General features: G+C 40.8%; 3 protein-coding genes across 6 annotated transcripts; all 3 read right to left on the bottom strand.

Annotated features, from left to right (window-relative positions):
• Positions 1-82,446: 82,446 nt before the first annotated feature.
• Positions 82,447-112,068, bottom strand: IL20RB (interleukin 20 receptor subunit beta; the record flags this gene model as incomplete). The annotated part of the gene is given in 8 exon segments (XM_082839497.1): positions 82,447-82,554; positions 87,592-87,734; positions 91,235-91,385; positions 93,470-93,594; positions 97,903-98,093; positions 99,674-99,800; positions 111,953-112,031; positions 112,033-112,068. Coding segments are annotated over 8 exon segments (960 nt in total).
• An 8,867-nt stretch (positions 112,069-120,935) lies between these two features.
• On the bottom strand, positions 120,936-205,007 carry NCK1 (NCK adaptor protein 1). 3 transcript variants are annotated; one of them, XM_082840071.1, is made up of 4 exons: positions 204,932-205,007; positions 142,662-142,905; positions 124,861-125,573; positions 120,936-122,832 (listed from the first exon to the last, which is right to left on the bottom strand). In XM_082840071.1, exons 2-4 carry the CDS (start codon positions 142,885-142,887, stop codon positions 122,638-122,640), a joined length of 1,134 nt encoding a protein of 377 aa, XP_082696197.1. In that variant the 5' UTR covers positions 142,888-142,905; positions 204,932-205,007; the 3' UTR covers positions 120,936-122,637. The 3 variants fall into 3 exon arrangements, with proteins under 3 accessions (XP_082696197.1, XP_082696198.1, XP_082696196.1); XM_082840072.1 differs by lacking the exon at positions 204,932-205,007 and adding an exon at positions 204,897-204,916; XM_082840070.1 differs by lacking the exons at positions 142,662-142,905; positions 204,932-205,007 and adding an exon at positions 140,437-142,052.
• A 5,962-nt stretch (positions 205,008-210,969) lies between these two features.
• SLC35G2 (solute carrier family 35 member G2) lies at positions 210,970-242,619 on the bottom strand (the record flags this gene model as incomplete). 2 transcript variants are annotated; one of them, XM_082839021.1, is made up of 2 exons in its annotated part: positions 242,546-242,619; positions 210,970-212,226 (listed from the first exon to the last, which is right to left on the bottom strand). In XM_082839021.1, exon 2 carries the CDS (start codon positions 212,206-212,208, stop codon positions 210,970-210,972), a length of 1,239 nt encoding a protein of 412 aa, XP_082695147.1. In that variant the 5' UTR covers positions 212,209-212,226; positions 242,546-242,619. The 2 variants fall into 2 exon arrangements, with proteins under 2 accessions (XP_082695147.1, XP_082695148.1); XM_082839022.1 differs by lacking the exon at positions 242,546-242,619 and adding an exon at positions 232,380-232,411.
• Positions 242,620-261,667: the final 19,048 nt, after the last annotated feature.

A 261,667-nucleotide genomic window follows, 5' to 3' on the forward strand; every position in this document is an offset into this window, starting at 1 on the left:
ATAATGGGAAGGAAGATGTTTGTGAAGGCGGGTCTTACCTGGGAGCCCCCTTGCCCTTTGTCCACTTTGGATTCTCATCATGGATTGAAACTTCCAAGACTTTCATCACTACAACAGGAACACCAGTAAATAGGGGTGGAGGGTAAGGACAGCCTCTGGAGTCCACAGCCTAAGCCTAGGGCATCCTGTAATTGTCCATCTCTCTTCCCAGTTTTGGTAAGTCATACAGCTTTGGAATTACAAGGTTTGGTGTTGATTTTCACATAAGTGATACAGTGCATGATCTTTCCAGCTCCTTTATGATACATCCAAATGTAAAGATTCTGACCCAGGGTCAACTGGATAAAAATTCTTGTTCTTTATAGAACTATGCTCAAACAGTTCTTAAAGTCACAGGAGCAAAACCAGGTAATAACTTTATGCTGATGTGAAGAAAAGCATCTTTGAAGAGTTCCTAATCAAAGCTCCTGTCCAACAGCAAGTTAATTTTTGAAGTTTCTTAGAGTTCAGGATGGTCACCAAGCTATTTGCTAAGTGTTTCTATAGTCACTTGCTTACGGAGAAAATAGGGTAGAGGATTACACGTATCTTTGATCCCTCTCTTCCCTATAAGATGTGCAGGGACTTCAGCATTAAGTACCTGGAGGGGAGAATTTAATGTTAGACCCAATTTTTTAGAAACAAACAGAGGCTCCACTAATGTGACATTTTGTTTACATTAAAGAGCTAAGTTGGGCTTCCCTGGTGGCGCAGTGGTTGAGAGTCCGCCTGCCGGTGCAGGGGACACGGGTTCGTGCCCTGGTCCGGGAAGATCCCACATGCCGCGGAGCGGCTGGGCCCGTGAGCCATGGCCGCTGAGCCTGCGCGTCCGGAGCCTGTGCTCCGCAACGGGAGAGGCCACAACAGTGAGAGGCCCGCGTACTGCAAAAAAAAAAAAAAAGAGCTAAGTTTTCAAGGCTAGAGAGGATTTGTAATATCTTCCAGGAGATCAATATTCACCTCTGGATGTTTCCACCTGGTGATTAGGACTGCCTTCTTCACCATCATCATCATCATCATCATCATCGTCATCAATATTCCTTCTCACTATGGCACACAAACAGTAGTAAATTGCTTCGGGCACAGATAAACCTCTTTTCTCACATTTTTTATAAACTAAGAAACCTAAAACTTTATAAACTTGTAAACAAAAAATGTAGTGGTATATTAAGACTGGCAATGGCAAACTCAAATGACCACAGAGCCCAGGCACATAATATATACAAAGAACATACTGTCTGTCTAAATGGGGCAGCCACTATCCTCTTCCAGCTGACTGTTGGACTGAGATTCCAATTTTGCTAAATATTCTGACTTTTCAAGAGAAGCTGGAATCCTTGATTTTTATGTGAAATGCCATAATTTGCACTCAGCAACCAATTTTAAATTTTTTTTATGTGTAAGTTTTGCAAAATAAGGCTGTGGTCTTGACTCATCCCAGGGGCTGCTAGTTTCAACCTCTATTATCAGACAATGATAATAGATTCTTTTTTCATTCATTAAGTCATAAACCATATCATGCAGTGTTGACCAACACTTGTAAGTGAAACGGACATAATTCTTACCAACCTAAACTCTTATCAGTCCCTGCTTTGGACTATGACTTGTTTTTTTCTCCCATCTACAGATGGCCTCAGGTCATGGCCCTGATCTGACTGTAAACTTAGCTGGTTATTTGCCTGTTGGCTCTCAGCTGCATGCCCGCCATCTATGTTCTGCTCTGTAATTATCACAGTGGGCTGGACACCTGCTAACTACAATTCCCACACTCATTTCCCGAGTAAATTCCAGTCTTGTTCAGCCAATGAGAATCACTAGAAGAGATTCAGAGCAGGAAGAGGGCAGAAGCTATTGTCCATTCTCTCTCTCTCTCTCTCTCTCTCTCTCTGACTCAGGTCTCTTTCTATCTCTGTCCCTTTCTCTCTCTCCCACCCAACCCCTTTCAGCAGTCCACCCCAACCGTGGCTAAGCCTCATTCACCTCCTAGTTCCAGATCACTCTATTTCCCCTTTAGTCCCTCCAGTCCTGGGGGGCTAGTGGTTTCCTGAAGTTACTACTCTTTGGACAACCTTGCCTTCCCCTGTTTTGTTTTTCCAACCCTTCCAATATCCTTATTACCAATTCCTGGATAAATTTTCTCTCTTGAACTGCCTACGTGTCAAACCTGACTATTTGAACTCATACATGTCTGTGTACGTTCAGCTGTATAAATAACATTTGGTCATGAAAGTTGCTTGCATCTGCAAGGTGTACCTTGCACCCTGCCATTCTTACTAAAACTCCAGAGACCTTCCTTTTCAAACTCAAGTGAGCTGCCACTCCATTGAAAGCTCTTGAAGTAGAGAGTAAGGCAGTGTTCCCCAATTTTGTCTTATGATACAAACTGCTTGGGACACTTGTTTGAAGACAGTTTCCCAACCCCTCCCTAAACCTGATGACTCAAATCTCCTGGGGAGTGGCTTAGAAATCTGTACTTTTGACAAATACCTCAGGTGATTCTAACTCTCAAGCAAGCTTGAGAAACACTTGTAAGCACCACCCATTCTACAGGCAACTCCTATGCCCATTAATAGCTGAGGTCCAATGTAACTAAACTTACTGATGTAATCATTTCACAATATATGTAAGTCATTATGCTGTGCATCTTAAACTTATACAGTGCTTTATGACAACTATATCTCAAAACTGGAAAAAAAAGAGAGGCAATAGTTGCATTGACTGTTAGAGTGAATGGTGGATAAATAAAGTAATTAGCAGAAAGAAAAAAAACTTAATAAATGAATAAATAAAAATTAATAATTGAGATCCTCTGCCCCAGATAGTCATCTTGGCTTAAGTGGGCAATCCAAGCCATCATCTCCCCACTGACACTTTTGTATAGATGAAAAGCTAATGGTCACTGACAGCTTTACTTTTCTAAGACAAAATTAATCTACCAAAGTGGTATAAATAGCAAAATCTGGGACTATTTCATTGAGATGAATGGGTTTGGGAATTGGAAAGACTTGGATTTAAATACTAATGATATCACTTAGTAACTATACGACATGCAACAAGCTGTTTAATCCCTTAGAGATTCAGTCTTCTATAAAATGAGAATAATACCATCTACTTCACAGAGGTGTTCTGAGGATTAAGTGAGAATATGTGTAAATCACCTAGCATGGTCCCTGGCCAAGGTATCCAATAAATATCTGTTCCTTTCCTAATCCATAAGAAGAATGCTGGATTTGTGGTAGCTTTGTATTGCATCAACCTAATCGAGCTAGAACTACATTTCCCAAAACTCCCTTCCCTGCATAATCCTGAGTTAGCACAAGACATTTTGCTGGAGATTTGGAAGATGGGAGGGAAGGAGCAGCTATATTGCCTATACACAGTAAACAAGTATATATAAATAAACAGGCTGTAGTAAGTGAAATGGGGTGATCTGATAGAAAATAAATGGAGAGGAGGGAGCATGAAATTACCATCTTACACAGGATAGTCTAAGAAAGCCCCTCTGAGGAAGTAACATTTGACCCCTCATCCTGATGCCTCAAAGATAAGCTGACAGCCCAGCTAAGAGCTGGGAACAGACAGCCCAGGCAGATACAATAGCAAATGTAAAGGGTGCAAGACAGGTCAGAGCTTGGCTGGCTTGAGAAACAAAAAAGGGCCCAGCATGTCCCTGGTATTTGAAGTAAAACAGGATGAATGGCACAAGGGGATAGTGGAATCTGGGCAGAAGCCAGACCATGTAGGGCTTTACTAGGCCACATTTTTTTATAAATGTGGATTTTATTCTAAATGTAAGGACCCCACTGAAGGGTTGGGCTTAGGGGATGACATGATGTGACATCTCCTTTTCATGTTTTTCTAAAGATCACTTGTTTTATAACTTTTAGATTGCCAAATATTTTTTAAGTCAGCATCAAATGTTGAAGAATAGAGGGAAACAAAAACATTCAGAGTGCTGGTGGCAATGTACTGCCATGTTGAAGAGCAATTTGACAGTTTCAGGTAAAATTGAAAATATATTACCATAGGATACAGCACTTCCATTTATTCCTGGTATCTGCCAGAGAAATTTTGGAATGTTACATAAGAAGATATGTCCAAGACTGCACAGAGCAACACTCTTGGCAATAATAAGACAATGAAGTATTGGTGGATGAATAAATAAAATGAGGTCTATCCATCTAATGCAGTGCTATTCAGTGAGTAAAATAAATGAGCTTGATCTATATCAATATATAAATATATATATAAATTTTCAAAAATTGCAAAATAATACTAGACAACAATGCTAGACATCAAATATAAATATGGGGAATAAAAGTATAAAATGTATATGTATAACAGATTCACTCTGCTGTACACCTGAGACTAACACAACATTGTTAATCAACAATACTCCAAAAAAATTTTTTTAACTATAAAATGTGGACAAGAAAGACATACACCAAGCTCATCATAGTGGTTTCATCAAGGAAAGACAGAAAGGGAGGATGAGTGACATTAGCAAGATGGCCAAATAAGATAACCCTCACTTGTATCCCCTCTTAACAACAATAACTTAACTTGGAAACCATCCACAGACAAAATGCCTTTGTGGGAGACAAAATCAGAGAAGAACAAACTTGTCTCTGTTTGCAGATGACATGATATTATATATAGAAGACCCTAAAGACTCTACCAAAAGAACTGTTAAAACTAATCAACAAATTCAGTAAAATTGTCAGATACAAAATTAACATACAGAAATCAGTTACATTGCTATACATGAACAACAAAATATTTGAAAGAGAAATAAAGAAAACAATCCTGTTTCCAATAGCATTTCTGTACACAGAAAACTATAAGACTTTGATGAAATACATTGAAGAAGACACAAATAAATGGAGGATATACTGTTTGTGGATTGATAGAATTAATACTGTTAGAATATCCATACTACCCAAAGCCATCCATAGATTCAGTGTAATCCCTATCAAAATTCCAATGGCATTTTCCACAGAAATAGAAAAAAACAATCCTAAAATTTGTATGGAGCCACAAAAGACCCCAAATAGCCAAAAACAATCTTGAGAGAGAATAAAGCTGGAGGTATATGTTCTGATTTTAAACTATACTACAAAGCTATATCAATCAAAACAGTATGTTACTTGCATTAAAAAAGACACATAGACCAATGGAACAATATCAAGAACCCAGAAACGAACCCATGCCTATTTGGTCAATAATATTTGACAAGGGAGCCAAGAATACTCAATGGGGAAAGAATAATCTCTTCCATAAATGAAATTGGGAAAACTGGATAATCACATGCAGAAGAAAGAAGCAGGACCCTTATCTTATATCACTCACAAAAATTTCCTTGAAATGGATTAAATACTTGAAAGAAGACTTGATTGGAAGACTTGAAATCATAAAACCTGTAGAAGAAAACATAGGGGGAAAGCTCCTTGACATTGGTTTTAGCAATGATTTTTTTTATATGACACTAAAAAAGTGAAAGCAACAAAAGCAAAAATAATAAGTGGGACTACATCAAATTAAAAAGGTTTTGTAAAGAAAAAGAAACAATCAACAAAATAAAAAGGTAATTTATGGAATGGGAGAAAATATTTGCAAACTATATACCAGATAATGGTATTATTTCCAAAATATATAAGGAATTCACACAACACTATAACAAAAAACTAAATAAATAATATGATTTCGTAAATGGACAGAGGACCTGAATAAATATTTTTCCAAAGAAGACATGCAAATGGCCAATAGGTGATGCCCAACATCACTTATCACTAGGGAAATGGAAATCAAAACCACTTGAGATATCACTTCACACTTGTTGAAATGGTTATTGTCAAAAAGGCAAGAGATAACAAGTGTTGACAAGGATGTGGACAAAAGGGAACACTTGTGTGCTGTTGATGAGAATGCAGATTGGTGCAGTCACTATGGAAAACAGCACACAGGAAGGAAATCCAAAAAAGAGGGGATATGTGTATATGTATAACTGATTCACTTTGCTGTACAGTAGAAACTAACACAACATTGTAAAGCACTTACCCCAATAAAAATTAAATAAATAAATAAAATGAAAAGAAAACAGCATGGAATTTCCTCAAAATATTAGCAATAGAACTAACATTTGATCCAGAAATCCCACTCCTGGGTATATATCCAAGGGAAATAAAATGACTTATCTCAAAGAGACATCTGCACTCCCGTGTTTATTATAGCATTATTCACAGTAGCTAAGATATGGAAATAACCTAAGTGGCCATCAATGGATGAATGGATAAAGAAAATATATAAATATATACAATGGAATATTTTTCAGCCATAAGAAAGAAGAAATCTCGCCAGTTGTGACATGGATGGACCTTGAGGGCATTATGCTAAATGAAGTCAGATAGAGAATGATAGAGAATAATGTTTAAGCATGTGCTTGTCGACCTTCAGGAATAATCCAGTTGTAAAGGACAGACTGAAGAGACAGCAGGAGGAAAAGAGTGATTGCAGGAACAGAGTCCTTAGGAAGGTTAGAGGAGGAAGAGATTCTAGTACACATTGAAGGATGCTTCTTTCACTGTAACAAAAGACAAAGAATGTCAGTATAGGGGAAGATAGTCTTGAACATTTGACTGTGGAGAAACAAGAGTGTTCCTGAAGGATGCAATAAAGTCACTAACCAAGAGAGGAGGAAGGAAGATGTTACAGGAGATTTGATAAGAAAAGAAAAGTCATCTTTCTTCTCCTCTGGAATTTTCTAAATTATGATTGAAGCAAAAATTACAGAATCACATGGTTTAAATATATGTAGAGGAAATATTTAAGACAATATATTATAAATGGGAGAGAGTAAAGGGAAAAAGGTATGTTTTCTATACTCCACTCAAATTGATAAAATAACAACACCAATAGACTGATAAGTTATGTATATATAACGTAATACCTAGAGCAACCACTAAAAAGAAAACTATACAAAAAGGTACTCTCAAACACACTATACTAAAATCAAAATGGATTCTAAAAACTGTTCAAGCAACCCACAGGAAAAAGAAAACAGAGGGAACTAAGAGAAGACACAAAATAAAATGGCAGACATAAGCACTAACATATAAATGATTAGATTAGGAGTAAATTATTTAAATACAAAAACTAAAGACCAAATTGGCAGAGTGGATTTAAAAACTTGACCCAATTATATGTCATCTGAAAGAAATTGTTTTAAATGTGAAGATATAGACATGTAAAATAATATAAACTTATGTATCATGCAAACAGTAATCAAGGAAAGCAGGAGTAGACTTCAGAGAAAAGAAAATTACCAGAGATGGGGAAGGACATTATATAATGATAAAAGGGTCAATTCACCAAGAAGACATAGCAATCCTAAATGTGTATGCACCAAACAACAGAGCTGAATAATAGGTGAAACAAAAACTGAAAGGAGAAATATACAAATCCACAGTTATGGTTGGAGACTATAACACCCCTTGCTCAACAAGTTATAGATAACTAGACAGAAAATAAGCTGTACAAAGAACTCAACCACACATTCAACTAACAAGATCTAATCAATATTTATAGAACATTCCACCCAGTAACAGCAGAATACACATGATTTTCAAGTGCTCATGGAACATATACCAAGATAGACTATGTCTTGGGCTATAAAATAAATTTCAACAAACTTAAAAGAATTGATATCTTAAGAGGGTGTTCTACAACCACAATGGAATCAAACTAAAGTTCAGTAACAGAAAGATAATGTGGAAATCTTCAAACACTTGGAAACTAAACAACACACTTCCAAATAATCCATGGGTCAAATTAGAAGTCTCAAGGGAAATCAACATATAAATTGACCTGAACAGAAATGAGAGCACAACCTATCAAAATGTGTGGGACACAGCTAGAACAGTGCTTAGAGGAAATTTTATAGCACTAAATGCATACAATGGAAAAGAACAGCCTAAGATCAATAATCTAAGCTCTCCACCGAAGGACCAAAAAAAGAAAAGAAACCCAAAGCTAGCAGAAGGAAAGACTTAATAGAGAACAGAAAACAATGACATTGAAAACAGAAGAACAATAGAGAAAAGTCAATGACACCAACAGCTCATCTTTAAGAAAGATCAATAAAACTGACAAACTTCTAGCAAGGCTGAGAAGGATAAAAAAGGGAATACACAAGTTACCACTATCAGGAGTTAAATAGGGAATATCACTAAAAATCGTTAGATATCAAAAGAAAAATAAAGGAATACCATGAACAACTCTACACACATACATATGACAATAGATAAAATGGCCCACTTTCTCAAGAGACACAAACTACCACAATTCATTCAATATGAAACAAGTAATTTGAATAGCCTTATAGCTATTAAGACAATTGAATTCACAATTTTAAAACTACCAAAAAGAAAACTGCAGGCCCAGATAGTATCACTGGAGAATTTTACCAAATGTTTAATGAAGAATTAACACCAATTGTACACAATCTCTTCTAGAAAATAGAAGAGGAGGGAAGAGATCCCAATTCATTTTATTGATATGAAGCTAATATTACCCTGATGCTAAATCCAGACAAAAAGATACAAAAAAGAAAATTACCAACCTATATCTCTCATGAGTATGTAAAAGCCCTTAACATAATATTAGCAAACAGAACTCAACAGTATATAAAAAAGAATTATACACCATGATTAAGAGAGATTTTTTTCCTAGTGATGCAAGGCTGGTCCAATATTCAAAAATCAATCAGTTAACCACCACATTAGCAAGTTAAAGAGGAAAAAGCATATGATTACTCAATGCAGAAAAAGCATTGGACAAAATCCAATACTCATTCATTATTGTTTTTAACTCTCAGAAAAATAGGAATAGAGGAAACCTTCCTCAACTTGATAAAGATTATATACCAAAAAACCTACAGCTAACATCATCATACTTAATAGTGAGAAGCTGAATGCTTTTCCTCTAAGATCGGTAACAAGGCAAGGATGTCTGCTCTCACCACTCTTATTCAACATAATGCTGTACATTCTATCCAGTGCAATAAGGCAAGAAAAGGCATACAGAGCAAAAAGGAAGAAATAAAACTGTCCCTATTTGCGGATGACATGATTACCTACATAGAAAATCCCAAGGAATCTAAAAACAAAAAAAAAAAAAAAAACAAAAAAAAAAGAAACTTCCAAGAACTAATAAGAAATACAACAAAGTCACAGGATACAAGATAAACATAAAATTTTCTCTTGTATTTCTATACACTAGCCATGAACACATGGACATTGAATTTAAAAATACAATACCATTTGCAGTCTCTCAAAAAATGAAATACTTAGGTATAAATCTTATAAACATGTACAGGACTTGCTTACTGAGAACTACACAATGCAAAGAAAAACCACACAATGAAAGAAATCAAAGAAGATCTAAATAAATGGAGAGACATACCATATTCATGGATTGGAAGACTTGGCATGATAAACATGTCATGATGGAGATTGCCAATCTCCCCAAACTGATATACAATTAAACACAATTCCTACCAAAATCTCAGCAAGATTTTTTGCAGATATAGACAAGAATATTGTAAAACTTATATCGAAAGGCAAGGGAATTAAAATAAATAAAACTATTTTGCAAAAAAGAAGAAATTAGGAAAAATCAGTCTACCCAATTTCAAGACATATAACTACAACAATCAAACTGTATGCTTTTATACAGAGAGAGTAAAAGTGACGTTGTCCTAGATAGGGTGGACCAAAAAAGAAAGATCATACGTATAATATTCTACTTGACCTAGGCCAAAAGTTTGAAATGCTCTAAATGCAGAATCCCTGGAAATATTTCAACGGTGTGGTGTATATTGCGCATCTATATAACATAATACACCTGAATAAAAATCAAAACATCAAGTCTCTCATTTGTCTTCAAATCTGAAAGACAACTATTTGGAGTTTTCGTTTTACTCTTACTAAAATTGTTCATTAAGTTTGTTTTAAGAAAAAAATAGAAAGAATTATATTCCATAGAAAGGGAAAACCTAGTTGTTCTGCAAAAATCCAGATGGATGAGTGTGCTGATAGAGAAGACAAATACAAATATATGTTGTGGGGAATTAGAAATTTTGATTAGATTTAGTGGATGTAAATTAAATTTCTACCTCTAATAAGATGATAAGGCACATATTAAGGGAGGAACTGAGAAGAAATTATACTATTTATATTTTACAGGGTTTTATTTCCCTGACAGTACTGACAAAGATTTGCAGCTGAAGAAAATGCAAAGGTATGTTCATGTGAACATCACTGCAAGTCTGAAGGTGAAAAAAAACTGATAGAATGTGTCTTCAAAAATAGACATCGTCTTCCTAAAAATCAAGTGAAGGTTGAAAAAAGCTGGTGATAGACAGCTCTGGCCTCCCTATTCCAGTGTTATACAAAGACCATAGGCATGGGGAGGGCCAATAAATAGGTCACCTGCATTTGCAGATTGCTGAGGGCACGCTAAACAAGGAGGGCAGTTATCAAGGTAGTCAGTAGCACCTGGCCCCTCTTTAAACACCTAAGCATGACATTTAAATCAGTGGTTCTGAAATTTCAGCATCCATCAGAAACACTTATTGGGCAATTTAAAGCTCAGACTGCTGGGCCCCAACCCCCAGAGTATCTGATCTCTAGGTCTGGGGTGGAGCCTGAGAATCTGGATTTCTAACAAGTTCCATGATGATGGCCCAGGGACTGCACTCGGAGAGCCACTAATTTAGAGGAACTTAACACACTTTTTCACTTTACTTACACATTTTTTTGGCACTTACTTAGGGAAACTATCACAAGAAAAAGGTTTTCTCCAGATGTGCGTGTATGCCTCCCTTTATCAGATACAATGTGTTTCCCTTTCTTCTAGGAAGCTCAAAACTCTTATTTTTATCAATTATATTAAAATGTCAACTGAGGTTTGAGGTGCTTCTATATTCCTGTTCCTCAGCAGCTTCTCCTTTTATTGAAAAATGTTTTGTTTCTTTCAAGAGGAAGACAGGGTGAAATGAACAAATGAATAACTAAACTTTCATTGCACTTTATTTCTTGCCTAGAAGCTAGCAGCACTCACTAAGTATAAGCCCTAAAATTTGATATCTTTAACCTTGTAAAATACTAGCTTCCAAATGACTGCCCCACGTGTTACACCATTCCCCTCTGATAAGCTAGAGAAAGGGTCATTGAAAGATGGTGTCCATGTGGGCTTTGATTTGGAGCTGGTTCACCGTGTTGATCCCACACCTGACTGGCAAGGACGAGGCAGGAAGGTGCACTGCTGCACAGATGGCGCAATGGTAGAGCTCTGGCCCAGCACTTAGCTCATGAGCCACAGAGCCAGCTTCCCACTGTCTCTTATGACACTGGCTGCGGCAAGGTTCTATTCAAAACCAGCTTCTGAATTCTCCATTTAGACATTTTCTCTGGGCCTACTCTGCCCTGCAGACAGCCCTAGCAAGAGCAGCCTCAAGTGGGACCCCAGCCCCTCAGTCATTCTCAGGTTCCAGTCATGGGTTTGGCAAGGATCCTATCACCTGCTAGGGCCCTCATCAGTCTCTGTTCCCAAATTCTTGGCCCCTTCAGCAACACCACTGTTCCTCTTGCTCACGCAAAACACATGTGCGCACAAATCCATACACACAATGTGCATGAACACCCTTTTAGGGGCTGCTTTACGAACCCCTGGGTATAAGATTTGAGGATACCATTTATAACAGGAGTCTTTCCCAAACAGACCAGCTTGGGAAATAGAGAGATTGAATTCTACCTGAAATATGTTTTCTCTCATCATTATCAGGCTACTTTGGACCTGGCTAGTTATTAACTTGCTATCAGCTGAATTCCACTTATAGTTTTCAAAGTGCTCACTGTCAAATGATTTCAACCAGGGTTTTTCTTTACTGGGGATCAGCTGAGTATAGGGTCAGGCAGAGCAGCCCGACAGGATGTCTGAAATGATGCTGTGTGTGTTGCCTGAAGGCGGAAGGATCTTGCAGGGCTGATCTATGTAGCCATGAAACAGGCTCCTGATAACAATAGCTGCCATTAGTCAGCACCTCCCATGTGCCAGACGTCTTATCTTACATTTAACCCTCACCGGCAGCACAAGATGTCTATCACCATCTCCAATTACAGATTCTGACTCAAGCCAGTAGGTGGCAGGACCAGATTGCACCCTTTCAACTCAGGACACAGCTTTCTGCTACACAGTGTTGGTTTGCTTCTAGGTTCATAGAGAACCTCATTTTCTCATGATCCTATGGCCCTCTAATCATGGTTTGCCACCATCTATATAAAACTCCAATGTTATCTGGGTAGATGAAAAAAAGTAATGAAAACAGATTAAATGTGCATTGGCTTCTGAACTAATTTTTATTTAAATTAAAGGGTGCATTCATATCCGGACAATGGCTATGTGTTTTTTTTTTTCCATCTTGTCTAAGCTCCTCACTTCCTGGTGGCTAGAAATAATGAATGCATTTCAAGACACATGCACACACAAACATGTGAGCACACACTGGTAGACGGCTAAATGTGTTTGTCTAGCATTTTCCCTTAATTTAATTCATGAAGTTGAGCAGGACTGGTCCCACCAATCCACCAAGTTCTAACAGCATGGGGATTTGTTCAGGGACAGGTCTGTAATTCAAGTTGGTCCATCCTCATTCCCAGGATTTTTGCCAGAGCTGCCAGAAGAAGACACTCCATGTCCATAGGATGTAAACCTAGAGAGAGCCTGCCTGAAGACAACACAGAGAAAAGTGGAGCAGAGACATGGGGGAGAAGTCCTGAGGACAGTGTCTGAGGCCCCCAGTCCAGCATGCTTGAAGCTAACTACTGGGCTTTTCAGTTTGTGAGGCAATACAATGCTATTTGGTCTTAAACAAAATTGAGTTGGGTTTTCTGTCATTTTCAATAGAACAGGCTCTGATGGGGATCTATAAACTCCAGGTCTTAGCAAGCACCTGGGTCTAGTCCCTGCTTCCCTCAACTAGAGTTCTTTTAGTTGCGAATAACTCAAATAAATCTGAATGGGGGGAGGGGCATTTTTAAGGATATATGTGGAGCAGTGAGGAAGAAGAAAGGACCTGAATTCCAGAACAGGGGACTTTCTGGTCACATCAGTCCCCACCTGCAGAAAAAGGAGACCCTCAGGATGAGTGGATTTCCACTTTGCCACCCCACACTGATAGGATTCAGCTGTCCTCAGGTATCCTCTCCCTGGGGCTTTTCTGTTGCAGCCTCCTCACGGCTTATTCTTTCAACCTGCCATTTCTCCGCCTTGAGTCCCTGCTCCGTCATAACTTGGACTCTCCATCATGCCTCTCATCTCCCACTCTTCCTCGAAGCTCCTCTTCACACAGCCCTTAAGCTCCAGCTCTAACCCCTCACAGCCTCCTCCTCTTGGCATCTTCTATTTCACGTACCTGAAAGAGAAAGATCTGATTGGCCCACCTCTTCTTTGTGTGCAGGGCAACTTCCTAGGTTGTTGACCAGCCTGCAAAGTGGCTGCCCCTTGTGTCAGTAAGCACTTGTGATCCCATCAGCTGTGGACAGCGGTGGAATCTTTTGCTTTTACTTAGAAGGGACTGTGGGCAAGGCAAGTGGCATGATTGCACACTCTAAGTGCACGCCCACTCTCCCCCAGCTCCGCCAATGAGGGCTTGTTCTTCTGCCTACAGTACCGTCTCTTCTTTCTCCCTCAAAAGGCATCTCCAAGGTCTCCTTTCCCAGAAAGAGGCTGTGTTAGATTTCCCCCTTCATAGCATCAACCATCTGCCATTGTGCAGATAATAGAATAATGTTTTAATATTTTAACTGATGTCATTTTCTCCAAGATTTTCTGATGTCTGGGAGTTCTCCTCTCTTTGAGGAGCTAGACTTTGGGAACCTAGGAAAACGTAAGTGATGTATTCTTGTTTTTTTGTGCTTTGAAAACCATTTAGGGGACATAAACCTGGAGTTTATTCTGAGAAAGAATAGTGTCAGTCTGGCCTTGGTTTTGGAACTGGTCTGGCACACACAGATAGGCCTGGGTGTTTTGTTAAACATAATAACTTCACAGAACATCAATATCAGACAAGGCTACTATGAAACCATAATGCATCAAGACAAAAACAAGAGCACTCCACGATCATGTCTGAACAGGGTCAAAACGTGGAAATTCTTCAAGCCACAAAAGTACCCAAGATCCCCCTCCCCCAGCTAATATGAATGACTGCTACTTCTTTATGTAATAGAGCTTTAGCCTCTGTCTTCTTTAGTCTTTAGTCTTTAGTCTTCTCTCCTTCTAGATAAGATGTATTAGATCCCCAGTTGTAGAATTACCCTACTTCCTGGCAGCATCCAATCTAGAGCAAAATCCCATTTCCCTATAAAGTGTTTCAAATCTCTTAACACAAGCCCAATTCTATAATAAGTTCTTTCTAACACCCTCTTACTGACAACACCTCAGTTCTTTATGGCTTGTGCTTTCCCTCACCACACGGAGTAATAAACCAAATATTTTCTACTAAGGCGTGTTCTTGCTGGTCTTGGCTGGAGGGCATTGACATTTTGAACCTTGAAGAAGCCAAGGGGCATAGCTTATACCATAAATTAAAAGATTTGAAAGAATGTGTGTGGTCATTCAAAGTTTTTTCAATCCACACCCACAGCAGACTGCGTAATATTCCATAATCTGGGGAGCTAAGGCAAAGGGGAGAGAAGATCAAAGGAAACACACTGACATCTGCTACTGAAAAATAGGGACACTCTATGGGAATATTGGGACAGCAAAAGCCAGTATTGCAGTCACTACACGGAAAGGAAGAAACCTGGACCCAGGTGAGTCCCTGAGAGGGGTACCCATGCCATTTACTCTCCCACCTCTCCCCATCTACCCCCACCAACCCACACTCACCAAGCCAAGTCTTTTGGAGGCAGTGTGCATAACAGAATTCCCAGACAGATTTGGGGGTCCAAGAGTAAGGAGGATCTGTGCTCAGTTCCCAGGTGGAGCTCAGTACTTGCTAAAAGTCATGGAACTTCCTAAAGCCCAGCATCAGGACTCTCTGAACCCAGCCATTTCGGAATTTTTATGGAGGTTTAATTACATAGGTATGATTGGCTACATCATTAGACTTGATGATTGAAATCAATCTCTAGGCTGGAGGTCGGGGTAATAGGTGGGCCTAAAAATTCCAAGCTTCTAATCAAGACTTGGTCTTTCTGGTGACCAGCCCCATCCTAAAACTATCTATGGGCCCACCAAGAGTCACTTCATTAGCTTAAACTCAGGTATGGTTGAGGGGGCTTCTTATGATTAACAAAAGATGCTCCTATCACCTTTATCACTCAGGAAATCCCATAGGTCTTTGGAGCTCTGTGCCAGGAATCAGGGACAAAGACCAAATATGTATTTCTTATTATATCACAGCTGCACAGTGCATGGAACAGCCATCTGTGTGGGGACAACCGAGAGGGCTGTGGGAGCAGCTAAGACCCAGACCTGAAGAAGCCTTGTGGTTGGGATAAAGAGACACAACTGTAATCTACATGGACCAGCCCTTATGAACCAGATGGAAATGAGATGCTCAGAAGATGCCAGCATGGAAGATGACACTAGAATCCCCCCATCTCCCAATGTCTTGGCATTCTAATGCCCCCAGAACTCATTTCAACCCCATGGAAGGGGAGGGGGCAGGAAATCCTGAACAGACCAAGATACTTACATCAGTGGAAATTAAGTGTCCATTTGTTGTCAGAATAAAAGCTCAAAATAGAAATTAAGTTCTGTTCCAAAAAAGTTAAAACAGTTTCATATTGGGAGCACCTGACTTTGTTTAATGAGATCAGTCCACTACTTTTGTTGTCACCTGATCTAGGCTGCAGGTGTTTGGAGTCTGTGGAGGTCATGTTCACAAGACCTGTCTGTCCCCCTCACTAAGTTCTAAGTTCCTGAAACACTGGAACCCTGCGTTATTTGTCATTGACCCACCAGTGCCTATCACAGTGCAGGTTTTTCATTTGCCCTGGATCAGCTATTAACCAGCTATAAATCCTTAGGAAAGTTACTTAATTCCTTTGAGATTCCATTTGTCACCTTAAAATTAGGTAATCTGGCAAAAATAAAGTATGTGTTTTCACCGATTGTAGCAAAGACTAGTATTACATTGGTAATGAGTATGATTGCAGAATATATTAAGGAAATGTGTTTTTCTATTTTATAGCTATATACTAATCAGAACTAGGTTAACTAGATTCAACCACTCCTTTAATCCAAGGGATTCAGAGTAGTCCTTAGGGAACCTAATTTAATGACTAGATAAGACAAATTTGTAATTAGCGTATCAACTGCTTATATGGAATTAAGTCTTTCCAAAGTGCTTGAAGGTACTTGAAACAGTTTATCTTAAGTAGACCAACTGTTCCCAAACCTGGCTCATCATCAGAATCATATGTGGAACTTTTTAATCACAGAGATTCCTCGGCCTGCCACGGAGGTTCTGATTCCGTGGGTCCTAGTGGGCTGTGAAAGCTACATGTTTAAAAAGCGTCCCAGAAAATTTCAGTGATCAGCCAGGTATGAGAATCACTGCTTTAGAAAAAATTAACTAGACAATGGAAACTCCAACCGTATCTGAATTATCATAGATTCCAAATTAATTTCTCTTTTACACTTTATATTAGAACATGCTTTTTTCTTTTATGAATCAATACATTACTAGTGAATGCTGTGCTGTCTGGGAGTTGCTTCAAAATAAGCTGGGGAGTTGAGGAATGGGCTGGGGGAATGAGATAAAATGAAACAAGATTGGCCATGACTTGATCATTGTTGACCTGGGGCAGAGTACAAGTATTCTATTTTGTTTCTATTATTTTATTCTCTCTACTTTCGTATATATTTGAAACTTTCCATGACAAAAAGTGGTTAAAAACAAAACTGAGGTACGTGAATAATGAGTAAAGCCTCCTGCTTCTCCCTTCTCATAATCTCATTCCCCACTTTTAACAGTTATTAGAAGTTGGTTGTATATGCTTTCAGATGTTTTTCTGTGTATTCTAAATGAATGTCCACTTTTTTATTCCACTTATGTGCCAACTTTGTGCCAGATCCTGTAATGAAATTGGTTTAGGAGATATGCCTGGAAATTTTTCACAGAGAAATCATTGCAATCCCCTCACCAACCTTCTTCCTGCTTCCTCACTCCCACCATCTCGTGTGTCACTCCCTTAGCAAACAGAAGAGGGCGCCTTAAATCCCAATCAATCTGCCTGGGAGCCATTACTGCATTTTCCTCACAGCCCAGTTCTCCCCTCCTTGGGACCTTCAAAGGCTTTGAAAGCAGCCTTCAAAGGCAACTCTGAGTTCAAATCCCAGCTCCATCACTTTCTGGTTAATACTTAATCTCCCTGTGCCTCAATATTCCCATCTGTTCAGACACTAACAGTAAAACTAACTCTTGAGGGTTATTAGGATGAATAACACCTGTAAAGTTTAATTTTTTTTAAATTTTTTAAAATTTTTCTCCCCCCACCCTAAATCCTCTAATTAACATGTGCTCTTGTGTCACTGTGAGTTTTTGCCAAATTCATGTCCAAACCCAACTCTAACCTTATACACACACACACACACACACACACACACACCACAAATATGTTAATATTTCAGGTTTTGTTGCACTGAAATGTAAGATAGTCAAACAAATCAAAAAGTTAATTATTTTCTTCAGTCTCCTTTCAATAAAAAGATGTCTTTCCATTAGGGGGATAAAAGAGGTTGACACACGTTCATATAGATATATATGTGTCCCAAACATGATCTCTAAAACCCCAAGTACCTAGCTGGCCACATCTCAGGTTTTGTCTTGGTTTGTTTTTAAATCTCATTTCAGCCCTTTCTTTTCCAACGCAGTGTACAATGTACACAGTGTACAATGATGCAGTATCTCCAACCATAGGTTTCCAAGATGGTCTTAACCCATCAAAACCCTTGCAACACATTTCCCAAAACCTGTTTAGATTGGTGTTCCTTGACACTAAATTCCATTTTATCTATAGATGTATCTGCACAGAAGAGAGAGAGAGAGAGAGAGAGAGAGAGAGAGAGAGAAGGGGGGTGGTGAGACAGAGAGAGATAGAAAAGGATAGAGAGAGAGGGAATGCTTCCAAATACCTGGGTCATCTCCTGAATTTCTTATTTATAATCCAAATATATTTGGGTCCATGTATTCACAGGCGGAAGAACATACACTTCTTGTTCACATCCTGCATGAGTGCACACACAAACACATGTATAAATCTTTTCTGACCCTATCATGTACATACTTTGAAAAGTTTGTTAGAAGACCAGACTGGTAATAATTCACTGCACCTCATGTATAATAAGCAGAAATGCACTGGCCTTTATGATGAATTGCTGGGGTAACACAGGGACATCTTGTTTGCATTTCAATGCACCAAGTGTCAGATTCTTATTTCATTACTTGCCGGCACATTAGTGGACAGTTTTTAATTTCTTTTTTTTTTTTTCCCTTTAGCAAAGCTCCACAGAGACCTCTTGCTTTTACCACTTGCATCTAGAGCGAGGTTGCATTATTTTTAAATGTTATAGTGTCTGGGTCTCACTCGAAATGTTGCTGAATTCACAAAATAAATGATAGCATACTACCGGCAGTTCTATCTGGCTTTTAAAAAAAACACACACACACAAAATTTCTCTTGCTTTTATTGAACTCAGTCTCTGAACGGGAGTTTGGAGGATTTGTGTTATCTTCTTCGTATTTTATAGGAAGGTGCTCTTTGTTTTTAGTTATGTTTTGGAGGTTTTTTAATCCAGATTCATATTGTTCCTTACACACAATGATATGAGAAGCTACAAGAAGCTGTCCTCAAGGAAAATGTAGTTCTGAATTACCTTGTAATCTGCTGGGAGCTGTTGGATGCTTGGACCTACCGTGAAGCTCCCTGGCCTGCCCCACACTTGAGGGATGCAATGTGTATGCCACATGGACTGAGAAGATTTTTTTTTTTTCAAAATTCTCCAAAATAAAATTTGAAGTAGACTTTCTTCCTAACATTTCCCCAGGTACATAATCAGATATAATGAAACATTCTTTAGAGCAGTGATTCTCAAACTTAACAGGCATCACTATCACCCAGAAGGCTTGTTAAAGCATAGATGGCTGGCTCCCACCTACCCCCAGAGATTCTGATTTAGTAGGTCTGGGAATTTGCATTTCTAACAAGATCGCAGGTGTTGCTGTTGCTACAGATCGAGGATACATTTTGAGAACCACTCCAGGGTGGATTAGAAGCCCAGCTCTGCCATTTACCTTCCAAGTACATTTTGAGAACCACTCCAGGGTGGATTAGAAGCCCAGCTCTGCCGTTTCCCTTCCAAGTGGCCTTGGGAAAGCTGTCTCACATCTCTGAGGTTTAGAGTCCTCATCAATAAAATGGAGATAGTAATAGCACTTTCCCCCTAAAGTGATTGTTAGGAAAAATGAACCAATAAATATAAAGCATCAACCATAATGCAGGACACATAGTCAGTGTTCAACAAATATTAGTCCTTTTCCCTTTCTCTTCTTCTCATAGAAGGGAGATGAGAGGTCCAATAGTCCAATACTCCACACAGGGCAGGAATCCCTCATTCCTCCTCCTGCTATCGTCCTTCGGCTCCTGTCCAGTCACCTCCAGATGTGGGAAGCTCACTACTTCAGGGAACCCATTGCTTTGTGGCCAGCAATCACTGGTAGAAAATCATGCTGGGCTGAAACCTATCTCCCTGAAATTACATGCCACTGCCCTCCTGAGTCACGAGGACTAAATCTTGCCTCTGAGCCTGAATGTGAGCAGGCTCAGGAAGTCCAGACTAAAAGGTCTAGGCTTTATTCCTGGTTTGTGGGAAGCTTTTGACTAGTTTGGTTTGGTTTGGTTTGGTTTGGTTTGGTTTGGTTTGAACATCTTTATGGGAGTATAGTTGCTTTACAACGTTGTTTTAGTTTCTGCTGTATAACAAAGTGAATCAGCTATACGTATACACATATCCCCTCCCTCCTGCATCTCCCTTCCACTCTCCCTATCCCACCCCTCTAGGTGGTCACAGAGCACTGAGCTGATCTTCCTGTGCTATGCAGCTGCTTCCCACTAACTGTCTATTTTATATCGGGTCATGTATATATGTGAATGCTACTCTCTCACTTCATCCCAGCTTACCTTTCACCCTCCCCGTGTCCTGAGGTCCATTCTCTACATCTGTGTCTTTATTCCTGTCCTTTCCTTATGTTCATCAGAACTTCATTTTTTTTTGGATTCCATATATATGTGTTAGCATACAGTATTTGTTTTTCTCTTTCTGACTTACTTCACTCTGTATGACAGACTCTAGGTCCATCCACCTCACTACAAATAACTCAATTTTGTTTCTTTTTATGGCTAATATTCCACTGTATATACGTGCCACGTCTTCTTTATCCATTCATCTTTCTATGGACACGTAGGTTGCTTTCATGTCCTGGCAATTGTAAATAGTGCTGCAATGAACATTGTGATACATGACTCTTTTTGAATTATGGTTTTCTCTGGGTATATGCCCAGTAGTGGGATTGCTGGGTCATATGGTAGTTCTATTTGTAGTTTTTTAAGGACCTCCATACTGTTTTCCATAGTGGCTGTATCAATTTACATTCCCACCAACAGTGCAAGATGGTTCCCTTTCTTCCACACCCTTTCCAGCATTTATTATTTGTAGATTTTTTGATGATGGTCATTCTGACCAGTGTGAGGTGATACCTCATTGTAGTTTTGATTTGCATTTCTCTAATGGTTAATGATGTTAAGCATCCTTTCATGGGTTTGTTGGCAACCTTTATATCTTCTTTGGAGAAATATCTATTTAGGTCTTCTGCCCATTTTTGGATTGGGTTGTTTGTTTTTTTGATATTGAGCTGCATGAGCTGCTTGTATATTTTGGAGATTAAGCCTTTGTCAGTTGTTTCATTTGCAAATACTTTCTCCCGTTCTGAGGGTTCCGTTTCATCTTGTTTATGGTTTCCTTTGCTGTGCAAAGCTTTTCAGTTTCATTAGGTCCCATTTGTTTATTTTTGTTTTTATTTCCATTTCTCTAGGAGGTGAGTCAAAAAGGATCTTGCTGTGATTTATGACATAGAGTGTTCTGCCTATGTTTTCCTCTAAGAGTTTTATAGTGTCTGGCCTTACATTTAGGTCTTTCATCCATTTTGAGTTTATTTTTGTGTATGGTGTTAGGGAGTGTTCTAATTCATTCTTTTACATGTAGCTGTCCAGTTTTCCTGGCACCACTTATTGAAGAGGCTGTCTTTTCTCCATTGTATATTCTTGCCTTCTTCGTCAAAGATAAGGTGACCATATGTGTGTGGGTTTATCTCTGGGCTTTCTATCCTGTTCCATTGATCTATATTTCTGTTTTTGTGCCAGTACCATACTGTCTGATTACTGTAACTTTGTGGTATAGTCTGAAGCCAGGGAACGTGATTCCTCCAGCTCCGTTTTTCTTTCTCAAGATTGCTTTGGCTATTCAGGGTCTTTTGTGTTTCCATACAAATTGTGAAATTTTTTGTTCTAGTTTTGTGAAAAATGCCAGTGGTAGTTTGAAAGGGATTGCACTGAATCTGTAGATTACTTTGGGTAGCATAGCCATTTTCACAATGTTGATTCTTCCAATCCAAGAACATGGTATATCTCTCCATCTGTTTGTATCATCTTTAGTTTCTTTCATCAGTGTCTTATAGTTTTCTGCATACAGGTCTTTTGTCTCCTCAGGTAGGTTTATTCCTAGGTATTTTTGTTGTTGTTGTTTCATTGGTAAATGTGAGTGTTTCCTTAATTTCTCTTTCAGAATTTTCATCATTAGTGTATAGGAATGCAAGAGATTTCTGTGCATTAATTTTGTATCCTGCTACTTTACCAAACTCATTGATTAGCTCTAGTAGATCTCTGGTAGCATCTTTAGGATTCTCTATGTATAGTATCATGTCATCTGCAAACAGTGACAGCTTTACTTCTTCTTTTCCAATTTGGATTCCTTTTATTTCTTTCTCTTCTCTGACTGCTGTGGCTAATACTTCCAAAACTGTGTCGAATAATAATAGTGAGAGTGGGCAACCTTGTCTTGTTCCTGATCTTAGTGCAAATAGTTTAGTTTCAGTTTTTCACCATTGAGGACGATGTTGACTATGGGTTTGTCATATATGGCCTTTATTATGTTGAGGTAGGTTCCCTCTATGCACACTTTCTGGAACGTTTTTATCATAAATGGGTTTTGAATTTTGTCAAAAGATTTTTCTGCATCTATTGAGATGATCATATGGTTTTTATTCTTCAGTTTGTTAATATGGTGTATCACATTGATTGATTTGCATATATTGAAGAATCCTTGCATTCCTGGGATAAACCCCACTTGATCATGGTGTATGATCCTTTCAATGTGCTGTTGGATTCTGTTTGCTAGTATTTTGTTGAGGATTTTTGCATTTATGTTCATCAGTGATATTGGCCTATAGTTTTTTATTTTGTGACATCTTTGTCTGGTTTTGGTATCAGGGTGATGGTGGCCTCGTAGAATGAGTTTGGGAGTGTTCCTCCCTCTGCTATATTTTGGAAGAGTATGAGAAGGATAGGTGTTAGCTCTTCTCTAAATGTTTGATAGAATTTGCCTGTGAAGCCATCTGGTCCTGGGCTTTTGTTTATTGGAAGATTTTTAATCACAATCTCAATTTCAGTGCTTGTGATTGGTCTGTTCATATTTTCTATTTCTTCCTGGTTCAGTCTTGAAAGGTTGTACTTTTCTAATAATTTGTCCATTTCTTCCAGGTTGTTCATTTTATTGGCATATAGTTGCTTGTAATAATCTCTCATGATCCTTTGAATTTCCGCAGTGTCAGTTGTTACCTCTCCTTTTTCATTTCTAATTCTACTGATTTGAGTCTTCTCCCTTTTTTTCTTGATGAGTCTGGCTAATGGTTTATCAATTTTATTTATCTCCTCAAAGAACCAGCTTTTAGTTTTATTGATCTTTGTTATCATTTCCTTCATTTCTTTTTCATTTATTTCTGATCAGATCTTTATGATTTCTTTCCTTCTGCTAACTTTGGGCTCTTTGTTCTTCTTTCTCTAATTGCTTTAGGTGTAAGGTTAGGTTGTTTATTTGAGCTTTTTCTTATATCTTGAGGTAGGATTGCTTTTGCTTAGGTCTGCTTTTGCTGCATCCCATAGGTTTTGGGTTGTTGTGTTTTCATTGTCATTTGTTTCTAGGTATTTTTTCATTTCCTCCTTGTTTTCTTCAGTGATATCTTGGTTATTTAGTAGCATATTATTTAGCCTCCATTTGTTTATATTTTTTACAGTTTTTTTTCCTGTAATTGATTTCTAGTCTCATAGCATTGTGGTCAGAAAAGATACTTGATATGATTTCAGTTTTCTTAAATTTACCAAGGCTTGATTTCTGACCCAAAATATGGTTTATCCTGGAGAATGTTCAATGAGCACTTGAGAAGAAAGTGTATTCTGTTGTTTTTGGATGGAAAGTCCTATAAATATCAATTAAGTCCATCTTGTTTAATACGTCATATAAAGCTTCTGTTTCTTTATTTATTTTCATTCTGGATAATCTGTCCATTGGTGAATGTGGGGTGTTAAAGTCCCCTACTATTATTGTGTTACTGTCAATTTCTCCTATTATGGCTGTTAGCATTTGCCTTATGTATTGAGGTGTTCCTATGTTGGGTGCATAAATATATACAATTGTTATATCTTCTTCTTGGATTATTCTCTTGACCATTATGTAGTGTCCTTCTTTGCCTCTTCTAATAGGCTTTATTTTAAAGCCTATTTTGTCTGATATGAGAATTGCGACTCCAGCTTTCTTTTGGTTTCCATTTGCATGGAATAACATTTTCCATCCCCTCACTTTCAGTCTGCGTGTGTCCCTAGGTCTGAAGTGAGTCTCTTGTAGACAGCATATATACAGGTCTTGTTTTTGTATCCATTCAGCCAGTCTGTGTCTTTGTTGGAGCATTTATTCCAATTACATTTAAAGTAGTTTTTGATATTTATGTTCCTATTGCCATTTTCTTAATTGTTTGGGGTTTGTTATTGTAGGTCTTTTCCTTCTCTTGTGTTTCCTGCCTAGAGAAGTTCCTTTAGCACTTGTTGTAAAGCTGGTGTGGTGGTGCTGAATTCTCTTACCTTTTGCTTGTGTGGAAAGGTTTTAATTTCTCCATTGAATCTGAATGAGCTCCTTACTGGGTAGAGTAATCTTGGTTGTACGTTTTTCCCTTTCATCACTTTAAATATGTCCTGCCACTCCCTTTTGGCTGCAGAGTTTTTGCTGAAAGATATGCTGTTAACCTTATGGGGATTCCCTTCTATGTTATTTGTTGCTTTTCCCTTGCTGCTTTTAATATTTTTTCTTTGTATTTAACTTTTGATAGTTTGATTAATATGTGTCTTGGCATGTTTCTTCTTGGATATATCCTGTATGGGACTCTCTACACTTCCTGGACTTGATTGACTATTTCCTTTCCCATGTTAGGGAAGTTTTCAACTGTAATCACTTCAAATATTTTCTCAGACCCTTTCTTTTTATCTTCTTCTTCTGGGACCCCTATAATTCGAATGTTGATAAATTTAATGTTGCCCCAGAGGTCTCTGAGACTGTCTTCAATTCTTTTCATTCCTTTATCTTTATTGTACTCTGCAGTAGTTACTTCCACTCTTTTATCTTTCAGGTCTTATCCATTCTTCTGCCTCAGTTATTCTGCTATTGATTTCTTCTAGACAATTTTTAATTTCATTTATTGTGTTGTTCATCATTTTTTGTTTGTTCTTTAGTTCTTCTAGGTCCTTGTTATATGTTTCTTGTATTTTCTCCACTCTATTTCCAAAATTTTTGATATCTTTACTATCATTACTCTGAATTCTTTGTCAGGTAGACTGCCTATTTCCTCTTCATTTGTTTGGTCCGGTGGGTTTTTACCCTGCTCCTTTATCTGCTGCATATTTGTCTGTCTTCTCATTTTGTTTAACTTATTGCGTTTGGGGTCTCCTTTTCACAGGCTGCAGGTTCGTAGTTCCTGTTGTTTTTGGTGTCTGCCCCCAGTGGGTAAGGTCTGTTCAGTGGGTTGTGTAGGCTTCCTGGTGGAGGGTCTTGTGCCTGTGTTCTGGTGGGTGGGGCCGGATCTTGTCTTTCTGGTGGGCAGGGCCACATCCAGTGGTGTGTTTTGGGGTGTCTGTGAACTTAGTATGATTTTAGGCAGTCTCTCTGCTAATGGAGTGGGCAGGGGGTTTGTGTTCCTGTCTTGTTAGTTGTTTGGAAAAGGTTGTCCAGCACTGGAGCTTGCTGGCCATTGGGTGGAGATGGGTCTTAGCATTGAGACAGAGATCTCTGTGAGAGCTCTCCCCAGTTTATATTACATGGGGCTGGGAGGTCTCTGGAGATCCAATGTCCTGAACTCAGTTCTCCCACCTCAGAGGCTCAGGCCTGACACCAGGCCAAAGCACCAAGACCCTATCAGCCACATGGCTCAGAAGAAAAGGGGGAATAAAAAAAGAAAGAAAAATAAATAAAAATTAAAAAATAATAAATAAAACAAAGTTTTTTAATTATTAACATAAAAAAATAATAATTAAAAAAAAGAGAACAACCAAACCAATAAACAAATCCACCAATGATAAGAAGTTCTAAAACTAAAGTAATATAAACATAAATATCAGAAACAAATCAGTTGCAGACAGCAAATCCCAAGTCTACAGTTGCTCCTAAAGTCCACCACCTCAAATTTGGGACGATTCGTTGTCTGTTCAGTTATTCCACACATGCAGGGTATCTCAAGTTGATTGTGGGGATTTAATCTGCTGCTCCTGAGGCTGCTGGGAGAGATTTCCCTTTCTCTTCTTTGTTTGCACAGCTCCTGGGGTTCAGCTTTGGATTTGGCCCCATCTCTGCATGTAGGTTGCCCTCAGGAGTCTCTTCCTGACCAGACAGGACGGGGTTAAAGCAGCAGCTGATTAGGGGGCTCTGGCTCCCTCATGCCAGGGGGAGGGAAGGGTATGGTAGTTATAATTAGAATGTGGGGCGAGCCTGCGGTGGCAGTGGCCAGCATGACATTGCAACAGCCTAAGGCACTCTGTGTTCTCCCAGGGAAGTTGTCCCTGGATCATGGGACCCTGGCAGTGGCCGGCTGCACAGGCTCCCAGGAAGGGAGGTGTGGATAGCGATCTGTACTTGCACACAGGATTCTTGGTGGCAGTGGCAACAGCCTTAGCGTTTCATGCCCATCTCTGGGGTGCGAGCTGATAGTCGTGGCTCGTGCCCATCCTTGGAGCTTGCTTAGGCAGTGCTCTGCCTCCTGTGGGCACATGGGGAAGGAATCCCCTCTCCTCACGCACCCCAAAACAATGGTCTCTTGCCTCTTAGGCAGATCCAGACTTTTTCCCGGATGCCCTCCCAACTAGCTGTGGCACACTAGCCCGCTTCAGGCTGTGTTCATGCAGCCAACCCCAGTCCTCTCCCTGGCGTCTGACCTCCAAAGCCCAAGCCTCAGCTCCCAGCCCCCACCCACCCCAGAGGGTGAGCAGACAAGCCTCTCAGGCTGGTGAGTGCTGGTGAGCACCAATTCCCTGTGCAGGAATCTCTCTGCTTTGCCCTCTGCATCCCTGTTGCTGCACTCTCCTCCATGGCTCCAAAGCTTCCCCCCATCCACCCCCCATCCCCGCCAGTGAAGGGGCTTCCTTGTGTGTGGAAATTTTTCCTCCTTCACAGTTCCCTCCCAGCGAGGCAGGTCCCATCTCTATTCTTTTGTCTCTGTTTTTTCCTTTTTCTTTTGCCCTACCCATGTAAATGGGGGGTTTCTTGCCTTTTGTGAAGTCTGAGGTCTTCTGCCAGTGTCACTAGGTGTTCTGTAAGAGTTGTTCCACTTGGAGAAGTATTTGATGTATCTGTGGGGAGAAAGTTGATCTCCACATCTTACTCCTCTGCCATCTTGAAGGTCCCCCCTGCCTTTGACTAGTTTTAAGCCAGAGAGTGAAATGGTCAGATTTGTATTTCATAAAGATCACAAGGATAAGAGTTTGAAGAATACATTGTATATGGTGAGACTGGAGCCAAGGAGCCTAATTAGAAGATTACAGAGAAGAGGAAGTGAATAGGAGTGTATCAAGGGGGTAGAAAGAATAGGACTTGGTCATCAGTTGTGTGTGAGGTATGAAGGAGAGGGATGTCTAGGATGATGTCCAAAGCCCTGGCAGCTGAATAAGGCCTAACATTTACTGATAAAGGTCCTACTTGAAGAGTATCAGATTTTCTAGGAAATAATCAGTCCAACTTGGGGCACGTTAAGTTTGAAGTACTTGTGGGATATCCTGTGGGCAGTTGAATACATAGATCTGACATCTCAGAGTAAGATCTGAACTGTAGAGGTAGATATGGGAGTCAATGACTTACATATTGTAGTTGTTATAGGAGTGATTTATAGGAATTATAATTATAGGATAATAATTCCATAACTATAGGAAGGAAAAGTACAGAGAGAGGAAAGAGGGGGACCAGGACAAAACTTGGTGGAAGAGCAGCATCTGAGGGGCATATGAACCAAAAAAGGATGGACCCAGGACAGCCAGAGGGATGGGAGAAGACAATGGAGAAAGCAATAACACAGAAGCCCAAGGAGAACACCAATGTTCACTGTAGCACTGTTTACAATTGCCAAGATGTGGAAGCAACCGAAGTGTCCATCAACAGATGAATGGATAAAGAAGATGTGGTATATATATATATATATATATATATATATATATATATATATATATATATATACACACAATGGAATACTACTCAGCCACGAAAAAGAATGAAATTTTGCCATGTGCAGCAACAGGGGTGGATTTGGAGGGCATGACCCTGAGAGTGAGGGTCTCCTTAAATTTTATAACATAGGAGTCTCAGTCACCTCACCCCAGTCCTGGACATAGATTCTCTCAAGGATCTTCTTTGATATCCTAAAACAATACTATTTGAAGACATATAAAATTATCTCGTTTCTGGGGTGATGTCACCAACATGACTAAGACATCCCTTGTTCCTCCCCCTATAGACACCTCAACAATGACAATTTGGCATCCATCCACAGATATGGGAGCTGTGGGATCCAACACCATACACCAAGGGACCCAGGAGGGGTCATGCCCACCCATGTGGCAGGTAATAGGCATATAGACCTCTGTCCCAGCTCTGGATCCTGCAGTGGTGGCCCATGAACCTGCTCCAGCCCCTCTCAGCCACAGTCTGGGAGCCCCTGGAAAACACTGTCTTAGACAATAACTCATGGACCAGAGAGCCTTTGCGGAAGTTCAGGTTTCCAGTGGAGAACTTCCAGCACACCACTGGAAGAAAAAAATGCAAGTTTGAATGCATTGGAGAGGGTAAGACGAACAATTTGGTTTTCCCACATTACCCCTTCCCAAACCAGCACAGCTCAGGGCCAAGTGACATCTTCTCTTCTTGGCCTGTGATTACTCCCACAGGGGAAAGGGAGTGTTTGAGTGAGCACCTGATTTACCTACTTGTGCCGGATGCTGCCAAGGAGGCCCATTTCTCTCTCACTCCACCCAGAGTACTGAGTCATGAGCTGCATGACTGGGGGGCAGGAAGGAGATGGGAGAGCAGCACATAGGAATCTTGGAGAACATTAAAGGGATGTGAACCCACTAACTGTACCAAGGACCTTATCAAGCCCACCCACACCTGCTAGGGACATGTAGCCCACAGATCCCCCCAACTGGCCCACAGGCAGCTGCAGTGCTCCATGTGCTTCAACCACACACCCCCCGACCCAGCAGCCCGTTCTCAAGGTGTACTACCAATGGCAGCGAGAGCAAGGTTTGGCAGATGGCTGGTGAGCAAGCACAGAAAGCCAGTCCAAATCTGCAGGCCAGGAAAAGGCCACAACCTTGAGCTTCAGTACCTCCTCCAGAAAAACAAAAAGGAGGCTGTCAGCACATGATCTGGTGTGCTGCAGGATCAAGAGAAAGCATACACGCTTAAGAATTCTGCCACAACAGGAAGAAGTATGGAACCGGTGTGTCCGTAGCGGGTCTGAGAAAGCCTCAGAATCCCTAGCTGGGCTAATGGAAGATATTCCTCTCCTGAAGTCAGTAAAGACAGGAGGAGGTGACTACTTCAAATGCAAAGATAGCAACTCAAGACTTCAAGAATGTGAAAAATCAAGGAAAATGACACCACCAAAGAGATACAATAACCTTTCAGTAATTGACCCCAAAGACATGGAGATCTGCAATTTATCCAATAAAGAATTCAAAATAACTGGTTTAAGGAAGTTCAATAAGCTATAAGAAAACACAGAAAGACAATTCAATGAAATCAGGAAGAAAATACTCAGCGGGGAAAGAATAGTAGCTTCCATAATTGGAGTTGGGAAAACTGGATAATCACACGCAGAAGAATGAAATTGGACCTCTGTCTAACACCACAAAAATTAACTCAAAATGAATTCAGAGTGAAACATAAAACCTGAAACCATAAAACTCCTAGAAGAAAATGTAAGGAAAAGGCTCTTTCACATTGGTCTTGGAAACAATTTTTTTAGATATGACACCAAAAGCATAAGAAACAAAAGCAAAAGTAAATAAGTGGGACTACCTCTAACTAAAACAATTCTACACAGCAAAGGAGCAGTCAACAAGATAAAAAGGCAACCCAGATATATTTGTAAATCATATATCTGATAAGGGGTTAAGATCAAAAATACATAAGGAATTAATGTAACTCAACAGCAAAATTGATTAATTAATTAATCCAAGTAAAATGGGCAGAGGATTTGAAGAGACGTTTTTCCAAGGAAGATGACAAACGGCCAACAGGTACATTAAAAGGTGCTCTACATCACTAATTATCAGGGAAATAGTAATTAAAACCACAGTGAAACATCAACTCACACCTGTTAGAATGGCTGTCATCAAAAAGACAAGAGATATACAAGAGATAAAAAGTGTAGCGAGGATGTGGAGAAAAGGGAACTTTTGTGCACTGTTGGTGAGAACGTAAATTGGTACAGCCACCACAGAAACATTATGGAGCTTCCTTACAAAATTAAAAATAGAACTAACATATGATCCAGAAATCCAACTTCTGGGTATATATCCAAAAGAAATGATCAATATCACAAAGAGATATCTGCACTCCCACGTTCATTGCAGCATTATTTCCAATAAGCAAGATATGGAAACAACCTAACTATACATCTACAGATGAATGGATAAAGAGTTGGTATGTATATATAAATGTGTATGTATATATTAATATATATGAATATTTTTTGGCCATGAGAAAGAAGGATATTCTGCCATTTGTTACAAAATGGATGGACCTTGAGGGCACTATGCTAAGGGAAATAAGTCAGAGAGAGAATGACAAATACCACATGATATCACTTATATGTGAAATCTAAAAATGCCAAACTCACAGAAACAGAATAGAATGGTGGTTGCCAGGGACTGGAGGATGGGGGAAATGGTGAGATTGGTCAATGGCACAAATTTCCAGTTGTACGATAAATAAGTTCTGGGGATCTAGTGTACAGCATGATGGCTATAGTTAACAGTACTGTATTACGTACTTGAAATTTGCTAAGAGAGTAGATCTGAAATATTCTCACCACAAAAAATAAATAGTGGGCTTCCCTGGTGGCGCAGTGGTTGAGAATCCGCCTGCCGATGCAGGGGACACCGGTTCGTGCCCCGGTCCGGGAAGATCCCACATGCCGCGGAGCAGCTGGGCCCATGAGCCACGGCCGCTGAGCCTGCGCGTCCGGAGCCTGTGCTTCGCAACGGGAGAGGCCACATCAGTGAGAGGCCCGTGTACCGGTAAAAAAAAAAAAAAGAAAAAAAGAAATAGTAATTATGGAGGTAGTGGAGGTATTAACTAACACTACTGTGGTAATCATTTCACAGTACACACGCTTATCAAATCATCATGTCATACACCTTAAACTTGCACAATGTTTTATGTCAACTATACCTCAGTAAAGCTGGAAAAAATTACCTTATTTCTATAAACTTATTTCTTCCTTCTGCTAGTCTTGTGTATGTGCAGAGATATTCTGGAATGGATTTGTATTTAGAATGACTATGTTAGGATTGAGTGTTTGAAGGTGTATCTTAGCCTAAATTCCCAGAGACAAGGGTTGGTACCACCAACCTCTAGTAGCTAAAAGCCAGAGATCTGGGAGTCAGTCCTGAAATGCCTCTTGCTCCCTCCCACATCTAACGTATAACCAAGTCCTCTGCGTCAGTCTACAAAATACATCTCAATCTGTCAGTTTCTCTCTACCTCCATGGCCACCATCTGGCTCAAGCCACCGTAGCTATTGACAGGAACCATATCAACAGCCTGATGACTAGGCTTGGTTCTGATCATTCACCTCCAGCACTGAAAATGGACTCTGGTGGAAACTTGTAATCACCTAAAACTAGCTCAACAGGGGTGGGCAAGAGGTGAGGGTCACGACTCCTGAACCGTCTGGTGCCAATAGCTGAGTGGGCCTCCAGCTTCTGCAGGAGGCCTATTCTCATCTATTTATTCTGACGCTCAGTATTGACCTCACAGTACAGACTTCAGATCCAGGGCCCTCAAGGCCAGTGAACGCATCAGTTCTTCCTCGTCCATCTACCCACCTGGCTGTCCGCTACTGTCCTACTCCTGCTCAGACCCTCAGCACTTGAAGGTGTCCAAAACCCCTGCTGCCAGCCCTTCAGTTCTCCCTCTACCCCCAGATTTTTCCCAGGGCTTCTGGGCCTAAGCTTCATCCCTCGGGCTGCCCCTCAGGCTCAGCCCCTCCATCCATGAAAGTTATGCCCTTATTTTGACAGTTTCCCAACACCTACAGGACAAGGGCCAGTCCCCTTCTTGGCAACATGGTACACAACTGCCCAGGCCCTGCTTACCTCTCCAGCCCTGTTTTATATATTCCCCCTCCTCTCTTGAACACTCTAGCAATCTACTTGTCTCCCAGATAGGCCTCTCGGTTTCACACTTCCACATTTTGTTCATGCTGTTCCCTCTGCCTCAAAGGCTTTTCCCTCACTTTCACTACTGACTACTCCTGTTCATTCTTTGAGACTCAGATGAGATGACCAGCTCCCCCCATAGTCCATCCCTCGTCCTTCCACACCTACCAGTTCTAGATGCCCCTTCTTCCTGCTCCTGAATCTCCTTCTCACTCTGCACTTTACCTATTACATGTTAATTATTTGTTTATTTTGCCATCTCTATCACTGAACTATGAGCTCTTCGAAGTCATAGACCACCTCTTATTGACCTCTGTCCCCTAGGCCTTGCATAATCACTCACACACAGTAGGTGTCAAATAAGTGCTTGTTGAGCTAGGCTGGCCTGACTCCCAGACCCCCTGCGCCCTGTGTCCCATGTGCCAGCCCCCAGCAGGGTGACACACTTCTCCCTCTCCACAGCAGGGACTCTGACTGCTGCCTTTCCTGAACTGAGTCACATGGCGGCCGTTCTAAATGAAGTGCACAGGTAGTGAGGCCTGGATGGCTTTTTAAAGTTTCTCAAGGAAAAGGAAATTGTGAAATGCCCCACTGGGGCTGCAAAGCAATCTCTCCTAGTCCAGTCTTGCGCCCAAAGCCAGCTGCTTGGGCCGGGAGATAACGGGGCCCCATGCTGAGCTGCCACCAGCAGACTCAGAAAAGTAACAAATTGACAACATTCAGGAAGAAGATTCCTCATTTCCAATAGTATCATCTATACCCTGTGGCATAAAGCACCTCCTGCCTTATTAACGTCTTTTACATTTTATAGTGCTGAAGCCAAGGTGAAAGGGAGGAGGGGGAGAGGGTATGTCTGTACCAGAGTCCTTTAGGAACCAGGAAAATGCCGTGGCAGAGATGAATTGTAGACCCAGAAATAGCATTTGGGGGATGAAATGTATAATGTTCACTCTTTTTCAAAAAAAAATGTTTAATACAGCCCAAATGACATCATATCAGGTCAGACAGAGCAGAAGGAAGGAAGAAAAATATTGAGCATTAAAAGAAATTAATCCAGACAGGCGCTTTCTAAAATGGATTCCACACTGCACACACTGAAGACCAGGGAGAAAAATCTTCATCAAAAAAGGTGTCTCCCCTCACTTGCCACGGTTAAATACCAGCTGGACTTAACTTAGGTTTTAAACTATCCACTGCACTTCAAAGACCAACACCAAAACTTGAAGGAAAATAATATTTAGCTACTCTAGTCGGGCTCTCTCCAAGGTATGCCTGTGAAGTAGGGGAGTTCCTTATCATATCCACTAAGCCCAGTAAATTTCACTCACACAGAACCCCTGCCAGCCCCCGCCCTGGCTTCCCCACTGCCCAGGACCCACGTCCCCATGCTCCCCAACCTTGAAAACATAAGCTGTCCTGTGTATCGCTGAATTATAGAGTTCTAGAAATTAACATGTCGCCACTAGTATTCTCGTGGTGGCAGGTCACTGAAGCCCACTCAATCTAGTTTCAACAAAGAAAGGGGGAGAATTTTGTTTAAGGCCACCAAGCTGTCTTACAGAAAGCAAGAGGAAGAATGCAGCCTTTCTCAGGAAAGAACTAGAACTCGGAATCATTATGATTTCAAGTCCCTCTCTCATTTCTGATTCTCTCTGCACATGTGCTTCACTGCCCTGGCTCTGCAGCCTGGCATTTCCTGATCCTCAGCTCACGGGACAGATTGCATAACCCACAGCCCCTGAGAAACCCATGGCTCCTGCCATTCCACAAAGAAACAAAATAACTGGCTGTCTGTCCAGTTCAAGTCCAAATTCCTGGAGAAGGGAATCTGATTGGATAAAGTATCGTCTCTGACCCAATCAGCCCTGACAAAGTGGATACATCCTATAGTGCATATGGTTGCCTTGGGCTCACCCAGAGCATCTGGGAGCAGTTCCCAAGGTAGATGTGTTTGTGCTCTCTCCAGGGTCCAGAACCAGCACTGGACAGTGGGCCACTGTGTCTCCCCTGACCCTAGCACAGTCTGAGTCCTGTCCAATATCTCTCAGGAAATCTGGACCAAGTGAGGAAAGAGAAAGTTTTGGAGAAAGGGATTAGAGAGAGAGATACTAATTATAGGCATCAAGAGAAGCCAAGGGATGAACAAGCAGTACAAGTGTTTTGCCATGGTTTTCAAATAATCATTTATCAAGAAAGAAACCAGGGAGATGCAACACTGTCATGAAAACACAATTCATACACAGAAATGAAGAATACTAGAAGGGCAGAGACGATATAATTGAAGAGTTATCTCATCCACTGTGTTATACCAAAGTGCTCATAATTTGTTTTCCTTTTTCTGTCTTGATGAAAAATTCTTTTTATAGTGCTATAGAACTAATAAATCTTGATACGTATAGCACTGTTTTAATGATTCTTTCACACTTATGTTATAATTTAATTTTTACTAAGTATGACCAGGTGAAACTGCCATTTTCATAGGTCAAAAATGACAAATATCATCAATTTCAAAATAATATATATGCATCCTTTTAAATAGAACTACAGGCTTAAATGAAAACATCAGTCCTTGGGATGACTCCCACTATGTCCCTGATTCCTGCTGCCCAGAGGCAACCATTTTTAGCTTTTTAGACTATTTTTTCTGATTGCTTATTTCTAAATAATATATTCTTATCTCTTTCTTATCTTTATATTTTATACTTTATATGTCAACTTCCTCCTGTGGAAGATATGCACCATCTCAATGCCACCAAACCTATCGGGTAACTTACAAGCTCCAGGGGATTTCTTGAGAACATTCCTCCTGAGGACTTCCATCCTTCTCCTCAAATCTCAGCTGGTGCTCTCTGGACCTACAGACTAGCTACAATACTGGAACTTCTCCTCCCATCATCCTGGGAATTCCCTTTGCCTTTGCCACTCTCCTGTGTTGCTTTTCCCCACATTAATTTGATGTTCTCCTCTTTCTTGGTTTGCAGTCTCATTCTGTGGAGCACACACCCAGTAGCTTTCTGAACATCTGAACAAAGGAGATACATTTGTAAGAACTTACATGTCTGCAAATATCATTCTGCCTTCAATCTTGATTGATGGTTTGGCAGAATATGGAATTCTAGATTGAAAGGTATATCTTTCCTAGAATTTTGAAAGCATGACTCATTATCTTCCATCTTCCAAGTTTCCATGATAAATCCTATGCCATTCTGATTCCTGAGATGTATGCATAGCCTGCTTATTCTCCTTAGAAGATTTTAGACCTGTGTCTACGTCCCAGGTATTCTGAAATTACATGAAGATGTATTTTGTAGTCAAACTCTGTTCATTCATTTTGATGGGCCTTTAAATCCAGAAGTTCTCGTCCTGGAAATCATCTTGTATTATTTCTATAAATTTCTCCCACATCATTTCTTGGATAGTTTCCTCTCCTCCACTTTCTCTCTTCTCTCTTTGGGGCTCCTTTTCATCAAATATTGACAGCTTGGCCTAATTCTCCACCTTTATCTTTTCTTTCCTATTTTCCAGCTCTTTTATTTTGTTATTCTATTTCTGAGGGATTATCTTTCACACTATCTTACTCAATGTTATCTTCCAACTTATTTATTAAATATATCACTTTTATCACATTTTAAATTCCCATGAGCTCTTCCATATTACATCATCTCATTTCTCTAAGGACACCTCATATAATATTACCTCTTATCTCTCTGAGGATATTCAATTATAGGGAGCTTTTTTAAAGATTTTTCTTCCTTTCTTATTTGTGGTTCTTCAGAGTTACTTTTTCCTGTTTGCTTGTTTTGGTCACTATCTTTTCTACACGAGACTTGTCACAAATGTCTGATAATCTTTGGTTGTCTGTCTAAAAGTGAAGTCCTGGGACTTCCCTGGCAGTCCAGTGGTTGGGACGTCACCTTCCAGTGCAGGGGTGGTGCCAGCTCGATCCCTGGTCAGGGAGCTGGGATCCCACATGCCTCGTGGCCAAAAAACCAAAACATAAAACAGAAGCAATATTGTAACAAATTCAATAAAAACTTTTAAAATGGTCCACATCAAAAAAAAAATCTTTAAAAAAAAGAAAAGTGAAAGTGAAGTCCTAAAAAAGCTGACCAGAAGCTCTTTGTGCTTGGGTGCAACAGGAGATCAGGTGGTGACCCAGCCATGTGTGTGGGGATTTCCAAATATTAATGTCTGGAGATTTGTTCTCTCTTGTGTTCTTTGTTCTTGTGGGTTTATTCCTTTTTTATTCCTTCTGTCTTTTCAGTGAGATTTGAGCAGGGAAAAGAAGTGATTGTATGGATTCAACCCACCACCTTGAGTTGAGAGTGCTCTATTACATTTCTGACAATTAACGTTTCTTTCTGGGGAACCGGGAGTTCACATGTCTCCTGTGTGTCCCCAACACTGTGTTTCTGTCTGCTGGTGAATCAGCCCTCAGAAGTCAAGAATGTGCCCTTATCTTTTGCTCCTTTGTTTCTGCGGTCCTCTCACAGGATAGAACCCACTCAGAGGTTCTCATTGGTTTCTCTGATCCCTTGAATGCAGAGAACAGTCAGCATACTTGGGGATTTACTTACCCCCTCTTCCTTTTTCCTGCTTTAGCTGAAGCAACAGGGACCTGTTTGCTAGAATCTGCCTATTGCTTGTGCACTTAACGTGGTTCTTACCACCCCACCTAACACAGCCCATCTTCCAGTGATGACTCTTATCTCTGTTGCACCTTAAGACCAACAATTCCTTCTTTGTAAGGCCTTTCTTTGCACCCACTCAGAAACTGGCAAAGAACATGGGCTTCCTCTGGGAAGTAATATGATTGGCACAGTGCGGGGGAGCATCTGCTTTAAGACAGCTCTGGGTTTTGTACCAGCTTGGTCAAATACTGAACCTCTTTGAGACAATTTCCTCATTGTGAAATGGAGATAACATTAGTATAGTGAAATAACGTTTCAAAGAATTAGTTATAATACTGTATAGCCACTGTCCCACTCACACTCTGCAATTAAAGGGAAGGAAGGACATCCACTGAGGTAGCAACAGTTACTTTTGGGAACAAATGTGCTGCATTCTTTATCTTTTATGGTCAAAGGACACTTTTTGGGTATGAAACATGAAGGTTTTTAAATGGGGATGTGAATAGAGAAAGCAGATTTGTCCTGTACTCCACAGCAAATGGAAGAGCTCCAAGATGGAGGAGAAGGAAGAGAGTTCTGAGAGAAAGAAGAAGGAGACACCTTGTAGGAACCCAGCTCCCTGCCTCTCATGCCCGGGGCAGGCTCAGACTGGGCAGAGAGCATCTGAGAGTGGAGAGGGCTGTACCCTGCCCACCAGAGAGCTCTGAGAGTCAGCCAGCAAGCAGCCTTGCAGAGCTGACGTTGGGAGGTGATGGGCCGGCTGCAGAAGCCCCAGGAGTGTCCATGGGCATGAATGGAAAGCAGAAGTTCACTGAGAATGAACACTGTGAGCCGGCCTGGAAGTAAGCACAGCACAAGGCAAGTGGACCCTGTCGCTGAGTCTGGGGAGGACAACCCAGACAGATCAGAGGAATCTCTCTGCAACTGAGCTCAGGGTGACAGCAGCAACGTGAGGGCAGAAGTGGGGACAAATCAACAGAGGAAGATACCCCTGCTCCTGGCCTAAGCACAAACTGAGGTGGAAAAAAAGACAAAGAGGGGCACCTGCAGCAGATACCTCATCAGTGAGGCAACCACAGGCCATCAGCCCACCAACCCAATGCCACTGGGTCCTGAAGCCTCCCTTGAACAAGATATATGAGTATGGGGGTGCAGGGGCAGGGGAGAGCCACAGACCTTGAAACGGTTACATTTTAAACAGAAGGGACAAAGAAATTAGTACCTTGTGTCGAAAGGGCTTGAAACATTGCTAGGTTACATATCTTCTAGCAGTAGGAATAGGAATTTGCCTCTGAGTTCAATATTAGAGAAATTTTTAAAGTTTCATTTCTTCTCATCTGAGTCTTTGAGGCTATTGTGACTATAAAAGCCATGGTCATTATACTTACTTCATAGAATTTTTATTGTGATTAAATAAAGCTCTATCCATAAAGTCTCTAACACCGGGTAGGAACTCAAAAATGCTAACAACATCCATCTGCCTGTGGGCCTAGAAAAGTAACACAGGGAGCAAACACTCATTGCCTTGGAGCAGTGCTTAACCCTGCTCGCTGTATCCCCCAGGCAGGGGATGTCTCCCCGACACTGGTTCCCCATGCCTGTATCTCTTTTCTGCAGAGCAGGTTAAGCTGGGCTTCTGGCTCTGAGCCCGACGGACTAATGCTTTCCCTTTGCCAATCACACTCTGAGTTCTCACTTTGCCCAAAATACCACCATTTAGGATCACTGAATCATCCTCTCCTTTTCCCCATGTCAACGTGAAGCTGGAGGTACACTCACAGTCACCCTGCTAAGAATGTTAGACAAATAATGCAGTTTGCCCAGACACTGCATGTTCAATTCAGCTGGCTTTAAAGACAGATGATGAGGAAAACCCCAACCAGGAGATAGAGATCTTTAGATCAACTACAGAAGGACAAATTTAAAACATCCGTGGACTGAATGAGACAGTCCCATGGGGAAGATCCTTCCACCATCAGGAGGGTCCAAATTTCATACCCAGGTAACAGGTTGCTTTTCTCATTTTATAGACCTCCTGCTGGATCTGCAATTTGATGTATCAATTTCTTTCTTCTAGTAAAAGTTGAGCTATGAGGCAGCAGAAGATGAGATGTTCGGGAGAAAGTTAGAGGAATTTTATAGCCTATGTTGTCCATACCATCCAATGGCAGTCGGCCGCTATAGATACTTATTAAAATTAATATTGTTTGAGCAAGTCCAGAAAGAAGAAAGCACTTCTGCAAGCCTCTGCATGGCATAACTCTCCCTCACAGAGCCCGGGACCATAGCGACTACATGACACGGTAGGTCATAACGCCGTTGTGATGGAAAGAACATTGTGCAGGGAATGAATAAACTCTGCCCGAACGGCACTTTGGAATCACACTCCCAGCTTAGGAATAGCACTGTTGATTCACTCCACCTCTGTCATTTACCAGGAGCATCCACACACCTAATACTGCCCTCTGGTTATGGTGACACTGATTAGGTAAAACCTCAAGACAAAGCAGGCCTTGCCCAAGCAAGTCACAGCTACGAGCCTGCGGTCAACATCTGCTCTTACACATCTAGCCTACATTAAAGGCTACGGCCCTGTCTCCAGAACGACAAAGAAGCCATGTCAAAATTGAGCATTGCCTACAATCAGAGTGGCCTCTTGTGCAACGATAATGGGAATGTACACGTATATGGTACTTTATAGTTTACAGAGGAGTTTTTACCAACTTTATTCCAATTAACCCTCAGAACATGATAAGAATAGGTATCATTATCCTTATTTTATAGGGGAGGAAACTGAGGTTCATAGAAAATAAATGACTTGCCCAAGGCCACAAATCGAGTAAGCAGTAGAGCCAGGGTTTGCATCCGGGTCCCTGACATTGTGTTGCTTTCATTCCTGCAACTCGTGCATATGGTAGCAGGGCACAGGGATGGGATTCCCCACCATTCACTCTTGCCCATCATTTTTCTGCACTTTTGGGGCAGCAGTTAGGGTACTTTGGGTTTATTACATTGAAAAGGAAAGGCATAAAAAGCAAAGAACAAAGAAGTGAGTTTTCAGCTTTTGAGGTTAAAATAGAATTTTGGAACTTCTGACAGCAAACTGCTTGAGATCTCAAAATCCTGGCTTCTGAGTACACAAAGGCAACATTCTGTAAAAGTAGAATTCCGAAGACACACCTGAGTTGGGTCAGCTCCCCCACCCAAGTCTCCACAGGGCAGAAAGAGACAGAGAGGTAGAAGGGGAGTCAGAGATTAATTCAGGAGTAGGGGGTCCTGCACCCCCCAGGTGGGTGTTCTAGACCCAGGAGCTGGACCCTGCAGGGGGCAGACTCTGAGCTGGGGCCCATGATCCATCTATCTCTACCTCTTGGTACTCGTGCCCTTGCAAATCCCCTCCCCTTGAGTGTGGGCAGAACCTGTGACTTGCTTCCGACCAACAGATATGGCAAAGGTGACAGGATGTCCGCAATCATGGGTACATGATTATACTACATAGAGTTTTAGTGCCTGCCTTGCAAGGAGACACCCTCCCTTGCTGACTGTGAGAAGCCAGCTGCCGTACTGGGAGCATCCCCGTGGCAAGGACCACATGCCAAGGAGCTGAGAGCATCCTCCAACCAACAGCAGCGAGAAACTGAGGCCTTCAGCCCATGGCTGAGGAATGAATGCTGCCGACCGCCATGCAAGCCTGGAACACATCTTTCTCCAACTGGCTTCAGGGAAGAGCTCAGCCCTGGCAGCACTTTGACTGTGGCCTTGCAAGGAACCCAGCTAGGCCATGGCCAGACTCCCAACCCACAGAAACCATGAGATAATACACGTGTCTTATTTTAAGTCTCTACACGTGTGGTAATACTATTTTGCAGCAAGAGAAAACTAGTACAGATAAGTTCAGGGATCTGTGGGAGAAGGGATGCGTGTCACTCCCAGGCAAGGTCCAGCAGGGTAAGTGAGGTCCTTGAGAGTTTCACAGCCCCAGTACGGTAAAGACACAACATGGTAACAGGGAACTCTACCCAATATTCTGTAATAACCTAAATGGGAAAAGAATTTGAAGAAGAATAGATATATGTATATGTATAACTGAATCACTGTACTGACACCTGAAACTAATACAACATTGTAAATCAACTATACTCCAATATAAAATTAAAATTAAAAAAATAATTAGACACAATGGGGTAAAATGCTGGCAAGGCACATCTGAGCAAATAGGACCTGGCAGAGCCTCTCCTGAGTCTTCCTTATACTGTAGAAGCTCAGGAGTTTCATCCAAGGGGCTCAAGGATATGGCTGAGGAGGGACAGCAGACGAGGAGGGGCCTTGTGGGCAAGACCAGGAAGACACAGACCAATGACACAGACACCTCAGGAGGTGTCAGTGGCTCAGGATGCCAAAAACCAAACCAGAGGAGTAAGTGACACATCCCAGATGCCAGCATGGCCTCTTGCCATGACCAGAGACCAGGAGCTGTCCATGATGCTGAGGCGTCTCCAGCTCCCTGGACTGGGTATCACTCCAGGCAGAGGGTGGGAGCTGGGGCAGGAATCCTGGACAATTGTGTTCAAAGTAGAAATGACCGAGTTTACCTGTAAATGATTAAGGATCCATGTTCTGCCATCAGTGTAGGAAGGCGGCAAGTAAACAACCTGATTCTACAGGCTGATGAGTGCTGGGGTAGCAGGAAAGGCAGAGATCTTGGGGCTGTGGGAAAAGTATCACTCAGTAAAGGGTTCCTGGAGGAGGTGAGAGCTGAGCTGAGTTTTAGAGGATGAACTAAAATGAAATTCTATGAATATAAGATTCCAAACTTTCATGGTTCCATGCATTTAAGTTTCCAAGTTTCTAAGATGATTTTTTTCCCAAGTCTACAGATCAAAGTCTCCCTGCTGGCACTGTTATCTGTTGGGGCCCTGCTTGGGAATGGGGAGGACACAAACTATCTGAAATGTGTCTGAATCAGACTCCTATTTCTCATCATTTCCCACATCTTTGTCATCTCTGCCTGTAGGGATTTACTCCTTTTTTAATTTACTATTTTATTTTTAAGAAAAGTTTCACATGCACACAGTTTCAAGAATCAAATCATTGTGCAAGACTTGTATGAAAAAATAGCAATTGCACACACTGCCCCATTCCACCCCCATTTCTCGTCACACAGAGGAAATACATTCAACTTTTAGAAGATTGTTCTAGATGTTTTCCTCCCTCTCTCTAAGTAACTTGCTGATCCTGTTACTTCTTGATTTTTCAGTTGCACTATCCACTGGCTTCCCAGTATGGCAGATGAGACTTTTTTGCCACTGTCTCTAACCCTACCACACACACCTTCTTCTTGTCCCCATTCTCCCAATGGAGTTGATTTATAATTCTAGTTAAATTCAATACATTCAGCGTTTATATTATTATGATCATGTAAATGCTATTCACAACTAAGTCATGAGGCTTATGAACTACTATTAATTTCTAATAGATTTTGTTTTCCCTGGATTTTATGATTGTTTTGGTATTCCATTTGCTAAGTTTTCTATATTCTTATCATTAATCTAGGTGTGAACTCTTCCTCATATATGTAAATGTCTTCTCAATATGTTCAGACTTATTAAGCATTTTATCACTTGTATCTTTTGGGGTTTTTTTGGGTTTTTTTTGTTTTTTTGGCAGTAAGCAGGCCTCTCACTGTTGTGGCCTCTCCTGTCGCGGAGCACAGGCTCCGGACGCGCAGGCTCAGCGGCCATGGCTCACGGGCCCAGCCACTCCGCGACATGTGGGATCTTCCCGGGCCAGGGCACGAACCCGTGTCCCCTGCATCGGCAGGCAGACTCCCAACCACTGCGCTACCAGGGAAGCCCTTCACTTGTATCTTTTTGAATATCTCTCTCCCAGGCTTTGGATCCACTCCAGCAATCTGAATGGCTTACATGTCTGCCATCTTGGGATTTCCCTTGACCATTATCCTGGAGATTCCTTTGTTTCTCTGCTAAGTTGGAGTATGTGTTTCTCATGTCCCTGTTTCACCATTTTTCATGTACAAACACACACACACACACACACACACACACACACACATGCTTCCTGGCTTCAGTGTGTTTTTGTTTCCAACAGCTAGTGCTTGCAGCTCTTCTTAGGAGGACAGTCCTTGGGCAACTGAAGCCTATTTGCCTGAAGCTGAAGATCCAAGGGCCTTGGAATTTTCATCCCCCACCTGCCACCCCCCAGAGCAACTCTTAACTAATGGACTACTGTGGGAGCATGCAAGCCAGCTCCTTTGTCTCAGGTTGGGACAACTCTAAAGTAACTCACCCTCCAGCATTTTCTTGGAGGATCAGACTGAACTCTGCCTGGAATCACCCCTTGTTTGGCTTTCTCTATTTCCTTGTCCTGCTTCCTCTACTTCCTTAGAGGTCTCCTTAATAAATCACTTGCACAAGAATCCATGTCTCAGAGTCTTCAAGGGAGCCCAACGTAAGACACATGTCTTCCTTTTGCTTGGTTTAATCCCTTGGTTTGTTGGAGCATATCCTTCAGTAGCTTCATGAGAAAGAATGTATGGAATAACTTTTATAACTTTAAAAAGGTGACTGGAAGTCCCAAGTGTGTGGGAGAGTTCATGAACCATCATCTTCACAACTGAGTGATCTGGCTGAGGACCCTGGTGTCAGTGTCTTTAAGGCTTTCCTCTCAGCCTGCCAAGCTTACGTTCTGAGGTTTGTGTGTCCCTAACACACACTGTTTTGTAGATACCTTATTTGAGACAGCCCTAATTGAATGCAGAGATTAATGACCTGTGATGCTCTCTCCCTCATATGTCTCTGTAGGAATGCGTTATCCAATCAATGGCAAATCCCGAACAGGTGACAATGGACGTAGAGGTTCATCTCATCTTTTAAGTCATACCACATGGCAGCATGAGCCTAGAAAAAGGGAAGATAGGGCTTCCCTGGTGGCGCAGTGGTTGAGAGTCCGCCTGCCGATGCAGGGGACGCGGGTTCGTGCCCCGGTCCGGGAGGATCCCACATGCCGCGGAGCGGCTGGGCCCGTGAGCCATGGCCGCTGGGCCTGCGCGTCCGGAGCCTGTGCTCCGCAACGGGAAGGGCCACAGCAGTGAGAGGCCCGCGTACCGCAAAAAAAAAAAGGGAAGATAGAACCTCCAAGGCAGCTGTGATGAGGAATCAAGTCTGATTTGAGCTCTCGTTCACGCAAGTTCCCCTCCAGAGGCAGAGTGGTGTAGTGGAGAAAATATGGGCTTTGGCCCCACAGACCAAAGATGATTCCTATTTCTAAAGCTTCCCAGGTATATTAGGAAGCTAGGAGAAATTACTTAGCTTCTACAAGCATTAACTTTTCCTTTGGAAATCCAGATCAGGAGTCAATCCAATTGTCCCTCAGGACACTAGATTTCCTCCACCATTAACCTAACCCACACTATGACTGTCTGCTTGCTTTCCTCTCATCTCCTCCCAACCATCAGCTCCTGGATAAGAGGGGTTGGGTCGTTTATCACTGAGCTACATAGGCAACCTGGGGACCTGTAATTCAGTGAATGTTGGATCAATATTCATTCTCTTTCTCCTCATTTCCCCTATGAACTAGGGACCAGAATCTTTTTGGCAGAATGGCTATTTTCAGTTTGCTTATAGATACAGAAGGTCCACAGAGCACAGGGAGAGAAACAAGAAGAAAGAGGGAGAGTTGGTGGTGGATTGAGAGGAAGAAGCAACCAACTGAAAGAAACTTGAGAAGAGAGGGAAAAAAATTATAGAACATATCCAAAACAGGATTATTTTGTAATGAAGGAGGATTGGGGGAAAGGAAGGCCAGAGGATACAGGTAAATTTGGATTCTGGAGAAGAAAAATAGAACTTAATAGAACCATAGAACCATGTGATTAAAAGGCTATAATATCTTAGCATGGGTGAGAATGAAGCTCCCTTTTATGCTGACTGTTGTATTGGTTTTGACCAAAACCCTTCCCTTCAAGTAACTGCTGCTCCCACCCCCCCTTCATCCGTTCATTTTCCTCAGTTGCCATCACTTTCTTCCATGAATCTTCCTTCCAACCCCTGCCACAGCTGACTGAGCTAGTGGTGGGCCCAATACTGTCTGGACCAATCAGAGACATTCTTCAGAACTTTCTTCATTTGTGTAGACTTAAAGGAAAAAACACAGGTGCTCTCAGAAGCTGTTTCTTACCATGCGGAGAAAGTCCATCTGCAGGGAGCAGCAGACAAGGAGCACTGACCATGCTCAAGACCATGGATCAGATTGCTGCTGAAGCCCCGCTGTCACCCCTCCCTTTTCACAGCATGATAGTTCATTCTTCATTGATGTCCATTAACCAGTAATTTCCTTCCTTTGCCCAAGTCTGCTCAAGATAAGTTCCTGTCACTTGCAGCCAAAATGGTCCTAGCTAATATGATATATGTGAAGAAAGTCTGTGATAAAAGAATATACTGTTCACATGCTTAGAAACATTTATATATGTGCACATTATCTTAATCTTGCCAAATCATTAAAGCAGGCCTAGGAAGAGGATCTTACCTGCATTTGTTACCAGTGGCTCTTGAGACATTTAACATAGCAAAATCCTTTCTCTACAAGTCCATGGCTCCAATTTTAGACCACCCTTCCTTCCCATGAATTCCCTCTTTGGTCTCCTGTACTATTAATGCAAACTTTAGAGAGATATTGTTTCTTGCCTCTTCTTTGACATCATGTCCAAAATATCATCATCACTTCTACACTCTATAAATTTTGAAAGACTCTTCCTGCTCATAAACTGGTAACTTCCAAATATTGGAAATTGAAAAAAGATAAATTTCCAATTGCAGTCAAGATAGAGTAAGCACCCTCCAACTTCTATGTCCCATTGAACACAATTTAAAATCCTGGACAGAATGCATGGAGCAATCCTCTGAGGACTCTGAAAAGTAAATGTTGACAAGTAGATTGGGAAAGGAAACCAGAATTCAAAGAACCACCGAAAGAAATGGTGAGTTTCCAGGTTTTATTCTTCAGTATCTCTGAGCCTAGATTCGAAGGCAGTCTGAAGCCTGGAATTGTGCACCAAATGAGGACAGAAAGAACTCCAAGAAAAACCATCTCTCTCTGATCTGAGGCATTGGAAAGAAAGTCCCTACAGGTCTGAGAGACTGAAAGAATTCCTCTGGGTGGCTTGGTTGGTTGTTTTTCCCATTCTCTCACTGCCCCCAGGCAAGTTCTTGGCAATTCCTGCAGTACCTGGGTAGACTCCTAAAACTCCAAGAGACAGGAACCCTTCTCTGGCCAGAGAAACTGAGGTTTCCATAACGTGGAGATAATCCACGTTGCTATATTTTCTCTACATACTCAGTCAACCCATCATGGCTCTGGATGCAGACACAGTTGAAGAAAGTGGATGGCAGAGTGGAGAAACTAAAGACCCAGCTTCCTAGTCAGAGGACCAGGAGGGGAGGACCTTGGAAGCCAGGAAGTGTCAGAGGAAATGAAACCCAATCCCCAGCTAAAGGGACAAGTCCTGCTAGGTCTAACCTTAGCAGATCATTGTGGTTTCATTCCTCTTGACAGCAACTGGTTTAAGCATGAAATGGAATGCAATTCTGGCCAATGAGAAATGAAAGAAGTGCTGGAGATGAGAGGGGTGGGGGTAGGGGACAGATTTTGGTAAAGGTTTCAGAGAGAAAAAGACAGTGCTGATATTAGGTGTTATATTTGTGGACTAGGGCCACTGCAACTGTGCTGGAACCACAAGCAGAGGTGGCAGAGGACAAAGCTGACATTCTGCAACTGGCAAAATGGAAAGATCCTGGAGCTGGGCAATTAACCAGTCTGGAGCTGCCCTACCCCTGGGCTTCTTTTTATAAGGGATATTTTTTTTTCATGTTTTTTGAGTGAACTGAGGCAGGATTTTCTAGAATTTGCAGTCAAGTTACCTAAGAGTCATACCTGATAAGGTACATACAATGCAAAAAGATTGCTAGACCATGGGCGAAGGGTCAGATCCTCACCACCCAATGCTGCTCTCACTCTATGCTTTAGGTCCTTTCTTTGAACCCTGGAGCAGAGCATTACTTAAATCTTCCTCAAGGTTCAGAGAATGTATTAACTTCAGGGAAAAGTAAGAAGACTGTATCTGGAACAGGGAGGGAAGAGGGACTCCCCTTCCTCCAGGCCGTCCACAGAGACTTGCAGCATCCTCCTAATGGCTTCCTGGGCAGGCAGCAGGCCCCAGGTGATCACCCAACCACAGCAATAGTCACAGTACAGAAATAGAGGTCAGCTCTCCAAAGGAAGCTAGAAACACCCTACATGTTAGAAAAGAACTGACTGCATGGATTACCCATATAATGAAGTTTTAACTACCATCTCATTGTTTTGTCAAATAGTAGATGTTTGACAAATATTTAAATAAATAATTTTATAGGAAAAATACCCCAGGAATTGAAAACTTCCAGCAATTTACATCTACCTACATTTTTTCCCAGACTCACCAGAACATAGACACCATTTACGTGAAGCTATAAGAGTGGTTATTCTATTTTGCATTCTACTTTGCTTGCACTTAGCTTTGCGATGTGTGCACATTTCCACAGCTCACATACTTTTCAGTTTCAGTGATCACAGGGAATTCTGATACACCATGGTTCTCTTAACCATTCCCACTCACTGGGCATTTGGATCACTTTCTATTTTCCCCTATTATGAACATGCTGCCATAAATATCTTTGTAAAAATGGCTTTTTTCCATTTGGATTATTACCTTAGGGTATTTTCCCAAAAGTGGGATTACCAAGTCAAAGGATATAAATGCTTCATAGTTCTTATTATCACATTCTTATGTGTGGGTTTTCCATGCAGAACCTAACTTAACAGGTTTTCTCGATATTATTTATTTTTATTACTTTAATGTTGGCATTTCTTAGCTGTTCAAATCTGTATTTCTTTAGTTGTTACTCAGGCTGAACATTTTTTCATGTCAGTTTACTATCTGTAAGAAACAAAAACAAGACATTTTTGTTAGAGAAAATCTATTCCTTATGATGATGTGGCAACATTATAAATTGTAAGGGTGATATTAATTAAAGATGTTACCTGTCATTCTTTATATGTAAACAATATCTTCATATCTTTTGAAAAATCCTCGAGTAGACTGCAGGTTTTAGCCATAAATTTGCATAATTCTGTATCTATTTTGGCCCTTAAGACTTATTCATGATAATTAAAATAATTTTCTAATTTTTTCATTTCATTTAGTATTTTTTCCCTACAAAAAAGTTGAAATTATTTTATAATTGATTCGATTCACCTTGTTTCTGATGATATCTTCTATTGCTTTAAATATCACAAATATTTTTCTCTTCCATTGTAGAAATAAATATTCTATTTCATCCTCTTTTGATTTTTTTATGGTTTGTTTCATGGTCATTTGCAAGGTGCACACCTGAGGTAAATTTCATTACTGCCTGAACTTCTGACATACGTGGCTAAATTCTTCCCTTATAACACTAACAGAGGATAAGAACACACAGTTTTTTAGTTCTGTGCGTGGTGGGTTGGTACAGGCCAACTCAGAGTTCAGGATGCTACTCTACCATACGCCTCACCCTCCTGCAGGATTCCTTACTAACCAGACAGAGCAAGTAGAAGGGTGTTCATAAGCATCACGAGCGGAAGAAAATGCACACACACACAAACAATTTTTTTTTTTTTTTTGCGGTACGCGGGCCTCTCACTGTTGTGGCCCCTCCCATTGCGGAGCACAGGCTCCGGACCCGCAGGCTCAGCGGCCATGGTTCACGGGCCCAACCACTCCGCGGCATGTGGGATCTTCCTGGACCGGGGCACGAACCCGTGTCCCCTGCATCGGCAGGCGGACTCTCAACCACTGAGCCACCAGGGAAGCCCGCACAAACACAAATTTTAATGCATGTCTCTGTATTATTTCTTACACCTTCATGTGCATCTATAATATCTTAAAATAAAATGTCTAATTATAAAAAAAAACTTTTAAAATGCATGGAAATTTAATAAGATATTTTCTTTGAAGTAGTTACACCCTGACTCTCAGCAGAAGTCCAAAAGCTTAGCACATGGTATCCTTCATCGTCAACTCCGGTACTCAGGGCAGGGGCTGCCAAGAGGTGGAGTCTTCATCCTCAATCTCCCATTATTTGAGGAATCAGCTTTCAAACACTGCCATATTAAGGCCAAAGGCAGGTTTAGAAGTCCTGGTTTTTAACCAGATTGCCAAATATTTATTAAGGGCCATAAGCAATCTTGCTTGAAAGTGGGGCACCAGCTGTCAAGTAAACAACTTGTAGCGGAGAAAATATTTTAAAGCTGCCAACAGCCTCTTCCCATTGCTACAGGTGAGGTTTAATTTTTGAAGCTGGAAAACTGTCATTTTGGTACCTGATTGAATTTCGCATTCTAGAATCTAAGCGGGAATTGGTCCTCAGGCTGGCCTTCCTCTTCCTTTGGAAGGGCCTCTAAGGGGACCCTTTTAGTTATGCAGACAGAGATAAACCAATTTCTTACCCCTTTTTCTTCAGACAGCCCCCAACCAGTCAGGGCTTTGGATGTTAAGTATTCTATTCACTAATGAAAATTTGGTTTGTATTTTAGCAGGACTGCACCTTTGCAAATAAATTATTTTAAAATGTGAATTTAAACTGTTCAGTCCCTGAAAAATATTTCTTGTTTATGAGAGATATTTCTATTTTCTCTACCTCCAGTGTTTATTCCCAGGAGAATGCCAGACCAGCTCATGCCAGGAGCAACATCAGGCCTGGAGATCTCCTTTTATACAAGGGACTTGAGCATTCAGCAGATTTTGGTACCTGTGGGGGGTCCTGGACACAGAACAATGTACCACAGTTTGGGTAGTTTAAACAACAGAAACCTATCTTAGAGTTCTGGAGGCTGGAAGTCTGAAATCAAGGTGTTGGTAAGGCTGTTTCCTTCTGCGGCTTCTCTCCTTGCTTGTAGATGGTCATCTTCTCCCTGTGTGTTCCCTGTTTGTGTAGCTGTATGTCCAAATTTTCCCTTTTCATCAAGACACCAGTCATACTGGATTAGTGCCCACCCTACTGATCTCAATTAACTTGATTAACTCCATAAAGACCCTATCTCCTAATAAGGGCACATTCTGAGGTATTAGGGTAGAATTGAAGACACAATCTGACCCCTAACACCTTATAGGGTTGTCATGAGGATTAAAATGAGTTAGGTTTTGTAAAGTGCTTAGATCAGTGTCTCACAGACAGTAAGCCCTATACACAGTTTGCAATGATGATGATGATTATGATGAAGAAGAAGAAAAATTATATCAACTTGAGAACTTTTGTACTGTGTAATAGTAAGATGTAAAAGTGGTTGCAAAATGATTTAACATGAAATATAATATGTTTTATAACACACAAAATGGAAGGAAAAGACAAAACCTGTCCAAAAGTGTTTACTCCCTGGTTGCTGTAAGATCAATTTCTAGCAGCATGTGGAGTGTTTGAGCCTAGCTTGCGTGCCACAAAACTGAGCCCACCAGGTGGGCAAAATGAACCCACTGTTAGACAACTCTTAGTTACACTTTCCCACTGCCGCTCACGATAAACAAGCAAAACTCACCTCAGACTGAAAATCAACAGTAAAGGGACAGAAAAAGAGGCCTTGCCTCAAGGAAACTTCTTTTTCTTTTTTTCATTAACTCACCACCCTGAGATCACAGAACCCAGGAAAAAGGTGAGAAAATCTTTGAGTGCATTGTTGAGTTCCAGGCTCAGGGTAGCTTCCAGGATAAATACTATAAATGTACATTTATATTAAGTGGGCCAATCAGGAAGCCCTGTGTCTTTGCTCGCCCTAAGAAATGGAAATTACTTCCTCCAGTACCCCTGGCAAGTGCGCAGAGGCTGAGCTCGTTGAATGAACCACACAATAGTGGCGACTGGTGGGAGACCCTGGAACTGAATCCCAGTGTTCTTCACCCACAGCTCTGCTTCCATCACTGACTGGCACCTCCAATTTGCCCCTGCGGGCCTGGAGAGGCAACTGCACCCACAGGCCAGGCCTGGAGGTCACTGTGGCCTCAACCAGGCAGCTATTGCTTCAAAGAGCTCATTGAATATAAATGCAGTTATTGCATTTAATGTAATGCAATTATTAACATAGATTATTTTGAATTGGATGAATATTACACCAGATGTATTCAGCTATGAGTAACAGAAAATCTAACAGATTCAAACAAATACAGGCATTCATTACTTGCTAACAAGAAAATGAGAAGAGGGTGATCCTAGGGTTGGTTTGACAGCATAATGTGGCCATCGAGGAACCAGGAGTGTCTATCTTTCCATGCTCCCATCTTTGGCTTGTTGGCTTTTGCTGCCCTGGTACCACTACCTTCTTGCTTCATCTCTCCCATGCAGGGAGGGAGCAGCCCTCTGCTACTGCTGATTTCTGGGTTGTTTTATCCATCCACTGTTTGTCTTCTCAGCAACTCTACCACCTGCTTAAACAATTTCCTACATTAAAATCCTTCTTTCACAATAACTAAAATGACTTTGTTTTCTCAATTAAAACCTGACTGGCCACACAGCTAACACAGTAACAACTCAAATCCTCAGGGAGCAACACTTCAAGAGTGCATACAGGGCTTCCCTGGTGGCGTGGTGGTTGAGAGTCCGCCTGCCGATGCAGGGGACACAGGTTCGTGCCCCGGTCCGGGAAGATCCCACATGCTGTGGAGCAGCTGGGCCCGTGAGCCATGGCCACTGGGCCTGCGCGTCCGGAGCCTGTGCTCTGCAACGGGAGAGGCCACAACAGTGAGAGGCCCACGTACCGCAAAAAAAAAAAAAAGAGTGCATACATGCTTAAGGAGAACACGAAGATATTTTTTGGTAGAAATCAACAAAACTCAAAGTAGGCAATAAGAAAACGATACTAAAAATGAAGCATGTGATCACATGATGATGGTAGCACCCTTGACAAGTGAGAAGGTGAAAGAGGCCAGCCCCCTTTCTAGTATGTTCTGTACAGGGCACCTGGACAAGGAGGTGAGTAGGGGCTCAAATTCAGCCTGTGATTCGGTCAGCGCACTATGCACCCTGCGTGGGGCTAGTTTCCCAAGGAAAGGGCACTATTTTATCATTTGCACAAAGGTTTCTCTAATTCTCATTGGCCTTGGCCCTGTCCAGAGTTGCCAAAACTCATGGCAGGCAGAAGAATGAAGAGGAACAGGAAGAAATATCAACAGAGCATAAAATGAAGCCCACCTGAACCCTCAAGAGCTTCGTGTAAGGTTTTTAATGTTCTGAGAACACAAGGGGAAGGAAGTTTTAAGAAGGAGGCTCCCTGTCCAGAGGCAAGGCTGGCGTATAAAATGGAGACAGTCCATCCTCCGGAGGAGCAGAGAGAGGCAGTGCCCACAGCAGCCCTGCTGGAAGATGCCTCGTTAGAAGGAAACCCATACATGCAGCTATTGGGGCCTGCTCCCAATAGCTGCAGCCTTTTCTTTCCTTTCCTTTTCTTTTCTTTTTTCTTTTCTTTTCTCTTTCATTTGGGAAGGTGGCCCAAATTAGAAATTTAGAACCTAGAAAGTCAACTTTGACCTCGGGTGTGGGCTTAATAGTCCCTCTTACAAAATAGCAGGACTCCCAGACAGACCGTTATTTCTGGAAGTCCTCAAAGGGGAGCCTGCCACGTACTCACAGCTGATCTATGCAGCTGACACCAGACATCAGCCCTTCCTTCCTCTGGACCCCACATCTTATTTGTCCGTATCCCCCACCCTTAAAGCTGCTTGCAGGAGCCTCAGCTCCACCAGCCCATGGGGGGATGCCTCCGTCTGTGTCACATGTGCTGTGACGGATGCTTCCAAAGCCACCGTCCTCAGGTGACCTCACAGTGCTAGACCCTCTGCAGAAGTGGGGAAGTGGTCTCCCCAGCTCTGTGCTTCACCTCATCACCTGGGTCCCAAAGCAGCTCTGCCAGCACCCAGAGTCTCACCAAGTGGCCCTATCAACTCCTAGAACACCCCAGTCCCGGGCCTGGGCAACCTGAGAAACCTGGGTGCTAGCAGGGACCTCTGTGTCCTCCAGGGACTCAGCCCACAAAGCTGAACCTCCAGCAGACACCATACCACCCACCTCAATTCCTCCTCTTCCTTTTTCCCCTCTCTGGCCACCAAAAAATCCTCTGTGAAGCAAACACTCACACATACTGATGTGTCTGAGAGAAACACAGAGTACCACCTGCATCAGCGGCCAATAAAGGACCCTCTGGTACACTTGGCAGAAGGGATGGAGGTCTCTCCTCGCCAGGGGAAGGCATTAGGTAGGGGCTGTGCAGAGTTCAAAGAAATATGGGCGGAGACATTTCCTGCCTCTGTTTGACCACCAGGCCTGTAGGTGGCGCAGCAGCAATGCCCTGGAACCATGGAAGCTCCCTGACAGAATGGGGTTTGGGCAGTGGCCCTCCAGCTCCCCCCCCTCTGCTCTCATCTCTGGACTTCTTCTCCCTCTTCCATTCCTTTCTCTTCATGCTCACCTCCCTCCCTCCCTCCTGTTCCTTAGCCTCCTGTCATTGTTCTTCCTCTACCTCCCTCCTCATTCCACTTTCCCTCCGGTACCACTTGTGGACAGAACATTTTTCTATAGGCTGTTGGAGGTAAAAAAAGGATTGGGAGACACTGGCCCACCCTTAGGGGTTAGCAAGATATATATATATATTATATATATATATATATATAAAATATATATATATATATATATGTATGTATATGTATATGTATATGTATTTGCTTGCAGAGCCAAGCAAAAGGGTAGGGCTGAGTCAAAGATGGTTTGACCCTCTAACCTTTGTGCATTCACCTGTTAAGTCAGCCTTGGGGGAAGACATGGCCGGAAAAGATAACCCAATGGGACCCTACTGTATCAGTTCAGGAGACAAAGGAAGGGTTTGAGAACCCTTGCTGATGTCTGCTCAGTGACACAACTGAATTTTTCTAATGAAAAATGAGAAAGCAAAAATTTTTCTAAGAGGGACTCAACTATTTCTTTTTTAAAAATATAATGTTTTGCTTATATGTTTTTACAGTCTTTTTAAAAGCCTCACACACATTGTCAGAAGTCCTGTTAGATATAAGACCCCCAAACAGTAAGGAGAACCATAAATACTGTAAATAGGAGTTTAAAAATTCACTCAACAAACTTGATAAACTCAAGTTTTGTATTCAGATAGGAGGAGCTAGAAAGATGAAAATTCCTCCTTTCAAGTTGGGAAAGGTTCATCCTAAGGATTTCTGGGCTTGACATACAGGAATTCTTCCCTTTTGTGCCAGGAAAGACAGACTCAGGCCTACAGAGCATAAAGGCGGGGAACCAGCCTATTAGGGGAAGCTAACTGCTGGCTGAGAGCGTGAAACTTCCCTAGTTGTCTAAATGCATGTCCCAGACAAGACAAGCAAGAGTCAATATCATCTATTCCAATTTGGGAGGAGGAACCAGGGATGGGTAAACAGAAGCTGATTCTTCCTATGTTTTTATATTTCTTTAAGTCTTACCCCAAACATAGTAGTCTATCTAACAAACATATATTGTATTAATAAGAGTTAACTCTGTAGGGTTTTTGGTTTTTATAGAGCTTTAGAAAAGGAAGCTATATGGTCTTTCAGTCTCCCAGGGCTATGGGAAGCCCAGATATGGACCCTGATGACCCATAGCAGGTACCCGGACTGAAATCACCCTGCTTAGGAGGATGCCTAGAATCACCCAGCTAACCCAAGAGGTAACAACAAATAGCACAACTCCTACCTAATCGAGGCGTGGGGTGAGGGTCCAGAAAACAGCCACCTAATCACACCGGTAACTTAGACAAAGCAAAGGGGAAATAGATAAGAGCACACGTTTTCCTGTTGACGTCCCACAGCTGCTTCCACCCACACCTTTGGAGTAAGAATGATGGACAGGAAAACTACCTTCTGCCAATTAATTTCAGAGTGTAATTTGTAGCCTGGGCCCATCCTGGAAGATCCTGGGCTGCTAACAAACCATGACACTGCTTTAATTTCTCCTTTGCCCCCTCACTTTATTAAAACCTGGAGTGGGTTCCATCAAATATCCCTTCAAGGGAAAAACAGAGAGAGGGAGAGAAATGGAGCAACATTTGTCTCAATGCAATATGAAAGATTAGAGTTTGCTGGATAAAGAGGGAGAGGGGAGGGGGTAGAAATTCTTGTGAAACACACGCACGAACAGGGACACACACACAGACACAATTTCTCTTTTGCAATGACCTCCTTATGCCCCATCCATCAGCCTGGGGTTGGCTTATTCTAACTAGCAGATTCCTTTATTCAGTATAACAGGCCCATCAGACACAATCTGCATGCCAATTACTGGCACAGACCCCTTGATACCAAAAAATGTAAATTAGCTGTCAAGGAAAAGCTTCAGCTGGCCAGGTCTCTTTCTTGCTCTCCATTTCCAGCTCATATACACACTCACTCTGCTCAGCACCTAGCTCTCACCAGTGAGTCCCCAGTGGAAAAAGTCATCTAAGAAATACAAACATATTTTATTATTATTAGTATTAGTTGCTGACTTTCTCAGTACAATGTGAAATTCACCAGTGGGCGAAAGCTGCTTAGGGCAGAAATGGGTGAGAGAGGTTGATTTCTGATAATTGCATTTCTCTGGGAGCAGATCAAGGCGTCCCATGAAAGGACATTCAAAGAAATGTGAGGATAAGGGCAAAGAAAACAGACAAGGAATGGGATTCTGTAACCAAGATAACAATGAGAACTTTCACACTTAGGAATGGGCCTAGGCAGAGTTGAGGGGACAGAGGTGAGACACGCTCCAGGAACAAGCCTGCAAGACTGCTTTGCATTCTAATCAGCTATCACAAAGCCAGGCTGCAACCAACCTAGAGGGCTTCTTATGGACACAGAAACACTCCAGTGTGTTTTCAACCCAACCTAAGCATGCTACCCACAAGGTTTCTGTCCTGCTGCTCCCAGAATCTCCAAAAGAGCACATTTGATTATACAGTTCCTCTTTTCTTTTTCCCAAAATGAGTCACAGAGGTAGGAGTTTATTTTCTACTGCCAAGGGTCCATGTTGAATTTCATTTGATGGGACAAAGGACACCACGTGGATCACTGTGACTTCAGAGTGATACACTGGGAGATTTAGGGCATCCCCTTCACTCAGGGGCATGTCCAGCCCAATGTCGGGAGGCCCTTATCCTTAAAATTTTCAGTGAGGAGTATCTCTGTATTAACAATTTTAGTTGCATGGATCAATCCATGCAAACAACAAATGTTTTTTCATTAAATATTTTCAATATCACACAATTCAATACTTACTCAAAATCTGGATTCCTTCCATGGCAAGTGGAAAATATCTTTACTTCTAAACAAACTGTGTTTTCTTCCCATGCATTCTGGCAGCTAAAATTGTCAGCTAGGAAAGTCTGGAGTTTTTTAGATGCACAATTTTCAGAACATGATGTAAAAAGAGCTTAATTTATCCAACTGAATGCCTACTATGTTCCTGAGACCTAAATGTGTGACAAAGATTGTAGCAAGAATGAACGAATGCCAGGAGCTAAGCCAGGTACTGCAAATAGGTTGGAGGAGCTCCTTGAGGAGCTTGAGGAGCTCAAGGTCAGATCTAGTTGAAATCCTCATCACTCACTTCTTGTCCCTGTATGTATTTTGCAGCTGGCATTAATAAACAGCTTGCCCATTTCACGCTTAGGAACTCTTGTATGCATTGCCGGGAAGAAGGCCACCGTATGCAGTACCCTATGAGCAAGTGAAACTAGACTAAGCACAAAGGAAAAAAGTGCCAGGCATGTGTGCTGTCTATTGATTAATTTTAAAAGATAAAAGTGAATACACACATCTTGAGTTGAGTGTCCTGTGAGGAGGTTCAGCGCACATCCCGAGCTGAGGTGTCGGCTCAGCCATTTCACGAGGAACTCTGGTCTGAAGGGCTGGGGGCAAGGCCTCTGCACAGGGGCCGGTATGAGCAAGTGAAACAGACTAAGCACAAAAGGAAAAAAGGTGGATGAGCTAGGCCTGAAGTGAGATTGCCAGATTTAGGTCCTTTCCAGATGAAATGTTGATCCTCTAGCAACAGGAGTAATGGAAGATTTCCCTAAATCTGCCCTCAAGCATTTCCTTGATTGATCGATGAGTATGGAACACTTCAAAACTGAATAGTGTGAAGAGAGAGCACCTTCAAGATGGCAGAGGAATAAGACGTGATCACTTCCACCCCAAAAATACATCAAAAATACATCTACATGCAGAACAACTCCTACACAGCAACTGCTGAACACTGGCAGAAGACCTCAGATTTCCAAAAAGCCATGTGGCTGACAGGGTCTTGGTGCTCCAGCCGGCTGTCAGGCCTGAGCCTCTCAGGTGGGAGAGCCGAGTTCAGGACATTGGTCCACCAGAGACCTCTTGGCCCCATGTACTATCAATCAGCAAGAGCTCTGCCAGAGATCTCCATCTCAATGCTAAGACCCAGTTCCACTCAATGACCAGCAAGCTCCAGTGCTGGACACCCCATACCAAAAAACTAGCAAGACAAGAATACAACCCCACCCATTAACAGAGAGGCTGCCTAAAATCATACTAAGTTCACAGACACCCCAAAACACAGTAACGGATGTGGTACTGCCCACCAGAAAGACAAGATCCAGCCTCATCCACCAGAACACAGGCACCAGTGCCCTCTACCAGGAAGCCTACACAACCCACTGAAAAATCCTTACTCACTGGGGGCAGACACCAAGAACAGCAGGAACTATGAACCTGCAGCCTGCAAAAAGGAGACCCGAAAAACAGTAAGTTAAGCAAAATGGGAAGACAGAGAAATACGCAGCAGATAAAGGAGCAAGGTAAAAACCCACCAGAACAAACAAATGAAGAGGAAATAGGCAGTCTACCTGAAAAGGAATTCAGAGTAATGATAGTAAAGATGATCCAAAATCTTGGAAATAGAATGGAGAAAATACAAGAAAGGATTAATAAGGATCTAGAATAACTAAAGAGCAAACAAACAATGAATAACACAGTAAATGAAATTAAAACTTCTCTAGAAGGAATCAATAGAAGAATAACTGAGGCAGAAGAACAGATAAGTTACCTGGAAGATAAAAGAGTGGAAATAACTACTGCATATCAGAATAAAGAAAAAAGAATGAAGAGAATTGAGACAGTCTCCCAGACCTCTGGGGCAACAGTAACTGCACCAACATTCAAATTATGTGGGTCTCAGAAGAAGAAGAGAAAAAGAAAGGGACTAAGAAAATATTTGAAGAGACTATAATTGAGAACTTCCCTAATATGGGAAAGGAAATAGTCAATCAAGTCTAGGAAGGGCAGAGAGTCCCATACAGGATAAAGCCAAAGAGAAACACACCAAGACACATATTAATCAAACTATAAAAATTAAATACAAAGAAAAAATATTGAAAGCAAAACGGAAAAGCAAAAAATAACATACAAGGGAATCCCCATAAGGTTAACAGCTGATCTTTCAGCAGAAACTCTGCAAGCCAGAAGGGTGTGGCAGGACATATTTAAAGTGATGAAAGGGAAACACCTACAACCAAGATTACTCTACCCAGCAAGGAGCTCATTCACATTTGATGGAGAAATTAAAACCTTTCCAGACAAGCAAAAGGTAAGAGAATTCAGCACCACCAGACCAGCTTTATAACAAATGTTAAAGGAACTTTTCTAGGCAGGAAATACAAGAGAAGGAAAAGACCTACAATTACAAACCCAAAACAATTAAGAAAATGGTAATAGGAACATACATATCAATAATTACCTTAAGTGTAAATGGATTAAATGCTCCAACCAAAAGACACAGACTGGCTGAATGGATACAAAAACAAGACCCATATATATGCTGTTTATAAGAGACCCACTTCAGACCTAGGGACACATACAGACTGAAAGTGAGAGGATGGAAAAAGATATTCCATGCAAATGGAAATCAAAAGAAAGCCGGAGCAGCAATTCTCATATCAGACAAAATGGACTTTAAAATAAAGACAATTACAAGAGACAAAGAAGGACACTACATAATGATCAAGGGCTCAATCCAAGAAGGATATATAACACTTGTAAATATATATGCACCCAGCATAAGAACACCTCAATACATAAGGCAAATGCTAACAGTCATAAAAGGGGAAATTGACAGTAACACCCTAATAGTAGGGGATTTTAACACCCCACTTTCACCAATGGACAGATCATCCAAAATGAAAATAAATACGTAAACACAAGCTTTAAATGACACATTAAACAAGATGGATTTAATTGATATTTATAGGATATTCCATCCAAAAACAACAGAATACTCTTTCTTCTCAAGTGCTCATGGAACATTCTCCAGGATACATCAAATCTTGGGTCACAAACCAAGCCTTGGTAAATTTAAGAAAATTGAAATCATATCAAGTATCTTTTCCAACAGCAACGCTATGAGACTAGATATCAATTACAGGGAAAAAAACTGTAAAACATACAAAGACATGGAGGCTAAACAATATGTTACTACATAACCAAGAGATCACTGAGGAAATCAAAGAGGAAATCAAAATGACCTACAAACAAATGACAATGAAAACACAACAGCCCAAAACCTATGGGATGCAGAAAAAGCAGATCTAAGAGGGAAGTCTACAGTAATACAATCCTACCTCCAGAAACAAGAAACATCTCAAATAAACAACCTAACCTTATACCTAAAACAATTACAGAAAGAAGAACAAAATAACCCTATAGTTAGCAGAGGAAAGAAATCATAAAAATCAGATCAGAAATAAATGAAAAAGAAATGAAGGAAATGATAGCAAAGATCAATAAAACTAAGATCTGGTTCTTTGAGAAGATAAACAAAATAGATAAACCATTAGACAGACTCATCAAGAAAAAAAGAGAGAAGACTCAAATCAACAGAATTAGAAATGAAAAAGGAGAAGTAACAACTGACACTGCAGAAATATAAAGGATCATGAGAGATTACTACAAGCAACTCTATGCCAATAAAATGGACAACCTGGAAGAAATGGACAAATTCTTAGAAATGCACAACCTTCCAAGACTGAACCAGGAAGAAATAGAAAATATGAACAGACCAATCCAAGCATTGAAATTGAGACTGTGATTAAAAACCTCCCAACAAACAAAAGCCCAGGACCATATGGCTTCACAGGCAAATTCTATCAAATATTTACAGAAGAGCTAACACTTACCCTTCTCAAATTCTTCCAAAATATAGCAGAGGGAGGAACACTCCCAAACTCATTCTACGAGGCCACCATCACCCTGATACCAAAACCAGACAAAGATGGCACGAGAAAAGAAAACTACACGCCAATATCACTGATGAACAGAGATGAAAAATCCTCAACCAAATACTAGTAAACATACTCCAACAGCACATTAAAAGGATCATACACCATGATCAAGTGGGGTTTATCCCAGGGATGCAAGGATTCTTCAATATACGCAAATCAATCAATGTGATACACCATATTAACAAACTGAAGAATAAAAACCATATGATCATCTCAATAGATGCAGAAAAATCTTTTGACAAAATTCAACACCGATTTATGATAAAAAAAAACCTGCAGAAAGTAGGCATAGACTGAAGTGTCCTCAACATAATAAAGGCCATATATGACAAACCCACAGCCAACATCATCCTCAATAGTGAAAAACTGAAACCATTTCCACTAAGATCTGGAACAAGACAAGGTTGCCCACTCTCACCATCCTTATTCAACATTGTTTTGGAAGTTTTAGCCACAACAATCAGAGATGAAAAAGAAATAAAAGGAATCCAAATCAGAAAAGAAAAAGTAAAACTGTCACTGTTTGCAGATGACATGGTACTATACATAGAGAATCCTAAAGGTGCTACCAGAAAACTACTAGAGCTAATCAATGAATTTGGTAAAGTAGCAGGATACAAAATTAATGCACAGAAATTTCTTGCATTCCTATACACTAATGATGAAAAATCTGAAAGAGAAATTAAGGAAACACTCCCATTTACCACTGCAACAAAAAGAATAAAATACCAAGGAATAAACCTACCTCTGGAGACAAAAGACCTGTATGCAGAAAACTATAAGACACTGATGAAAGAAATTAAAGATGATAACAACAGATGGAGAGATATACCATGTTCTTGGATTGGAAGAATCAACATTGTGAAAATGACTTTATTACCCAAAGCAATCTACAGATTCAGTGCAATCCCTATCAAACTACCACTGGTGTTTTTCACAGAACTAGAACAAAAAATTTCACAATTTGTATGGAAACACAAAAGACCCCGAATAGCAAAAACAATCTTGAGAAAGAAAAATGGAGTTGGAGGAATCAGGTTCCCTGGCTTCAGACTATACTACAAAGCTATAGTAATCAAGACAGTATGATACTGGCACAAAAACAGAAATGTAGATCAATGGAACAGGATTGAAAGCCCAGAGATAAACCCACGCACATATGGTCACCTTATCTTTGACGAAGAAGGCAAGAATATACAATGGAGAAAAGACAGCCTCTTCAATAACTCATGCTGGGAAAACTGGACAGCTACATGTAAAAGAATGAATTAGAACACTCCCTAACACCATACACAAAAATAAACTCAAAATGGATTAAAGACCTAAATGTAAGGCCAGACACTATAAAACTCTTAGAGGGAGCTTCCCTGGTGGTGCAGTGGTTGAGAGTCCGCCTGCTGATGCAGGGTTTGTACCCCGGTCTGGGAAGATCCCACATGCCGCGGAGCAGCCAGGCCTGAGCTGCTAAGGCTGCGCATCCGGAGCCGGTCCTCCGCAACGGGAGAGGCCACAACAGTGAGAGGCCAGTGTACCGCAAAAAAAAAAAAAAAAACAACTCTTAGAGGAAAACAAGTCAGAACACTCTGTGACATAAATCACAGCAAGATCCTTTTTGACCCACCTCCTAGAGAAATGGAAATAAAAACAAAAATAAACAAATGGGACCAAATGCACAGCAAAGGAAACCATAACCAAGAGGAAAAGACAACCCTCAGAATGGGAGAAAATATTTGCAGATGAAGCAACTGACAAAGGATTAATCTCCACACTTTACAAGCAGGTCATGCAGCTCAATATCAAAAAAACAACCCAATCCAAAAATGGGCAGAAGACCTAAATAGACATTTCTCCAAAGAAGATATACAGATTGCCAACAAACACATGAAAGAATGCTCAACATCATTAATCATTAGAGAAATGCAAATCAAAACTACAATGAGATATCACCTCACACCAGTCAGAATGGACTTCATCAAAAAATCTACAAACAGGAAATACTGGAGAGGGTGTGGAAAAAAGGGAACCCTCTTGCACTGTTGATGAGAATGTAAATTGATACAGCCACTATGGAGAACAGTATGGAGGTTCCTTAAAAAAGTAAAAATAGAACTATCATATGACCCAGCAATCCCACTATGGGGCATATACCCTGAGAAAACCATAAGTCAGAAATAGTCATGTACCACAATGTTCATTGCAGCACTATTTACAATAGCCAGGACATGGAAGCAACCTAAGTGTCCATCAGCAGATGAATGGATAAAGAAGATGTGGTACATATATACAATGGAATATTACTCATCTGTAAAAAGAAATGAAACTGAGTTATTTGTAGTGAGGTGGATGGACCTAGAGTCTGTCATATAGAGTGAAGTAAGTCAGAAAGAGAAAAAACAAACACTGTATGCTAACACATATATATGGAATCTTAAAAAAAAAAAATGGTTATGAAGAACCTAGGGACCAGACAGGAATAAAGACGCAGACGTAGAGAATGGACTTGAGGACACGGGGAGGGGGAAGGGTAAGCTGGGACGAAGTGAGAGAGTGGCGTGGACATATGTACACTAACAAACGTAAAATAGATAGCTAGTGGGAAGCAGCTGCATAGCACAGGGAGGTCAGCTCGGTGCTTTGTGACCACCTAGAGGGGTGGGATAGGGAGGGTGGGAGGGTGACTCAAGAGGGAGGGGATATGGGGATATATGTATACATATAGTTGATTCACTTTGCTATACAGCAGCAACGAACACAACAATGTAAAGCAATTATACTCCAATAAAGATGTTAAAAATGATAATAATAAAAAATAAAATTTAAAAATAAATAAACGACTTGCCTTGGCTTCCACTGGAGGATGGCTTATGTGTTCCCTCACCCAAATGCTCTTCCCCCAAATCCCAGTTTTAAGATACTGTATTTCAAAAAAGTTGTTTACTTTTTATCACCCATCAAAACAAAAACAAGTTGATTTAGGATCTGATGACATTTAGTGCTTGTAACCACTCCCTCCGTTCACTTCTGGATGTTTCAGGAGGCATTCCTAGTTTTCCTTCCATTTCTCTGACTGTTCCTTCTCCTCCTCCATTGAAGATTCTTCTTTCACTCCTTAAATGTTGGTATTTCTCAGGGTCTGTCCCAGGTTCTCCTCCTTTTCATATATTCAGGCTCCAGGACAACAAAGAAGACAAGGAGAGTCCAAGGTGACCCCCAGGTTTCCTGACTTGAGCAACTGGAAAATCATAGATCATTCTAAACAGAGAATCTTTTATTGTAAGGAACAGAAATCCAAACTAGCTCAAGTCAAAAAGGAGTCCTAGGACTTCCCTGGTGGTGCAGTGGTTAAGAATCCACCTGCCAATGCAGGGGACACGGGTTTGAGCCCTCGTCCGGGAAGATCCCACATTCCACGGAGCAGCTAAGACCGCACACCACAACTACTGAGCCTGCGTGCCACAACTACTGAAGCCCGCATGCCACGAAGTCTGCTCGCCTAGAGACCGAGCTCCACAGAAAAAGAAGCCACCACGATTAGAAGATGGCGCACCGTAACGAAGAGTAAACCCCCTCTCGCCACGACTAGAGACAGCCTGTGTGCAGCAACGAAGACCCAATGCAGCCATAAATAAATAAATAAATAAATTTACTTTAAAAACTGGAAAAAGATGTATTAAAGCTACTTGAATGTACTCTTCAAAAAAAAAAAAAAGAAGAATCCTGTGAGGACACGAAGTGTCTCAGAGAAACACGAAAAATTCCCAGGCCATTGGAAAGGCAAAACCAAAGCCACTTCGAGACAGAGACACTCTCTCCTGCCCGTGGAGTGGCTCCTCAGCTTCCCTGACTACCTCCACCCGCTTCCCATCCTCCAATCAGCCACCTCTGAGTTTCCTCCCTTCCTAAACTTCATCTAGCCTTTTATTGCCACCCCAGACACAAATCAGCCAGTCTTTGCGCTCTAGTGCCTACTGTGAACTGAAACTTGGTATCACTTAGATTCCCCAGAGAGGGCATCTGATCAGCCCATCTCTCCTTTTCTGCATCAGGTCAGCTGGCCAGTGAGCTCCCCTTAGATGAGGTGCACACTCCTGTGCCAATCAGCTATAACTGGGGGGTGGTCAGGGGCCTGCTGTCCACCCAGCAGGGGCTGTGGGTGGAGGAAGATTCTCTAAGAAGGGAGGTATCCCCAGATGTGCCGAATACAGTGGTATTATTAAACAGACTAATTCTACAAATACTCATTGTGAAAATGCTAAATGCACAGCAAGAGAAGAGGACTGAGGCTTAAAACGCTCCCATTTTGGAGAAAACAGGTTGAAAAGCACCAGCAGAAGAAGCAGAAGTTTCCATCACTTTAGATGTGACAATCTAGGGAGAAGAGAATTTTGAGAAGTGTATTCATTTCTTATTGCTGCTGTAACAAATTACCACAAACTTAGTGGCTTAAAGCAATACAAATTTATTCTCTTAAAGTCCTAGAGGGAAGGAAAATGAAATGGACTTTATGAGGCTAAAATTAAGTATTGGCGGAGCTGTGTTACTTTTGAAGGCTCTAAGGGATAATCCATTCCTTGCCTTTTCTAGCTACTAGAGGCTGCCAGCATTACTTGGCTCGTGGCCCGGCATCACTCTGCTTCCATCATTACAGCTCCTCCCAGAATTAGACTCTCCTGTCTCCTCCCTCTTTTCCTTATAAAGACCCTTGTGATGACATTGGGTCCACCCAGATAATCCAGAATAATCTCCCCATCTCAAGATCCTTAACTTGGTCACATCTACAAAGTCCCTTTTGCCATATAAGGTAACATATTCACAGGTTCCAGGAGTTAGAACATGGATATCCTTGGAGGGTCATTATTCTGTCTCCCACAAGAAGGATATGTTGGTCACAACCAGACAAACCCCGCCACTAGCCGAAGGAACAGCCACTGAATCTCACGCAGCCTCATCTAAGTCCTTCAAAAATATCATTTTCACAAAATGGAAGAAATGGAAACCAAATGTCAAAAGATGAGAGGCATGCAGGTGGTGAAAATGAGGAGGGAGAAATGCTGATCATTCCTAGGAAAAGTCCAGCAAAGGAAGACGAGAACTATCACCTGAGAGGAAAATAGGCGACAGAGTCATTGAGATATGAAAGTTGGCGGCGGGGCGTGAGGGGGGAGACCCCTCGAGACATGGGGAGGCAGAAATAGACCAAGCCTTGAGGGTCCTGGCTTGAAGGCACCTTTGGGGAAATGCCATGGAGGGGCCCCAAGAGGAAAAGAAGTTCAGCACAACTCAGCGTCTCCAGCTGAGGTTGGATGTTGACTCCACCTCCGTGACTCCAGCTGAGGTTGGATGTTGACTCCACTCCGTGACTCCACCTCCGTGACTTTCTCCGTGACTGACTTTTCCGAGCAGCCCCAAGGCCTGGATAAAGAACAAAAGACAAACAGAGGAGACAGTTGGATTGGATGGTTTCATGGAGGCTCTGAGAAGTGAGCGATGCTGTGCTGCTGGAGAGAGAGCAACGGTAGAACAGCTGAGAAGGCAGAGAAGCCAGGGAAGGCTGGGGAGTGGAGAACTGAAATGGGAGGGAGAGCCAGACAGCAGCCTAGGGAAGGGCTCTATCAGTACCTGCGGAGTGACAGCACACACGGAAGAATAAACAGCCAATCCCTAGCCACGGTGCTGTTGGTCAGGGGGTGTGATGTAGGATCTGGGGCCGCAGAGGAGGGGTTGCGATTGGATGGGGGGCGGGGCTGCAGATGAACAGCATCACATCCCTAACCAGGCCACACCCAAGGCTCACAGAGCTACACAGATGAGGGTGCCCGGCTTTCTTCCAGTATCCATTTGGTCACCACAGTCGAAGGAGCCCCTAGCCGCCCAGAAGGAAGGAATCAAGGTTACCTCACCAGCTTCCACCAAGTGGTCTATCATTATTTAGCCCTATATCTTTTTTGCTGGGGTCGGGCTGGGGGGACAGTTTTATACACTCTCTCCACCTGCCATGAAAATGTTTATCCAGGTTTGTCAGATGGACACTGGCAGAAAGCACATTTCTCCTCCCTGGGAAAAGAAAGATGTCACTGAAATTATCTTTGGTTCCACAGGTGACATTAGTACAGCCAGACTGCAAAACATCAAGTGACAATTTTCATGTTAGTTTCTGTTGCGCTAAATGGAAATCCTACCCTTGTGTCGATTATATTGGTGAGAAAATTCCCCCAGCCGCTGGCCCGGCACGGGGCTGCACCTGGGCCCAGGGGCCACTTATCTGCCGTGCAGGTGAATTCTGCGCAGCTTGGCTCTAGAGGAAAATGCATCTTACATAATGTTCTGCTCCACAGATAAGTCTGTTGTTAATATGCCTCAGACTGCCTTGGCTTCGGCTATTATCACAGATACATGCAACGTACATCGTTTTTATCAGTGTGCATTGTACTTGGGGTTGACTAAAAATAAAAAAGGAAGAGAGACCACAGGATGTCATTTGTTATTTTTTAAAAAAGAAAAAAAAATGTTTGCTACAGATTCCACTCATACCACATATTATTCCCAATGAATAAATTGGAACATCGTGCTCGCTTTGGCAGCACATATACCAAAACTGGAGCGACACAGAGAAGATTAGCATGGCCCCTGTGCAAGAATGACATGCAAATTCATGAAGCATTCCATATCTTTTTAAAAAAAAACTGGAGCATCAAACACGCATTAGTCAAATGTGTGGGTTTTTCAGAATGGACTTTTCCATAGTTCAGTGTGATTGAGTAGTACGTGTAGGGCATCATGCCTGAGCAACATGCTGCCTGCCACGACTCTGCCCCATCTTTTAAATGTATGGGGTATTTTTTCCCAGAAATGAAAGAAGAGGATTTGGTAATGAATTCTTTTAGCTGAGGGAACGGAGGAAAAGTGGGGGCCTAGTGTGAATCTGGGCCATTTCTGCTTCCATATCCAGGAATTGATCAATCTGGGGAAACTGAGGTAGCTCAATCAGATGTTTGTTCCAACAGAAGCCAGCGTTGCTGCACAGTGAGTCCCAGCTGCACTGTTGGCAGAACTCCTGTCCCTCCTTGGAAGACCCTCCCCTGCGTGGGGCATTCAAACAGTGTGATGCTGTTTGGGGGTGTTTGGGTAGTGATCGGACAGTAATATATTTCCTCGTTTCCTGGACCCAGGAAGGCAGAAACTTGAATGATGACCAGTGATGAAACCACCAGCACAGCCAGGCCAGGCCCAGGAGCCCATAGGCTGAAGAAGCCCCAGTGAGTTGATTGCATCCATGTCTCTAGGTCTCGTGTTCCCATGTGTGAGACGCCCTGGGGGGACTAAATGACCAATGACGTCCTCCGCATCAACCATGTGCACAATGCCTAATGGACAGATTTCACCCTCACTCTAGTCTGGCCTCTCCACATGTTTCTGGGCTTCCTGCTCGTCAGGGGGCAGCTGAGGTGCTGGCTGAGGATCCCACCTGAGCTCTGGCTGAACCCCATCCCCAAGAAAAGCCCAGATCCCAGACTAGAGTTGGTACTGAGAGGAAGGGATCCCAAAAATGTGGATCTGAGCACACGGATGGAGACTGGAGAGTCCAGCTCCCACAAGGAACGAGAATCTTCTGACAAGGCTGACCAAGAGCTTTGCGCATCACCTGCCCCAAGAGGGCACGCTGACAGCTCCAATCGCAAACAAGGCGCACAAGGGCTGTTGGGGGACATGTGGAAGGGACCCTCTCAATGCTCCATCCAGATCCTCTTGGGTCCCTTCCACCATTTCTGTGCATCTCCCTCCTGGCTTCACTATGCTTTTCCCTAATGGCCACCATCCCACTCCTGGGATTCAGACCCTTCAAACAGAGATTAGTTTATGAGTCCTGGACAGGACTGAATGCTAGGCCAGAGTCTTAGATGTTTTCCAGAGTTGATCCAGACCACCAGAATTCTCTCCAGCCCGTAACTCATGTATTCCCAGCACACTCTAATCCCCCTCACCTCTTTGCTCATCCCATGTCCCGACTGCCTGCCTGCCAACCACTGGACCATATTTATGGTTGTCTTCTACGTGACTCGGAGCGTAACATGGTTAAATCAGGAACCCCAGTACTCCTCTGTCTTACCCTCAGCTGCAGGAGCCTGGAGGCATGTTTAACAGTCACACAGAAAGTGCCACGGTGCCTGTGCTTTGTCCCAAATCCAAGAGGAAGGCTCTTCTGTCCAATGTGGTTTAAAACGCCCCTCCCACTGTAGATCGTAGCAGCGAAGAATGCTGAGCAGGGCAGAAAACACAACATCCAGGCCCCAGAAACAGGCTGAATGCCCAGGTTTAGGGAGGAGAGAGCAAGAGTGTGAGAGCCGCCCAGCACTCACAGCGCCCCCATATCCCCATCCTGGCAGTCTGGCAACCAGTCACTCCTCACAGGCCTGAAACCAGAGCCCAGCGCTTACTCATTCGATAATAGACAGTAATTGCATATGTGCCTGTCCATAGAAATCAGCGAATAAAGAGTCAGTATTTACTGATTTACTTTTCACATCTGTTGGTACAAAGATGAAGAGCTTTCTGTCAACAGTAAAAGTAACTCAGTCCAAAGTGAGTCCAGAACTTAACAAATTACACCCTCTGCCTCTTAGTCCATTGGGTAAGGATAGCAAGTCACCGTGGGGCCATTGGGGGTGCCTTCTTAGTTATGCACATTAAGACCTTACCTATATTTGGGGAGAGGATGCTAAGGCCCCATGGGGATGTAGGTATATAACTCCCTATTGCTGATGCCCTGGAGGAGTGTAACAGGATTATATGGTGCTGTGAAGCCACGCCCCTGCCTGACATCCCACGATCTGCAGGACTCAGGAGAAAGGTGGACAGTCTGTAGTAGGATCTGGGATCTTCTGGGAATAAAGCGTCTAAGATCCAGACTTGCGGCTAAGAAAGCTGTCGAGGTGGACAAGTCTATGGGAAATCTGGAACGGGGACCCAGGCCCTAACCAGAGGCCTGAGGCCTGGGGTCAGGGCTTGTGAGGCAAAACTAGAGCTGGCAGGGCACCTGGCTGGGGCCTGTGCTGGGCCCTGAGGGTAACAGCCGAGCAGGCGAGCAAAACCTGAGTAAGTAACTTGGAGGCCAAGGTGAGAGTTCACTCTGCAGAAGACAAACATCCATCCATCTAGGACCAGACTTCGGCAGGGATGCCCTGTGGCAGTGACCACAGTTCGGATCCAGGGGTTGAACCATCTGGGGTTCTGGAACAGCATGGAGGTGAGATATGGAGGCCTTGAGAGGTGGTTCTCATCACCCCTAGTTAGAGTCTGTGGGGACTCCCCAGGGTAGGTAGAAACAGTAAAGCAAGAGGATAGAATTTTTGTTTCGAGCTGGTGGTGTGGCTCAAACATAAAAATCTTAAAACAGAACAAAACACACACAACACTCCAGTTAAACAGGTGGGCCGTGGAAGAGGCTTGCACAAGCTGGAGGAAGAGAATAGAGACTCTTTTACTGGCAACCCTGTCTAGGGGTCTACCAGCCCTGCTGCCATTCTCACTGGAGGTCAGCTGGGGAAGGACCTCTACTGAGACCTCATTCCAGAGTGCCAGCTCACTCCTCCTTTTACTCCTGTCACCTTCATAAAGGCCTGGATTGAAGAGCTCCCCTGCATAAATTTAATATTGATTGGGTCGACATTCTAGAGTCCAGAGTAGCAACCACCTGGTAGCCTCTCTGGCCATCTCCCCAAGGCAATGCTCTCTGCCTTCCACCACTGGCCCGGGGAGAGATGCTCACCACATCTGGCCTCCCTTGCACCCCGGGGAAGAGGCCCAGTCTGTTGCAGCTGAGAACAAACTGAGAGAGTAGTGCCTGGCCCTCCACGGCAGTCCCCATTGCGCCCCTCTCCCCCCACCCTGTGAAGCGACCATCTCGGCTGCGCCAGGCCTCACAATTCACAAGGGGGTCCACATGCACAGCCCACCGAACAGCATCACTTGGCCTGCATTACCTCTCCATAATAATCTCATACATCAAAGCGGGGAGAGACCTGGCTCTGCCTGTAAGCGACTCCGTCAGACATTGAATATCATTATCAGAAGCCCCTCGCTCCCTCGGCTTCGTATGCAAACTCCTGAGCTCCCTGGAGTCTTTCCTGAAGAAAGTGCCCTGCACGACGGACATTTGTTATTTTGCAGGAGAGGACGCTGAGGCTCCACGGGGACCGAACCAAATTAACTGCAGCCAAGAATTGGTGCCAATCAAGACCTACATTGACACCTAGTGGCATCTCTCGGAACTGCAGCTGGCTCCGGCGGGTTCCTCTGGAAGCCACTCTCAGAAAAGCAAGAAACAAAGCCACTGTTCCAAATATTGACAAATATTGACAAATATCCGAGAAGAAGACAGAGTGGGAAACAAATTCACTTTTCAGCACCTCTTTGGTGATAGACAAACCCACACTTCATGTTTAAATATCTTAACTTGGCATGAGAGGGAGAAATTGAAACCATTACTCTTTCATCTCATCTCGGGATAAAATTCATTGAGAAAGAGAAAGGGAGGAATAGAGTCAAAAGCCTAAGTGGAATCCAACTTTACATTGCACATCCCTCTGATCTACGAATCCGACCTACATACAGTCACACAAGTGTGCAAAGATAGTCATTGCAGCAGTGTTGGGAATTTTTTTTAAGTGGACATAACCTTAAAAAGGCCAACTATTATATATAATATTATACATTATTGTATATAATATATTATATATAAATATGTTATATTTACATATAATATATATACAAATATAGATATCTAATAAAATTCATATATGGTGATATATAGATAGATCACCTGGTGTATGTGTCATGACTTTTGTTATTGTTACATAATGCGATTTTACCTTTATTTGGAGTCTCCATTCCTCCTGATGCAGAAAAAGTAGCCATGGTCAATCCTGGCTAAAGTCAAGCATTTTATTTTATTTTTTTTAACATCTTTATTGGAGTAGAATTGCTTTACAATGGTGTATTAGTTTCTGCTTTATAACAAAGTGAATCAGTTGTACATACACATATGTTCCCATATCTCCTCCCTCTTGCGTCTCCCTCCCACCCTCCCTATCCCACCCCTCTAGGTGGTCACAAAGCACCGAGCTGACCTCCCTGTGCTATGCAGCTGCTTCCCACTAGCTATCTATTTTACGTTTGGTAGTGTATATATGTCCATGCCACTCTCTCACTTTGTCACAGCTTACCCTTCCCCCTTCCCATATCCTCAAGTCCATTCTCTACTAGGTCTGTGTCTTTATTCCCGTCTTACCCCTAGGTTCTTCATGATGAAGGCATTTGATATTTAAACTTAGTCAATGCAGAAGTTTTCTTTCCTTACCTTGGCCTATAGATTTAGGGGCTTACTTCATATCACATCTTCAGAGGGGGGGTGTCTGCTCCCCAAAGCTCCAAATGGAGGTTTATCACTGACCCCTCAGCTCCTGAGTCCCCAAACTCTATCCTGAGAGTTCTATAACACCCTCATATGTTATGTCTAACCCCCAGGGGAGGGCACAGGAGACGCCCTTTTGACATCCTGACTGTTTTTTCTTACTTCCTCATCTTCCCTCTCCCTCAGCCACAGCTTGATCTAGCCTGAGTTTGGGAAGAGGGGGAAAAACTGCCAAAACATAACCTTTTCTGCTCAACCTTTTCTACTTCTACTATACTTCTACTATAGTTGGGTTGAACATTTTAGCCTAAAATCCAAGAACTGGCATATTTCATCTCTGATTCCACTGTGACAGCTTCCTTGAAGAGATGAGTATCTCCCACCTACCTTCCCAAATCGGGAGTGGAGGAGGGCTCCAGAGAAGAGGGAGTGTGGGATGGGAGAACCAGATCTGCTGACACTTCACATATTATCCCATCTCTGAGAGAGAAGGATCTGGAAGGAGGCACAGCAAACAGTCACAGAGCTCACACCTAGGATGAAGGAGAAAGGAAGGAAAGGAGGGGCTTTTTGATTTACGTCCTTCTATGTTGCTCGAACTTTTTACAGTAAGCAGGTATTCCTTTTGGAGATAAATTTAGTTGGCCTAAAGATTAAAAATCAAGAGGCTAGCCAGATCTTAAGTTTGTTCCCTTCCTCTTCTTTCCATCCTTTGAAAGCAGCACCTGTGACAGCTCTACAATAGGACAGCAATTAGAATATGTCACAGGAGACAGGCACTGCTGTTTCCTCGCTTGCCTGTCCTGTCCCCATCACTGAACCAGCCAGGCCCCAATCACAGAGCCGAGTGTCAACACTGAGGAAAACCCCTGGAATAAGCTCCTACTGTGTGTGTGGTACTCTGTGTCTGAGCCCTAAACGACGAGTGCCTTGCGCTCCTCATAAACTACATGTGGACCAGAAGTAACAGAAAAGTCTGTTACTTTTGCAGCCAAATAAATAAATATTAAAAAAAAAAAATCTAGTGTCCTTTCAGATCACTCAGTAAATGGGCTGGAGGAACACATCACATGAGGAGTTTGTTGTATCCAAAGTCCAAAGAGGTACAGTGGGTGCTGTGCCACATTTTGGCTGTAGGAGGGTCCAAGCAACAACTTATCCTTTACCTTAGAAGGGCTATCTAAACAGAAGTAAAGGGCTGAGTAAGAAAGAATTCTCTCTCCTTCCCTCTCTCTCTGCCTGTCTTCAAGCTGGGACATCAGTCTTCTCCCCCCTTGAGACTGGGACTCAGACTAGAACTTACACCATTGTCTTTCCTGGGTCTCAAGTTTGCCAACTGCAGATCTTGGGACTTCTTAGTCTCTATAGCCATGTAAACCAAAAGCTTAGAAGGGAGATCTTGACATGCCCCACACCACGGTGCCCCTAGAAGTTTCACTGAGGTAGAAGGCCCCTGAATTTTAGTCAGGTTTACTTCCCATCCTCTAACATGAAAGTGTCTTACCGACAAGTCTAGAGTAGTTGCTACTTCTTGCTCAGTAGATCCAATCAGCATAATGTCATTAATGTAATGGACCAGTGTGGTATCTTGTAGGAGAGAAAGGTGATCAAGATACCTGTGAACTAAATGATGACATAGAGCTACACAGCTGATATACCCCTGAGGCAGAGCAGGGGTCGTGTATTGCTGGCCTTGCCAACGAAAAGAAAACTGTTTCTGGTGGCCTTTACTAACAGGTAATGAGAAAAAAAGCAATAGCTAGGTCAATACCTACATACCAGGTACCAGGGGATGAGTTGATTTGCTCAAGCAATGAAACCATATCTGGTGCAGCAGCTGCAATTAAAAACACCACCTGGGGCTTCCCTGGTGGCGAAGTGGTTGAGAGTCCGCCTGCCAATGCAGGGGACACGGGTTCGTGCCCCGGTCCGGGAAGATCCCACATGCCGCGGAGTGGCTGGGTCCGTGAGCCACGGTCGCTGAGCCTGCGCGTCCGAAGCCTGTGCTCCGCGACGGGAGAGGCCACAACAGTGAGAGGCCCGCGTACCTCTAAATAAATAAATAAATAATAAATTAATTTAAAAAAAACCACCACCTGGCTAAGCTTATAATATTCCATGATGCACTGTCATTCTCCAGGATCCATCCTTCTCCTGCAGAGGTCAAATAGGTGAGGTGAATGGGGGTGGGGTGGGAGGCACCACCCCTGCATCTTTCAAGTCCTTGATGGTGGCACTAATCTCTGCAATCTCCCCAGGAATGTAGTATTGCCTTTGAGTTACTAGTTTCCTAGGTAGAGGCAGCTTTAGTGGCTTCCACCTGGCCTTTCCCACCTCACTCCACAGATCAGAGAAGCAGTGCAGGAATTCTGCCAGCTAATGAGTATATCTATTCCAATTATGCATTCCAGAACCAGGGAAATAGCCACAGGGTGTGTTCAGGGACCCACTGGGCCCACTCTGACAGGACCTGAATTAAACCCCGTTGATCACCTGACTTCTGTAAGTCACTGCTCTGACTGGTGGACCACAGTGACATGTTGGGTCTCCCAAAATCACTGTCAGTTCAGAATCAGTGTCCAGTAGTCCCCAAAAGGCCTGATTATTTCCTTTTCCCCAATGCAGTTACCCTGATAAAAGGCTATAAGTCCCTTTGGGGAAACCTGGGAGGAAGAATAAATGTTTGGTAATGTTCCAGTGTCCTTCCTAAAGGGCATTAGCACCCCCTTCATTCAAGGGCCTCTGGGTCTATAAACTGGCTCAGGTCTGGGAATTGATTGAGAAGCCACAGTTCTCTGTTTTTTAAAAAAATTTTATTGGCGTATAGCTGATTTACAATGTTGTGTTAGTTTCAGGTGTATAGCATAGTGATTCAGTTATACATATACATATATTCATTCTTTTTCAGATTATTTTCCCATATAGGTTACTACAGAATATTGAGTAGAGTTTCCTGTGCTACACAGTAGGTCCTTGTTGGTTATCTATTTTATATGATTCAGGTTAGACTTTTGCTCCCTTGACCTAGAACTTTTCTGTTCCTACAGTCAAGTAGGAATGTAGTAGGCTTCCCATCAATTTCACTTCTAGGAACACCATGATGAAGTAGCCAACGCCCTAAGCCTGTATGAGTCAGACTTTCCCAATGGCTGCCTTGACTTTGCTGTCTATTACACTAACCGTGTCCACCTTGCCTTTGGCGGTTGATTGCCACCACTTGGCTCCTGCCACCCCGGATCTAATTACTCCCATTGCATTTAGGCCTTGATGACTGCAGCTGCCACTGTGAGACCTGACCTGCAGAGAAAGGTGATCAGAGCTCTCCAAGGATGTCAGGGCTCCCCTCACAAACTTATTTCTCACAGTGATGGTGAAAGGTCTTCTGCAGAGAAAGACAAATACTGCATGTTTTCACTTGTATGTGAAATCTAAAAACTAAAACAAACAAATGAATATAACAAAACAGAAGCAGACTCACAGATACAGAGAACAAACTAGTGGTTCCCAGTGGGGAGAGGGGTGGGAGGAGGGGCAAGACAGGACAGGGGAAGGAGGTTAAGAGGCACAAACTAGTAGGTATAAAATAAATAACATACAAGGATGCAATGTGCAGCACAGGGAATATAGCTAATATTTTATAACAACTTTAAATGGAGTATAACCTATAAAAAATATTGAATTACCATGTTGTACACCTAAAACTAATATATTATAAATCAACTATAATTCAATTTTTAGAATAAAATAAGATAAAAAGAAAGGTATGTCTTCTGGACCCTCCCAGTGGGGGAGAGAGAAACATGATTTGGGGGCTGACAAGTCCCAAGATCTGCAGTTGGCAAACTGGAGACCCAGGGGAGCCAATGGTATAGTTGCTGTCTGAGTCTGAAGGCCTGAGAACAAAGAAAGCCAATGGCGTAGATTCCAGTCCAAGCTTGAGTCTGAAGACAGAAGTCTGATGTCCCAGCTTGAAAACAGTTGGGCAGAGAGAGAATTCTCTCTTACTCAGCCTTGTTATTCTACTCAGGCCTTCAAGTGACTTGATGAGACACAGCCACCACGAGCAGGGCACTCTGCTTTACCCAGTCCACCATTTCAAATGTTACTCTCCTCCAGAAACACCCTCACAGACACACCCAGAATCGTGTTCATCCAAATATCTGGGCACCCCATGGCCCAGCCCAGTTGACACATAAAGTTACCCATCACAAGCTGGAAAAACAAAATTCATTACCTACATGAGAATTACAGTCTGAGCGTTTCAGCAGGAAAGCTTACGAAGAACTCACAAAAGTATTCATAGGAGAAAGAAGCAGCTTTAAACCTCAGTGGGTCCCAGGAAGCCCAAATCCAGCTTTCCACTGTTCCAATCAAGTAAGACCTTTCCTGATCCCCCTTTTCCCTCTTCCCTTCTTGAACTCCAATCTCAGAGGGGTCCACAATGGCTGCAGGTGAAGGAGGAGGATGTAAAAAAAGAGAGATAGAAGCTGACCACACCCTTCCCTGAAGTCAGGAAGCCACCTGCTAAAGACAAAAGAAACTTTATATCTCATGAGAGTTCAAAGTTTTTATTATTATCTGGGAATAGGCCATTTTAATTATGAATGCAAACTCCTAGTGAAAGTGGCTCTAGAGCTTTCTATTACCCATAAGTATCCAAAATACTCTCAATTGGTAGGGAAAAAAAGCTGCCACCACTACATTTTAAGGAAGGGTGGGAGACATTCCATGAGTTTTCAGATTTTCAAATTATCTATTATTTCCATCTCTTCTGTTATGAATTCTTCTGTCTGTTGAGCCTGTAAAATGAGCCTCAAGATGAATTTCGTAATGTCCTTTGTCATTTTTGTTCCAAAGCTCATTCTGCCTGGGAGTGTTTTCCATGAACAAGTCCTTGCATGGTAAGAACTTTTGCAGCTGACTTAGCCCATTCTTCCTGGTTTGCACACCCAGGGTGGACTCTTAAATTATGGACTTTCAGGTGCTGGCTCTCAGGCAACAAAATTCCTGGCGCTGCACCCCTGGTGCAGGACCAGCCCAGTTCCCATCTTTAGCAAAGATGCCCCTTTTCCTTCCTGCACCATGGGCAAGCAGCACGTTTCTGGAGTGTTTTCAGCCCCCATTTGCTGGATAGGCAAGACAACCAGCCCCAACCCCAGCTTCATGCAGCAATCACAGGTCCACTCTCCTGCCAAGCACAGGGTACACTCATCTCCATTCCCACATGAGCTTTGAAGCTCAATCTATGTATACCCATTTCCTTTTACCCTTGGGCTACATTTCACCAGCCTACTCTGTAGGTTTATTCTTCATTATTGGTCCACAAAGACTGATTGATTTTTTGATTCATTCATTGGCTCGTGTGTGTGTGTGTGTGTGTGTGCACATTTCATCAATCACTCCTCTGTGGCTGGAGGAGGTTACAGAGAGGGCTTGATGTGTGCTCTCTCCACCATCTTGATCAATGTCTTCCAGGCATGTCTCAGACACTACTGAGCTGGACAAGCAAGAAGCATGTCCAGACCTGGTCATCTCAGTCTTCACAGAGTGGACAGGCCCATTTCCAAAGTGGCAACACTCTCCCTTGGTGATGGGAGGAGTTTGCTTATTAGTAGCTAAAGCAGAAATCCTTTCCTCTCCTGTCCTATCCTACCCAGAAGAGTGGTCATGAGAGCTGACACAGGGCAGGCTGGTTGAACATCCTGGAGAGGCACAATTCCAGAGGTTCAGTGATACCAAGTTTCAGTTCACAGTAGGCACTGGAGCGCAAAGACTGGCTGATTTGTGTCTGGGGTGGCAATAAAGGGCTAGATGAAGTTTAGGAAGGGAGGAAACTCAGAGGTGGCTGATTGGAGGATGGGAAGGGGGTGGAGGTAGTCCACTCCCTTGGCTCAGACCCAAGCTTCTTATCAGTTCTTCAGCCTGAGGCTTGTCTTTGCCAATGCCAAATTAAATTTCTCCTTCAGAGTTTAAAACTTTGTTAGAAAAGAAAAGAAAGATAAAAGGAAGGAAGGAAGGGGGAGGGAGGAAGGAAGGGAGGGAGAGAGTGGGAGGGAGGGAGGGAGGAAGCCCTTCAGCGAGGTTAATGTAGGCGGGATGGCATCAGAGGGCCCTAGTTCTGGGGTGTGATCTCCTAACCCCAAATAACATCTGTAGGCTGACACCAAGGCAGTTTGATAGAAGACTTCCTGGCATCTCCAGGAAATTTGGAGATGTGTGGCCACCTCGTAGATGAGTCATTTTAAAGCACAGGAGCAAACGTAGAAGTTACTGAGGTTTACACAGGCACTTATTTTTCCAACAGCCAGGTTTTTTAAAGTCGTTTTTTTTTAATTTCCCCAGTGGGGTGCAGTAGAGGGACCAGGGACATGTACCTCCTCCCACAGGAGAGTTTGTGCTTTTGCATTGGGGTTTTTTTTTGCAGGTACCTGAGAAGGCTCGTCAAATTTTCCTCCAAGGTCCTTAATGGGGTTTTACAACCTCTGCTGGGCTGGCAGCCTGCTCCAGTGAAGGAGGCAGAAGGGGTTGTGTCTTCCCTTTGTGAACCTCCTGCTCCCCACCTGTGTGGGTTTTCCAGGCTTTTTTGTTAGATGCTTGAGGACCTGAGAATCCCTTGAGCCAGAAAGAGAAAACTGTAATTTGGGGTCAACTCTTGTGTGCCACTTCCAAACGTCACAGTCTGGGCGCCAAAATGGTTTAACATGACTCTCCCGTCGTGGGAACAAGAAAGTCAGTCAAATCCAGGGATAGGCTAGAAATAGAACACATGGGGAAAAATACCAAAAACTCCTTTTTTAAGACGTAGGGAAGGGCAGCACAGAGGAAAGACCGACAGACAGGGAAGGAGGGAGACCCACGTGGGCACAGAGTGGAGCCCTTAATCATGTGCTGGGGACAGACAGAACACGAGCGAGGAGATGGTGGCCTTTGCTAAACTCTAAATCTACTGACGACAGTGGAGGTTTGCTAGGGACCAAGCCCGTGGAAGTTTGCTGTTGAGTTCTCATTCTAGGAAACTTGCCTGAGTTTTCCTTTTCTCTATCCCGGAAGCCCAGTGCGCTTCGAGGCGAGTGGGAACAAAAGAAGGAATTTCCCGTACTCAACACTAGGTGGCGCCAGACAGCTGTGGACGTAATGAGGTTCCCCCTCCAGGTGGGCTCAGAAGCTGGCGGAAGTTCCCTGAAGGGACCGAGTCAGGCCAGATTACAAGGAAACTGAGAATCCTAGGCACCCACAGGAAGTTAGCCAAAGCATAAAATGGGCACACAGAAAAATAAGTAGGAAAAAAAAATCTAAGAGTTGGGGAAATGTAGCACAGAGGCTAGACAGAGTCTACAGTCTGTAAAAGGAAGTTAAAAGAACTTTGCCGCGGAAGCCTTGGCAGGAAAGATGTGCAAGTGCAAAAAGATTGGACGGGGAGGATTCGCAGGCGTTCATGGTGGGGAGGGTCATGGCCTGGACCAGGTAATGCTGGTGGTGACCACCTTCTGACTGCTGTACCTACATTTACTAGTCTACATTTACTAGTATGATTCTTTGATACAGCGAGTCAATAAGCCCAACAGGATTCAATAACAAGAATCAGTAGAAATACATTCTATTCATCTTCTCTGAGCATTTGCTTTTTGTGTGTACAGTTATGGACCCATGACTTTTCAAATTTATTGTGTCCATTGATGTAAGCCAGAACTCTCCTTTTGATGCTCACATTGTCCCAACTTTGGCTTAGGCAAATTTACCCCTTTTAGATTGATTCTTGCATAATTTTGAATGACCCAACTACTGAAAGCTTTGCTTCTGGCCTAACAAAGTGTAGGTGTCCTGGGATTGCCTTGAACCCTTCCACCCCAGACCAGGCATGGAATCAGACATTGTTCCAAGATACCATGGCTCCTTTGGGGAGAAAAATAGCATTAGAAACCAAAATCTGGGGTACATTGCAACTGGGCCATTTCAGTGGCAAAAAGCCATAAAGGAAATATATTTTTCATGTAATGTTTTATAAAGACATGACTTCATATTGCTATATTCAGTTCAGTTCCAGCAGTACACTGCTCCTCCTCAAATGTTTGAGTCTACCATTGGTCTTCCCTTCCACTAATCTTGAAATCTAGGTTCCTGTCAAAATAAACACATTTATTGGGCTTCCCTGGTGGCGCAGTGGTTGAGAGTCCGCCTGCCGATGCAGGGGACGCGGGTTTGTGCCCCGATCCGGGAGGATCCCACGTGCCGCGGAGCGGCTGGGCCGGTGCGCCATGGCCCCTGAGCCTGCGCGTCCGGAGCATGTGCTCCACAACGGGATAGGCCACAGCAGTGAGAGGCCCGCGGACTGCAAAAAAATAAATAAATAAAAATAAACAATTATTTACTTGCTCTGACAACTTAAGGGAATAGCTTAAAAAAATACACTGTCAATACAAACAGTATAAATACTGAATATAGTTTTTGTTTTAGACCGCACACTCCTGAGGCTTTGTTGTCAAACCATTTTGTTCTAGAGTCATGCTTAATCTCCCACACTGTGTGACTTATTTGACAGTTGTGGTTCTGCTGTTTCCATTTATTTTCATTCAGAGGAGGCTGCAACCTGCCCTTACCCCACCCCTCCATTTTCTGCTCCACCTTGTCATTTTCCCATAGGACTTACAAACTCCCAATATACTAGATAATTCAATTAATAATGATCATTGCTAGTATGATTTTATTATTATTTCTCCTTTCCCCCCACATTCGAATGTAAGCGTCATGGAGCAGGGGTTTTATTCCTTGGACTCTGGCAGCATCTGAAGGCAGGACTAAGAAAGTTGGGCTTGATTCTGGGGTCACGGGTGTCAACTCAGTTGAGCAGCATGAAGGACTGTGAGAGATGGTCAGTCTCCCTGCCATCCTGTTGTAGTTATTAATCACACCCATTTTCATTCATTAAAGTGTCCCAGCTTAGAGGGCCGGGTGATTGGAGGGGAGGAGGGGAGGCTGGGGAGTTAGAACACAAGTACTCCGGGCCAGAGGGAATGGCCAACTACAGGGGAGGCAGCCCCCCTACTTTCAGGAACTAGCTCAATGTCTGGTGCATGGCTGGGCTTCAATAAGTGACTCTGGGGACATGGGACGACACTAGAATAACTGAAAGAAATTCCTGTATACCTGTAAATGCCTGCAAGGTGGATGGGCAGTGAGACTACCTGTGAGAGGGACGCAAGCAGAGGGAAGTCAGGGGTCATTTCTGGGTTCTGGGCCTAGACAGGTGATAGGGGAGAGGGAGGAGGGGGTTGGTGACTGGTGAACTAGTATCGTCTTTATTTCTGCAAACTAAAAATATGTTTCCAGGTTAGGCCAAAGGTAAAACAAACACATACTCTTCGTACAAGAGTCAGACAACACAGAGGCATACAAAATGGTACAGATGAAATGATCTTCAGTCATCTCATCTTAAAGAGAGCCCATCCTCTGGCTCCTCGAAACCCCACCAGATGGAGAGAGGGCTGTGGGCCTCTATCCTGTAGGGGAAACACCTGGCTGAAGCAGTTAGACTGTCTCCACCTCTGGGCTGGCTGGAAGGGGTCCAGGAAGTGGGGGTGGAGACAAACCAGTTCAGAGGCTCCAGAACTGGGAGGGCTGGGGTCTAAAAGGGAGGCACAGGCCTTGCCCAGCAATCGTTTCAGCCTTCAAGAAACTTCCCCCTCCATCCCTTCTCTGACCCTGACTCTTCCTCACCTGGTGGGGGAGAGGGTCGGGAAGAGTCTTCAGTCGCGTGCCCCAGATGAACATGCTAGGAGAGTTAAGGACACCCGAGGAGCTGTCTTAAGGAAAAGAGGTCCCCAAGGGATTTCCTGTATCATGAGGCCTCCAGGAAGACGCAGGAGCATCCTGGCCGGATGAGGCTTTGGCCAGCTGCTTCAGTCACGTTTCCCATGCAGCCAGACGCTGCCCCTCGCTGGTTCCCTGCCCCATCCCCTACCTGGGGCTACTCCCACATCTCCTGACCAAAGGTGGTCTTCAGGTGACCTGCACTCAAGGTTGATGATATAACTGGAACCCTAAAGACAACTTTTTTGGAAGAAACCACAATGATTACCCAATGTGACACCTTTTTATTTTTCATTCAGTACTATAACAACAGTACAGGAAAAAGGAACACAGCAAACATCGCACTTATGATCAACATCCTTCTGCGGTCTCATCTCATCATGCACATGCATTTTAGCTGCTGTCCTCAGTGTGCACACACTATCTACCCTGTACAGCATTTCACGTGTCTGCAGCATCTGTGCGCGGCTCATTTTCAGGGGGCTGTGGCCTCCCTCCAGGTCACGGTTTGGAGAGCTGGCTGAGCCATTCAGTCACCTCTGAGCAGGCATTTGGTTTGAAGTGAAATCAACCCCATTGCACCCACCCTTCCTTTCCTCTTCAAGGTTCCTCTAGCAAAGCAGGATCTCCAAGCCAGCAGGTGTATAGAGCTTGGGATTATTCCTGTTACACGTGTATCTACCGCTCTTCAGAAAAGCAGAACCAATCCCAATGCACAGTGTTGTCAATTTCCCTACAGCTCTGCAAGTGGTGGAGAGATGATATGGATATATATACATATAGTTTAATGGTTGGGTACTTAATCCCCTCATTGTATAGTTGAGAAAACTGAGAGACGAAGCACCTTCCACAGGGTCATCCCCCTAGAGGACAGCAGAGAGATCCAGTGCTGGAGGTCGCATCCCCTGACCCCCTCTCAGTGCTCCATCGGCCACACCACTCTACCTCTGACAGTTGCTTCTAACACAGACACAGCAGGCTCTTCTTCTCTTGTCCTTTGTCCTTGGAGGAAAGCCGAAGCACGGCCCTTCCCCTCACCGTCCCGTGTCCTGCAGACCAGGTTTCTAGACTTCATCTGCTAGATCCAGGCCCTGAGGAGCTCCTCAGAAGACAGCCCGGCCACCACACAGGCTTCTACCTCTTCCCTTCTGCAGCTGATTAGCTTCTGGGGTGAACTGGTTATTTTCTGAAAAACAATTTTCATTCATATTCATTAGGTGAATAGTAATAGTAATCGTGGAGAATATCACCAAAAACCTCAACTATCTGATTCATTAACTTTCCAACAGCAGAAAAGCCCAAAGACAATTCTAACCCCTAGAGCAAGGGCTTCCCACCTTCACTGAGATCGTCTCCCAGGTCACCGACCAGCAGATGTCTTGGGGTCCTGCCTCCTCGGCACTCCTCCCTAGGGGACCCTGCCCCACAGAAGCCCAGAATGTAGTTCTGGTCCAAAAAATCTAACCTCCTTACGCCAGAGAGCTCTGAAAAGAGTGACCTGGTCTGAGGTGCTCCACGTACAGCACCAGCAGGGTGTCTGGTCCAGGGATGGTGCTCCATGAACAGGAGTCCCTTCCTACTCATTCCTGCTATCTTCTCCCAGCAACCCCAATACATCATCATAACTGGTTGTAAAAATGCAGGTATCAACCTTTCAGGGCGACTCTCCCCAGTGTCGCCCCTAGACCATTCACCTCCAACAAACTCACTTGGGTCTTGCACAGCTTCTCCCACAGCGCTTCCCATCATCACTTTTCTTTTTTTCTTTTTTTTTTGGCTACACCATAGGGCATGTGGTATCTTAGTTCCCCGACCAGGGATCAAACCCGTGTCCTCTGCAGTGGAAGTGCAGAGTCTTAACCACTGGACCGCCAGGGAAGTCCCTCCCTGTCATCACTTTAAAGAGTGGCATGTGGGCACAGACAGGTGGGCACAATGGTTTCCTCCATCCCCATCCCCAGAGACATTAGCTTCATCTAGTCGGTTGCCCTTGATCTTGTTTGTAAAGAGGTGGCTACAGGGCTCACTCCTGGTGTCCACAGGCAAATAATGGGGAAGCAAGGCTCACTGAATGGGATGTCAGTGTGGAGCCCACCACCAATTCCCTGATGCTGGTCTGGTCAGATTCCCAGGGCACTGGCTACCTACATCTGCAGTGCTTATACCTGATTGCTTTTTAAACTCTAGCGGAGTGCCTTGCAATGGAAATGTAATGTGAGCTACATAAGCCATTAAAAATTCTCCAGTAGCATATTTTATAAAGTAAAAAGAAATAGGTAAAGTTAATTTTATAAATATATTTTATTTTAAAAATAAATATTATTTCAACATCTAATCCGCATAAAAATATTAATAAACTATTTTATACTCTTCTTGTACCGTCTTCAAAATCTGTCATGTATTTCATAGTTACAGCACATCTCAATTTGGACTAGTCACATTTCAAGTGCTTAATCATCACATATGGCTAGCAGCTACCATACTGGATGGCGTCATTCTAGAACATTAAAGTGAAACAGCATAATCTCAGAATTTCAGAAGGTATAAAACTGTTGTCCCATAGTTTAGAACAAACTTCCAAGCAAGGTTCAGCTGATATATTTTTTTTTAATTTGAATTTGTTCTTAACATTTGAAAATCAGGAGATTTATTATAAAGTCTGGATTTCTGGATTCTCATTTCAAATTTAGGAAGCACTGGCTCACATCCCCTCTTGGCAACAAACTGCATGAACTGAGAAGAAGCTGGTTTCTTTAGCTGGGCCATGTTTGCCATGGTCCTCCTATCCATCTCTCCCTATTAAATCACATTTATTGCACTGTACACTCTTTTTTTTTTTTTTTTTTTTTAATCTGTCTGGGCCCCAGAGGCATCTGGGTTCACAAACTCCACTTTCTATGAAGCACACAAAGTCAGACTTGGGATGGCCCATTGGAGCACATCTCAATTTAGAGATGACTAACTTGAGGCCATCTTGATGTTTGCTACCCACATTACAGTGGAATGTGACAGCAAGAAGAGAAAGAATAAAGTGAGTCACAGAAAGGAAACAAAGAACCTTTAGCACCAAAGCCTCCATCCCCATGAAGCAATTATGGATAAAAGACAAGGAAAATACATTATATTTTAAAATAGGGAACACACACCGAGCAGTCTTAGTATAATTTTCCTTGCATATATATTTTTGCCATAGACTGTTACTTGGTGATAAAAACTTGAATGGAAAGACATTCTTAATGGTATATTTCAGAGTGCAACCATCACCAACTGTAAAATTACAGATGAAGACATGAAATGTTTAATCCAAACAGACAAATTAAACATTTACAAACTCAATAGGACTTTTTGAAGCCTTGTCGAGGATTTCCACTTGGTAATTTTCCATGGTTTAATTGGAAAGATGCATGGTCTTTGCAAGGTTGGCTGGAAGTTGCTTTTTAATAGTTTGGAGGATTATCTATGACCAGTGCAAATGTTGAAGCGCAGCTAGGCTGTGCTAAAGTAAAGGCTGAGAGGGGGGAGATGGTGGTGGTGATGTGCAGCTCCAGAACTTATTTGGGATTTGATGGACACTAGCTATCTATTTCTCACAAAACACTGTGGGAAATACATACACTCAGAGAAACTGTCCATGTTAAAATCTGGAGAGAAACAGAATACAAATTAAAAGCCTTATGGAAAAGAATGCATGTAGGAACAGACACTAGAACAAAGTAGGAAGGATGGTAAGGGGAACAGAGAAGCAAAAGGTGGTCAAGGGTCATGGCATTTACCTTCCACGAACAAAAGTGGTCATTCTCTCATAGAATCTCCTTGTCTCGGGACTTCCCTGGTGGTCCAGTGGGTAAGACTCTGTACTCCCAATGCAGGGGGCCCAGGTTTGATCCCTGATCAGGGAACTAGATCCTGCATGCATGCCGCAGCTAAGAGTCCCAGGTCGCAACTAAGAAGCCCACATGCTGCAACGAAGATCCTGCATGCCACAACTAAGACCTAGTGCAGCCTAAATAAATGAATTAAAAAAAAAAAAAAAAAAAGAATGTCCTTGTCTCTGGTCTCATCTCAGTTGCTTGGTTTTCTCCAAAAGCTATTTTTAGGGTATGGTTCATAATGCATTAGGATTCCTAGGAGCTCTTGCTATTGGAGGGCTTTCCTTGTGCACCTGAAATTCTACAGGGAATGGACCCTTTACATTGTTCTTTCCCTGGCCCTTTACTCTGTGGCTCCCTAACAACACACGGGGTCCTGGGAGGGAACTCTGCTAGGTCATTGAATGTAGGACCAGAGAGGGAAATTGAAGGAGGGTATTAGGAATGCAAGAGCTCGTGAGTAGAGGGTAAGCATGGGAACAGAGTTGAGAGGAAAGCTGTAAAGGGTAACTACTCAGTGGAGTCCAGCCGAGGAGGCTGAGCTTTTTACGTGTGTGGAAAAGAAGAGCTAGTGACCTGCTGAGCCAGGAATGCTCCCCTCCCATCATCATCGTTTTGGGTTCATTCAGGGGTTCAGAATATACACCCTACAAACAGTAAACAAAAAAGGGCTATATTGATATCAGGATAAGAATACTGCCAGAGATAAAGAGGGACATTTCATGATGATAAAAGACTCAATTATTCAGGAAGACCTATCAATCATAAATATGTATGCACCTAAAACAGGTTCAAAACACATGAAGGAAAAATTGACATGAAAGGAGAAACAGACACATCTACACTCATAGTTAGAGATTTTGTTGTCTCTCTCTCAATAACTAATAGAACTAATAGAATTTTGATTCCAACAAAATCAGTGAGGACAAAGATGATCTGAACAGTATTAAACATTTTGGTCCAACTGATATTTATAAAACACCACCCAACAACAGCAGAATACACATCCTTTTGTGCTTCAGGGAACTCTGAGCCCCTCAAGTTCTTGCTGAAGGGGATGCAGGCCAGCCCTGTCCCTTATGTTTGATACATCCCACTGCCTTTATGTTTAGCAGTAAACCCTTTAGTCATCCAGAGGGGCTGGAGGGGGAACCGATGTAAAGAACACTGGTTGGTAAACATTATGAAACGGGGCAAATGAAATGAGCAAATATCCGTAAAGCCTTAGAACGGTGCCTGGTGCTTAATTCTGGACCAGTGTCCCCTGGAGTCATGACTCCCTAAACTCCTGGAAAGAAAGAGAGCTGACACCAGGATCATATGGTGGGGCGTGCAGGGTGTCCTGAGGACTGGACTGCAGGGAGGGTTAGTCCTCCTGTGAAGGGGGAGCATGGTCTGTGCTCTCAGGGCCCTGTGATGTCACAAGAGGGACCCTTCCAGGGTAACTCCTGGCTGACAAGGAACTACAGGAATGTATAGCTTGCAGGCAGTTCTGGCTCTAGCTGCTTCATAGAAGCTGACCGCTAACCCCATCCTCCCAGGACAGAAGGGTGAGATATCCCTGAGGGGACAGGGATGGGTTTGCTTTTGTTTGTTATTATTTTGTTATGTTCTGTTGCACTGCTCGGTGGGCTGAGGTCTGGGGCTGAGGTGGGGGGCTAGGGTGCACAGGAAGCAGACAGATGCAACATGTGGGGATCTCTGGAGACCTGCTTTTGCTTTTCCCCGACCCTGGCACAGCACACAGGGCCTGTCCCCACTGGAGACACTCAGATCTATGGCCCAGTGACCTCAGGAGTAAGATAAGAACCCTGGCTTGTGAGGATTTGGGATCCCTCACCTTCGGTAGTCACAGGTCCAGCTAGTCCCCCTGCCCCCAGCCAAAGGCAAAGCAGACTCCACGCGCCCTAATTTCACACACGTGCACTTCACCCTGAGGACCCATGAGGCTCTTGGCGTATGAACTGACTATGTTGTGTTGGAACATATTTCTGGATGCAGCTGCTGTTACAATGATGGGAGGGAGATAAGAAGGCTCGGTAGGCCGGTCCTCAGGGTAAGACTATGCATGACTCCTGGAATGCAGAGCCTCCTGGGCTGGGCTACACACCTGCTGCCTTGGCCGTGCCAGGATCTGGGGGCAAGGAGCAGAGGCCTGATGGGAGCCTGGGGAAGGCCCCACCCCCTGGTGATGGGACGTCTCCCAGCCCCTCTGACTAGGAGGGAATTCCTATAAATACTCTTCTCCCCTCTTTGTGCAAATGCTTGTAAACCCACGATATGTGTGTCCCTGCCCCACTAAGCCCCAGACTACATCGGGTCAGCATCATGCTGAAAGGAAAAAGAACAGTTACCAAGGTGTCGGGGAGCATCACCACGGGGCAACAGGAGTGCTGGAGCAGCCGGCCCATTTTCCAGATGGAGAGCGGCACAACCACGAGGATCAGCATGAAGCCCACAAATGAGAACAGAGCCAGTGCCAGCGGCAGGGTCTCTCCTGGAAATGGAAAGACAGGAACCGGCTTAGGAGACAATCCTGGGCCTCCCTCGCTTTCCTGGATCTGGCTCTGCACACTGGCCAAGAGAGCAGATGCCAACACCCTGACATCTGATGTGTGCCCTAGTGACCGAAATGACCACCATTAAAACCATTTTTCTAGAATCCAGATTGGTTTCCAGAAAGCCAAGGAAGATTACGATCTTTTTCTTGGGAAGGGAAAGGGAGGAGCATCATCTGTTAAGCCACTAGCTGTATTTGCACGTACCTCTGAGCCACTGCCAGGAAGAAGGCAGAGGGCCAGGCCCCGGGCAGGATGAGGGGGAAGCACCAAAAGAGAACAGCCCAGAAGGGAGCTGGGTAGTAACTGAAAACAAAGTGTATTTCACAACTTACTCTTGGCATTGATTCGTGTGATGGAGGAAAATGCTGAATTCAGAACACAGTCACATAATAACTCATATATCAAGCCCCTGCGAGGGTTAAGTGACTTACCCCAGGTCACACAGGTAGGACTGGCTCCAAATTCTACTAAGTGATGTATCAGAAAGTGCCAAGTCTGAACGTCTGGAGATGCGGAAGGGGGGGACAGGTTACCTTCCCATCTCTCTGTCCTATTCGTTTAGCCCCTCTGGGCTGGACTGCTCACCCAGGATGTGAAGGGTGCCACAGCCAATGCAGCTGCAGAGAAGCTGGTGGGCTCTTCCAGATGGCTGGGGTCCCCACAGTTTGTATCAATGATTTTGGAAAATATGTTGGCAGTACACATCAAGAGATACACAGATGTTCATACTCTTTCATCCACTCCTGTGAGTGGATTCCAAAGAATAATTCCAAGGAAGGAAACATATGCAGAAAGCAGTTCACAGCAACATCTTTATTAGAGCAACAGCCTCGCATAACCAGCCCCCCTCTCTGCCCAAAGCAGCACCTCTGCACCTTCCGCCACCCCAGCACGCTCTGGTGTGCTTTCTCATAGCACGTACCACCAAGGGACACCATCTCATTTGTTTACTGCCTTGTAACCTGTCTCCCCAACTAGAAGGTAAGCTCAGTGAGGGCAGGGACTTCCCTGCTGTATCCCAGTGACGGGGCCAGCAGGTGGCACATAGTCAGTGCTCAATAATTATTCACTGAATGAATCAGTGAATGAACATCATCTTCAAAAGCAGATGGCAATGATCTAAATACCCCCAATGGAGGATGATTTAATACATCATGGGATATCATCATGGCAGGTCAGGAGTTCAGCTATTAAAATGAGAATTAGGATATATACAGACTTGTTCGCTGCATCACGGGTTGTAGTGGCAAAAGACTGGAAAGCACAGAATATACCTATTTATGGGGGATGGTTACATATACTTTGGCACACCCATATACTGGCTTGTTATGCATGTTCTTAAACAATGAGGTAGATCTATATGTACTGACATTAACAGGTGCTCACAATAGCAATACCCAGTGAAGATGAGCGAGGTACAAAGCACTAAGCACAGTACAGTCCCAGTTGTGCCTCTGAGTACTGGCATCACATGATGACTGGAGGATTAAATGCCAGACTTGCCAAAGGAAACCTCCTGAGTGGTGTGGGGAGAATGGAGAACGTGTACTTCTTACTTTATATACTTCTGTGTTGTTCGAATTTTTTAACAAGCTTGACTTACATGGTTTTAAAACGTAGTATAAAATGAGGGTCTGGGGGAGGGATAAATTAGGAGTTTGGGACTAACATATACACACTACTATATATAAAACAGAGCGCTTCCCTTGTGGCGCAGCGGTTGAGAGTCTGCCCGCCGATGCGGGGGACACGGGTTCGTGCCCCAGTCCGGGAAGATCCCACATGCCACGGAGCGGCTGGGCCGTGAGCCATGGCCGCTGAGCCTGCGCGTCCGGAGCCTGTGCTCCGCAACGGGAGAGGCCACAACAGTGAGACGCCCGCGTACCGCAAAAAAAAGAAAACAGATAACCAACAAGGACCTACTGTATAGCACAGGGAACTATATTCAGTATCTTGTAATAACCTATAATGGAAAAGAATCTGAAAAAGAATAGATTTATATACATATATATATATACGTATAACGGAATCATTTTGCTGAACACCTGAAACTAACACAACATTGAAAAGCAACTATACTTCAATTAAAAGATAAAGACCCAAAAAAAGTAGTATAAAATGGTAATCAGAAAATCTACATGGAAAATGTTATGGATGTGATATTTGTGAAAAAGCAGACTCAAAGTGTATATATAATTCAACGACAACATGTGTCTACACAAAGGCTAACAGCCCTTTGACCCAGCAACTCTACTTCTAGGAATTTATCCTTCAAATATACCAGCAAATGATCTATGCCCAAGGTAATTAATGAAAGCATTGGCTGTAATAGCAAAATATTGGGAGAAAAAAACTAAATACCCATCAATAGGGAGCTAGTTGAATTAGTTATATATACATACAGTGGAATACTATGTAGCTACAAAGAAGGATGAAAAAGTTCTTTTCAGATATGGAAAAATCTACAAGATATGTAAAGTGAGAAAGACAAGATCCAGAACAGTGCATGGAGTGTGCTAACATTTGTGCTAAAAGGAGGGGAAATATATAAAAGTATATTCCCATTTACTTGTAAATGTATTGAGAAGTCTTTAGAAGGATATACAAAAAGCTAATACCTCTGGGGGAGGGGTGGGAATTACATGGATGAGGAAGGCGGTTCCACACGTACCTTATCATTTTTTTTTTTTTGCAGTACGCAGGCCTCTCACTGTTGTGGCCTCTCCCGTTGTGGAGCACAGACTCCGGACGCGCAGGCTCAGCGGCCATGGCTCACGGGCCCAGCCGCTCCGCGGCATGTGGGATCTTCCCGGACCGGGACACGAACCCGTGTCCCCTGCATCGGCAGGCGGACTCTCAGCCACTGCACCACCAGGGAAGCCCTCAAAATGATAATTTTTAAAAAACTAAAAAGTTATACACAAATGTCACTCGTGGTGTTTGTGTGGCAAAATCATGGGATATGGGGTTTTGTTTTATTTCTTTTCACTACAGGCTTTTAAACCATAAAAAATTCAAGGGAAAAAATTAAGTCAAACAAGAGGATTCTACAAACTTTCTATCAGGCCCCTCCCAGCTGAACGCAGCCATGCTACACAGTGGGCTACGTCCACATGAGGTCCGACGCTCAGGCCCCGGCTGCCTCACTAGCACCCCCCTCTGATACCCAGGCAGCTGCCACCGGGTCAACCAGCCTTGCACCATCTGGCCTCAGGCCTCGGGAGCTTTCAGGGAAAAGTGTTCTAGACAGCTGCCAAGTGACCCCTGCCCAGCCCCAGGGTGGACTCTCTTCTGGGGGGATTAGAACGCAGAACAATTTCACCACAGGATCTACCCAGCCTGGGGGAGCAGGTCAGGGAAACCGAGGGGATACTCAGAACCAGAGGAAGCAGCAAGCAATGAGCATCACCCAGGAGGGGCAGACAGGCGGCCTTACCTTGCACCTTGACACATTCTGTCTGGCTGAAGGCACTGTGCCTCCCAATGGCCTTCACGAACGTCCGGACCTTCACGCAGTGTGCAGCCCCTGGCTCCATGGTTTCCAGGTGCACCGGAATGCCCCCGCGCCTCACCATCTTGACGTGTTCCTTTAGGAAAACAGAAAACAGTTACACTCTGGGGGAAGCAGGACACAAAAGAGGGAGAAGGAGGGAAGGGAAGCTGTAAATATTTCCTTTCCAAGATGCATACAGAATGTTCCTCTCATTCATTCATTTATTCATTCATTCATTCTTAAATATTTATTTATTTAGCACCTACGGTGTGCCAGGCACTGGTGTAAGCACTGAACAAAACAGGGACACAGCACTGAACAAAACAAAGTTCCTGCTCTCGTGGAGCTTATGTGGGGTAAGACAGACCATATATAACACACATCAGGTGGTGATGAGGGTTATGAAGAAAAATGAAGCAGGGCAAAGAGGTAGAGAGTGAGGAGGAGGCACCAGAATAGGGATTAGGGAAGACCTCTCTGATAGGGTAATATTTGGACAGAGACCTGAAGGTCAGAAATTTGACTGGGGGCTTGGCCGGGCCACTGCTGCCAGGGGGATCAGTACACAGGAACACTGGAGCCTGTGGGCAGTGCCTCCTCACACTTGCATCCATCCACTGTCTGTCCATCCATCTGCACGCCCCTCCACCCCCACTCACCCCCTGAGGGCTGTGCTCTGTGTCTGAACCTGTGGAGACTCGTCTGGGCCAGGCCCAGGTGGCTCAGGACACGGGCTCCTCTCCCAGCACCGGCTCTGCACCTCCCGAAGAATCCTAGGGATCTGCATGCTCCCAGCCAGCCCAGGCCCCGATCAGTCCCGCACTCGACTCCCTCCGCCTGGCAATGCCACCTCCTACCACTGGGCCCTGACCCAGCAGGAATAAATGCTGGAAACCATGGCTGTTGCCTGTTCCAACTACACATACCACCTTCCAGGGGAAGCTACCCAGCCCACGGTCCCCATTGAGTGGGTGGTAGGGCACATGACCTGTCCCTCAGACACTGGCATTAGGTCAGGGGTACCCTTGGCCTGGAAAGGGTCTATCAGAGGCCAGCCAGCAACCGGCGACCCCTAAGCTTGGCCTGATAAGACAAGCAGTACCAGTCAGATTTCCTCTGCTAGGAACTGATCTTGGGGAACTGATACCTGCAGCTAGAAGCAGGGACCAAGGGGAGAGGACATGGCGAGGAGGAGTCAGGCCTGGTAAGGCACAGCCATAGGCATGTACAGGAAGGAGTGGTGAGGGATCAGGGCCTGCGAGCAAGCTGGGGAGAGGGCCACGGAAAGAGTGCAATAGAGAGGACCCACTGGAGGGAATCAGAGACTCCACAGACGGGGGCCCCTGGGCAAGTGAGGCTGTGCTGCAGCCTGGCTCTGGGCCTGCTCTGATCATGGAGTCTGTGAGAGCCCCTTATAGCACCATATTAATCCCTGTGACAGAGCCTATTTTTCCTTGTGCTGACTCGAGTGGGCCTTGTCACCATTTCAGCTTGGACAGGGCCTCCACAGGTCTGCCCAAGCTCCATCCTTTCTGCTGCTGTGGCTGCAGGATTCTTGGCCACTCCCTCTGGGAGAGCTGACCTCCCACCCAGCCTAGCCCGCAGCATCCATCCCACAGGGTAGGGCAGCGCCCCATCTAGGCATTCTGGGTGGCCCATTGGCTCAGAATTAGGGTTGTTTATCAGCCAGCTCCTGACTCTCTGCCCCGACTTCTGCACCCTGCCCAGATACACATCCTCGAGAGCCTTGTGCCAGCCTCATATGATTTTGAAATCATCCAGTTGATCTGGAACACCCTGGTCTGCCGCCTGTAAACAGCAGGGAGAATGGCTGAGAAGACATGCTGATGAGGGAGAAGAAATGCATTGAGAAGGTATCATGGGTCCAACTATGGTAGAGTTTAGGGCAAGGAGGTAGCCCTCATACTTTAGCAAACGTGGCCTGAGACAGCTCCCAGCCACAGTCTGGGTTGGACCAAGGCAGTCCTTTGAGGAAGAGGCTGCCGGGATTGTCAACCTACGCCCATCTCTCCTTTCTCACACTTCACCCAGGCCCACTCATCCTCAGGCCACCCCAGACAGCAAGCACTGCAGGGGCTGGCTTTCCTCATCCAGCTCTCGGAGGTCTGTGACTGCTTCTCCAAAGTCTAACTCAAAGGCCAAGGGTGGAAGTCTCACCTTAGCACCAGGCTCCCTCTTCCAGTAGGCCACGAAGAACTCAAACTGTGGCCCCAGGTCCTCCAGCTTAATAACCAGGTGGAAGCCATCCTTGGTGATCTCCATCCCAGGTGGGGTGAGGATGGCTGTTGGCAAGACAAGGAAAGAATCAAAGCCAGCCCCAGACAAGACTGAGTTTTGTCCAGGGAGACCATGACCAAGCCAACAGTAGAAACATGTCAGGCTCATGGGAGGGGAGGGGTTTGGATATGGCTTCACAGTGCGCAGAGGCGTGTATACTGATCCTCTCCTGTACTCAGCAGGTGCTCAGTAGACACTTTTTGAATGATGAGCAAACGAAAAAAACAAATGACAGGCTTCCCTGGTGGCACAGTGGTTGAGCGTCCGCCTGCCAATGCAGGGGACACAGGTTCGTGCCCCGGTCCGGGAAGATCCCACATGCCGCGGAGTGGCTGGGCCCGTGAGCCATGGCCACTGAGCCTGTGCGTCTGGAGCCTGTGCTCCGCAACGGGAGAGGCCACAACAGTGAGAGACCAGTGTACCGCAAAAACAAAACAAAACAAAAAAAATGACAACAACTTACTACAATTCGCATAGATCAGTTATATATACCGGCTGCTGCTAACTCTCAAACATCAGCAAATCAGCAGCCTGTGGATGGGTTGGCCTCTCTATTCTCAGTCCAAGGATTCTTCAATCTCATATCCTTAATGGAAGATGTTAGAAAATCAGAGGGTTTTACAAATTCCAATAATCAGCTCTAGAAATTTACAGCATAAGCACAAGCACCATCCTTCATATTACTGGATCCCAAACAGAGAGGCCAGCAGCCCCATGGATACTTTCCTATCAGGAGACCAAGAACAGAAGGGCCCACACAGACAGTCTTTAGTCCCTGGTTACCGATGATGGATCCAGACTTGCCTCTCAGATCCAGATGCTGCAGGACCAGAGGGGCCACCGCAATTGCTGGCCTTGGCTTGGCAAGTTTAGCAGAGTGTGTTCTGGGCTACATTCTCCTGCACTGGGGTCAGTGGACACTCAAAAGAAAGGCAGTTCCTGCAGGGAGTTTTCAGAGAACAAAGTATTTCCTGGCATTTGAAGAGCTGCCTGGAAAAGGAACATAAGGACTTGGAAAGTCAGGGACCAACTGTACAAAACATACCCAGTTCAGAGGCTTCATATGAGCATACAGCACCACTAGAACTGCGTCTGAAACACCTCCAGTAGGGAGAGAGATGTTTTGACTCCTCCAGTTTTAAGTCAAACATGATTAGAATTGGATTCCCTGATCTCCATCTATGTTGAGATTAGAATTAGACAAAATGACCTAATGTCATTTCAGTTCAGAGAATTTTTTGACAAAGTTGGGACAAGAACTTCTGTCCTATGTACTCTACAAATTTATCTCATTTAATCCATCCAGCAAGTTTAAGAAGGTAAATACTGTTCTTATCTTACAGATAATGTAACAGCCTCAGAGAGGTTGAATGACTTTCCCAGAATCACACAGTTAATGGCCAGAATTTGAGTCCATGTCTTTCCACATTTCTAGACTCTGCTGTGGGGTGTTTTTTAACTCCCAATGAACAGGATGCACATAGATCGCTTAAATCAGACTCTAGGCTTGGGCCCTGGAGATAAGTGGTTCTAAAGCTCCCCTGTGACATGAATTTATATAACTGAGGTTAAGAACCTCTGCTCTCAACAAGCTTCCCTTTAAGAGTAGGAGATCCTTTTCAAGAGAGCCTTAAAATAAGATTTTTCATATGTCTTGGGAGAAGTCAGTGTGGCCTTTTTCAAAGGCCAAAGAACAGACGTAATGCCCTTGAGAGTCTCGATTCCATCCCAGCTCTGCAGCTAACTTCACCTGCATGGGGACCACACAGGAGCAGCTTCTGGGGCAGGTACAGAGACTCCCTTCCTCAGCTCCTCCTGCAGTGGCTCTTTTCCTGTTTATATTGGCCTTCTCAAGCACAAGTTGCTACTGCACACACCCACCCCCATAGCTTTGTAGGCACTCCCTCAATCTCCAAATGCCCCGTGCCTTCCTTTCCAACAGCTGCCAGCCACCAGCAATGACCTTGGCTGGAGCCCATGCTTCTAGGAGCCAAAGGGAGGTGGTGCTGGGTGCTGCCCAGGCACAGCAGGCAGAGGCAAAGCTGCACTACCCTCCAGCGCCTCTCAGGCTTCCCCAGGGCCTGCAATGGGATCCCACTGCCTCCACCATATCCTCCCAGTGCCTAGAGAAAGAGACTGGGAAGAGGAGCCCACATTCGGCACCAAAATTTCTATTGGTATCCATTCCAATGGTCCCACTGCTGCCCCCAGCTCTTCCCTCCTTCCTCTGCTCTCTGGCTCTCAACTCTGGGCATCCCTTGGGTAATTAATATTAATATTTACCAATAGCTGAGTGCTATGATAAGAAAGCACCGCCCTGAGCCTTTGCACTTTTCATCTTGTCCACAACTACCCAGTGAGGCAAACTGTTGCCCTTCTTACAGATGAGGACTCAAGGGGCTGATCTGGGATTTCAACCCCACCTGCCTGACTCTAGAGGGCCAACTTCCCCTTCAAATTCACCTTCCTCAGCCCCTTCTAGCGTGGACTCCCTCACTTTCTAACCATCCTAATTTCTACCCAATCTCTTATAGTCCTCAGTAACCTTTGACTCATTCCATTACTGCCCCAAACCTTCCTTTGTCCTCACTCCCAGCAGAGGGTCACCTGCCACACCAAGAAAACAGGTCACCACAGGCCTCTCCCTTGCCTTTCCTGCATGTCCCAACTGGTCACGTTATCATCCACACCTGCCCTGCCCCTTCCGCCTCCATTCAACCCTCCAGCTGGCAGCCTGTCCACCATCACCACGGCTCCATGAAGCCACTTTCTCAAGGACCCATTTAGGGGCCTCCTTCAGGCCCAGCAGCAGCTCATCCTCTCTCCCCTCCATGACCCTCTCCCCACCCAGCACCTACTAGTGACTTTCCCTCTACCCTCTTTTTAAACCTAAGGTTTCCCAGGAGCCTATCCTGGGTTCTTTGTCCTTATGTCTTGTCCCTGGACATCTCACCTGCTCTCAAGCCACTAGCTATTAATTTTGTTTTGTGTGTCTAACCTTGACCTGTCTGAGCCCGAGGGCCTGATTTCCAACTGCCAGTCAGACATCCATGGCATGATATCCTATAGGCATCTCAATCTCAAAGAGCCCAAAGCCAGCAGCAACTCTTATTCCTCAGACCAGTCACTCCTCCTGGGTTCTCTTCCTTGGATGACACTCCCACTAACCCCATCTGGAAGATGGATGCCATCATTATCTCTCCCCACTCTGTCTCCCAGTAACTGGTCCCCAAGCGCTGTCCTTTCTAACTCAGCAATGTCTCTAGAATTTGTCCTCTTCTTCCCATCCCTTCCCCACTTCTGGGATCAGGACCCACCTTGGCTCAGCTGGAGTGTTACAACCCCGTCCTCACCGTTCACCTGCCCTGAAGGCTTGTCCTACTCCAGTTCACTTTTCACACCACAGCCAGAGTGATTGTTCTGTAAGACAGACCTGGCCTAGACCTTCTCTTCTTCTGTGGCCCTCCTCTTCCGACTTGATCAAGCTTTATGTCAAAGCCCTTCACCATGTGACAAGCTGCTTCCTCGCCCCTGGCATCCAGACCCTGCTACTGCAGTTCCACACACACACCCTTCTACACACTGGCCATTATTTGCACTCTGCCGTATTTGGTCACCAATCTGGATTCTTCCCTTTTTTTTTTTTTTTTTTTTTTTGCGGTACACGGGCCTCTCACTGTTGTCGCATCTCCTGTTGCAGAGCACAGGCTCCGGACGCGCAGGCTCAGCAGCCATGGCTCACGGGCCCAGCCGCTCTGCGGCATGTGGGATCTTCCCGAACCGGGGCACGAACCCACGTCTCCTGCATCAGCAGGCGGACTCTCAACCACTGCGCCACCAGGGAAGCCCTCTTCCCTTACTTCTTTCTCAATTATTTTCCAGGTTCTATTGCTATAGAAAAGTTACTTATTTCCAAAGGACTGTTCCTAATCATGTATGGACCCTATTGCACGAAGAAGATGCTCACACAGCAACAAAGATGGAGTTAGCGAGGTCCCAGATGGGAGGCAGTGTAAGATTTATGAGGCACTACTAGGGTAGGGAGAGGCCATCCTAGCCCCATCTCCCCAATTCCAGAGCAGTTTTCCTTCCAAAGACAGGACTGACTTCCAAAGTCTCTTTCAAAATGAGAGGGAGGGCCTGTGGGAAGCAGCTGACTTTTTAAAATGGAGCAGTTAGGGCTGTTGATGTTCACAGTACTCTGGCTTTGCAAGACTAATTTGATGCTGAAAAGAATCCCAACAGTCTCAGTGAGCATGGTTCCGGAAGGGGAGGCTGCTGGGGGCGGGGGAGTGAGGAGAGAAGAGCCTTACTTGAGTTTCGATTAAAGGGGTGCTTCAGGGTGCTCCAGGCTGAGGTCAGTGAACCCAGGGTGGCCCTGACCCGGAGGCTGTATGGTACAGTGGCGGTGATGTCATCAGTGATGTCACACTCGGGCTCTTGGGTGGGCGAGCACCAGCTGCTGGGGATCCAGATGTGGCTCATGTACAGGCTCTCATACTCTCTGGCCAAAGAGAGGAGGGGACAGCATCACACCAGTCCCTTCTACCCAGGCTCAATGATGGTTTCAAGTAACTGTTGCATCCACTGACATTTTATGGGTCAGGAAAACAAGCCTTTGCTCCATACCCATTTCTCCCCTCTCCTCCCTCACCGACCACCCTTTCTTCCTTACTCCTTCTCACCAGACAAGGGAGACCCAATCATAAACCCCACTCTGTCCCAGTCTCTCCATCTGCATGCTCACCACCCCAGTCTCAGCCACTGTTATCCCTTGCCTTGCTGTGTGTTTCCTGATTTTCCTGCTTCCTTTCCTGCCAGTCTTCAAACCATGCATCACTCAGCAGAGCATCATATTTGTCTCCTTAGTGGCTTCCAAAGAGTCTAGAATGGAATCCAAACTCTCTCCCATGGCCTACAAGACTCTCTGGCCTTCTCATTACACCCCTAAACGTGATGCTCCCTCCACACAGGCCTCCTTGCCCTCCCTCCGACAGGCTGTCACGTTCGCTGTGTCTCAAATGCTCTGCCCCTGCATTCCCATTGGCTGCCTGCTCCTGTCCTTCAGATATTGGCTTAAATATCACATCCTCAGACAGACCTTCCCCGACCATCTGATAAAAAGCTACCACAGAAGAAACTCTCTGTTGCATCAGCCTTTTAGCTTCCTCCTAGAGCTGATTTCTATCTGAACTTACCTACAGCAATGCTGCCTGATAGAACTTTCTGTGTTGGTGGAAATGTTCTGTATCCCTGTTGTTCTATATGGTAGCTACTAGCCGCATGTGGCTATTAAGAACTTGAAATGTGGCTCATACGACTGGGAAACAGACATTTTAATTTAATTTAATTTAACTTTGATTAATTTTGATTAATTTAAATTTAAATAGCTGTCTGTGTCAAGCGGCTACCACACTGGACAGTGCAGACCTCGTGTACTTATTTCTTTACCTTTTTACTGTCTCCTCTAAATGTAAGCTCCCTCTGTCCAGAAGCTTTGTCGACTGTACCCGTGAGCCTAAGAGAATGTCTGCACGTGTAGTTTTTCAGTTTGTATAAACTGTTAATGAAATATATTGAGCACCTTCTGTGCCCCTGTCACTCCTTGACAGCTCCGAGGGCCTGGACACCTGGAGAAGGGCCAGCTGACCTATAGGATCACAATTTGTTTTGGCTTCTAGGGGCAAGCACACAGTCAGGAAAAACTGAGGTCTCCCCCACCCCCAAAGGATCTGAGTTCCCAGTGATTTCTCCACCTCAAGTCAGAGACAAACTTGTTTCTTCTTAAAATTTTCTTCAGCATTAGACAATTGACTCATTGTTGGAAAGAAGCTTCACCAAAAAGTCTTTATACATGTTTGTGCTCCCAGGGAGTTCACTGTCAAATCCATGGGACAATTTCCCTTGTTGCTTCAACTCTCTCAGTGCCCATGCAGACAGAGGATGCAGATCATGGGAAATAACGTCTCCCTGGGCTCACAAAGCCTCCTTGAGCTCTGGAATGAAGGTTGTGATTCCTGGAGAGGAATCAACTAATGTCTAAAAGAGAAAAACTAAAAAAAAAACACAAAAAACAAAACTCACCCTTGGTACTCGACAGAATAGTGTATTATTTCTTCAGGCACAATCACTGGGCTCCATGTCAAGACATGCTTCATGTTGGTTGATTGTACAGAGAGGTTCTGAGGGGCAGGCAGAACAGTCACTCCATCTGAGACCAAGGCAGATAGACAGGCTGACAGGTGAGCTCAGGGGGCTGGCATCAGGGGAAATGCCACAGCTTCAAGTTAGTTTCTAATGAAAAGCCAAACATGCTTAGGAACTAGAAACATAAAGTTACCATACTTGTGTTCATGCTAAATTTTTGCTATCATCATCGTAATTCTGCCTTTGGTGATTGAATGGCATGTTAATATTAATAATAATAATGGCTAATATTATTGAGCACTTACCATGCTCTATCTAGGCCGTGTGCTAGGTTGTCACATGATTATCTCATTTAATCCTCATGACCATACTGGGAGGTAAGGACCATTAGTTTCTCTGTTGTACAAATGAGGAAACTGAAGCACATTATGTACAACCCTTATGTCACGATCTAGATGCAGGCCTTGACTCTGCCACTTACTATGTGACCTAAAGCAAACTGCGTAAACCTGAGCCCCCCACCCCTACATGGCAAACCCATACCGGCTCCTGCCAGCTTCTCATCACCACCTTCTCCTGCTACTGCCATCCTCAGGTACCAAAGCAATTCGTTTGTGTCCCCAAGAAGGCCAAATAGGGCGCAGCTGCCATCTGGGAAGTGCAGGCTCAGGTCTGCCGTGGAAGGAGTCCAGTGCAGAAAGGCACCAAGCCAGCTCGGAGACTCCGCCCCAGGCAGCCTGCAGCCCTCTGAGCCAGCCGGGATTCAAGCACCTGCTCACACAGCTGTGTGCTCAGAGTGTGCACACAGTGGGTCTACAGTTTGCACACAGAACCAAAGAGGCCTGTGAAGCTGAACCTGCCCTCATAAGGACCTTGCAGCCTCAGGGCTCATCCTTGCGTGTAACCCAGGGTGCAGTCTGGATCTTCCGATATGGTCTTCCCCTCCGACTTTCACACGTTCTTCTTTTAATGCCCAACACCTGCCTCCCTTTGCTGTTACAGTTGCAGTGATAATATCGACAGCATGGTGTGTATGAGGCTGGGACCCTCGCCTGGGACTTTTCATCTGTGTGCCTGTCTCCAGATTGGCACCTGCTGTTCGTTATCCAGTGCTCTAACCACGAGAGGATGGGTGCTGCTGGGGACACCCCAGCTGGTGCCCTTGCTTCTTCCCTAATGTAGGACCCTTGTGATGCATCCTGATCTCACTCTCAGCGTCCACGGCCTGCCCTGTGAGGAAACACCTAGGGTACCCACAAGGGAGGCATCCTGCCCTCCCCACCTTTAAACCTGTAATCACCCAAGGGATGAAAAGGAAAAGAGCCAGCTGCAGTGAGGTCACCCGGGAGGGTGGAGCGTGGTCCTCTCTGACATCCTTCCTCTGGTAAAGTAGACAAAACATTTCCCTAGTCAGATATGCGAAGATTTTAAAGCTATGTAAATATAAAGCTCTAATTCATAATTCTAAAACTCTCAAAAATGAAATCTCCTGGCCCAGATGGTTACACTGGAGAATACTATGAAATAGTTAAAGAGAAATTAACACCAATTTTATACAATCTCTTCAAAAAAATAGAAGAGGAAAAAGCACTTTCCAACTAATTTATGAGGCCAGTATTACCCTGATACCAAAATCAGGTAAAGGTAGTGTGTATTTAAAAACACAAAAGCCTACACATCAATATATCTTATGCACTTAAATGCCAAAATCTTCAACAAAATACTAGCAATCCAAATTCAATAATGTATAAAAAGGATTATGCACCATGATCAAGTGGAATTTATTCCAGGTATGCAAGGCTGGTTCAATATTTGAAAATCAATTAATGTAATCCACTGCATCAACAAACTAAAGAAGAAAAATCATACAATCATATCAGTTGACACTGAAAAAGCATTTACAAAATTCAACATCCATTCATGATTTAAAAGCAGAAAACAACAAAAAAACCTCTCTTCAAGTCAAGAACATTAAGGAGTTATCTCAATTTGATAATGACCATCTCTAAAAAACCTACAGTTAACATCTTATTCAATGGTGAAAGACTGAATTCTTTCCCCCTACAATCAAGAACAAGGCAAGGGTGCTCACCCTCATCACTTTTACTCGACATTGTACTAGAAGTTCTAGCAGCTGTAATAAGGCAAACAAAGGAAGTAAAAGGCATTACAGATTGGAAAAGAAGTAATTAATCTCCCCCTATTTGCACGCTACGTAGGAAATCCCACAGAATCTACAAAAAAACCTCCTAAAACTAATAGTGAGTTCAGCAAGTTCATAGGATACAAGATAAACATTAAAAATTAGTTGTACTTTTAAATACTAGCAATGAACACTTATACACAGAAATTTAAAATATTATTTACAATCATTCTCTCCCCCAAAACAAAAGTTCAGGTGTAAATCTAATGAAACATATCTAGGATTTGTATGGGGAAAACTCCACAATGCTGGTGAAAGATTTCAAAGAAAATATAAATAGATGGAGAGACATACTGTGCTCATGAATCGAACAATTTGACATAGTTAAAATGGTAATTCTCCCCAAATTGATATACAGGTTTAACGTGATTCCTATCAAAATCCCAGCAAGGTTTTTTGTAGATATATACCAGCTTTTTCTAAAATTTATAAGCAAAGGCAAAGGAAGGAGAATAACTGAAACAACTCTGAAAAAGAATAAAGTGAGAGAAATCAATCTACCCAATTTTAAGACTTACAGTAATGAAGATTGTGTGGTATTGACAAAGAAATAGACATATAGATTGATGAAACTGTATAGACATCCCAGAAATAGACCCACACAAATATGCTCGACTGACTTTTGGCAAAGGTACAAAAGCAATTCAACGAAGGAAGGATAGCCTTTTCAACAAATAATATTAGAGCAACTGGATATTTGCAGGCAAATAAAAAACTTCAACCTAAATCTCACACCTTATGCAAAAAATAACTCAAAGTGGACCACAGACTTAATGCAAAATATGAAACTCTAAACTTTTAGGAAAAAACATAGAAAATCTTCAGACCTAGACAAAGATTTCTTAGACTTGACACCAAAAGCAAGATCCATAAAAGGAAACATTTATAAATGGGCATCATCAAACTTAAAATATCTTGCTCTGCAAAAGACCCTGTTAAGAGGATGAAAGTACAAGATACAGACTGGGAGAAAGTATTTGCAAACTATATATCGCACAAAGGATTCATATCTAGAATATATATACAAAGAATACTCAAAACCCTACAGTAGAAAAGCAAACAATTCAATTAGAAAATGGGCAAAAGACATGAAGAGTCATTTCACCAAAAAGTACATACAGATGGCAAATGAGCACATGAAAAGATGTTCAACATCATTAGCTATTAGGGAAATGCAAATTAAAACGTCCCTGAGATAGCACCACACAGCCATCAGAATGACTAAAAATTTTTAAAGTAACAATACCAGACCCTGTTGAGGATTCAGGTAAAGTCACTCATACATCACTGGTGGGAATATAAAGTGGTACAGCCACTCTGGAAGATAGTTCAGCAGTTTCTTGTGAAACTAAACTTGTAATTACTATACAACCCATCAATTGCACTCTTGGGCATTTATCCCAAAGTAGTAAAAATTTATGTCACACAAGATCTGCACAACAATGTCTATAAACAAACTGGAATCAGCCCAGCTGCCCACAGGTGAATGGTTAAACAAATTATGGTATATCCAATAAAAAGGAACAAACTGGGGCTTCCCTGGTGGCGCAGTGGCCGATGCAGGGGACACGGGTTCGTGCACCGGTCCAGGAAGATCCCACATGCCGCGGAGTGGCTGGGCCCGTGAGCCATGGCCGCTGAGCCTGTGCGTCCGGAGCCTGTGCTCCGCAACGGGAGAGGCCACAACAGTGAGAAGCCCGCGTACCGCAAAAAAAAAAGGAACAAACTATCACTACGTAAAACAATCTGGATGAATCTCTAGGAAATTATGCCAAGTGAAAAAACCCAACCCCCCAAAAGTTACATACTGTATGATTCTATTTTTATAACATTTTGAAATGGCAAAATTTTAGAAATGGAGAACAGATTAATGGTTGCCAGGGGTTAGGAACAGTGGGGAAAGGCACAGTAGGGGGAGGTTCTAAAAAGGCAACAGGAGTATCGTTGTGGTACTGGAACTGTTCAGTATCTTGACTGTGGTGATAAATACACAAACCTATTACACACACACACACAAGCACACGCTCGAACGAGTGCAAGTAAAGCTGGGGAAGTCTGAATAAGACGGGTGGATTGTATCAATGATGTCAATATCCTGGTTGTGATATTATACTATTGTTTTGTGAAATACCATTGGGGAAACTGCGCTTTCTGTATTATTTCTTATAACTGCATATAAATCTAGAATTACCTCAACAAAATTTCAGTTAAAAAATACAAACATAGTGTCATCACACCTAAAAAATTAGCATTAATTCTGATTATCTGCATGACAGGATACATTTTAAAAGACCATGATAGGATAAATTCAAACAGGATGAAATGCACCTAGGAGAAAAGTAAAGTTGTAGAATTAGGTGCAGTCAATTAAATCAGTGAGGGACACCTGGGTGGGAGACCTAACAATTAGGTGTCCTAATGACCAGGGCACTCATCAAGGATTTAAGCAACTACTCTGAGGTTGAGTTTCTGGGTATATCTTTCTTCATGAGGGGCACACAGGCAGGACAACAGCAAGAGATGTCCCAAAATTTAGGTGGCTCCATTATGTTATGCAGCGGTTTGCACCTGTGTAACTGTCTTCTCCTACCTGTGAAGTTCCAAATCTAACTCCACTATGGGCAAAATACTCAGTCTCATTCCTGTCTTAAGATGAAAACTACTGCTTCTTTCTGAGCCCTGTACGCAACATCTTCAATATCTTTATGCCATTTGTACCATATATTCCAAATTCCATCTTTGTTTCGCTGTTGTTTATGTAGCACACATACACATTGGGAATGAGATGGAAAATCAGTAATGCCCATGAACTACTGATGCCAGGGGATGTTTAATTGGGTTACATAGAAAGCATGGTGGCCCTATATGAGGAAAAATCCATTTTATGCTAGGACACTAAATAGGGAAGTCTATTTTCAGCTCAGACTCCAAGCTGAAAGTGACTCCTTTCACCTATGAAGGGTTTCATAGGCGAATCCCCTCCAGTTGTTAGACAAGGCTCACTGTGGTCCTGAGAACACAATTCAGTGGAGAAAAAAAAAACTTTGGGGCTTCCCTGGTGGTGCAGTGGTTGAGAGTCCGCCTGCTGATGCAGGGGACATGGGTTCGTGTCCTGGTCTGGGAAGATACCACATGCCGCGGAGCGGCTGGGCCCATGAGCCATGGCCGCTGAGCCTGCACGTCCAGAGCCTGTGCTCTGCAACGGGAGAGGCCACAACAGTGAGAGGTCCGCATACCACAAAAATAAATAAATAAATAAATAAAAGAAAAAGAAAACTTTGTTATCCACCCACCATTCTCATTAACAAGAAATGTCATCTACCAGCCAGGAGTAATGTGTATTGAAGTCAAGTAGAAGAAACCAGTTAATAGAGACTCTTCCTGATGTGCATGAGTAAATGCAAAATCAAAGAATGCACTCAAGACAGGAGGGGAGAGTAAGCTTACAGTGTGAACAAGAAAGACTACTGGCCACAGAGAGAAGGGTGCAAAATTGGGAATAATTATTTCCTCAGCCACACTGGATGAGAATTGTCAACGGAGCTAGACCAAGATATTGGAATATCTTCTGTATAATCGTTTGGTTCCTTGTGAATAGTTATGCTCCTGTCACTGTAGAGAACTGTTCTTGTTCTAGCAGTCTGACTCAGTATCTCAAGAAGGCCCACTGGGTGGAGCCTCTTGGGTGTTTCCAATAGAGACTTGAGCCAGGTGACTGTGACTATTTAAGATTCTGGTGCTCAGTGTGGCAGAAAGTAGCTAAGCAACACTTTTTGCATAGAGCTGCATTCACAAAGCTGATCTCTCTTTCTTGTGGCCTATTAGTATTCTATTGCTGCTGTAACAAATTCCCGCAAATGTAGTATCTGAAAACAACACAGTTTTATTATTTTCCAGTTCCATAGATCAGAAATCTTACACAGGTCTAACTGGGCTAAAATCAAGGTGTTGGCAGGACTGCAGGCTCCAGGGGAGACTGTTTCCTTGCCATTCCCAGCTGCTGGTGGCCACCCACCTTCTTGCGCATGGCTCCTCCTTCCTCCATCTTTAAAGCCAACAATGGCTGGTTGAGTCCCTTTCATGCTTCAAATTTCTCCTGCCTCTTTTTCTGTCCTCCCATCTCTCTCTCACTGCATCCAGGAAAGGTTCTCAGCTTTGAAGGACTCCTGTGATTAGATTGGGCCACCCTGATAATCCAGGATAATCTCCTAATCTCAAAATCCCATAACATTAATCACATCTTTAAAATACCATTTTCCATAAGAAGTAATGTAGCCACAGGTTCCAGGAATTAGAACGTGGATGTCTTTGGCGGACCATCATTCTGACTACCCCATGGGGCTTGCACTTCAGGGGATACTGATACCATGAACTGACACGATACCCTAAAATGTCTCCCTCGAATACAGTAAATTATTTCAAGAGAATCCCCTTGTATGTGACCAGAAGAAGAAAAGAGCAAGGCTGAGCTAGGACATGGCTGCTAAGCAGGTTGCTGGCATCACTCCCTGCCTAAGTAACTAGTGCCCCACCCCAGCTTCAGAAGGTATGCAAACCAATTCATGCCTCAGGAAAGTGATCTACTGCTTCAGGATCTTAAAGTATGGTCTTTGGATCAGCAGCATCACAATACCCAGGAGCTTATTAGAAATGCAGACTCTCAGGCTGCAAGCTGTGCCCTACAGAACCAGAAAATGCATTTTAACAAGATTCCCCAGGTAATTCATAAGCATATTAAAGTTTGAGAAGCACTGGTATATAGAGTTCTAAATGGTTCTCAACCTTGGCTGTCCATGAGAATTACTGGGGAGGTGGCTTTTTGTGGGTGTTTTTTTTAAGTTTTATTTTGAAATAATTTCAGACTTACAGAAGAGCTGCAAAAATAGTACAGAGAGCTCCCATATACCCTTCATTCAGCCTTCCAGATGTACATGACCATAGTACAAATATGAAAAGTAAGATATTAACATTGGCCCAATATCAATAATGAAGCCTCAGTATTTATTCGAATTTCACCGATTTTTTTCCCCTAAAGTCTTCCTTCCTTCCTGCCTGCCTTCCTTCCTTTCTTTCCTTCCTTTTTTTCAGGAACCAATCCAGAATCCCACATTTAGTTGTCATATCTATACTTAGTCTTCTTCAATCTGTCCTCAATCCTTCCTTGACATTTTTGACGGGTACTGGTCAGTTGTTTTCTAGACCATTTCTCAGTTTGGGTTTGTCTGATGTTTTTTCATGATTTGATTAAGGTTGTGCATTTTTGGCACATGCTCACAGGGAATACATGATGTTACTATGTCTTATTACCGGTGGTGTTTACCTTGACTACTTGGTTAAGGTGGTGTCTTCACTATAAAATGACCATTTTCCCCTTTATAATTAATAAATAACTTAGGGGAGATACTGTGACACTATGCAAATATTCTTTCTCCCCCAACTTCCATCCATTAAATTTTGTGTTTATTGGTGGATATTACTTGCAACAATCATTGCTGCGATGTTTTGTGATTTTCTATGTGTTAACTGGAATTCTGTAAGAAATAGCTCTTCCTTCTCCACCATTTGTAATAGAAATTTATTTTATTCTATCATTTTTTTTTTGTTTTTTGTTTTTTTTTTCAGTACACGGGCCTCTCACTGTTGTGGCCTCTCCTGTTGCGGAGCACAGACTCCGGACGCGCAGGCTCAGCGGCCATGGCTCACGGGCCCAGCCGCTCCGCAGCATGTGGGATCTTCCCGGACCGGGGCACGAACCCGTGTCCCCTGCATCGGCAGGCGGACTCTCAACCACTGCGCCACCAGGGAAGCCCTATCGTTATTTATTTTGTTACTCAAATCGTTCCAGCTTTGGCCATTGGGAGCTTTTTTGGGTTTTGTGTCCTTTTGACTTACTCCCATCTCTCACTCTCTTTTTTCATGTTATTTTTATTAATAGACTTTTAATTTTTAGAACAATTTTAGATTTATAGGGAAAAAACGCAGACAGTAAGTACACAGAGTTCCTGTACATCCTTCACTCAGCTTCCCCTAATGCTAACATCTTATATAGTCACAATATATTTGTCAAAACTAAGAAACTAACATTGTACATTACTATTAACTAAACTCCAAACTTTACTTGGATTTTGCCAAATCTTCCACTAATGTCCTTTTCTCATTCCAGGATCTAATCCAGGATCCTTGTTGCATTTTGGGCCCCATCCTTTTTTGAGCACTTCCTTCCTTACCACAAGATGTTCCAAACTTCTATTTTCTCTTCCCAGTTATGGAATAAACCACTTCTCTAAGGAGCCCCACCCAGGAAGTTTTGAAAAATCCCAAAGACCAGGCAGCACCCTAGATTAGTTAAATCAGACCTCTGGCTGTGAAATCCTGGCATTTGTACTTTTAAAAGCTCTCCAGTTAATTCCAACATGCACTTGAGATTGAGAACCACTGATCTAGACCTTACTTCAGGTACCTGAAAGACAGTTAAAACTATGAATGATATATGATATCACTTATATGTGGAATCTAAAATATGACACAAATGAACCAATCTATGAAACAGAAATGGAATCATGCACATAAGAGAACAGACTGATGGTTGCCAAGGGGGAGGGGGTTGGGAGAAGGGATGGAGTGGGAGGCTGGGGTTAGCAGATGTAAGCTTTTATATATAGAATGGATAAACAGGTCCTACTGTGTAGCACAGAGAACTATATCCAATATCCTGGGATAAACCATAATGGAAAAGAATATAAAAAAGAATATGTGTATATATATATATATATATATATATGTATAACTGAATCATTCTGCCATACAGCAGTAATTAACACATTATAAATCAACTATACCTCAATAATAATAATAATAATAAACTATGAATGATAAACCCCTAAAGAATTAGGTGTATTTCCCAGCAGGTTCTTATGTTCCCTGCAGACAGAAAACACTGTTTTGTTCATATCTAACCACCCAGAACGTGGCACACAGCAGGCGCTCAGAAATACAGAATGAATGAAAACAAAACAGGTGAACCAAGTCTTGGCTCCTTAGTGAAATTAGCCTCAGCCTGATTTTTCCCCCCGAATTCCTATCTCACATTAGACCTTTGTGTCATTCTGAGGTTTATGCCCACCACAAAGCCCCTGGGCACATTTCCCAGGCAGAACCCCTTGCATCTCCTCCCTGGAATCACCATGCTGGCTTCCCCTCACTGTGTCTGCTGTCAGCTCCCCTCGTTTGGGCTGTTCTGCCACCTTTACCTCCAACAGCCCTTATGGCAAATGTGTCAGAAAACACAGCAACATCTTCTTTATTCCTTTTGCTTTGTCCTTCCAAACTTTTTCTGGCCTGCTTCAATGTCTCAGCTTCTTCTGCAGAGAAGTACAAAGGGCACAGGCTCTGTAGCCAGCAGAACCAGAGTCAAATCCCAGTTCTCCCACTTATTAGATGTATACGTTTGGGCAAATAGCTGAACCTCTCTGAGCCTCTCTTTCCTAGTGTATAAAATGGGGGTTATATCACCTACCTTGCAGGATTGATGTGAGATGTCAAGAGAACATTTTTGCTAATCCAGAGCACAGTGTGCGGTCATAAATGGCAGTTGCGATGGTCACTGTCGCTGTTATTATTGCTGTTATTATTACTATTATTATTATTATTGGTAGTGGGAATCAGTTTCCTGAATTACACACTATTATTTGAAAAGGCAAATAAATTCTGTAAAAGAGAGCAAGACCTCTACCCATCTGTCCCAAGGATCTAGAGTAAGTAGTAGAAGTTCATTTAGACATTGCAGAAATCATTGCAGGCTCCTACACAGTCCAGAGTAAATGGTCAAAATTGCATAAAGGCAACCTCAGCTAAAGCAAATAACTGCTGACACCACCATCGGTTTGCATAACCAACAGATGAAAAGTAACATCTTCAGAGTGCCTTTGTTTGCATAATCTCGTTTGACACCTCCCAACTGAAAGGTAGCTATTTTGACCAATTTGCAGATAAGGAAACTGAAGTGATAAGAAATATATTCACTGAACGAGCAAGTGATAAAAGTCAAAACTCACACACAGGTCTTTCTCACTCTGACATCCTTGTGGCTTCTACCACTGGTGGGTTTTTTTTGGTTGCTTTTTTTTTTTTTTTTTTGGGTGGGTGGTGGAGGGGGACAGGGATGGTTGTTGTAGTTTTTTGTTTGTTGTTTTTATTTCTGTATAAGTTTACAGGTGTCAGAAGAGTACTCACCTCCAGGTCTACTTGAAATAGGAGTCTTCAGGAAAAGGCTTAAAAGACTGGACTACCTCATTGAAGAAAATGTCAAATTAAAAAATGGGTGAAGGGGATCAAAAAGTGTAAATTTCCAGTTATAAAATAAATAAATCATGGGGATGTAATATATAGCATGGTGACTATAGTTACTATACTGCATATTTGAAAATTGCTAAGAAAGTGGATCTTAAAAGTCTTCATCACAAGAAGAAAAAATTTGTATGGTGACAGCTGTTAACTAGACTTATTACAGTGACCACTTCACAGTACATACAAATATCAAATCATTATGTTGTACACCTGAAACTAATATAATGTCATATGTCAGTTATACCTCAATTAAAAAAAAAATCAGGAAAAATATGCTGGCCTTTCCCCTTCTCATTTGGCCACCCCGTCTTCTCCCTTTAGCTTAGTGGAGGAGCGTTTTCCTAGCAACTTGTTTGTGCCACCAACTAATCAATGAATCAAGTAACTAACCAATCAGCTAACATGCTGAGCCTATGCTAGGGGCTGTGGGGACGCCAGGAAAGATGCCTAGGCCCTGCCTTCAGGCCAGTGCAGGAAACAGAAACAACCCACTGAAACAGAGTACATGAGGTCAAGGATCAAAGGAGAGAGGTCTGGGAAGGGTCTGCAGGAGCAGGGACCCATCTGGAATGATGATGGGAGGACGGGTTTGGGATGGGGTAAGGACTGGAGAGGGAGCTTCTGAGGGAAAGAACTACAATAAAGACCAGGAGGAGGAAATGGGGGGGGGGTGATGCGCCAGCTGTGAAGACAGCAGCCGCCTGTGGCCCACACTTGTTTTCAAGGAGTAGTGAGAAATAGGATTGGGGTCTAAATATGGTGTGTCATGAAACAAACAGCAAATTTGCTCATCATGTGCTGAGACATAGAGTTGTGAAGGGTTTTGAGCTACACAGGCATATATTTGATGTTTAAGTCAGCTCTAAACATTTGCTAATCACCTCGGCACCGATTTGTTACCTGATTTAAACTAACTAGAATAATTAGTTCTCAGTGTTAAAAAAAAGAAAGTACTCAAGACACCCACAGACACTGCAAAGTGCCTAGGACCTTGGTGTATTCAAATTAGAAATTTCTTTTAAATGTTAGTTGACAGGAAGAAACATCAAAAGTGAAAGCTGCGATTTCAGAACAATAACATGTAGGTGCAAGCAGCCAGAATGGAGCAGAGATAATTATGTAATCTTACTGGCAGGCAAAATGCCCCAAACCAAATACTTTTTAAGATGGTATGGAGTACCTGACTGCTACCTTTTCTGAAGTGACCAGGAGAGAATTCCAATTTTCATAAATCTTGTACCCAATATTAAGGTTGCAAATTATGTCTTTCTATTCACATGTATTTTGTTAGAATCTTTACTTAAACCTGTCCTTACAGTGAACATCTCTGAGGCACACACAGAAAGACTGAGATAATAACTATGTTGTGGCTTTTAAAACTAAATAATAAGATAAATAACAAAATGCATGGATCTCTGCTAACCTTTAAACTATTTTTCTGATGCTTTATCTTCCTAGATTGTTCTGTGGACACTGAGAGATTTCTAAACAGAATGCAGGCCTTTTCTCTGTGGGGATGGAGGATTAGGAGGTGAGAAACCTTTTCAAAAACAGACATAAGATGTTCTATGCATATATTGCAACCTCAAACCCTGGGAAAGTATTTTTCACCTTCCTAACCTATATTTGAGTCCCAGACTGTAAGCAGTATTCTGATTCATACTTACCCACGAGCAAACAAGGAATCAAGGCGTAGGAAAACCACATGATAAGACTTGTCTCGATTTCTTCTAGAACCATTGTGAGGGTCTCTGTTTGGCAGGCTCAGTTTGACCTGGAACATTGTTTCCTTCCAGAATGAAGCACTCTTTCCGTATCAGCCATCCTTGCTTCGGAACGCAGAAGTTGGAGCTGAGTCTGAGTCGCTGTAAAGCCTGAATTGTTCTGGAAAGAGGAGCCAGCCCAGACACCTCAGAAGAGGCGGGCTGGGCAGCACCCTCCTTTCTGCCCAAACCCAGATGTTGCATCAGGGGGTGTGGCCTAGGAGAGTTCCAGAGAAAAGATAACTGGGAAGCTTAAGAATCTGCATGGGGGAGATACCTGGATCATAGGCTCTGCTCTGGGGGACCCTGGTGGTCTCCAGAGGCACCCCTGGCAGTAGCAGGCAAGATTATCTGAACTTCTTATCAAATAGCTGTTCTCTTCCAACTCTCTCTCCGGTGAGTTCATGCAAGCTAGGTACTGATTAGCTGTTTTTCTACATCTCCACTTCAAAAAAAGTAGAGAAGTTTAAAAATTTTTTTCTAAATATCTTTTATAGAGTCAGGAGGTGAAGAATATATAGCTTCATATGTGCTTGCATCTGCAAAAAGAAAACCTGGAAGGAGATAGAGAAAACTACCAAGATTGTTTACCTTGGGGCAAAGGGAGTGGGAATCGGGAAGACAGAGGAGAAAAATGGGAACGAGACTCTTTCCACTACCTTTTGTTTGTTTGGGGATTTTAAAAAATTGTTTTTATTGTGGTAAAATACACATAACATAAATTTACCATCTTAACCATTTTTAAGTATACAGTTCAGTGGTATCAAATACATCCAAATTGTTGTACAACCATTACCACCATCGGTCCATGTAACTCTTTTCATTTTGTAAAACTGAAACTCTATATCCATTAAACAATAACTCCGCCTTCTCCCCTCTCCTGGAAACCACCATTATACTTCTCTTTATGATTTTGACTACTCTAAGTACCTCATATAAGTGGAATCATGCAGTACTTGTCTTTCTGTGACTTACTTATTTCACTTAGCATAATGTCCTCAAGTTTTCCCCATTTTGTAGTATATGGCAGAATTCCCTTCCTTTTTAAGGCTGAAAAATAGTCCATATACATTTTGCTTATCCATTCATCCATTGATGGACACTTGATTTGCTTCCACGTTTTAGCTATTTTGAGTATAATGCTGCACTGAACACAGATGTACTAATATCTCAAGACCCTGCTTTCAATTATTGTGGGTGCTGTTATCTTTTTATATTGTTTGATTACTGAACCATGTGAATGTATTATTGAAAACTTTATTTAAATTTTTTAAATTGGAAGGAAAATCTTATGGTAGGGTTTGGCCCCTTAAAATGTCAGTTTTTTAGACTCTAAACACTCCACGTGTGCAAACGCCTCAGTGGAAAGAACATGAATTTTAGAGTGCAACACATTTGGTTCCAGTGTCAGAATTTATTTGCAATATAACCTTGGGAAAGTTACTTATTTATTCATTCAACAGACATTCACTAAGGGCTTTTATTATGTACTAGATCCTGGGAATTCGATAGTTCCTGCCCTCAACCAAAACCTAGTGGAGAAAATGGACATGAGAATAGTCACAAATCAATACTGAAAATGAAGTGACAGAAATATTCACAAGGGAATAAAGGAGCATTAAAGAGAAACACCTAACCCAGCCTGGGGGTTCAGAGAAGACTTCTTGGAGGTGACTTTGGGCTGAGTATTAAATGCTGAAAAAAATCAGTCAGCCAGCCATAGCGTGTTTGGGAAACCACGATAAGTTTGATGCAACTGGAGAGCAAGGTTGGAGTGGCAAGAAATGGGGCTCGAAGGTAGACAAAAACAGGATTCAAGAGAGAGCTTTGAATGCCTTGTTGAGGAGCTCAGAGTTTATCCTGAGGCAATGATGGTTAAAAGCTCAAATCTAATCTGTCATTCCCTGTATTTGAGCTTTAAAAAATTTATGACTAGGGTAGAGAAAATCGTGGAAGCGGCCAGACTGGAGGCAGGTGGGCCAGAAGGGAGGGATGTGGGTCAGCCAGTTGAGAGATGTTGGCTTCCACTAGGTTTTCCCATGTCTGTAGAGAGAAGTGACTAAATTCAAATGATGGAGGTAGAATTGACAGCTCCTAGATGTTGAGTGGATTGGCGGAGGAGGAGGCAAACATGATTTTCACGTTCGTTTGAATAACTAGGTGGATGACAGCATCCCAACCTAAATAATGTTAAGGAGGTGGGGTGGGAGCAGGGCAGGCAGGGTTGGGGATGGTACAGAAAAAGGCTGCATGTGTTCAGTTTGATACACTCGACTTTGAGGTGCTCATATGGGCAGGGGCAGTCTCCAATATTCAAATGATCTTTGTCTCAGTTTATGAGTGTCAGGGTATGGCACCACTTCCCCTACATTCAGCATTTCATTGGTAGCTGAGACGAGGAAGTGGGTGAGAACATTCAGGGAGAGTATGTAGATTAAAGAGACGTGTGGATACGCTCCAGGAGAAGACCTGCATTTAAAGGACCAGCACAAGCAAAATGACATAGGAAGATATAGGGGGAATAAATAGGTCAGAGAGGTCGTCCTGGAACAAACTATGGTCCTGGAAATGATGAGGGATGGAGTGATCACCGGGGGGGGGGGGGGGGGGGGGCAGAAAAGAGTCACTGAGTAAATTATCAAAAAATGTCTCCTGGATTTACATCACCTAGAAGGTCATTTGTAATCTCAGTAAGAGGAGTTTCAGCGGAGAACTTGGATCAGAAGCTAGATAGTTGTAGGCTGAGGATTGGATGGAAAAAGTAGTGCTCTTTTGATGTGAAGGGGAAGAAAGCAACTCTATGAGCGTCATTTTTATAAAACAATGTCTTGCATAATATTTGTGGGAATTAAAGAATGTAGACAAAGCACATTAGCACAGTGCCAAGGACACAGTAGGTCTTCACAAATGCTGTATTAACCATTTGTTATATTAATAATATTAACAATAAATACATTAGGGTTTATTTGCTCTGACTGGCTGGCCCTTTGTGGGCTGCCCATCTTTCACTTTGGCCCCTGGATCAGCAAAAAAAGCTTCCAGTTGGTGACACCTATTAGAGGGTGGTCATTAAAAGCATGGACTCTGGAGCCAGACTGTCTGGGTTGGTATTGGTGCTCTGCCACTTACTGTGTTTTTTTCGCCAAGTCTTTTAAACAATGTTTTAATGTCCTCCTCTGTAAATTGGAGACAACTGTAATAGTACCTAATTCGTAGGGCTGTTGTGAGGATTATATGAAATGGTACACTTAGAACAGAATCTGGCAAAGTAAATACACAATAAGTATTCGCTGTATATCTTTTAACTACATCAAGGTCAAGGACACTTGCTGCATCCTCTCCTTGATCCCTGCACTCTATACACATTTCCATATATTATACGACAGACTTGGAAGGTATTGATAAAATTTGATTCCCAACTTTTCAGATGAGGACACATCTGAAGTTTATTTACTGTAGATCCCAGAGCCAGTCAGGGATGGAGACAGGAATTCCAACAGAGATCTGCCTAACTCCAAGTTCTTTTCACTCACCTTACTACCTCCCAATTAGTATCGAAGGAGGGCTCACAATGTGTCTGAGGGACGTAAAAGAGTTAGTGATCTAGGAGATCAGCAAAGGCTTTAGAGAACGGACAATCCTCAATATGGAATTCCAAGGATGTACCCGTTTAGATTTGGATAGGAAAGATGTGCTTGCAGTTAAGCATTCCAACTGGGAGAATGGCATGGGAAGACCCAAGGATGGAAAAGTTGAGGGGAAAACAGACTGAGGATGAAAAGGAAAAGGAAAGTAAACAGAAAATGGGAGAAAGAACAAGACTCATTTAGTTATGTGATGGGGGAGGAAGGAGAGTTGTTCACCAAACCTTGAGGTGTTAAGATAGCTCAACCTGGGCATGGGTCCCTGTCAAGATGCCCCCGCCCAGCACTTGACAAGTGACAAGCCATGTTGTCACTTGTCATGACATGTTGACATGACATGTTGCCATGTTGACAAGGCAGTACTGCCTGCCAATCCTTCACAAGCCACTGCAGAAAGTCTCTGACCTGGGCTCAGCACACCTCTAGGGGCACTGAGGGGTAATGCTACCTGCCTGCCACAAGCTTTTGAATGGCAGTTCCTCTCAGGACTGGTCCATGAATCAACAAGGAACTCAGACGATCCACCTCTGCATGGGCCATGCCACTGGGTGAGAACCTCTGAAGGGCTGTGCCTCACTTGCTAGCCCCTACCCTTGCCTGGATCCCCGACTCTGATCTTGCCTTTCTCTTCTGGCTTTGAGGAACTTCTCTTTCTACACTTTCTCATCAGCTGGTTGTGATATTTTGTCAATGCAACATGCCAAAACCAAACTGTCCTCTAACCTGTTGCTGCACTTCTCAGATTAATTTCCGCTGCACTTCTCAGATTAATTTCCACGGCCTTCCAGAGTTGAAGATGATCAGTCACCTATGCCTGAAGATGAACCGCTGGAAGAACAAAGTTATTTCCTATCATAAAGAAGTACAGTCTAGAAATAGGAATTTTTTTTCCTATTACACTATTTGCAGCTTGAATATTTAATTACAGAAAGAAAAGCAAGGAGTTAAAGGTTTTTGTGGAAAAGTAAAGAGTGGGGAAGGAAAAGGAGATTGATGGTCAAGGAAGAGAATCCTGAGCCCTCTGAGCCCCATAGGGCTGGGACTAGAATGAAGCAAGGGAGGCACCAAGGGTGCAAAATTTCAGGCACTCACTCTTAGGGTTGTGCAAATGCAGGGTAGGTCCTGGTGCCCTGGCACAGACCACGTGGTCAGTTAATTGCAATAACCCTTCCTTCCTCTACTTAACACAAAATAGTTCTCTTCCCTTTACCAAGATTCCTAAATATCTGTCCTGTGTTTTAGCACATCTGACATTTAATTGTAACCCACTGTCTAAATTATTACTATTATATTTTTTTTCTGGAAGTAACACAGTGTATTTAAACCGTGGAATTCTCCTTGTCATAGATTTTTCTAACTCCCGCTTCCACTGAGTCTGCTCCAGAGGTAACTTTCACACACTTTCAAGCTCTGGTTTTCAGGGTTCTTACAGCCCTTTTTCAACCTTCTCTGAACATTATTTTCTTCTTCAATTTCCTGCCTCATTTATTGTCTGGCACCAGTGCAGAACATGAGGAATTTAACCTCCCTTAACCTCAATTCTTTCCTTAGGGGGTGATGAATTAAAACCCTTAAGTCTGTCAAACTGCCCTCCTTCCTGTAGTTATAACTGATTCTTTTCTGTGACATTTCCCAACAACTCCTCTTAAGATGTAGAATCAAGCCTTATTCAGAATAGTCCTTTGTAGTTAAAAGTTCCGTGTTTAAATAAAACAAATACCATTTTATTCAATTCTAAAATTTGAAAACCAGAAACAATGCTCTGTAATAGTGAAGATCTTAATAATTTTCAAATGATTTTGATTGCTGTATTTTCAGTCATTCACTGGTTTAATCCTAGTCATCACTGATTCTATTAAGTGAAGCACACAATATGCTCAGTCTGTTTTATGAGGCCTCCAACCATCCTATATAAATTAACACCCCACTCTCACTCTCCGACCTCCTCATCTTGCTCTGTTTTTTCTTCATAGCACTTCTCCATTAGGCATTACATCACTAGAAATGAAAGTTTTAGGACAGCTTTTGGACAAATTTGTCCATTTTCTTCACTATCATTTTGCTAGGTTAGAACAGTCTGGCACCTACGCAATCAAACATTTGACATGAGGTGGTTGGATGGTTGGTTGAAGGACAAGTATCTCCAAAAGCAAAACAAAGACACAAAACCATATACATAGATATAACCGTTCAAAAAGTATTTTTCTCATCTTGACACCAAGTGATTAGCATATGCGCTGATGAAATCAGTACTTGTTTTCTTCTACAACATCCCCCTTATCTACAGTCTAGAAACCATATCAAAACAAGTAAATGTTTGGCACTACTTGTTCCAAGAAAAGACATGCTTATTCAGGGATCACTAATTTCTTCTACAAATGCTCAAAAAAAAAAACAAATTTAATAACCATTCCGGTATTTAACCTAAAACAGACAACACTTTAGTCTCATTCTGGACTCCACCTGTCTCCATAATTTCCTGAAAGCTATCTCCAAATGTTCTACATAGCTTCTGAGCCTAGAGATTTAAAGCAACTAAATACCTTAACTACCTTAGATGTCTATTCTTAATTGTCTATTTATGCTTGTCTTCCTGTTCGAGAGTCATTATCATTCCACCGAGGTACAAGAAAACATGGAGAGGAAATTGAGTACTCTTTGTCTTCTTTGTAGTTATAACTACAAATAAAATTTGCAACATTATTTCAAAATACTGAGACCAGCTTTCCCTGAAGCTTTAAAAACAGCTTAAAAAAGTAATTTGAGTGGAAACATTTAGAAAATCAGCCAGTCCAATTGGTAAATTAAAAGTTTGTGTGAATCCTTTGTAGGCATCAGGCCAATTCTGAAGTATTTGAGATAATGAAAGTGCTCCAGCCAACAAACATACCCTCAAAAAGACACTGTGGTTTAAAACATTTACCTTCGTGAACACCGCCAATAATAACAAAAACTCCTCCTCCTGCTCTTCAAAACCTCACCAAGCCCAGTTTATGTTCTACTCATTAAACAAACAAGTCTCAGCAAACTGTATACTTTCAAATCACAAGAACCCCTCATTAGTAAACAAGAAAAATATATTTCTTTGGTCATTTGGTTTTAGGTCAACAGCAAAAAACTAGGGTGTGGAGTATGCACAGCATGCTTGGTCTGTAAGAGTTTAGAAGATGACAGAGTTGAGTCATATAAACTTGCTAAACCAATAGAACCAGTTTATCAGAAGAGAGGAGCTTCCTACCTTGCCTTGCAGTAGAATAAAATACAGGTTTTCCCCAGAAGCAGTAATATGGCATTTTCAAAAAGTTCACTGGATGCTGTTCAAAACATAAAATGAGGATGTCATCTATCCTGTATCAAATGTACTTTAAGTTAGAAGCAACCTCAGTTGTGAAGCCATTCGAAAACAGTTAAAGGATGTATATAAATACAGGATTACAAAGGATTTCCTTTTCTTCTAGCAAAATATTAAAGTGGAAAAGTTAAAGCATGCTGAAATGCTACATTCCTAATTTATTGATTTGGACATTGCACCTGAAGCATTTCTGCAAAATGGTAAGTTTCCAGATAACTCCAAGTTATAGGAAAAACAGGGAGTAACAGTAACTACATTTGGAGACTTGAACTAAGGGGGAATAAAGGCTGGGAAAGAGCCTTTTTTACACTTTTAATTTTGTTTTTAACCATATGCATTGGTAAAAATAAGGGAAGCATCCATACCATCTGATGCCTTCTGGGAATTCAAATTTAGTATTATCAGCTTCTCATTTTTCAGGGGAAAGCAGAACTCTGGATTTTATGTGAAATCTCCCAATTTTTTAAAAATGTTAACCATTACTTTTTTAAGCATTGTGGGTTGAACTGTATTGGCTGTATCCTGAACAGGGCACCTTGCAAGATGGGAGAAGGGTAGTGGTGGTGAGTTTTGGACTTCTCAACAGCAAAAAAAGTGGCCGGGCTTGCCCAGAGAAGAGGTGCCTTTTCCTAATTCTCACAATGTACCTACACAGACAGTAGTGGCCCTGCTTCTCGCAATCTCTGGATTAGATGATAGAATTAAAGCATTAACACTGGAGATAACTTATGTGCCACTGATCTATCCACATATCTATGAGGATAACATCATTCTAACAATCCAAGTTGCTCATCTGCTAGGCTTTTTATTCTTCCAGCAATGGCAGGTGATTGCACTTAGGCCTTCTGATTTTAAGTGATATGTCTGTGACACACCATCTTTAATAGTGCCAGGTGCCTGTGTTACTGTGTATAGTCAAAGACGTGTAATATATGTTTGTGAATATGTATTCAGCTGAACTTAAGGACTTATGACCAAATAACAGATACAGCAGCAATAGCTTTTTGTTACTGAGTTTATATAAAGTTCTGAAAAACCTTCTTCCAAGATTTTGGAGAAGTTATTTGTAGAAGTGGGTTGGGCAGGGTTATGTGTGTTATGAATATTTAAATTGATAGTTAAGCATCTCCTCACAGGTGGAAGAAAACTACTGTAATACTGCTCTTCCCGGGACTTTCCTCCTTGTCTAAAAACAAGCACAGAGAAGCCAATGTGTCACAATATAGAGTGTATCAGGCTGGGAATAAGGTTTCTAATACAAGTCCTGCTACTAGCTAGCTATGTAGATGTTTTCTAAGATGGTTCTAGTTCTTAAGAAAATTAATTCATGCTTTTAAAAAAACAGTCATTGATGTAAAGATTGGTTTTAAGACTTTTAAAAAATTGATAAAATGTTGAAGTAGAAAATTAAGTAGTTCCCAGTGAGGTTTCATCACATAATAGGAGGAGCATACAATAGCTATTATTGGCACACAAGGACTATCTAGGAATTCCCTAGTTATTATAAATCTAATTATGGCAGAGAAATATGCATTCTGCTTCCAGTGCTACTCCATTCCTAGCTACTTTCTCAAAATCCTTAACATCAGCTCTGCAGGGTTTGCTATAAATAGCTCATGTCTGTGATACAAAGTAGTAATTGAGTTGCTCCTCTCCTTTTTTTTTAAACAAATAATCCATTTTTTAAATAAGGAAGACTGGGGGGTGGGGACCACAAAGAGGTGGAAAATAAAAAGAAAGCATCATCAAATGTTTGTTTAAGATTAAGAAGATGTTTGCTACCTAGTCATTTTACAACTACTTTAAAACTATTTTCCTCAATTTATATTCGAGTGATTTTACAGCAAAAAAGGTAAGAATACATGACTTTTGTTTCCATTAAACTTGCCTACTAATAATCATCTTAATAAACAAAGGGGGCTGAGAAAGATAATGAAATATGAACTAAAAGGCTTTAAAAGCAGATGTAATGAAGACAGAAAATTGTACAATGTCTGTATTTGCTAACTCCTATTGCTTAGTGAGAGAAGTCAGGGCTGCCACCCAGTGGCAATGTAAGTCTTTAAATGATTTGAAGATTTAGAGAATTAAAAAAACATTTAAAATAAAACAAATTAAAAAAAACCAAAATCAAAAACCTCATGAATTAGACAACTTCAATTTTAGAATCAGTAATTCTGGTGTCTTAAATGTCTGTTCATAACATATTAAAGAATGGAAACATTCATTTGCGTAGGCAGCATTGGGGAAATTTTTTAAAATCTCATGACTTTCTACTATTTACTAAGTTATGTGCTTTTAGTAAGTATTTTCTATTAAAATATTGAAAGTACTTTGCTTAAGTTAAATCTCCAGAATTTATAGTGGGGGGAAAAGCTGTGACCATAAAGTATAACTGGTTTTCTTCTGTGATGTATAGAAATAGATTAAATACGCTACAGTAGCCTCTCATCCATACACCCAAACTTCTGCTTGATAAACAAAAACTTAATAGAAGCATCTGAAAATATAAGATTCTAAAAGTAATTTTCCGTTACCATTAGCACATCACATCTTTTCCTCAGGTATACATCAATTTTAGTGTCCCAGTCAATAAAATTCAAAGCTGAAAGAAGAAAATGAGAATAGTAGAAATACTATGCCTGATAATTATTGATTTTTTTTTTTGGTGGGGTTGGGGAGAACCAAGTATCTCATTGCCTCTTACTTCTTCAAACTTTGGCCATAGCTTTTTTCACATTGACACAGATATAACATATTCAAAAATAAGATGCTTCGGTAAAATAACACTAGGGGAAAAAAATAACACTAGAGCATCCATTTACAGTTTGAAAAGCTAAATATCTCAGAGACTGTTTTGTTCTCTTGAATAACCAGATGAGAGAGAAGCACCAAAAAAAAACAAAAAAAAACTTAGGAATTTACAGATTTTTGTTTCCAACAGTTGTAAATTTAAATTGTACAAGGTATGTTTTCTAACCTATGTCCCATATGTTTTGCTTTACACTGAAAACAAACGAATTTTGGAAAATAATGACAGACACAACATACTTGATATTTACAATGGCTTGTGACAAATATAATACCTGAAAATAATTTCTAATTTTCCATTTATTATTGCTATTTAGTCACAGAAAAGATTAACAACTCTCCAAGAAATTTATTTTAGCATATGCCATATATTGATATAATTGATATAATAATTTTATATGAAGAGAACCATTGCAGAAGTAACTAAGGTGGTGCCCTTACAAGGAAATAAAGGAAAGGCAATAAAGAAATTCTTCCATATAAAGACTTTCGATTTGCATCATTTTTTCAAAATATAAAACCTTAATATTAGAAGCGAAGAGAAAAAGAGCAAAAAAAAAAAATAAAACAGAAGACCAAGGATAAGGAATTGCTCTATGCAGATGTTTGGCATATGTAGTATATATGTATGAACTGAGTTATAATAAAAATACTTATGTATTATAGTCAATTTTCATATAGTTAGAAACAGCAATTTCCAATCAAGCATGACTGGACTGATATTTTCTCAGTCTTCACATGACGAATTACAACTGTATAGCAGTCACTTCTGGTCAGCAGTATCATGATAAATGCTTGATAAGATACAATTTTTCTCCTTGTTCACTTGTAAAAATTGGTGCCTTTTTGTAATGTTCTACAAGTTCTTCCATGGTGCTGAATTTACGCTGCCCAATGCAGTAGACAGTCTCTTTTAGTTGGACTTTAAAATGCTTGTTTTTCCCTTGTGCTTTTAGTGATACTGAAAAATCATTTGGCTAAAAGAGAAAAAAATTTTGAAAGACATCTATTAGCATTTTTATATTAAACTAATAACAGCTAAAATGTGAGCACTTTAAGTACTAGGCACAATACTAAATTATTTACATGAATTATCTCCTTTATGCCTCAAAACAAACCCATTTTACAGATGAAAAAAAAATCAAGGCTGAAGAGAAGCTGAGTTGCCTAAGATCATCCATCTAGTTAACAAAAGAGCCAGGATTCAAATCGAAGCAGCCAGACTCTTAAGTCTCTTAACTATTATGCTCTACCTAACACCAGGGCAAATCCTTTAGTTTAACATCTGAAGCATAAAAACTATCTTCTCTCCATTCAAACTACTGGAGAAACATAGGAGAAAATCCAAGACATCCACCCTTTTCAATTAGTAGCTAACAGTAGCTGTCTTACAGAGTAAATACTCTGAAATCTCAAAGATGAAGGACACAAAAATGAGAACTAATTTAAACTCTAATAAGAGATCATAAACTCAAATGCCTATAAGGGGCAAAAAAGAAATGTAAACAATGGCCAGGGTGGCTATATAGGGGGAAACAACAGTACATGGCCAATCTAAAGGAGGTGGCCACTTAACTGCCAATTGTTGCCTTGTAGGAATACGGCTCAACATTGATAGGCCTTCCAATTTTAAAAGGGAAATCTGATGTCTAAATTCTTATACTAAATCTCCCAATATTTAAAAACTGACAATGAATTCAAATGTTTAAAAACACTGTGCAGGTCAAATGAAATACGCCTATTTGAGACCTCTACTTTAAAAATTCGACTACTAAAAGTAATGGTATATTTTGGATAATATCTATGCTTAATTACCCACAAGAAAATACACAGTATTTTGCAATCAAGTTTTAGGTTTTTTTTTTTTTAACCTTACAGTCTTCTGAATAGTCTATATCAACCTCTTATACAGTTACTGCCAAAGTTTCAAACAGTGGGTTTCTTGGAAACATCTTATGGTTATTTACCACCCACTCCAGGGTCACTCCCTTCTAATCCTTCTGCCCACTGCTTGTCCTAGAAAGTAGGGCCAGGTCAGGCACCTAACAGAAAACAAATCCCACCACTCTTCCCTATCATAAATCACCTTCTCCTTCTGAGGGGTTATGTACAGGCCCCCATTTCCTGAACTTCACATCAGGCAGTTCAATTAATTTCAATCTCGCCCTCTCATCTTTCCCACCCCTCACCCCTTAAACACACACACACACCACTCAAACAGATAGGTCTTCTTTCTTTCTTTCAACCTTCTATACAATCATACATTAATTTTTGTACAAATACATATACACAAAAAAAGCCAATACTACTCATGGAAAAGTAGTGATATCCTTTATCAAGGAAAAATAAAGGCCATTTTTAAGGGAAATGAGTATTGTCAAATTCTAAAATCCTAGATAGTACCCAAAAGAGCCCACAAAACTATTTTCTTATTCAATTTTTATGGTTTTACAGTTTTATTGTTTTACTAGTATTGGAACAGAATTTATCTTTTATTGCAAATGCACTTCAAATACAGAGTGCATGTTCAAATGGGTTTCTGAGGTATGTAATAGTGTATTCCAATGTCCAAACAAGCAATTTATTAAAAAAGCAAATATCAATTTTTTAAATTCAGGGATTTCCTTTATTGTAAGGATGACAGTGTATCCATTATGCAATTTAAGAAATGTTTTCCCAGTTTAGTCTACTGCATTGTTCTACTCTCAGTGAAGAAACCAGTGTTCAATTTTCTCCATTTTTCAGTTTAATGCAAAAGAAAATATTTCAGGAAGGCAAAACCAACAGAACTAGGACAAGGCTTTTAAATAATCCAGGGTAGGGCTATATATTACTAAAAATAAATACACTTGGAAAGAACACTGACTTTCACTAAGAAACTTTACATATTTTAACAAATATACTACCTGGTTAATTTTAGGGAAGCCACTTAACTTCTCTAATCTTCTATTTATTTTTTTAATACTCAGAGTTCTATTTCCATTTACCTTTGAAAACCAACTTACCGAAGATTCACTATCACGAATGAGGAAATCACCTTCATGCCCTCTTTCATTTAATGCCATTTCTGCTTGGTGCCTGGTGACTTTCCCATAATACCATGGATTGCCAGCAAACTTTCCAGTGAGTGAAGGCCTAATGTAATCACACTGTGGAGGCGATGGTTCCAAACCTGAGGTTAATGGATTATTCTGCATAATGGTAACATAGTTTTTCGGCACCAGACCAACCATTCCATTGATCTTCCTGCATTTCCACCACTCAGGGTCATTTTCAGGTTTTTCAATAACATCCATTACATCGCCTTTCTCAAAATTAAGTTCTTCATCATTGGACGAGCTGAATGGGTAAAGAGCCTGTACCACATGTAACACTTGCCCAGTATTTAGGTTACTGACGACTGCTGCTAATTTCTCTGACAAAGAACCCACATGGTCACCCAAAGGACTGTCGCCTTCCTCAGTCACATAGTTTGAAGGGAACCATCCAACATGTCCATTGTAGCTACCCCGCCACCACCCATCACTGCATTTCTCCATGACGATCACCTTTGTCCCTTTTATCAATGACAATTCATCCTCTCTCTCTGCCATGTAGTTAAATTTTACATAAGCAGGCATGTTGAGGTCATACAGACGTTCCCCTGGGTCAACAAAGCTATCATCAGCAGGAGATGCAGAATCTGGCACACTAGGTTTTCTTTTCACTTTTCCAATACCTGTTTAAATAAAAAAGGGTAATGAGAATATAAAATAATGATAATCAAAAACACCAATTTATTCATTATTAAGAAAGTATCTTCAATTCTGTAATTCCTTCAAGCCTTTTAACTAAGATAACAAATTCCGTCCTTCCTTCCTTTTTCCCTCCCTCTCACTCTTTCTCTTTCTTTCTTTACATCCTCACGACTTATAAAGGCTCCAGCAAACCCGTATTCTTCTTGTCTTACTTTATTAACTGAGATTCTATTAACTTGCTGTATAGAAATAAAATAGTAACTTAAATCACAATTTTACATGCAATATAAAATTGTAGTTAAGTCTAGGTAATCCTCCCATTTGCTTTCTTAGTTCCCAAGACCCAGGTTGCTCTATTTATTTTACCTCATGTTTATTTTAAAATAATATATCCACAGCAGCAGAGACTTTTGCTGACTTTGTTCATGGATATAATCCCAAGAATCTCATACAGTGCTCAGTACACAGGAGATGCTTAATATATATTTGTTAAAAGAATGAAAAAAATAACCAAATGGTACTATCATCACAAATGTATGCTACAGCAACTTTAGTCAGGCATTTTCACCGCTGCTCACTTGAAAACTAAGGCATTCCTAGGTAAAATTTCTCAAATACTTTCTCACTATCTCAAAATTCTTTCTCATTACCCTTACTCTTTTTCTTCTCCCAAGTTCCCAACCTCTGATCCTTCTGGGTTCTTAATACCTACCATCTTTCCTGCCTCTTTTTGGGACTCTTGACCATCCTTGTTCCCCTCCCAGTCACTCCCTTCTATTGTCTAAAAACATATTTAGATCGCTTTTATTCCAAAATAAAGTTACTTCAACTCTGCTATTGTTCTTTAACTACATCATTCTTTATAAAACTGTCTTCCCTTTTTCCTTCAACTTTTTCACCACTCACTCACTCCTAACGCCTTATAATCTGGTTCTCTATCTCCACCAAAACTACTCAATTAAAACTGTCATCTCTTCACTGCCAAATTAGTCCCTTTTAGAGCCCTCGGTCTTTTCAAACTCTCTATACAGCAACCAAGATCACAGATAACTCTGTACAACATTTTCTCCTTCTTTAATTTCCCTGAGAGTCTCCTGTTTTCCCTACTGACCTGTTTAAATATTCTTGTGTTCCTCTGTCTGGGTTCCTCTAAACCTTGTTATAAAATTGGATTGTACTTGCTTACTTGTCCATCTAATAAGAGTGAGTTTCCTGGGGGCAGTAAGCTGGATCTTATTACCTTGTATCTCCAGCACTTAGCAGTAACTATACTAGTAGCAGGAACAAAGTGAATGTTTGCTGAAAGAACAAGTGAATGATTCCTTTGTTGAAAGTGTTTCCCAAGATGCCATGCTTGGACTTAGCCTCTGCTTCAAGGAAATCATACACTTTCACTTTCTATAACTTCTGTATAGAAGGTTCCAAGGTCTCTTTGTAGCTCTAAGCTGGAATTCAAGCATTACAATTCCAAATGTCACTAGACATCTACAGAATGAATGTACCATCAGCACCTCAAATACAACCTCCATGTCCAAATAAAAATAACCTCTCCAAGATCCATAAATCAACTAACTCCCTCCCTCCCAATTTCCTTCCTTCTGGTTAATGATGTATCATCATCATGAAAAATTCATACATCAGGGATTTCTGGCACAGCAGGGAACTCTAGGGTTCCATCCCTCCAAAAGAGTAATTAATGAGCTGGTGAATACCGTCAAAATCAACTTTTGCGGAACTCCAGAATCTAGTAAAAAACTTATAAAAACTAGCTAAGCTTAGGGAATAAAGAAGCTGCTGCTTTGTAGTAAGAGAGCACTGTAGCATTTTAAGCTGCCTGCCTAATATCTCTTAAATCCCAAATCAGTGGTGGCTGTGAGGATAGCAAACTGAACTCCTAATGCCAGACAGAACAATACAGATCTTATTCACAAAGAATTGTAATTGTGCGTTTCAACCTATCTGGAAGCTACCTGAAGGACCGGCACAATGACTTGCCTTGGTTTCACCTGACTTGGAGCATTCCCAGGGCTAGGATGTTTTCTGCTGAAATCATTTAATTGATGCAGCAGACTGGTAGAAGAAACAACAACTAGGATAAGAAACAGATAAAAAATCCTAGGAAGGAAAAGTTTGAGTAAGGACACAAATGGGGTAATAAGGGCTTTGAAAAGCCCCTGTGTATACCAGAAAATCAAGAAAGCCACACACATAGCCAGAACCGGCACTTGTTCAGCAAAGGCCTGAGAAGACCCTGAGCTTTCACCTATTGCTGACCTTCAAGCTCTGAAGAAGCAGTAAGTAAAGGCTAAGGAAGAGTTGCAAATGGCCTGGCTAAGTGTTGAAAGAGGTTTTTTTTTTCTTTTTCTTTTGGTTTCACGTGTTTAAGAAAACTCTTTCAAAACACTGGCTAACAACTAAGCAAAAGAACACAGATGTGTGTGATCACACAATGACACAGACTTTATAAAAAGAGTTTAGAAAAGTCACTAAACAAGCAAACAAAACAACCACAATAAGGAGCAACAACAAACCCTAAGGACAAGGTAGAATCTGATGCTGAAAGAAAAAAGTATCAATCAAGAATTCCATGTCCATATATACACTATGAAACGTAAAATAGACAGCTAGTGGGAAGCAGCCACATAGCAGAGGGAGATCAGTTCGGTGCCTTGTGACCACCTAGAGGGGTGGGATAGGGAGGGTGGGAGGGATGGAGACGCAAGAGGGACGAGATATGGGGACATATGTATATGTATAACTGATTCACTTTGTTATAAAGCAGAAACCAACACACCATTGTAAAGCAATTATACTCTAATAAAGTTAAAAAAAAAAAAAAGAATTCCATGTCCAGCAAAAGTGTCCTTTAAAACTGAAGAAGTTAAGATACTCCCAAGGTAAACAAAAACTGAAGGAGTTTGTCACACTACACCTGTACTACAAAAAACGCTAAAGAGAGTCCTCCAGGCTGAGATGAAAGGTCACTAAAGTCATATGAAGAACAGTGGTAAAGGTGGCTACACTGTAAATATAAAAACCAGTTACATTTTTAGCTTGTAAGTCCTCTTTTATTCTTATATGATTTAAGATGCAAATATATAAAACGGTAATTTCAAATCTAGGTTAATGGGCACACAATGTATAAAGACAAAACTATAAAAGAGCAGACTTTTGTATACTATTGAAGCTAAATTTGCATTACTTCAAACTTGATTGTTAAAAAGTTAAGATGCTAATTGTAATCCACAGGGTAATCGCTAAGAAAAAAACTAAACACACTGAAAAAGAAATGAGAACAAAACAAAATGTGCATCATAAAAAAATCAATTATATGCAAACAAAGCAACTGAGAAAGGATTAATCCCCAAAATATACAAGCAGCTCATGCAGCTCAATATCAAAAAAACAACCCAATCCAAAAATGGGCAGAAGACCTAAATGGACATTTCTCCGAAGACGACATACAGATGGCCAACAAACACACAAAAAGATGCTCAACATCACTAATCACTAGAGAAATGCAAATCAAAACCACAATGAGGTATCACCTCACACCGGTCAGAACAGCCATCATCAAAAAAATCTGCAAACAATAAATGCTGAAGAGGGTGTGGAGAAAAGGGAATCCTCCTGCACTGTTGGTAGGAGTGTAAATTGATACAGCCACTATGGAAAACAGTATGGAGGTTCCTTAAAAAACTAAAAATAGAACTACCATATGACCCAGCCAGACCACTACTGGGCATATACCCTGAGAAAACCATAACTCAAAAAGATACATGCACCACAATGTTCATTGCAGCTCTATTTACCATAGCTAGGACATGGAAGTAACCTAAATGTCCATCAACAGATGAATGGATAAAGATGATATCACTCATATATACAAATGGAATATTACTCAGCCATAAAAAGGAACGAAATTGAGTTATTTGTAATGAGGTGGATGGACTCTGTCTGTCATACAGAGTGAAGTAAGTCAGAAAGAGAAAAACAAATACCATATGCTAATGCACTTACATGGAATCTAAAAAAAGTGGTACTGATGAACCTAGTGGCAGGCAGGGCAGGAATAAAGACGCAGATGTAGAGAATGGACTTGAGGACACAGCAGGGGAAGTGGAAGCTGGGATAAAGTTAGAAAGTAGCACTGACATATATACACGACCAAATGTAAAATGGATGGCTAGTGGGAAGCTGCTGCATAGCAGAGGAAGATCAGCTTGATGCTTTGTGATGACCTAAGGGGTGGGATAGGGAGGGTGGGAGGGAGGCTCAAGACAGAGGGGATATGAGGATATATGTATACATACAGCTGATTCACTTTGTTGTACAGCAGAAACTAACACAACATTGTAAAGCAGTTATACTTCAATTAAGATATGAAAAAAAATCAATTATAAAAGGTAGTAATAAAAGAATTGAGGGGAAAAAAGGTATAAGACATATAGAAAAAACGAACAGCAAAGTATCAGAGGGCCTTTCCTACCAGTAATTTCTTGAAATGTTGGACTAAAAGGTAAAGATTGGCAGAATGAATTAAAAAAACATGATCCAACACTATGCTATCTATAAGACACTAACTTCAGATCCAAAGATGCAAACAGGTTTGAAAGTGAAAGGATCCAAAAAGACATTCCATGAAAATGGTAACAAAAGACTTTAAGACAAAAATCATTACAGGAGACAAAGGACATTATATGTTGATAACAAGTCAATCCATGAAGAAGATTTAACAATTATAGATATATACACACCTAACAACAGAGCGGCAAGACATATAATAAAGCAAAAACTAACAGAATTAAAGGGATAAATTGACAGTTCTATGATATAGTTGGAGATTTCAATACCTCACTTTCAATAATGGATAGAACAAAAGACGACGAAACTGAAATCATATAAAATATCTTCTCTGACCACAGTGGAATGAAATTCAGAATCAATAACAGAAAGGAAAATGGGAAAATTTACAAATATGTGGAAATTAATCAACACACCCAAACCACTAGTAGGTCAAAGAAAAAATTACAGGTGAGATTAGAAAATACATTGAGATAAATGAAAATGAAAACACAACATACTAAAACCTATAGGCTATGGCAAAAGCAGTGCTCACAGGGAAATTTATAGCTGTACCAGCTTACATTAAAAAAGAAAATCAATCTCAAATCAATAACCTAACTTTACTCCTTAAAGAACTAAAAAAAGATCAAGCAGAAGCTAGCAGAAGGAAGGAAATAATAAAGATTAGAGCAGAGGTAAATATAAAGAGTACAGAAAAACAACAAAGAAGCAATGAAACCTTTGAAAATATCAAAACTGACAAATCTTTAGCGAGACTGACCAAGAAAAAAAAGAGAAAAGACTTAAATTACTAAAATCAGAACTGAAGTGGGGACATTACTAGAAACCTTACAGAAATAAAAGAATACTACAAACTATATGCCAATAAATTAGAAAACCTACATGAAAAGAAAAAATTGCTAGAAACACACAAACTACCAAAAATGACTCAAGAAGAAACAGAAAATGTGGATAGACTGAAGAGACTGAATCAGTAATCAACACTTCTCAACAAATAAAAGCCCAGAACCAGATAACTTGACTTCTGAATTCTACCAAACATTTTTCTCTCAAACTTCTACCAAAAGAGAAGGAAACATTTCATAACTCATTCCATGAGGCCAGCATTACCTAGATACCAAAGACATAAAGATATCACAAGAAAACTACTGACCAATATCCTTTCCTGTGTGAATATAGATATAAATATACTCAACAGTCAATTTTTGTTATTCATGGTGGTTCTGTTCTATAAGGTGACCATGAATACTTAATTAGCATACTGAACCACTGCTCTAGGGGATACTCTGTTCACAACATTTTTGTTATGTGTGTTTCTCTTTAAAGACACTTTATTTAATATAAATTGTTGACTCACTGACACTGAACTCATGGCCAACAACGCTATAAACTCATGCCTGAATGAAGCTTACCTAGCACACATATTTTTTCCATAAAGCAAATCAAAGCTTTCTTACACTTAGGAACACTAGACAATACTTTAGCACTATGCTTGGGCACCATTTTAAACAGTAAAATCACACACACACACACACACACACACACACACACACACACACACACACACGGCATTAAACTGCAAAAAGGACACTGATTTTCAGTATGAGAGCTGAAATGAGAGGTCACCTTGTTTGACCTCTGCTAGCAACTCAAATTTTTTGCCCTTGGCAAATGTCCACAAAAGTACTGCAAGTAGCAATTTGGGATTTTCATGATAAAAGTGATAAAACACCCTTTCATGATAAAAATGGTCAGCAAACTAGGAACAGAAGGGAATTTCCTCAACAAAATAAAGGGCATTTATGAAAAAACCATGGTTACCATCACACTCAGTAGTGAAAGACAGAAAGCTTTTCCCCTAAGATCAAGAACAAGCCATAAATGCCCTCTTTCACCACTTCTATTCAACACTGTACGAGAGGTGCTAGCCAGAGCAATTAGGCAAGATAAAGAAATAAGAGATAGCCAAACTGGAAAGGAAGAAGTAAAATAATCTTTATTCACAGATGACATGATCTTATATAGAAAATCCTAAAGAATTCACACACAAAAAAGCTAGAACCAATAACTTAGCAAAGTTGAAAGATACAAAAACACAAAAAAATCAGTGTATTTCTACATACTAGCAATGAATAATCTGAAAAGGAAATTTTTTTTTCCTGTGCTCTTAACCCCCCAAACCTTATTGGGCTCCTTCCTCCCTTCCTTCCTTCCATTCATTCATTCATTCAGGCTGGCTGCGTTGGGTCTTCATTGATGCGCACAGGCTTTCTCTAGTTGTGGCAAGCGGGGCTACTCTTCATTGTGCATGGGCTTCTCATTGTGGTGGCTTCTCTTTGTTGCAGAACACAGGCTCTAGGCACACAGGCTTCAGTAGTCGTGGCTCGTAGGCTCAGGAGTTGTGGCTCGCAGGCTCTTGAGCGTAGGTTCAGTAGCCATGACACACAGGCTTAGTTGCTCCGCAGCATGTGGGATCTTCCCAGACCAGGGCTCGAATCCGTGTCCCCTGCACTGGCAGGTGGATTCTTAACCACTGTGCCACCAGGGAAGTCACAGGAAATTTTTAAAATTCCATTTTTAATAGCATTAAGAATAAAATACACAGAAATAAATTTAATCAAGGAGGTACAAGACTTATACAATAAACACTACAAAATATTGTTGACCTACAAAATATTGTTGCAAGAAATTAAAGAAGACCTAAATAAATGGAAAGACATTGTGGTTTTTTTTTTTTTTTTTTTTTTTTTGCGGTACATGGGCCTCTCACTGCTGTGGTCTCTCCTGTTGCGGAGCACAGGCTCTGGAAGCGCAGGCTCAATGGCCATGGCTCACGGGCCCAGCCACTCCATGGCATGTGGGATCCCTCCCAGACCGGGGCACGAACCCGTGTCCCCTGCATCGGCAGGCAGATCTCAACCACTGTGCCACCAGGGAAGCCCCCATTCTGTGTTTATGCATTTGAAAACTTAGTATTTTTAGATGGCAATACAGTTGGCCCTCGGTATCCATGGGTTCCGTATCTGTGGATTCAAGCAACCTCAGATCAAAAATATTTGGGGGAAAAAAACTCCAGAAAATTCCCAAAAGGAAAATGTGAATGTACCATGCACCAGAAACTATTTACATAGAATTTACATTGCATTAGTATTACAAGTAATTGAGAGATGATTTAAAGTATATAGGAGGATGTGTGTAGGTTAATGCAAATACTATGCCATTTTATACAAGAAACTTGAGCATCCTTGAGTTTTGGTTATTTGCAGGGGGTACTGGAACCAAACCCCTGCAGATACCAAGGGATGCCTATACTATCCAAAGTGATCCACAGATTCAATGTAATCCTTATCAAAGTACCAACACCCTATTTTTTGCAGAAATGGAAAAAGCTGATCCTAAAATTCATATGGAATCGCAAGTTATCCCAAATAGCCAAAACAAACTTGAAAATGGAAAACAAAGTTGACGGACTCACACTTCCCAATTTCAAAACTTACTACAAAGCCACAGTACTCAAAACAGTGTAGTACTGGCATAAAAGGAATGAGGAATAGACCAATGGAAAATAATTGAGAGTTCTGAAATAACTCTCAATTCTATTCCAGTTGCTCCATATATTTTGACTTTGACCTTGAGAAGGGTGCCAAAACCATTTAATAGAAGAAAGAATAGTCTCTTCAACAAATGATGCTGGGACAACTGCATATCCACAGGCAAAAGAACGAAGTTGGATTCCTACTTCATACCACATACAAATATTAACTCAAAATGGATAGATGACCCAAATATAAGAGTTAAAACTTTAAAACACTCAGGAGATAACACAGGGAAAAGTCTCATGACCTTGGATATAGCAACAGATTCTTAGATTTGACACCAAAAAAAAAAAAGATAAACTGTACTTCATTAAAATAAAAAACACTTGTGCAAAGGACACTACCAAGAAAGTGAAAAGACAACCTACAGAATTAGAAAAGAATATTTGCAAATCATAATGCTGATAAGGGTCTCTATCCAGAACATATATAAAGAACTCTTAGAACCTAAGAACAAAACGGAAAACAACCTATCTCAAAAATGGACAAAGGACTTGAATAAATAATTCTTCAAGGAAGATGTACAAATAACCAAAAGCACATGAAAAGATGCTCAACATCATGAGTCATTAGGGAAATGCAAGTCAAAACCGTATGAACTTTTTTTTTTTTTAAAGAATCAATTTTATTTATTTTTGGTTGCACTGGGGGTCTTCGTTGCTGCATGAGGGCTTTCTCTAGTTGCGGCAAGCAGGGGCTACTCTTCATTGTGGTACGTAGGCTTCTCATGCTGTGGCTTCTCTTGTTGTGGAGCACGGGCTCTAGGTGCGCGGGCTTCAGTAGTTGTGGCACAAAGGCTTAGTTGCTCCGTGGCATGTGGGATCTTCCCGGACCAGAGCTCGAACCCATGTCCCCTGCATTGGCAGGCAGATTCTTAACCACTGCGGCACCAGGGAACTCCGACAATGAAATACTGATACCATTTCACATCCTACTAGGATGGCTATAATAAAACCAAATTAAACCAAACGAAAAAAAAAGGAAAATAAGTGTTGATGAGGAGAACCCCTCTGGTCAAAATGTAAAATGGTGCTACTGCTGTGGGAAACAGCTGATGGTTCCTCAAAATGTTGAACACAGAACTACCATAATTCCATCCCTAGGTATATACCCAAAAGAACTGAAAACAGGTATTCAAATAAATACTTGTAAACAAGTGTTCATAGCTTCACTATTCACAATAACCAAAAGATGTAAATGACCCAAATGTCCATCCACAGATGAATGGATAAACAAAATGTGGTATACCCATATAATTCAATATTATTCAGCCATAAAAGGGATGAAGTGGTGATACATGCTACAACATGAATGAACCTCAAAAACAGTATGCTGAGTGAAGGAAACTAGACATAAAAGGTTACATACTGTATGATTCCATTCATATGACATAGCCAGAATAGGTAAATCCATATGGACAGAAAGCAGATTAGTGGTTGCCAGGAACTAAAGGGAAGGAGTAATGGGAACAACTGTTTAATGGGAATGGGGTTTCCTTTTGGGTGATGAAAATAGTTTGGAATTAGACAGATGTGGTAGTTGCACAACATTGTTAATGTACTAAATACCACTGAACTGTACACTTTAAAACAGTTAACTTCATGAATTTTACATCATAAAAATTATTTTCTTAAAAGATTCACACATCAAATCCTTAAAGTCACCATATGTCCTTTATGCCAACACTTTTCCATTTCCACTATTCATGTGCTAGTTCAGGCTTATGTTGTTGTGCTTGAGCCTTCACTACCCACTAACTAGTTTTTTTTTTTTACTAATCCAATCTATCTCACTTCAACCCATCATCCACATCATCCAGTCTAATCTTATATTACAGCTACAATCACATGACCCTATTGCTCAAAAGCCAACAGTGGCTCTCCTGCCTAACAAATTAAGAGAAATACTCTGCCTGGAATCTACAGCCCTGTCTAGAATGTCCTCAAGCCTTCCTTTCCAGGCTTATGGTATAGACCAGCGGCCCCCAACTTTTTTGGCACCAGGGACCAGTTTCGTGGAAGACAATTTTATTTTTCCAAGGACGGGGCAGTGGTGTGGATGGGATGATGATGGTTCAGGCAACGGGGAGCAGCAGATGAAGCTTCACTCACTGGCCTGCCACTCATCTCCTGCTGTGCTGCCCGGTTCCTAACAGGCCACAGACAGGTATCAGTCCGCAGCCCAGGGGTTGGGCACCCCTGGTATAGACTATAGAAAACAGTGTAGACCTTTAAACAGCCTTTGAGTTCAAATCCCAGGTATGCTTCTTACTAACTGTGGAAACTTGAGCAAGCTATTTCACTTTTCTGAGCTCAGAAATGGAGGAAACAGCACTTACCATGAGTGTTGTGAGAACTGAATAAAATAAAGTAATAGTACAGTACACAGAGTAAATGTTAAACAAAAGCATCTTTCTATAACGCCCTGCACTAAAACTACCCTAAATTTTAGTAAGAATGGGCCACTTAAATCCCCTGAATTAGATGTTTCTACCTTCATGACTTAGTTTACCTTGTTAGTTTCTTAGCAAAACCTCATTAAAACTTCTGCCTTTCAAAAATGTACCCATTCAAGAAGTGCCATTTCAAATAACAACTTTATTATTTTATTTATCTTTCTGCTTCATGTTTTTCAACATCCTTCATTCCCCATCGTCACCCTCAATGATATTATAAGCTCTCCTTTTTGAAGTACCCCAGCACCTTGTACTTCTGAGGTACTTGTATGCTAGCATTTCCTGTGTCTTTTAAGCCCATCTACTAGAGCATAAGCTTCCAGAGAGAAGCATTTTTAATGTCTCACTGATCTTTTGTACTTCCTATACTACTTAGAACTGTATATATACAGCAGATGATCAATGTGTTGATTAAACTGATTAAACTGAATACTGACATAAGCAAATATAAAATTCTAAACCTGAAAATAAAGGCTAGTTCAAAAATATTTTTCTTTTGATTCTGAAAAAGATAATGTCTAAGACTAATTAACCTTGTCCAAAAAAACTGTGAAGAATTTTTGGACAGACCCAACAATTAAAGCCCTAAGTGGGAAAACACCAAAACAACCTATTTTAATCTTAGAGGCCAGAAATAGTTCAGAGAAAGAATATAAGCTTAGAATATTTGTTTTCTGTACAAAACAAAGTCCTGTTTATCATGTGAATGACTGACAAATGCATGCGTAATCAATAGCTTGCTTTTTCCCCTGCTTACAAATCTTCCAGAAGGGCCTGTTTATTGCCCTTTGTTTCTGCTTAAAAATAGTCCTTCCAATCTCATGCTATCAATGAGAGAGTAGATGCAAAAGTACTTTACAAAATTATACAAATGTAAAGTATCAGTATCTCTTAATTTCTCAAGTACGTTATAATCAGCAACAATTAGATGATTCCACAACAAGCAGGCTCCCTCAGATCAATGTATTATCTTTTCTAAATTTTTCCCAGCTTCACAGTTAGTTCACCACAATCCTCCTAATTTTAATCAGTTCCTTTTGCATCAAATCTTTTCAATCCATTACTTATCTGACTCTAATCTTTTCTCTACTCTATAGTTATAATGTGTGCACTAGGGAAACTCTTAACAAAAGAGACCCTAAATTTAAACTTTAGTGCTGTTACTTACTGGTTAATCTGATCTTGGTCAAGTTATTTAATCTTCTTTAAACTCCAGTTTCCTTGTTTGTGAAATGGTGGTGTGTAGTAAGTACCTATCTCAGAAAAGTTTTGTAAAGAATTTTTTAAAGTTTATATGTAAAGAACTCAGCACAGTGCATAGCACCTAGCAGGCACTCAATCAATGGTGGTTATTACTTTCCTACCTCCTAGTGCTTCTGGCATTTACTTTTTCAGAGTTGGGAGGGAAATAATACTCAGGTATATGCACTGAGGATGTGCATAACTCTGAGGCAGTCATTTTTATCATTAGCTTTGTTTAAAAACCAAAAGCATTAGTATAGTTTTCCCCTCACTCCAATCCACTAGTCTTACTTCTTTCTTCCTATAGCACTGTTTCTTGACCAAAACAATGTACTATTAACTCCTCAAAAGTTTTTAAGAATCTGGTTAAGCACTGTAAATATTCCATCTTCACACGATAGTTGTCCTCTCCCTAAGGCAAATCTTTGTACCCATAACTATTCTTTATGTAACCTGGTTTCCAAATCCTTTGATATACTTGATGCTAGTATTTGGAAGCATCTGAGTTTCTCAATATCACTGTTAAAGTATATTTATCCAAAGTGAATAGATGATGTCATGTTTTATTTGGCCAGCACACACACTAGGGAACTACTGCATCCCTTCACCTGAGTGCCTCGTAGATTTGAATCAATGCCATCATACAGAGTGTTGAGATATTTTTTTTAGCACCTACATTATCACAGCAGCTCCTACTAAGTCTTTCACTCATGTAAATTGCAGCCAAGACAAATTCTCAGCAACTTTTTCAATTCCTTTTAAAAACTTAATGTAGAATTTTACATTTATGTCTGTTTCTATTCATCTTGTTTCTCAGTTTTTAGCTTTCAAATAAATTTCTGAACTCAATGTACTAGTTATACTTCCATCATTAGGTCTTTACCTTAAGCATGTCATTTACCTTCCATCTAAATCAGAGTAAACAAGTGTTCAATAGAATGAGGCCTAAGAAAGTATTACTGATTCTTGTGAATTCTTTAGGGAACTATAATTCTGTTATGTTCCTCCTTCTTCAAAACCAGTTTCTCCCTTATGGACTTTCCCCTGATTTCTATACCACATGTAAGACTGATCAGTTGTTTACCAGGACTAAAGACTTTCAGAGTCAGAAGGGACTTTCCAGGATCATCTGGTCTTGCCCAACTCTCGCCTTTACAAATAAGGAACAGAAGATTAGGAAAGTTATATACCCTTGGCCACATGGCCTATAAGTGATATATCTGGGAGCAGAACAAAGGAATTCTAAATACATATAAATGATGTTCTTTCCAGTACAGGTTTTTATTTAATTTTTTTGTATTTTTATCTGTTCACTTGATTTATATGAAGATAAATTACTGCTTTTTATTATTCTCTGCTTTCTCTAAAACAATGTGCCCTTTTTGTTCTCAAGGGTATTCTGGCTACCACACAAGGAGCACATATATTGTTTCCTCTTACTTTTCAAGGCCATTCAGGGAAAAGGTTGGTGAACAGCTACAGAGCTAAATAAATATAAATTCTGCCTTACTGCAGGCAGTGAGGAAAGGAATATTTTGATTATAAATCTCAAATCCTGACTCTCAGTCTACACATGTATTTAAAAATAACTATCAACTCTCTAAGACTCTATAGATTTTATACTGTATTGATGGTATATATTAAATCACTGTATCAATGATATAACATATTCTTTTTATACCACTTCTAGTTGATTTATGGTCAACATCACTTAGATATCAAACTCAGATATGAAATATTAATAATAAATAACAACCACCAGCTACCTCCTCACCAGAATGTAAGTTCTGTGACAGTTAGTGTAACAACCACCACCTACCTCCTCATCAGAATGTAACTTCTGTGACAGTTAGTGTTAGTTTTTCATTCTATAATTTTTGTGTGGCTTGCAGTGGGTAGGCTCTCAATAAAAATGTTGATAAACAAATGAATGAATAAATAAGCTCTTTAAAAGGAAAACTAACCCCCCAAAATGGGTCTAAAATTTTAACAACTCCCCAAAAAGTAAACAAAAGAGATATATTCTAAAAGGATTTACTTGGCCACCAAAGTTAATTAAAGAAATGAATGAGTCTTAATATTACAACTTTTTTTTCAACAAAGTGCTTTTACTCCCTTTCCATTTTGCCCTTTGCCCCGAAATCTTTTGACAGGTTACTTTTTGTTTCCTTAGACTCCTTACACATAAGAGACTTCTACAACATTCCCTCTGTTCATTTTCCTAGAACCACCGAGCAATTGTTCAAAGAGACCAAATCAAGTTCACTATCATAAGAGTATAAAAAGGCTATCAGCAGATACACAGATGAGGTTCTTGTTAGTATTAGAATTACTTTATGACCTGAACTCAAAAACAATCTAAGAATTCACTATTTTCTGTCAATGTTTTCATATTCTTTGTATGCAGCTGCTCTCACAATTCATTTCAAAATATCAAGTCTCACATTAACCAAAATAGCAATTTCTAGCAATCCGACATTAAGTCAAAACATTCTCTTTACTGATGCTTTTATTAAACATTATCTTCTACATCAGTCCTCTGAAATCTAAGCAAAAAGCACCAGAACAATATCATGTTACTTCAAATGTTGAGGATGAAGGAACTTGCTCACTTAAAGCCTTTTTCTCCTCCTGTTTTTAATATGTTTACAATTTATTTAATTCACTTCAAATGTCTATGCTAAGTTCAAAGAACTAACTGCATCAAACTCAAATCATTTATATCCTTTTCCTGTCTGTTATTTAAACATTGATATTAAAAATTTTTTAATTACTTATCAAGTCAAAGCTATTGATATTTGATGTATCACCAATCACTTAGCTTATGTTTCATAAACAATATAAAGCACCAGCCTATATAAACCCACCATGTTCTATCCATAGTTTTCCTTTAAATTCACAAAGTGAAAACTCTATTTCAAAAACTACAAGAAAACTACAGATTTAATAAACAGATTAACTTACTGAAAAAATCTTTAAAGACCTTTAACCAATCCATTCTGAAAAAAAATCCCGTGTTCTCTTTCGTCAGTTTGTTAACACAGCTCAGGATAATTCTCGGTGAACTTCCTGGTTCTGCAACATTGAAACTCCCCACACCCAATCCATGTGACTTGGCCCACACCCAGGCAATAGAAAGGTTTGCTGAGGCTTCTCTCTTTCCAAAACACTTTTCCCCTGAACTCCAACAGAACCTATAAAACAAGTATATCATGATGGCCACAAATATGACCTTACTATTCACATTTATTTTGGAAGAAGCTTTAAAGCGTGTATTTTTTTTTCAACAGTTGAAAATATATTCATGTATTCATTCTTTCCTTTGTTCTCTCCTTTTCTTTCTTAACCTTCAAACAGTGTCTCCATCAGCACAATCAATCATTGTGAAAAAAATCCATTAGTTATATGGGACATTTAAGTTACCTACCAAAAGGGATTCAGAAATTCTGAGAAAGGAAAGAAAGCTGTCCGATGCAAAAGCTGGATTTACATCATTATACAGTCTAACTATAGACCACTAGTCCTCTGGAATAGACAGCAGTAACTGTAATATACTAATAAAATTTACAGTGATAGCCTAGAACTTAAATAGATATAGTCTTGCTGAAACTGTCTCAATAATATCAGAAAATAATATGGAAGGTTTCCCAGGAATATTAATAATAAAAACTGTATCTAATAAGGCTTTTAAAATTCATATGCAGTCATATCTAAAACTGGGGTGTTTTTCCTCTTTGCTCTATATTAGTTTTTTCACTATCTTTTGTTAATTACTGTCACATCTGCTATACCTCTCAGGATACCACTATCCTTTTTAAAAGGAACATAAAAGTTTATCTAGGTGTGGCCCTAGTCCTTTCTGTGCCTTCATCACTATGAGGCATACTTTCTTGATAGAAGTTACCTTAACTTTCCCTAATACACCTAATCAACATGCTTTAAATAAATGTCCAGTATTTACAAAATCACAAGTATTCCTGGTTGTAACTTTGGTCTCTTCAGCTATTCAAGGACAATCTCTTTCCAAATGTCTTTCATTCATATGAGAATTGTTTTCTATTTAAAAACTACTATTAAAAACTAATAATAATGGCCTTATTTGCAAAACCTTAAAATCTCAAAAAAAGGCAAACCTAGTTAAAGCAGTTAAGTATCATGGTGAAAATTCAGATTAGTAACTCCATTTATTAAATGACCTTTCTAATAGAATAATAGAATAACAATAATGCTGAATAAGAAATAAAAACTAATATAAAGCAGTTAGTCAATAATATTCCATATTCATCAATCATGCCACATTACTCTCAAACTATCTTTTTTCAAGGAGAAATTTTACTTCTTCTCCTACATATATACCAAAAACTATTAAGTAACAGCATGCTTGCCTGAATACCTGAGGGAAATTCTGTCCCTCCCAATTCCTTCCTGTCAGCCAAGGAGAATTAAGAGAGAGAGAGAGAGACAGCCTAGGCCTCATTTGCACGTATTTCCTTCCTATCACAGCTTGGCCAAGCCCAATGTGAAGTAGGTTCCCCTATCCCTGGCCCTAACGGAAGGCCAGTAAAAACAAACAAACTTTACAGTTAGGGGAAGAAAGAAGAGGAAAAAAGAGAAACAAAATAAGAAAGAGATAAGCTTTGTAGATGCTAATATACAGTAATGCACAATTTAAAACTCTTTTATCAAATATAAGAATAAAATGATAGTTTGTTTTTAAAAGCACAGTTCAAAATATAAGCCATTAGATGTAAAATGAAGCAATGAAGCAATCCTGTAAAATATGTTGCCTTGATGACAAGGAGGATATTCTGCATCTCACTCATTTTATCCCTATCTCAATTAGACGTAGAATCTGTCTAAATTCCAACAGGCACTCATGGTTCAAGGAGCCCCTGATAGAAGATCAGAGTTAAGTTCCACTGTCAGCATCACTCTGGCTTGACTCTTGAACTCTGGCCAGATCCACCAGCTAGATTTACAGAAACTGACCTTCACTGGTCTCCTTGAACACACCTGACTTGAATATCCCTGCTATGAGCCAAATTTACCTTGCCTAGCTGAAATCCCAGCCCTGGGATATTCTAGTTGATTCTGCCCACTGCTGCCAAAATTCAGTACAAACAGCCAAGCTCCAGCATTCATTTAAAAGAAAGTACTGTCATTCTTGTTTTAATACAAAAATAACTTACCTAACGTATCCTTTAGGTTTTTTACAATCGATGCTTTCCGAGCACTGTTTTTCCTTTCCACGTAGTTAGAAGGCACAAAACCCGTTTTATTCATGGAATTTCGAACTCGCCACCAGGACTTAGAATCATCCAGAAGCCACAATCTCTCATTCTTCTTGATGTCCAGCTCTTGTTCTTGTTGGGCCACATAATCAAATTTGGCTACTACCACCACTTCTTCTGCCATTTTTCAGCAGCTTCTGCACTGTAACCACACAGAAAATATTTTACATAAGGTTTAACTAGTAGTAGTCTACATGCTTTTCCAAAGAAACACACCTAAGAACCAAAGAGCACTGAATGATTGAAAATAAAAATATGAAAAAAATTAAAATACCAGGCATATGCTAATCAATACAAAACTGATGTAGCTATATTAATAACTTAAGGCAAAACTATTACTAGTGATAAGGAAATTAACTACATCATGATAAAAGGGTTTTGTTTTTTTTTTTTTTTTGCTGTACGTGGCCCTCTCACTGTTGTGGCCTCTCCCGTTGCGGAGTGCAGGCTCAGCCGCCATGGCTCACAGGCCTAGCCACTCCGTGGCATGTGGGATCTTCCAGGACCAGGGCACGAACCTGTGTCCCCTGCATCAGCAGGCGGACTCTCAACCACTGCGCCACCAGGGAAGCCCATGATAAAAGGTTTTATTCAATATATATAACAGCTAAACTTATATGTACCTATTAATATAGCTCCAAAATAGAACCACAGGGAAAAATTGACAAAATCATCATCATAGAGAATTTTTAACATGTTTATCTCAGTAATAAATTAAGGAGACAAAATATTAGTAAGACAAAAATTAGACAAAATAAATATTCTTCTTCTAAAGAAGAACTGACATCATAACCGCTAAGTTTGATGTAATAAACATATACAAATATAACTTCCAAACAGAAGAATATAAACAGAACATATACAAAAATCGATCAAATGCTAGGCCATAAAAAAGTCTCTACATTTTTCATGTACTTGGCACCCTACAACCATATTCTGACAATTATAATAAAAAGACAGCTTTTCAAAAACCTTATATATTAATATTTAGAAACTTCTAAAAACTCATGAGTCAATGAAGAAATCATAATAGAATTTGGAAAATACTTAAAAGTAAAATTAAAGACTATATAGCTAACTTTGTGGGATGCACCAAAAGGAGTATATAAAAAGGAGATTTGTAAATAGTTACATCAGAAAAATAAAAGTTAAAAATAAATTAATGAACTGATCATCTGTCTTCAATTAGAAAAGAAGAACATAAAGAAAAGTAGATAAAAGGAAATAATACAAATAAAAGCAGAATTTAATGAAACAGAAAACAAAGATATAGAAGAAAGGCTCAGCAAAACAAAAGGTAGTTCTTTGTCATGACTAAAAAATGGACAGAGTCTGGCAAGACTAATCAATGAAAAAAGGAAAAGAGTGCCCAGAAATAAACCCACATACCTATGGTCAATTAATCTTCAACAAAAGAGGCAAGAAAATACAATGGAGAAAAGACAGTCTCTTCAGCAAGTGGTGTTGGGAAAGCTGGACAGCCACATGTAAATCAATGAAGTTAGAACACACCCTCACACCATACACAAAAATAAACTTAAAATGGCTTAAAGACTTAAATATAAGACATGACACCATAAAACTCTGAGAAGAGAATATACGCAAGACATTCTCTGACATAAATCGTACCAAGGCAACAGAAATAAAAGCAAATATAAACAAATAGGACCTAAACAAACTTAAAAGCTTTTGTACAGCAAAGGAAACCACAAACAAAATGAAAAGACAAACTATGGACAGGGAGAAAATATTTGCAAATGATGTGACCGACAAGGGCTTAATTTCCAAAATATACAACCAGCTCAAACAACTCAATAACAAAAAAACAAACAACCCAATCAAAAAATGGGCAGAAGACCTAAATAGACATTTCTCCGAAGAAGACATATAGATGGCCAACAGGCACATGAAAAAATGCTCAACACTGCTAACTATTAAAGGTATGCAAATCAAAGCTACAATGAGGTACCACCTCACACTGGTCAGAATGGCAATCATTAAAAAGTCTACAAATAACAAATGCTGGAAAGCATGTGGGGAAAAGGAAACCCTCTTATACTGTTGGTGGGGATGTAAACTGGTGCAGCCACTATGAAAACCAGTATGGAGGTCCCTCAAAAAACTAAAAATAGAGTTGCCATATGATCCTGCAATTCCACTCCTGGGCATATATCCAGACAAAACTATAATTTGAAAAGATACATGTACTCCCACTCTTCATTGAAGCACTATTTACAATTGCCAAGACATGGAACAATCTAAATGTCCATCAACAGAGGAATGGATAAAGAAGATGTGGTATATATATATACAATGGAGTACTACTCAGCCATAAAAAAATGAAATAATGCCATTTGCAGCAACATGGATGGACCTAGAGATTATCACAGTAAGTGAATTAAGTCAGAAAGAGAAAGACAAATACAATATATATGACACAAATGAACTTATCTACAAAACAAACTCACAGACACAGAGAACAGACTTTTGGTTGCCAAGGGCAGGGGGTGTGGGAGGGATGGACTGGAGTTTGGCATTAGCAGATGCAAACTACTATATATACCATGGATAAACAAGGTCTTACTGTATAGCACAGGGAACTGTATTCAATATCCTGTGATAAACCATAATGGACAAGAATATGAAAAAGAACATATATATATGTGTAACTGAATTACTTTGCTGTACAGCAGAAATTAACACATTGTAAATCAACTATACTTCAATAAATTTTTTTAAAAATGAAAAAAAGCACACCAAATTACCAGGAATAAAAGGGGAGTCATAATTATAGATGCTACAGACATTCAAAAGACATGGCAATATTAAAAACTTCATCAATAAATCTGAGAAAAAGTAAAATGTACAAATTTACAGAAAAATTAAAATAACAAAAGTAATAAAATTGTATTAGTCATTAAGAAATCTTCCCATAATGAAAACACCAGGTCCAGATGGTTTCACAGGCAAGTTCTATTAAAATTCAAAGACCAAATAAATCCAACTTATGCAAACTCTTTTAGAACAAAGAAAGGAAATGTTACAAACCTAAGTCACTTCTGAACCTAGAATAGCTCTCTGCTTTCTTCAGAGAGACTATTTTACATAAAGAGCCATCCTGGTTTAGCAAGCAAAAAAAATCAGCTTCTGATTTTGGATATTGACTATCCAAAATACTGATTCTGTTTTCTCAATGATGAAGCAAGTTCTTCAATGTACTCAGGGAAATGCATTTTAATCTAGAATTCAACAAGCCCTCGCATTCAAGTGTAGATACTTTTACATCTACAAGGTAGATACTTTTGGGGGGTTATTGCAAGGTCTCAAAACCTACCATACAGACTTCTAAAATAATGACTCAAGTATATACAGCAGCAAAATTAATAATGTTAAAAAAAAAAGAGGACGATGTGGTATTCAAGAAATGACGAACAGGGAGAAACCAGAAAAATTAATTTGTATTCTTGCAATTTTTCTGTTTGAAATTACTTGCAAATAAAAACTTACAACCAGAACTTCCCTGGTGGTCCAGTGGCTAAGACTCTGCACTCCCAATGCAGGGGGCCCAGGTTCCATGCCTGGTCAGGGAACTAGATTCCACATGCCTCAACTAAAAGTTCACATGCCACAACTAAAGATCACGCATGCCGCAACAAAAAACCGACGTGCTACATTCAACTAAGACCAGGCGCAGCCAAATTGGGGAAAAAAAAAAAAAAGGGTACAACCAAGTCTAAATAATAACTGGTGCATGATGTAAAAAATCACAAGTGATAGACTTTTTGAGACACTGAAAAGCAGAGAGATTTTGTCAGGGATACTTGGGCACCAACTGTGATTCCTTCCTGTGGGAACCTGTCTCCCCACCCCCTTACTAATCTAAAAAATTAATCTACAAAATTAATCTTAAAAAAAGAGTATAATGATAAGAGTTGGTTAAAAAAAAAACAACAATAAGAGTTGATATAATAGTTGGTAGGTTGTATATCCAGCATTCATTTTCTCTTTTCCTAACAATATCCCAATTATCCTTATAGTTGCCACCTCATTATTATTATTTTAGCCATGCAACTTGGGGGAATGACTCTAGCTTCAAAGGTGTATTTGGGTTAATGAAAGCTTTCCCTCCATTTAGAATCACCTATGGAGCTTTTTAAAAAATACAGGAGCTTGGGGCCCCTACTTCAGAGATTCTAATCAGTGTGGATTGTCACTCAGGCATTACTATTTTTAAAAGCCATCCAGGTGATTCTAATGTACATGCAGGACTGAGAACTCATCTAAGCCAATCATGACAATCTCTTCCTTGCTAGTTTTGTCCATATTAACCCACTTAAGGCCAATGGGATGCAAGGAAAACTATGCTAGCAACTTCAGGGTAATGATGACTGGCTCTTTAGAAACGTAGTAAAAGACTGTCTTTGTATTTTGTCATGGACAGATGTGAGGCCTGCAGCCATCTTGTCACCAGCTGGAGAATGAAGCTGACAAACAAATGAAAGGAGAGCTTCTGGGAAATAGAGCCAGATCTGCTAAAATAAGTACTAAAAACTGCCCCCTAAACCTCCAGTTCCTTGAACTAATGTGTTTCTTTATTACGTTAAGACAGTTTTAGTTGGGTTTTGTTCTTTTCAGCTGAAATTCCCACTATAGGCAAACATACCCTATCAGATATCAAAATGCACTAAAATATTAAAGCAATTTAAAAGAATATGATATTGGTATAGAATATCAAATAGACCAGTAGAATATAGATTAAGGTCCAGAAACAGATACACCTACATACAGGTGGCTTTAGAAGCCCTCTTCTCTAATATACTAGCTATGAGTTCTTCTAATTTAGGTCTTTTTGAAATAGATGGAGTACTTCAAACCACTTAACACAAAATGAATTTTTGTATATATTTTCCCCCTAAACATTTACAGTGGTCTCACCCAGGCCTAATTCACAAGCAAGTAATTTTTTAAGTGACTTCTTTGTAAGTCTTTCCAAAGCAATCAACTTCGTTTTCACAAAAGCAATTTTCTTTCAGCACTATTTTTGTTAATTTATATAATATACAAGATTATAGTAAGAAGCACACCTGAAAGATACAATACCTCTAATTCTTGGTAAGCAGATTCAACTCAATTGGTGAGAGTAGAAATATGTCAAGGGTATCAGGTTATATGTTTCATAATGGAAATAAAGGGGTTTAGTCAGTTAATTAGGCAAGTCAGCGAACTTCTACTATGTGTCTTTAAATATGCAAAAATATGAGAATTTCATATCTAGCAGGGGTGACATTTCAAATCACTGGAGAAGAATGAGTTATTCAATAACTGATACTAGGACTACTAACTATTTGGGAAAAAAGTGTCCTACCTCACACTATATACAAAAGTAAATTAGACAGACAACCTTGACTTCCAGGAAGACAGAGTAGTTGTACTTTTCTCTATTTCTCCAGCTAAGTAGAACTAAAAACCCTGGATATTACATACGAATCAAACAAAAGAAAACTCTGAAAGGTAAAGAGAAGGAAAATCAGCTGGGAAACTCAGGACCCAAGTAACAACATAGTGGTGAATCCCCTAGGTTTTCTTTTTGCCTGGTATATCCTGGACTTGAAGATTGGCAAGCTAAACACACCAACAGGCAGAGAAAAAAACAACAAAAACAACAAAACCCAGTGCTCTCCAGACAATGGATCAAAAAAGGGACAGCTTAGCAATACAGAAAACTTTTTAGACAATAAAAACTCTACTCCAGTCAAACACTGCAGAAAAAACGGGCCCCACCCATGCCAGCAAAGACCAAGAAGGAAACCTAGATTTTCTACCCTTGAGAGGCTACAATGGGGCACCACAACATCTCTGCCTGGTGGTGTAAGTAAAGACCAACTAAGGTGCCAGGACTTTTATTACCCATCAGCCAGACAATCGGCAAAGATGTAAAAGAAATCAAGGGCTTCCCTGGTGGCGTAGTGGTTGAGAGTCCGCCTGCCGATGCAGGGGACACGGGTTCATGCCCCGGTCTGGGAAGATCCCACATGCCGCGGAGCGGCTGGGCCCGTGAGCCATGGCCACTGAGCCTGCGCGTCCGGAGCCTGTGCTCCGCAACGGGAGAGGCCACAACAGTGAGAGGCCCGCGTACCGCAAAAAAAAAAAAAAAAAAAAATCAATAACACATTCAACCAACAGGATCTAACCAACATTTATATAATATTCCAATGAGCGACAGCAAAATATACATGCTTTTCAAGTGCCCCTGAACAAATAACAAGATAGACCATATCCTGGGCCATAAAATAAACCTCAACAAATTTAAAATAACTGAAATTATAAAGTGTATTCTCTGACTACAACAGGATCAAACTAGAAATCAACAATAGAAAGATAACAGAAAAACCTCCAAATATTTGGAACATACTTCTAAATAATCCATGGGTCAAAGAAGTCTCAAGGAAAGTTCATTTACACTGAAATGAAAATGAAAATAAAATCTATCCAAATTTGTGACATAAGATCAACCTGCAAAAAGCTACTGTATTTCTATATACTAGAAATGAACACATGGACACCAAAATTAAAAGTAATACCATTTATAATAAAAGGAAAAAAATGAAAGAAGTGCTAATCTAACAAAACATCAAGAGGACTATATGTTGAAAACTACAAATGCAGATGAAAGAAATCAAAGAAGATCTAAATAATAGTGTTTATGGAATGGAAGATTCAACACAGTAAAGGTGTCAATTTTTTCCAAACTGATATACAGGTGATGTAATTCTTATTAAAATCCCAGCAAAAACTTTTGTATATATAGAATTATTATTCTATAATTTTTATGGAAAGGCAAAATAACTAGAATAGCAAAAACAATTTTTAAAAGTTAGAATAAAGTGGGGAAATACTTACTATGTAGCTACAGTAAGCCAAGACTTACTGTATTTGCAAAGGGATACACACATGTATCAATGGAACAGAACAGAAAACCCAGAAATAGAGCCACACAAATATGCCCAACCGAATTTTGACAAAGGTGCAAAAAATAATTCAATGGAGGAAAACAGCTTTGTCAACAAATGTTGCAAGAGCTAATGGAGACCAAAATTGGCAAACAAAAAAAATATACATTAACCTAAACTCACACCTTATACAAATACTAACTCAAACTGGATGACAATCTTAAATATAAAACTTGAAACTTTTAGAATAATATATGGAATAAAACCTTCAGACCACAGAGCTAGGCAAAGAGTTCTTAAACTTGACACTGAAAGTAAGATCCATAAAAGGAAAAACTCAACAGTAGAAAAACAACTCCAATTAGAAAACAAGCAAAAGACATAAAGAGACATTAACTGAAGAAGATGTATAGATGGCAAACATGCACATGAAAAGATGCTCATCATCATTAGCTACTGAGAAAATGCAAATTAAAACCACACTGAGACATCACTACACACCTATCAGAATGGCTAAAACAGAAGAGTAACAATACCAAATATTGACAAGGATATGTTGAAACTGAATCACCCGTACTTTGCTGATGAGAATTTTAAATGGTACAGACCCCTGGAAAACAGTTTGGCAGTTTCTTGTAAAACTAAACATGCAACCACCATACAAGTGAGCAGTTGTATTCTTGGGCTTTTATCCCAGAGACATGAAGATTTATATTCATGCAAAAACTTTTACATGAATGTTTACAGCAACTTCATTTGTGAAGTCAAAAAATGTAAACCACCCAGATGTCCTTCAACAGGCAAATGGTTAAACAAACTGTGGTATACCCATACCATGGAACACTACTTAGCAATAAAAAGAAAAACATTATCGATACATGCAATAACCTGGATGTATCTCCAGGGAATTATGCTGAATTGGGGGGCGGGGGGAGCCAATCCCAAAGGTTACACACTATATAATTCCATTTATCTGACATTCTTGAAATGATAAAATTATAGAAATGGTGAGCAGATTTAATGCCTTCCTGGGGTTATGGACAGGGTGGGAGTGGGAAGGAAATGCGTGGTTATAAAAGGGCAGCAAGAGGGATTCTTGTGGTAATGGAAATGTTCTGTATCTTGACTATCAATATTAATACCCTGTTTGTTATACTGTACTAGACTTCTGCCCTATGTTACCATAGTGCTTCATCATTATACAAGTATCACACTTTCCTCAACTATACCTTACTGATGGACAGTGGGTTGTTTCCTGTCTTCTGGTATTAAATAGTGCTGCAATAGTGCTCATATACATGTCACTTTGTTTTCCTGTTTTCTGTGCCTCTGGGTTCGAGTCATAGAAGAATGCTGAGATGAAGCTTAAGGTTTATATAATTTTGTGAATACTGCCAAATTTCCTATCTATTGGCTCTTTATCTTTTTGTATTCTCAACAATATATGAGAGTGATTATTTCCTCACAGCCTTGCCAAGAAACTATGTAGTCAATATTTTGGATTTTTGCCAATTAGATAAGAAATACTACTTCAGAGCAGTTTTTATTTGTGTTTCTCTATTACAGTGAGATTGAGCACCTTTCCCAAAATTTAAAGGACATTTGCATTTGTTTTTCTGTGTGGACTACTTGTTCCTATCTTTTGACCATTTTCCTATGGTGTGGCTTCTTTCAGTTTTTAGAAGCTCTCTGTATAGTAGGAATATACGCCCTTTGTCTTTGGTATAAATTTTTCCATTTTGTCATTATCTTTTTAATTTGGTTATCGTACTTTTTGAGAAGAAAATTTTTGAAGAACAGCTCAAAATTGTAAATGCACATTTCTTTGAACCAGCAATCTACATACTATGGGCAAAAATGATTCAAGTACCCAAAGTCATTTATGTAAAAATGTTTGCTGCAGCACTGCTTATGTGAAAAATCAGGAGTGAAATGTACACCAAGAGTGCCTAATTATAAATACTGGTATGGTAAAATGTCCAAGAAATATTAAGCAAAAAATACAAATTCAAAACAATATGCTTATTATGATTGTATTTTGAAAACATCCTACTACATATGCTTATATATGCATTAAAAAGTTCAGGGAGGATACACATCAAATTGCACAGTGGTAGCCTCACTGAGTGGTAAGACTGGTAAGACTTTCATTCCCTACTCCATAGATATGTGTGGTTTGAATATTTTTCAATAGGTACGTATTACTTGATTTTTTTAAATGTACTATAAAAAGAGAAAAACAACTGAAAGCTAGCTAATAGGAACTGGTATCCAGAACACAAAGTATGGGTGAGGAAACATGGGGCATGTAAGAGAAAAAAAGAAATGTAAGAGTAGTAAGTTGTCATAGAACTAAATCAGCTTTACAGTAGAATTACACAGAATTTAAACAATTGGAATCTAAAACGAAAACAAAAAACAAACAAAAAAAAACCCACTTATAATTCATCTTTCCTTTGATGACCATTTTCCTCAGTTAAGTACCAGATAAAAGAGCTAACCTTAGAGTTCAGATAGTAGGGAAAACTATGCATCTTTAAAAATAAGTAACAAAGTAAACTAACATGTTAACACTACAAGAGGGACAACAATTGAGGCCAACTGAGAAAACAAAGTAAATGCTTCCCATCTCATGCTTACCCTGGAACAGATGCTCAGAGTAGAATTACAGGTAGTAACATTTGCACTATTGTAATAGCCATTTCTCTCTTGCTCTCTTTTGGTTAGAGACTAAAAGTTTAGTTCAAAAAACAGAAATTAAATATGAAGTGACTCCATTGCACTTTGATTCAGCCCAGAGGCCTGGCTGTAAAGGTTGTCAATTAATATTCCATATTCTCCTACAAAAGCTTCAGCTCCATGTTTGCAACTACACTAACAATATTTGCACTGGGATGACCTTGGCCCCACTCTTCTTCCAGGAACTGGATTCTTATCCTTTTGTCTCTCTGTCCTTGTACCTAGCACCTGAACCCAGGAGCCTCATCAACCAGTGTCCATTTCCTCCCTGACATCAAGTGTTGGATTTCCTTTATAAAATCTGAACTACCTATTTTGATCCTCACTGACTACCTGCCCTCCTCTGATACTATGAACATCATGGACCTCGGATTTGACATCAGTCCCACTTTATAGTACTCACATCCTGCTTGCCTTTTTCTCCTGGGCTTATTTCCTGATCTCAGTTTGTTTTTCAAATTCACTTCCAATCTCATTCCCAAACTGGACCTAGACACTATCGCTGATCATACTTCTGGCCTTTTCTGATCTGGTTACCACAAGAACAGAACCAAGTTGGAATTAAAGAACTCAATCATTTCAACGTGTCACTAAAGACAGACAACATGAAATTTACTGTTCTTGGGATCTTCATAAATTACACCATTCTTTCTTATTGGAAAGGGATCAACAGATTAAGATGGAGAACACCTACTGGCTTAAGATGAGAGGTTTTTACACCGTCACAAAGGCTGAGAGTTGCTAAAAATATGTAACTCTATACCAAGGAACATTTACTAAATGTCTGTAATTCAGGTATATCCTAGCATTTCCCTCACAACAATCATTTAAAGTATTATCCTCACTTTACAAGTATAATACAGATACTAAGAAGTTAAATGGCTCTTCAACCTTGGAAAATAAGTGGTTGAAGCTGGGAGTCAAATGCATGTTCTTTTCACTCCCCCCAGAGTTCATGTATTTTTGATTACTGCTGACTATTAAGGAACAGAAGAGGAATACACAAGTTACAAATACATGGAAACCAATTACCTAGTAAATCAGCAATTCTCAAACTATTTGGTTTCAAAACCCCTTTACATACTTAAAAACTGAAGAGCTTTTTTGTTTAGGTTGGGTCTACCTATCAATATTTACCATATTAGGAATTAAAAGTGAGAAAATGTTAGGATATTTTCAATTCAATTAAATATAATCACATTTAATCCAATACATTTTAACATATTTTTATGAAAATTATATTTTCTAAAACAAAACATTAATGAAAAGAATAGAATTATTTTACATTTTTGCAAATCTTTTTAATGTCTGACTTAATAGAAGACAGGTGGATTCGCATATCTGTTTCTGCATTTAATGTATTACAACATCATTTTGGCTGAAAAGAAAACCTGGTCTCACACAAATGTATGGTTGGAAAAGGGGAAGAGTATTTTAAGAGTCTTTTCAGATAACTGTGGATTCGTTTTTGGTACTACACTAAAACTGGACAAGCAGTAGAGTTTCTTAAATACTAGTTTCTAATGTGGAATCTAAAACTTTATCAATGAACTTTTCCATACTGTTTTAAATATTAAAACTCACTGGTCTAAGTATTTTTTTTGTTTATCCACTCACCTTTTGTTTTTATTTTTTATAAATTTATTTATTTACTTATTTATTTTTGGCTACGTTGGGTCTTCGTTGTTGCATGCAGGCTTTCTCTAGTTGCAGTGCGCAGGCTCCTCATTGCAGTGGCCTCTCGTTGCAGAGCACAGGCTCTAGGCAAGCAGGCTTCAGTAGTTGTGGCACGCGGGCTCAGCAGTTGTGGCTCATGGGCTCTAGCGCGCAGGCTCAGTAATTGTGGCGCACAGGCTAAGTTGCTCCATGGCATGTGGGATCTTCCCAGACCAAGGCTCAAACCCGTATCCCCTGCATTGGCAGGTGGATTCTTAACCACTGCACCACCAGGGAAGTCCTGGCCTAAGTATTTTAAATTTCAGGAATGATGAGTGTTAGCCTGCTGCAAACTTTCTCTCCAACTGTTTACAACTAAAATCTCCAGAAAAAAAATGCAAAGCATCAGCTACCTAAGGACCCTGAAAAGTATACAATAGGTAGATTGGAGAGGGAAATCAGCTTGAAAACAGACGAATACATAAATATCCTGTTGAATACACAAATTTCCTTTGAAATTCGACCAAACAATAAATTTCCTTTTGGTCATCCTACCACACACACACTTTATTTCCTAGCTATGACCCAAAGCCAAGAAGAATGGGAAATTGTGCGGAAGGTGCAGTAAGGAAGAACCTCATTTGGAAGAGAAGTTCATTTGGCCAAAAAACAGGGGGAAAAGCCTCTTGAAAGCCAGAGTGGGTGGGTTAAGTTCCTGAGGTTTTTTCCTTCTTTTCCCCCTCTCCCAGCCCGGTCCCAAGGCCAGCCTCAGTGCAGATCTGCACTGCTGACACAATGATGGAGACAGCATACACATTAAGACCCCAAGAGGGGACTTCCCTGATGGTCCAAGGGTTAAGACTCCATGCTTCCAATGCAGGGGACACGGGTTTGATCCCTGGATGGGGAACTAGGATCCCACATGACGCGCGCTGCGGCCAAAAAATTTTAAAAAATAATTTTAAAAAAAGACCCCAAGAGGACACCTATGCTTTCTCTATAGCCTCTTCACCCTGAAGTCAGGCACAGTCAGGCCCAGAACTGAGCAACAACATGCGAGACTGAAACTCTAATAAGAAAACCCAATTTTTCTGGCCAAAGGAAGCAAGGGGTCACTGGGAGCTGGAGAATATTGGAGAACTCCCATGAAAGAAGAGCAGAAGAACGTAATCTATGACAAAGACTCTCTCTTTGACCAAACTCTAGCCAGGCTCCTCTGAATCCTCTTCTTAACTAGGCCTCAATCCTGACCTATAAAAACTGCAGACTCGGGGCTTCCCTGGTGCTGCAGTGGTTGAGAGTCTGCCTGCCGATGAAGGGGACACAGGTTCGTGCCCCGGTCCAGGAAGATCCCACATGCCGCGGAGCAGCTGGGCCCGTGAGCCATGGCCCCTGAGCCTGTGCGTCCGGAGCCTGCGCTCCACAACAGGAGAGGCCACAACAGTGAGAGGCCCGCGTACTGCAAAAACAAACAAACAACAACAAAAAACTGCAGACTCTCAGCATAAATGACTTGTTATAAATGATTACTCACACTAACAGACTTGAACACACTAGGATAGTTTCTAATAGCTTAAGGCTCTATCCTTAAGATGACCCCTCCAGCCCCCTTAAGTTCCTGCCTGAGAAAGCTCAGTGCTGCCAGAATTTACTGTTTGTTCCAGCTAAATCTTGGTGATAGACAGGCCCCTGAACTCCCTCTTAGAACAGTTACTTTAGAAAGCTTGCAATTATAAATACTTCCTCTGCTCCCTTGAGATATAAACTGTCTACCACCTAAAACTGTCTTCTCAAGGACCCAAGAGCCATCTGTTTAAAATGCAAACATTCAAGGAGATAACTCTCACTCTTGTTCCCAGACCCTGTAGGAAGATAAGTGCCCAACTTTTGGTGGGTGCCTTGCTCTAACTTGCACCACTGCCTCTGTTATAAAGAGAAGTTTATTTCTCCTCTGGATAAGTACCAATTACAAACCTTGTTGCCCTAGCCATATGGATCAATCCCCTTCAACACCGCTCTGTGCCTTTCCCTTAGCACATTCCAACTTCTTAAAAGTCTGCTGCCTTTTGTTTTGGCAAAGTTGAATTCAGTTCATGCTGGACTCTCTTCCCTGTCGTAGTATTTATTGAATAAAATCTATCCTTACCACTTCAATTAGTATCGAGCTTGTGAATCTTTTATATCTATAATTCTAGTTATGAACCAACTTAAGTACTAAACTCCCCTCCCCCAAGTTGGACATGCATGGAATTTCCAAAGAAGCATGACAAAGGCACTGAGAACGGAAATACAAAATAAACACCGCCCAAACCCAGACCATCCCTGACTGGTGCACATAGCAAACAGACTCAAATACTACAGCAAAGGTTTAGAAAATGAAACTGATATTGGAACTACTGCCCATAAAACCAAGTAAAAACTGGTTTGAATCTAATCAGACTGATGCCTACTAAAACAACAGTAAATTCTCCAAAGGATTTTAACAGGATCCCAATTCTCACAACTTAATACTAGAAATGTCCAGTATATAACTCAAACTTACCCAACATATCAAGAAGTAGGAAAATTTGGGCAAGAATTGGAAGAAAAAACAACCAACAGATAGATGCGAACCAAAAATAACCCAGATATTGGAATTATCAAAAATCTTAAAGTGGCTAATATAACCATGCTCCATGAGGTAAAGGTGAACACTCAAACAAATGGAAAGATAAATCTCATCTGAGAAGGAGAAGCTATTAAATAGGACCAAATGGAAATTTTAGAGCTGAAAATCATAATATTTGAAATAAAAACTTCACTAGAGAGGCTGAATAGCAGAATCAAGACGGCAGATGTATTAATTTTCTATGGCTGCTATAACAAATTACCACAAACTGGGTGGTTTAAAATAACAGAAATTTATTCTGTCAGAGATCTGAAGGTCTCAATCAAGGATACAATCAAGAAGTCTGAAATCAAGGTGTTGACAGGGCTGTACTACCTCTGAAGGCTCTAGGGAACAACCTGTACTTTGCCCCTTCCAGCTTTTGGTAGCTGTCCGCATTCCTGTGACTGCATCACTCTAACTCTGCCCCTGTGTTTACACTGCCTCCCCCTCTTCTGTGTAGCAAATCTCCCTCTGCCTCACTCTTATAAGGATACTTGGCATTGGAATTAGAGCTTACCAGATAATCTAGGAATTTATCCTCCTCTCAAAATCCTCAAATTAATTAATCACACCTTTTGTCACATAAGGTAATATTCACAAATTGCAGGGATTAGGAAATGGACATATCTTTTTAAAGTGTGCCATTCAACAAACAACAGAGGAAACACTGTATAAACCTGAAGACAGATCAATAAAAATTATCCAATCTGAAGAACAGAGAGGGGAAAATATTTTTGAAAAAGAAAGAACAGGGCTTCAGGGACCAGTGGGACAATATCAAAAGAGCTACTATTCATGTCTTCGGAATCCCTAAAGAAAAGATACCGGTACAAAAAAATACTTGGAAGAAACAGTGGTTGAAACTTTCCGAAAGTTTGCAAAAGGCATAAATTTACAGATTCAAGAAACTAAGCAAACCCCAAATAGGATAAATTCAAATCATGTCCAAGCACATCATAATCTAACTGCTAAAAACCATAAGTAAAAGAAAAATCTTGAAAGCAGCCAGAGAAAAACAACATATTACATACAGGCCAGTGGTTCTCAACTGGGGGTTATTTCACATCCACGGGTATATGTGACAATGTCTGGAGTCATTTTTTGTCACTGCTGGGGAGGAGGGAGGTGCTAATGGGGATACTGCTAAACATCCTATAATGAATAGGATAGGCCTCCACAACAAAAAATTATCCAGTCCAAAGTGCTAAGGTTGAAAAATCCTGATATAGGGGGCAATCTGAACTACAGGACTTTTCATCAGAAACCATGAACCATATCTTTAAAATGTTGGAAGAAAACAACTGACAACCCAGAATTCTATATTCAGTGAAAATATCCTTCAGGAATGAAATGAAATAAAGATATTCTCAGATGAATCAAAACTAAGTCACTTTGCTGCCAACAGGCTGGCTCTAATAGAAATGTAAAGGAAGCTTTAAGGCTAAATGAAAAATGGTATCAGAGGGAAACTTGAAACTTCAGGAATGAAGGAGGAGCAACAAAAATGGGAAATATCTACGTAAGTATAAGATTAATTTTCATCTCTTAAGCTCTTTAAAACATAGCTCTTGAAACGGAATATTATAATATTTTCATGGGGGGGGCTTTCAACCCATATGTATAATTCATATGACAATTATCATATAAGTGGGGAGGGCAATGGGACCTATATACAGTTGTTAGGCTTTATGTTCTATTTGAGGTGGTAAAATACAAACTCTAGATATACTAGGAAAATTAAGTATATATAGTATATAGTATATTATAATCTTTAGAGCAATTACTAAAAAGAAGGACAAAGAGATAACAGCCATGAAAACCAATATATACATTAAAATGGATACTAAAAACACACTCAATTGAAAAGAAGGAAAAGGGAAAACAGGAACAAAACCCAAAAGAAACAAAGAGTGGGCTTCTCTGGTGGCGCAGTGGTTAAGAGTGTGCCTGCCGATGCAGGGGACACGGATTCGTGCCCCAGTCCAGGAAGATGCCACGGAGCAGCTAGGCCCGTGAGCCATGGCCGCTGAGCCTGCGCTCCGCAACAGGAGAGGCCACAACAGTGAGAGGCCCACGTACCACAAAAAAAAAAAAAAAGAAACAAAGAGTAACAAATAATAAAACTCAAACATATCAATAATTACACAAAATAAATGACCTGAACATACTAATTAAAAGATATACTATCAAGGGACTTCCCTGGCAGTGCAATGGTTAAGAATTCGCCTGCCAATGCAGGGGACACGGGTTCGGGCCCTGGTCTGAGAAGTTCCCACATGGCGCGGAGCAACTAAGCCTGTGCACCGCAACTACTGAGCCTGTGCTCTAGAGCCCACAAGCCACAACTACTGAGCCCGCATACCGACTACTGAAGCCCGCGCCTAGAGCCCATGCTCCGCAACAAGAGAAGCCACCACAATGAGAACCCAATGCACAGCAACAAAGAGTAGCCCCTGCTCACCACTAGAGAAAGCGCACGTGTAGTGAAGACCCAACACAGCCTAAAATAAACGAATAAATAATTTTTTAAAAGATAAGACTATCAGATTAAATTAACAAATAAGACCCAACTGTTATCAAAAACCCATTTTAAGGGCTTCCCTGGTGGCGCAGTGGTCGGGAGTCCACCTGCCAATGCAGGGGACACGGGTTCACGCCCCGGTCCAGGAAGATCCCACATGCCGCAGAGCGGCTGGGCCCGTGAGCCATGGCCGCTGAGCCTGCGCGTCCGGAGCCTGTGCTCCACAACGGGAGAGGCCACAACAGTGAGAGGCCCGCATACCGGGAAAAAAAAAAGAAAAACCCTTTTAAATATAATGCTATATAGATTAAAAGTAAAAGGATCATGCACACAGTGGTCAAAAGAAAGCTGGAGTGGCTATATTAGTATCTGAGAAAGTATATTTCAGAACAAGGAAAATTATCAGGTATAAAGACCTGAGTTAATGAGAAAAAGGTAAATTCATCAAGACAACCCAACAATCCTAAATATGTATATAATTAACAATTAAAGTTCCAAAATACATGAAGCAAAAACTACTAGAACTGAAAGAAGTAAAGAAATCCACAATTATTCTGAACTGTAACCACTCTCAGTAATACATAGAACAAGTAGACAGAAAAGCAGGAAAGATACAGAAGATCTAAACATCAGCCAACTGAATCTAACTGAACATTATACTCAACAACAGCAACAAATGTACACATTTTTGCTAGTACACACAGAATATTCACCAAGATAGACCATATTCTGGACCATAAAACCAACCTTAATAAATGTAAAAGAACTGAAATTACACAGCATATGTTCTCTGACCATGAAGAATTAAACTAGATGCCAATAACAGAAAAAAAACTGGAAAATCTCTAAATATGTGGAAATTAAATAACACACTTCTAAATAATTCATGTGCCAAAGAGTCTTCTCAAGGGAAATTTGAAAATATTTTGAACTGAATGAAAACACAACATATGAAAATTTGCTGGATGAAGCTAAAGCACTGCTTAGAAGGAAATCTGTAGCATTAAAATGCTACTAACAAAATGTTAGAAAAGAAAAAAGATCTCAAATCTATAATGTAAGCATCCACCTTAAGAAACTAGAAAAGGAAGAGCACATTAAACCCAAAGGAAAAAGAAGGACTTAATAAAGATCAGAAATCAATGAGATTGAAACAGAACATAAAAGAAAAATTACTGAAACCAAAAGGATTTTTTTTCCTAAATATACATATATTTAATATTTATTTACTTATTGGGCTGTGCGGGGCTTAGTTGCAGCACGCCAGATCTTTTAGTTGTGACATGCAGAAACTTCAGCTGCAGCGTGCGAACTCTTAGTTGTGGCATGTGGGATCTAGTTTCCTGACCAGGGATCGAACCCAGGCCCCCCTGCATTGGGAGCATGGAGCCTTAGCCACTAGACCACCAGGGAAGTCCCCAAAAGGATGTTCTTTGAAAAGATCAAGAAAATTGATAACTCTCTAGTAAGAATGACCAAGAAGACAAATTGTTCCTGTCTTAGTGTTCAGTGGAAGGTAAAACTTGAGGATGAAATTGGACTATTTGCTTCAAGCTATTTCTAAACAAACTGCAGAAGGTGAAGTTTAGCTTCTCTTGAATGCTTATACTAAAACACAAGTAGAGAAATAAAGATGGAATTGTTAATCAAGAGGGAAGCAGAAATTTAAATATTAAGTTGAAAAATTCTCTGCCTACCCATATTTTTAAAAATGAGAGGAGCTTTAAGATGGCAGAAGAGTAAGACGTGGAGATCACCTTCCTCCCCACAAATACATAAGAAATACATCTACATGTGGAACAACTCCTACAGAACACCTACTGAATGCTGGCAGAAGACCTCAGACCTCCCAAAAGGCAAGAAACTCCCCCACGTACCTGGGTAGGGTAAAAGAAAAAAAAAAAAAACAGACAAAGAATAGGGACGGGACCTGCACCAGTGGGAGGGAGCTGTGAAGGAGGAAAGGTTTCCACACACTAGGAAGCCCCTTCGTGGGCGGAGACTGCGGGGGGCAGAGGTGGGGTAGATTCGGAGCCACGGAGGAGAGCACAGCAACAGGGCAAAGCGTAGAGATTCCTGCACAGAGGATCCGTGCTGACCAGCCCTCACCAGCCTGAGAGGCTTGCCTGCTCACCCGCCAGGACGGGCGGGGGCTGGGAGCTGAGGCTCGGGTTTCGGTCGGATCCCAGACAGAAGACTGGGGTTGGCTACGTGAACACAGCCTGAAGGGGCTAGGGCGCCACGGCTAGCCAGGAGGGAGTCCAAGAAAAAGTCTGGAGCTGCTGAAGAGGCAAGAGACTTTTTCTTGCCTCTTTGTTGCCTGGTGCGCGAGGAGAGGGGATTAAGAGTTCTGCTTAAAGGAGCTCCAGAGACAGGCGCAAGCCGTGGCTATCAGCGTGGACTCCAGGGACGGGCATGAGACGCTAAGGCTGCTGCTGCCACCACCAATAAGCCTGTGTGCAAGCACAGGTCACTATCCACACACCCCTTCCGGGGAGCCTGTGCAGCCCGCCACTGCCAGGGTCCCGGGATCCAGGGACAACTTCCCCGGGTGAACGCACGGCGCACCTCAGGCTGGTGCAACGTCCCGCCGGCCTCTGCCTCCCAGCCTTGCCCCGCATCCGTACCCCTCCCTCCCCCCGGCCTGAGTGAGCCAGAGCCCCCGAATCAGCGGCTCCTTTAACCTCGTCCTGTCTGAGCGAAAAACAGACGCCCTCAGGCGACCTACACTTAGAGGTGGGTCCAAAGCCAAAGCTGAACCCCGGGAGCTCTGCGAACAAAGAAGAGAAAGGGAAATCTCTCCCAGCAGCCTCAGGAGCATCAGATTAAATCTCCACAATCAACTTGATGTACCCTACATCTGTGGAATACCTGAAGAGACAACGAATCATCCCAAATTGAGGAGGTGGACTTTGGGAGCAATGATATATATTTTTTTCTCCCTTTTTCTCTTTGTGAGTGTGTATGTGTATGCTTCATGTGCGATATTGTCTGTATAACTTTGCTTTTACCATTTGTCGTAGGGTTCTGTCTGTCCATTTTTTTTATTACTTAAAAAAACTTTTTTCTTAATAATTATATTTTATTTTAATAACTTTATTTTACTTTATTTATTTAATCTTCTTTCTTTTTTTTCTCCCTTTTATTCTGAGCCGTGTGGAGGACAGGTTCTTAGTGCTCCAGCCAGGCGTCAGGGCTGTGCCACTGAGGTGGGAGAGCCAAGTGCAGGACACTGGTCCACGAGAGACCTCCCAGCTCCACGTAATATCAAACAGTGAACATCTCCCAGACATCTCCATCTCAACGCCAAGACCCAGCTCCACTCAATGACCACCAAGCTGGAGTGCAGGACACCCTATGCCAAACAACTAGCAAGACAGGAACACAACCCCACCCATTAGCAGAGAGGCTGCCTAAAATCAAAATAAGGCCACAGACATCCCAAAACACACCACCAGACGTGGACCTGCCCACCAGAAAGACAGGATCCAGCCTCATCCACCAGAACACAGGCATTAGTCCCCTCCACCAGGAAGCCTACATAACCCACTGAACCAACCTAAGCCACTGGGGACAGACACCAAAAACAACAGAAACTACAAACCTGCAGCCTGCGAAAAGGAGACCCCAAATATAGTAAGCAAAATGAGAGACAGAAAAACACACAGCACATGTCGAAGCAAGGGAAAAACCCACCAGACCTAACAAATGGAGAGGAAATAGGCAGTCTATCTGAAAAAGAATTCAGAATAATGATAGTAAAGATGATCTAAAATCTTGGAAATAGAATGGAGAAAATACAAGAAACGTTTTAACAGGGACCTAGAAGAACTAAAGAGCAAACAAACAGAGATGAACACAATAAATGAAATTAAAATTCTCTAGAAGGGATCAATAGCAGAATAACTGAGGCAGAAGAATGGATAAGTGACCTGGAAGATAAAATAGTGGAAATAACTACTGCAGAGCAGAATAAAGAAAGAATGAAAAGAATTGAGGACAGTCTCAGAGACCTCTGGGACAACATTAAATGCACCAACATTCGAATTATAGGGGTCCGAGAAAAAGAAAGTGATTGAGAAAATATCTGAAAAGATTGTAGTTGAGAACGTCCCTAATATGGGAAAGGAAACAGTTAATCAAGTCCAGGAAGCACACGGACTCCCATACAGGATAAATCCAAGGAGAAACACACCAAGAAACATATTAATCAAACTATCAAAAATTAAATCCAAAGAAGAAATATTAAAAGCAGCAAGGGAAAAGCAACAAGTATCACATAAGGGAATCCACATAAGGTTAACAGCTGATCTTTAAGCAGAAACTCTGCAAGCCAGAAGGGAGTGCTGGGACATATTTAAAGTGATGAAAGAGAAAAACCTACAACCAAGATTACTCTACCCAGCAAGGATCTCATTCAGATGTGACGGAGAAATTAAAAGCTTTACAGACAAGCAAAAGGTAAGAGAATTCAGCACCACCAAACCAGGTTTACAACAAATGCTAAAAGAACTTCTCTAGGCAGGAAACACAAGAGAAGAGAAAGACCTACAAGAATAAACCCAAAACAATTAAGAAAATGATAATAGTAACACACATATTGATAATTACCTTAAATGGATTAAATGCTCCCACCAAAAGACATAGATTGGCTGAATGGATACAAAAACAAGACCCGTATATATGCTGTCTACAAGACACCCACTTCAGACCTAGGGACACATACAGACTGAAAGTGAGGGGATGGAAAAAGATATTCTATGCAAATGGAAATCAAAAGAAAGCTGGAGTAGCAAAATAGACTTTAAAACAAACACTATTACAAGAGACAAAGAAGGACACTACATAATGATCAAGGGATCAATCCAAGAAGAAGATGTAACAATTGTAAATATTTATGCACCCAACATAGGAGCACCTCAATACATAAGGCAAATACTAACAGCCATAAAAGGGGAAATGGACAGTAACACAATCATAGTAGGGGACTTTAACACCCCACGTTCACCAATGGACAAATCATCCAAAATTAAAATAAATAAGGAAACAGAAGCTTTAAATGGCCCATTAAACAAGATGGACTAAATTGATATTTATAGGACTTTCCATGCAAAAACAACAGAATACACCTTCTTCTCAAGTGCTCATGGAACATTCTCAAGGATAGATCATATCTTGTGTCACAAATCAAGCCTTGGTAAATTTAAGAAAACTGAAATCGTATCACGTATTGTTTCTGACCACAACGCTATGAGGCTATGTATCAATTACAGGAAAAAATCTGTAAGAAATACAAATACATGGAGGCTAAACAACACACTACTTAATAACCAAGAGATCACTGAAGAAATTAAAGAGGAAATCAAATAATACCTAGAAACAAATAAGAATGAAAACACAATGACCCAAAACCTATGGGATGCAGCAAAAGCAGTTCTAAGAGGGAAGTTTATAGCTATACAATCCTACCTTAAAAAACAAGAAACATCTCAAATAAACAACCTAACCTTACACCCTAAAGCAATTAGAAAAAGAAGAACAAAAAACCCCAAAGTTAGCAGAAGGAAAGAAATCATAAAGATCAGATCAGAAATAAATGAAAAATTAATGAAGGAAACGATAGCAAAGATCAATAAAACTAAAAGCTGGTTCTTTGAGAAGATAAACAAAATTGATAAACCATTAGCCAGACTTAACAAGAAAAAAGAGAGAAGACTCAAATCAATAGAACGAGAAATGAAAAAGGAGAAGTAACAACTGACACTGCAGAAATACAAAGGATCATGAGAGATTACTACAAGCAACTCTATGCCAATAAAATGGACAACCTGTAAGAAATGGACAAATTCTTAGAAATGCACAACCTTCCAAGATTGAACCAGGAAAAATAGAAAATATGAACAGACCAATCACAAGCACTGAAATGGAAACTCTGATTAAAAATGTTCCAACAGGGCTTCCCTGGTGGCACAGTGGTTGAGAGTCCACCTGCCGATGCAGGAGACATGGGTTCGTGCCCCGGTCCGGGAAGATCCCACATGCCGCAGAGCGGCTGGGCCCGTGAGCCATGGCCACTGAGCCTGTGCGTCCGGAGCCTGTGCTCCGCAACGGGAGAGGCCACAACAGTGAAAGGCCCGCGTACCGCAAAAAAAAAAAAAAAAAAAAAAACAAACTTCCAACAAACAAAAACCCAGAACCAGATGGATTCGCAGCCAAATTCTATCAAACATTTAGGGAAGAGGTAACACCTAACCTTCTCAAACTCTTCCAAAATATAGCAGAGGGAGGAACATTCCCAAACTCATTCTACGAGGCCACCATCACTCTTGACACCAAAACCAGATAAAGATGTCACAAAGAAAGAAAACTACAGGCCAATATCACTGATGCACATAGATGCAAAAGTCCTCAACAAAATACTAGCAAACAGAATCCAACAGCACATCAAAAGGATTATACACTATGATCAAGCAGGGTTTATCCCAGGAATGCAAGGATTCTTCAATATACGCAAATCAATCAATGTGATACACCATATTAAACTGAAGGAGAAAAACCATATGATCATCTCAACAGATGCAGAGAAAGCTTTCGACAATATTCAACACCCATTTATGATAAAAATCCTGCAGAAAGTAGGCATAGAGGGAACTTTCCTCAACATAATAAAGGCCATATATGACAAACCCACAGCCAACATCGTCCTCAATGGTGAAAAACTGAAAGCATTTCCACTAAGATCAGGAACAAGACAGGGTTGCCCACTCTCACCACTATTATTCAACATAGTTTTGGAAGTTTTAGCCACAGCAGAGAAGAAAGAGAAATGAAAGGAATCCAAATCGGAAAAGAAGAAGTAAAGCTGTCACTGTTTGCAGATGACATGATAATATACATAGAGAACCCTAAATATGCTACCAGAAAACTACTAGAGCTAATCAATGAATTTGGTAAAGTAGCAGGATACAAAATTAATGCACAGAAATCTCTTGCATTCCTATACATTAATGATGAAAAATCTGAAAGTGAAATTAAGAAAACACTCTCATTTACCACTGCAACCAAAAGAATAAAATATCTACGAATAAACCTACCTAAGGAGATAAGAGACCTATATGCAGAAAATTATAAGACACTGATGAAAGAAATTAAAGATGATACAAATAGATGGAGAGATATACCATGTTCTTGGATTGGAAGAATCAACATTGTGAAAATGACTACTACCCAAAGCAATCTACAGATTCAATGCAATCCCTATGAAATTACCACTAGCATTTTTCACAGAACTAGAACAAAAAATTTCACAATTTGTATGGAAACACAAAAGACACTGATTAGCCAAAGCAATCTTGATAAAGAAAAACAGAGCTGGAGGAATCAGGCTCCCGGACTTCAGACAATACTACAAAGCTACAGTAATCAAGACAGTATGGTACTGGCACAAAAACAGAAATATAGATGAATGGAACAGGATAGAAAGCCCAGATAAACCCACACACATATGGTCACCTTATCTTTTCTAAAGGAGGTAAGAATATACAATGGAGAAACGACAGCCTCTTCAATAAGTGGTGCTGGGAAACTGGACAGCTACATGTAAAAGAATGAAATTAGAACACTGCCTAAAACCATACACAAAAATAAACTCAAAATGGATTAAAGACCTAAATGTAAGACCGGTCACTATAAAACTCTTAGAGGAAAGCATAGGCAGAACACTCTATGATATAAATCACAGCAAGATCCTTTTTGACCCTCTCCTATAGAAAGGGAAATAAAAACAAAAATAAACAATGGGACCTAATGAAACTTAAAAGCTTTTGCACAGCAATGGAAACCATAAACAAGACGAAAAGACAACCCTCTGAATGGGAGAAAATATTTGCAAATGAAGCAACTGACAAAGGATTAATCTCCAAAACATACAAGCAACTCATGCAGCTCAATATCAAAAAAACAAACAACCCAATCCAAAAATGGGCAGAAGACCTAAATAGACATTTCTCCAAAGAAGATATACAGATTGCCAACAAACACATGAAAGGATGCTCAACATCATTAATCATTAGAGAAATGCAAATCAATACTACAATGAGATATCATCTCACACCCGTCAGAATGGCCATCTTCAAAAAATCTGCAAACAATAATTGCTGGAGAGGGTGTGGAGAAAAGGGAACCCTCTTGCACTGTTGGTGGGAATGTAAATTGATACAGCCACTATGGAGAACAGTGTGGAGGTTCCTTAAAAACTACAAATAGAACTACCATACGATCCAGCAATCCCACTACTGGGCATATATCCTGAGAAAACCACAATTCAAAGAGTCATGTACCAAAATGTTCATTGCAGCTGCATTTACAATAGCCAGGACATGGAAGCAACCTAAGTGTCCATCAACAGATGAATGGATAAAGAAGATGTGGCACATATATACGATGGAATATTACTCAGCCATAAAAAGGAACAAAACTGAGTTATTTGTAGTGAGGTGGATGGACCTAGAGACTGTCATACAGAGTGAAGTCAGAGAAAGGAAAATAAATATCGTATGCTAACACATATATATGGAATATAAAAACAAAAACAATAGAAAGAAAAAAATGATCAGAAGAAACTAGGGGCAAGACGGGAATAAAGATGCAGACCTACTAGAGAATGGACTTGAGGATACAGGGAGGGGGAAGGGTAAGCTGGAACAAAGTGAGACAGTGGCATGGACATTTATACACTACCAAACAGAAAATAGATAGCTATTGGGAAGCAGCCGCATAGTACAAGGAGATCAGCTCAGTGCTTTGTGACCACCTAGAGGGGTGGGATAGGGAGGGTGGGAGGGAGGGAGATGCAAGAGGGAAGAGATACGGGGGCGTATGTTTACGTATAGCTGATTCACTTTGTTATAAAGCAGAAACTAACACACCATTGTAAAGCAATTATACTCCAATAAAGATGTTAAAAAAAAAATGAGAAAGCACTATGTTCAGAACAGAACACTAAGGTTGTGGCCAAGGACCCCTTGATAAAGAGATTAGTATGGGTGTGAACATCAGACTTTATCAGCCACTCCAGCAGCAAACAGCCAATCAGAACTGGAAGGAGACAGGACAGAATGAAGGAAGATTGTCAGCCTTCTTAGGTTTTACAGGATGGGACCACAAAGCTATTCAGTTGGGATCTCGGGATATTCTTCATGACAAGAAAAGAAGGACCCCAAAGGCTATTCTGAAATCATGAAGGCTGCCTCCCCAGTGTCCAAAGAGGAGGCTATCACCTGGGTTTCAACAGGCCAAAGACTCCCAGTCCAAAGCCAAGGGGGTCAGGCCAGTATAGCCACTACTATGTGAGATTCCACACACTAAATTATTTAATAATAAATAATAATTTATTATTAATAAATTATTTAATTAAATATTAAAATATTTAATATTTTTAAGTGGACAAAATGTTGGAACAGATACTTCACCAAAGAAGATATATGGATGGCATATAAGCATATGAAAAGACCTTCAATATCCTTAGTCATTACAGAAATGCAAATTAAAACCACAAAATGTTATCACTACACAGCTATTAAATGGATTAAAAAGAGAAGGGAGGTGAAGAAAGAAAGGGAAGGGAGGGGGTAAAGAAAGCAACAAGCGAGTGAGTGAAACAGGAAGACAGAAAGAAGGAAACACACAAACAAACAGACAATATTAGGTGTGAATGAGGCTGCAGAGCAGCTGGAATCCATACACTACTTGTTGGAATGCAAAACAGCACAGCCACTATGGAAAACAGTCTGGCAGCTTCTTATAAACATAACTTACCATGCGACCCAGCAATCTCACTGAGCCAGATTCAAAAGGCTACATATGACATTCTGGAAAAGGCAAAATTATAGGGAAAGAGAATAGATCAGTGGTTTTCACAGGTTAATGGTGGGAAGAGAGTGACTGCAAAGTAAGAGGAAATTTTTTTTTGAGAGCAAGGTGAAGGAACTGTTCTGTACTTATATTGTGGTAGTGATTACATAACTCCAAGAATGTGTCAAATCCCATTCATACTCCAAAAAGTGTGAATCCTGTTGTATGTAAACTAAAATAAATATATAGCAGAAAACATTCATTGTTCGGCCTTAAATGGAACTATTTTTACTCATATATGGTTTTGTATCATCACCCAATATACAGTCACTGAGTTTTTGCATATCTTCCATATGCTGACATCTTTATATCATTGTGTTTTATGCAGTATCTGGAAACACCAGAGTGGAAATGAAAACTGAACATCCCAGTCTAATGAAAACAGTTTGGGTCTTATAAACTCCCTAAAAGGTCCACTTTAGGAACCTTCAGAGAATTACTAATCTAAATATGGGAATAACATCAGGCCAAACAGCTAAAAACATGTTCTTCCCAACCTACTTGTAAAAATTCATTTAGTGTATCCATATATTAATGACACTAAATCACTTTATCAATCATCTTATCAAATCATTTTACCATATTGTGTATGATACGTAAACAATGAGGAAGGGCACTGTTTACTAGGTAAATATATAGATCATGATAAATATGACCATTTTGGGGAAGCCAGTTATTATATTCCTAGGAAAAAGTAAAGAACCAGCTAGTGATAGAAAATAATTCTAAAGGGAAATCTCCCATGCTAATACAAATGCAATTTTAGAATCTGCTGTACTTTAACACATAACTTGACAACTTCCTGTTTCTGATAAAAATCAGCAGAGTGTCAATACCTAAGTGAGGAGCTCCGGAAGTCTGGCTGGGCTACAGATCTCTCAGTAAACAATGAAGGGGTGAAAATCCCCCAATAACTAACTTCAATATGCTGTAATGCAAAAAGACAAGGCAATTCATAAGATTATTTTATTCTATTCAATGTTTTAAAACCTACTATCTCATCAAGTAATTTTAACTGCTAGACACTCTTACTAATAAAACAACATGGATAAGAATCCCACCATGAGGAAAACAAAAAGTTACAGGCTAGTCTGAAATAAAGACTACTTACCCGTTTTTTTTAAAAGGACAGGTCAAATAAATTGCCATCTTATCCTATCCACTTTTGAAAATATCACTTTGAAAACATCCCCAATATGAGAAAGCACAAGATAATGACAAGAGCTAAAGTCCTGTGCATATCAAAATTTATTCACTTATTCATTCAACAAACGTTTATAGAGTAGTTATTACAGAGTAGGAGGACACTGAGCTAAAGCCTGAGAGTAAAAGAAAGGCATATGAAGCAAAAATCCTGCTCTCAAAAAATAGACTATAACTCTATCTCTTCAACAACTTGTTTAATTAATGCCTTTTATATACAAGGCATTATTCCCTATATGATTATTTTGTCAGGTATCACAAAATTTTACTTATTACTCTCTGAATTACAATAAGCTGTACCAAGATCACAATAAGAATGTATTGCCATTTTATAATCTGAAGAATACTGCATTTTATATAAATCAAAGAAGTCATTACATGTTACTGCTAAAGTAAAAGCAATATGATAATCTTGCTAAGATTGCTAAATTATGAGCAATTATGGTATAAACCACCATCTATAACAAAAGTGTAACATAATGAAGAATTTAATGTCATAATTAATACAACAAATGTAAACACATTAACTGATCTAATCCTTATTGTGCTTCACAACTAAACATAAATGGGTAAAAAACTGACTGTAATCATATTTTTATATGTATTTTTAAAGTTGTGGTAAAATACATTGTTTTGGGTTGAATTCTCACCCCTCTTCCAAATTCAGATGCTGAAGTCCTAACCTCTAGTACCTCAGAATGTAACTACATTTGGAGATAGGGTCTTTAACAAAGTAATTAAGGTAAAATGAGGTCATTAGGGTGGGCTCTAATCCAGTATGATTAGTGTCATTTTAAGAGCTGATTAGTACACAAACACACTCAGTGGGAAAACTATATGAAGACAGTGGGAGAAGACAACCATCAACCAAGCCAGAAACCAACCCTGCTGACAACTGATGTCAGATCAGATTCTACCTCCGGAATTTTGAGACAATAAATTTCTGTTGTTTAAGTCACCCAGTTTGTGATACTTTGTATTGGCAGCCCTAGCAAACTAATACAATACACATAAAATTTATCATCTGAACCATTTCTAAGTCTACAGTTCCATGGCATTAAGTACTCACAGTGTTATGCAATCATTACCACCATCCATCTCCAGAACAATTTTCATCTTGCAAAACTGAAACTCTATACCCATTAAATGATGACTCTCCTATATACAGCCAAACTACCAATTAAGTATGAGAGAAGAATAAAATAATTTTCAGACATGCATTCTCAAAATATTTAATTCCAATGTACCTTTATTCAGGAAACAACTGGAAAATATGCTACAGCAAAACAAAGGAATAAAGCAAGATAAAAGGAGACACTAGACCTAGGAAACAGGGGGACCAATGAAGAAAGGCAAAGAGACTTCCAGAATGCCGAGAAAAGCAAATTAAACTCTGTAATAGGTCTACAATAAATAGTCCAAATTGGAGTAGGATTACAGGAAAAAGAGAAAAAAAACCTGATAGATTATCTGACAGGTATGACTATGTGAAAAATTAACAAAGTATGAATTTTACAAAACTGTTGTTGGGTGTGGGAAGGTTTAGCTATAAATTCAAAGAAAACAAAGAAAATTTTAAATGAGAATCTTACAAATTTCTTACAAATTTCAAGAAAAAAATATGAAGTTACACAAGAAAAGAAATTTAAACATAGGAGGTGGGTCAGCTGTAAGCAATACATACATGGTTTATGTGGTCACGATAATGAAAACACTGAATCTGATTATATTTTATCAAGACAATGGGGCCAAGAAAGATAGGTTAAGAAAATGAATATCCTCATTTATCTTAACAGAAAATCAGCAGATGTCTAAATTTAATGAATAAGAGATAATACAGGCATTATATAGTTTTTACTTATCAAAGTAATATATGAACATGGCTTAAAATGTTATATAGTGCTAAGGCACCTATAACAAAAGTAACAGTTGTTTGCTCTCCTGCTCCTTTCTCCTCCCCCTTGCCTCAAGAGGTAATCACTTTCAACTTTTTTAGCTGTTTCTTCTTGCTTCATCTGGTATCATTAGAAACAGCTAGGAGAGTTGAAAGTGATTACTTCTTGAGTAAAAGGGGTGGGAAAAGTAAAGGGAGAGCAAAGGACTGCTATTTTTGTTACAGGCCTCTTAGCACTATTTGACATTTTAAACGATGTTCATATACTTTTTTTTTTTAATCTATTTTTGGCTGCATTGGGTCTTCATTGCTGCGCACTGGCTTTCTCTAGTTGCGGCGAGCGGGGGCTACTCTTCATTGCAGTGCGTGGGCTTCTCATTCTGGTGGCTTCTCTTGTCGCAGAGCACGGGCTCTAAGCGCGCGGGAATCAGTAGTCGTGGCTCGTGGGCTCAGTGGCTCGCAGTCTCTGGAGCACAGGCTCAGTAGTTGTGGCGCACGGGCTTAGTTGCTCTGTGGAATGCGGGATCTTCCCAGACCAGGGCTTGAATCCGTGTCCCCTGCACTGGCAGGCAGATTCTTAACCACTGTGCCACCAAGGAAGCCCTCATATACTATTTTGATAATTAAAAAATTTAGAAAGCCTCACTGATCCCTTAAAAATCAAAAATTAAGTCAATCATAATATTGAATAGCTAACTTTTAAGCTGTACCAGCATCTATTCTCTCTTCTTTTTGTGATACTATCTCAACTTCTTTCTGAGAAACTACCCTCTCCATGCCCACCAACACCCCCACCCCCCAATTCTATTTCACCATTTTTTAGGTGGAGTTCCATCAACTGTGATATAGTATCTGCAATTCTTGCACAGCCAAATCAGAATATTAAATTCCCTTAATTCTTGTGACTAGTTGGAGAATGGGCCTAAAACTCAAGTTGTTCATTCAGAAAGACTTCTGGGATATCTATGGGGTTACTGGGATGACACCATTTTCCCAACAGACTTAAACCTAAGAACATGTACACTCAGAGTAAACATCACTATGTAGAACCTGGCAATGAAGCTGAGAGGCAAATAACGATTAGATTTCATTTTTTGAGCCCTTAAACCTAATCATTCCTCAATCTAGAACCTACCTCTGAATTCTTCATTTCAGAGATAGCAAAAAATTACCTTTCTGTTAAAAATAAACTAATAGGGCCAACATGTGTGTACGATGATAATAGGGAACCAAACTGACTGAAAAAAAAAAGAGTATGAAATTTAAAGGAGAAAAGAACAGTCTAAGAAAGAAGACTTCAGATGGAAGAAAAATGAACAAAAACAAGAATATAAAAAGCTAGATGGGGATTAAGGAAACTCTAATACCAGCAAGTACAGATACTTCCAAATTTAATAACTGTGTGTGTGTGCGTGTACATGTACACTTTGGAAAGGGTTTAATGAAAGCTAACACTGAACACTATTGTGGGTCTTATAAACAACCAAATCACTGATTTTACCAAGCTTTCCCTTGTAAACATTTACCAGGTTTTTTTTGAGGTCCTTCTATGTTCTAGGCACAGTGTGAGTGAACCAGCTTACAAAGCTAAAGCTGTCCTGGAAGAGCTTACAGGTTAGTGGGAAAAGTTCTATTTCTTGTTAATATTATTTTACCTGTAATTCTGACTTATTTTAAACATATTTTGCTCCCAATTAGCATTACAAACTATGCCAGCTGCATCTGTAAATTAGGTCCAGTGTGTTGCTGTTTATACATTTAGCTACCTCTGACTGGACCAATAAAATTACTTGTCTTTCCACTTTATAAACTCTTAGCTGCCAGAACACACCTATTTTAAAATGTAATATAAAAACATATGGGCTGCCTTGAATACCAAAGGCCTAAAGAACAAAAAATATAATGGTCCTAAGAAGGCAAGCTTGGTATCAGGTTAAAACAGGACAGATCCAGAGGAGCAGCATAACAAGTTTATACTCACTAGTTCTAAGACAGAGGCTGTACATTCTGGTTTCATTCTCCTCACAAAGGGTAATGCCAAAAAGGAAACTACTAATAGTTGGAGAAGAGCTTTTCTACTCCATGCGTCATCCATCCTGGAGTTTCTGGGAAATACAAATTATCTTCCTAAGACATGGAAGGAGCGATTTTATTCAGCCTAGACTGCCTCTAACCCCTAAGCGCTGGGGAAAAGGACTCTCATAAAGAAACATGTCCTTTTCCTAAGGAGAATGGAACTAAACTAGGTGACCGCACCCTCAAAAACAAAACAGGAGTCAGTAACTAGAGACCAGTTTTACTGGACTATGACAGTAAAACACCTGGATTGTCTCATGCCTTTATTACTGTTATCTCTACATTGCCTCCATATTTGGGTATGTGGCCTGTTAAGGTAGAGGAAATGAGAGGACTGTCTAGATTCTCTATCTTTTCAGCCAAGCTTGAGAGAACCCCCAGGTGGTTGTGTAGGTGAACACAGCTTTAAAAGCACAAAGGAGGGACTTCCCTGGTGGCACAGTGGTTAAGAATCCACCTGTCAATGAATGGGACACGGGTGCAGCCACAAAGACCCAATGCAGCCAAACATAAACAAATAAATAAAATTTTTTAAAAAAAGGCACAAAGGAAAATCTACATTCTCTGAAATCTGATTTAAGGGAAAAAGGAGAATAGGAACCAGTCCAGGCCTGAAGACAATACACCCTACATTGTTCTCACATAAAGTGAAGCCAATGCTCCACAGGTGTTTGCAAACTGTTAAAGAGAGCACACAGAGGGCTAGGTCTTAGGGCATAATTCTCTTCTACCATCACCCCATCTAGCTTCCTCAGGCTATCCTTAATCTGTAGGGCTAGGAGGTATCTCTTACCCTATTTGACATTTAAACCATGTTCATATATTACGCTGATAAATAAGGATCTTGCAAGTGCAGGATCTGCACCTAAGAGTGAGTACCTCCTTCAATTCTGTACCCTAGGCAACTTAGATGCTTGTCTCACCCTAGTCCCAGCCCTGCTTCATTGCCCCTGTGAATAAAATATGCTTATGATGCATTCAATTTCCTTTTTAACCACATCCTTGGGTTCTAGACACTGCTCTATCACTTGCTATGACTCAGAGAACGTCATATCAACCTCCCTGAAACTCCATTTTCTTATAAGGGAACTGAATAAGATAATATCGAAAAATCTTTTTTTGAGCACCAAAACTATAATCTAAGTTTCCCCTTAAATTTTCTGGGCTAAACAAGGCCAGATTTGTATTGTGTTTTTTTGTTTGTTTATTTTTTAGAATTTTATTTTATTTTATTTTTGGCTGCTTTGGGTCTTTGTTGCTGCGTGTGGGCTTTCTCTAGTTGCAGCTAGCGGGACTATTCTTCGTTGCAGTGCACGGGCTTCTTATTGCAGTGGCTTCTCTTGTTGCGGAGCACAGGCTCTAGGCACACGGGCTTCAGTAGTTGTAGCATGCAGGCTCAGTAGTTGTGGCTCAAGGGCTCTAGAGTGCAGGCTCAGTAGTTGTGGCACATGGGCTTAGTTGCTCCGCGGCATGTGGGATCTTCCTGGACCAGGGCTCAAACCAATGTCCCCTGCACTGGCAGGTGGATTCCTAACCACTGAGCCACCAGGGAAGTCCCTGTATTGTGTTTTTAAATTTTTTCATTATATTAAGTGCTCACTATTCCACTCCTTACTCCTTACTACACTCTAATTACTGTATGCCCTAAAAGTGTCACTCCAAGTTGTACATATTCCCAAACAAGTAAACACAGCACAGGGGACAGCAGAACTATCATTTTCCCCATGATGTACAGTATAAATAAGGTTTAGGTTGCATCATCACTTTTTACGAACCATATTTTCCTGACATACACCAAACTTGTGGTCACCTGAAATCCAAGACTTATTTAACATGCAATTATTCATAACATTTGAGCATCTTTCACATTAACTGCTGCACTTAATTCTACTTCTCTCTCATGCCCTCCATGTGTAATTTTTATTCAAACATAGATTCAGGACTTTACTCAGAAATCACCTCACAGCTATCAGAATGGCTATTATCAAAAAGACAACAAATAAGTATTGGTGAGAATGTGGAGAAAAGGGAACCTTCATGTACTGTTGGGAGAAATGTAAATTGGTGCAGCCACTATGGAAAACAGTATGGAGGTTCCTCAAAAACCTACAAATAGAACTACTATGACATAGCATTTCGACTTCTGGGTATTTATCCGAAGAAAATCAAAACACTAATTCAAAAAGACATATGGACCCCTATGTTCACTGTAGCATTATTTATTTACAAGAGCCAAGATATGGAAGCAAACTAAGTGACCACCCACAGGTGAATGGACAAAGAAGATGTGGTATATATAAATGTACACACACACACACACACACACACGTACACACACACAGGAATACTACTCAGCCATATAAAAGATAAAATCTTGCATTTGCAACCATGTGGATGGACCCAGAGGGTACTATGCTAAGTGAAATAAGTCAGACAGAGAAAAAGAAATACTGTATGACTTCACTTATATGTGGAATCTAAGAAACAAATGAACAAACATAAGTAAACAGAAACAGAGTCATAGATACAGAGGGCAAACAGGTGGTTACCAGAGGGGAGGGGTGGGGGGAAGAGAAGTAGGTGAGGGAGATTAAGAGGTACAAACCCTCAGTGACAAAATAAATGAGTCACAGGTATGAAATATGCAGTATGGGGTATATGTCAATAATTATGTAATATCTTTGTATGGTGACAGATGACCAGACTTATCATGATCATTTTGAAATGTACAGAAATATGAATCACTATGCTATATACCAAGAACATAGTGTTATAGGTCAATTATACTTCAAAAACAAACAACAAACAAATTCAGAAAAAAAGAGATCAGATTTGTAGCTACCAGAGGGGTCAGGGGAGGGGGAATTGGATAAAGGTAGTCAAAAGGTACAAACTTCCAGTTGTAAGTACTAGGGTTGTAATGTACAACATGATAAATATTATTAACACTGCTGTATGTTATATATGAATGTTGTTAAGAGAGAAAATCTAAGAATTCTCATCACAAGGAAAAAAATTTTTTTCTATTTCTTTAATGTTGTACCCATATGAGATGACGGATGTTCACTAAACCTACTGTGCTAATCATTTCACGATGTATGTAAGTCAAATCATTATGTTGTATAAGCCTTAAACTTATACAGTGCTGGATGTCAATTATATCTCAATAAAACTGAGGGAACAGTTTAGGGTGGTAAATTTTGTATTATATGTATTTTACCACAATTTTAAAAATCAGGGGGGAAAGTTATATACATTTAAACTTTCTAGGTCTAATGTTTCCCTTTTTATCATTTTCTGTTTAATTATTAAATTCTAAACAACCTAGTCTCCACACTACAGCCAGAGTAATCTGAGCTTTTAACTCCCCTACTCAAAATCCCTCAATGGTTCCTACTAGCCCTCAGGATAAAAACACCTTCATACAGTCATATCTTTCCATATTCTCCACCTATGCTCTACCCATACATAAAGATCCATGTTCTGCTCCCTAAATTTGGCATCCTTTAAGGATGTTTACCTCTGTATTGCTCCTTCTTTGGAACCTAAATTCAAGAGTCATTTCTCTTATCATCAGATAAGGCTGACTTAGGTGCCTCTCCACTGTGCTCTTACACAACCTTTTATTTATTTTATTAAGGCACTCAGTGTCCTGTCACTGAAACAGGCTGCTTAAATAATGTCTCCCTACACAGCAAGTTCTTAGATGAACTAGACAAAGTCTCATTTCATTTTGTATCCTTGGCACCTTAATACATGCATGTGATAATTAAATTTACAGAATCAACATCATAACTTTCAGCTCCCTTCACATGGTGTTCCAGTCCTCAATATAGCATGCCCTTCCTCACTCAGCAAACTCCGGAATATCCTTTATGATCTCATTCATGTTTGTTATTTTTTTCATGTTTGTTTTCTTTGCATCACTTCCCCAGACATCTCTGAGTAGAGTTAGTCAATCCCTTCTCTACGCATCTACCTCTTGTACAGTTCTTATAATTTCCGTACCTCCATATGGCAGAATCCATTAGTTGTCTACCTCTTTATTTGTCCTCTTCTTCCTAAGTAACAGAACTCCCCAACTGGGCTCACCACATGGCAACCACAATAAAAAATTATATTTTAAGCCTCCTTTGGAGTTAAGATGTGACCATGTAAGTCTTATTCTCAAGTAGTAGTCAGTTGCAGCTTGCCTCCTATAACAAGTAAGGCAACCCACCCCTACATCTGGTTTTTACCCAGTGTCCTTAACTCTGGTCTCCAGTATCACGTGTGACTCTGTCAGCCTCTATGATCTTACAAGACATGAATTAAAGATCACCTCAACTATTTCCATATCTAAACCTGGCATAGCCAAGGCTTCAACCCCACTTTGCAAGCTGTACTCCTAGTCCACTACTTCCACAGATAAATTTATCTCATTTTTTAACAAGGCTTTCTTTTTTTAAAATTCTATTTTATCTTATCATTGCTTTTATACAACAGGCATATATTACCCATTCTAATATTTTTTAAAATTAGTTCAAAATTTGTTAATTCAACTAATTATTAAAATTATATGGGTCTCTGAAGATACTGGTGAAGAAAGGTTAATATGACAAAGCCAAAAGATTGCATAGGATATATATGTACCTATTTTGCTATTAAAAAGAAACACATGCTTTTTTTCCCCCTGAAAATCACACTTATCATCTCATCAACTTTTTTCTTTTCTTTTCCCTTCATTCCTTCCTTTCTTCCTCCCTCCCTCCCCCCCTCTCTCTCTCCCTCCCTCCCTTCCTTTCTTTCATACTTTTGCAGTGTAAAAGTTTCCAAATCTACTTTCAGAATACCATCACTACCACTAAGATAGAAACAATATTTATCACTGTATCACCAGTTCCTAGCATATTAGGCACACAAGGATCTAGTGACTGAGGCTGATGCCACATAAGGATATGTCACCTGTGGCAATGAGGTCAATAGGTAAGATTCTACATTCCCACTTTGTTACAAACTGAGTTATGAGCAGTACTCAATTATCAATTCATCAAAAGACAGAAAGAGAAGTAAAAAAAAAAAAGTGGTAAACAAAACAAGGAAAAATAAATCTACTTATAAACTAGATGTAAATGAGTTTAGTTCATTTATAAGAGATTATAATACGAGGTTATCAGATTTGATATAAAAATAAAATACAAAATCCAACTAAAGCTGCTTATAGGAGAGAAAGGCTGAAAATAAATGAAAAAATATTTTGGCAAACACCAACACAAAAAAGATGATGTAGCGATCTTAATATCAGACAAAACAATATTATGGCAACATTAATAGGTATGGAGAGGTATTTCAAGTACACATGGAACATTTTAAAAAAACAATCGTGGAGTCACAAAGAAAGACAAAAATTTCAAAGAACTTATATCTAAGACCACCTTCTCTGACCACAATATAATGTTGAAATCATCAATAAAACATCTTTGAAATGTTTGGAAACTTAAAAATGGACTCCTAGGCAAAAAATTTTAAAGAAAATCATAATAGAAATGATAAAATAAGAACCAAGCAACAATAAAAGTATTATGTTATCAAAATGTGGATCTCGGTTTATAGCTTTAATGCATTTTTAACAAAAATATAGATGAAATATGCTTAACTAATATTTTTTCAATCAAAAACTGAAAAAAGATGAGAGTAAACAGAAAGAAAGCATAATTGTATTAATCATGTTTTTAAATTTTCTATATTTTGTAATGCTCTGACATGGCAGGGCCTTTCAGACGCAGAGGACTGTCCCTCCCAGGATTACCTAATCCCTAGAGATAGCAAACAGTAAGCCCAAGAGCACATCTTTGATGTACAACCAATGAATCCAGAGCCCATATCCCCAACCATCTCCATCAAAAAACCTCTCACATACCAAGCCAATATTCTCCCTGCCCTAAATCATGCCAGGGCCACTACTAGAAACAACTAAAGACCACCCTTATCACCCAGAGCTATAAATCATTCAAACTATCCAACCCCAGACTTGCTCAAGCGTGCCTACCCTGACTCATCCTTCTCACAGAAACCACAATAAAGGCTCCATACTTTCCCCTTGACTCCTTTTGCCTCCTTGGTGTGGCGTGGCTTCTGTTTCCATTTCAAGACATTAAAGGAAATAAAGAGAAATTAAGAAAATGGAAAATCAGAAAAAAATATCCCAGAGAAGGGAAGAGTTTCTCAAACTTAATCAAAAAGCATAATCCATAAAGGAAAATAAATAAATATGGAAAAGATTGACGAGTGAGTACATTAAATCCTCTGCTTTCCTTAAAATCAGTTGTGAGATAGAATTCACATACAAAATTCACTGATTTTAAGTGTAGAGTTTAATGAGTCTTGACAAATGTATAAAATTGTGAAACCCACACCACAATCAAGATCTAAAACATTTTCATCACCACTTTCTGGTTCCCTTGTGCCCCTTTACAGTCAATCCTCTCCCCTTTAGCAACTACTAATACTCTGTCACTATAGTTTGCCTTTTCTTAAATTCCTCATAAATGAATCATACAGTTGATTACATAAAACTTAGCTGGCTTCCCTGGTGGCGCAGTGGTTGGGAGTCCGCCTGCCAATGCAGGGGACACGGGTACGTGCCCCAGTCCGGGAAGATCCCACATGTCGCGGAGCAGCTGGGCCCAGTGAGCCATGGCCGCTGAGCCTGTGCGTCTGGAGCCTGTGCTCCGCAAGGGGAGAGGCCACAACAGTGAGAGGCCCGCGTACCGTGCAAAAAAAAAAAAAAAAAAAAAACTTAGAAGTTCTGTTCATCAGATTCCCTATTATAAAAAAAATCATTAACATACTTTTAGAAAATGTTATTAAAAAGCCTTACTAAAAAAGACGAAATTCTAGCAAGATTAGGATCAACGCAGAATGCAAACAGCAACTTATCAGACATAGAGCTAAACAGGTGGTATAATGGGGTTGGGACCCTTGCATTCTGGGAGGGAGCAGAACTGACACTTACTCTAGAAATGGAATTGCCTTCCCTGCCCAAAGTGTCCCTCAACATTTACAGTATAATACCTCTGCCCAGCACCACCATCCAATGGTTTCAAAATGTTTGCTTTACCAAAATGAGACCCATCTTAACCTCACCTCAAACCAAAGGACCTGTCTAATGGGGAAGGAGAAATAATAATAAGCATCTGACTATGGCATACTCTGGTCCTACCACATATCACATCACCAGGAAACTGCCAGACTAACAAAATAATGGAATGGCATATTAAAGGCTCAGCTGAACAGTCGCCCTGCTGGTCTTCCAGGACGACCCAACAACTATGGTGTTATAACCCTATTATCTAGAATGCATGAGTCCAGAAACCAAGAAGTAAAAGCTAGACTAACTAACTCTTTTCACCATCAATCCAAGTAACTCATTTGTGGAATCTGGATTTCCCACATACCCACAATTTAAAAGCTCTCCTACGGTCCTGAGGGTAACGCTTCTACCAGAAGATACAATAAGGGTTCTACTAAAAGCTACAACCATGGAAGTTTACGGAAGAAAGGGTTCCAGAGGAGGAGGGCATCAAGCACCTCCTTGATGCAGGATGTGTTCTTTGCTGGAATGTTCTTCCCCACTTCTTTATCTGCTTAATTTCAACTCATCCATCCAGTCTCTAAGTAAGTAGAATTCCCTCAGAGAAACCTTTCCCAATCCCTGAATGCTAGGCCTAGGCTAGTCTCTCTCTCCTTTTACATTTTCTCATGGTCCTGAAAGTTTCCTACATGATGGTTATCACAAATGTGTTGGTTGAAAGGTAACTAATGCAAACCTAATTGTACTAACTGAAATGTAATTAAATGAATGGACACTAAAAAAAGCTACAACCACTACCTGGGCACTTCGGCCTCCTCATGCTGATAGACCAGCAGGCAAAGAAATAAATATACTAGAAATGATTACTGACTCTCATTATCATTAGGAGTTGTTGTACACAATGTAGGTAGGAAGCAGTCTGTCTCAGACTCAGGTTGTTTTCCAAGCTTGGTACTAATAAAGGAAACAGGAAATTGTAGCAACAACGGCCCAAAAAGGGCAAGACAACTAAGGGTTCAAGTCCCTCCGGTTTGGAAGTCTAGAGGTCACAAGCAACCTAGAGCAGCTGAACTGCCAGCCCAGCATAAGGGAAATCTAGAATGGGTGGTGAAAGAGGAAAATGATGAATATTAATCCCTGCTTCAAGACCAGTTGCAGCAGCAGGTAGCACCAGCTTGCAGCAACAACCCTTTTTAAATTTCGGTTGAGGCTGCAGTGACTCGGCAAAGGATTAGAATCAATGCAGGGTCCAAACAGATCTGAGCAGAGCAAGAGGTACATTTGTGGTAACTTGTTACGAAGCAAAAACCTAAAACAGCTAGAATCAAAGGAGAGGCTGGCAGCAAGGCACAGATTCTATCAGAAAAATCTTCATCTTCATGCAATCCAACTCTCCTTTGATTCTAGCTGTATTAGTTTCCTAATGCTATGTAACAAACTGCCATAAATTTAGTGACTTAAAACAATACAAATTTGTTAACTTAAAGTTCTGGAAATACGTTCAAAACAGGTTATACAGAGCTAAAATCAAAGCCTGCATTCCTTCAGGAGGCTCTAGGGGAAAATCCAGTCCAGCTTTTAGAAGCTGCCCACATTCCCTGGCTCCTAGCCAGGTCATCATGACCTCCGCCTTCCACTGTCACATCTCTTTCTTCCTTTCTTTTCTTAAATGAAACAGAGCCAATTTTATTCAAATTCTCCAAAATTTATACTCAACATATTGTTTCTAAAATGTTTCACCTTTATATAATAGTTTTATTATTTCACCTTTCTTTTATATTTTATAGTTTTTCCATTTTTTCTCTTTCTAAAACTGACCCTCCTGCCTTCCTCTTATAAGGCTCCTTGTGATTACACTGGGCGCACCCAGATAATTCAGAAAAATCAACCTATCTCCAGAGTTCCTTCTGCTATGCAAGGTAACACAGTCACAGGTTTAGAAGATTAGGATGTATATATCTTTGGGAGGCCATTATTCTGCCTACCACACTAGTCATAAGCCAAGGCTAATAGTTACAGGTAGGTTCTGACTTACTTCCCCCATAGTGTTCACTGTGATTCATCTTCTTTCTGCCCTAAAGCTTCTTTAAAGCCATGAACTGAGACACCACTTGGCAGGCTCTCGTGTGCAGCCCTAAAATGGGGGAGGGAAGGAGAAAGAATTTACCCTGCCCTGAGGCAACTGTCAACTGATGGAGAACAAGAACAGATGATACAGTTTACTCCTGTCCATCCCTGAACAGACAAACTGAGAAGCATCTAGAGCCTCAAAAGTTCCCACTGGGTTTGAGTCCTGATTGCCACAGCACTGAATAACTCAATAACACACTCTTGTATTGGCTTTTCTTCTTTTATTTCATTCACGCTGACCCCTTACTCTTGTTCCCTAGGATCATCTGCCAAATAAATTACCTGCACGCAACTCCTTGCTTTTAGATTGTTCTTTAGGGGACAGGATGAGGAGGAGACCTGGTTAACACAGTCAGGTAAAGAGTTTTAGACACAGAAAAAGGAAACATAATTTAATAAAATGAAAGCTATGCACATAGGAGGTTGTCTAGTGTTGACACTATCACTGTATAACTTTGAGTCAAATCTCTTAACTTCTATGTTTCAGCAACTGCAAATGAATGGTTTGACTTCCATGATTCTCTATAGTTCCTTTCAGCTCTAAACTTTTACAATACAACCAACAGCGTTATGGATTGGTGAAAGGGGACAGCAGAAAGGCAGAGTTGTGAAATTATCACCAAAGAGGTCAGCCAAGGAAACTTGAAATCAGCCAGTCAGAAGGTAATACAGTGTGGAGAAATTAAAACCAAAAAGTCATGGAGAAATTAGAACCCTCATACACTGCTGGTGGAAATGTAAAATGGTATAGCCACTTTGGAAAGTAGTTTGGCAGTTCCTCAAAAGGCCAAACATAGTTACCATATAACCCAGGAATTCCATTCCTAGCTATACACCCAAAAGAAATATATATATTCACATAAAAATTCATAAAATGAAGCTGAACCCTTACCTTACACCATATACTGAAAGAACTCAAAATGGATCAAAGACATAAATGGAAGAACTAAAACCATAAAATCCTTAGAAGAAAACACGGCAAAAGCTTCACAACATTAGAGTTGGCAATAATTTCTTAGATCTAACACCAAAAGTACAGGCAACAAAAGAAAAAATAAACTGGACTTCATCAAAATTAAACTCTTTCGTGCGTCAAAGGATACTATCACAGAATGGGAGATAATATTTGCAAGTCACATATCTGATAAGGAACTGATATCCAGAATATATAAAGAACTCTTACAACTCAACAACAAAAAATCAACCCAATTAAAAAATGGGCAAAGAATTTGAATAGACATTTCTCCAAAGAAGATATACAAATGCCCAACAAGCACAAGATGCTCAACATCACTAATCATTAGGAAAATGCAAATCAAAGCCATAATGAAATACCACCTCACACTCATTAGGGTGGCTAATCCTATCAAAAAACAGAAAATAACAAGTATTGGTGAAGACATGGATAAATTAGAACCCTTGTGTATTACTGGTAGGAATGTGAAATGGTACAGCCACTGTGGAAAAGTTTGGGGTTCCTCAAAAATTAAAAATATAATCAAGCAATTCGACTTCTGGGTATATACCCAAAAGAAATGAAAGCAGAGTCTTGAATAGATATTTGCACACCCATATTCACTGCAGCATTATTCACAATAATCAAAAAGCAGAAGCAACCAGTGTCCATCAACAGATGAATGGGTAAATAAAATGATATATACAATCAATGGAATATTACCAGCCTTAAAAAGGACGTGCTACAATGTGAAGACATTATGCTAAGTGAAATAAGCCAATCACAAAAGGACAAATATAGTATGATTCTACTTAAATAAGGTTTCTCGAGAGGTCAACTACATAGAGACTGAAAGTATGGTGGTTACCAGGGGCAGAGGGGATGGGAGAATGAGAATTTAGTATTTTATTGATACAGAGTTTCAGTTGAGGAAGATGAAAAAGTTCTGGAAATAGGTGGTGGTGATGGTTACACAACAATGTGAATACACTTAAAAGCCACAGAACTATACACTTAAAAACAGTTAAAATGGCACATTCTGTTATGTATATTTTACCACAATAAAACAATTTATACATGAATGTTCGTAACGGTATTATTCATAATAGTCAAAAGGGAGAAACAACCCAAATGTCCATCAACTGATGAAAGGATAAATTTGGTATGTCCATACAACAGAATATTATTCAGCAATAATAATAAAGTACTAATGAGTCATAAAGTACTAATACATGCAACAATAAGGTACTAATACATGCTATAACATGGATGAACCTTAAAAACATTATGCTAAGTGGAAGAAGCCAGCCACAAAGGACCACATATTATATGATTCCATTTATATGAAGTGCCCAGAACGAACAAATCTAGAGACAGGAAGTAGATTAATGGTTGTCTAGAAGGACTAGGGGTAGGGGAGGTCAGAGGGTGACAACAGGAGTGGGGTTTCTTTTGAGGGGTGGTGTAAATGTTCTATGTGGTGATGGTTGCAAAACTCTGCAAGTACTAAAAGCTACTGAATTGTATACTTTATTTCAAGGAATTTTTATATTTCCTCTTTGATTTCATTGTTGACCCACTGGTTTTTCAGTAGCATGTTGTTAAGTCTCCACGTAATCCTTGTTTTCTCGTTTCTCTTTCTGTGGTTGATTTCAGAATTGTATACTTTAAATGGGTGAACTGTATGTATGTGAATTATATCTCAATAAAGCTTTTTTTTTTTAAAGCCAACAGGACCCAGTGACTGAATGGAACTGTAAATGAAGCAAAGAGATGAATAAAAGATTAACTACAAAAAAAAAAAAGATTAACTACAAGACAGAAACATCATACTTTGAATTCTTGCTCTGACATTTATTATGTGTGTGACCTTGAGCAAGTTACTTAACCTCTCTGTGCTTTGATAACATCTACTTACAGGGTTGTTGTGAAGATTAAACAAAGTCATACATAAAACACTTAGTACAGTGCCTGCTACATAATCCTCTTTCCCTGCCCTATCCTCCCACCTAACGCTAAAACTTCTACGACCAACTGTAAGAAAGTATAAACTTAGTTATATCTGAATTTTAAGAAATTATGTCTGTTCCAGGTAGCAGATAACCCTTAAAGTCACCAATTATATGCTATTGGCAAAGCAATTTTCAACTGCTAATTCATAGCAAGTTGAAACCCCAAGGCAGAGAAAGATAAACTTTAAAAGCTCTATTCACCAATTATCTCTCAGCTACTTTTTCCCTTCCCCTCCTTCATTTTTAAATACTTCTTTCCTTGCCTACCGGCCTTTTTACCTTACCCTTTATTCCAAACTACTACTCTTACTTATAGACTGCTATTGATCATGAAAAGGCAACAATAAGTTACTTTTTTCCATAATAATACATGTTAAGATAGGAGGAAAAAAAAAAAAAGACTGGTCATGCAAGCTATGGAACAACCAAACAGCCCAGCTAACCTGTCAAAGTTCCCTAAACAAAAAGATAATGACAAGGAATGCAGGAAAGCTCCCACTTCCCCTTGTGTAAATGGCTCTCTTATTTGATTATCTGGAGACAGAATCCTGTGGCAACTGCAAAAAGGAACTGGAATTTCTCCACACTACCTGTGACCAAGTTCCACTACCAAAAGTCAAATACTCTAAGCAGTTAGTACAATTTGACATATAAAACTATATTTCCATTTTAAATATACCTTCATTTCATTTCAATGTTAAATAAGAATTTAGTCTCAACCCATTTTAAAGGACAATGCCTTTCAAAGGAGCACCTGCATTATAAATGCTTCCGGAATAACTTCAGTAAAAGGATGTGGTTAAGAAGCATTAACAGATGAACCGCCATTGTACTGCTATGATTCTGTATATTTTCAGATCAGAAAATTCCTACTAAAAACTTATCAAAATAAATTCATAAATGTTATCTCTATATAGGCTTTTAGTACAATTCTAACTTACTGGAACATTTAAAAAGAATATATCTCTAAAGAAAAGATGCTACAGCAAGCTCAGACGCCTTTTCTTCCTCTACAAACTCCTTAATGCCTTCTTGATGCTTAACGGTACTGTCTTGTATTATATTTCACTTCAAAACGTTTAATGGACACGTACTAAAAAGAGCAACTACACTAACTGCTTTTAGCATAGTATGTTAATAATCCTCACAGTGACCTTATGAAGCAGATACTAATATCACCATTTTATAACCTTCAGGAAAGGTAACATTTCAGAAGCTTCAAATGCATATCACAAAGAATACCCACACTAGCAGCAGTCAAGCTAAACTTTCTTCTTTCTGAAACTTCCTGGTTTCCTTAGCCCTGTATTAAATTGGTTCTCCTCCCTCTCTACCTACTCCTGGTTTCCATATCTGGCTTCTCTTTTTTTTCCCCTTGCTCTTATCAATATATACCCTCTCTCTCTGTAGATCATCCATTTTTATGGCTTCATCTTATCACCTGGGCCCAACTGATTCCCAAATCTATAATTTCAATTGTGTGCTCTAATCCAAGCCACTGTTCCTCAATATTTCTACATGAAAGTCTTGCTATCACCACAAACTCAACACACATCAATCCCAACTCATCATTATCTCCAAAACACCAACTCTTCTATCCTCTTTACTGATCTGTTAATTACAAACCACTATCATCCCCTTCACCCAGACTCCCCACTTTAGTCACACAGCAATTTGTGTTGGTTTTTCCTTTGATTCCTCTTCATCCTTTTCTGTTCCATTGACACTGCCACCACTAAAACCCAAGCCCTCAGCAATTCACCTAAATTACCATTAGAAGTCTTGGTTATAATTCCCTCCAGTCTCTCCAGTTCAGTCTGTTCTGTATAACAGTCATTCATTCATACAACACATTTACTAGAGTGTGCTAAGCATTGGCTGGGTGCTGCAGGGATACAACAGTGAGAAAGACATCTCTTTCTAGCAGAGGACACAAGTAAAGCAAACAAAATTTTTTTTCAAATAAAATAGTTATACATTGTGATAAATGCTGTGATAGATGTAAACACAGTGCTATCAAAACGGACTATTTTTGTTTGGGATTTTAGTTAGAGATGGATTTTAAGCTGATACTGAGGATGAGAAGGAGGGAGTCATTTAAATATTTAGAGTGCTCCAAGCAAAGGAAACTACAAAACACACAGGTTCCAGGAGGAAAAAATGTTTGGCATGTTATAGGAAATGACCTAGTCTAATGTAAGTTGAGAATAATAAGGGGGAAATGGTACAAAATAAGGTTGGAACAGACATAGGCTAATTTTAGTCTATGGGTAACAAGAAGTCATTAAAGGGTTTTAAGCAAGGGAGTTCTAATCTAATATACACTGTGACAGAGACTGCTAGTGCTCATTAATATCTGTGTTCTCTCTTTCATTAGTACACTGCTATACTACATTTCCCAGCCGCCTCTGTAGTTAGGTGGAGTCATGGGACTCAGTTCTGACCAATGGAATGTGGGTGAAAGTGATATACGCCACTTTTTAGTGGGCCCTAAAATCTTCCTCCATACTTGCTTCCCTTTTCAAGACAGCCTCAAAAGTCATATTGTGATGATAGTGATAATTTAAAAAGATAGAGTAGCCTGTGCCCCTGAATTACTGCAAGGAGCAGAGGTATCCCCACTCCTACTCCATCACACATATACACTAGACTGACATGAAAAAGTAATTTAAACTTCCACTGTGTTAAGCCACTAAGATTTGTGCTTATTAAAGCTGTTAGCATATCACGATTAATACAGAAATCTTAACCTTTCTTTGACTGCCATGTAAAGAATTAGTTAAAAGGAAAAAAACCAGTAGAAATACAAAGACTAGTTAAGACTCAACAACAATAACAACAAAAGTTTTAAATACAGGACTTCAATAGACATTTCTCTAAAGATATACAAATGACCAACAAGCATATGAAAGGATAGCTACTATCAAGAAAGGAGGGAAGGAAGGAAGGGAGGGAGGAAAGGAGGGAAGGAAGGAAGGAAGGAAGGAGGGAAGGAGGGAGGGAGGGAAGGAGGGAGGGATGGTAGTTCCTCAAAAGAAAGTATTGCAGTTCCTCAAAAAATTAAATAGAGAATTACCATATGGTCCAGCAATTTCTGAAAAGAGACTTGAACAGATATTTGTACATTCATGTTCACAGCAGCATTATTCATAATAGCTGAAAGTGGAAGCAAGCTAAATATCCATCAATAGATGAATGGATAAACAAAATGTGGTATATATATTCGATGGAATATTACCAGCCTTAAAAAGGAAGGAAATTTTGCACATGTGACAACATGGATGAACCTTGAAGACATTATGCTAAGTGAAATAAAGCAGTCATAAAAAGACAAATGCCAATGATTCCACTTAAATGAGATAACTAGAGCAAACAAACTCATAGAAACAGAAAGTAGAATGGTGGTTGCCAGGGATTGGGGGAATGGGTAGTTGTTTAATGAATGCAAAGTTTCGTTTTTGCAAGATGAAAAAGTCCTGGAGATTGGTTGCACAACAATGTGAATATACTTAATACTGAACTACATACACTTAAAAATGATTAGAACTGTAAATTTTATGTTATGTGGATTTTACCACAAGTTTTTAGAAGAGCAGTTAATACAAATGTGAATCATTACACTGTATACCTGAAACTAATAAAATGTCAATTATATCTGAAATAAATAACAACAGGAGTCCAAGTAAAAAGATGATGGTACCTTGGTAGCCTGGACTTGAGTGGTATGGTGACTATGTAGACAGAGAACAGAAGAATTCAAGATGTATTTGGAGTTTGAAGAGACAAGATGGATTAGAAGTATGGGAAGTAAGGGAATCAGGTATGACACCTGGGTTTTAGCTACTAGGTGAGCGGCAATACCATTGAATGAAATGAGAAAGATTGAGGAATGAACTAATGGAGGCAGCAGGGAAAGCGTACAGTTTAAGAGTAAGGAAATCAAGAATTTGTTTTGATTGTTTTAAGTTCAAAATACCTATGGGATATATATAGAAGTGGCAAAACCAAGGAAACAGCTTGATGTATCTGGCATATTGTATTTTCCAAAGATGGCTGAGACAATATCTTCAATGCTTCTCTTACTATGTAATTTAGACACCACCTCTTAATGGGGGGAAAATTTCCCTCCCCTTGAATATTGGTAGGCTTATTACTATGCAGAAGTGAAGCTATGCAAATTCCAAGGCTGTCATAAAAGTGTTACAGCTTCTACTGGATACCCTCAAGATGCTTGTTCTTGGAGCCCAGCCATCATGCTATGATGAAGCCCAAGCAGCCTACGTAAAGATCTACATGGACAGGAACCAAGGCCCCTAACCCAGGGGTCACCAACCCCTGGGCCACGGACCAGTACCAGTCCACAGCCTGTTAGGAACCGGGCCACACAGCAGGAGGTGAGTGGCATGAAGCAAAGCTTCATCTGCTGCTCTCCATCACTCGCATTACCGCCTGAACCATCCCCGCCACCCCCACCCCGGTCCGTGGAAAAATTGTCTTACATGAAACCAGTCCCTGGTGCCAAAAAGGCTGGGGACCGCTGCCCTAGCCCATAGCCAGCCAAGGAGTTCACAGTCAACTGTTAACAACAATTTGTCAGCAGTATGAGCAAGCAACCCTAGATGATACCACTTGGAACAGAGACAAGCCATCTCCATCCAAGTGCTGCCTAAATGCAGATCTATAAGCAGAAGAAAAATGATTGTTTTAAACCACTCAGTTTTGGAGTGGTTTTTACACAGTAGTAGATAATGGATACAATAAATGACTCTGGAGCTCAGAGCAGAGGTCTTGCCTGAGCAAGAGGTCAGCCACATATCAATACTATTTAAAATCACAGGCTTAAACGAGATCACCTAAGGGAGAGTACAAGAGAGAAGAAATTCCAGAATGAAGCTCTAAACTCCAATATAAAAAGCTAAGCAAACAAAAGATATCACTAATTCAACTTCAAACTCTTTGCCAATTGCCTAATTAAGAGATACAGACATAAGGTATTTTATTAGTTTCATTGTCATAAAACTACCAGGGCCTTCTCACCTGTTCAAATCCAGACTTACTGCTCTTTCATCTGATAATCAGTTAGCATTAAGGGAATTCTCTTTATCACCTTAGGAATTCCCTTTGTCCCTCTAGAATTTGATTTCCTGTCTCCTATAATGCTCACCTTCCTCTTTCACTGAAGTTTACACCTTCCTTTTGGTGGGTGGAGCAAATCACACAATAGCTTTCTGAGAAGGAAGTGAGGAAGAGAAATTTTGGGAGACCTTACACATCTTAAAATGCCTACATTCTATACTTGTACTTAATAATTTGGCTGGGTAAAGAAATCTAGCTTGGAAATCATTTTCCCTCAGAATTTGAGGGCCTTGCTCACTGTCTTCTGGCTTGTGAGGTTGCAGTTGAGAATACTCAATCTCTGAAGTTGAGGGACCCATTTCTCCCCCTCCAGAAGCTTATAGATCTTTCTACCCCTCCAGAAGCTTACAGTCCCATGTATTCCAAAATTTCACAATGAAATATCTCAGTGTCTGTGTGTACTGGTTATTAAGCTATTGTCCTAGACTTCAAACCTACTCTTCTCTACTCTGCTTTGTAATGCTGAGGGGCTGGAACCCTGCAAATCACAGTTCTTTGCTAGCTGGCTTCCTGTTAGACTCTGCCTAAAAGGGATACTAGAAAGACACTGGAAGATTGAAGGAGGGAACAGGGAGATACTCCTTCAGCTCAGTATCAACTGTCAACCTTCAATGTGGAAACAGCAATGGTTCCAGTATCAGCAATTGGTTTCAGTTAGCAACTTTTTGCTTTTGTGTTTTTCCTGCCATTCCCAGACCAGCCTTATCAAGTCTCTTAAAATACTTACACTTCCTGAGCAGGCAGCAACTCCTCAGAAGTTTGAGTTCCAGTTCCTCAGGGCCACTCTTCAAGCTTCTGTATTCCAATAATTCCAATCTCTTCTCTTTGTTCTCCCAACCCTAGGGGCTAATTACTTCCTACAGTTAATTATCTTTGTGATACCTGAGAGTTCCCTTATTGCCTTTTCAGTTCTCCAATTACCTAGTCTATTATAGTTTCTGAGGGCTGCTATAACAAAGTAACACAAACTGGGTTGGCTTAGAACAGAAATCCATCTCACAGTTCTAGAGGCCACAACACAAGTCTGAAATCAAAGTATTGGCCATGCTCTGTCTGAAGGTATTAGTTAGGATCTGTTCCAGGCCTCTCTCCTAGCTTCTGGTAGTCTCAGGCATTCCTTGGCTTGTAGATGGCCATCTTCCCTCTGTGCATGCCTGTGTCCAAATTTATGTCTAAGTTTCCCCACTGTTTTTAAAGAACACCAGTCACAATGGCTTAAAGGACACTCTAATGACCTTACTTTAACTTGATTACCTCTGAGAAGACTCTATTTCCAGACAAGGTCACATTCTGAGGTACCGCAGGTTAGGGCTTCAACGTATCTTTTTGCAGGGACACAACTCAACCCATAACATATGGCTAAACAATTCTTTATATTATACAATTCTGTTATAAGTAGTATGGTCTCCATTTTCCTGACTAGACCCTAATTCAAAGTACATTTATCTGTTTTCATCCATTTTCCTTGAGAACCCAGAAGGTTTTGCAATACGCAAAATGATATTCCTCAACTTTGGGTATTTTTCTTGAATATTTCACCGTTATTTCTTTTCCACTCTTTGCTCTGTTCTCTCTTACCAACACTTCTGTTGCTTAAAAGTTTATCTCCTGGACTGACCTTTGAATTACATATATTTTTTTACCTGTTTTCCATCTTTTCCTCTACTTTATGCAAGGTCTCCTCTACTTTAACTTCTATTCTTTTATTTTCTTCTTACTGTTACCCTCTAATTTTCAAGAGCTCTTTTTTTAGTTCTTATTGCTCCAAATTCTTTTTTTCTATTTGTTTTGGTCTCTTATATTAAAAGCTTTCCTCATGGGCTTCCCTGGTGGTGCAGTGGTTGAGAGTCCGCCTGCCGATGCAGGGGACACGGGTTAGTGCCCCGGTCCGGGAAGATCCCACATGCCACAGAGCAGCTAGGCCCGTGAGCCATGGCCGCTGAGCCTGCGCGTCCAGAGCCTGTGCTCCACAAAGGGAGAGGCCACAACAGTCAGAGGCCCGTGTAACGCAAAAAAAAAAAAAAAAGCTTTCCTCATGAATCTGGTGATCCTTAACTGTCTTGTTCATATTTAAAACTAGGGCCCTAAAAACTGATTGTGAATAACTTCAGAGTTTTTCTCCTTGGTTCTACTAAGAGAATCATCCTCTAAGTTCCTACTTGATTGTCAGGATTCTGGGACCCCAAGAGAAGGGACCTCAATAAGGGTTCTAACATTGAGCACATTCACTTAATCCAGGTGTTCACTATAGGATAACTGGTCTTCAATTACATTAGTATCTACCCCTCTCTTAGAGACACTGTATTTTATCCACTGCAGAAGATAAATCTTCAGTCTTCTGCTGCCACAGTAAAGAAGGCAGTCACTTAGCTATACAAATTGACAAAGAGATCTAGGCTCATGCTGCCTTTTTGTTGTTGTTTTTTTGTAATAGCTTACTGAGATATAACTCAAATTCTACACAAGTGATCAATTTAAAGCATATGATTCAATGATTTTTAGTATATTCAGTCGTGCAACCATCATCATAATCAATTTTAGAACATTTTCATCACACCAAAAAAGAAACCCGTACCCTTGAGCAGTCATTTCCCATTTCCCTCTAATCTCCCCTATTCCCAGCCCTAGGCAACCACTAATTTACTCCCTATCTCTATAGATTTGTATTTTCTAGACAATTCATACAAATAAAATCATACAATATGTGGTCTTTTGTGACTGGCTTCTTTCACATAAGCATACTGTCAAGGTTCCTTCACGTTATAACATGTATGAGTACTTCATTGCTGTTTATCGCAATATGCATTTTATTTACCCATTATTAGTTGATGGACATCTGGGCTGTTTCTACTTTTTGGCTGGCTTCTTAAACAGACTTTCAAGCAATCCTTCTATTTTTAGCACACTCTCAGCCCTTCTTCCACAAGAATACCTGATGCTGCCAATTCCTGAGCCTGAGGATTCTTTTCTATTTTTCCTACTGCCAGTTTAGGATTGAACATTTTTTTTTTTTTTGTGGCACGCAGACTTCTCACTGCTGTGGCCTCTCCCATTGCAGAACACAGGCTCCGGACGCACAGGCTCAGTGGCCATGGCTCACGGGCCCAGCCGCTCCGCGGCATGTGGGATCTTCCCGGACTGGGGCACGAACCCGTGTCCCCTGCATCGGCAGGCAGACTCTCAACCACTGCGCCACCAGGGAAGCCCCGAACATTTTTAAATCTACTAAAATGTTTCTATCAGGCTGTTGCTTTCCAGCTTCCAAATTTCACTGCTTCTTCCATTCACTTTACCTATGTAGTTCCAACCTTTAAAAAATATTCTATACGATCAATCATCTTGGTAGGCATTGGAGGGGAGTAAAAGTAAATGCATCTTTCACTCATCCATCTTTACACAGTAATCTTTTCAATTATTTTTAGCCTTTATTCTACCATATGCATTATAAGGCTATAAACGTTCCTTTAAGCATGGATTACCTGTATCCCTTAAGTTATGTCATATTTTCATCATTCAGTTCAGAAGAGTTTAATGTCATTTCTTCTTTAATCCCTGGGTTACTTAGGAGTATACTGTTTAATTTCCAAACAGTTGACATGTCATTTTCTAGTTATTTTTTGTAATTGATTTCTGGCTTAATTCCAACATGTCAGAGCACATATTCTAGAACTGATTATTTCCATCTTTTTTATGGTCCAGCATATGTAAATTTGGGGGTAAATTTCCATAGGCACTAGAAAAAAATCTGTATTCTTCAGGTGCTGGGTAAAATGTTCTATGCATGTAATTAGACTCATTTGTTAATTATGTTGTTCAAATCTTTTGACTTTTTTGTCTTATTGTTGTTCTACTAATTACTCAGAGTTATACTAAAATATCCCAAATTATATTTATGAATTTGTCTAATTCTCCTTTTAGTTCTGCCAGTTTTTTACCTACCAAGTTGTCAAAAATTAGAATAATTATGCCAAGTAAAGGAACACTATTTGTTGGTGAAGATTAAATTCGTATTTTTTTCTGAATAGTAGTTTGGCAACAGTTACCAACATTTACAATATCTACACTTTTGAACCCTGTTATTTTACATCTAAAACTGATTCTAAAGTTCTTAATGTACACCAATCACTGCTTAGCAGTTAAGTGGATACATGAATTCTCATGTAAACCTTATAATAATCCTTTGATTAAGTATAATCCCCATATTACAGATAAGAAGAATGAGGCTTGTAGATGCCTAAGCCCAAACAGTGATGAAGCCTATACTGGAATTCAAGTTGTCTGTCTCTAGAATCTTTAAACTTATATATACTGACTCGAAAGAATGTTTATAAAAGCCAAATTAGAAAACAAAATGTAGCATGTGATCCTATTTTAAGTGAGCATGAGTTTGTACACTCCAAGAAACAAGTCTGGAATATACATATTAAAAAATAACAGAGAGGACTTCCCTGGTGATGCAATGGTTAAGAATCCGCCTGCCAATGCAGGGGACATGGGTTCGAGCCCTGGTCCAGAAAGATCCCACATGCCGCAGACAACTAAGCCTGTGGGCGACAACTACTGAGCCTGCGCTCTAGACCCCGGGAGCCACAACTACTGAAGCCCGTGCGCCTAGAGGCCGTGCTCCGCAACAGCAGACACCCCCACTCGCCGCAACTAGAGAAAGCCCGTGCGCAGCAACGAAGACCCAATGCAGCCAAAAATAAATTAATTAATTAAATAAATTTGTAAAAAATAATAATAATAACAGAGATAAGGACTTCTCTGGTGGTCCAGTGGTTAAGAGTCTGCACTCCCAATGCAGGGGGCACGGGTTAGATCCCTGGTCAGGGAACTACGATCCCGCATGCCACATGCAACAACAACAACAAAAAAAATCGGAGATAAATACTAAAGATAAGACACCATTTAAAGGAAAGAAAGTATTATACAAGAAACCTGTGATGAGACTGCTCACACAATTAAGACTAAACGTAACAGTTTTTCAGCAGCTAGCACTTAAAGGAAAAGACATTTTACTTTATTTCCTATAACAATGCAACTCCTGTTTCTCCCACCCTGCCACGTGGCTTACATTAATTCTCTCTCTCGTTTCTGATATCAGGTGGACAAATACAACCACACACACACATATATACGCACACTTACACATATATATGTATATGTATATTACTGCCTGGAACAGCTTCTTGTCTGGAGCCAATTTATTCTGCCAGTTATGATTTACCAACTACAGAGGAGTTGATGAAAATTGCTCATTTAAAACATGACTTGGGCCTGTTCTCAATGCCCCTTTCCCCATTCTTCAAAGTATACACACTTATGTTCTGCACTTAGATGACAAGAAAAAGAACAATGCACACGTACACTCATTATGCGTTGTGATTTATTTCTTCAGTATTTTGCTTTTCCTACTGCTTGAGATTTTACATTAAAAAATCTCATATCTCTGATAATAGAGTCTATCCTACCAATTCTTAGTCATAACTTCCATGATATGCACTAAACTAAATTAAAACAAATAGCTTCAGGAAGTCCCAAGATTGTAAACTGAAGCCTGAGTGGGAGTAAAAGTAGTAGTAGTCTAGAAGCTTTATTAAAGGAAATCAGAACCGTTACAACCAGAACAAAGTAGGCAAACCTTTTCTGTAAAGGGCCAGATAGTAAATGTTTTAGTCTTTACGGGCCACACGGTCTCTGCCACATATTATTTTTTTACAACCCTTTAAAAATGTAAAATCATTCTGATTGGTTGGTTACTCCACTCTGAACTAGGGCTCACCAGATATAATTAAAGATCTGTACACTCTACCAAAAGTAGGGGAATGAGAAATCCAATCCCTCAAACCAAAAAAATTGGTGGCCAAACTTTCAGACCTCAAGCAGATTTGAGTTTTCCTTCATGAACCTGACCCAAGAGGAAAACACCTCCTGCACATCAATCAGGGTTTTCTCAAAAAATGGCTCACTTGGGCCACCATGAAATGAAATTCAAAGTCTTCAAGTCCCCATCAATTCAGACTTTCACTCACTAGATAACATCCAAGGATTGATTACTGACACCTGAAGTAAGCCTCCAACATAAAAGCTGGAGACCAATTTAGAAGGAACAGAGGCTGCAAAAAAAAAAGTTAAAAAAAAAGCTATCTATAGCCTCAGAAATTAGAGAAGACAATGCATCCATGACAGAAGCACAAAATGCTCTCTATAAAAGAGAATCTTTAAGAGAACAAAAAGAACTCTTGGGAAATCAAAATCTTCACAGCAAAAAATGAAAAATTCAACAGAAGGCTTAGGAAATAAAGTTAAGAAAGCCTCCCATATAAAACAGAGCCAAAAGACTAGGAGGTGAAAAGTAAGAGAAAAAGGGAGTATCAGAGGACTAGTCTAAGAGATTCAAACAAAGAACAGAAGTTTCACAGAGAGAGATACAAAAGGGAGGAGACTAAACCACTGTAATGGACTGAACTGTGTCCCCTCAAAATTTATATGTTGAAGCCCTAGCCCCCAGTGTGATGGTATTTGGAGATACGGCCTTCAGGAGGTAGTTATGGTTAAATGAGGTCATAAGGGTGGGGCCCTAATCCAACAGGATTGGTATCCTCAAAATAAGAGGAGGAAAGATACAGTTCTCTCCATGGAAGGCCTTGTAAGGACACACTGAGAAGGCAGCTGTCTACAAGCCAAGAAGAGAACTCATCAGAAACCAACCCTGACAGTACCTTGATCTTGGACTTCTAGCCTCCAAAACTGTGAGAAAATTAGTATCTGTTCTTTAAACCACACAGTCTACGGTATTTTGTTATGGCAGCCCTAGCAGATTAATCCAACCATCAATGAAAAAAGTCAAGAAAATTTCCCAGAACTGATGAACATAATTTGGCAGATTTGGAGGGCACAATGAATAATATCTAAGGAAACACACAAAAATAGATGTATGCCAAGTCACACTCTCATGAAATTTACAAAATTCCAGAAAGGCAAAAAACAGGATCAGGAATCAGAATGCCTTCAGAATTCTTAAACGGGCCACAAGCTAGAAAACAATGGAGAGATGCCTTCAGAATTCAGAAGGGAAATTATTTCCAACCTATAACTCCTTACCCAACCAACCAAATCAGTGAGAAGACCAAAAATAAATAAAGGGGTTTTTTATTAACACAGATCTCAACTTTTCACAGTAATCTACTGTGGGATATACCCCATCAAAAGAAGGGGTCAAAACAATAAAAAAATAAAAAAGAATTACATGATTCACAGGAAATAAGAGAGTTAAGGCAAAGGGAATCACTAGCTTTATGGTAAAGGGAGAAATCCCAGGAAACTACTATGGACCAGCCAGAGAACTAGTTCAATCAGGTTCAAAAACTGGTAGAAAGGGACTTCCCTGGTAGTGCAGTGGTTAAGAATCTGCCTGCCAATGCAGGGGACACGGGTTCGAGCCCTGGTCCGGGAAGATCCCATATGCCGCAGAGCAACTAAGCCCGTGCACCACAACTACTGAGCCTGCGCTCTAGAGCCCGCGTGCCACAACTACTGAGTCCACATGCTTCAACTACTGAAGCCCACATACCTAGAGCCAGCGCTCCGCAAAGAGAAGCCACCACAATGAGAAGCCGCGCACCACAATGAAGAGTAGCCTCCACTTGCTACAACTAGAGAAAGCATGCACACAGCAATGAAGACCCAATGCAGCCAAAAAATTGAAAAAATTAAAAAAAAAAAACACTGGTAGACAAAAACAGAGCAATTCTACTCCCATGTATATATACTCAAAAGAAATGAGGGTGTATGTCCACTAAAAGACTTGTAAGTAAATGTTCATAGCTGCTTTATTCACAACAGCTAAAAAAATTGAAGTATATCAAACATCCACTAATGGTGAATTTTTTTAAAATGTATATATTCATCCAACAAAATACTGCCATCAGTGAAAAAGACCAACTACTGCTGTACCCAACATCATGGGTGAGTCTCACAAACACAATGTTAAGTAAAAGCAGCCATTCACAAAAGTATATACTGTATGGTTCCACTTATATTAAGTTCAAGAACAGGCAAAAGTAACCTATGGTGATATAGGTCAAAATGGTGATTACTTTGCGGGGGGGGCGGGGGAGATACAGATTTGGGAGGACCCATGAGAGACCCTTCTGGAGCACTAGGAATGTTCTATACCTTGATCTGGGTAATGGGCCTATGTCTACAATTGGAAAAATTCATTAGGGATACACTGAAATTTGGCCACTTTGCAATTTAAAAAAAAATGATACTTTCTCTAAACAAGTTTTTAAAGAAATTAATGGAACTTTCAATTAGATTCCACAACAGGAATTAATCAAAAGGGAAATTTTCTAAGGTCTTATACACAAAGATCTTTATTTCAAAGTTATTTATAGGGCGTCCCTGGTGGCGCAGTGGTTGAGCGTCTGCCTGCCGATGCAGGGAACACGGGTTCGTGCCCCGGTCCGGGAAGATCCCACATGCCGCGGAGCGGCTGCGCCCGTAAGCCATGGCCGCTGAGCCTGCGCGTCCGGAGCCTGTGCTTCGCAATGGGAGAGGCCACAACAGTGAGAGGCCCGCATACCGCAAAAAAAAAAAAAAAGTTATTTATAGGAAAACAACTGGAAATAACACTTAATAAATGAGTGTCATGTAAATTCTGGATTTCTCTGCTGTGGGACAGAAATTATTATTCGGTGTCTGTTACTAGCAGCCAAACTTAATACTTATTAACCCAAAAAAGCCATCTGCCAGAGGGAAGAGCATGTTCATAGGCTCCAAGGCAAAAAAGAGCTTGGCTATTCAAGGCCCGAAGAGCAACCTAAAGGAAAAAGATAATGCCAAGAAATGCAGCTAGAAGCTGGCTAAAGCCAAATCATGGAAGGCTTTATAGCGCTTTCTAAGAATATGTAAAAAAAAAACATGTAAAAAAAACATAGAAAAACTAATGTATTTGGGTTGGCCACAAAGTTCATTCGGGTTTTTCCAAACTTTTTGGCCAACCCAAAATCTGACTTCCTAGGGCAGCAAAAATTCGGGGTTGGGGGGCGGGGTGGGGGGGGGGAGGTTGTACAGGAAGTATTCTAAATGTTTCTAAAAATAAAAATGTTGCTTAAAAACATATAGTATCTGGAAGTGATCAAGTATTTCCAAAAACCTTTCCAGTGCCTTGTTTAATTAATAAAATGTTTCTACAATATAGCTGGAATACTCAAAAAATACAAAGAACATTAAATTCTTTGTTATATTTATTATTTGAATTGATCTAAATGCAACATGATTTTGAAGCATGCATGTACTGAAAGTTTGGGAAGGCTGATTCATTAAAAAAAGAAAAAAAAAACCTTTTCAATGCACCCGTTTTTTAAAAAATCTCTCCAAGCCATACTCTCACTGCTTTATTCAACTGGTCTGTCTGAACAAAAGCAGAAATTATTCATACCATACTTATCCAATTCAGCACTCCTTAGGTACAATTTCAGGAAAAAAGAACAAGAGAAACAGTGTTTCCACAGTTTATTTTAGCAGATAATTATTTAAACAAATAAGAATAAGCCATTATAAACAACCAAACAATAGAAGAAAAATAGCTTCTAATTTTTCTAATTTGTTTCAGGCCAAAAAAGTAAAGCATACCCTCCAGAGATATTTCACCTGATAGTTTTCTGTGCTGTCTTATACCATTCAACTCTTGCTACATCAATGTAACAAAAATACCAAGGAAACCCTATGCTGCTGGTATTAACAGAAACTTTAAAGTTAAGAGGGAAAAAAACGTGAAGAACAAATATATAAAAGCTCTCTAACTCCCCAAATGGAACAAATGGTTTACAGAATGTTTTGCTCAATAAGCAGATTGCTCAATAATCTGGTTCTTGACAGATGAACAAAATGAAAAAATAGCAAAATGTAAAAGTGTTACTGTTCTATCAAAAAGAGAAAAAGGGGCTTTCCTGGTGGCACAGTGGTTGACAGTCCGCCTGCCGATGCAGGGAACACGGGTTCGTGTCCCGGGCCGGGAAGATCCCACATGCGGCGGAGCCGCTGGGCCCGTGAGCCATGGCCGCTGAGCCTGCGCGTCCGGAGCCTGTGCTCCGCAGCGGGAGAGGTCACGGCAGTGAGAGGCCCGCGTACCGCAAAAAAAAAAAAAAGAGGAAAAGAACATTTAGTTAGGTCAATAAACTTAGTCACCTAATAAGTCATTGTTCACATCTACTTTCAAGGCTCCCAAAGATTCAAGTCTCTTTTATCAAGAGAATCAAACAAACTAAAATCCAACAGTGAAACTTCTAAGAGATTCATTTTTAGTGAGTCAGGACTCAACAGTGGACATGACAGTATTATTTTTGTTAAAGCTGTTAATACATCCAACAAGCTAGAAGTCTCTATGTAGACTTTAAATCACTGTTTCAATGATTCAAACAATGCAAGTCATGAACGTTCCCCTGCCCTCATACAGAAGTTTTGAATCTATATCAGAAGGCATTAATACACAAAATGCAAAGTAATGTGAAGCAAACAATACAAAATGACATTGCAAGAGACGAAAAGAAGTATAGTTTCATATAGAATACACAATATATATTTTTTTAATATACACAGCTTGAGTTAGGAAGTCAAGCAGGAAATCAAGGTTTGAGTCTCAGCTCTGCCACCATCACTAGGTGAATTTTAGTGCAGTTAGTCTGTATGGATTACGTTTTCCCCATCTATAAAACAGATGGTTGGATTCCAACGTTCCTACTATATTGTTCCATAGTATTATGATACAAGTCCACATGAGATTAAAAACCAAAGGAATGATAAAACAGTAAGGGCAGTGCGTTCAAAGGAAAGCAACAACACAGAGAACAGAAAGATCTGGAAGGTTGCACTAAAGGACCAAAAATGAAACTTCAACAAAATTTGCCCTCATTTGCCACTTCATTTAAGGAGGAAAATTCCTTTTAAAGAACGCAGGCTACACGTAGGCAAAGTCTCAACAGATACCAAGGTAGAAAAATACAAAGTCTAAATGAGAACAAGAGATTGGGTTGGTTAGGGTGGACAGCTCCTATAGAGAATTAGTGCCATCATTAGAAAAAACAGGCTTTGAGCAGATTGTTAGAAGGCTGGGAATTCTGAACTATACTCTGTAAATAACAGGGAACTATTGCTGGTTTAACAGTGAGGGCGTTGGAAGCATTATTTTAAGAACAGGCAGAAGGCAGAACATACTGAGTAGGGAGAAAAGACAGGCAGAAAACCCAGTTAAAAGCTAGTGGGAAGGAACAGATATCTGAAAGAAATTTCAGAAAATGGTTGACAAAAAATGGTCAGTGTTAAGTTATGTGGATAGAGGAAGTCAAAGATAAAACCAAGGTTTATGTCTAGGTAATTTAAGGCATGATAAAATCACCAAAACAAAGTCAGCATATGGAATCAGTTTTGAAGGGAAGACTATAAATTCTATCTTTCAAATAAAGTGAGCATCCAAATAGAATTGTTGCCTTATTAAATAATCTTTAAATGTCATTTGTGGCCCTGTCAGCCGTCTTCCTAAAACAGCACAGCAAAGTATTCACGGAGAATTTGTTAAATGCTTAGTTATTTCAAGAGTTTCCTCTAATTCTACTTATTGACCAAACAACTAAATAATCATTTAGTCTTCTGGTGTAGGTAGACAACATTTGGTATTTTTCCATATTATAAAGGTGAGTAAATTGTAAAAATTATTAATTAAACTATAAGAGGGAAAAAATGGACTGCAACTGTATTATTTATAACAATAATCACATCAAATCTACCTTGAGTTTTGGCAGGAAAGTTCTCAAAGGTTCAAAAGAAAAATGAACGCAGTGGCATAAAGCATCATTCAATATCTAACAAAATGTTCGAAGCTTTATTTACATGGACCTGAAAGCACTGCTAACATCTGGACTAAAGATAATACTTAGAAAAGTAGAGCAAACAATTTAAAATTTAATACATGAACAAGCACAGCTGAGAAATCTTGAACATTCTGCAAACTGTTCACAGATGACAATTTTCCAAAGAAGAAAATCCCAAAGTTTGTGATCAAGATGAAATAAAACTAATATTAATCAACCAATGCATAGTTCTTGAGTTTCTATCAAACTTTGAATGAGATGCCTGTTTAAGAGCCGACCCCATTGACTCTGTGAACTCGCTGAAGGTTGAGACTTTAGGCACAGTGCTTTCCAAGTGCTTAATAAATTGTATAGTTGGTCTTTCATAAATCTACCAAAGTAAGATTTTTAACAATGAATACCTCTTGCAACACTTACCCGTTCTGACCGGACACTGAGTGAGCTTCTTTGCTCACCACCCAAGATGGGGTTAGAAATTTCTCCTTAACCTTATTCTTTCGTAACTCCCATGGTTTATCACCAAATCTAACGGGGTAGAATTATTTTTAGGTGACTAGTTCATTCGTTCGACACTAATTAGGCGTCTATAATGTCAGAGTTCTCAGTCCCGAACAAAATCCAGCTTCCCGAGCTTCTTACGGCAAATTTAACTTTCATGGACACACATAAGAAAGGTTACAAAACAACTATCGAGATACATTTTCTTTTCTTACCGGATATATTACAACTGAAGTCAAAAGCTCACAGCCCAAGCAACTCGCGTACGAATCTACAGCAGGTCCATAAGATTAAAATAACCCAGCTTTCCCGAGGAGGAGGGAAACGGCTGGGGGTGGGAGGAGGGGCGGGAGGCGCATCCCGAAGACGTCCACCCTCCGCACGGGGAACGGCTCCCTCCCCCTCCTCTCGGGCTGGAGGTGAGCGCGCCCCTTTCTCTCCACTACCACGTCCCTACCTTCGCGGCCTCGGACTGCGCCACAACAGCCGACAGGACTTTTGGGGAGAAAAAGAAACGGGGAAGGGCGCGCGCCTCACACTCGATCTCCCAGCTTCGCAGGGGCGGCCGGCCGCGGCGCTCACCCCAACCCGATGTTCCGGGGATGGACCGGGAGGCCGCGGGGCCGCGCCGCCCGGGGCAGTGGCCAGAGGGTCGCGCGGAGCTCCGAGGCAAACGCCCAGGCCCGGCCGAGCGGCCTCCCCGCCCCCTCCGGCTCAGCTCCGGGCCGGCAGACGGCGCCCCGGGGGCTAACTTCACCGGGAAAGAGGAAGCACCGCGGCAAGTAACAGGCTATGTGGATTCCCGGAGCAAGGAAAGGCTGTTCTGTGCGTCTGCCTGCCGGCACAACCGTCTCACCTCCCTTCTGCCGAGCCCGGGTGGCCCCAGCTCACCTGAGGAGGGCACCGGGACGCCGCCGCGGCCGCCGCGATGGCCGTTACGGCACGAGGCCTCCGCTCAGCCGCCGCGTAGCTCTGAAGAGAGGGGCGGGGCGCGCGTGTCGAGAGGGCGGGGCTGCAGCGCCGAATGGTCGCGAGGCCGTGGGCGGATCCGCGCGGGCAGGAAACCCCCTCCCTGCCCAATCCGATAGGCTCAGTCTCCCCTTCCACTGACGCGAAAGCCGTCTGCGCCGCGCTGGGATTGGGCGGGCCCCCTTGTCAATCAAGCGCTGTGCTGGGTGTGGAGCGAGCTGAGGCGGCTCCGCGGAGAGGGAGTGAGAGCGCAAGAAGCTCCCTGCTTGACTCTGAGTCTTGTTGCTTTTGTCTCCCCAGCTGTTCTGGCTTATTACTCTGGGCCTTCCTCCTCAGCGCCACAGGAGATTCTACGGCAGAAATGACTGCTTCCCGAGTTCAACCCCGACTGCTCAGGGAGCTTCTTTCTGGTTTCTGCACCAGAAGGTCTTGCCAGCGGAAGGTTCTTAGGGGCGGGGAGCGAAAAAGAAAAAACAAACAAAAAGGCCTGGAAATGGGGACCTGAGAAAAAAATGTAAGACATATGCTTAATTTGAGCCGCAAACCGAAATAAGCTGAGTCTGAGGGCCTTCAAAGTACCCTGGTTCGTGGGTAGCTTCCCGTCTTGGCTGCGGTAGCTTTGCTGTGAGGGGGACAGTGACCTTGGGTGCCGGGTCTGCCCATTCTTAGCGGCCCAGCCCCAGCCGTCAATAAGTTGGTTCTCTTGAGACCCCCGCTGCAGCCCCCAATCACCTGCCTCGTTTCTTCCCAGACATCTCTGGGGCTCTGCTTAGGTGATGCCCCCTTAGGGAAGCCTGCTGGGGTGCACAGGTATTTTCCCCATCCTGCTGTTGAAAGGGCCTGTCCATACCCCTACCTGATTGTAAACTCAATTAAGTCAGGAACCATGTCAGTATTCAGTTTTTACCCAGTGCCTAGCACATGGTAGATCGTCAGTAAATATTGTTTAAAGCATGAATACATCTTCCATTCCCATTTTAAATCCTGGTCCTGACTGTAAATTCCAAGAGTTTACGCTTTTCTGTATTTAACTTCAAAATTATTCGTTTGGGTCCTGATAGAGGAATGTGGTTCTCTTGCCAGATATAGGATCACAAGGTCAAGCACAAATCACCCATGGTCCCTTCCTGGCCTCAAGTTGACTGGGGCAAATGGACCACGAAATTCTGGGCAAGTACTCTGTCTATATCCCATAATTAGCATCTAAAGTCAATAATATTAAGTGAATTTTGGATTTATTCTGAGGGTCTAAATACCTGTGTATATTTTATCATGGCTGATGTGGACTGAATTGTGTTCCCTCTCAAAATTCATAGGTTGAAGCCCTAACCCCCCAATGTGACTGTATTTGGAGATAGGGCCTTTGAAAGGTAGTTAAGGTTAACTGAGGTGATAAGAGTGGGGCCCTAATCCTGTAGGATTAGTGTCTTTATAAGAAGAGACAGCAGAGAGATTGCTTTCTGTCTTCACAACAAGAAGACACAGTGAGAAGACAGCCATGTGCAAACAAGGAAGAGAGCTCTCACGAGAAACTAACCATACTGGCACCCAGATGTCAGACTTCTAGTCTCCAAAACTGTGAGAAATTAAATTGTTGTTTAAGCCACAGTCTGTGGCATTTTGTTATAGCAGCCCAAGCTGTCTAATACAATAGTTTTATTTGTTGATACATATTATAAAGTTTATGGATTGAGATATTATTACATTCATTTTTGAAACTATATAAACCATTGTCCAGAGGTTGAAACTATTTCTTCAAAATCACATGGCAAACTGTTAGCTACACCTGGCTCAATTCAATTCTAGTTACATGTGATGGGATTAGGGAGTGTGAATACAAATATAACAGGTAAAATATTCCTTGCCATCAGGTAGCTTATATCACTGCCTTAAGTGGGGAAATTAAACCCAGAAAAAATATGCTGAAGTCATAAGTTTAGATTTTATTTTGTATGGGAATATGTATTTTGAATGGGCCAATGATCTGAACAGACCCTTTGTGAGATTTTGATCCAGATCTATTGACTACTGTGTGCCATCTATTTAAGCAGTAGAAGAAGTAAGGGAGAGAGCTTTTTCATAAAAGGATTTTAGTTCCCTGTAAATATGTGTTTTTCTTTTAATCTTCCTTTAAAAGTTCCCTCATCACCCTTTCTTACCAGGAACTCTTAAAAAAAAAAGAAAGAGAAACTAAAAAGATATAAGAAAAAGAGAAGGAATTGAAGAAGAAAAATAAGGAAACAGCAATGAGAGAGGAAAGCATTGGGTGGAAGGGTAGATAGACAGAAAGTCATATATTGCAGTATGGTGTACTTAGAAGAATGGAGTCCATGTTCGTAAGGGGTGGGAGTTGTCCCAGAGACCTCCTTTCACACAGTCTGTCTCCCCAACTTCCAAATGTAAACATGCGCTTGGCTGCTTCTTTCTCTCTTTTAAAAGCACAACTCAAACCAAAAATAGGAATCAACCCTGCTTATCCGTTATGAGTGGACTAGGAACTAGCCAGGATCAGGCAACAACATTTAGGTCAAAACTTATGACCTATGGACTAGAAATGGGGCCTCAGATACGGGTAGCTAATCTGTCTAGGATAAAAACATGTAGACAGTTCACTTCATTCATTCCAAAGGAAAGAATCTGGGAAGAAAAGGAAAGGAAAAATGAGCCTCCATGTCTTAAGACCTTTCCCAGGAAACTATGGAGGGCTTATTGTTGGAAATGCTTAAAACTTCCCTGGTGGCACAGTGGTTAAGAATCTGCCTGCCAATGCAGGGGACACAGGTTCGAGCCCTGGTCCAGGAAGATCCCACGTGCCACGGAGCAACTAAGCCCATGCACCACAACTACTGAGCTTGCGCTCTAGAGCCCACGAGCCACAACTACTGAAGCCCGCACGCCTAGAGCCTGTGCTCCGCAACAGGAGAAGCCACCGCAATGAGAAGCCCACACACCGCAAGGAAGAGTAGCCCGCACTCACGGCAACTAGAGAAAGGCTGTGCGCAGCAACGAAGGCCCAACGCAGCCAAAAATAAAATTTTAAAAAAAGAGAGAATGATCTGGTTTAGCATCACTGTAAGGACTATTTAGGACAAAAAAAAACCTATCTACTAATCAGTAAGAAGAAAGTAATCACAGGCTTGCCTGTGAAGTATAGAAATTAGTGGACCCTGGTAACTAAATTCAGTTTCTATACTGAGTAATGTTAGTGTTTTATGGTAATTAATTCAACAAAAATTGATTGAGTCCACTCTGTGGTAAGCAGTACAATAGATACCAGAGACCTAAAAATCAGTCCTCAACTTAAAGGAGCTCCATTCAATGTCAGAGAATTAGATTTAAACAGGTACTTATTTGTATAGTAAATACAGCAATAGATATGTACAGGGGGACATTAGTCCACAGGGGAAGGGGTGTGTGTGGTCAAGCTAGTCAGGCAAGTAAGTAGGCAAAGAAGAGAGGATCTTTCCACATAGAGGGGCCTGCGTTAAAAAAAAAAAAAAAGGTATTACACAATAGTAGAATATTGCTAGAGCAGAAGATGACTAAAAGTGTAAACAAGAGTGGGTTATGCAAGTTAAGGGCCTTAGACTTTATCCTATAGGCAATGAGAAGCCATCAAAGGGTTTTCTTACAGCACTTTAAACTGTCATTCTGTTGTTTTCTGGCCTCTACTCTTTCTGATAAGAAGCCAGCTGTAATTCTTATCATTGTTTTCCTGTGTGTCATATATCTTTTCCTCTGGCTGCTTTTAAGATTTTGTTTCTTTATCTTTGTTTATCAGTAGTTACACTATGTTTCCAGGTGTGATTTTCTTTGTATTTATGATGCTGGGGGTTCACTTATTTCCCTGGATCTGCAGATTGCTGGTTGTTGTATCTTTTTACCCAATTTGGAAGACTTTTGGCCAGTATTTCTTCAAATCTTTTTTTATGCCCCATTCTCTCTCTTCTTCTGTGACTACACTTACACTTATACTAGACTTCTTACCCCTTAGTACAGGTCATTCCAGGCTCTGTTCATTTTTTTTTTCAAATCTTTTTGTTTCTGTGCTTCAGTTTGGGTAATTTCTATTGAGAGCCAGTAATTCCTGAAAAATCTGAATGTTAACATTTTCCAAAAGCACAAACACCCTAAAAATGACTTTGGGTTCCTTTTGGGGTATCTTTGAAGGCATATTAGGAGAACAGAAATCACAAGATATTACAACAGAGAACATAGTATTGGGTGTTGATGGACTGGAAAAGCAAAAAGGAAACACTGAAGCAGCCCAGATATGATAACTATAGAGAGCAGCTAGAACCCCTAGGAGTAGTGAAAAAGAGGAATCAAGGTTGGATCATCAGGTCTCAGGAGCTCAGAGCAATGACTTGCTGACCTGTAGCTTATACCCCTGGGAGGATGCTGTGCAACTGGTCCTGCTGCTACTGAGAGGGAGATGATGAGGCTGGGTAGCGGGTGGAGGAGTGCCAAAAGAAGCTTAAGGCTGAGATCAATTGCTGCTTCTGGACCAAAGGGCTCTTGCTTATTGCGGGGGTAAAAATGACAGAAACTGCAAGCAAACAGAAAGAAGGAAGTCCTTTATCCTCTCTGTTTTACAGTCTCCCTCTAATGCCCTTTATTGGTGGAACCTAGTGAGACCAGCTGGCATAGGAAAAATGTAGTGTGCAGGGTCTGAGTCATAGCATCACAGAGGAGAGTTATAGATGGGTGTATTTGAAGTTAAGATAGCTCAATAACGATAGCTTAATAAGCAATACCATATCAACATTTGTTTGTGCTAAATTAGTAAAAAGTTCCCAAATTAGACCCAAATTATTGTTACTCTATGTGGTTTTACAGACTTTTAAGCTCTTCTGAAAAGAATCTCAGGACACAAAGTTTTCAGTTTTCTGCTGTACTATGATTACTGTTAGTGTCTTTTTCAGGGGTAAGGAGTACCTTTACTGCAGCTCACACATATACTTACTACATAAACAAGGGCAGGTTTGGAAGAGATCTGCATAACTGAGGATGAGTAGACCCTCCCCCCAACATTCTATCTCCCACCATAAGGCACAAAATGGCATAGACTAAGTAGAGCTGGCAGGAATCCAAGCTTTTCCCTACCTCCATTTACTATGCATTGCCTAATGTGGCCTCAGCAAGGGGAAGACCAATTTCTTCTAAGGTAGGACAACCACCACTGCCAGTGAAAAACCAGCTCCTTTCCTTCGTTCCCTCTTTCTTGCCTCAACTCACTCAAGCTACTTTACCAAGCCCAATCACCTCTAGTTTTCTAATGCAAATAGGTGACAAAGCAGGGCTTGGTATTCAGCATTTCACCTTATAGATTTTTGAATATCGAAGGATTTTTGTTGAACATTTATAGAACATTGGGCATGAACTTTTTTTTTTTTCTTTTTCGGTACGCGGGCCTCTCACTGCCGTGGCCTCTCCCATTGTGGAGCACAGGCTCCGGACGCGCAGGCTCCGAGGCCATGGCTCACGGGCCCAGCCGCTCCGCGGCATGTGGGACCCTCCCGGACCGGGGCACGAACCCGTGTCCCCTGCATCGGCAGGCGGACCCCCAACCACTGCGCCACCAGGGAAGCCCGGGCATGAACTTTTTACTAATTTTTGAACTTCAGGACCACAGAATTTCCATCTGAAAGAAGTCATTTCTTCAAGTCTTATGTTCTTTAGTGATAAAAGTTAACATTCTCTACCCTTTTATTATTTATAATAAATAATCATTTTTATAATAAAAATTGCCTTATTATTAACAGCAAAGAGACCAGATTCATGATATTCCACATAATTTAGTATATGTTTTTAATTTATTAGACTAGAATAAATTTTTCCACGTCTGCATATATTAATTATATAGCACTCTGTCAGTTATACAACATATTTCCAGATGAACATTAAAATGTCTGTGTACCTATTAATAACTGAACATTAACAAGATAATAATCAGGTATTCACTTAATGGGAGAGTCTAGTATTTCCTGATAATCCTGCCTTCTTAAATTCCTCCAGTAAAGTTTATAGCCAGCAAGGACAAAAACACTAATCATAATGATTACCCCTCCAAAGACATCATAGACACTAGGAAATATATGTAACACTAAAAGCTGCAACACCATGGCTACCACAATCTCCAGATGTTGCACGGTGCTGACCAAAGCTGGATGGAATTTGTCCAAGGCATAATAAACTCCTAAGAAGGCTGCAGTAGAACAAATGCATATAGCAATGAGATAACTCCAGGTTTCTCCATCTAATGGGATGATGGGTTCTTGAAGAATGAACATAGTAGATACTCCCCAGACTGTCCCAGTCCAACCAAAGGTAAACAGTGCAGTCCACATGCTGATCTTCTCCTTAATGGATCTGTATACTATCATGGAAAGAGCAGTGGTCAGTCCAGCCATCACGGTCATAGTGTACCCAAAGGCTTCTTTCCAGGCATTTAACAAAGAATTATCTTCATCAACAATGTTGGGGATCATGACAAGACAAACACCTAAGATGCTGCAAACAACTGTAGCCGTGTCAACATAAGCCATTTTCTCATCTACAAGTAAAAAAGCCAAAATGGCACTGAAGACTGTGGTTGTGGCTCTCCACATAGTGGTCCCATTGCTGGGAGGAACTATTGAAAATGATGTATAAGCACAGGTGATAGAGATGACATTGCATACACCATAAAAGAAGAGTCGCAATCTGTATCCACTGGGTCCAAAGGGGGCTTCCTGGTAGTAACACACAACTAACACAGATAAGACCTGCAAAACAGAACGGATAAAAATCAGTTCTAGAGATGGAACTTTGGAACGATCAGAAACAAGCCTAGTGATAAGAGCTACACATCCATGAGCCAAAGCAGATCCAAACAGCACTATCCACATTTTTCTGGATTGAAAAATATTTTTTTCTGCAAAACTTTGGAATTGTCCAGTCTCATTGGTCATTGGGTCTTCTGTTGGTGGATGTTGAGTATCCATGGTTCCAAAGAAAGTTCTTCCTTTTCTTTTCATTTCACTCAGCAGGCCTTTCTTTGGATTTTCTTCCATAAAATTTCCATAGTCTTCATTGATTTCTTCATATCCATCATCCCCAGGCTGAGGATAATGAGAAGTATATTTCACCATCACCGTGTTTGGGTGTATTTTCACCCGTTTTTTAACTGGATATTTTTTGGAGGGAGAAGTATCCATTTCTTCAGGCAATCAATTCTATTTAAGAGGGAAAAAAAAAGACAAATGTACATATTCATCACTTGAAATATAGTTTTAATTTCTATTATAATCATATGTACCAATTCAATAACAGATAGTAGAGGTTGTAACAGGAGTTTTTTTTAAAAAAGTAATAGGAAGAGATGATCTGGCAATATGCCTTATCAGATGTATGAAGCCCAATGAAATTGTCTACCCTTTTTTCACTCTCATCTTAAGTCTGCCCCTATGTCTCATTCTGATTTTTCTTTGTCTCATTAAGCTGTATTTTCTTTACATCACAAACAACTGATATTTTTCCATTTGTTCATTCCTCCCTCTCTATGCATCCAATAAGATAAACACAGAAAAATAAACGACAACATAGATCAAACCTTTCCTTCTCATTGTGTCCATTTGTCTGTATTATAAATTATAATGATTAAGTCCAAATTCTTTTGTATAATCACTTCTGTATGATACCCAAACTAGTCTTATATTACAAATTATAGTGATATTTTAAAATGTTTATTCTGGCTTCCCATACATTTTCAGATATATGGGATGCACTGAAATTAGAAAATAAATAAAATGGATTTCGTGACATTCATGCATTTTTGCTATATACAGCTTTTCTGATGAGCAACTGGGCAATATGTTTAAGATTTTAACTAAAACTACCCTTTAATTCAGCAATATCACATCTAAGATTTTACCCTAAAGAGATGATCACAAGATGCATTTTACCTTATGTTTTTTTTTAAAAAAAAGGAAAAAATAAGAGTACATATTTATGTTTGTTTATATAATATAAAAAGTATAACAAATGAATTATGGAAAGAGACAAAGGAAGCTAATAATCATTGGGGTGGGACAGGAAACAAGAATAGAAGGAAACATTTTTACTGTATACTTTTTACTATATTTTTTGAATCATGATAATTGTTTAAAATTAAATTACAAACTAAAAAGAAAAGTTCATCTGTTATTGAGAAAAAGAGAGCATACAAAAGGTGGGGAAAATGTATGAATAGGAGAGTTCATTGTAGCTTACCAGAATGACCCTCGATACTATGCTATGCAGCCATTAAATGACAATGCGGACCTTTACTGACATAGAAGGATGTCCATGACATATAAAGGATTTGCCATAGTGCTGGCATATAGTAAACTCTCAATGAATATTAATAAATTCAGCTTCCTTTCACCTATAATTAACTCTTTTGAAACACTGGGTGTCTTCTACAATGTTATTCTTTCTTTGAGACCTGTATTTGTTCACTTAGTTCTCTTTAGTTCTTTCCCCTCTCCCCAAGAACAATTTCCTATTTCCTTCCCAATTATTTCTCCCCTCCCCTCTAAAACATAAAAATTTTTAAAAAGGAAACCTTCTTATTTTTTGTCTTCATGACATATTCCCTGTTGCTTGCCAAAAACTCACCAGTTCTAGGATCTTAAACCATGGTCCAGAAATCAAATCCTATTTTGTGCTTTAACACCATCTGGGTAAACCAACTGTTCCTATTTACTCCTTTCTCTTCTAAATGACACCACCTTCAGTTGGAAGAGTCATTTTAAAAAACACCACCTGTGCCTCCAAGCCCTTCAGTTCCTAGCATGGACCCCCCCACTTGCAGTCCTTCATGCATATTGCTATCAGGCTAATCTGGATGTTCTCTTTTTTCAACTTTTATTAGGATATTTCCACTTCAAATCATGACTTTAGCTTCAATAATCACAAACTGAATTAACAGTCTTGGTCTCCCAAATAGATTTTCCTTCCCTAAATTCCTCACTTATGTTTGAAATACCACCATCTTTCTAGTTCCCCAAGCTAGAAACCAAGGAATACTCAATTATCCTTTCTGCCATCACACTCCATTTGGTCATCAATCTTATTGTTTTTGTCTTTGAAATATTTCTCAGATTTTTCCTTTCTCCTCCAATTCCATTTTACCTTTGTGATTCTGGATCAGGTTTTTATGAATTCCCATCTAGAATATTGCAACAGCATCCTGACTAGCCCTCTTGGATCCCAGTCCTTCTGCCCTAAAATCCAACTATATTATACCACTGTCACATTAATGCCTTTAACAGATTCAAAACAAAACAAAAAACTTCCCTCAAGCTTTCCATTCAAGAACCTACAAGCTTTCCTACCAACTACGTCATTGGTCTCAACTCCTCTGCCTAACTCTCAAGACCCTGCCTAGTCTAGCCCCTATCAATACTTAGCTCCTTAACAAACATACTTTGCTCTGATCAGTCCAGTGTTCTCCCTGTCCTGACTCCCCACATGTACATGTTTCTCTAAGCTTTTATTCTCACTAGCTTCCCCTCTGCTCCCACTTTCTAAATACTGCTCATCTTTTAAGGAGGCCCAGTCCAAATCTTGCCTTTTAGAAACAAGCCTTCCCTGACCACTCTAGCCACTTATTTTTTTCTTCTTTGTTTAACATCTGCAGTAATTCTTCTGATTTTTGTAATCTCATCATTTTGTTATTTAGTTGTCTCAATCAGTGGAATTTTGTCTCCAGTCATTGTACCCAAATTTGCTGTTAAATCTCTTTTCCTTGCTAGTCAGCAAATATCTTAATGATACCTCAGTTAGATCCCATAACTTCCCACTTGCTTAAAATTGTTAAAGTTGTGTCTTATATCCTTTCAAAGCTTTCCCCTTCCCACTGCAGGCCAGATTTGTAGCTCCAGGGGCACAAATAGGGGAAGGACGTATTCTGTTGGTTTACTCCTTCTCCCTTTCCCTCCTTTTGGAGTCCTTGGGAGGGCAGTATGGTCTACCTCTGGGGCACTTCCTCCATCTCTCTAGGCTCCAGCTCCCCTGGTGTATTGGCACAGGGAGGAAGGAAAAGGAAAGGACACATATCTCATACAGTGGCTGCTGTTGTGTGATGGCTTTTTGATATATAAACTTGGCTAGGCTGAACTACATTCTCTAGTTATTTAATCAAACACTAATATAAGTGCTGCTATGAAGGTTTTTGCAGATGTGATAGAAGTCCCTAATCAGTTGACTTTAAGTTAATAAAAGAAAGACTATCCTGGGTGGGCCTGACCTAATCAAGTAAGCCCTTCCAAAAACGGATTAGGCTTTCCATGATTTCACAGATTCCAAACAATTCATGCCATTGGGGTTCTAGCCTGCTCATGATCTTCCTTTCCTTACTACCTGTGGACAAGAAACTTTGGCCTTTGCTCATGGGTTCCAACATGCTCCTGATCTTTTCTTTCTGACTGCCTGCCCTACAGACTACAAACTTCCTTATCCAGCCACCACAGTTACATTAGCCAATTCCTTGTAATAAATCTCCTATTGGTTCTGTGTCTCAGGTTGAACCCTGACTCTAATACATGGTGAAATTCTCTCTTTGATTATTGTCTTTGTTTCTGTGCTAACTCTGATAGGCCATTGATACTCTGTAGGCTGCAGGCATCCAAATGCAGGCTATCTTACGTAAGTTCTGTAGAGCCTCCCCAGTGCACAAATTCCTGATGTGGGGGAGTCTCCTGCCCTGGGGCTATGGCCCACAGGTTTTTGCTTTTTTTAAAAAATTTTATTTATTTATTTATTTATTTTTGGCTGTGTTGGGTCTTTGTTTCTGTGCGAGGGCTTTCTCTAGTTGTGGCAAGCAGGGTCCACTCTTCATCGCGGTGCATGGGCCTCTCACTGTCGCGGCGGCCTCTCTTGTTGTGGAGCACAAGCTCCAGACGCGCAGGCTCAGTAGTTGTGGCTCAGGGGCCTAGTTGCTCCGCGGCATGTGGGATCTTCCCAGACCAGGGCTCGAACCCGTGTCCCCTGCATTGGCAGGCAGATTCTCAACCACTGTGCCACCAGGGAAGCCCAGCCCACAGGTTTTTGCTGTTTGGGTCCTCTTGCCGGGTGGGCAGTTCTCTTGGTTAGGCACCAAAAGTATTCACTTGACCCCAGGAAAGTCACATATCCTTACCACTCCAGTGAGTATATAGGCCACTCACCACTTCCCCCTTCTCTCCAATTTTCTCTTTCCTCGAGCAAGCAAAGAGCAAATTAAAATGTGCTGTCTAAGCAGACTTCCAATTGGAGAATGAGAAAGCACACCCAATCATTGTAAATAATGATCTGGTAACTTTCACCCTCAGTTGGCTCTAAGGAGGAACATCCCTGTCCCCTCCCCATTAGGAAAAAGCACAACATTCTTCTTAGACCAAGGACCCACAATAGATAATATGATCCCTTTGACAGACTGCATTTTCCAAAGAGAGTCACTAGTCTAGTATCTCCCATACTACGTGTCTGGTTTTGTAAAATGTGAGTTTGACATTATTAAATAGAGAGGTAGGGTCTATATTCCCTCCCATTAAAAGTAGCCCTGCTTTTGTGACTGTTTCAACGAATAGAGTATGGTAAAAGTGACCTATTATGATTTCTGAGGCTAGGACATAAAAGGAAATATAGCTATTCCTTCCTAGCTGCAATACTTGTGCTTGGAGCTCTGAGCCACCAAGTAAGCAGTCTGACTGCTCTGAAGTCACCATGCTGTAAGGAAGCTCAAACTAGCCCATGTAGAGAAACCACATGGAGAGGTCCTGAGACCACCTGAAGAGAGAGAAATTCCTGGTAAGCCCCCAGCTGCTCCAGCCCCCTGCTGTTCGAACTCCAGCCACCCATCTGTCTTCAAGTATATAAGAGACCCTGAGTCAGGATTGCCCTGCCAAGTCCTTTCCAAATTCCTGATCTATAGAAACCATGACAGATAATAAAATGATTGTTGTCGTTTTAAGCCACTAAGCTTTGGAGTGATTTGTTACCTGCAATAGATAACTGGAACACCCTATTTCCCTCCCTAGTATTTTAAGGAATCGGAAGGAGGAGTGGTCTTAGTGACAGTTAAAGTAAAAGGCCTCTTATATTTGGACCAAAATGATTGGCTTTTGAAACTGGGATATTTTGTCCCCCATTGTGAGATCCTGGATTCTCATTCTGAGGTAAGAGGAAACTTTTTTTTTTCATTAAAGTATAGTTGATTTAGAATGTTCTGTTAGTTTCTGGTGTACAGCAAAGTGGTTCTGTTATATGTATGTGTGTACATATACATACACACACATATATATAACTGAATCACTTTGATTGTTATACATACGTGTGTGTGGTGGTGTGCATACATATATATATATATATATAATGAAGAGGAAAGTTTTAGTCAACATCCTGTTAGGTATAAATTAATGTATTTAATCCTAGTCCAACTGTATACTTTAAACTGTTATTTGAACTGTGTCATCTTTGTTCATTTCTCTCAGTGGATTAGTCTATAACAGATATATTCCAGGTATTTCTCAACACCATTAATATTATATTGTATAGGGATTCCCTGGCGGCGCAGTGGTTGAGTCTGCCTGCCCATGCAGGGGACACAGGTTCAAGCCCTGGTCCGGGAAGATCCCACATGCCATGGGGCAACTAAGCCCATATGCCACAAGTGCTGAGCCTGTGCTCTAGAGCCTGCAGGCTGCAACTACTGAGCCTGCAGGCTGCAACTACTGAGCCCACGTGCCACATCTATTGAAGCCTGTGCACCTAGAGCCCGTGCTCGGCAACAAGAGAGGCCACTGCAATGAGGAGCCCGCGCACTGCAACGAAGAGTAGTCCCCGCTCACTGCAACTAGAGAAAGCCCACGCGCAACAACAAAGACCCAACACAGCCAAAAATAAAAATAAAATAAATATATTTTAAAAAATATTATATTGTATCCCACTGATGCAAAAGCCATCTTATACTAAAGGGATACATAAAGATTTTTTTTTTTTTGGCCACACCATGTGGCATGTGGGATCTTCCCGTGCCCCCTGCATTGGGAGCATGGAGTCTTAACCACTGGCCCCCAGGGAAGTCCCAGGATCTTATTCATTCTCCCTAGTTTTCATTTAATTTCAGCCTTTGAAATATAATTATTGAAGAGAATCTGGAATCCTGACTAGTAATTACATTTTTGCACATTTAAGTCTTTCAACCTGTGAACATTTCAATAAATACTAACTGAGGTACCATGTGCCCAGCACCATTCTAGGCTCTATAAATATGAAGATAAATAAAACAGGCATGGCCCCAGCACTCACAGAGCTTATAGACTAGTGGAAGAGACAACAAGTAATTCAAATTTAATATTTTAATAAGTTAATAATGCAAGTAACTACATGAAGTACAAGAAACTGTTGGAGCACATACAAAGGGCATGTAACCCAAATATGGGGGATCTTTGCAGGTTTCCAGGTGGAAAGGATGCCTGAATTGGGACTCTAAACATATGTAACATATAGACAAGTAAAGAGGAGAAGGAGAAAAACAAAACTTTTTTCCAGAGATTAAAAATTTGAGTCAGAAATGTTGGTTTTGAGTTCTAGCTCTGCCACCAACTAGAGCAATAATTATGTCTATTTTAAGAGAAAGTTTTAGATGATAATTGTTGGGGTCTTTTAACTCAACTCTCAGTTTGTCTGTTTAATGATTTCACACTTTTAGTGTTTTGATATCTCTCCCATGCGAGACCACCATGCAATTCAGTGATCACAAATTTCTACCACCTGCTCAAAGTTGTTCTGACCAATATGCCAACTCAGTTTCTCCTCATTCCTTACAGAGAGGAAGAATCTGAACTAATTTCATGGCTCCAGTTGCTCTGACATTTATGTGGGGCTGTCCCCTCCCAGGCAGAGGTGTCCATTTCAGCTGCATAGAGCAACTCAGCTGAGAAGAGGGAATGTCAAACAATAGGACCAGAAGACTAGCCTATCCAGCTACAAATGTATCAACCTGAAATGTTGGACAAATGGACTAAAAGGATACATAGTTTGGTGTCTGCTTGAACAATGGGCGCAATTCAGTATTGCAAGCCTGAAAAAGCAGTATTTGTATCTAAAAGAGGTACTGTTTCCTAAGCTACATCCCACAACCTAAGGCCCAAGATCACCTCTCTCCTAAGGCTGAGAAAACGAACAGTGCCATCCCTACTGTTTTGGTGGGAATCCTTAGAAAATCTCCTTATGGTGCCTACAGCAAATGCCACTTGGTAATCAGAGCTTCTTTCTTTAGTTACCAGACTGATCCCTAAAATGGTAAACAGTCTTAGATATAAAGCTGGCTAGTACAACTTGATTATAATACAGTGGTTTAAATGTGGGCATTGATGTGGTATTTGACACTCACTGAATCAGACTGGCTTTGAACTAAATATTTATCACAAACTGATAGGTTACTACATTATACCTGAGCAGCCCAGTCCTGAGATACCTTATTCCCCCAGTGTGCTTGGACAGTCTTGCCCCTGAATGAAAATGAAAAGACCACACCTAACTGGTCACCTGAAAGGGAAGACCCAACAACCACCTTTCCAGGATATTGTGAGACATCGGGACATGCATAGGATCTGTGCTGTTAAACATATCTCTTGAGAACTATTGAGAGAAGCCATTCATCCCTCCAAACTGATGAAAAGGGGCCCATATTCTGAGGCCTCAAGGCTGTGAGCATGAGCCTACCAATCCTTATGATGAACCCAGCTTAGCATAACCTTTAACACCCCTCTTTGAATAGGGATTCACTCTCTTCCCCACTGCAACTCATGAGGATCAGGAGAACTAGAGGCAGCATTTAAGTCTGCTTGTACTTTATTAATACTCTTTGGGACTGTATCTTTGTGTAAAGGCCCACTGCTTTAGAGAGGAAAGAACCTCCTTCTAAGCTCCAACCTCTGGAACTAGAAAATCAGTTCTTAAATAAACTAATAAAGTAGAACTTGAAAGATAAGAATAATGATAATAAGTGAGAAATAACAGAGTAGAAGATAAAGAGCATGCCTTTCTTAAATCAGTCACATTCAGAAAGTGAGGGATTTATCATGAAGAAGTAGATGTTTGCCCTTCTTAGAAGGTTGATAATATTCACATTGTGTGTTAAGTGGCAAATGATCAAAATGAAATAAGTCAAATCATGCAACAGAACAGTTTTATGAAGATGTGAAAGAGGGGCTGCAAGAAAAGTTAATTGTATAATATTTCAAATACTCAGATTATAAAGGAACTACCATAAGCAAATTCAACCAAAGGGGGAAAAAAAGAGGAGACATACAGTCTAGTAGTCTTCTATGGTAAACCAACTGAATCTCTATAAAAATATAAAAGGAAATTTCAGAGCAACCAGGACAGAAGCATTCTTACTCAGATGTATTACTTAGGATAGATATACCATATATAATGGCAGAAATTGCAATTAGAATAGCATTCATATTGCATCAGATTATTGCCTGACAAACAACAGTCCATCTACGTCTCTCTTAGAAAAGCAAAAAATAAGGCACATTATCAATTTCTCCTTTGTAACACTTAGATTAAAGCATCCTTGCAATAGCTCTCAGAAAAAGATTAAGAAGACAAGATCTTGATTTAGCCAGAGATCATGAAAACATTTTCAGCTCTAATGGAAACAATCAGAATTAGCATAAAAGCAAGAATGGGAAAACAAACAATAAAGAAAGGCATAACTGATGGCTCTAAAATCCAGTGAAAACAGAAGGAAATATGGAAGAAGTCAATAATAACAATACTATCAATAGCCAGATGTATTGATATTTACATTTGTACAGACAACGTGCTAAATTCTAAACATGGGTTAACTAAGCTTTGAGAGGAAGTGAAATCGTAGGAGGTTTTGGAGTGGGAGAGCATTGGGGAAGGGTGGAAAACAAAATATTTGGAGAAAACTAATGGCCTACCTCACTTAGAACTGCAATAACTTAAAAGGAAGTAAAGGTAAGTAGGTAAGTACTCACTTTAGGAAACTAACTCGTTACATATTATTGAACACACTCTATGTGAAGGGCACCAGGTAGGCCACGAGGAGCAGGTCAGTAGGTCTTATTGTTGAAGACAATTTGTCCCAAAGTTTTGTCTAGAACTTTGTCACCTAGTGCCCCAAATTAGTCTCTTCTCTCACACTTTCCTCTCCCCAATCCTCTCCCTCTTTCTCCATCTTACCTTCTCAACGTTACTCCTGTCTCCCACAGACACAGCCCTGTCTGACATCCTAGCCCAGAAGTAACTGCCACTTATTCATGCAAATGATTTCAGGGAAAATGATATTTATTTTATTCCCTTAAAGGACAAAGTATTATCACTGTCAGAGTCACATTCCACTTTCATAACAGAATAAGCTATTTTCATTTTCCTGAAATCATAATTTCTCTGACAGGAAGCAAGAGTGATGATGACAAAACATCTGTGCAGAAAGCAGGAGAAAAGCCTCAATCATGTGAGCACCCCTGCCACTAGAACTCCACCCTAAGAAATAGCCTCCTGTCATCCAAACCAAAATGTATACATGTCACTCCTCTGGGCCTTTTACCAGTGTCATCTGGTACTTAGCCCCTGCCTCCTTTTGTCATTTTTTAAAAATTTATTTTATTTAATTTTTTTTTGGCTGTGTTGGGTCTTCATTTGCTGTGCATTGGCTTTCTCCAGTTGAGGCAAGTGGGAGTTACTCTTCCTTGCGGTGCCCAAGCTTCTCGCTGCAGTGGCTTCTCTTGTTGCGGAGCATGGGCTCTAGGCACGCAGGCTTCAGTAGTTGTGGCACGCAGGCTCAGTAGTTGTAGCTCACAGGCTCTAGAGCGCAGGCTCAGTAGTTGTGGCACACGGGCTTAGTTGCTCCACGGCATATGGGATCTTCCCAGACCAGGGCTTGAACCCGTGTCCCCTGCATTGGCAGGCAGATTCTTAATCATTGCACCACCAAGGAAGCCCTCCTTCTGTCATTTTATTCTCCTTGTGTATGACATTGTTAAGTTTTAAAAAGCAATGATTCCTCAGTTTTAAAAAGCAATGGTTCCTCAGTATGTGTTTTTAGAAAGAGGGACAACCTAGTGCCCCAACCGATGAGTGGATAAAGAAAATATGGTATATCCATACAATTGAATATTACTCATCCATAAAAAGGAATGAAGTTCCAATACACGCTACAACATGGATGAACCTTGAAGACATTATGCTAACTGAAATAAGCCAGACACAAAAGGACAAATACTGTATGATTCCACTTATATGTGGCATTTAGAATAGGCAAATTCATAAAAAGAGAAAATAGATTAGAGATTATCAGGGGCTGGGAGAAAAGGGAATGGGGAGTTACAGCTACAAGGTTTCTGTTTGGGGTAATGAAGAAGTTTTGGAAATAGATAGTGGTGATGGTTGCACAATATTGTGAATGTAATTAATGCTATTGAATTGAACATTTAAAAAATTTGTTAAGGGACTTCCCTTGTCTCCAGTGGTAAAGAATCACGTTCCAATGTAGGGGACGCAGATTCGATCCCTGGTCGGGGAACTAAGATCCCACATGCTGCGGGGCAGTTGAGCCCGAGTGCCGCAAACTACAATGCCCATGCTCTCTGGAGCCCACACGCCACAACTACAGAGCCCATGCACTCTGGAGCCCGCGTGCCACAGCTAGAGAGAGAAAATCCACATGTCACAACTAGAGAGAAGCCCTCGCACCACAAGGAAAGATCCCACGTGCTACAACTAAGACTTGACGCAGCCAAAAATAAAAATAAATATTTTTAAAATGTGTTAAAATGGTAAGTTTTGTATTATTTATATTTTACCACAATTTTATTTAAATAGGAAAAAAAAGAAAAGAGGGGCTTCCCTGGTGGTGCAGTGGTTGAGAGTCTGCCTGCCGATGCAGGGGACACGCGTTCGTGCCCCAGTCCGGGAGGATCCCACATGCCGCGGAGCGGCTGAGCCCGTGAGCCATGGCCGCTGAGCCTGTGCGTCCGGAGCCTGTGCTCCGCAACGGGAGAGGCCACAACAGTGAGAGGCCCGCATATCGCCAAAAAAAAAAGAAAAGAAAAGAAAGGGGGAAAATGTAGTGCTTCCTCCAGTGTGGGGCAGGGGAGAAAGGAAGGCATTGGTATTTTCAAAAACCTCCCCAATAATCCTAATGTATAATTTTCTTGTGGGAGAACCACTCAACTAGATTATCTAAGGACCTTCTGGCTTTAAGATTTAATGAATCTGTATAGGTATACATATAGCTGATTCACTTCATTGTACAGCAGAAACTAACACAACATTGTAAAGCAATTATACTCCAATTAAAAAAAAAGATTTAATGACTCCGTGGCTGCTACATGATTAAGGAAGACAGAGAGTGGCACAGGGATGGAAATTAAAAAAAGGCGGGGGACAGGTGGATACTGAAGCCAGACTGTCTGGATTTGAATCTTAGCTACAGAACTTATTAAATATGTGACCTTGGGCAACTTACTGAACATCTTTACCTATTTCCTCTTCTGTAAAATTTCGATAATAGTAGGGTAGAATAAAAATATTAAATCAGTTAATACATACAAAACACTAAGTATCTTGCACTTAGCAAGTGTTCAATAACTTTTAAATCTTTTTTCACATGATTCTGTCTGCCTGGAATGACATGGGCCTCCCCCTTTCTGCCCTTGTCTACCTGTAGAGCTCACATTTGTGCTTCAGTGATTTGCTCAAGTGTTACTTCCTCCTTTGCAAAGTCTTCCCTGTTTTCTCCAATTTTTGTGCCCCATTGCCCCTGCATTCATTTGTTTATATCCTGTCTTTCTCACCAGACCATACACTTCGTGATAGCAGACTTTCTCACCATTATATCCTCAGCCCCTAACACAGTGTCTGGCACATACTGGCACTCGATAAATGTTTGTTGGATGGAATGGAATGGATTTGAAAACCAAGAAGAGGAAGACATGGAAAAGAATGGGGAATGATGTTGACTACTGACATCTCTATAGGATTTTATAGGCCCACATACCCACTTCTGGTGTCTTAGCATCACTGCTCAATCAATGGTAGGCAGCTGAAAACCTGCAGTTTCCCGTGATCATCAAACTGCAGAACTGTTCAGAAGAACTCTCCCTGTCCTCTGCCCTTACCCTCTTTACTAGTCAGAGTTCTCCAGAGAAACAAAATTAATAGGATGTGTATATATACACCTATATAGAGAGAATAATTTTAAGGAATTGGCTCACGCAATTATGCAGGCTGGCAAGTCTAAAAGCTTCAGAGTATGCCAGCAGGCTGTAGACCCAGGGAACAGTTGCAGTTCAAGCCCAAAGGCAGTCTGCTGGCAGAATTCCTTTCTCCTCGGAGGATGTCAGGTTTTTTCTTCAGACCTTCAGCTGATTAGATGAGGCCCACCCTCCATTATGGAGAGCAATCTGCTTTACTCAAATCCACTGATTTAAATGTAAATCTCATCCAAAAACACTTTCACAGAAACATGAGCATAATCTTTGACCACCCAAGTTGACACATAAAATTAACCATCACAGCCTCATCCTTTGCTTGTCCTCCATAAGCACAAAAGTTCTGGCTATTCCAAACTGCAGGAAATTCTCTATGTCATGCTCTTTCATGGCTCTGGGTTTTTACATAAGCTGTTCTTTCTTTATGGAATACTCTTTTCCTGCTTTTTCACCTGGTAAATTACTGCTCATTTTTCAAGGCCCAGATTAAATGTTACCATCTCTGGAAAACTTCCCTAGGCCCATTTCCCACCCCAGTCTGAGTTAGATGCCCACCTCAGTTCTTCAATCATAGAATTTATTGAATGCATTGAATTACAACTGTGTTTTTGTCTTTCTATTATGCTAGATCTGTGAGGGTTTTAACCCCACAGGTATTAAAATTAGATATTATTAATTTTTATATTTGCAGCATCTAGCTCAATGCTTGGCATGAGATAGGTACTTAATAACTGTTTGTTGAATGAATGGACTATTTTTTAATGAAGCAAATTTTGTTAAGAACAAAATATAAGTAATATAAATAAATGGATTTAAATGGCTAGTAACCCAAATAGGGAGCCTTATCCATTAAAATACTTTAAAGTCCTTAATAAAATTTCAAGAATAATAAAACATTAGGGTGAGCAGTTTAGCTATTAAGGGAATGTGTGTGTTTAGCTTCTCTGCCTCTGGATCTATTTATGCTGCTCATAGGTCTCCCATATTTTCTTTAATATTAAATTCCTCAGGCATAACTGGAGCTGTTCTTTAAATAAAGTTTATCTACTTTTCTTAATTAAACTATTATCAACCAGTTAAGAAGGGTGTGGAGATACATGTCTTTCAGCATCACCTGGCTGAACTTCAGTTGCTATTTCCCTGCTTCCCAGAGCATGTCTCATAGCTTGGCCCAGTCAAGTGAGTCCCACCAACAAGACCACAGCAGTTCCTCATCAGGATTCCCTGGGCTTGCTCAGGACAAGCTTGACTGAGAAGCTATTTACCACCATCAGCCCTTTAGAAAAAAAACACATTTTGTTTATTCCTATTACAAAAGCAATATATGCTTATTGTAGAAAATTGAGAAATGTGAGAAAGCAAAGAAAATAAAAACAACTCATAATCCTACCACCCAGAGATAACTACTGACCCTTCCAGGTCTTTTTCTATTTGTGAACATTGTTTTCCCCAAACATGGTATCAACCACTATATCCTATTTTATAACTTCCCCTTTACTTATCAGTGCATTGTACACATTTTTCCATGTCATTAAATATTCTACAACATCATTTTTAATGGCTAGTTAATATGGATCCAATACTGGGTTCTGAACACAACAGGTCAATCATTAACTTCAGCTTTCTGAGAGTTTAAAGGTAAATGGGATGACCAGCTGCCACTGATCCTTTACACAGGGGTAGATCCATAACCATCACAGGAAAAGTCACATATGTGAAAAGGTACAGATAACAATGTTGACGTTTTCCCTGAATGTAAATGAGGAAACAGTTTTTGATGGCCAGGGGAAGATTGTGAAAGAATAAATAAGAGATAAGTCAAGAGGATTCATGTTTCCTCTTTGCTCTCTGTTCAGACGTCATCTACAGAGAGAAACTAGCTGAGACCAATAGTGAGATAAAGTGTGTCTTCATTCATTTTTTGTGTTTATTTAGGATCAATACACTGTTTGGTTTTGAAAGGATTTGAGGCAACCATTCAACTAGAGTTAAAGGAAAAATGAAACCACAGGAAATATCAAGCACAGATGCCTCGAAGTACCTGGGAAGTACTCTTTTGGATTGTTTCATCCTGAATATGGCTCTAGATTCTCTAATTATAAGGATAGCTATGATTATTTGGCCTCTATTCTGTGACAGGCATATATTAAGAACTTTATTTTATCATTTAAAGGTCAAAACAACTCTATGAAGTAGGTATTATAATCTCCATTTTAGATATGAGGAAATAGGTTCTGAGAGGTTGGGTAACTTGCCAGTTAGTGGGTGACATAACTAATTAATGATAGAGACAAGACTCAGGTCCAGGTCTGCCTTCCCAAGCCCTTTCTTCCATACTACTCTGCAAAGTAACCATCCATGGTAGGCAGAATAATGCCCCCCAAGCCCCACCAAGATGTCCACATCCTAATTCCCAGAACTTTACCTTATATGACAAAGGGGAATTAAGATTGCAGATGGAGTTAAGGCTGTTAATCAACTGACCTTAAAATAGGGAGACCATCCTGGATTATCTGGTTGGGCCCAATGTAATCACAAGGACCCTTAAAAGTGGAAAACAGAGACAGAGAAGATGTGACAACAGAAGCAAAGTCAGAGTGATGCAATGTGAGGACTCAGCCTGCTGTTGCTGGCATTGAAGATAGAAGGGAATCATGAGTCGAGGGGTGTGGACAGCCTCTAGAAGCTGGAAAAGGCAAGGAAGTGGATCCTTCCCTAGAATGTCCAGAAAGGAATACACCCTGCCAACACATTGGTTTTAGCCCACTGATACCCCGAACTGGACCTCTGACTTACAGAACTGCAAGATAATAAATTCATGTTGTTTTAAGCCACCAAGTTTGTGGTAATTTGTTACAGCAGCAAACAGAAAACTCAGACACCATCATTTTGTGAATGTCTAAAGATCAGATTTGTATTCTTAGAGAAAAGATCCAAACACTTAGTATTGGTGTGGAAAAGAACTGCCTGCATGTAATCCATGATTTTCCCCAGAAAAGAATTGTTGATCTTCTTAAGATCTAGAAAAGTGTTGGATGAGACTACAAAGTTCTGGGTCAAGTGGCATGGACAAGATTATTTTAGCCTGACATAGAAAATATTTGCTGGCTGCTTACCCCTGTGATACTGTTTGAGACATCTGCTTTTAACAACCACATCCTCATGGATCATCTAGAAATAAAGTGAATTATAAAACACCTCTCAAGGGCTGAGTAAACTGCCCTGTTGGATGTAGTCATAAAATACTGAATCAGAACTTTGGTTGGATACCACCAGATAGATTAATTACCAATGCTGGGGGACTTCCCTGGTGGCGCAGTGATTAAGAATCCACCTGCCAACGCAGGGGACATGGGTTCAATCCCTGGTCTGGGAAGATCCCACATGCCGCAGGACAACTAAGCCCACGTGCCACAACTACTGAGCCTGCACTCTAGAGCCCGCGAGCCACAACTACTGAGCCCGTGTGCCACAACTACTGAATCCCACGTACCTAGAGCCCATGCTCCGCAACAAGAGAAGCCCGCGCACTGCAATGAAGAGTAGCCCCCACTTGCTGCGACCAGCAAAAGCCCATGCACAGCAACGAAGACCCAACACAGCCAAAAATAAAATAAATAAATAAATTTATATATATATAAAAATAACCAATGCTGGACAACAGGTCTAACCAATTCTTGAGGCAGCAGATTTGAGCTTGAATTCTACCTCTATCACTTTCTGCCTGGGCATGTATCGTGTAACCTTTCTAAACATCAGTTTCTTCATTTGTAAGATGGGCTGATATTACTAACTTGGAAAGGTTATTACTAAGGACTTAATGAAAAGATGGATCAAAAGCATCTAGAACAATACCTGGCACATAGCAGGTGCTCAATAAGTACTAGCTTGCTTCCTTCATGTTAGCCAAGTACTGTGAAGATTTTGTTACTAGTATAGAAGAAATGGTTATTTTCCTCTCTGATCTGTTTCTATAGCAAGAAGGCTTACTTATAGTTTACAAATTTCTAAATTTGGAACTTTTTTAAAGGATAAAACAATGCACTCTAGGAAATGTGCCTGGAGGCCCAGATTAAAATCTGCTCCTCCAGCCCTTCCAATGATTTGAGAGACTTCTGATTCCTTATATTATATCTCTTCCTGATTGAAAGAGCCAGAGTGATTTTTGTTATCTGTAACTAAACCTTGCCATATACACAGATGCACTGTGTATTACACCATGTGATATGTAAAACTGAATCCCACCAGTCAAGGAACCTCTCCTGCTTATTCTGCTTTTAACAATATTATTTTAATACAGATGCCAATAAAGCATTAATATTTTGAAATTTACGGAAGAGTATTCATTCACACATAATGCCAGTCTAATGAACCAAAGACTGAAGATAATGCTGGTGATCCCTTCCAATAGTCTTAAATTGCTATTAATTCTTTTCTTGATGAGACAAGGTGGTGAACAACAGTAATTCATAGTAGACAATTTGCTTACATTTTGTTCCTCATGTGGTTATTGTTTCAGAAAAATAGCCTAAAATTTATCAAGAAAGTTAGAATAGATTTTTGAAAGAATCAACCAGGATTGGTTGGTAGTCTTGAGTAAGAATAACATAAGATTTTCATAAAGATGGGTAGACAGCACTTTGAGCTCATACTGAAGAAATACATGTCAATTGTAAATAACTTAGGACTGCTAATTAAGACAGAATCCTAATAATTCCTTCAAGCCATCTTCTACTAGAAACCTTTTAAATTTTATGTGATTACTTAGATAGTTCTCTGGAAATACAACTATCAAGGCAAGTTTATTATAACTTCCTTATGCATTCTGTCTACTCAAATCTTCATATAGGCCCAGCTAGCAAACCAGGCCAAGAGACAAGTATTAGAAGTCACTCAGACCTCTGATATTTTCAAAGTGCTGTTGCTGAGAAGACTCAGAGCCACAGAGAAGTCAGAAGCCATCACAGTATGACTCCATCTCCTCCCACATCCATACTGGGCAGGACTTTTCAGCACATCTCAAGTTTTCTGGGTTTTGCAACAGCCCAGGGTAGCTCCTTAAATCTGCCATGCCTACTCTCTCAACAGATCTAGGCACCACCTAAAGGGAGTTTGCCAAGTTACAATCTCCTTTGTGGTCTGTGAGTTCCACGAAGGCAAGAGAGTTCTCATTCATATTTGTATTCTTAGCACACAGAGCACACTTAACAAATATTGAACAAAAATAAAGACTCATTCCTGAACTGCATTCTACAACTGCTCCTTGAACTCTGTCCCATCCTGCTATCAGTTATCACAAGCTCTGCTGTTCATTCTCCCATTTCTGTCCTGGTTTCACCTCTGAGATTGTCCTCACACTGTTATCTTTGCTGCTTGGCTGCAATTCTGAGTCTCTGTGCTAGAGATACTGGTTCCAGAACCCTGAGGAAGCCTTCTCCTGGTTTGGCCTGCCACTGGACTCTATGCTGGCCCCATGCTGGCCCAGGATTGTCACAGCAGCCCAGCCAAGATATATCTGGGAGAGGGGTCAGCATCCCTGCAAACTTCTTGGATTGAGACAACTTTCATCTGAGCTACATTATTGAAGAATTTTCAATCTAAAAATAGGAAAGCCCTTCAACCCCATTCCTCATGCCTCCTTGTCTTGTGAAAGAGATCCTGAACCACCCACCAAGAAAGAAATAAGGAAATGGCAGACTGAATGAACAGAGGGAGTAAGGGTATTCACTGAAACGTTGGCATTGAGCATTTGGAATTTAAAAGACCAAAAAAAGTCTTGGTTTTACCTTTTTTTTTTTTTCCATTTTCAAAATGTTTCGGTGGCTAAAATAAGTTATACTTCGAATTCACTTAAGAGCAATGAATGTTAATATATTAGAAGTTACTTCATGAAATAAGGACAACGTCTTTACTTCAAAATACTTCAAAGTAGTCATCTGAATATTTGACAGAAATATTATATTTTATTAATCCTGTGTTGAAATGATTGCTTAATTACTTAGTATTTTCATTTACACTAGCCAGAAGTGATTACTTTCCACATTTTAGATTTTTCAGAGTAAAAATGATACAATCTTAGACTGGACTTTAAGTTGGCTATAAACTGGGTTTTTTCACACATAATTTGTGAATATAACTGATGGTAGCTACTCTTAGGTGTTTATCCCCAAAATGTTACATTGGGGGTCCTTGGGGATGAATTCTGATCTTTATATTCACATTGTTGGCCAGTAATAAACTGACATTTGGCCTAAAAATTAGTAGGATATGTAATCCTTCACTCTATCCATGCACTTCTTGCTCTTGAGAAAAAATAATTTTCTCTGGGAGTCTGAGGGATAGCTAGCTTCTTGCATCGTGGAATTTGATTTTGGTGCTCTGACCCTGATAGTCCAGCTCTTCACTAGGGCTCACTTTTGTATTACTGTAGCAACAGCTAGCTTTTGTCTCCATAGTCAATGACTGCATCTCCTGACCCTGCCAACCGTCTCTCAAATTCACCTTCTTTTTTGTTGTTTGGTTTTTGGTTTTTGGTTTTTTTTTGCGGTACGTGGGCCTCTCACTGTTGCGGCCTCTCCCGCTGCGGAGCACATGCTCCAGACGTGCAGGCTCAGTGGCCATGGCTCACAGGCCCAGCCGCTCCGCGGCATGTGGGATCTTTCCGGACCGGGGCACGAACCCGTGTCCCCTGCATCGGCAGGCGGACTCTCAACCACTGTGCCACCAGGGAAGCCCTCAAATTCACCTTCTTACTTAGAAGAAACAGGGGAGGAATGTGGATGAACCACTCTAAATCCATCATCATTGCTCTATTTTGCTGGTGACAGGTCTGTGGTGACATCCTGTGTGAGGATCACTCCCTGTGCTAACAGATGCACAACAGCACCAGAACGGTATGACAGCTCACTCACTCCAGGTGAGAAGAGGTTCGGGGCACACTAGGCTGAATGATAAACTCCTCAGCATGCTAGCTAACATCGCTTAGAAGAGTGATACTTAGGTGAGAAAGAATCCTTATTCTGGGCTGAATAGCAGAAGCTGCCCAAGTGGATGTGGGTCAAGGCTCCTTAGATGGAGCTGAGATAGGCTGAAGTTGGGGTCGTGGCTGGCTGAGCTGGGGATGAAGGCTGCTTAGCTGAACTAAGAAGGGCAATAGATACTGGATTCCAGAGTAGGCCAGGCCGGGAGGAACAAGGTAGAATGTGGTCTAAGGGAGCTAAGAAGAATTGCGCTATGCTGGGCTATGGGAGAATGAGAGCAAGGCCTCAGGATGTTGCTGGGCTGTGTCAGTCTGGGTTATAGGAGAGGAGAGAATTACAGCTAAAGGACTTGGAGATGAGGTGAGGTAAGGAGAGAGATCGGATGGGATGGGTATGGGGTCGGGGAGAGGCAGGAAGGAGTAGTGGAGAGATGCACCAAACAGGAGGCCTAGCGCAAGTTTGAGCTGGAGACTCAGCTGACAGTTCTAGAGCAGGAGGTTAGGAAAGGGATAGCCAGGGACTATCAGCTGTGCAGGAGCTGCTAGGAGTCAACAGCTGGCTCTGGGAAGGACAAAGAATGAGAAAAAAGAAATCATTAAATTTGTAGGAGCAGAAGGTGGGAAAGGGGGCTGGGGATGAGAGTTATCATTCTGGTTAGAGCTGGCCTAAATATTCTATGTTACCATCACCTTGGAAGTTCTGGGCATGTTAGTTGCTGTGTAGGCAAAACTGGAGAAGCCCGTCTCCTCTGTACTCAATCGTGGCTAATGACTTTAGTAGACTCTAATGAACCGTGCATACCAGGAAAGGAAAAGGTTAACTGAGATTGAAAAAAAGCCTTATGTGGCAGTTTTCAGATAAGCGGGTTGACTTGGCTTGTGTGAGGGTGATGATGCCTGATTTGGAAAAGAGCAATTTATGTTGTACCGTTTTAAAATCCATTCTGGCACACTGTGATGAATGTGTTGGCTGGCAGCTAAGAACTTGCTGAAATGCAAGAGTCTTTCACCGATTATAATCGACACTTCCCCTTCCAGGAAAGAGCCTTTCTCATCTCTGAAGCAGTGGACTTATCAATTTGCATAAAATATGCCATTCCCATTGAATATATATTTATCATCTACCACTTACTTTCCTACTGTCTTTTTTTTTTTTTTTTTTTTGCAGTACGCAGGCCTCTCACTGTTGTGGCCTCTCCCGTTGCAGAGCACAGGCTCCGGATGTGCAGGCTCAGCGGCCATGGCTCACGGGCCCAGCCGCTCCGCGGCACGTGGGATCCTCCTGGACCGGGCCACGAACCCGCGTCCCCTGCATTGGCAGGTGGACTCTCAACCACTGCGCCACCAGGGAAGCCCCCTACTGTCTTTTTTTTTAAAAAAAGCAGAATTAGTTTACAGTGAATCAGCATCTTTAAATTCAGCTGTGCTGGGTGCATCTGTCAAGAGTGGCAGGAAGTCATCGCTAGAAGGGGGAGGGGAAGGAATAAAATGATCCTTTTCTGTTTCCATGATCTTTTCTGTATGTATCTAAGTGGTTAAATCACCAATTAGGTTAGATGCTAATTAAATATAAAACAGATTACAGCACTGTTCTGATATCTTGTTAAAGTTGTACTTATTGGTTGTTTATTCTTTACCTAATTCTCACTAGAGAGGATCAAATAGCCCAGCTGAGTTCAAAGAAGGCTGCCAACCCCCCAGGTCTTACACCAGTCCCTGAACAAAAAAGGAACACCCAGGATCAACAGCCTACTCTCAAATCCCTCAAATACTACATATACCACCTGCTCACATTTGCCCTGTTCTGGCTGCTGTTTATCCATGAAAAAGCCAAGCCTGAATTTTCTCGAGGCCAAGCTTTATGAAAATGCCAAATGAATCAGTTCAAAATTGTACACATTTGGTTTCATTTGATCATAACTGATTCTTCACACTGTAGACACCACTCACATCTCAAATTTTATTAAACTCAAATAACGTAAAGCAATTGAAAAATGGTGAACAGATGGCAACTTGTTTCAAACTGTAAGTCAGATTTTGAATGAAACTTGACAACATCTGGTTGCTTAAGTGGCATACCTACATTTATTAAAGTCGTTCCACTCCTTTAATGCTATTTAGAGAACACACACAAATATATAATGCTACTGCAAAGCTGAAAAGAGACTTTATAAAGTCCCATCACTGGCAGGGACATTGTATAGGAAGGAAAAGCACAGTATAATCCATCCCATCAGGAGTTAATTTTACCAGCAACATGTACCAAAATTTAAAATGTGTGAACTCTTTGACCCAGCAATGCCATTTCCAGGAATATATCCTAAGGAGATCACTAGTAAAGTACATAAAGATGGCAAGCAATGATATTCATCATGGCTTTCTTTACACAATGAAAAACTGGAAATAACCTAATTGTCCTTTAATGAGGGACCTGTTAAATAAAAACATCAATGCAATATTATGCAGTCATCAAAAAAGATACTATATATGTATATATAGACATTAAAAAACCTTCATGTCACATTGCTAAGAAAAAGAAGGGTATAAAAGAGTATTCATGGTATGACTTTATATAAAACAATTTATATCTATACTTACAGATGGTGAAATTTCAATTATTCAGCACTTTCTTCTTTTTACTTTTTAGGTTAATTTTCCACATAAGCATGCATTTACTTTAAAATCCAGGAAAAAAATCAAGCTATTTTCATTAGAGGAAAAAAAGTCATTACTCAGTATTTCAGTTAGACAAAATGTCACCCAGGAAGCCAAATGTAGCTCTTATATTTCTGTGCCTTCTGTTGCAAAGAAAATTGTGGATAAACAGACCATATTACAGAGAGAAACTGGATGGATGGTGTGTAGAACCCAAACCAAAACAGAGGTGAAATACTACATAAACTAAGGAGGATGCCTTTATTATACATAGTGTTTGAAAGAATTAATTCATTGCGCATGTGTGCATGCTTTATTATATTTTCAGGGCTAACAAAAAAAATAGTATGGATCCTAAATGACGCAAAGAATATAATCATCATTGGTTTTTCTTACATAAGTTACCACTCTATAAATCTCTGTGTTAATGTGGAAAAATCTGACCTGAACAGATGGACCTCATGCTGTTTTCTAAAACATGAACAGATTTCTGATCTTCTGGACCAGGAAATGGAGTCAGCACTAAAACAGCGGACACCATCATCCATCTCCTAGAATTTCAATTTAAGGAGCTGCTAATAAAAGCAATATTTCCTCTTTAAAAATAATAGCACAGTGATATGTTTCTGTCCTAACGGAATGTGCTCTCAATATAGTAAAAACATAGTGGAGATTTGTTGCAGTGGAGGTGCTGGCTGATTACTGAACTGCACCAATTTTGGAGAATCCCCTCACTGTCGTTCTTGGCAGGTAGCATCATTTGGCAGCTTCCATCCTTCACTCTCCAAGTTTCTCATGGAAGGCACAGTCCTGAGGGCTGCCAATCTGCCTGGTTAAATCTTCATCCCATTAGCCCAAGGGCCCCCTTTCCTTGAGCATCTTCACAGGAGCAGTTTCACAATAGATACCCTTGGGCTTGAAGTCCCAATAAAGGGCTCTCAGTCAAGTAATTAGCAACTTTGCATTTCCCCCCCCCCAGCTCCACCACTTTCTAGCTGTGTAACTTAAGGCTGTGAGGAGGCTGGTGGAGGCAGCAAGACTGGGTCTGAGGAGGAAATTGGGGCCAAGGGGATGGCCCACGAGGTCAGGATATTGGTTATATAAAGGGAGAATGAGGAAATAGTTCAATACCCTGAAGATAATGGGAACCAGATTTCTTACCATCAGAGAAGGAAGATACAAACAGAAAAAGGGTGAAGACTAGAATGAGCACTGTGGTGTTGGAGTGCAGTTGAAGATATTAGAATAAACACATGTTAATATAAGTAGATGAATAGATATAGAAATAAATATAGATGTGCTTAAGAGTTTCCCAGTTCTGTCTGCTAAGATGGCCCTAAAGTAACAATACTCCAGTAGCAATGACCACACCTAGCACCCAGATCTTGCATTCTCTACTAAAAGGAAGCTGGGCTCTTTGGAAAAATAGCTTTTGAAATGACTGAAATGGTTGGGGCAGGAAAAGTACAAGATGAGCCTGGAACATCTTACACTAGAAAGTACTCTGATAATAGAGATGTCAAAACAACACAAGAAGCAGCTTGAATGGGATTCGAATGGCCAAATCTGTAACAATTTCAGCATCAAAGTCAATAATCATTAATCATAGTAATTGGTTATAATCCACCTAATAGAATAGAAATCCACAAGTCCAAACTAATGTAAATAAATGAATAAACAAACAAATACATAAATAAAGGAAGAGAAAACTCTCCCTTACAACAGAATACCAACTAGTAAAGGTCAAATGAATGTTGGAATTGGAAAAATTGCCATTTGGCAATCATCATAGTAATAATTTATTTGAGCAAGAACCATCATAAAATAAGTGACCAAAAGTTTGTTGAAGAATAGGATGTTTACATAGTCTCAAAGTGTCTCCCCACAAAATGCTTATAATTACAAAGGGAAAAATAACAACTTTACAGTGGAGAAGTTATCACCTTAACCAAGTCATCAAAGTTAACATCACCAGCAAAAAGACAAATCAATATTGTATCCCTTAATAAGATCCACTGAAAAAAACACAGTATTGCTTCTATCATTTTCCTGACAAAAATGTGTAACTATGCCAAAAATGCATAACGTGCATCAGACAAACCTAAATGAGGAACATTCTACAAAATTAATGGCCTGAACTTTCAAAAATGTCAAGGTCACTAAAGACAAGGAAGAAATGAAGAACTGTCACAAATTAAAGATTAAAGAAACAGGACAACTAAATGCAATTCATAACCCTGGATTTAACTCCAGACGAGAAATAAAAAACATTTTTCTGAAGAGGAAATTATTGGGGGAAATGGCATATATTGAATGAGGTTTGTGGATTCAATGGCAGAATTATATCAGTCTTAAGTTCCTCATTTTGGTGATAATTCTGTGGTTATGCAGGAGGGTGTCTTGTCTTTAAGGAAAACTACTTAAGTGTAGTCTTCCTACTTAAGTACTTAGGGGTAATTAGGCATCACATCTGCAGCTTATTATCAACTGGTTCAGAAAAAAAGAGAAAGTATATGAATGAATGACAAAGCAAGCATTGTAAAATGTTTATAATTGGAGAACTTGGGATGAAGTATATATAAGAATTACCCTTCACCCCAAGAGTTCATTGGACTATGCATGCAAGTTTTCTGTAAGTTTGAAATTATTTCTAAATAAAATATGAAAAAATATACTGGGGATAACAGAATCTACCTAGATTTTTTGGGAGAAGTACATGAGTTAATATGTGTGAGGTGCTTAAAGCAGAGCTAGGTATACAGTAAATGCTAAATAAATGTTAGCGATGATGGTGATAGTGGTAATGAAATCCTGAACTTTACATCACAACTCATCTGAATCAGGACAAGCTGACTCTGGTTCACTTACTTGTTTTCTCTTTTTAGATTCAATTTAGAAATTGAAAAAAATATTTATTTACATTTGAGATGCTAACAACATTATTAAACTTGTTTACTGTAGTTTAAGCACACAGTGTTCATGTAGAACAATATTTTATAAACTGTTGTCCTCAAGAAAAAAGGATGTTAGTAGTATGTTTTAAATAATCAAGATCAAGTTTTTGAAATTTTCATCCTTCATTAATTTAGGCAATATGATAATAATGAGATTATATGATAAGTACATACATATATATATATTTCTTTATCGAAATACAGTATATACATTAACATGTATATATTTACTATAGGGTAACTATATACAAATTATAATAATATGCATAGAATTAAAGACCATGAGAGTTGAAAAAGGCTGTGGAGTTCATCTACTCCAATTTCTTTGAAAGTAACTCTAGCCTCTACAGCAACCCCAACAAATAGTACAGTTTCCATTTGAACTTACAGTCACAGAAAACTTATTCCTTCTCAAGGCAGCCACCTGGGAGTCATTCTGATTGTTAGAAAATTCTTTTTTTAACATTGAGTCAAAAATCTCTCTATATGTAATCTCCAGTGTCTGTTCCTACATATTTGCTCTGGGATCACTAATTAATTCCCTCTTCCACATGACATTTCAGTATCAGGAACTACTATTTCCTACCCTCCCCGTCCCAGGTCTCCTATCATGAGTTTTCTCTTCTACAAACTGAAAATCTTCTCTTTCTCAATTATTCCACGTATAATTGTGGTTTTCATCTTACCCTAACCATTCTTCTCTGAACATATACCGGTTTCTATGATCTCTCCTAGTCAGGAGATCCTGTTTCTATGAGGGCAGCCTGAGATCACACCAGCTATTCTGGCAGCCTCATGCATTTATGTTTATTCCTTCATTTGGTCAATATTTACTAGGTGCCTATGATGTGGAAGGCACTGTGCTAAGATAGTATGAGAGATAAAATTAAGAAAACAGGGACTACCCTGGTGGCGCAGTGGTTAAGAATCCGCCTGCCAATGCAAGGGACACGGGTTCCAGCCCTGGTCCGGGAAGATCCCACATGCCGCGGAGCAGCTAAGCCCTTGCGCCACAACTACTGAGCCTGTGCTCTAGAGACCGTGAGCCACAACTGCTGAAGCCTGTGCTCCGCAACAAGAGAAGCCACCACAATGAGAAGCCCGCACGCTGCAGTGAAAAGTAGCCCCTGATCACCGCAACTAGAGAAAGCCCATGTGCAGCAATGAAGACCCAATGCAGCCAAAAATAATTAATTTTTAAATTTTTTAAAAAACAGACAATGGTAATAAAAGATAACTTTTAAAAAAATCTAGAAAACATACGCTTTCTCTTAAAGAACTTACATGTTCATTTTGGAGAAAAGAAATATGCTAACAAGTACCACAAAACAGACACAACAAGTGCTATGCACATTAAAGGAAGTTATACAATTAAATATGTATTTGCTTTAACATCAGAGTACTAGAGAACAAAGCAAAAGTAATGACAATTTCAGACTAGACAATTTCAGACTAGCATAAGAATCAGTAAAAAGCAGCAGCTTGGGATTTAAGCAACATTAAGAGAGAAATTTCCAGATTAGGAGAATTATTCACAGATTCAGAAGACACAAACGGTTCATAGTTTTACCCTTAAGAGCTCTGACAATGGGATCAATAATCACTTGTACAGAGTGATTTACATGCAACTTTATAGAAAGGCAAGAAAATAAATAGACTAGACTACTATGCCCCAGGCTTATACCAAGGGCTCAGTGTGTATTATTTTACTTAATCCCACAACAACCCCAACAAGGCAGGAACTAATATCAGTCCCTCTTTAAAAAGAAAAAAAATTAAGTGAAGGTCAGCAAGCTTCAGTAAGTTGCCCAAGCTTACAAGGAGCTTACTATGGCAGTCAGCCTTCAAATCCAGACTGTCAGCTTCCACTACAACTTGAGGCCATCAACTACTTACTACCCAACAAAGCAATATCTGGCAAATTCCCACCCACGTCCCCACAAACTTCCAGGCGAACTACTTGGAGAAGGCTCTCACTAAACAATCTGTTCCTCCTCTGGACTCAAGAACAGTTTCTACAGGACTCTGTTACAGTCCTTGATACAAGGTATCAATGTGAATTGTGTATGTAACACAAACCCCTGATAAAGTGTTCCTGCTCCAAGAACAGAGATTCTGTCCTTATCTTCTTCTTGGGATCCCCAGGCCCTAGGGCATTGCTAGACTCAACAAATGCTAGGAGAATGGCATAGCTGGTCCCCTTTGAAGAAAGTTACCTTTTTAACCAGAGACCTCTAATTCTGGATCTAATAAGTTGTGGTGCAGAGCTTTGGTTGCCACAATGCTGCAACCTAACTCTATCTTCTATCTCTTAACTCTAACTAAATTAAGGGAATCTGGGAGTTCCCTGGCAGTCCAGTGGTTAGGACTCCACGTTTCCACTGCAGCGGGCACGGGTTTGATCCCTGGTCAGGGAACTAAGATAATGCAAGCCTCATGGGGCAGCCAATAAAATGATTTTTTTTAATTTTTTTATAAAAGGGAAGGGGAAAGATATATTTGACTACATAAAAACTGAAATTTTCCATACAGCAGAAAATATCATAAAGTTTAAAAATAAAAAATTCAAGAAAAAATTGCAACATGTAACAGAGTCTTCAGTATACAAAGAGTTTTTACAAATAAGAAAAAGAATATAAGAAAAATAGAAAAATAAGGATATGAGCTGGAAACTCACAAAACAAAAATAAGTATGACCAATAAATATATAAAAAGATGCTCTTTACTGCCTATCCAATTGGAAGAAAACCCTGATTTTGGTGATAGTGTGGGGATACTGACATTCTAATTCAGTGTTTATGTTGGTATATATTGGTACATCTTTTCTGTAGAACAATCTAGAAATAGTGTTCTTCCAACAAATATTTCATGAATACACATATATTTGACACTGTGTAGATACTGAGAACATAGTAAAGAATAAAGCACACAAGGGAGGAGACAGGAAATAATTGAACAAATAAACAAATCAATGTATCAAAACATAAAATGTACATATCCATTGAACGATCAATTTCACTTCTAGAATTTTTTTCTAAGAAAATAAATAAGTGCACAAATGTTTGTTCAAAGATATTATTTGCAGAACTGTCTAATAACAGCAAAAATTGGAAATAAATAAATGTTCATTATTATAAGATTGCTTAAACCAATTATGTTCTGCCCACATAGTGCAATATTATACAACACTTAATGATGATGACCTAGTTTTATATGTATTGGTTTGAAAGACATTAATGATAAATTACATAGTGAAAATGCAACCAACAGAAGATTGGTCCATTTAAAATGCATGTGTGTTCATCTAAGAGAAAATCTGTTAAAGTATGGAAGTTCCATAAAAAACTAAAAATAGAGTTACCATATGATCCAGCAATCCCACTCCTGGGCATATATCCAGAAAAAATGAAAGCTCTAATTCAAAAAGATACATGCACCCCAGTGTTCATAGAGGCACTATTTACAATAGGCAAGACATTGAAGCAACCAAACTGTCCATCAACAAATGAATGGATAAAGAAGATGTGAGATATAGAGATATAGGTATAGATATAGATAGATAGATACACAAGGGAATATTACTCAGCCATAAAAAAGAATGAAACAATGTAATCTGTAGCAATATGGATGGACCTAGAGATTATCATACTAAGTGAAGTAAGTCAGACAAAGACAAATATTATATGATATCATTTACATGTGCAATCTAAAAAAATAATACAAATGAACTTAATTACAAAACAGACGCACAGACCTAGAAAACAAACTTATGGTTACCAAAGGGGAAGGGGGGGATAAATTGGAGTGGGATTAACGCACACTACCATATGCACACTACCATATATAAAATAGATAAATAACAAGGATTTACTGTAGAGCACAGGGAACTATATTCAATATCTTGTAATAAACTATAATGGAAAAGAATCAGAAAAAAGAATATAATGCATATATGTATAACTGAATCACTCTGCTGCACTCCTGAAACTAACACAATATGGTAAATCAACTATGCTTCAATTTTTTAAAAATCTATTTACAATGGTTTTCTCTGGTTTTATGTATTTCTCTGTCACCTAAATTTCTTACAGTGAGCATACATTTTATGAGAGAAAAACCACAGATATTCAATGTTTTGAAAAGTATATATGTAATCTTTACAGAGTTCACAAACCATATCCCACCAGTATATTTGAAATTGTCAGCATTATGATATACCTTAGTCATATTTTCTTCAGATTATAACTTTCCATAAGATCATTAGCTAGCTATTGTTCTGTATTAAATTTTTCATTAATTCTTTTTGTTTAAACTTCCTTTAGCGACATCTTTTTTGTATCAAAATCAATTTTACATCTTTCTAGACTATCTTTGTTCTGGAATTAAAATATGTGTAAATACTTCGTTGCTCAGCAAAATACCAAACACTTTAATTCACCTGTTCCCAAGGTTCTGTGACTTGGGAACAGATAACTATGGAAGTTAATGGTTCTGCGGAGTTCAGAAACGTGTCAAAAAATAAAGATGGATTACACAAGAAGCTCTGGAGAAAATGTGTGACTTGTAGTGTGTGATGGCACTGAAAACCAATGAGTGTATTTACATGTGCGTAATGTTTGTGTGCATATGCACATACATGCATCCTACATATGCTATGCATATGCATACGTGAGAGTTCATGTTTATGCTCACCCTGTGTCCTCCCATGTAGGTAAATCAAACCTGTTATGCATATGCTTTATCTGCACCCCCGGGCGAGCCACATTTGCCTTCATGTTATCTGCGGGAAACCACCATCAATCCATCCGCAAAGGGTTTCAGTGTCCAGCCAGGGAGCCGGCGCCACTCTGGCCACCTGCCTTGGAGAGCGGCTACTCAAAGGTGCGGAGTAGAACCGCAAGGCAGGCCGCCGCCCGGGAAGTAAGCCGACGAAGGAGCTTGAAGCACTTCAGCACCACGGACACGGGCAACCCCAATAGAGTCCTTTCGAGCCGTAAAGCTGGCGGAGACCGCCCCTTCCCCAGGCGCCCCCAGCCCTCTTCGCCTAGTGCGTCACTATCTCCGGGCCCTCAATCGTCACTGAGACGCCAGCTTTCCATCCCGCTCCTCGCCAAGCCCGGCAAAAGCCTGGCCGGAGATGCGGGTCCGCACAGCGCCCCCACTCGCCCTTCCTGCTGGCCCGCGCCACCCTGCCATCCTCTTCTCTCTAAAGAGGCCAAACGGGCGCACGAGGCGTATAAATTCTACAGCCCGGAGCCGGGTCAGGGAGGGTCCTGTTTTCCTCCCCGGAGGTGGGGAAGGCTGAGCGGACTTGCTCTGAGCCTCCACCCGCTACATTCGGCCGCGGCCTGGCCCTTCCTCCTTGCCCTCGCCTTTCGTTGGGGAAAGATTTCTCCAAACCGTTTAATCTCCGCGAAAATCTCAACCCACATAGACTGGCGTCCAAGAGGCAGAGACAGACAACAGAGTAAAGGCAAATACTCATTCTCGGCCCTATTTCTAAAACCATCCAGCATTCTTAAAAGTTTGTATTTGAAATTGATCCCATGGCGCCATAGGGACTCTCCCTTGTTTAGGTGGGTTCCTGGGCGAAAGGAAAGCAGTAGCTCCTGGCCTTTATCAGAGAGGCTGGGGAAGGACCCATACATGCGACGGTGGCAGGAAACGGGGGCGCACAGCTGATACTGACCCTACCGAACCGGCGTCCAGGTTTTCCAAGAGAGCAGTGCCGGGAAGTGGCGGCCCCGCAGCCGTTCAGGCGTCGAGCAGAGCCTCCGCAAAGGCTTGTAAAGGGGGCGGGGCGCTTCGCCCAGGGCCCGGCCTAACCCCAAAAGAAGGAGTCGGCCTCTTAAGTGCCTCGGCTAAAAGCGAGCGTGTGGGGTTCGGGGTACGCTCCCACTCCTTACGGGTGGGGCGGCCCGGCAGGCAGGGTCAAGGTCCCAGTCCACTGCTGCCGACCGGCTGCCGGGGCCCGGTTACCTGTGCGTCGCGGCGAGGAAGGAGCGCCCGGTGCTCCGGCCGGGGCTGCCCGCTGCCGCGCGCCTAGTCCAGGCTCTGAGCCCACTGAGGCCACCGCGCGCTTCGCCAGGAAAACCGCGGCAGGGGCGGCTGAGGCCGCCTGGCTGGGCAGGGAGAGCGGCGCCGCAGGCACGAACCCTGCGCCTGCGCTCTCCGCTGCTCCCCCTCGCTTCCCCCCGGCAGGTGCCCAAGTGGAAGACCAAAGGGGAGCGCCGGGGATTTGTGCCCCTTACTCGCGCGGTGGGAGGGCCCAGGCGCCGCGAAAGTGCCTTCCGGGATCGCTTTAGCCTATGCCCTTCGAGAGACCCGGTCTGCCGGCGTGACATGGTTTTGAAGCAATCGCCGGTCTGCCGGAGTCACATGGTTTTCTGGAAGGGGGCAGGGAGGCAGGCTCAATCCATTTCCACTTGCCCCTTTGCGTTTAAAAGTCGCAAGTCGATTCCTTGATATTTAAAATATGTCTAGCATCAGTAAATCGTGGTCCGGGAAGGTCTTCGGGCATCCCCCGGCTCCACCTGTTGTTTTACCGATGAGGTCTCTGGGGCAAGGGTCTTGACGCTGCAGATCTGGTTCCTGGACGGAGGTCTATATACCCCAATCCCGTGCTGAATGAATACAGCTTCTTGGAAACAGGGACACGAGGACAGGCAAGAAGGCCATCAGCATAGGCCAGGCAAGAAAGGGTGAGGCCTGAACCAAGGTGCTAGCTGTAGGAAAAGATAGGAAATGACTGCTGGTTTTTCCTCTGTCCTTCCAGATCCACTCACCACCCTGTTCTGTGACTCAGGACTGACTTTTATGGACGACATCAGCTGTCCTCTGGCTTTTGTCTGGTTTTGGCCAATGGGAGGCATGTGCAGGAGGTCCACCACAGGGCAGAATGTTGATCACAGGGCAGGATGTTATTCAGGACCTCTCCCCTACATTCTCAGAGGGCCATTCTATTAGCAGTGGCTGCATTCTTTATCTGAACGCCATTACTCCAATCCTGTGGCCCTCTCCTACAGTTCATTCTTAGTCCTGTTTACCACTTGCTGCCCTTGCCCCTGCAGGCCTCGCTCCCAGACGTTTCCTTTAAACCTGCCCACACCTTTTTAAATAGTCTCTTCCTTAAGTTCTCAACTATCCCCTGGATGTGCCATGCTATCTTTATCCTACCACCTTTTTCCTACCATTCCAGGACACTATAATACTTCACTGCGGTTGGGAAGATTCATAAGAAAAAAAAATGTGTCAAAGAAAGATGAGACTTTTGGGACTTCCCTGGTGGTCCAGTGGTTAAGACTCCATGCTCCCAGTGCAGGGTGCCCTGGTCAGGGAACTAGATCCTGCATGCTGCAACTAAGAGCCTGCATGGCACAATTAAAATATCCTGCATGCTGCAACTAAAGATCCCGCATGCCCCAACTAAAGATCCTGCATGCTGCTACGAAGATTCCACATGCCACAACTAAGACCTGGTGGAGCCAAATAAATAAATAAATAAATGTTGGAAGGAAGGAAGAAAGAAAGAAAGAAGGGATTTTTAAAAGGTGAGATGTCTCCCAGAGTCATCTTGATAGCTCCCAGGCTCCAGGCAGCCATAGTGCTAGGTGATCTCCCCACCAAGTCCTCCAGCCTGAGGGTATCAAAGACAGTTTGAATAGACCCAAGAATGGGATTCAGACTACTCAGAATCAATGTGTTCCACAAAAGGGCTGGGGGTCATCTAAGTGTCCAGCACAATAGAACTTTTGGGTGCCTCTTGATGGGAAGAGACGATCTAGATCTTTATGGAGCAAGTGCTGGTGCTCTCCAAACTGCAGCTGGGCTGCTTTTGAATGAGTTGATATCCTTAGGACACTTAAAAGAGTCTTGGGCACAGTGTCTGAAAAATGTGTTTATGAAGGAGCTGCTGAGTGACGTGGTTGTTGATGAGAGTCTCCAGCTGTTTCAGTAGAAAACCCAAAGAATGTTCCCAAAGAGGGAGGAAATAAAAGGTAATAGAGTGAGTAACGATTGCCCCTAGCACTCCATGTCAGCTGGGTCTGAATCCAAGGCCTGACCATCTCTCTGGCTTGTATAAATGATCAAACTGGTTTAACTAGCTTAATTCTTTCCCCATCCCACCCCTTCAAAAAGCACACAGACAAAAACAAAACAAAACACCGAGGCATTATCTTGGCAAGACTTACCCAAAGGTAACCCCAGGAGTAGCTGCTTGCAAACAGAATTAATATCTCCCCTATTTGTACTGAATACAAATGAGACCAGAACAGAAAATTAACAAGTATCTTTGGCCTTTCTTCATTTTGAAGAGGAAGGATCCTTTGTTGTTCAGAAAGCAACCTGGGCATTAACTGTGCTGATCTAGGTAAGGAGTAGAGGAACAGAAGCAAAAGGAGCCTCAGAAGGCTAGACTCATCCACAAAGCTCAGCTAGATTTTATGTTTCTCTTGGAGGAAGTGGGGGAGGAAGAGAGCCAGAAAAGTTTTGAGGATGGGAGTGAGAAAAATGAAGATGTAGAGTGATCTGAGTTTGAGAGGTTTGAGACTAGGAATTTAGCACAGCTGCCATTCTGAATGATACTGAGAGACACTGAGAAACAGGAAGAAGGATTTTTAGATGTTTTGTTATGTGTAATAAGTGGAATTCTTCTTTTGTGCTATAATATTGAGGACTTTTTCCGACAATTGTCAAGAACGCAAACTGATTTAACTGAAAAAATCTATAAATAGATAGCCTCAGGTATGGCTGGATCCAGGGTGCAAACAATGTCATCAAGATATGGTCACTCCTTCTCTCTCTGTGGACTTCAAAGAGTTTATTCTCATGTAGTGATTTTTCCCCACCTCCCCACCTTTCCCCAGTGTTGAAACTATATCATCCTTATAGCTAATCATTCCAGTAGAAACAAAGCACATATTTCCAAGTAGTTCCAATAAAATCTTATTACGTCTCATTAGCAAATTCTGGATCATATACCCAACCGTATGCTTTAGTCTGGGGACAAAGAATGGGGGAGGAGTCATTCTCCAAAGAAAACTCAAGGTTCTATTATCAGAAAAAAACCCATAAAGTGATGGGCAAATTTGGGTGTCACAAACTGTGATAACAATATGAAACAATTTCTAAGAATATACTGTTAAGATAGGAAATACACAAACAAACAACAACAAAAAAAAACAAGTACAGACTAGTGTGGAATGTAAGTTGCTGTTTGTGTGAAAGAGGGGGACTAGAGAGTGAGAAATGGACAAACAGACAGACCAATAGGCAGGTAGAAACATAGAAATGTATAGGGACATACAAATATACATGTCTAGACAGAATATCTCCAAAAGGATACACAAGAAAAAAAAAAGTGATGGGCAGATGAAAAAAGAACATGTCCATTATAGGTACCTCTCAAAGAAACTTCAGTTAAGATTTATACTGCTTTTCAATTTTTTAATACTAGACTAGTGTTTCTTTTGAAAATGACATCATGTTGACATGGAGAGCAAGGCAGCTGAAATTCTTTCAACCTAAAAAATAAAGTGAAATATTTTGCTGTTCCTACAGAAAGAGATGTCAGAAAAGATTTTTAAAATATATTTTGTTTTGTTTCCATATACATACAGTCTTTATTCAAGAGGCCTGTTTTCTGATCCCAAAAAAATGATTCAAATTCCTCAAAGCCTGAAGAAGTTACTAGAGTTCCTGATTACTGTTGTGAAAATACGTGTTTCCCCCATCAGCACCACCACCACTTCACTCTTGCAGTTAGACACAAAACTCAGTTCTTGTAGCACTCTGGGCCAAGCAACTAAAAATTGGTTTGTATATCCACACAGGGAGGCACACAGTAACACCCCATTTTAGGAACATTCAGACTTTTATCAACCTCAAATACCTGGCACACCACAAATCTTGAAGTAAGTGAGGCAACTTGCTGTCTCAAAATTCAAGCACTTGCCTTAGTCTTCAAATTGTGTACAAAACAAAGGGCACCAACAATAAGCACAGTTATCTATTTTCCCCCAATCAATTCTTTCTTCATTATCATTTACTACTCTATTACCACATTTGCTCACTTCACCAATTACTAGTTCTGAGCTTCAGATTCCTCATCAGAAAAGGGGACAATAATAACCTACTATACAGGGCTGTTATGAGGATTAAATTAACTAATACATGTAAAGGGCTTAGGACAGTGTTGGGCACCCAGCAAGCACTAAATTAATGTTTACTATTAAGATTACAGGGGCCCAAAAGTAAATCCCTCTAGATAAGTAAAACGAGTAAAAAGTCTGTATGGAGATCATGTCTGAAGAGAATGCTGTATAAGGAGAGTAGCTGTTCGTTCAGCTTCAGAGACCATAAGGAAATGTGAATCCAGTGTTGAAAGATCTTCTATTTTTTAAATATGGGATAGAAATCTTGATTTTTTTTTAAATTCTTTCTGGGATAGATTTTTTTTTAAATATATTTATTTATTTATTTTTGGCTGCGTTGGGTCCTTGTTGCTGTGCAGGCTTTCTTTAGTTTCGGCGAGTCGGGGCTACTCTTCGTTGCGGTGTGCAGGCTTTTCATTGCGGTGGCTTCTCTTGTTGTGGAGCACGGGCTCTAGGCACACGGGCTTCAGTAGTTGTGGCACACAGGCTCAGTAGTTGTGGCTCACGGACTCTAGAGCACAGGCTCAATAGCTGTGGCGCACGGGCTTAGTTGCTCCACAGCATGTGGGATCTTCCCGGACCAGGACTCAAACCCATGTCCCCTGCATTGGCAGGCAGATTCTTTTTTTTTTTTTTTTTTTGCGGTACGCGGGCCTCTCACTGTTGTGGCCTCTCCCTTTGCGGAGCACAGGCTCCGGACGTGCGGGCTCAGTGGCCATGGCTCACGGGCCCAGCTGCTCCGTGGCATGTGGGATCTTCCCGGACCGGGGCACGAACCCGTGTCTCCTGCATCAGCAGGTGGACTCTCAACCACTGCGCCACCAGGGAAGCCCGGCAGGCAGATTCTTAATCACTACACCACCAGGGAAACCTTGGCTTGTGGGATCTTAGTTCCCGGACCAAGGATCGAACCTGGGCCCACAGCACTGAAAGCGCCAGGTCCTACCACTGGACTGCCAGGGAATTCCCAGAAATCTTGATTTTTAAATGAAATTTTCTGGTTATTAAAAATGCAAATGCATTCATGATTTTTAAAAACTCAACAAACTAAGAATAGAAGAAACTAACTTACCATAATAAAGGCTATATGTGAAAAACCCACAGTTAACATTACACGCAATTGTAAGAGAGTAAAAGTTTTTCCTCAGGAATGAGACAAGGATGCCCACTCTCACCACTTCTATTCAACATAGTACTACAGGTTCTAGCCAGAGCAAATAGGCAAGAAAAAGAAATAAATGACATTGAAATAGGAAAGGAATGATTTCTGTTCACAAATGACATGAGTTTATATGTAGAAAACCCTAAATACTCAATAAAAGACTGTTAATAAATTAATTCAGCAAAATTGAAGGATACAAAACCAATGCTCAAAAATCAGTTGTATTTCTATACACTAACAATGAACACTCTTAAAAGGGAATTAAGAAAAAAATCCATTTACAATAGCATCCAAAAGAATAAAATACTTAGGAATAAACTTAACCAAGGGGATGAAAGACTTGTACAATGAAAACTAAAAAATTGGCTGAAAGAAATTAAGACAAAAATAAACAGAAAGATACCTTGCGTTCATGGACTGTATGACTTTAAATTACTAAGATGTGAGTACAGCCCAAAGTGATCTACAGATTCAATGTAATCCCTGTCAAACCTCCAATGATGTTTTTTGCAGAAATGGAATCCATCCCAAAACTCATACAGAATCTTAAAGCCAAAAAATGTTGAAAACTAAGAACAAGTTTGAGGTTTCACACTTCCTGGTTTCAAAACTTACTGTAAAGTTACAGTAATCAAAATAGTGTGGTATTAGCACAAAGACAGCCACATAGACCAAAAGAATAGAACAGAGAGCCCAGAAACGAACACATATATGGTCAAATGATTTTTGACAAGGGTGCCAAGACCATGCAGTAGGTAAAGGACAGTCTTTTCAACATTTAATGTTGGGAAAACAGAATATCCACATGCAAAAGAATGAAGTTGGATTCTGCCCTTACACCATATACAAAAATTAACTCAAAATTGATCAAAGACATAAATGTAAGAGATAAAGCTATAAAACTCTTAGAAGAAAACATATGGCAAAACTCCATGACATTGGATCTGGCAATAATTTTTTGGATGTAACACCAGAGGAACAAGCAAAAAGAGAAAAGATAGCTAAGTTGGACTTTATCAAAATTAAGTGTCTTTTGTGTGTCAAAAGACACTATCAACTGAGTAAAAGGCAACCCATAGAATGGGAGAAAATATTTGCAAATCATGTATCTGATAAGGGATTGATAACCAGAATATATAAAGAATGCCTACAACTCAACAACAACAACAAAAGCAACTGATTAAAAAGTTATCAAGGACTTCCCCGGCAGTCCAGTGGTTAAGACTCCCCACTTCCACTGCAGGGGGCGTGAGTTCGAACCCTAGTCGAGGAACTAAGATCCCACATGTTGTGCAGTGCGGCCAAAAACAAAAAGTTATCAAAAGCCTTGAATAGACATTTCTCCAAGGAAAATATACAAATGGCCAATAAGCACATGAAAAGATGTTCAGTATCACTAACCATTAAGGTAATGCTAATCAAAACCACAATGAGATACCACTTCACACCTATTAGGGAGATTATAATCAAAAACAAAAACAGAAAATAATAAATGTGGGTGAGGATGTGGAGAAACTGGAACACTTGTGCATTCCTGGTAGGAATGTAAAATGGAATACTCACTACAGAAAACAGTATGGCAATTCCTCAAAAAACTAAAAATAGAATTACCATATGATCTAGCAATTCTACTTCAGGGTATTAAATGTAGTGAAAGCAGGGACTTGAACAAACATTTGTAAACTCATGTTTGTAGCAGCCTTATTCACAATAGCCAAAAGGTGGAAGCAATGCAAGTGTTGTCAGATGAATAAACAAAATATAGAATGTACATAAAATGGAATATTATTCAGCCTTTAAAGAGAAGGAAATTCTGTCATATGATACAGCATGGATGAACACTAAGGACATTAGGCTAAGAGAAGTAAGCCAGTAACAAAATAATTAATGTCGTATGATTTATATGAGGTACCTAGAGTAGTCAAATTCATAGAGGCTGAAAGTAGAATAGTTGTACCTGGGACTGGGGGTGGGTGGGGGCTGAGGAAGAGAGGATGGGGACTTAGTGCTTAATAGGTACAGAGTTTCAGTTGGAGAAGATGAAAAAATTCTGGAAATGGATGGTAGCGATTGTTGCACAACAATGTGAATACACTTTAGAACTGTATACTTAAAAATAGTTAAAATGGTAAATGTATGCTATGTATATTTGCCATCATTTTTAAAAAGTTAACTTAAAAATGCAAATACATAAACACTGTCAAGCACATCCACAAGCCATAGTACTCACAGAGGAAACTATGGGCTTACAAAAAAAAAATTAAAAATCACATGAGGAATCACCAATAGAGAGAGTCAAGGAGATGCAGCAGGGAAGATTAACTCTGGTCCTGGTTGCTTTTTACTGGCACTACGGATCCCCCGATGTCTGGCTGTGACTCCCAGAGGATTCCCAGCCCAAGTAATTTGAAAGCGTCTTTTGGCTGCGAAGTCACTTTGCTGCCACCATGGTGACAGACCAACTAGCACCATCAGCTACTTTCTATATCCCTCACAGTGCAGGCAGGAGCCTCTGGATCACTTCCATACTACACAAGAGTATGAGTAGAATGAGGAGAGTCACCTCGACGACTCCTTGTCTATGCCACACTGCACTTTTCCTCTGCTTTAGTCATCCTGTGTTGGTGCAGAGGCACCTTGGGGGGCTTCCTCCTCCCACATTCCCGACAGGGAGTAGAACAGAAGCCCCTTCTACTCTCAGCTTCCTCCACAGTCTATTCAATAGACTTGGAATTTCTGCCTGGAAAGTTAAAGTCACAATACAAGGGTCTACCTCTTTACTCCCAATCTCTCTCACTTTCTTCTCCTTTCTGCACTCAAATAGCAAAATGAACTTTGACTCTTTTTTTTTCCTCATTAAACTCCTTTTTTAGGAGTCCTAATCCTCCCCACCCTCATGGTTAGTAGGTACCTTTGGCTGACTAGAGAGAAAGTCATATACATGGAAATGCAAAAGAGATGAACATGTCGTGTATTATTTTAAATTAAGTAAAATGGACAATGGCAATAAAGGGTTATAATTGCTCGTATAACTGAACAGTCCAGAGTCTTAGGCCAGGCTTTAAGCAAATGCTGAAATGATGGGATTAGGACTCAGTTTCTCTCTGTTTCTCAAATCCACTTCTTCATTGTTGGCTCCATTCTTGGCAGACTTCTCCCCTCGTGGTTTCAAAATGACTATCAGAGGCTCCAGGACCCACATGTTTTCTTGTTCACATAAAAGGAAGAAGAGCACTTTCCCTCTTCCACTTTTTGAACCAAAGTCCTGAGCTTAGCCTGGCTGGATTTGTCCTTCCCTTATCCAATCATTGTGGTGATTGAGATGATGCCTGTTAGCTTATGTTAAACACCACATCCCATCTGACATATTCCATTCCTAAAGCAGAAGAGGGGTATCAAGTTCCACTGAAGCCCATGGATCTTGAGAATAAACATTAGATACCATTACCAGGAAAAAGGCGAATGTGTGTTGGGTGACCAAAGATAGCGATGTCTACCACCTCCAATGTCTACCAGATCTGATTTGACTTACTGCTCAACAAGACTTTATTAAACTAAACACTGAAAAACAAATGCAAAACAGAATCAAGTTAATCTTAGCAGCTCTTCCCCACAGTACACGCCCTTTCTGACTCCTGATTCCTGTTCTGGGAAATTTCTTTTAAAATAATATCCTAGTGTCTGCACTTGACACACCAAAATTTGCCTATCTCCTGGGTGTCCTGGACCACTTCTCTCATCAGTGTCTGTCCTTGCCCTAGGACATGGTTTGAACCCTAGGGGCTTTACAAGGAACAGGAGCCTGCCCATGTGGGCAGGCTGCCAGTCTATGTGTCCACACCTCCTTAAAGATCATTAAAGTGGTTAATAAACCACCTAACAGCCGAAGTAGAGTTTGCTCTAATTTTTATCACATTTATTATTATTATTTATTTTTATATTAATAATATATGTAATATATGGATCTTTCTGCTTCAATTTGACTGTGAAAATACCCACAAAGTAAAAGAAGGGGGTCTGCTGGGAGGTAGGGGTTCACCAGAACCAGGTCCAACAGAAGTACTAGGGGTAGAGGGGGCTCATCTCGGCTTCCTACCTTTGCGCCTCTGCCATTTCATTTTTTCTCCCCTCTGCACCCTCTCTAAACAGGTGAAGAACAATAACCAGCCTGCCACCAAATTTTCTATATGCAAAATAACCTCTCTCTTCTCGCTCCATTAATCCTCAAAGACTTTTCCACTTTAGAGCTTGAGATGTGATTGCTCACACTGGGTATTTAATATCATTTGTAATAATCAGTGTGATAAAAATTAGAGCAAACTCTGCTTCAGCTGTGAGGTGGTTTATGAACCACTTTAGTGATCTTTAAGGAGACATGGTCGCGCAGATGGGCAGACTGCTCGCGCGGCAGATGGCGTTGGGCACGGGCTCCTGACTGCAGGGTGGGGGGGTGGGGGGGTGGGGGGGAGGCCTGCGTGGGGAGGCCTGAGCTCTATTGTTAGCTCTGCTGCTCTGCAACTGTGTGACCTTGAGCAAATCAATTAACCCCTCTGGACCTACCAGTTCCTCAGCTCTAAATAGCAGGATTAAACTTGATGTTCTCTAAGCTCTTTTCACCTGCAGCATTCTAAAATGTTCAGAGAAATTGATTTTGTTTTGTTTTGTTTTGTTTTGGGCTGTGTTGGGTCTTCGTTGCTGTGCGTGGGCTTTCTCTAGCTGCTCCGAGCGAGGGCTACTCTTCATCGCGGTGCGCGGGCTTCCCCTTGCGGTGGCTTCTCTTGTTACGGAGCAGGCCTATAGGTACACAGGCTTCAGTAGTTGTGGCACGCGGGCTCAGTAGTTGTAGCTCGCGGGCTCTATAGAATGCAGGCTCAGTTGTTGTGGCACACGGGCTTAGTTGCTCCACGGCATGTGGGATTTTCCCAGACCAGGGCTCGAACCCGTGTTCCCTGCACTGGCAGGTGGATTCTTAGCCACTGTGCTGCCAGGGAAGTCCCTGATTTTGTTTTTAACAGTTCACAAATGAGAAGTTACCAGTAAAGAGTTCTTATCTTTTCTAGAACTGGAAAGATCGCCAAGAGACACTCATTCAGGCTGAAAGGAGTTAAGGAAGAGGTGGAGTGTAAACAGTGAACTAAGTGGTGATCGGATGGTGGAGGACAAGCTCCTGTGCGGGTCCTGACCCTCCTCTGAGTCTCCAGTGAGCCTCAGAGAGCACCCGCACAGCCTCGGGGTCTGTGTGCACTTAACCGCAAGAATCCCCATGCTCTTTGGCCTGGGGAGAGGTTGAATATTCTAGATTCATAGGATTCCCTTCTTCTGAAGCTCCTGCAGGGACCCAGTCCTCTCTCCCACTACCTCTGTTTCCCAGAGGAGGGCCCTAACTAGGGGAAACATCCAAGGTGTGGTCCCATGACACCTAAATTAGGATGACAATTGGAAAGTTTGAAGTAACCTCTGCTCTCGCTCAAAAATCTCACTAAAACAACTAGGAAGGGATTTTTTAAAAAGCCATATATCTACAAGGACCAAGAGAAAAGGAGACAACAACAACAGAATTTTGGAGGTTAGAAAATGCTTGAACAAGCAGTAACTGGCTTAGCAGACTCTAGTAAATGGAATCCACAGTCAGTGATGGTGGAAGGTAAGAAACAGCCCGATTTACACTGCAAAACCCAAAAGGTCATGAATTGGCAGCACCAGATACCACCGGAAGTGAGGTTGAAGTAAGGGATAGAGATAAAAGGGATGAATTGAAGGTTCTTTTAAGAAGCTGTCAGTTCCCCAGATGTCCCTCCCAATCCACACAGCAAGGAAATGACCTCACCCCCACTCTCGAAGGAGACTGGAGGCCTTTCTCTTTGAGAGCAAAGAGGACTGCTCTCCGGAGAAGGAAAATCTGAGGGGATCTGAACTGGGGGGCATCAGGCCCAACTGGGGATAGGGAGATCCACGTGGAAAACAGGAAAGTGTGAAAGTTCACATACTGAATGTTAAAACCACTAGTTCTCTTCTACTTCTTACCTCCCAAAATAATGGCAGCCAGGCATGTACTCTCCAAGAGCCTGGAGGATCCTTCTCTGAGTATTCTAACAAGCTCAAGAGAGAGACTTCAAAATTCTGACATAGGGATTCGCTAACCACTGGCCCTGCTAGACCACTGTACAGTGAAATCCACAACTGACAAGCCCCAACCCAGGCTCTCAGAGCGCCCAATCAGCTTTTTATGCCCTATCTTTAAATATTAGCAGAGGCCAAAAATCACCACACATCTGAGAAAAGCCTCAGAGAGACCAAAACAAACAAAGATAATTTTGAGGAAACAGAGCCTAACCTGGGAGAAAAAAAATTTTTTTTTTGTAATAAACAAAATTCTCGGAGAGAGTGATATTACATCATTGAAAGAGGAAAAGTGTATATTTATAAAAAGGAATATTCAGAGAACACAAAGGGAGACTTGAAAATTTAAAACATGATAGTAGAAAGTTTTTTAGAGTTAGTAAAAAGATGGAAAGGGACAGCTTCCCATGATGTGAAACAAAAGGACAAAAAGATGGAACACTGGACAGAAAAAGTAAGACAATTAGAACACCTACTCAGGAAATCCAAATAAAGAGTCCAGAAAGATAGAACAGAGAAAACAGAAGGGAGGAAATAATCCTTGAAATAATTCAGGACAATATCTTAGAGTTTGCAGATCGAAAGGGTCTATAACCCCACATGGTTCTCTAAAACAGGCTCACTTCAAGGCATATCTTAGTGAAATTTCAGAATCCTAGGGACAAGCAGAACATCTTCAAGCTTCTAGAAAGAAAATAAACAAAAACAAAAAAATTTTTTATAGGACATATAAAAAATTAAAGACAACACAAACAGATGGAAAGACACACTGTATTCTTGGATTGGAAGGATTAATATTGTTAAAATGACCATAGTACCCAAGGCAATCTACAGATTCAATGTAATCCCTATCAAAATATGAATGACATTTTTCACAAAAGTAGAACAAACAATTTTAAAATTTGTATGGAAACACGAAAGACCCCGAATAGCCAAAGCAATCTTGAGAAATAAAAACAGAGCTGGAGGAATCAGGCTCCCTGACTTCAGACTATACTACAAAGCTACAGTAATCAAAACAGTATGGTACTGGTACAAAAACAGAGACAGATCAATAGAACAGAATAGAGAGCCCAGAAATAAACCCATACACTTATGGTCACCTAATCTATGACAGAGGAGGCAAGAATATACAATAGATAAAAGACAGTCTCTTTAATAAGTGGTGCTGGGAAAACTGGACAGCCATATGTAAAAGAATGAAATTAGAACACTAACACCACATACATTTAGGGCATTAAAGCCCTAAATGTAAGACCAGAAACCATGTTTCCTAGACGAAAACATAGGCAGGACACTTGTTGACATAAATCATAGCAATATTTTTTGGATCCATCTCCTAAAGCAAAGGAAATAAAAGCAAAAATAAATAAAGGGGACCTAATTAAACTTAAAAGCTTTTGCACAGCAAAGGAAGCCATTAACAAAATGCAAAGACAACCTACTGAATGGGAGAAACTATTTGCAACTGATATGGCCAGTAGGGGTTAATATCCAACATATATAAATAGCTCATACAACGCAACATCAAAAAACAACCTGATTTTAAAAATAGGTAGAAGAACTGAATAGACATTTTTCCAAAGAGGAAATGCAGATGGCCAACAGGCACATGAAAAGATGCTCAAGATCACTAAACATCAGGGAAATGCAAATCAAACCCACAATGAGATGTCACACCTGTCAGAATGGCTATCATCAAAAAGAACACAAATAACAAATGTTGGCGAGGATGTGGAGAAAAGGGAGCACTATTGTACACTCTTTGTGGGAATGTAAATTGGTGCAGCCACTGTGAAAAACCTTCATACCGTTTTTCACAGTGGCTGCACCTATTTACATTCCCACCAATAGAACTACCGTATGACTCAGCAATTCCACTCCTGGGTATATATCTGAAAAAAACAAAAACACTAATTTGAAGATACATGCACCCCAGTGTTCAGTATTTACAATTGCCAATATATGGAAGAAACCCAAGTGTCATCAACAGATGAATAGATAAAGAAGATATCGTACACACACACACACACACACACACACACACACACACACACACACGTATACAATGGAACACTACTCAGCCATAAACAAGAATGAAATTTTGATATTTGCAGCAACATGGATGGACTTGGAGGGAATTATGCTAAGTGAAATAAGTCAGATAGAGAAAGACAAGTGTATGATATTACTTATGTGTGGAATCTAAAAACTACAGCAAACTAGTGAATAAAAAAAGAAGCAGACTCACAGGTATAGAGAACAAACTAGTGGTTACCAGTGGGGAGAGGGAAGGGGGGAGGGGCAATATAGGGGCAGGGGAGTAAGAGGTTCAAACTATTATGTATAAAATAAGCTACACGGATATATTGTACAACATGGGGAATATAAGCCAATATTTTATAATAACTATAAATGGAGTGTAATCTTTAAAAATTGTGAATCACTCTTTTGTACACCTGTAACTTATGTAATATTGCACATGAACTATACTTTAATAATCAATCAATCAGTCAGGAATTAGAATTCTTAGGACTTCTTGACAAAGCCCCTGCCATGTGCTCCAGGCAAATTTTCAGGGCTCTACTTGTCTCTCTCTCTTTTTCTTTTTTCTTTTTTTTTTTCCGGCCATGATGCACAGCTTGTAGGATCTCAGTTCCCTGACCAGGGACTGAACTCAGGCCATGGCTGTGAAAGCCCAGAATCCTAACCATTAGGCCACCAGGGAACTCCCTTCATTGCTCTACTCTTAAATATGAGTCAAAGACAGAGGCCAAAGGAAAATTATAAATGATGGTAGTAGAAGACTAAGACTTAGAAGACTAAGTCCTGTTTAAAAGTTTAAAACTCCCTCCCCTCTCCACTACTCCGTGAGCAGCCAGTGGGATGGATAGAGCCAGAGCCAAGGACCTGCCTGCAAGCCATCTGTTTACTTTTCCCTCAGACTTCACCTCTGTCACCCAACCCTTCACTATTCACTGCCTCCATCTCTTTCTCTCTCTCCCTCACTCTCTCTCACACGCACACACACACATGCATGCGTGCTGGCTTGGTTTGAGAACATGCATCATGCTGCTTTTCTTGATAGCAAACATTGTTAATTATGGCTCTGCCTAGGAAATAGGCAAAGATCCCAAGAGCTCAGGCCTTGACAGTAGGGAGCTGCACTTCTTTCTGGACAAAGAGTCAGACTAGATTTAGTGACAAATTCTAAATTGCTATGAGACTTTCCCGTTTCCTTGAAGCATAATGCTCCATCGATTGATTGCAAGCTGAGTCATATACTGAGTCTGCTTCTCACACTGTCAGCGGGAAGTGTAATTCCTGAATGACTCCCAGCAGACATTTATAGATTTTTCAGTCTGTTGAGTTATAAAAGATACCCAAAGCCTTTTTTTTCTGAAGACCTTTAAATATATCTTGATCTTAACAGCTAAGTCATTGAACATAATTACATTCAACACACTGGGAGTAATCTGCATAGAAGCAAGAGTTAAGTTAATGAGGATAGAGAAACAATTAAGTAAGTGTGTAAAGAAACAAAGAACAGAGGACTGAAGACTGGAGTTCTGCCTTGCAGTTTGCTCTTATTTAAGAGGTAGAAGAAAGAAAAATAACTATTTAAGGAGATAGGGCAAAGAAGGGAATAGGGACTTGGTTAGGGTACCAGGACAGAAATCAAAGAAAAAGAATACTTCAAGAAAGTGCTGGGGAATTAGTGCTTCCCCATCCTCACTACAATGCAACAGCCCTTAATCAATGACTAACTGAAGTTGGTGTATAAATATCCCGGATCCCACACTCCTTAGGATAACTCTGAGCCCATGTTCTACACTGACTCCCAGAGTTCCCCAGAAGCATTAAGTTCTAGTCACTCACACTGGTAATTGACTTGATAGGGTACCATTTATTGGTTTTCTTCCTTTTTCTTTCTCACTTTCCTACACCCCTACTGTTGCTTCCTGGCATCATCTCCAAAAGACTGGGATGAGAAAAGGCCACTGATAAGATTCTTGATAAGATTCTTGAGAGATCAAGATCTGTAGAATGGAAAAGGCAGAAGCCATACTGCTGGATTCTAAGGGGAGAGTTGGAGATGAGGAATAAGAGACAGGAATGGAAAACTGTTTCCAGAAGTTTAGCATTTAGAGGAAGTAAAGAAATGCGGGGGGGATATTAATGGGGCAATGGGACTGGGCAAAAATTTTTTGTTTACATCTATCTATGAGAGATCCAATGCACATTTTTAGACATTTGACTCTAGGACCGTTTGTGTCTTTCTGGAAGCTCCCCTCCCTCTTTAGGTTCACCTTCTACCTCTCTCCTGTTTTTATCACCTCTTTGGCTAACTACTCTTCTTTGCCCAGATTTGAGTGTTTGTTTTTCTGAGGATTCTGCACTTGGCCCTCTCCTCATCTTTTTCTATACCCTCTTTCTGGGTAATCTAACGCTCTCTCATGACTTGAACTTCCACCTATACACTATTGATTTCTAAATTTGTATGTTCAACTAAGATTCCTTTCCTGGACTCTACACCCAACTGCCTACTTTATCTATCCAGCAAGCAGCTCAAAATAATCATGCAAAAATTGAACTTCCCATCTTCTCAAATTCATTTTTTCTTTGTATTTGATTGGTGAATGGTACTAACATTCATCCAGTTACCCATATTGGAAAAGTGGAACTCATCCTGAACCCCACCCTCTCTTTCATCATCTTCATTCAGTCAGTAATTAAGTTGAATAAGTCCTTTCCTTTTCTTTAACATTTCCCAAGTCCACCCATTCCTTCCATCTCCACTGTTCCTGCATGAGTTCAGGCCATTAGCATCTCTTCCATGATACCATAAAGGTCTCTTAAGTGGTCTCACTGCTTTTAGTTTTAATCCATTCATATATTCTTCACACTCCTGCCAGATAGATTGCCTGCTGTTTAAAACATCTCCAGTCTTTGTCACATGCATGTGTTGGGTGGGTGGGGTGGGGCAGGGGGCATTGTATGAGAGAGAGAGAGAGAGAAAGACTCTACAAGAATGTTCATGGTCAGAGTTGGGGAAAATTGTGTCAAGGACCCCAGAATTCTGGGTCCGTTCCCATCTCCCTTTCTGTAGGTTCAAACCAAGATAACAACTCTACCAAAGGTAATTATTCCACTGGAATCTTTTTCTGGGTTTAGCCCCTGTGAAACAGGATAAAGATAGGAAAGACATCCCTGGTATTTTTTATCTATGGATGATAGCCACCACTGGAGGGCCCAAGGTTAAGAAGCAGAGCTGAAGGAAGGTCATGATACAGAGACAGAAAGCTCAAGGTACAGGAGCCCTTCTAACACAAGCATCTTCAAGGCAAAGGACAACATGGCAAGACACAAGAAGGGGATTTCTTTTTTCTTACAAAACTCTTGTTTAGAAAGTTGATTGTGGACTGGGGAGGGAGACATTCCCATCCTAGATGCCACATGGATCAGCAACAACATCTTCTAAGACAGTGATCTTCAACCTGAAGCCCGTGCAACGCTAGAGGCACATGAAGACTTTATTTCTTTTTTTCTAAATGATTGACGTGGGTTTGTATCCTGCCGGTTCTCCTATCCTACCTACTATTTTACAGTTATCCTTCTCTCTCTTTACAAAAGAAAGTCAAACCTGAATCTTACAATGGTGCACCAAACAAGGGTGTGCATGTATTGGGGTAAAGGGGGTACATGTTTGGGTGTTGGTGCTGAGAAAGTAAATCACTGGATAACAAAACTTTTTGTAAGCCAGGTATTTCCTATTCTTTCTTCAATAAAACTGTAGGAGGATCTAAGCAAGTTATCAGCTGACAGCTCAAAGAAAATAAATTTTTATAATATATCATTATGTTATTTTGTGGTGTATAACTTAAGAGGAGTTTGAAGCACTGAATGCATTTGTTTATAACAAAATGCCTTCCATTTCCATCATCTTATTTATATAAATAAGGTTTTCAGGGCTCACACATATATAAACAAACAAAAAAGGAATATGATTGGTACTGGATACTGTCTCATTCCAGCAATAAATAATTTTCATCTATGCATTCATGAACCAATTTTTAAAATAGCCCTCTACCTCATTAATAAACTTACTTCAATAAATTTTAGTTTTGATATTTAGTATTACTTATCAAAGTTTGTGATATATTTATATTGTTTTAATCAAATATGTACTTATATTAATTGTAATGATAACTCAATCCAGAAGAAATATTTAAATAAAGTGTAATGGTCATAGCAAATGTTCTAAAATTCCATTTCAATTTATATACATAATTTTGTCACAAAGAAGTATGATACTGTGATCAATAAAAGATTTTCAAGCATCAAAATATAATTTTGTGAAGGAAGTGCAATGGAAGTATAAGTTCAAGAAGAAAAAATAGATGCAATGCAATTTTGCAGTGCAAAATTTTCTACTGAAAAAGAGGTTGCTCGTGTATGTTTTAAATGAACATTGGTTGGAGGATGGTATTGCATTGCTTGGATATTTAGATTCCACAGGATTCATTTAAAAGAGTGATATAACAGTTTACTTATTTATTTATTTATTTATTTTTGGCTGTGTTGGGTCTTCGTTGCTGCACATGGGCTTCTCATTGCGGTGACTTCTCTTGTTGCAGAGCACAGGCTCTAGGCATGCAGGTTTCAGTAGTTGTGGCATGAGGGCTCAGTAGTTGTGGCGCACAGGCTTAGTTGCTCCGCGGCATGTGGGATCTTCCCGGACCAGGGCTGGAACCCATGTCCCCTGCACTGGCAGGCAGATTCTTAACCACTGCGCCACCAGGGAAGCCCATAACAGTTTATTTTAAAATGTCAATATTTATGAAGTGCCAGAAATTATATCCTTTGCCATGATTAAACTTATGATAAACATGTTAAAGGTCAACTTAAAAATATGCACAGTATATACAGTTTTCAAATAATTTTAGGGAATTTAAGAGCAAAACTGTTTGAAGCCCACTGAGTTAAGATTCTGTTTTGTTTTAAGTTAACCAAGACCAAAAAGACCACCATCACCATAAAAGTGTTCCTGGTCCTGATAATGCTCCTTACCACTGGGGATAAACTTCTTAGCATTGAGCCAGGGTCATAAAGTTCTGGCCATTTCAGATTCCATCAGCTTCCTATTTGGCTAGCCACCTCTCTTCGCCTCATTTTCCACTCGGCATCCCCTGTCAACTCCAGAGTAGAGCCACATGAGATCCTTACAACTCCCCCCAAGACCACCGTCACATTCCATACCTCAGGCCTTTGCTCAAACTGCTCCTTCTGCCTGGGATGCCCCTCACCTCTCTCCTCAGTTCCCCTTCTCCATCCAACAGGGAATTTCTCCCTCAAATTGTCATTCATAACTGGC

The sequence above is a fragment of the Leucopleurus acutus genome, assembly GCF_964270905.1.
Source record: "Leucopleurus acutus genome assembly, chromosome: 5".
Lineage (NCBI taxonomy): Eukaryota > Metazoa > Chordata > Mammalia > Artiodactyla > Delphinidae > Leucopleurus > Leucopleurus acutus.

Excerpts from the sequence above, each read along its gene's own strand:
- NCK1 (XM_082840070.1), bottom strand. The coding sequence starts at position 140,686 with ATGATATACTTGTTTTATAGGTTCTGTTGGAGTTCAGGGGAAAAGTGT. Across the intron at positions 125,574-140,436 it reads GGTCTTTAAAGATTTTTTCA|GTATTGGAAAAGTGAAAAGA; the intron begins GTAAGTTAATCT and ends TTATTTAAACAG. Across the intron at positions 122,833-124,860 it reads TTCGTGATAGTGAATCTTCG|CCAAATGATTTTTCAGTATC; the intron begins GTAAGTTGGTTT and ends TTTCTCTTTTAG.